General features: G+C 40.6%; 2 protein-coding genes and 1 long non-coding RNA gene across 5 annotated transcripts in view; 1 reads left to right on the forward strand and 2 right to left on the reverse strand.

Moving 5' to 3' along the window:
* Window positions 1–40622: 40622 nt before the first annotated feature.
* LOC114016841 (uncharacterized) lies at window positions 40623–221345 on the forward strand. The gene is made up of 7 exons (XR_003561556.2): window positions 40623–40975; window positions 152883–155618; window positions 160037–160211; window positions 161509–161580; window positions 216071–216373; window positions 220519–220677; window positions 221132–221345. It is a non-coding gene; the product is annotated as an uncharacterized LOC114016841 (long non-coding RNA).
* A 10186-nt stretch (window positions 221346–231531) lies between these two features.
* MTX2 (metaxin 2) overlaps window positions 231532–288358 on the reverse strand; it is a 76343-nt gene continuing 19516 nt past the window's right edge. For 2 of the 3 annotated variants that reach the window (XM_055718278.1, XM_055718277.1), the window contains exons 2-11: window positions 266762–266812; window positions 252886–252933; window positions 251871–251917; window positions 239261–239333; window positions 236262–236338; window positions 235423–235515; window positions 234669–234707; window positions 234133–234258; window positions 233417–233493; window positions 231532–232032 (exon numbers count right to left, since the gene is read on the reverse strand). In XM_055718278.1, the coding sequence (XP_055574253.1) occupies window positions 231822–232032; window positions 233417–233493; window positions 234133–234258; window positions 234669–234707; window positions 235423–235515; window positions 236262–236338; window positions 239261–239333; window positions 251871–251917; window positions 252886–252933; window positions 266762–266801 (831 nt within the window). In that variant the 5' untranslated portion in view covers window positions 266802–266812 and the 3' untranslated portion in view covers window positions 231532–231821. Of the gene's footprint in view, window positions 232033–233416; window positions 233494–234132; window positions 234259–234668; window positions 234708–235422; window positions 235516–236261; window positions 236339–239260; window positions 239334–251870; window positions 251918–252885; window positions 252934–266761; window positions 266911–288358 lie in introns of those variants that run through there. The other variant, XM_055718276.1, reaches the window with a different exon arrangement.
* Window positions 279384–282397, reverse strand: HOXD1 (homeobox D1). Its single transcript, XM_055718280.1, has 2 exons — window positions 281652–282397; window positions 279384–281513 (listed from the first exon to the last, which is right to left on the reverse strand). Exons 1-2 carry the CDS (start codon window positions 282088–282090, stop codon window positions 281242–281244), a joined length of 711 nt encoding a protein of 236 aa, XP_055574255.1. The 5' UTR covers window positions 282091–282397; the 3' UTR covers window positions 279384–281241.

Consider the following 288358-nt stretch of genomic DNA (forward strand, 5'->3'; position numbering starts at 1 on the left):
AGCTAGAAGAAATATAATAAATGTTTTTCCACAACATTGATCATACTGTATCAGAGGAAATATTAGTGTGCAGGGAGCCATGATTATGCTGGTAGTAATTCTTGGTGCAGAAAACTCCTAGAAGATGGGACCCTTTATAGGCTGAACTTTTATTGGCTGCAGTTATTTACCTTTAAGAATACGCCTAATACACTGTCCTATAGCTAAATATTTTTGTGAAAACTCAAACCAGCAACTGCCAGTAAATCAGAAACCCTGCTACCACTTTATAGAATTTATGTTTTCCTACGGACGCCCTGATACCTTCCGAGATACAAAAAATGACCGATTGACCACGTCACGCAGATTTTCCTGCCGTGTTCCAGGGGCTGGATGTGGCAGACAGGTTTACTGTGCATGGTCCCATCAAGCCATTGCCTCTACGTACAATGTGTCCTTAAGAAATTTAATGCAATGTTGACGAGCAACAGAACAACGCACACTGTTATCTGAAGGTTATGAGCAAACATACACGACCCACCGTGGACTTCTTCCTCACCGTTCCCACACGCCGCCACGAGTGCCGGCAGCGCGGCCGGGCTCCGGGGCGTGGGGGCGGCCGGCGGTGGCGCCTGGCGCCGGTCTCTTGCTCCTCAGGGCGGCGGGACCCGGTAGTGCTGGTGGGCGGCCCGGTCCGGCCCTGCGGGGGGCAGCGACCGGCACCGCCGGCGGACCGGGCCCCGGCCTGGCCCGCCGCCGCGCACGGGCGCCGAATCTCGGGGGAGAGTGGAGGCTGAGGTGAGGAGAGCGGAGGGACCCAAGGTGCTGCCATGGAGGCCGAGGTGGCCCTTCCCCGGTGTGGGAGGGGACGGAGCGAGCGAGCGTGGTGTGTGGGCGAGTGGGCCAGGGCGCCTGCAGGCCGCTGGCTTCTGGTGGCGGAAGGGCCCTGTTCTCGCTAGGGAAGGCTCTAGAACACTGATGTTCATTTATCATTAGGCTTCTCTTCAAAATCATGGTTGAATGTGGTTACAGCCTTAAGCCAGGAACGATGCCTGGGTCGTGCTGGAAGGTAGGCCTGAAGCAGCGCACCTGCCACGGGCTTGGCTGGGCCAGGGCCTAAATGAGCAACGCCTCATTTCGGGCCCTCCGCTCGGGCCTGCGGAGCCCCTGTCCTCTGGAGGCTGGGCTCACCTTTGTTGCCTTGCTATACAGGCAAGAGTTTAATGTGATTGTTCCCCTGAGCAGGTGCACCCTCAGCCTTGAAACTTGTAACTGTTTTGGGTTTTTTTCCTGACACACACTGTGATTTTTCTTACAAGAACAGGTTTTTTTTCTTGCTTCAAACAAAAAAGACAACCACCCTTCCCTTTATCTACCATGGGCTAGTAAGCTTGGGTTAGACACCAAAGGTCAGTCTTGCATGATCTGTCCTTGCCTGTATCAGTGCTTTGCAACATGATCTTGGGCAAGCAGTTTAAACTTCCTGTGGTTTAGTCTATCCATCCCTGAAGTGATTGAAATAATAAGCACATCTGACTTGACAGTTAAAGGCCTGTGGCAGGTTGTGTCAAAACAAGGAAACTGCGCAAGGCTGAGAATTATCAAATGGCAGAGATGCTGCTGTGCATCATCACATACCGTTTTCAAAGCACTGGGAGATATTTAATGCTCTTTGTGCATGAATTACTGTGGCAGTACTTTATTCTGTATAGTCCTAAACACAATGCATACGTGTATATTGGTCGGGGGGGGCGGATTTATTTGCATATGAATATTAGACCCGAGTTTTAAATCCGGCAATCAAGAGCGTTACCTTAGTACAAAGTACAGCTGTTGCTATCACTTGAAAGAAACTCAGTGCCATACAGGACAAGGAGGGGTGGGATTTTAGGGTCCTAAACCAGCAGCCCTAAATGGCAATTGATGCCAAGATTAGTCACGGAGTCTTGCTTCAGAGGTGAATTCACACTTCAGGTAAGGCATGATCTAGCGCCAGCCCTGTGCAGTTCTGCGTACTCTAAAAGCGTCCAAGCCGGGAGCTCTGGCTCTTCTCCACAGGAGGGACTGCCCCAGCCCCCGCACGGCCCCCCGCCCAGCACAGCAGAGTGCACTCCGCTTGGTATGGTTAAAATCTGCCCCTGGATACAACGAGGGGCTTTTATTGCAACTCAAGACGTATTGCTGTGATGCTCTGTAGTTAACATTTAATCTGAACGCAGCTTGCTACCTTTCAGGAAAAAAAATGTTTATTTTGTTTTAAATAGTAATTTTGATAGATTCCTAGGGATTATACAGATGTGAGCAGGCCGAGCTGCCACTGGATGGCACTGTTGCATATAGCTGGCCGGAAAAAAATTGCCTCTTAAAGCCCACCGTTTGAAAACGAGGGTTGGGGCAGTTGCACGTACCTGTGGGTACGGGATTAAGGCCAACCAAAGTGTACCGATGCTACACTCACGTAGGAAGACAGGAGATGTCAAAACCTGTGTATTAAAAAATTAATATTGTAATACCCCCTGGTAGCTGTCCTAGCGCTTGCATGTTCCATCGCTACAGGAAAAATCGCATATTTTGTAATAGATTTTGGTTTATTTAATTTAATTGATTTTATTTTATTTTTATGTAAAATGAAATACCAGCAAACCCAAATAGTTTAGTTGCTCCACACACCTTTGTCTGACCACATAAACGGTGAGGAAGTTGACTTTAGATCGACTCATTGTGGATGGGGCCTAATTTAAAACCAAATAGACCAAACCGTTTGCATGACAAATATAAATGAGAATGCTAGTTTTGAAAATAATTTGTTCTTTTAAATCTTTTTGCTTCTTTTGTTTTAAATCACAGATGAAATTGCATTTAAGTTGATTGGCTACTGTATTTGTACTGGCTACTGTATTTTAGGAAACAATAGAAAATGGGAAGGTTGGTTTTTTCCTTCATTTCTAAGAATAAATATGAGACAGATATTCTCAGACCTTGTTCAGTTCAGTGCTTAACCTCTGAATTCTTATGCTTGTATGAGAATGTGCATTTGACACTGGAAAAAAGAGTTTTAATTATGTTGAGAAATTGCACATATATATGAATTCAGCTGGACCTCTGTGTTCTTTATTTCCCTTCTTTCGCTTTTCTCTTTTTTCTCTCTTCTCTTTTGCTTTTTACTTTTTCTTTTTCCCTTTTCTTTTTCTTGTATGTTAAGAGTACATAAATTGTAGAACAGTTACAGGCCTGGATTCTAGCTGTGGGATTTCTTTCTGTTCATGTACATTATCACAAAATTATGTTGCCTGCCATCTATGGGATGCTTTGATCCAAAATTTCAGTCATTGTTTCCACATTTAGGGGCTGGAATGAACATCAAAGAAATGGGTGTACTGAATTTACTGAATGCCAAAGCAGTACAATAACATGCAAAGGATATAAGCAAATCCCAAAGGTAAAATGTGCTGCCAGATCTTGCACATAATAGAAGCTCAAAAGTGACAGTCTATCTTTGACAAATGCATAATTATATCAATGCCAAGGGAAGGAACTAGCATGCTGAAAGGTGAATAAAAGAGTTGGGAACAATTCACTGCATTTACACGTTTCCTCAGTGTGTTTTCACACAACAAGGAAAGCAGATGAGACAAATGTATTAGGTAATCATTGGAGAAGACCATAAACCCACTAAGGTTTTTTATTAACCTGGGTATTTCCTTGGCTTGTAATGAGTATTTAAAAGCTAAACATGGTTAGAAACAATTCATATTCTGAAAGAAAAAAAATACAGTCCATGAAGAATGTAAAAAATGGTTTATTCCGTCTTGCTTTGACAAGTTCACATTTAATGCCCATATGGTACTTGCAATATGCTGCTCTCTTTCCTGGTTGATGGATTCCTAAATGCTTCAAATAGTTGCAAAAGCAAGTTAAGGGTTCCATATGTATTCACCAGGTTTCCCACCACTGTGAACTAACAGAATAATTTAAATGGGTGCCATAATGTAAAAACATGAGAATCAGTGCACAAAAACTATCAATTTGTCTTGTAAAAATCTGAAACCTACTTGTTAAATTCATTTTATTTTCCTTTCTCTGGAAAAAAAAAAACCAACAACAACAACAAAAACAAAACCAAAAAACCAACCCAAAGCAAATAATAGCTATAAAACCTGTAACAAAAGGCTTCCTTTCCCGGTATGTACAACACTTAGCAGAGGTGGCAAGTCTTGGGTTATTTAGCAGATCCTAGTGTGTTCTGGAGTATAGAGGTTTTTCCCAAGCCTACATGTTAATGTTGATCAGAGGGAGTTTGACAGAGGCCCGCTGAAGTGCAGCACTCCTGCTGCAGCCAATCGAATATTCAGAAGGAAGTTCTGCTGTAATAAAACTTCAAAGAGAAAGGGATCGAGGACCTGCTCTTCCCCCATTAGGTTTCTGCCCCTTCTCTGGCAGCTGAATAGTCACCTCCAATTTTCATATGGCAAGAAAACTGCCTCCCGTTAGGCGACTGAAAGCATGGCTGCCACATGGCAAGAATGCTCTTTGGTGGTAGGTACGTATTCATCCACCCAGCATTTTGGCCAGGTGATAGCCATATTCTAGTCATATGGTAAAAAACACTGTTCCATCCATGACAGAGGACAGAGAGTGTCAGCCTTCTGCGGCCAAAAGCCACATATTCTTACCTGAACTGTGATTCCTGTACTCCAGCTACAGACGTCTAAGGAACAGTTTAATAGATCTAGACAAGGTAACATTCCTTCTGCTCAGTAACTGAGGAAAAAGCTTCTGACTGGCATGGGGCTACACTGAGACTGGGGTGAGTGTTTCCATTGCCTAATTACGTGGATTTTCAGTTGCTGTTGGCTTTGGGGCAGCCCATTAACACTTCAGGGTGCACCATAACTTAGTTACTTGGACTCTTGAAGCATCCCCCAGAGGCATATATATGGTTTAAAGCTGCCTCTGTCTTGCTCTTCCTCCCCCTTTACCCTTCCACCCTGAAACTACAGGTTTTCTACTGTGCTTTGGTGAAGTGCAGCAAATAATGTAATTCTTTATACATATAACATCCTGGTTTGTGCAAGCAATTAGGAAACCGAATGCCGTGCCCAGATGGGGACCTGATCCTGTATGCCTTGGCTCCAGTCCTGCATTAGATTTGTAGGGAGTATGACCTACATTCTCTTCCAAAGAAGGCTGGGTAGGAAAGGACATCTGGTTTGGATTGTGGTTGCTAGTAAAATCTCTTATGAAGCAGGGAAGAGTGCTGCAAGTGGTCAGGCAGAGATGCATCTGTTATCATAAAACAGGATACATACAATCACCACTGAAGAAAACAGAAAAATACATAATGTAAACTAGATTAGGTGATGTCCAGTAATGAAGGAGGGAATGTATAGTCTATTGCATTTTGTAGGCAAAGTGTCTGACCCTATGCCATCCACCTGCTAACATTGAGACCTGTTCACAATAAGATGCAATTGCCTCAGTGATAATGAGGGAAAAGCCACCAGGAACTATGAGGTTCACAGACAGGCAACCACTTTCCCAAAAGGGGAAAGAAGTTGGTGGCAAATAAGTCCCATCACCTTCAAGGACGGCACTAACATCTCCTGACTGTCCCTAAAGACATACTGCTTCCCAGAAATCTGGGTCAAAGTGTCACTATTTCTGCAACTTGTCTGCCTCACTGATCTGTATTGCATCCTCCTCTCCTGTCACAGAGACACTGCTGGAAGTGGTGATGAGCAGATCAAACAGATCTGCAAAAAGGGGGCGGACATACGGAGATCAGAATCTCAGGTGGGCCTCCTGTGAAACCTCCTATTTGACAGTCAGGCTGCAGCCTGAAGATGAATGTGTGGCTGTGCCTATGACACTTGGAAGGATGTTAGCTTACTTTGACTATTACAGATATTCTGTAAGTTGCTGAGCAAATACTGAGTCCACAGTAAAAGAAGAAAAACATCTTTGAACGGTCATTTGCTAACCTGGAAAGAATGGCATTAATCTGAGAGTTAAGGGGAAAGCTGGCATAACCCCATATACTAAAATAGACACTACTAACTTGCACAAGGGTCAAAAAACTACAATAGGGAGATGTTTATTCATAATAAAGTCACAAAGTCAAGAAACAAAACAGCAGGTCAGTCACAAGTATCTTTCACAATCATACTAATGGAAAAAATATAAATAATAAACAAGAAAGCCTGAAAATCTTAATAATTGATTATGATTTCAGCTGAATTGGCATAACAGAGTCTTGGTGGGAGGATTCATATGGCTGGAATATTCATATAAAAGACAGAGATTGTTCAGGAAAAAGAAACAGTTTAAATGCAAGGAAGGATATTGTGCTCTGATGTCTAAAATGGAGCTAAAAGCATCTGCATGATGATAAAGAAACAGATATAGGCAATCTCACAGGGTCTACCACAAAGCATTTAATCTGAAAGATCAAGTGAAGTAGATTTTTATAATTAAGTAGCTAAATCTTCTAAGGGCCTGTACTCTATGTGCCTTAACTGTCAAACTGTTGGTAAAAGCATGCTATGGAACATTGGTCAGTAAATTCTTGGTTGATGCTAGTTAAAAGCAAAGAACTGAAGGTGAGAATCAGTCTTCCAAAAGATTTGAGGTTTTTTTTTTCCTAGAGGCTGTTCTCCAGTTTTTAAGAGACTCCCTCAAATATTCACTTACTGGCTTTCCCTTGGCAAAAGGTAAACCTCAGGGTCTTTTGGACCTGCTGAACAGGTCCCAGGCATCCTCTCAGGTCTGATGGTATCTATGCTTTGCTGGAAGTAAGGACAGCAAAGGCAGTAAGGAATTCACCTTCACTAGCACTCTAGTACTGAATAATGAAAATGTAGGGACCTTGTTTAAAGCTCAGTGAAGATCGGGCTCATTTTAATCCAGATTCAGCTTGGCTGCAGAGTCCTTCTGTTTGGGTTTTGAATTCACAGCCAGACTTCCTTTAGTTTTTGCCTTCATCACAGAAATTATTCTTGTCAGACATCTTCTCAGCCCCATGACTGAACCAGACCTCTCAGCTAGGACTTGGTAAGTCACAATTCATCTTTCAAAATTTGCTGCTTGGGGGCCTGTTGCACATTACTTCCTTTTTTCTGCTCGCATTTGCAGGCTGCCTTCATAAATGCTGTACGATGTGGCTGAGGGTGCACGTTGTGACTGTGCCTTGACTCTTTAAAATTCTGAAAGGTGCAGTGTCTCAGGGAAACAAAGAATGGACTTCATTGTCAGGCAGTTAATTTTGAACACTTATAAGTTCCTGTTTCACTCAGTCAAGTAGTGTTTGTTTCTGATTTTCATGGACAATGAAAGGACCTGTGCAAATGTTTAATACTGCCCTGTGTGAATGGTAAGAAACTGAGGTCTGAGGAAGGTACATAAAATATGACACTATGCCATTGCAGAACATCAAGGGTAACATCACTTGGGTGATGTGATTGTGATAGGTCGAACTCACAGTGCATAGGAACAGAAGAACGTAGAACAGCAAAAGTAAAGCAACAGTCTTTAGGAAGATAAACTCCTCTCAAGTGAGGCAATTGGGAAGTAAGCTCAAGAGAAAAGGATATATGGTGCTGTGACAGCTGAAATATTTTGTACCTTTTATTGGATCAGACTACTAAATGCATCAACGGCAGCAGCTGGCTACTGTAATTAACACCAGCAGAAAAGGGTAAAACCTCCGCCTAGAATAAAATAAGGGCAGGACAAATGTTTTTAATATTTTTGACACATTTCTTAATTATCCCAGAATGAAGATCATCATGGGCACCTCAGATTTACTAACAATTGTTTGGAGGGCACAGGGAAGACCAATGACAAAAACTGTAAGAAGTCAAATGTAATACCAGTTATTTCAGAAAGGGAGAGGAAGCACAAAGGAATTCTGGCTGGCCACATGCATTTTTAGCCAAGGATTTTTTCTGTAATTCATAATGAATTTTTAAGCCCCAAAAGATGAGACGTAAGTAGTAGCCAATATAAATTTGTGAAATTTATCCACATGATAAATAGGGATTTGTCAATAACTAATGATGTCAAAGCAATTTCACTTCCTCTTAAAACAGGGTAACTGGCCACAAGTGGAAAAGTGATAGGTCACAGGTATTCTGACTGACTCCGTGTTATATGATATTGTCTTGAACAACCGTCTCAGTGATGTTTAAGGCCTGAGCTGGTGTATTATGTCAGGTTTTAGGACACCAGACTCCTAGAAATAAGCAAAGTACTTAGAGTCCAAGGGAGAATAACCAAGTCACAACAACATGAAATATATGAAAAATTGGAAGAGGTGTGTCATATTTCTTCATCTAGAATAAAGAAGACTGATGGGCCATGAGAACAGCCTTTGATTTTATTTACAACAGCCTTTTACAGGAATTATTTGTTCTCTCCGGTACATAGAGCAAATTTGCTCTGCCAAATTCAAATTAGGCCTTATGAAGAAGCTTTCTGACTTTAAAGATGGCAAAATGGATCTTTTGAGAGGGCTGTGGAGTCTTCATCACTGAAAAATGTTTAAGAATGGGTTTAAGAGGAACATCTCTTATAAATTAAACCTGTCTAGGGAGAAGGTAGAGACCTCCCAGGGGAGTCTTATTTTCCAGTGATTCCTGGACAGAAATTTCAATGCTGCCCAAGGTAGGAGGAGGTAAGTTTACAGTGCGAGAGAGTACCCATGCTTTACCTACCGAGGAGAGCAGCAGCAGCTAAGGTGATACACCATTGGGTTAGAAGCTGAAGTGTCCAGCTAGGATCCCTGGTATACTCTGTTTTTACGCTCGCTAACCAACATTATCCTTTGTCACCTGTGTTGCAGTCAATCTTTTCCTTTGGAAATGCACATTGGTGTTAAACTTCTTTTTTTCACCAAGTCCTTTACTTTCCTTGTGTTTTCTCCATTCCTGCACAGTTTTCTGCAGTTGATAGTGAGTAATGATGAAATTTAGTTTAGCAGAAAGTTTTGCCTGAATATATAATCTTTTGGAATTGTGATTAGAGTTTCCAGAGTCCCAGATAAATTAGAGCATTTGGCTTTTCCATTGTTTCAGAACTTATCGTTGAAGTATCTAAATGTTCAAGAACACAAATGTACAAATGGGTGTTAGTTGAATGGATGTAGTAAGATTTTTCTGGCATGAAAAGCACAGTATTTATGAGTTAATTTAATTGGAGAAGAAAAATATTGAGTAGGTGACAAAGTAAAAATGATTACTGTGTATTATGTTTTTGCCATGCAGCTGAACAAACACATTCAATGACAGACTTTGGCAGGAGCTGCAAAGATGTTCTTGACAATGGCATGGATAAATATTAGGTGCTGTGCACAATTCACTGCATTCCAGGCCTTGAGCAACACCAGGTGAGCTTTGCCTGGAAAATGTGGAAGAAACACTGTAAGCATGTTGGGAAAATGTAAACATCTACAGTATTCTCCCCAGCTGCTTTGCTGTAACATCTACATTTGCATCAGCAACAACTTGTCATTTTTTTATCTGCTCTACTTTCCTTGCACTTCTAGGAATCAATTAAACTCCTAGCTGCTTTAGAATTGATGGCAGGCACTTCAATAATATTGCCTAAATGAAGGACTTTACACATGCTAAACAAAGTATACTGATCAGGACTCATTTCCATTGCTGCAACTAGTTTACAATAATGTAAAGGAGAATAAATACTTTTGAGATTCTTGGTGGTCAATACAGAAGCAGAGAAGATGTCTCCTAATAATTTAAGATGGAAATTAGAGGAAATTAGAAAGAGGCTGTACAACATGGATGTGGGCTATGATAAATAACTAGTAGTAAGACAAAGACCTGCCAATATATCTTATTAAAAGAATGAGTATGACAATATGGAGGAGAATTTCCTTTTACAGATTAATTTTTCTTCAAAGCTGGTTTACAGCTGTAGTCTCTTGCTAGAACCTGCAGCAGTATTGGTAGCTCAAGCACAGTTGACTGCTGAGGAGAAAAGAGAGATGGGAACATTCCACAGTTCTCCACTCTTTGTTCTGACTCCATTGATTAATATTTAATTCAGGTTTGGTCTTCCCATCTTCAGTGTTCAGAGGGGTGGTGTCAACAGTACTGCTTTTTTATCTTTGTTTTTTGTAATTTGAGAATATTCTTATTTAGTGTTGCAATAGTAGTTTCCACTGACAAAAATTAGGCTAAATGCTGAATTTTCTCTCATTCATTCTACTTTCTACTGGTGTTATTTGCACGTGTGCGATGTTCATTTCAGAAGTAGCGTTCTTAAATGTACTCCTCCTTTTGTGTCACTCCAGAAAGCAATGGGCATAGTCTACTTGGAATCCTAAAGACAAAGCTGATGTGGTCTGATGCTTCTACAAGGGGTAACAATGTCTCTCCTTTACAACACAATGAGTTTGTGTGCCTAGGATTCTTCAGTGAGTCCCTATAAGATAAGTCCGCAACAGAGAAATCATTGACACAGCTGGGAAGGAGACACTAAGGACAGCTGTAGTATTAAGCTGCCCAGCCCATAGCTCCCTGTATTCACTTGTTCTGTTTTGTGAAGTATGTGAGAGGTGGTGAGGATGTATATCAGCTTCCTGTAAGAACTTCAAAGGCACTGGTCCTGGCACATTTTATTTGTGCCTTTTTTTTTTTTTTTTTTTTTTTTTTACTGGAAATAAACAGAACAAAGTGAAAATCCATCTTGAGGGTTTGGCTTTCTCTCCTCTGTTCCTTTCAGAAGTGAAACCAATGGACTTGAACTCTTAAAACACATACTGTGAGAAGGGCAGCAAACAGCCTAGAGTGACATACTGGTAAAAAAGTCTAAAGACTGTATTTTTATATATAGTCATTAGATGTCAAGATGATAGATATCAAGGAAGGAGTAAAAATAGGTCTGTTCAGTCTAGAGCAGTTTGGGTGTCTGAGGACTTAGGCTGTATTGCTGTCTGTAACTATAATTTTGTGTTTGAATATGTGCCATTTGGCTTTCTCCTCTAAGTTTGCAGAGATGCTTGATTTCCTCAAAACGAATAGCATAACTCTTCTATGATATCTGTTCCTTAGCTGTTGTCTTATTATTAAACAAGTTGGACAGTAATTTTCTTGCTCAAAAGGCTCCCAGAAAGATAGATTAGGAGACATCCTGATCTTTTTGCAATTGCGTATTGCATGAGGAAAGTGGAGAGTTTATTCTGAGCCTCAGCTGAGACGTGACTTCATCAGGCCATTATTATACCTATTAGAAGCATGTCCAACTACCTATTACTAGGGAAGTTTTTATGGACTAATTATGTCTTACCTATGGACATACATGGACATATTTTCAGGTATGCTTGGCAAGCTAAGAACTTAGCTCTTCTTAAAACTCTGGCACATACTTTGGGAATTGTAGTTCCTAATTACAATTGTTGTGAAAAGCTTGAAAATTAGGGCTCCAGGATCTTATTCAGATATAATAATGTGCGTTTCCTTTGTTACATTAATTCTGTCTCTAGAGAACCATCACTTGTGTCATACCTCACTAGGTTCTTGTCAACAGAGGTAACAGTCTGGGAACATCAGCAGTGTTTGCATGGCATCTGTGATTGTCACACGTCTGTTGGAGACACAGAAGAAGTGTTGCTCTGAGCTACCTTTTCTGAGATATTTTAGATGCTTCACCTATCTCTTGTTATGCCAGAGGTCTAAGCATACCCAGTGTGAAAGAATTCTTCACTGAGAGGGGACTTCTGTCTAGTGTCACTGTTGTGAATCAGCTACAGGAAAAACATGGAAATGTTCCCATGTATGAATCTTGGGGCAGAGGTTGCTATCCTATTTTATAAATGATAAATATATTAAATGAAACATTATTTAAAAGAACAATAGCAAGATATCACTAGCAGGTTAGCCAGTTCCATACCTTGAATATTGACTTGCAGATCTTTGCCTTTATCCTGTAGTTCTTAACTGCAGAACATAACAGCATCCAGTGGCAAAATTTTGAATTAATAAAGCTGTGGTTCAGCATAAGAATTTCAAGGGTGGAAACTGTTCTGAATGTAAAGCAAATATCAATTTTTATTGATGTTAATGAAAGCTGTGTTGGTAACTTAAATGGTAAGCAGATTGAGTGAATAGGAGCAACTCAGAATCTGACTTAAGAGCCAGAATAAGTGAGTGCTTAGAGGAGACAGGAATACCCTCAGGACATGAAGAGGGCAAGGGACAATTTCTCAACCCTTTTGCTAAACTTATATCTACTCATGCAATTCACTTGCTCCTGGAAACATTGCTTAGGCATTGATAGTTACCTGTTTCTGTTTCTTGTGTGTCATCTATGACAACACTTAAATAAAGTTTGTAGAAGAGATGGTTTGTTTGTTTGTTTTTATCTTATGGTTATACTAGTAGGCTCAACTGATTAGGGAAAATTATTTTTTAGCTGTTTTTTCATAAAATATCACAGAATGGTTTTGGAAAGCCCTTAAATGCAGTTATTTAAATCGTTTTAGCTATTGCATCTGCAGGTATATAACTTTTTCCAGTGGCATAGCCATGTTTAGAAAGATTGTGAATGTTAAGTCTTGATTTCATTGCAGGGTATTTAAAATTATAGTTTTTACTTGTAATGAAGCCTGCTCCTTTGATTAACTTTGGTTCTGACTGGGATTTAAGTGTGATTACACTGCCAGAAAGAAAAGTTCTTGAGTCTGTATGCTTCCTTTTTATTTCTATAGGGTTAGAGAAATGGTTCAGTTACTGAAAATATCAGGACAACTGCTGACCTATGTTCAGATCTTTGCTCTTCTAACTTGCACATTTTTGTGGTGAAGGATTTTGTTGAATCAGTTATTGCATTGAGTTCAATAAATTGATTATACTTTATAGTTAGTTTAGGTTTGTGTTTACAAAATTCCTATAGAAACAATTGTTTTGTAGATATTGCTCGGGAATATTATATACACAAGCATCAGTAATGACTTTAATTTATGGTTAGTTAATAATGTGTGGCTGATCATGTTATTGGAAGGGCTGTCTCTTGGTCTATCTCTTATACTGTTTAAGGGGAATACAATCAAATAAGAGCTCATAGGTGACAGACTGTGAGAACTGTATGAATAGAGAAGGAATGTCAGAGGTGTGAAGACAAATTCTGGTCGCATCATTACATTGATGCCTCTTTAAGGATTTTAGTCTGAAAAATTACTCTGTGTTACCTTTAATATTAAAGAAATTAAATCATTTTTTTTTATTTCCAAGACAGAAATTTTACAAAAGTTGCGGATTCCCAGTTTCCTAAGTTCCCGCAATGGTCTGCACTCTCAAGCCATAAAAAAAAAAAAAGCACTCCATTTCTCTAAGCTACTGTACAGTTTCTTAGCAACTGATGATAAACAGATACTGCTTGTTAGGAAATCTGTCTTCCTTTTTCTTACTTTAGATGTAATCTGGGATGAAAACCAATGCTGTCATTATACAGGCTCCAAAAATAACAAATACAATAATATTTATAATATAACTTGGGATGTACTATTAGATTAAGCCTTTAGGCTTGGCCATATTGCAGCAAAAGGTGTAATGTAAGTTTTCCAACTCCACGCGACAACAGCAAAAAAAATAACTCAGACTTCAGGCATTGCCTCCCTCTTGCCCATTTGTTCCTGCATGAGAACAGAAGCTTCTTTCCAAACCCAAGTGCTTTGAAGCTACCGTGATACATGGCAATATGAAACTCTTACGATAGCTCTGAATCTCCATCTCAGATCTTTGTAGATTTAATAAGCAGAGAAGGGGAGCATGATTTCTTACTTGTCTGAGTACAGGGCACTACCCTTTGTGAGACCTGGAACTAGCCGAATAGGAACTTACAGTCAAAATGAAAACTTTATGAACCTTTACCATCCTCTTGTTAAACTGTAAAACTTCTAACACCATCAAACCCTGCCTATGGATATTGACAAACATACTTAAAAAGAGAAAGAAGCTGATATTTGAGCCAAATGGCAAAGCCCACTAAAAACTAAGCCATATAGACACCAATCACAAATACAGATTCTAGAATTTTTTTCATAATCAGATTTGTTAGCAAAGCAAAACCAGGAGACACGGAAAGGTGAAGGCAGACACTGAGAAAGAGCTCAGAAGCAGAACACGTTGGGGCAGAGAGCTGAGTAGAAGGCCAGATTAAGAAAATGTGCACAAAGAGAATACTTGTTCTTTTTCTGCTGATTTTGCATTAATTCTTTGTACACGTGCCTGTCTGGAATGATATATTCTGAGTATTATAAATCCCTCCCATTGACAGAAATTACACTACAGGTTCCTAAATGTTGGACAATTTTAGCTGTTGCTTTAATCATTTGGAGAATTTCAACCAGATTTTGTCTGAACACCATTAATGTAAAAATTTCACTATAATTTGATGTTAGTGGTTTTGTGTTCCAGTTAAAAGAAATTGATACAGAAACTGGTAAAATTATGTTTTCCATGTTCTGGAAAATATTTTTTCTGTATTCTGAATGAAAATACTCATCAAACCCAAAACCCATAAGCCACCCCTTTGTTGCTACCTTGGATTCTAACGCTCCCATGAACCTTCCTAGGAGGTCATTAGATATTTTAAAACATGGCAAAATATAGATTTAAACTTTGAAAAATAAGGTCTAAATAACTAAGTAATTATTGATGAATAGTACTGTGTAAAAATCCTAAATACACTGTTCTAGATGGAGCCAAGCTCTGTGAATTTTGAGTAATTCATGCATCATGAAATAAAGTGTTTCAGCATTTGAATAGTATTTTCTTAATGATAATTAATCTTGAAGAATTAAGGAAAACTGAGGAAGCAGCAAAAGATCTTCTTAGTAGATCAGGATTTTCTAGGAAAACCTTTGTTCTCTGCCAAAAATTTCCCATGCAACTATTTTAATCCTTCTTTAAAGGGTAGATTGTGTTCTCATCTTGAATTACAACTTAGTGCAAATTTTCTCAAAGAAAAGGGACTTAGACATTTACAGGCGGGTAATTCTATCATGCAACAATTATTTTTGGGGAGAAAAAAGCTGTCAAACAAAAAGTAATCATGTTATTGCACTGTGGCAAGAACATATATCTAATAAACTAGAGTAAAATAGTCACCTGAATCCTGTAAACCAAATAAATTCACCATAACATTGAAAATTTCTGCAGGAAAGTAACATTAAAAATAGTAATTATTTGAAGTGTACCTATTGTTCCTGCAATTCCTTTGTTTAATGAATACATTTCAAACATCAGTGGCACACTTGAAGACTGACTTGAACTCTCTCTTCACATTGCTTTGTAGTTAATGGCAAACAGGACTTCAGCCTTACCTCCCAAGTGCTGTATTACTTCTTCATTACCCAGCTAAATAAATACCTGGTACAGTTTAACTGTACAGTTTCACATTATTCTTTTTTCAGCAACAATGCTGAAAGAGTTTCTGTTGGTTTGTCCTGACCCGCACCTGCCTCTCTAGTTGTTTTGATACAAACCCTTTTTAAAGAGGTGTGGGAAAATAGGTGAGGAAGCACGTTCAAATTAAAGTATTCCTCTGCTTTTCTCTACTTTTTCAGTGCTGTTTTAAATTGAAACCCAATTTATCGAACCAGTTTCTCTGTATCCTTACAAACAGTCATGGCAGCACAACAGAAAGGATGGGGCAGGGCAGAAATGAGGGTTGTGAGCAGGGGGAGAGGGAGTTCCTTACACTGGAATTGCCACTCAAAATCATTAGAGATTATAGCTGTATAGCCATCTGAAGCAGCAAGTAGACTTGGCAGCAGAAGCTTAAGTTTAAAAAGATGAGAAAAAGAAGAGAGTGATTATTATTTCACTAGAAGTACAGTAAGACACAAACAGCTCACATCAATGCACCTGTTTCCTCCTTTTTGGCACAGCATAAAATAAGAGATTAAATGTTTCTCTCTATATGTATATTATCTGGTGGTGCATGTGTGTGAGAACACAGATACGCAAGCAGGCACATGTGCAAGTCTCGTTTTTCCCTCCAGTTAGGGTGTTTGGCATGGGAACTGAGCAGAGAGGCTTGGAAGCAGGAAGTGGAGGTGGATACTAACATGTAAGATGCTGCTGGATCTGGTCCTGTCAACAGTAATCAGAGGAGGAGACTGCTAGAACCAAGGGCCCGGGTGTGGTTTTGATTTAAGATATGTATCTGGATAATTAAACTGAGAAATATATATTCATTTTGGGGAATGGAACTGTGGCAAGTCCTGTCAACTTTGATTCTATCTGTATAATTTTTTGAGGTAGTGTATTTGAATAGGGATCTAAACTTGTAAAGTGGCCTAACCCCTTTTCCTTCTGTAGTCTGCATAATGCAAGCAGCCACTCAGAAACACAAAGATCTCACTCTAGATTTCACAAATTGGAATTGGAAATACTTACAGTTATTTTCTGTGGGTTCATATGACAACTTGATATGATTTTTACCTGAGTGGCTTCCTAAAGTTTTAATTCTATGTCGTTTATTTAAGTGTATCTTCATTTCTTTCTAAGTCTTAAAAGTATGAGGTTGATTTAATTGGTTTTCAAGGAACCATTCAGTTCATTTGCTGTTGTTATGAGGCATGTGTCATCTTTCATTTAATTATTTTTGTTTGAGCACAGAAATTACTGTTTTCTGTGGTAGCTCCTATCCTTCTCTTATACCTGCATGTGTGGCTGCTGTAACCTTGTCTGGAGGACACTTTTTTAGTGCTAGTAGATTTGTCTTTACATTTCTATGTGAGGTTGTGTGACTATAGTAGGGAACAGAAATCTGACCTGTACGGTTTTTTAAGTGCTATTACTTATTTTAAAAAGCATTTATTTGACAAGGCATTGGTGAGATCCTGCAAGAATGCTTATGTGAGAAACACTTCTCAGCTTAGTTCCCAGCGACACTGGGCATCCGTTGGAGGATGTGTCCAGTGCTGGCCCCAGGCAGCTGCCTTGCTTGGTGGAGACATGCAAGCAGCAGCTCTTCCACAGCCACTCTCTTCCCCAAACAGTCTGGTGCCTACAGCAGACCCAAGGCTTGCTCAGGTTTTCTCTGCTCACTACTTACCTCTCTGAATCTCCCAGCGCTGCCCTCTCTGTTCTGTACTTTGCCAACATGTGCCACGAGTAATGGACATCTGCAATAACCCATTTCTTTTTGATACTGACCAAGCAAGGGACTACTTCCGTGAGCTGCTGAGCTGATGGTGACTATGAAAGGGTGGTTAGCCGGAAGAGCTGGGTGACGGTAAGCAGCTTTGATGGAATAAATTGCTGGTGAGGCAACAGCTGCTTGAGGATATGTGAACCAGCCCTGGGTGTGGTGTGTAGGGAATGGAGCTGCAGATTATGTGTCCTCAGATGTTCCTTTCCAAGTGGGCTAAAAGGCAGGCAGCCTCATGTGGGCAATGTGGAGCCTATTGGTGGATTCACAAAATAAGCTTTTCTCACAAGTGCTTTCCACAGTGCAACTGTATTATTTCTGTTGCCCACTGACCTTAGTGAGGAATTTTCCAATTGCTTTTCATCTTAACCAACCCTGTACTGCTCTAGAAATGTCATCAGCAGTTTTGTGGATGCTGTAATCATGTTACCTATGCACTCCCAGCAACACTGTACTCTCTTATTAGCCCTGTTTCAGTTCTGTTTGTTTACTGTCACATTAATTATTTTTTCCAGAACTATACATGTTTTCAGTAATAGACTAGATTTTCCATGTGTCAGGTCTTTGGACAAAGAATCCTATTGGATTAGCTCTTAAGTATTTTCTTTATTCATCGGTCACTCTCCCCCTACCCCCCCCCCCCCCCAAAAAAAAAAAACCAAACCAAAACCAAACCCAAAACAAAAAACAAAAAACAAAACTGGCAAAAAATAAATGGGTTCAGAAGTATTACACTGAAGTCCATCAGTGCTGGATTCAGAGTCAAACGAGTGGAAACAGACTTTATAACTCCTAGATAGAGGAAAAAGGTAGAAAGTAGCTGATAAATGGCTGTTATTGTGCTCTTTTTAGTCACGGAAGACAGAAATAATTTTCTCTAAATGTACTGCTATTATTATTAAGCAATTTAAAAACCAGAATCTTTTCTCCCAAGTTTGAGATGATACCTCTGTTGGGTTATCATTTTATGTGCTTATGTATGTATGAACTGCAGGTGACTATTCAATAAATCCATTTTTCTTGTCATTAATATTAGAAGATTTCCAGCTTCCACTTGCATGCTTTATTTATGATCAAGTTCTTGCAATCAGAAATGTGATCTTTAATAAAATGAAATGTATGTGTCTGATGGAAAGAAGCATTAATCATGCAGAAAGCAACCAATACACATTTATTTCTTTTTGCCATATTGTCACATTGTATTTCTATAGGTTATTCATGATTTGTAAGTAATATGTAAACATATTTTCAAAGAAGTACTTTTCTTTAATGCACTGTGAGACCAAATAAACAAGAGTATGTTCAGCTCCCTCTCCTATTCTGAGAGCAGGGCAATCCAATGTCCTGTGCTTTGCTTCTATATATTCTGTTATCTTGCACGTTGTGGATACCAAACGGATAGACTTGCAGTTCCTTAGAGTATCCTTTTTAGATATCAGTACCACAGTGAAGTGATTCTGATTTTCTATAACCTTATTGAAAGTTAGCCCATTCTTTTTAATAATCATTAGTGCTCTCTTGAATGCATATAAATGATTGGTATTGATACTTCATTTATTTACACCATTCCATCATGATTAAAACACACCTCCTGCAAAGCAGCTAATCTGTGAGTTTGTCTGCTTATGGCAACTTGGGATGTTTATTTAGCAGTAAACTCATTTTAGGGCTGCTTCATTTGACAAAGAACATTTTCAGAGCACCAGCCTTTCCACCAAGTGGACTGTACTGTATTTAAATCATACAAATATGAATCACATGAATGAAAAAAGTGCATTCATGGCAGGGCTGTAACAGTCAAGGAGGTGTGAATGAAAAATGACTGAAAAAATTCTTTTAATAGTTGCATTCATTTCTACAGGAATTAATTGCAGTTATCATTATATGCCTTTTGTGCTCACTGTCATCAACAGCCACTAATCAGGTGAATCTCGCAGTCTCATGCAAATGTAAAGTGACCTGTACAGTCTTCTGTCCTAGGCTCTGCTATGCACAGCTGACTAGGGTTGATGATTCAAGAAGCAGAAAAACTGTAGCAGGCGCAGTCACATCTAGGCAGTGCAGCTAGCCCTCAAAGCTGAGCAGTTGGTGTTACCTGAACAGATGAAAAAAATGAAAATTGGGCACAGAACTGCTGTCTGTCACTGATGGAGTGTTGTCAGGTAGACTCAAAGGCTTTCAGTGCTGAATGCATGTGCCAGCCACTGGGTGGATAAAACAGAGCTACTCCCATCGCCTCTTTCTCCTGCTTATAGTTTCTGCCATATGCACTGTAACATTACCTGGATGTTAGATAACGCTGCAGAAGCATGGGGTAATCCTAGTGCTGGAGACCCTGCCAGGCTTTGGCAGACACATGGCTTCAGTGTGCTTTCACCATTGACCAGAACTTTAGGTACAGGTAAACCTGAAATCTTAGGTACCCTGAGGTTTTGATGGCCGTGAGACTGTGTGTGGGTGTGGGCAACTGAGGATCTGAATTTTTAACTTGGATGCTTACAATGGCACCTGGATCTTACATCCACCTGAACCCCATCCTTAGCCCTCAGTGAGTTGGAACGTTGTTTCTATGGGAAAAGCCCTGAGGACAAGATCCTTAATAGCTGTTAATTGGCATAGTACCACCAAGTGTATTGAAGCTCGCATCTGGCCCTCTGTCTTCAGTTAGGAGTTCTCTGTAGTCAAACCAGCACGTAGCTGGTATTAGAGGTAGCAGATTGTGGAGGAGCCATATTCACCCATGTTCTCTCTCTGGGAGGTCTTATTCTTTTGCTTTTGTGATTTCTGTAGCAGTACCAATGCAGAATACAGGTCACTGCCACTTGGAAAATAAGTTAGTTTTGTAGACTGAAGCTACACAACAGAAATTCTGGCTGATGAGGCTCTTCTCTGGGCTGGGGGCTGAGGGGAAGGGCTTTGCAAAGCTACACAGCTGGCCGGGGAGAGTATCTGTGCCATCTAAGGATCTTTCTCTTCCATTCTTTTTATTTCTCCCTTCCCCACGCTTACTTTCTTCATCTCTTCCTTTCTTGCTTAGTTAAAGAACAGTTCCTATTCAGCAGCCTATTCAAGGTCCATTCAGGACTGTTGCTTAATAGAATACAGAACTGCAGACATAGCAGGACAAGCAGAGCTTTTGAATAACTGACAGCTGAAAGGCACTACTTGGCAGTGCTAATTGTGCACAGAGTATTGCCCAACTGCACTGCTCTATTTAATGACTTGTCATTGTATATATTTTATAACCTTTTGTTAGCCTTGGAAATTTGCTTAGGCTGATACCCAAAACTCTAAGTTGGTGCCACAGTTTTAATTGAAGTATGAAAATATTCCAAACCCCTACTTCCTTTCAATAGTGACTGTGGTAGATTCCCTGCAATTAAGAAAACTCCCAAGTGGTCTTCTCAAAATGCTGCTGCGTATTACTTCAAATTATGGACCAGAAGTTTTGCATGATTTTATGCAGTAGATGTACTTTCAGAGGAAGGACTCTGGTGAAGTAACTAGTTTACTTCAGAGGAGATCCCATAAAACTTTCCTATCATTTTCCTATCTTTTGATATTAATTTACAGTAATAATGACAAGAAAATTCAAAAGTGTGGAGGAGCAGGTTGGAAACAGCCCTGTTTTGAAACTGTTTAACATAAGCAAAAAGCTCAGAGAGTGAGTTTGCCCATGCCTTGAACACAAAATAGTTTTGCTTGCATTTTGCAAGTGAGGCTACCATAGTGAGTTTTAAGTGACACTTTGCTTTTGCCATTGATATCCATCTTCTATGGCATGTACAGCTGACAATAAAATTCAGTGGGAACTTGGTACATCGTGCCTGCATTTATGCATTTCTCCTCCAACTAGAACTTAATAATTACAAGATTCCCAGCTTCTAGGAAGCTGGGAAGGTGAGTTTAGTGTAGAAAATATACTCCTATTATTGTACTTCTGTGGCTTTTAGAATTGGTATACAATAACTGAAATAAGGCACTCAGATACACTGATACAACTACAGTGATATAATTATACCAGTATAGTAATACAAGTAAATCTTCTTGTTTAACCAAGCCTCAAGTCAAACCCTTAACACTGTTAAATTGTAGTTTAAAATAGGTAGAACACTAAGAGTATACAGAGATTCAGATATTAGAAATATTTAGTCTGTCCACGGGGGGCCAGAACAGGGTTGTATCCTTGGTGTGTTACTGCTTTGTTTCTTCTGATTTTAAATGTCTCAAAGGAATGGAGCTTTCACCATTTCCACAGAGACACTACTTCACAGCCCGTAATCTTTCTGTCAGGAATATTCACCTTATAGTCTCTCAAATTTTTCCTTTTATGCAAGCTTGGTAGCATTTTTAACTCCCTTGGATGGCTTTATATGAGAGAGGTGAAAGGAGGGGAATTAGAGAGATACCAAAAACAGTTAAGTCTGAGGAAAGCTCTATATTATTTCCTCATTAAAAATAAAAGTCGCAGCACCACAGATTGAATGTTGCTCTTATCAGCACCTTTAACAATTTGAATGCTACTATGATAAATGTAAACTTAAAAAAGATCTTAATGTCAAATGGAGCAGGAATTTTACAAAAACAAGTGAAATTTCTTCTAGAGAAAAGAGTAAAATATCACTTTGATTCACTATAGTAGATTTCCCTACATAATCTAATATATCTGCTTTAAACCACAAGGATTTTTGCTTATAGACAGTGAGACCTTCCAATGAAATGGAGAAGTGGGAGTTAACTTTAAAAACATACTGGCTTTCTCCCAAGAAGTAAGTGCTGACAAGTATAACCATATTACTAAAATCACATCAGCAATGTGATATATTAAATAAAAACATGATCGTCTACAGCCAACATGGTCTGTATTTTGTCCATGAAAAAGCATTGTGTTACATCAATCTGTCCAAAAAATGGGGCACATCAGAAAACAATGTTAAGAAGGCTTTTAAAACACATCATTGAGATTACAGCACCTTTAAAAATAAACAGCACTGAATACCAACACAGGTAAAATGTCATTGTGAAACCCAGATCTGAAATTCAACAGCATGCTTTATAGCTTTCCAGTGTGTGATAAAATCTGTTCACCAGATGTACTATCTGTCTCCTGTGTAGCATACTTGAGCATCATCTAGGCCTGAGGCCCATTTATTTCATGTAAATGCCTTCCCTGTGCACACCTTAGGGCACCCTAATTCTCCATTTTATTTCAGGCACTGTACAGGGTACCATCTGGTAGTGTTAAGCTCATCTCATTTTATTGCACTATTGCAGTGGCTATATCCAGCCCTATAGCATTCTTTCAATGAAGAGAGAGTTCAGTTACTGCCAGCTATTTATTTTTGCCAGAAATAAAATACTTTTTAACTATACACATGCAGAGTTCACATGTATATCACTATCACCTGAAAAGTAGGTTGCTGCTTTTCACCCCACGTGGTTAAAAATAAATAAATAAATGGTGAGTTGCTGATATTCAGGTACAGCAGCAGTGCTGGGATGGTGTTCTCTTCTGTTGAGAGTAGGAGATCTAACTTCTTATTCCTCCGAGTAATGATGTCTTTTTAGTATCTCATTTTTATTATTTCTATTAAAATGAGCAAAAAGTATTATATCACACCTTAAGAAGGCACCTTATAGGAATAGCTTAATATTTAAAGGTAGCAATATACCTCTCAACTGTACTTCGTTACAAAGTTCATTTGCTATTTTAAGCCCAAATTTACTTCTATACATCACATGCCTGCTGTTATCCTTTTGTTTATTCTTGTAAATTATTGCCATTTTAAAAATTGAACTTAAAATTGAGATTGTAGAAAATTTCATCCATTTCTAGGTTCTTCATTGTCTGCCATTTTTAATCCTCTCCCTCCTTTTGAGTCTTTGTCACATATTTTAATAGCCTGATTTTTTTTAAACTCCCTTTTGTGCCAGCAATTTTGTGCTCTTGGTTATTGCTACTTAGATGTCTAACTACCTGCTTGTGCCTACAAACGAGGGAGTTGGAAGCCTAAGTGCCATTAATTGCTGCACAGTTTTCATGTGCAAAAAGGGAGCCTGGGTTTTCAAACTCTGAATTTTGATGGCAATAGGTTTGAAGCACATCAGGTTTGAAAGTTCAGCACTGTTGTCTGCTGTGGAGCTAAATTCTACTTTCCTGTAAACTCTGCTGACTTCAGAACGGCTGCATACCAGTAAGGCAGACCAGAATTACCCTCACTGCTACAGCTCTGCCACTGTTGGAGAGGAAAAATCCACCTTTGCTAAATCATGATGGAAACATCATATGAAACACATTTGGCACCTGGTCAGATGCCCTACACAAAATACACGTTGCAGTGTTTCTTAGATGTGTGAAATAGATCCCGTTCCTGATGTCAATGGCAGCATGAATGAAAAAAATTTAACTGCTTTTCTCCCCCAGGCTTTTTTAAAACTAAACTAAACACATTTTTATTGCATCCCTTTCCCCTCGTGCTTTCTCCCTAGGCAATGTCAGGACCAGATTAAGGTTATCTGGATGCAGCATAACACCTTGCCTTCTCCCTCCACGTGAATAGCTCTGTCTCCTCTTTGGAGCAGTAGTTGGATGGAATATCATACTTTTAAGCAGTATGTGTAAATGTCACTTGGGCACAATATTTATGTTAGGCAATGCTTCCAAATGGAGCTCAGGCATTGTAGATTCCACCAGTAATCACAGCAAGGGGTGGCATTTGTCCTTTCTCACCCTGGGCAATAGCAGAGGCTCCCTTCTGTTGAAAGACAGAAATGTCCCACTTCTTTCGAGTATGGTTCCAGGCTTTCTGCAAACTCTGGCTGATGCTATTTCACTTGTACCACTCATGTCATGTGTCACTTTTCCCAGCTGTGAAAATCTGGATGAAACGTTGATGTGACTGAATGCTTCCAGGAGCTTGGCAGTGTCTGTCTTGATCCATTCCCAAACAAGGCAACTGATGGAAGAAACTTGAGGTGGGCTTTCAGATGTTTTTAGGTGTTGATTTTAGAAGTATTCATTACTCATCTGCCATTTCCAGTGGTGGAAATTACTCTCTTTCTGTAATCTGCCACATATGACAAGAAGATGACAGTGGACCTCCTCAGAAAATATCTTGGCACAACGCTGGTGAGCAGCACAGATTAAAATAAAATCACTGTTAAAATGCATTCTCTCCTTTCTCCTGACTTTCTCATTCATTGACTACTAATAGCCACAGCATGGCATTAATACCCATGTCTGAAAATGCCACCAGATAAACAAATTATAACACAATGAAACTTAAAAAACTTGGAATTATGTTCCTTATGTGAGTTCTTTATGTTTTGCATTTACTGGCAATGACAAATGTAGGTAGATTCACCTGGATTAGCTGTCTGCATTGATATAAAGGGCAGGTGAATGAAAAGAATAACTCTCTCTATCATCCTTTGTTATAGGAAGAGTTTATTTTACTGTTTTCAGCCTCAGCTGAAATCAGGAGTACTGGATTGTGACTAGACAAGCTGTGATTCTTAGCAGCCGTACGAAGTATATTTTTCCGATGGTTTGTAAATCAGAAGTCTCTAGTAAAAAATAGGTTCATATTTATTTTCCTGGAGACTTCCACCTCCTTTAGCTTTTAGGCCACCTCATTCTGTAAAAGTGTTAATGGTAATCTTAGTATGACGTTTCATTTCTCCCCTTCACCCCATCAAACACCCCAGTAATTCCAAATACATTCAACTGCAAAGAGCTAAGTGTCTGAACGAGCCACCCTAGGCCATAGAGGAGTCAGAGCTCAGAAATTCTGGCAGATAATTGAGTACTGAGATTTTTTCCATATACCAGGAAGTGATGCTCTAAGGAAGGGGAGAGAATGTCAGAGCTGGCAAGGTGTGATAGACAGGTGTGGGTGCAGCAGGGTACCAGACAATATCTGTTGAAGAACTGGAGCCTTAAATATAATTAAGACTGTTCATTTGGCATAGCAAAAAGAAAACTCATAGATTTTTATTGATAAAAATGCAAATGTGACAATTTGAGCTAAAAGGGGAAACATAATGGCACACATTCATTCCTATTAAATTTATTTTCCATTAGCAAAATGCTAATTAACCATTAATCATTTGATAATGTATATGTAGCAAAAGCAGCTCAAAAGGCAGATTGTCTAAATAAATGGCGCGGTAGCCAGACAAGGTGAAAAATACCATGCTTCTTTATGAAGAAGAAAAGTAGAAATCATTGTTTCCCCATTACAGAAATTGTAGCTGTGGCATACATACAGCCTTAGTTACGGTATCTGATAGTTACGTCTAGCTAGTCAATCTTTTCCTGCAAGTGGCTGCAGTTAAATGGAAGCAACACTGAAACAGACTTACCAGTCTCTGCAATCAGACTGGGAGAAAACTATCTTGGGATTCATTGGACAGTGGCATTTGAAAGCGTCACATTCTTGCAAAAGTTCCCTCTGAGCCAAAGGATGGCTTCCTAGCGCTAGTGACTTCTACTCTGAGCTAATTTCTGCTCCACTCCCATTGCACATTTTTGCATGTATAGGCCCCTGGAGTGCTGTGCAGCCAGACCTGCCTGCATTTCCTGTTTATTTCAGTCTCTGGTATGATACTGGAAATAACATCTCAGCCTGGAAGTGTATTAAATGAAGTGTGCATGCAAATTACTAGCAAACCATTTTTTCCATTTTACAGAAGGTTCAGTTCTGTTGGTTCGTTTTGCAAGACTTAAGTCTGTAGGACGGTCTAGGCTTTTTCCCATTATAAAAAATGCCCTGATAACTAGTCCCACATCTGAGACAGTGAAGATTAAAATCAACCATTGTGTAGTATATGAGAAATAACTATTTTTCATAGGCTTTTTACTGCACATTTGGGATTATGATTTCATATTATGCAAATGAATTTTATGAAACCATAACACAGAAATGTGTACTATTGTTAATACACATTTGCAGCCTAGCATGTGAAGTCTCCAGAAGAGCCATTCTGGTGTCTTCTTTCATTGTATATTATGAATAATAAACAAAACATACTTAGATGTATTCTGTATTACAGAACAATAATAATAAAAATTGCATCCTGTCATGAATATACAACAGCATGTATCCTGGTAGCTCAGAAAGACATCTCTATGTGAATGCATGTTAAACAGAAAGAAAAAGTCTAATTGATAGCAGGAACAGGGACTGTTTGAGACAGCTCTGTTGTACTTGGAGGGAGGGGTGGTAATGAAAATCCTGCTTGTTCTTTATTTCTTTCAGCTTCACAAGAGCATTATCTTTGTCACTGGAGTGCATGGCATGCTAGTTCCTGTGTATCATAGCAATATTTTACAAATTACTATAATAGGCCTCAAAATAACTGTTCTTATATTTGTTTTCTGAAGAACTCCACAGAAGCAACTGGTGTTTGAGCAGCCTAGCTGCTACAGCAGTGCCTTGCCTAGGATGCTAACCTATTGACAGCACCGCATGCAATCGTTAGGGTGATGAGGCCGTTCAGACATGGAATCACAATTATATATTATTTCCTATTAAACTAGTAATGAAAAAGGAAGTAATTTAGGAGCTTTCCCACTTCAGCCTGATTGTTGCACTTTAGGTGCAAAGTAAAAAACTGATTGATGTTCCTGAAAAAATCTGTATCAACACTGGCTTGTGACTTACATGTGTGCTCCCATTTCCACTTATTTCATGAATCTCAAACCTGTGCAGAGTCCATTTTCCTTTCTGCAATGCACAAAGTCACAGTGTCTAGTTTTATTCTGCTGTAAGGTACAAAAGTGCATCTCCCTACTGCTTACCTGTTACCATGGCTTCAATGGGTTCACAGCTTGTCAGCCACAGATCTGCGCCATGTTAATGAAACCAGTACTCACGTAATGCCATTATTCATGTTTCTGATCCCACAGTATCATCCCACAATGATATCTATGGCCTTTTCTGTGCTTGCCAAATCTGAAAGAAACAAAAAGAAAAGGGGGGGGCGGGGCGGTAATGGGGCTGTTCTGCTGTTTTTCAGATGAAATCTTTAATAAGGGCACCTTTACAGGTATTCTGGTACTGAATTAGGTTTAGTCTATCTGGTAGAGCTGTTTCCAGTGTAATCTTGCCCATATAAGATGAATTATTACAAAGGCTTCAAATGTCTTTTGTAAGAAGAGTTGACCACATGTTCTGGGAATTAATACTTGAATATAGTTATGTGAGATGTAATTAGAACTGCCTTATAACTCTTTATCGTAACAATCTCTCTGCTTGCAAAGCTGGAGAAAGATTAACTTAATAGCACGGTTCAGTAAAAAAAGCCAAGAGGTATGAGCTTTAAAAAAATATTACTTTAATTCAAACATCTGTATTTTGAAGATTCCTACAGGTATCAGTTAAAGAAAGTTCTATGTCTAGATTGCATTAAAAGCATGATATCTAAACTTGAGGAGATAAACACTGGAAATTGTGTGTTCTGTATAATGAAAATTGCCTATCTATAAAGCTCTTTTTATTTTTTTTCCTTACTGCAAAAAATATTTGTAAAGGTAATTTCACCAGATATTTGGAGACTTTGAAGTGCTTTTCTATCCATATGGTTCTTTATGAATAGGTAATTTTTATCTGTGCTCTACTCAACTGAATGTTTATAAGACTGTCTGGTCTCAAAGACGCCTGCTAAAAAAATATAATTGCCTCAAAATGACTAACATAAGATTTATTCATTTACCCTTTAAGTACTTTGCAACTTATTTCCATTTTTCTTCCTCTAATTTTGCCTCCAGTAAAATCCTAAATTTTTCTAATTTGCTGTGCTATTTTAATTAGTCAATTTTCCCTTATTTGTACAAGTAAGCAGTCTTATAAGTTTGAGACTGTAAATCATTCATCCATTAAAAACTCTATTTCCTCATATTGCAAGTTCGATTCATTTAGGAAAGAAAAAACCTTGGCGTGGAACAGAATTATGCAATGTCATGGACACATTAACATTTGGATCAAAATTTTACATTGTGTCAGCCAGTAAACAGTATAAATGGTTCAGATTTGCAATAAATAATTGTCTATTAATACCTTGGCGTGGTGTAGCAAATTAAAGTCTCACTTCAGTAAGCACAGATGTAGGTAAGAGCTGAGGCCTAAAGAAAGCAACTGCCGTGCAGCAGTAGAGTAGAAAGAGAGCATCGTGAGCCGTTACTGTGTATTTCCAGCAATGAGAATAATGTATACAGATTTAAACAGCAATAGACGAACATAGGGGGAGGTAGGTTGTGGGTGCATTTAAGTCTAATCAAGCAAGATTTAGAACCATTTGTTTTAGATGCTCTGGCAGACGCTTCCCTTGCAGAAGATTAAGAGAAGCATTTTAAAATACAGCATTGTGTGCTGTTGCATTCAGAGCAGAGCTCATAATTCAGGATGATCGGCATGTAACGATACTCAGGGACCTCCTGGGTCATTTATGTTGGGTCCATTCCTGTGGCAGTCAAACTCCCCCAGTCTTGCCTGTACATTTCTTTTGTTAAACTGGTGTATTTTGCAGCTTGCAGGTTGTTGCCAGTTGTCTTGAGGTTTTCACAAACGTAATTGCTAACTGAAATTTTGTCACATTACTTCAGTAACTTCCTGCCCCACAGACTGTGAGCAGTCATGAATGCTCAGTACCTGAAGCTCAAAAGTGCATTATCTGTGAATGTTTTAACAATAGATGTGCCATTACTTCAATGTGGAAATTCAACACAGACAGAAGCGTGGAGAGAGATTAATTTATAAATCAAATATATATGAACAATTAGGCATTAATAATTATTTAGAGAGCTCCAGTTCATAGTGTTGTCTCTCAGCTGTCTCTACTGGTGTCACCCATGAACCATTATTGTTGTTACTCCAGTTTTGAGCATCTTTTTTCTTTTGCGTTACCAACTCAGTCCATAATCCTGTAACACAATCTAGCTTGTCCATACACTAATGGGAAGGCATTAATCAAAACATTGTTCTCCATTACATTAACTATAGAGCAATATCTCCTTATTTTTTATTTCTTAATGGTTTCTTTGTCCAAGTCTGTTGAAAAACACAGCCTCAGTGAGCTGGGCTACAAGTCTTCCATGGTCTATGCTTGGTTGGCTGAGTAATCTCTCTCATTTTCTATGGCACTTTGTGTTCATGTCCTTGGTGTCAGGAGCACAAGTCAGTGAGTTTTTAAGCTGAGTACAAGGTCTGTATTTTGTAGGCAAGATGGCTTATTTAAAGTAGATCTGAAGCTGGTCCTGCTAGCTGCACAAGACAAGGGCTTAAATTCTCCCTCCAGTGTCCAGGCCAAACAAAATCTAAAGCTTGCACTGAGGGAACACAAGAACAATCTGCTTTCGGCATTGCCTTGTACAGTGGGTCTACTTAAAAGGGATAGAAATGTACCCATGAGAGCTGATGCCTCTGCACTTGGGAGCTCCTTGGACAGACTTGAGAGCTTCTTCCATAGCTCCTCCAGCAGTGGTATGGCTCTGCTCCAAACCTCTGAGGCTATTAATAAAAACCTGAAAATCATCCATCTAATAAAACTCATGTCAGTCCTTGAAACACTTAGACCCTCTTTAGCTTACCAATGATTTTCTCTGTTTGTGCAGAATACTCTGTTGACTTCAGTGCTTGCATAGTTACTGTGAAATAATGCATGTTATTACATGGTTAACCACATAGTAACTTCACTGGAAGCAACAGTAATTACAGAGTAAGTTGTGTTAATCCTCCTGTGCTATTGTTTGGTAACTGTGTAATTAGCTCCGGTACCTGTGCAAATCAAAGTTGCTTGGTAACTTCTCTTTTTTCCCTTCTTGTAACAATTGCAAGTGGGTTAGAACATTGATGGTATCTGAGCAGGCTATCAAAACATGGCGTATCAGCAGGATCCAAACCTGACAGAGCAATGCATTGCTTTCTATAAGCAACTCCTATTTTTAATGTTATCAGCAGAAAACTTATTACAGGGACAGAGGTTAAATTTGCCTGTACGAACAGCTGTACCTCCATTTTTAGAGCCCTCACTGAAATTGAGCTTAATATTACATTGAATAGAATTCATTCCCACCCAGTTGTCATTTAGGGACTTGTGAAATTCATTAGGAGCCCTCAATTCACTCCCACTCTATGAGTTACGAATTTTGAGCAAGACACAAATTTGGTGAAACAGTGAGAGATCTAGAGCAGGATTTCAAGAAGGCCATGGCTGAGGCAACTCATAGCAATCAAAAGACAACCAGTTCAATGTAGTATCGGTTCTGTGGCCAGAGAATGCAAGTCACCAGAGATGACAAGGTGTGACTTTTTTTCATAAGCAATAAAGTCTACACATCCACAGTGTAACATAGAGATAAAAAATGCTGGGGACATGACCTGATCTGACATGATTTTCTTTAATATTGGCCTGACTTGCATATTAGAATTTAAAGAATTAATAACATGATACATAACCAGCTCCTATCAGTGCTTCAGCAATCTGTGAAACGCTGTTTAGGCATGCCTTTCCTGTGACACTTCTGTCTCCAATATATCACGCAGCAAACCCAACATCACAGAAGCACACATATCAATGTGAACAATATCATCCTGGTGCAGAAGTTTTCACAGTTAATTAAAAAAAATCAAATATAAGCAGTCTGGCTACTTACTAAATTAATTAAAAATATAAATACAATAAGACCTGAATGAGCTTTTGACAGGTCATTAAAAACAGAAAATTGAGTCAAGTACAAGGACTAGTTTCAATATATAACAGAGTGAAATAAAATGGTGAGGCTGAAGTTAAATTAATGCTGGGTTTGTTTCCATTGTTCCTTACCTGGTGTCAGTGGCTGAATTTACACAGTGCAGTTCTCCAAAGGTAAAGGCCTGGGCAGTTTACTATATGAAGTCAAAGATGCCATTTACTGCCTCCTTCTGGCTTTTAAATCTGCTTTCCTGGCAGCATTACCAGCTGTGTGTGTTCCATGCAGTGCCTTTTTGACCGCAAGTTTTAATGTAATTTTCAATCCTCTTGAAATTATTTCAGCAGTAGTTCTCTCTCCACTCCAAGCATTTTCCTTCCAGGAGCTTGAATACTGTGCAGTGGGGCTGCACTAGGCTGTCAGACTGGCATTCCCTTTGTTTCACATGGGACTCACAGTCCCGAAGATACCTATACCGTATACAGCTTAGTTCATAGCCAGGCATTTTCATAGGGCAAATAAATAGTTCACCAGGGGAACTAGAATAGACCTCACTTCATAAGGTAAGTTTGGTGCTTGGCTGTAAAATAGCATTCTCCCATTACATTTGCAGTGTGAGGGGCTCTCCAATACAACTACAAAACCCAAACAAAACGACAAAACCAAAAAAGCATGGGTGTAGCCCCTGTGAATATTTTTCCTGTTGGCCTTGATTTATCAACAGCATAATCAATGTCCCAAATGCCTTTCAATTTCCTTTGAAGCTGCCTTTGAAAGGAGCTTCAGGAATATTCCCTATAGTGTCTCGAGAAAAGTGGGGGATGCCATTGTAAATGAAAATGTTGCTTCCTGCCATGTTCCAGGTTTCATTTACTGACATTCCACATATATTCACTTGTATACAACATCCAAAACCAGTGTGTAGTACAGTTTCAGCTGAATTGATTTCCAACACAATTTGGCCTGCCTATATATTGGCACAAGCTCAGTTCTTACAGTAGGATCTGGACTTGAGGGAGCTTGTTTCCTGGTGTTAGGGAAGGAGACGGGCACACAGCTATGCTCCTTGCATGTGCAAGAGCCCCTGTGCTGAGCCAAAAGAATGAGGGAGTATCCCAACAAGAGATTTCCCAAAGGATGGTAGGAAATCTCTGCCTCAGGGCTTGTCTGCTTCTGGAGCTCCCCTGCAGCCAAGCAGGAATGTGAACTTAGCACAGGGTAGCCTAACACCCCTTGGACAGGCCACCCAAGGAACTGCTGTAAAGCAGATGAGGTGCTGTAGAGTCACAGTCTTGCTTGTTGCTGATTCCACTATGCAAAAGTGCCCCCGAACCTGCCTCCCCAGCACGGAGCCTGCCAGCACAGAGGGGTCAGAACTAACCTGCTTTTGTTACTGTGGCCCTTACCATTTGCCTGTGCTTGTGTGTATATGCACTTCAAAAAGTCAGATTCCTGCCATGCCATGCCTCAAAAGAAGGGATTAATGCCTAGAAAATATCTTAGTCAAAGAGTTTAGACATGGTTTTATAACTTAGTTAATGGTCTAGTACAGGAGAGGCCTGAGAAAACATGGCAAATAGGTATTAATTCTGGATCCTCCTCATTCTCTATTCTTTTCTACTGCCTCTACATCAGATGAGTCTCCTTTTTATCCCTAGCATTAAGTTTTTATCACTTTACTAAAATACTATAAATCAATAAAATAGGGCAGAAAATTGCTTTCTTACATCATTGCACCAACATGCCGCTTGTATGGTCTGGAATGACAATGAGAAATCCATCTTTCTGTGGACAAAAATGCTATTCCCAGTACAAAATGTCAAGTTGCATATGGCTAAAAAAATTCCAGACCAAACATTAGCTTCTGCTGAGATAAGCAATGCCTGCTTCACTTTTCTATTTTGTTAAAGATCAAGAGAAAATTCTAATTCTCTAAACACAAAATATTATTAATAAATTAATATGTGTATTCTGTCCTAAAACCCTTTTCCTAGTCATTCTTCCTGATAATATTTGCTTGAATCTCATGCCAAGCTATGTAAAGACCTTTTTTTTTCCTTTTTTTTTTTTTTTTAATTTTTAAATATACTCACTAGGGGGGATGCTCATAAAATTCAGCCTCAGCCACAATCTGGACTATGGTCTGCCAAGCTCCACATAAATAAATCATCAAGTCATTTTGGCATCTTCTGGGCCAGGAGGAATAACTTCAGGGTAGATTTAAAGAGACATTGTCCTGTAAAGTATGTCCTTTGTGGAGAAAACTATCAGTATCAGGATCAGTAGCTTAAAGTCTACTTTGAATCTCAAATACTTTAATTTTTGCAGTAACCAGCGCAATACAGTGAAAGACTTTTTAATTCCAAAATTACAACTGTATTAATTAGTCTTCCGTGCTGCTATCCTAGCAGAAATGAAATCAAATACCTGAGACCTCAGGGTAGTGTGAGTGGGTGATACTGGAGATGCCGATTTTGTGCTAAATTGTCTGCAGAACATACAGCAAGTAGCCATTTGAGATTTTCTCTTAGCAATCTGAATGCTGAAACAGGAATAAAGCAGCCAAACATTTCTTGGCTCTGCGCTTTATCTAAAGCCAATCTAAACACTGAGACCCAGGAGCGCTCCAGCACTGGAAGAGCATGCTGGGGTTGGCCTGTCAGCTGGCGGCACCTCTTCGCCCTCTCCCTCCCTTGCACCCTGGGGAAACAAAACCTGGCCTAAGTTGAAGAGAGCAACAGCCTCCTGCAAAGGCCCCAGGGGTGGCCGGACAAGCAGGAGCCCTGCAAAGGACATGCGCCCTGCAGCCCAGGCTCAGAGCCGAGTCCAGGTCATGGAACCTCCACGCTGACCGGGAATGATCTCTGTAGGTGACTCTGAAATGCTTTGTTCACCTACCCCTTGTGGGGGGCATCTAAACCAAGGACAGGCAAATCAGATAATAATCAAGAGAAAGCAAGCTGTAGCTGGTTTGTCAGGAGGAGACCTTGGGCCACAGTCCTGTCTGCCATTCACAGGTCACTGAAATCAGTGGAGTTGTGCCTGCAATTACAGCACAGCGTATCTGGATCATTTTATTTCTACTGTGGGAAGTTACTGAACAGTAACAACACGGAGAAAAACTGCCTTATTTTAGGTTTTGTTAAAAACCCCAACCTGGACCAGCTTCACCAACAAGTTCTAAACCACCAGTGGTCCCTGAGACCGTTGACGAGGTTTGAGTGGGCAGCAGGAAAATGTCAGGCAAAAAATATTATCTCTAGCAGGCTTTTTCTGAATGTTCCTTCATTCATAAGAACTGCAAACAGACAGGAGGAGGTTCAACTTCCCGAGATCATTTGGAGAGTGAAACAAACATTTATGGGTGCACAGTGGTTGTGCTTACGATGGAACCAGAAACAGAGTGTCAAATCCAGAATGGCATCTATGTGTAGCTCATCAGGAGAAGAATGACTTGCAGCTGGACCACTGACTACCTGAAGGAAATACCCTGTCTGCCTTAATTTCTGAAATGCAGAGGAGAGTCTTAGCTGCAAAAAGAATGAATTTTAGGAATGATCAAATCTTAGGAGCTCTGATTTGGCCCATTGTAACAATGACCTCCTGAAGAAACTGAAAGCTGAAAATCAAATTAAAAAGCCAGGGAGTTTCAGCTCATGTCTGTTCACAAAAATATTGTACTAAAACTATATTTGCTGCCAATAATAATGACTAGAGGTATTTTAGGTGATCTTTTAAAGATCATTTACCTATTTTGAGTGGTCTAACGTTATTAAAAATGCAACGGTGGAAAGAAGCATCAGATACTCCTTCTGGGTTGCACTGGTATTAAATCACTGGGTTTCGGAACAGTGACACACGGTAATTAACATACATGCTGTTGGCACCATTTTCTTTGTATATATTTCTGAATTGAAAAGAGGCAGTCAGAAATACATACCAGGCAGTTACAGGTTAAGGATCATTTACATAAATTAGCAAATTTGCAAATGAATTCATCTAGTGAAAAGTAAGACACGGGACACTGCATTTTAATAATTGACATTCCACATGAAATGCAATGTTCTTGAGGAGGAAATTGAGCTCCAGGTTGCTATTAGAACCAGCGGAGCAGCAAGAGCTGGAAAGAAATGCCATCTCATATTATCCGAGTTACTGCTCCTGCATAACAACTATCTTCTGTTCTGATAGATTTTATTTTAATAAAACTAGTACTAGGATTTTTACAGAAGAAAAATCCAGTCATTGACAACACTGGTCAGGAAACAAGAATGAAGAAATCTTTGTGATCTGGTTCTAACACTCAGCTAGTAATTCATTATGCTCTAAAGCAATCTTTCTTCTTCTGTTTTATTTGGCAGCGAAATCTCCTTACTTTTCAGTTGTACCAAGTAGTTACAAGCTTACTCCAAAGTATGTAACACTGACAGAAAATTATAAATTATCTAATTTTTTTGTTCCCTGTCACAACATAGGTTAAATTGCAAAATAAAGATAAGTGATCCACTTAGCTGCTTCCTGCTGTCCTGATCAGTTTAAAAACACATTATGTTACAAATATTGTTCTTGATACAAAAGTAATGACTTTCATAAGGTGCTAGTCAGTCATTCAAAGTCACAATACTTTCATTGTATGCCATAAATACAAATTATATGCTCACAGAGAGCTGAAAGCAAATCTGTCCCTAGTAATGTTTCTTGGTATAATTTAAAGATTAACTAAAAGTGAACCAAATCATTCTTTCTGATACACTTTTGCCAAGATCACATAAAGTGTGTCATTTCAGTGAATGCCAGTAAAATTTCTCCTCTTGTAATATTCCTAAATACTGATGAGAGTGTTTGACCTTAATCTGACTATAGCACTGACATCATCCATAGGCAGTACTGTGTTAAACTTGCTGAACTGAAAAGATAAAGCAACAAACTGCTGCTGCCTGCTTATAATGTTTGACATTTGGTGGTTCTAACATCCTTTTTACTTCTGTTTTTGTACAATTTATTGCAGCAACATGGACAAGCTGACGAAGTTATCTTCCCCTTCATTTCTCTCCCTTGTTTTAGGAACTTGAGATATTTTAATTCCTGAATAGGTTGAGAAGTCCCTCCAAATGAATCAGCTGCATTAATAGTATTTATTTTATCAAATGGGTCAGCTACTCGAAACACAGACAACAGGTTTCTTACCTATAACATGCTTAGACTCATAAATGGATAGGCTGACATCCTTTCTTTCAGTATTTTGACGCACACCGCAGTGCATGTATACATACAGGTAGAGCAAGTATGTTTACAGATTGCAGTGATGCCCTGATAAGCAAAACTCACTGCCCTCACTGCCCCAGGAGCAAATTTCTGTAAGTCTCATGCCCTTTGGTATGAGGTCTTAGAACTGAGAAGTATTCTCCTGTACTGATTAACAGGCAGAATGAAGAAAGCTTCCATTTTTAACTTCATTCTTCATGACACAAAAATAACTGTCACATATTAATGGGAATGATCATGTGGTAGAATTATTTTACAATAAAGAAGAAAGAAGGCAGCTCTTGGACTTCTTTCAGAATATTCTTTCCCCACCAAAGCAGCACTGTAACCTAGGTCAGATAATCGACTGTATCCTGTGTGGACTAGTCAATAGGCTTTGCAGAAGCCCATAGCTTCACCAAATAAGACTTTACCTTTAAGAGTGCAGTGACAGTGTGAATACCTTTTCACCAGGGTGTCACTGATGGATCTGAGCAGCTTTTCATGTATGCGTGCTGCAAACTCTTTATATTTTTACATTCTAATAACAGTGAACAGCATAAATTATCTCTAATTCTTGATTCTGCAAGGAAGCAGCCATCTGGTCTAATACCACTGTGACAGTGATATAGGACTGAACACTCTGTGCTTGGTCTGCTGCACAGAAAAGGACAATAGGACATATTTTAAAATGTCAGGATACATCAGAACCATATTCAGGAAAGTTTGCATTTATGAAAATTGATAGTATTGGAGATATATCATGATGCAGATCTAATCATGGCTGCTGGTATGGTGAATTAAATTAAGAGCTGATTTGAATTTTTCTAATTAAAGATGTGTTATTCCTTCTCTCCTCATGTTTTCTCTTTTGGTAAAAGAAGCTTATTATTTTTAGGCAAGCTTTGTGATTCAAAGGGTTAAAGCTTTAGCAAAAAAAAACCCTGGCGTCAGTGGTAGTTTGACTGTCACAGTGCAGTATTCAGTGGGCATTTGTTTGGATTCCACAATCATTGCTGATGCTTGCATAATTGTTATTGTTTGAACTAGATAGACTTGGTAATAAGCTTACCCAGGTACTGCAGGGTAGGATGGCATGCTGGCACAGCAGCTCAGCAGAGCTAAGAGAGAGGGAGACCTAGAGAGCTCTCTCATCTGCCTGGTATCAATGCCTAAAATACATGCACTAAAAATAAAGGAAGGGCAAGAAGAAATTTGACTTATATGGGAGTAAACACACTTTAAAGGTAAATTAACATGAATTAGATCGAAACCTATCAAATCAGGATTTGCCCCTACAAATTAACTTCAGCTTTGCTGTAGTGCTTATTTATGTCTGTAGCTTGTTTATGTAACTTAGAATCAGAGAATTGTTTAGGTTGGAAAAGATCGTCAAGATCCTTGAGTCCAACCAATAGATAACAGCTATCAGAAGATAACTGTCATTGCAGGTGGCTAGCAAAGACCTGTCCTGAGAAGTATGTGTTTCTCAGCTTACTGTTGTACTCATTAGCACTACAGGATGTTCAACCCTGAAGTTTTCTATAACTCCCTCCATGCTGGTAACTACATCAGTAAGCTGAGAAACATGAACTTGTCAGGACAGCTCTTCTCTTGTTTGAAGTTTTTATAAAAGCGCCAAATATTTTTCAAGGCTCCAAGACATCAGGAACTCAAGAGTATCATTTCTAGGTGTCACATAGAATGTATTTGCATCATTAGCCTTGATGACTTTAAGAAACTTACTGTATTATTTAAAAAATAAACATGAAACAGTTCTTTTCACAGCATGAATAGTAGTTAACTTACTGAGGTCAAAGAGTTAAATACTGTAATGGGATTTTTAAAGGGACTTCTTAATTTTATGACCAATACTATAATTTGTAATTTTATGTACTAGGAGGGGCCATCAAATTCATACTCCAGGGTGTTAGCTGATCACAGGGATAAGAAACATTCCTCTCATCCCTTTTTTGCCATGTAGGACATTGCGTAATTAGCCAGCTGTTTTCTTTGATGCACCTAACATAGGCCACTGGCGAAGGCAGAATTCTGAGCTTGAAGCATAATTGATCCAATCTGGCTTAGTAACTCTTAACTCTATGTTCGCTTGTCTGATCTTAAAATATATTTTCTTCAGATCAAAGATAGGGCATTTTTGAGTTTTTCATTTTGCTTTCTGCTTACAAGCATGCCAGAGGTATACATTACATGAGTTCTTTCAGAAGGTGGTCCTTCTGGAGCTTGTGTTGGCATATTTACTGGCTGGAGTTGTCCAGTGCTGTGACTATCTTTAAGGCTCTATAGTACAGAGAAATATTGCTTGCAGGGCATTATTCTTAAGGATGCTGTATGCCAGTTTTGCTAACTCAGGTTGTCAAATGTTAAACCATGCTTGTATTGTTCAATCCTTCTTGCTAAGTGCACTTTCTCACTACCATAACATCCCTTAAGGACTGGAAGCTGTTTTCAGAGACAGTTTCTCAGAGGCAAGTGCAAACACATTATTCATGAAGGGGAAAGGAAGATAAACAAAAGCAAAAGATAGTGATCTTAGCCCAGCTCCTCCCTTTGCAGGGAAATCTCCTATGATACTTCTGCTTCACAGCGTCAGAAGTGGTCATACACTCTAAGTAAAGAAAGCCCACTTTCAGAGCAAAGTATGGAAAAGCGTGTAAAGATAGATCTAGCATCATTTTGCACACCAAATTTCTGAGCAAAAATGCAGGCTCTGGCTAGAATCTTGCATTTGTATGAAGGAAGAGGAAAGTCTGTGTATACCAGGAATGGAAATGGCCAGCACTTGCCTAAGTAGTTAGAGGTTTCTCCAAAGTTGGATGGAAAGTTAATTGATTTAACTTTGTTTAAGGCTTTATATCAGAGCTTGAGGGAATTAAAAAAGGAATGTTATCTTACAGTCATGATAAAGTTTCTGCAGATACTTAATTTTCTCTGTTAACTTTCAGATAGATCATGTAAAAGGCAAAGTTTCTAAAGATGATTGTTGGTATTCTTCTGTTACAATCCTAACTGGTTATAATCTAAATTCACACAGACAATAAGAAAGCTTGTTAATTCAGTTGATTTGTTATTTTATGCCTTACACGTGTCAAGTAACCAACTAACCCACTGGTCTTCATTCTGTTGTTCCTTTGGTGTTTCAGAACCAAAGTAAAATCTAATCAAATCTGTTAGAATCTGTGAAATCCTAAGCTCAAGCCACTTCCCATTTCTGGCAGAAAAAAACAGAAGCAGTACTTGATCCCCAAATCCCTACAAACAGTTGCAGTATAAAGAGTTAAAAAATGCTATCTTGGAAGCTAGGACTAGACAGGTATGGGATAAGAACTTATGCTCGTCTCTCCTCTGTGTATATTCTTTGATACCACCATCAGTGTCCTGTGTGTTTATGTTGAAATCAAGTTTTGAAAAATCTCTTGAGTTGATTTTCTCCTTCTGTATTTTACACAAGGATCCTCTGTGACCAGTCAGTGCACCCAAAGTTATGCCTGAGGTTTTCTAGGTCATTGTTGCTACAGACAGACATTGGGGAAGCCATAGTCCCCTTCTGATCCTGCCTCTGCTGGTTTCTGACCACCCTGTGAGCCCATTGAAAACACTGAACTAGCAGGAAACTACTTTGTCAAGAAAAACTGGATCATTTTTATTCAGTTTGTGAACTGAATGAGGTTACAGAACAAAGAGAGGTTGGGGATGGAACTGGGAGAAATTAGTGGGGTCTACAGCAATCTCTTTTGTTGACAGTTACAAGTTTCATAATTTCAGCCATGGTGTTTAGCATTACCCAAGACGTCTGGAAATAGAGAAAAGCAGTTACTATTAAATGAAATTACTTCTAAGATTTTGTGCTTTGATCTCATCAGTTTTTTTAAGACAGAGGTGGTCATGGCTCCTCAGATGAGATCCCTTGCTTCCCTTTCCTCTTTTCCCTTGAAAAGTCAAAAAGGATACTAATTTGTACCTGCACCCTCTGCTTAGCTTCCATTCAGTCAGGCCATGAACGTGCAACAGTGAGTGTTAATTTTGGATGAGACATCAAGCCAGGGTCTTGACTCTTTAAATAGAATCAAACTATGTCTGGGCCAAGACCCTGCAACATCTGTTAATCAGAATCGGGAAATGCTAATGAAATGAGAGCTTACAACAGAGGTACTTCTAACAGGTTGCTGTGTAACCAAGAGAGATCTGTGTTATTTGTCGTCTTCTCTGAACTCTTTTACATCTGGATAGAAGTTGCCTGTGTTCATTAGTACAAATTCATGGATAGTAATGAACCAAAAACTGGCAGTTGTTTGTCTGGACAGTGCAAAAGAGTTTGTATGTGCTGTTCATTAGAATTTCTAGAGGTTTTGTTGCAGAAACTCAAAGCGTGGTCTGTATAACAAAAATGTTCTTGAGTAATTTGTGCAATCTGTATATTAATAGAGGGAATTTGACCTCTCTTTTTGAAAAGCCATCACTGTAGTAGTTGGACTATTCATTCTCATGTGTTTATTTCTGTCTTAGAAACATGCCAAAGAAAGAAAAGAAAGAAAAGAGAAAGAAAGAAAGAAAAAGAAAGAAGAAAGAAAGAGAAAGAAAGAAAGAAAAGAATGAAAGAAGGAAGGAAAAGAAAAAGAGAGAAAAAGCAAAAAGAACTGACAAAAAGAGAAAGAAAGAGTGAAACAGAGAGAGGACGGAGGAAAGACAATTCCAGTATACTTTCTAGTAGTTTTCAGCAAAGGACTCTAATAATTAGAATACCAGAGGAGGCATGCAAAGGATAATTACTTAAGAAAAGCAAAATGCTGCAACATTACTGTAAGCCAGAGGAAGAAGGCTATGAAATGCTGTGGGCACCTACACACATTGGGACAACTAAGAAAGGTAGGTGACCATTTACTGCTTTGATACCTGCTTCACTTAAAAGATTGAAAATGGTGGGGGGTTTAAATCAGAAATACAAATGACACATTTTTCTACGATACTCTGATGTCCTGCTAGCAAGTGTTTTCCAGTCAATCAGTCACTCAAGTAGTCAAAGTCTTTAACCACATAAAAATCTATTCAGAACAAGCTTTATTTACAATGGTGACCTGGCCAGGAAAGCTCACAAACAGCAATATGTAACATCACTTACAGACATACAATCACTGTTGTATATTACTAGAAAGGTCCCAAACATATCACAAGGCATAAATCAATTATATAAAATACCACAAACATCAAATAAACCAATAAAAGAGGGAAGGTCATAACACCACCAGACATGTCATGAATAACCGCCACAAACATCAGCCAGTGATTCATCCATGGTATGAATAAAAACCCAAAAGATATACAAGCAATTCTTGTTAGATGCTTTTGTGTCTGTTAAAAATATGTTACTGTCTTTTAATCTTACCTATTTTACATTACTTCTATTTATATTTCACTAAGAGCATCAATTTTTTTAAATTCTATGTTAAATAAAATTGGTGGGGAGAGTTGTTGCTTGTTAATAAATGTGCATTTTAGCAGGTATGTTTTGCTTAACAATTCATTGCATATATTTCCATGCTTGCTTATAATCAGTAATACTTTGCATTTGGTAATACAGTTCACAATATTATTATAGTGTGGTCTAGTACAGGAAATTGGACATAGGACACAATGGGAGGCAGAGTTTAGTATCATTGTCATTGTCATGTTTGTCTGTCCCCTCCACCCCTGCCGTGGGATATGAACATAATTCAAAAGCAACTAGGATTTGAAGAACGCTACCTCCAGGTAGTCAACATCTCTTGAGAATCTGCACTACTATTTGTATATTAGCAACAAAGAAGGCATATAAAACCATCATTAAACTTGGTCTTTAGCAAGCTGAGAGCTTATACGTAGAACAGCCTATCTGCAATGATTAAATGTGATGATTGCAATCAATCAATTTTTAAATGCCAGATCATGGTTTTCTTAGTGTGTATGTCTGTATAACTTATTCCCAGAAGTCCATGTTAAATGCCTACCAGTCTGAAGGGGTCCTGTTCCTCTATATTGCAAGTGTAATAGACATTTGTATTTTTGCAAGGGCCACAAGAGTTTAACCTTCACAAATTCTTCTTTATTTGATAGGTTTTGACGCATGGTTTTCAGGTTGCATTCAAAGCAGCTGCCTCATCTGTCTGAACGAAATTTTATGAAATAAATAATATAGACTATGGCAATTTCCACCCTCTGTTTAGTACTCCCAATTATTCGACATTAATATAATGTAAATAAACATTACCTTCAATCAAACTTGACAGAAAATTAGATAGCATGTCTCATCAGATCCCGTTCCCAAAAGGGATGTCTATGAGCAACTCATAGCTTACAAGGTGGTCATAATACTGTCCACTATTTACACTCCAGTAGTGTTCAGCTGGTGAGACATCAGTGAGACAAACCTGCTAACTTGGAAACAAAAGCATTTTATTGCTGAAAATGAGATTTGCATTTAAAACTCCTTTATAGCTAAACTGAATGTAATTGAATGGAGAAAGTGAGTGAAAACCTTTGGCTTATTTATATACATCCTCTGCCAGACATGAAGTTTATTCTGAAATTTGCAATAAATAGATCATCCAGACTCTAATCTAGATCTCCTGCTTTTAAGCTGATGATATTGGCTGAAAATCAGACTGCCGTCATTTCAGATTAGTCATTTTTGCTTCATTGATAACATATGCACTTAGAAGCAAGTTCTGTGCATTTAAAAAAAAAAAAATCCCACCCTTCTATGCATGCATTTTTCAGATATAGACCCAGCTAGTATATGCTAACACCAAGCAATTTGTTTTGCAGCATGTCACATAATTCTCTTTTTTTTACACCCAATATCTATGATTAAGAAATGTAATACATACTAAGAAAGTCTTAGATAATTTACACGATGCATTAAAGTGTTTTGCATGAGAATATAGTATGATGCAGACAGGAGAAGAATTATGTCTTTCATTAAAAGGTTTGCAACTCAGTGTGCTATGATATAACTATAGCAGTTTTTCTGTCTCAGTGAAGGTTTTTTATTTTAAACACTGCCTTGAAAACCAAGGGATGCATATGCAATAGCACTACTTTGGCTATATGTTTTAACTTAATATCACCTCTTGGTAATTACACACTGTCAGTTTACCTGCTGTCCCAGGGTTATGGGTGAACAGCCATGCTGTCGCTGTTCTTCATCTCTCTGAATCTTGATGTAAGCAGTAAAATAAGATGGCATTTTTTCATTATTTAACGTCTTAAAAAAAATCCTAGTTCAAAGCCTATTTGAAGCAGTTCATCAAGAATGATATACATTAAGGTCAGGATTAAAAGAAAACCAATTACATGGAAGAAATTTTATTTTTGCCACAGTTCCTTTATGTGCAAATTAGGATGTGTATTTGTTGCCTAATTTAGAAAGCACCAAAGGACAAGTTACAGGGATGTAAAGTAGCCTTTGGAGTAGTTCAGCATTTGTGTTTCCTGAGGAATTTAGGCAGCGGAGTGGTGCACTTCACAAGAAGGCTTGTGTTTGGGGTGAAACTTGAACATAGCTCATCATGCTTTGCACGTCTGAAAAAAAACACTTTAGGTGTAGACTAGCAGCTTGGAAGCTTTTCTGGCTTGGAGTAATCTCCAAGTGTGGCAGCATGTGTATAGGCTGTTCTGCGTCCTATTCATACCTTGACTGTGTTGCTGACAGAATAAAAGACAGAGCTGTAAGCTGATGCAGCATTTTGAGGCTGACTGTAAGAACAGTTTACAAGGCAGAAGAGGTTTCAGCTCTTTGCTTTTCAGAGGCGCTGCAAACCGTGCTTAGAGCCTTACAGATGTCTTTCTCCCATCCACTGAAGTTAAGAACAATTTGCTATGACCATTTCTACCTGTTTTCATTTTCTTACGTTGTGTTGACCAGTTCTTTGTACTTTTAGACTAAATATTTGTTTGGAATATGTAGCTATGGAGCTGTTCTTTCTTTCCATGTCAAAAATCTGCTGTTATTTTCAGGGAAAAAAAGGGATTGTACTTCTTTGTAACATCCAGACATCATAACCAGCATTTTATTGAGCCTTTATCTCAGCATGTAAATAGCATGATAGGTAGTTGTTTCACACCCTCCCCACCTCCATCTAGGTCTACAACATCAGAGGCTAAGTGGGGATATTTTGTTCCCTGCTCAATGCATTGTTTAGCTTGTGGTGCTTTAGACATAAAATATATTTGAGCTTCTGCTGCAAATAAGAATGGTAATACCTATCTAAGAATCTTGTCTATAAACTAAAATGATGCAGATGGAGTTTCACCTTAGGATAATTAATATTAGCTGGCATAATAGCTAATACCATTTTAGCTAAGTGGTAAAAAAGACTGCAATATCTAGTGCTCAAACATAGTTCCTCTGTTTTGCTCTTTCTGACTAATATAACACACAGATTTAATAAATCCAAGGTATGTAAAGGATTTTTCCGTAAGATATTCTGTTAGTATGTGGGCTTTGGTGAAATTTTTCAAGCTGTATTTAAAAACAAATTGAAGAAGCAGTAAATCTTTTGTTGTTTGGCCAGAGCTTACTTGTACTTTGTGCAGAAGAATAATGTTCTACAGTGAGTGCAAAACTGCCGACACTGAGAATCTGTATATCCTCCCAAGACCTTGTTTATAAGGACAAGAAAACTCGGCATGGCTTGTCCTGCACTGACACTTCACCTTAAAGGAGTTGTGTTTCTTCTGCATCCTCCTCCCCACAGACAGTGGCATGTTGGAGTCACAGCCCATAGGACTTGGGCAGCAGTGTGCTCCCAGAGTGAAGGAGAAAACCTCAAGGGACAGAGCTGTAACTACCCCCATGCAATACAGTGTACTCAGATTAATGACAGCAATATGCAGATTCTTGACTAGTGTAATGGTTTTTAAGGGTGTGGACATCTGGATGCCTTTTAATGTAACAGAGCGCTCAATTCAGTGATACCATGCCTCAGGACACCAACAGTATAGTGCTATTTTTGTCTCTGTCTTCCTGCTAACCGAGCTGAATTCCAGACTCCTGTAGTGAGGTCCATTGCCCTCACTTGCTGTCTAGTTAATAATTTGCTGCATGAATTACGAACCATCTCCCAAATGCTGTGGGGATCTGAAAAAGTGAGTGTGACACTGACTAACCTTTTGAAAATGTGGTGCGTTGAGCTCTGAATGAAAACTGTTATTATGGCAATTGGTGTATCCTGGGGGCAGGGGAACTCACAACAGGCTGTTGCTGCTCTTCAAGGAATGGCCTTGTGGAAATGTATTTATTTCATATCCAGTTAGCTCGGATGAATAGTAAATTTTCAATCTATTCAATCTTCCTTCAGCTCAGATGTTTGGAGCAAGTGAGCCACAGCTGATACTTCACCTGATGTAATTCTCCCAAGACCAGGGCTCCAGACCGAGGGTGTCTCTGAAATCACTGATCAAAAATTAGGAATTAAAATTAAGGTCAACCAAAGGAAAACTCCCCATGGATCTTCCTGAGTTCATCTGTGCCACACAATGTCTTAGTGATGCCATGTATCTTGCTCTGCAGCAAATTTGCATGTGATCAATAACTCTTACATGCTGTGACTTTCAACAGTAAAGACGGCTCACAGCAGAAGCCACTGGCAGCTGAATTTTGAATGTATGAAGTCTTACATCCTACTAATCACTACTCCTCTCTGTTGCCAACATGAACCATCTAAAATGGGCAGTCAAATTCATTGGAAGCTTCTAATTTTGATATCAATCTACCTTAAGTCAACAGCTGTGTAATAGAGGTAGTAGTGCCTGCTTACCTCAGAGAGATAGTAGGATAGATGCTTCGCAGTAAATAAGTGCTGTATTGATAAGGACCACAGACATTCACCTAATAAAAGGAGGACTTATGTCTTCAGAACATGCTTTGAGTAGTGCATAGGAAATAGTTCATGCGTCCATACACTGGCAATAAGGGGAAAAACTGATGATTCAATGGCTTCTTATTTAATGGTCACTGCTCATCATGTATATTAAGTATTACCACATCCAGGAACTTGTCTCAAAAATAGCATGCAGTCATGTAACTAAACGCTTTGGTTCAGTGCATACATGCAAGAGATTTGAATTAATTTTGTACAGACTTCCATTATTCTAGCATTTCCTAACTGTGGCATGCTTGGCTTTATAACCTTATTAATGTTCTTTAAGAATAGCTGTGGTGCAAAACTATAGGAATCATTAAACTGAGAGGAGAAGATGGTTAAAGTTTTAATTTTTCAATTCAATTCAATTAAAATTCAATTAAAATTCAAACATTTCTATCAAAATTTTCAGACCAAACTTATATGTTAGTATTTGCCATCCAAGGCAATGAGTATAGGGTCAGGTAAAAACAGTTGTCGAAGCAGATATCTCAATGAGTACAAAAAATATCTTTGTACATTTTCTCAGTATCAGAGAATCTTGCATGTGATTGGGCCTTTTTTGATATTTTTTGTTTGTTTATACTGACACACACAACTTCTGGTGGCCTGTTTCTGTACTCTGACATGACAAAAACTCAGAAGTGAAATGAGGATGGGAACAACCCAAAGAATATTGCAGGGTTACTAGCCTGCATCCTAAAGGCCCAAAACATGACATTTCTCTCTCTCCAGAACATGTCCTTTCTTTATATAAAGATATACATCTTTAGGAGATGCTTATTTATCTATAAACCTCCATCTTCCATAAGAAACTCTATGGGTTCTTATAACAATGTAGATACACCCTGAAACACCTGCCCTGTGAAAAAAATTGTAATGAAGTGACACTTCATTTGAAAAAAATGTAATGAAGTGCCACTCAAATTACACCAGCAGAAAGTTAAGATCTTCTGTGTGTACCATCAATGACATGCTGTTTACATCCTCAGGAAAACATTCCATACAATTAAAATATGAAATGTTAGAGATTTTCTTTCTTAGCCCAGTTAATAGAAAGTATATATAATCTAACATACACATATACCACTGAATGTAGAGGCCTGTTACCTCTGCCTAGTGCCAGCAACACCCACACAGTTCAGCTGATATTGCAAGTGGTTTTCTCCTTAAATCTGCAGACCATTATGAAATGTCAGGCTTCCTGCTGGTGCTCTAAGATGGGAACCAGTTGCAGAGACTGGAACAAGTAATATAGCTAGCCTAGCTTACAGCAGTGCTACCAGAAGTGTTTGCTTTTATTTACTAAGAATTACTTACCAATTTCACGTAAACCCTGTTTCACTTGTCAGTGAAATGGTGAATCAGAGTTGAACATCACATGAAAAGAGACAGCTTGTCTATGATTTCCAAGTTAATATGTTAGTTAAATGGAATGTGTCCAATGTTACTCTGATTTAAAATAATCTCACCCCAAAGTGATTCAAGTTTTTAGTGTTGCATATTCTCATTCAGCTGGTGCAGAGATGTCATTGTCACTGTGTGGCAAGTAGGTGCTCAGCAGTAGTTTTGCTCTGTACTTCTCTTCATTGCTATCAAGTTTCTACACACAAAGAACTGCAGAACAGGTTTTTAGTTTGCCTTTGTGTCTAGAATTTACATATTAATTTGAGCTGTAAATTATAGAAACATGCAAATTGTACAGTATAAAACCATTAGATATACTGAGTTCCACAGCTTCTAGTAACTTAGTTTGTATAAATAGAAAAACTATTTTTAAGTGTCAGAGAAAATTACATACTGTCTCAAAAACCGAGTATTATGTCTTCAAGGAGTAGTTACCGCGCGCACTAAAGGATACAAGAAGCTCTGTTCTTTCATTATATGAACAGCTTTTGAAAATTATTTGCAGTACCTCCTGATGTCATGACAGAAGAAATAAAAGGGTCTGTTTCTGAAAGTTAGCAATGCCTCTTGGATCCTGAGTTCTGTACTCTAGTTCCTAAAGGTTCTTAAAGTCTCTTAATGTAGTTGGCTAGGTTGGAAACTGGAAAATAAAAGGTTGATAATATAATAGTTCAACCCCTCAGCTTTGCAGCTTGTACATGAACATGTATGCCCAGGAAGACTCTCCTAAAACAGCTGCCTTACACCCCCTAAGGAACTCAAAATACACTGTTAGAATTTGGTCTCCTATTTACAGGTAGGCCATTTTCATAATCTCAGGAACAAACATGCTGGTATCTACAATTATATTTTTTTAATAATGCTTATTTTTAAGATTTAAATTCACATAAGCAAGGGCAGAGACTCTATTTTATGTTGGCATCTTTTTTTCAGTGATATTACAGTGTATTGAATGTAGCTATGTGATCATGATAAACATGACTCTCTTAAAGCCAATGGGAGCCTTTGATATCAATAACCTGATGATATCAATTGCCTTAGCAGAGATTAAGTGCTTTGTTAAAGGCTTGTTTTTAAAAGTTAATTCTTACTTTTGGTACATTCTGTTGAAATTTCCAATTCTATCCATTTTACCATGTGAATTGAGGGTGTGTTATAGCAACAGAAACTATTTGAGTGCTACAACAGAGGGGTTTCGTCTTAGAACTTCAAGCCCAAGTTAACAGAACTTCTGGAAACTAAGGAAAGTACAGTTCTAATAACTACCCTGTTTGTTCCACAGTAAATATACCTGCCTGTTGGCTGAGGAATGTGCCCTTAGACTACTGAGGTTGAATGCATCTGTTCTATTCCTGCAGAAATAGGATTCCAGAATTGGAAGTCTTGCATCCACGAAGGTGGATAGCAAAATTCCTATAAATTCCAACAGTCAAGGATTTATCCACATACTTAATCTCCAAATGGGAGTTTAACTGTAGTCTCTGACACCATCTACAGAGATAAAAAGTACCTCAGAGTGGGATCTGGATTTTTTTGCCATATACTTTAAACTTTTATGCAAAACATACTGATCATAATTGAAATATGTTCTTTCATAAAATGATTTTACCCCACTACCATTTATGCATCTGTTTCAGCAGCAGTGTGCAGAGCCATTACTAAATAAACAATCTCTAGGCTCCCTGTAATAAATTTTACACAGTTCTAATCTTTTAACATTTCTGGCACTGGTATCTTTAATTTTGAGAAAAACAAGGTTTGCCCATATTTTAAAATAACGTGGCTAATTTACTAAATGTGTAGAATGAACAGCGCTTATTGTTAAGCTTTAAATTGACTTAAAGAATGGCAGAGAAAGAGGTTTTTATGTTAGCATCTTTTTTCCAATGATATTACAGGGTACTGTAGCTATGTGATCATGCATAAACATGACCCTTCCAAAAGAGGCTGCTGGCCTTAGAAGCAGTTCTTACTACTGAAATTATAGAAGCTTGGATGGCCAACAGTATCAAGAAATAATTGCAACTTTATCAGGCTGTTCTCAAGTAAGTGCTGTCACTGCCTGAACCTGGTGATAAATTGCATTGATCATGTAGGTTACAGAACCCCTATCAATATCAAAGGAAAGACATTATAGTTTGACAGTGGTGTCTCCATTGTCAACTTCTGGAAGTATTGTACTGTACTACATAGAATGGCTCATTTAATAACTGTTTATAAATTAAACAAGCAGAAAAATTATTCCTAGCTACTTAAAATACTTGCAAGAATTCTTAGAACGCTTAGTTAAGAGACACTTCAAATTAAGTAAAAGTTTGAACTCCGGATACTGCAATAATCTTGGCCAATATTATTGCAAGTAATGAATTGGTGAATGTGCACTGTAGGAGGCAACATCAGACTCATTTTTTTAGGAACAGTTATTTGTATGGGAGGGTCACATGCTGTATATGTCATGGTCAGTTAATAGCAGCTACAGAGGAGTTTCCAGAAGCTGTGTGGAAACCCTGGCTTCAAAACTGTCAGGAATTTTTCATATTGTAGCAAGATTCTGATGCTGTATTCACTTCTTAGCTGTGTTTTAGGATTGCTACAAAGCTTTGAGATTGAACCTGCAGTTCTAATATTAATATGAATGGTATGTCAGGAGGCTGTCACACTGGATGCTGCTATATACAGGGAAAATGTTATGTGAGAGTACTTTATTAATTTTAAGCAAAAGGTGGAATTCACAGTGAAGTCAAATCTTCCCCATAGGCCAGGCTGGTAATGTTCTTAAGCCTTAAGGAAATCTTTTCTCACCCCTCCTGATGTGAGAAGCTAGCCAATTTTTTTATTTTTTTGAAGTTATTCTTAGGAGGAAAATTAATGATCAAGTCAGAAATTTTCATTTAGAAACTTCTACTTTCTTAATATGAGAATATAAGAACATGATGGGAAGAGTTTTAGTTTAAAAGTAGCATGAAGTGAGGGTAAGTATTGCCATTAGTCTAGCAACATTTTTTCTTCTGTACTCAGTATTGATAAATACAGAATAGACTCTTTTGCACTCAGATCTGTGAGTAGAAATTGACTCTTTATAGGGAAAAATCCAATATCCAGGTCCTTGTGCTTCTTGTGCCTAGTAAACAGGAAAAGTTCTGTGTATTTTGATACAGCTTCCCTCCACACCCTTTTTTAATTTATTCAGTCCCGAGTCTTAAGAAATGTGTCACTTGGTCCTTGGCCCCATCTTAGCTAGCTTCAATGTGGAGAGCTAGGGATTCAAAATAAAGTGTCTCATAGGTTATGTCTGCTAACAAATTTCCACTAATTGACATCAAACTGGTTAATTTCCATATAATAAGTGTTGATTGATTCAAGGGCTTGACTCAGCTGGCCAAGACTGTCCTTACAATGATCACTTACGCGCTACCTTTTTGGAACACAGTGGAATATTTAAGGTCTTGCCAGCTTTCAAGGATGCTGGGAGTTGGAACAATGTTTTTAATCTTGGCTACTAATTACGTGGCAAAGGTATAAACTGGGCTTTGCAAATCATTATTTCCATTAGAAAGGTGTTGGAAGCAATTCCACTGAGGGCTTCCCTCCTATTTATGCAGCTGTTATTCCCATGGGAGGAGGCCATTGCAGTCGTGGCTGAAACATGGGCTTCTGTTCTGTTTCCACAGCACTTGGAAGAAAAACAAAACAGGACTAATGAAAAACACACACGGGAAATGCTTTATTATTTCATCATCCTCACCTACTGAGATCTGGCACCACTCTGTGTTTAGGAAGAACTTCTCCCGCCCTCTCTCTCTCGCGCGCAGTGTGGTTGTATAAGGCTGACACTCTGTCATTTCCTGTCAGATCATTTCAGAGGAATTTGCTCTTATTTCCTCCCAGCCTCATCCCCTCCTCCTGGCCTCAGCCTTGGCTGCATGCCTCAGCAGCCATGCTGTGTTTACTTAACCGCATGGAGCGTTGGGCTGCCTGGGCTAGAAATGCTGGGGCAATGCGCACACACGCACATCGTGAGTGAGCTCGCAGGAGTTCACATTCACACTCAGGAAACAGACAGCAATTCTTTTGTGAACAAAGCATGCAAGGTCCAAAGCCAAACCTTATGCAGGGTCTTTGTAGACTGTAGATAGGCGAGTTCTAAAATTTTTCATTAAATGTGGACAAAAATAATAGATTTTTTTTGGCCTACAATCTCTTAAGTGAATTTCTCTTGGAAGATGCATTTCACGTGTTCAAATTAAGGTATATGCTGAATTAATATGTGTATCGTGGTATTCATAGTACATGACTACAAATTAGTTTGACATTCAAATAACCTGTTAAGATTAGCCAAACACGCCTGGCTCCAAGATATGTACCTACAGCACTGCATATATACATGGTTACTGCTACTACTTTTTCTACTTTGGCATGCCTGTAACAGACTGGATAGATTAGCTAAAATGTCCATGCCTTATAAATGGTGTAAAACTATTCTAGCACCCAACAATGGCGTGAAAATAAACCATGCAGAAACAGGACATTTATACTTGAATGATGTGTGAGCTTTTCAGTGGGTAAAGTGGTCACAGTTCATTGTTTAAAAAAAGTAGTCTTAAGTCACTAATAATGTCCACACCAAGATTTATGGCAATGGAGAAAAAGAACTAAGTAAACTATCTGACTGAGAAGTCATTTCTTCCTTCCCTGGCAGCATAGGATTTGTTTAAACACTGTTAGGAGAAGGCTAATTAAAATAATTTTGCCAGAAGTCTGGGAGATTGCTAAGTCCAACACCAGCTCAGTGCTCTTGATCTGGAATGACAACTTGTTTCCTAATATAAACTAGAAGTTTCTTCCTGGTACTGGTAGAAAATTAGAAGTCAGACAGAGAAATAACTCCCTTTGACATAGTTATAACAATAACCATTATTTTGAGTAGAAGTCATAAAAGAAATGATAGTTGACATTTTATGACAACATTTAAGTTTTATTTAATATTGTTGCTGGTATTTATTTAATTTAAAGCTAATGGGCTATCTGCCAGGCCAGAGCAAGAATGAATAGTTTCTACTTATGATAGATTTTTCTTGTCCAGAATACAGTCAGAGTTTAGAGTGAAATCATGCAATCACAATCTGTATAAGATATTCTTTACTTTCATTAGCTGGAATTAATGTTTAGTACATATCCTTTTGTAATCCAATACAATATTAGGCAAACAATTGCAGGTTTTCATTATATGATTCATATTTTATTTGCTTTCTCAATTCCATTGTACATTTAGTAGAGAGAAATAATTGATACAAACAAGAAAATAGCAGGATTTTATTTCCATTTGCTGAATATCCACAGCATTAAACCTTAAAATCTAATATTAACACAAAGTTTAGATTTTTCCAGTTTCTAAATTTATAAAATGGGAGTTAGAGAAATTCTCAATTCCCAAGCTAAAATTAACGCAACAATATTAGAAAGTTTACCCATGTGTCTGGAAGTGTGCTATTAATTTTGTGAAATAGCTATGTCAGGTAGGCACAGGTCTTTCTTTAGTAAACCAATCTACCAAACAAGATACTTTACTTTTCCTGAGTAATGATGGTAGAAATATAAGCACTTCTGTATTTTTTCCATTTTTAATCATGATGTTTTTCTTAAGTCAGAGGTACTGTCATGTATGGTTCTTTGTTTTCAGGACTATTTCTTTATACTTTTAGCTTTCTTGAGTTTTATATTCTTATATTTCTAGGTCCTTCGTAGTGATGATTGACCAAAACAATAAGTAATCTCTGTGGAGATGTTCTAAACAAAAAAAAAACCATTATGTTGTTTAGCTCTGGATTTACTTTTTTTAAAAAAGAGAAAACCTAAGGAATGTAAGAGTAGCTTGCTATTCATAGTAAAATGGTATGGAAAATTTAACACTAATGCTGACATCTCATCTGAATATGATCCTGCTCACAACCACCAAGAAAAAAGATTTTCTTAAATTTTACTCATTACTTAAATGTATTCAGGAATTCTTTTTAACTCTGGTGAGTTCACTGTGTAGAATTTCCTGTGAAGTATCCATTACATGGTACTCAAAGTCTGAGCTAAGTTTCTTAGAGGTGATTGGACAGGGTGTAATACTAACCTTGACATTTTATGAATGCTGTCATGGACTGTATGGTCTCACTGTCTCCTTTTGAAATACTGTGTTTCTTTCTTGCTGGAGCAATCTGTGAGAAGGATGAAAATTGGTTATTGGTGCTGGGAGCTGGTCAAAGGCATTACAACACAGAAAATTAGGATGTTTGAGTCCACTGTCCTCCTGCAAAACGGAAATATCCATGTCATTTTTAACAGATGCTTGTCTAATCTGCTCTTAAAAGGCTTGCAGGGATGGAAACTCCTTATCTGCAAATTATATAAAAGCCTAAAAGCCTATTTAATAGCTACAAGATACAATATTCCTTTAAATATCAGGTTTTGGAAGAAGAGAAGAATTGAAGTCTTCCAGATGGAGAGAGATCACTCAAGAATTTGCTGAGGTTGCCAGAAAAGGACTTTCACTAGCCACTAGTGACTAGGGCCTCAGAAACTGTAGGAAAGTAGACCAAAAGAAGGTGGGATTGAAACACAGTACTGAAGGTCAATAACAAAATAGTTTCTAGGAAGTGTATCAGAAAGAAAAAAAAATTCCAAGGCGGTAAGAGAGCTAGCCTAAGACCATGATGACTCATTCCTCTGAAGCCTCTGAAGACCTTAGTTAAAGTTGAAAGAGGATCTACTGCAACTTTCTATAGTAACTTCTTACATGGTATTTTTTTCTGTTCTGGGAACTATAACTAACAGTATTTTGGCAGAAAATACATGTACACTTATCATGACAGGTTTTATGACAGGCTTTATGACTTATTAACCAGAAGAAATAGAATGACTAGGACAGCATCTACAGCAGCAGAAAAATTGGAAGATTGCTTTACTGGGAATACTTCTTGTGATCTAGTATTTTCCAAGGAAATGTTATGAGACAGAGGGATAAATTTCATATCTATTTTGATGCACAGTCTGTAGATGAAATCTGGGATTGTACTGCTATATTACAAGTATTTCATTATTATTATTCTAAAAACCTCAGTCAGTATATATCTGCATGTATAGGGCACGAAGTAACTGTATTAGCACTTGTTCACCTAAGGGTGACCTAAGAGTCCAAAAAATTTCTCTTCAGAACTCATATACAGAAATAAGAGGGGCTGTTAGACCTGACAGCAAACAGAACACAGAAGTAGAAATATTTTTAAAATGCACACCTTGACAAAGATTTAAAGGAAGTGAAAATGCATATTCAGGCAGTAATGTTGAATATAATGTTGTATCATATGCAGCTGGGAGGAAAATAGGAAAGCTGTTCTTTCCTACATAAATAATCCCAAATTCTATTAAGGTTCCTGGACAACAAAGAAATATGATGACTTTAATAGTACACTTCAAGTCCAATCATCAAACTGAGCTCTGCACCATAGACATGCTGAGATCCTCCAGTAAGCATAATAGTGGCCAGCTCGAGGAGGGATGGAGTGGTCCCTTTGTGAATGGTGCCAGTAGGAACAAAGTATGACTGGAGATGGAGGTAACTGTTGGGATGGTCAGGAGCAGCCTGTGCTGCTGTGGATGAGATCATATGTGGATGAGAGATCCCACATATTCTCAGAACAATTTTTTTGAATGAACTGGGTGCTTCAGCAATCCTAAGGAAGATACTTAACAACACATTTCTATAAGCCTCAGGAGATATAGGTGAAGTAATACAGAAGATGGAGCACAAAGCCCAGGATTATAAACTCAATCAGTCTGCAGAAGAAAATGTGACCTATACGGCTACCAAAGCATTTACAAAGTTCTGTCTAGAGAACCCAAACACACCTAAAACTTTCTTTCTGACCCTTATGGAGTATTATAGTAAATATGGTAATGGTGAGTTTAATCAAGGAATGGCATTTTTGGAAGTAAAAGTTCTGGGTGGGCACAAGGCAGCATTTATATTCGGGGATTCTGCAAATGGCACCTCACGCTTTGGAGACAGGGTCTGTGGACGAGGGAGGCCCAGCGGAGATGATGTGTTATCAAAAGCTGGGAGCAGAAGCAACCCAGGCTCTAAGTCAGGAGAGATGCAGCTGTCTAATTAATCCTCTTCAGATAAGTATTCAGAACATTTTGCCAATTCTGAATATTAGAATTTCAATTATTCATTTTTATTTGTAAGTGCTGACAGTGTGCTAAGTACCACAGTAGAGAAAGCCCCTCATAGGAGAGGTTTCCAAAATACTTTATTTTTTTCCTGGAGTTTGGCCCAATGCCCGTTAGTAGCCAAACTGTGAGACGATGCTAGACACAATGACATACTGTGCTCATTCTCCTCTGAGAAAGATGACGGATGATAATGCTTATGAAGAATTTCAGCTCTGTTACGTGGAGACACATATATGCACAGACTGCAGGGCCACGTGTCTTTTGGGAAAGAAGCATGCATTCAGTGTTTTTCAGTGTTGAGGTACTTGCGTTAATGACCTGACCTTTGGTGGTAATATTCACATGTGTAAAACTCACCAGGAAATAATCAGGAACGCAAGATAAAATCTTGATCCCATTGGAGTAAAGAGGAATTTTCCTTTTGAATTAGAAGTTTACAATACCTCCATTTTTCTAGGTAAAGAGCAGTCAGCTTTTTGTTCTGCTTTTGTGTTATGTCCAAAACCTACAGCTGTAGTCAGTAACTCTCTTCTGCCAACTTATTAAAAATAAGCTCCAAAAGAAATCTTATCATAACTGTTTTACAACCTAAAACTTCACATTATTTCTTGATCTGATTTTTTGAGTTTGAACTGATCTTTTTAATTAAAAAATTATATCAGAATATTACTGAGCAAAAAATATTAAAAGATCCTTCTTGTTCTGTCTCATTAATTAGTGGTTTAAATCTAATTCCACTGAAATCAACTGAATTATATCATTCTAGGTAAAAGAGAATGAGAATCCAGATTCGAGCATTTACAGAAAATTCAGTTACATACTTATCTTTATGCGATATAGTAAACTGCTGTTACCTTACCTAGTAAAATTTTTAGCACACACATAAGCAGGTATGTTTCATCCATGCCTTTAACAGGGCAAAGTGGTGGATATTTTTAACGTGTTTTACTTCATTGGATTTGAATAGGGTCTTGTTTTTGCGAAATCTGGCTTGAATTCAAGTTAAAACATTGTTTGCTTTCTTTTTTTGTCTTCCTGCCCTTAACTATTCCTTTGCAGTGTGAAAATACCACAGCCTATGGTTGATGTCTTCATCACAGTGGAATGCTTTTAAACTTAATGAAGAGTTGCAATAAATCAGTACACTTCATTCTGCTTTCTATCATCAACACATACATACTTTCTTAGGTATTATTCCCCTCAGAGAGTATTAGAAATCAGTAAGATGCGTTAAAAATAATTGCTATTAACTTTGAAAAGGATTGTACCTGGTATCATAGCTGGTAGCTATCTTGTCTCTGATGAAATGACATTTGTACATTATCCATTTCTGAATTCCTCAGAAGAAAAAAATATTACACAGCTTACGGCATTTAGCCATAGCCTTGCTTTAGGATGCTGAAGTTAAGCATGTGCTTTTTGTGCAGAACTGGGGCCTTAATGGGATGACCAGTTCAACCAAGGACTTTATGTCATCCTATGTTTGCCAGGCACCTACTACAAAGCACTCAGGTACTGCCGGACTCTGTAATGACCGTAAAAATACCATGCTGATTTTTATTTTTCTGATGCTTCCTAGTTCTAGATGTGGTAAAATACTCCAAGGGTAGGACTTTTTTTTCCCCCTTCAGTTAATGGTTCAAAACTTTTTACCCAAAACCCAGTCTGCAGGGCTATGAGGGCACTGCTGGGCCTGTCTGTCCCTGCCAGCCCGCAGCCCAGGACCCCACCTCAGCTCCCCAGGGCCAGCAGACCCTGCCCCCGCTACGCCACTGCAGGGCCAGTCTCCAGCTCCCTACGTGCCCCACAGTGCTGGGCCCCATTGTGGGACCACAGCCCAGCACAGCCCAGGGACGGGGTTGCCAGGGTGCCCCCCCAGCAGCCCTGCTCATGGCTGGGGGTGGGACGGGAGCCTCTGCCCCCGGCAGGGCCCTGCCACAGCCAGCCCCGCTCATTTTGTGCACCACCCGTGCAGCTGTATGCAACTGATCTGCTTGCAAGTAATTCTGTCAGCGTGGCTGCAGACCGCTGTCAGGGCTCTGCAGGTCACTCTGAGGGAACACTGCTCTAGGGAAGGGCGCTCCACATCTCATCTCATCAAGTACAAAAAATGGGCACAAATAGGTTAAACCCAAACCTTGTGGTTTACATCTCTGGAGAACTTTGATTCAAATAATAATTTTTCAGTCCTCTGTCTACAGTCGTGCAAAACCACATCAGGTGGCTCTGTTTCTTCTTGGCTGCAGCCCTTGCAAAAACTGGATCTGCCAGGAGCAGGGAGCAGAGCAAGTGATTCTGCAGCTAGTGTTAACTCCCAAATTTGCAGTCTTCATATTCTTCAAAAGGCTTTGATTGTTTTCTGGGCAAACACACAAGTCAATTCCTATACTATTTGAGTTTGGTTATCCTTTTTATTTTTTTTTTCCCACCAATGTAGTTAAATCCTAGTTAAATGTACTGTACCTGAAACATGCCTTTTTAACTACTGAGAGCAATGGGTAGGGCAGGTTATATTTTACTTCAGGCTTTGCTTCTTAAAGGTAACAAGGAAACTAATAAAGGGCCAAGATATTTGTGTAAGCAATACAAAAAGCCAAATAATGAGAGTGTATTCATTATGACTGAGAAATTTTTACAATGTATTTGCTTATAGGGTTGTCCCTAAGCAAGGTTACTAGCATATTAAGGAGGTTACTATGGAAACAGTGAAACAGGGTTTCATGGATTTCTTGATTGCCCTTCTCAGTTAGACTTTATTATATTCCTTGCTGAAAAATAAACTATGCAATCTTTACAAATAAACAAGTCTCTCTTTGTGTGTAGTAGGTATTTAAGATTGTAAATAACTTCTTCACATCTTACAACACGTTAGAAGTTCATGTAATGGTTTATGTTCCATGAGGATAGAGTATATTTTGTGAGATTTTTTGGTCTAGAAACAAGTTTAATGCCACCTTTATTGGCAGAGAACTGTTAGTATTCAGTTTTTCTGTCTTTGGGCCCCGAGTAATAAACCTGTAGTAGAAAGACACCTGACTGATAGGCAGCATAAGATAGAAAATACCTTAATAAAGCTTGAATTAAAAGCATTTTTTAAAGAATAATAAAATGTTAAAATAGCTATTTATAAAAAATTGTTTCATGTTGTTGTGGTTGAACCCTAGCTGCCAACTGAGCCCCACACAGCCACATGCTTACTCCTGCCCAGTGGGATGGGGAAGAGAATCAGAAAAGTGAGAAAACATGTGGGTTGAGATAAAGACAGTTTAACAGGTAAAGCCACAAAACACAAAAGCCACACACACAAGCAAAGCAAAACAAGGAATTCATTCACCACCCCCGCTCAGCAGACAGGCGTTCAGCCATCCCCAGGAAAGCCGGGCTCCATTACACGTAATGGTTACTTGGGAAGACAAACGCCATAATGCTGAATGTCCCCACTTCTTCCCCCAGCTTTACGTACTGAGCATGATGCCGTATGGTATGGAACATCCCTTTGGTCACTGGGCTCTACTGTCCCGGCTGTGTCCCCTCCCAACTTCTTGTGCCCCCCCAGCCTGCTCGCTGGTGGGGTGGGGTGAGGAGCAGAAAAGCCCTTGACTCTGGGTAAGCCCTGCTCAGCAATAACTAAAGCATCTTCTCTGTTATCAGCACCGTTTCCAGCACAGATCCAAAACACAGCCTGTACCAGCTACTATGAAGAAAATTAACTCTATCCCAACCAAAACAGGACACATTTGTATTATAAACATCCCCCCGAGGATGACACTGGAGCGATGTCCACAGGACACATTCCACCCATGAAATGGGGTGACCCTCAGCAGATTCTGCAGGAGTTCAGCTAATGTCCAGACATTCTTCACTGGAGGCAGATGCTTTTGAGATCAGATCAGATTAAGGCCTAAGTCAGTAACTTTGCACTTTGGCTCTGAAGTGGGGACCTTAGAATTTACTTTAATTGTTTAACAACTCTTTCTATCTCTCCTGGTTAAGAAGACATGCTCAAAATATGAATTTACAGTAACAGATACAGTTTGCTTAAGTGTTGAGACAGCCATAGTTCATTGTTGTATTCCCAGTCTGAGCAGACTTTGCCCCTTTTTCATGGAAAGAAAATACATGCTGTATGGCACGTAAGGCTGGCCTTTCCTCAGTGTGGTTTGGAGGCAGTTTGTGAAATTAGATTTTTGTATCGCACTATTCCCTGCAGTGGCTCTGGACTCACATAGCATCAGGAGTCAAGCAGTTGAGTAAGTGGGCCAGATGTTGTGTAGGCTCCATCTATCTGGTTTCAAAACCAGACGAAATATAGCCCTGAGTAACTTGGTCAGACCTCAGAACAGATCCTGCTTTGACCAGAAGGTTGCACTAGAGACCTTAGGTCCCTTTCAACCTTTTGTTATCTTATCAGCCTGTGTTTTGAGCCTGTGTTTCTGGAGGAAACCCTCCCAAACTGGACATAAGCAGGATGTCAAGCTACGGCTTCACCAAGGAGTCTGTTCAGATGTCTCCTCCACTCGTTTTTTCTCTACTTTGATATCAAAAGTCTTCTAAAAGATAGTTAGACCTTTGAGTGTAATGGGAGCAGGTCACTCCTCTCAGTACTTTTGAGTACTGCTCCAGAAAAAAAGTACTGCTTGAAATTCTTTGAGATGTGAAAAGCAGCAGTATATTGAATTAGACAAACAATGTTTCAGGGTTTTTTTGCTCCTTGTAGTTGTAAATGGAAGTTGAGAAATGTTGCTGATTTTCAAACAGATTGGATCTACACTACAGCAGTTTTGGAACTTCTCAGTGGGTTAATGTTGTTTTAATGATGATTGTCAGGCACGTCATCTGCCCTGTACAACAGACAAATTAAGAGCACTTTTTCATATAAGGAAATACTCAGAGAAAACTTTCCACTAATAGTGTTAGCTTTGAAATGGCTAATCTTTCTTTTGCCAATGCACAACATAATACATAAGCGAAAAAGATTTCCAATTGTCTGCTATTAATATATGACATGGATTTGTTACGTTTTGCCTTGGGCTTAACCAATTTTCTCTAAAATACATCTAAGGCAACATCTAAGTTCATTTTGGGGTTAGGAGGTTTATACTTTATATATGCTAACTGAGATACACTGGTTACCTAAAAGTTTTACAATTAGAGCTTGACTGTCTGTGGGCACTGAACCAGATCAGCTGCATTGGTTCACTGCCCAGTAGTTTTCACGCTGAAATATGCAAGTTGCTTGTTCATAAAAGAGATGAGAGAACAATCTGCTGGCTTTGTGTAAATCCACCATCAATTTACATTGAAACATGGGACTTTGCCACTAGCTTGCTATTCGTTTTTGTACAGAGATAGCTGTGTATCTAACTGCTGACTATACTGAACAATTGCATTATTATAATGCTTAAATTGCTCCTAGAGGCCTATTTTAGCCTGATAAAAATTATAAATGAATAAATTAAACTGTGTTTCAATATTCAGCATTTTACTACTGCTAATAATTTAGGAGTTGATTTCCTTTGCCTATTTTATTAATGTATTTATAGTACACAAGGAATATGCACAGGTTTAATTACTTTTTATTTCCAGTGCTTACAGAAATTAAAATTCGGCACTAGGCAAAATTCAGTTCTCAGAACAGGATATAACTTAAGACTTACCCTTGGTGGTGTCTGCAGGGAAAAGGTTTAAGCCTACTGTGATGGTCCTGTTTTCTTATTTTGCTTTAAGTCTTTTAAGAAGCTGAACTGAAAAATTTTAAGTATTAAGTAATCCTTCAGGGTGTCTATAAAAGAATCTAAACAGGTTTTTGAGGAATTCAGATAAGCAAGAATATCTGGAAAATTTATTAGGTGTAGACGCTTCTTTAGACAGGCGCAAAAAAGAACTAAAAAAGAAACAGTCAATTTGTCAAAACCAGCCTTGTTTGAAATATATGCAACACAACGTGCAGAAACTTCTTGTCTTACAGAGAGAATAAGTGCTGAACAGAAAAGGTTAGCTCTTATCACAGACATCATTTAAACCCATCTTTTATAGTGCCATAGGTACACACTTTACACACTTTACAGGGTTGTAAAAAGTCAAGGTACTCACCCTAGTGGGTTTACAACCCACAACCATGTGCTTAAGTGCTTTGATAGATCAGGCCCTCAACAAGAACAAACTCACAGTGAGGTGAGGTAAGAACAATATTGAGGGAGGACTGATGTGAGGTCATTAAATGGGAAGCAATGACATTGTATATATACCCTGAGTGAGAGGGGGTCTCTGCCCCAGAGGCCCCCATCTGGGGGACACTCCTACAGTACTCCAAGCACTCCAGACATGTCTTCTTGCAGGTATTGTTTCGCTGTTGAACAGTGTGAGGCTTCTTGGAAGAAGCCTGTGTCAAAATGTAAAGGAAAAAGAAGTTTGTTATGTGAACGAGGAAATACATAGCTCAAGCAGAAGATTAAGCACTGCAGAGTTAGGAAAACTAGATTTAGCTGAAAAGGGAAAAAGCCACTAAAATGACATATTTAGTGCTTTTCCAGATATTAGTGGACAGAACTAACGCAGACTCAGTATAGTTTTTCACGGAGCAGACTGCAAAATTAAAAACAGTTTTGCACAGTTTGCAAAGGGGAAAAAAATGGATATTTTTTACCTGTGCTTCCACATACAGTAATACACTTTTCAACTATGGTCTCTGTTCTTCAGTTTTTCAGCCAAGTAAAATAAAAAACCAAACACAAGAGTGAAGGGGAAAGTTAATAATCACTGAGAAAGACACGTTCCCTGTGTGCCATGATGGCCATAGCATGAATCCTGTGCTGCCCAGCCCTTCTCCGTACTGGGGGGAAATAACATTCCAAACAGCAAATGGGCTTTTCAAGGATGCACTCTCAAACTGGACCTGTGTCTCTCCAACTTCATGCTTCTGAAACCAAAATACCAATATCACACGTATCTTGTTTCTTGGTAAAATTCATGCCTTAGCAATAAACAGTAAAGACACTAACATTTGGGTGAGATTATTTTGCGATTTCTCCAGCTGGCAATTAATCTCTTGGGATTTCTCGGATAACACCTTGAAAACAATGGAATGTCATTTTTTATGATATAGTTATATAATACAATGGGACTGATCTGTGATGGAGATTTCCACAGGTGCCTAAATAAATCTAAGTGAAGAACAAAAGCGACTACAAGCTTCACTATACAGCCCTTCAGGCATCCAAAACCCACATGTGACCAGTTCCTTGCCCACATGAGAGCTGAGGATCCAGGGCTGTTGGATCAGTGCCTACCAGTAAATTATAGAAAAGAAGGAAATTAGGAAAAATAGCATAATCAAATCATATGCACTGCATTTCATACCGCCAGAACAAAAAGTGTTTTCAATCACATAGCACGTGAACAACGAATATGCATACTGAATGTTGTCAGAGTCCTGTGTCTGCCTACAAAGCCATTAACCAATTTGCTAGTTGAACCCACAGCTGCTGAAGTAAAGCCTTAATTCAAAGCAAATGACTTCCCAAATCCTCTGGCTTTAAGTCCCAGAAGGCTAACTATCTCAATAACAGAACAGATCTGGTGTCTAAATTTTTTAAGTTAACACACCGAGGAAACACATGAGAGTGCAATGGCTAGCTGTCCAGTGTAACTCTTCCTCCTGAGCACTCCTGCCTTTGCAGGTACCTGATCTTCTCTGAAATAGGGAACTTATATGCACTCAACTATTCACTGTTTTGAAAGGATATTACTTAACACAAATGCAATTCAGAGATTGTAATGTCCCTAGCACAAGTAATAAAGAGCATTCACTCATGACTGGAGCATTTCTGGATCTCCAAGCCTGGCAGCTTGCCAAAAGAAGAGGCTGGTCAGTTAAGTGGAAACCAGGAGCCGAGGAAAATCTTGTGCTATCAGATTAGCAGCCCAGTGTATGACTGAACCTGCTGGAGCATGTCAAATTGTGCCAGGAGAGCAGAGACAAGAAGAATGTCCTATTCCGAACCATTGTCTTGCAACATGCATGGACTGTTTAGACCTCAAGTCAGACCTAAAAAGTGTATCTGCAAAGCTCAAACCGTTGCCCTTAGGAAGTTAAGATGTGTTCGCAATATCAACCACTGTTTCAGTAAGATTCTTTCCATTAAATTAGGGTATATCTTATAAAGGCAATGATGAACTATCCTTTGATAGCCACAGTCAGAGAGAAATTGTGTAAATCCAGCTTTTCTGCATCTTTATGAAGGTTTGCATGGACACACAGAACAGAGGCTGTCAGGCCAGGTAAAGTGACATTGTTGACACTCAACAGTGCAATGCACTAGGTGAAAACAGCTTTCAACCTGTGGCAAACTTCCAGGGGTTTGAGACATGAGAGTCTGTTACACAAGGCAGGAAAAAGGTAGTAGTTGCCAGGAAAACAGCACTATCAGAAGAGCACACAATAAAGCAAACTATCCCCAAATGTTCTAGCATCACCTGTGGGACCAAATTCAGAACTGGCAGCTCGTGGGTCTCTTGTCTGTATTCACTGTATGTGTTGATTATCACAAACCTGCAACCCTCAGTTTCCAGATCAGTTGAATGACAAATTGATGTTAATTGTTGGTTATTCTATTTACTGTAATCTCAATACATTTTTTTTTTCTGAAGCTAAATTTAACCCTAAATTTTATTTAGGGAAAATGGCCATAAAACTGCCTGCTAGTGAGGGTTATTCCATGCCATTGCAGGAGGCATTCATGGAAAGCCCTTGGATCTGTAATTCCTGCTCTCTGACTGCCTGTTCTTTCTTGAAAGAGAAAGAAAGCACTTGTGTTCTTTCTCAGTAACATCTCTGCAGCAGATCGTTTGCACTCTCTTAGCCAGTTTTCAAAGAGCTGGTTCCCAAGATTTGTGTAACCCCCCAGCCCCATTTGTTGAAGTGTCTAAGAGGCCTAATACTTCCAGCACACTCATCAAATGATGCAGAAAGATTTTCAGGTGGTTCTTTTTCCAAGGAGAGGTGCAGTATTTCACGGAAGAAACAGGCAATTTAGATAAATTAAAATAAAAGGTCTTTTATGAATGATATCCAGTAAAGGAAATTCACTTCGTGAACAGAAAGCAGAAAGAAAACAGATTTAATATCTCTTTGCCAGCAAAGCACTGTAACTTCAAACCTTAATTAAACTAAATGCATGACTGAATTAAATATATTGTTCTGAATGATCCTCCAGGTCAATGAAATTATTAACTGATTGATCTGCAAAGTAGGACAGGTGATGAATCAACCCAAATTTACTCAGTTTTCACCGCGCACACACCCCAGTGTAATTTGTTCTCGACAAACTGGGTAAGTAGATAAAAATGGATAAGTCATTCTGCTGATAGCCTGCAAAAGTGTTCCTTCTGTTTGTGCTAATAGTGCCTAGGTGTTTCTCAGATTAATGCTAACACCTTTTTTTTTTTTTCATATATATTTTTGGGTTGTAGACAGGGGTGGGCATAGAGTAAATGACTGCAAAAAAATAAGTAGATCCCAGACATTTTCTTCAGGTAACCTAACCTGTAAACTGCAAATAAGGAGATGGTTACAGGGCAAGCATCCTGGATTTCATCATACCGTTGATTAATAGCCCATTCAATTAGTTACTATTTAGAGGTTCAGAAGCTCTTTCAAAGAATCAAATATTGTATGACTATACTTTTAATAGGGAATCAAGCCAAAAAGAAACCCAGGCAAACCCCCAAACCAAATATTCCTACACACCCTGAAAAAGATAAGAGACACAAAGGAGAACTAAATCTATATTTGCAATATTTCCATTGCTTTTCTGTTAAACACAATTACGTTTCTGTAATCAAATAGAAGGTGAAAGAAAACATACAGCAATGCCTAATGTCATAAATAATGCATGAGTGGCTGTCTGAAACAGTGAAAAACAGTTAACAAACAGGCCGGTTTTGTGAAATGTAGTCCTGTAATGCTGCCAAAGACAATGTCTGCCTAGATTATCTGTGTTGTAAAGGTTGGCTGTGTAAACTAAAGTCACCTGGGGACACATTAAATTGTACTCTTGAAGGTCTTAAAAATGTTAAAATGCTTTAGATCATAAATCAGCATCTTTTGATCACTTATTCCCCTACTTTCTTGGTCTCTGAACCTGTCAAATTTGAAAAGCCAAGTAGGCACTGGAAAATGAGAGAACTTTTAAGTAAGGCATAGGCCAGAAATGATGATTTTTGTGAGTTTTGTTCTTCCTTGTGAATTGACACAAAATGACAATTAGTTAGGGAGAATTGTAAAATGCAACTAGTGGTGTCATTCTCTAGATTGAGGTTTAAGGCCACTGGGATCACATATAATCTCAGATTTATTTTCAAAATGACAGAGTGATTTAAGAATCTTGTGTTTTATTTTCAAAAGCAACTCTCTCCCATAATGAAATCTTTTTTGAAAACATACTTATGCATGTTTACTGCATGTTAAGGTACACAACTGTAGGTTTCATATCTTTAAAGCAAAGTGAATTTAGGTGCCAAAGTGCCATCAAATATTTCACTCTACCTAGCTCTTGAGACCAGAAACTGAAGCTCCCAAGTCATTTCTTTTTTAAGGATTTTCCCTCACATCACATCCTTCTGATAGGATTAATTTCCAGTTAAGACTAGATGAATATTAAAACCATCATGAATACTCAGTGGAATACTTTCGGTGCATTAACACTGCTAAACAAATTCATTTTCAAGTTTTACATCCTACAGATTTTACTTTGCAGGAAAATGCAACAAAGAAACACTCACATTTTCTTTGCAGAATATGCACATTTATTTGCTTTGGAAAACTTATTTAATAATACTGCTTGTCTACTGAGGCAGGGGATGGTACATCTATATAGCACACCGAACACGATTTCATGCTAGATGAAAGGCAGTGCTCAGCCACTGGCATCTTACAATAAATCTGGCACAGCAAAGGAAAAAACTGTAACTCCCATTGCTTCCTGGTGGTATCAAAAGCTTGCTTGTTCCTGGAGACAAGACAGCCTTGGCCACAAACCTGCCTGCCTGGGCAGAGCCCTCCATCCCATATCCTACGGTGCATCATTTGATAAAGATCTAGCAATTAAATAATCTGTGCTTCTCAGTAAGGGAAGCAGAGGGCATGAGTGGTGAGAGTGTATGAATTGCAGGTAGCTAAGCAGATAGGAGTCACAGGGCAAGGACTAGGGTGGGTGCCACTCCCCAGACCCTACACCTTTACAGACAGGAGATGCTACAAACACGGCTGATGTGAGACCTGTGCGGGTAAACCATCTGGATTTGACCTATGAGTACTGAATGCTCAGCCATATTCATAACAGCCCATAGACTGTTGGAAGATGTATGAAATATATGATCAAAAATTTAGCTATTTATCAAAACTGAAAACTGTGCTTGGCCCCTGAAAAACTGTAGTTTACTCACTGGGGGGGAAAAAAAAAAGTCCTACCTTTTGCTTTGCTCAAAGCTCAGGCTGAGTATGGTAAGTACAGGGTTTTTTCTTTTGTTTTTGCAGTTCCATTTCTCTGCTGTTAGATCATAGCCTTTTGAATGTTTCTTGAAAGCAGTGTTTTTAGAAACAAAATAGAAGTACATTGCTTTTTCTGGGCAACTCATGGAAACTGATCTTACACTAGTAAGGGTTTCAGAAATTGGTCCTCCTCCTTGGTGTGTGTACATAAACTGCCTCGGTGAAAAGGGCTGTGTGACATTTAGTTAAATGAGATTGATTGCATTAGATTATACAGATTCAATTAAATCATCTGTTATTCTGAAAGCAATGAATTCACACTGTTCATTAGAATTGTGAAAAACGGATGTTGTATCTGCCTTCCTTTATAACTTGCTCCGTTATAGTCTACCAGGACATGCTGAGCTGTAGTATAATACATTGGTTTGGATTACATCAAATACTAAAATTCATCTTTATCTATTCTGTTCTTCTATGGAGATTTAAGCCTTTCCACAGCATTGTTGCAAACCAGAATGCTAAGGAGGCAGGTATATTTTGTCAGTTTTCCTTAGCTACCACCCTTTGCATCTGCAAGCAAAAATTTCAAAGGAAAACTCATTCCAACAAACACTAGAAACAACATTTCAGAAATCGGAAGAGACCCACACAGTTGCTCTCTCATTCCAGTACAAACTGGAATGAGATTTCCAGTACAAAATGGAATGAGATTTCCCGTACAAAATGGAATTTGGGGGGAATTGATCATTCCCCCCAAATGCGAGCATGGGGACTAAAAGGAGCAAACAATTGTCATTTAGTCAGCAGTACATCATCCTCAGTAATACTGATGATATCAAGGCAAACCAAAGGCTATGAAGCCTCACAAGGGTAGAATGGGGGTGAGTCCTTGACTACTCCTGCAGCAAACGGACCAGTACCAGAAATTACTCCCCATGGTGGATCTTGGAGTGTTTTACAACCATGCAAGCATTCCAGAGATACCCGTTATTGCAAAGAAAATAGGATTCTTTTGTCTGATACAAAATCAGCTCCCCTATCCAGTAGACAATTCCTTCCTGTATGGATTCAATGGGCTAAAATCATCTATAGTGGGATTTTATGAGTCATTTAAAGGAAAAATATATCTTCTGTTTGCCTTTCACAGTCATGTAAATGATCCTTCTGGGGGATTGTAGCTAGTATGCTTCTGTCTGTTGTATGTGATTGTGGCATGCATGGGGTCCAACCAGTGTCTGCTTAGAGGCATAACCTGAATCTTACATATAAGTGTTTCTTTATACTGTAAATAAAGTAATTGTGGGTGCCTTGATAAGGAAGGTGATGGTAGCTGTAACTTGAGCGTACTGCTGGTAGCTCTTTATTAAGCAATAAGACAGAACACTAATCCCTCTTCATCTTGGATAAACCCTACACTTATTTTTCTGGTGACGGCAACAATCGTTTTGAGCTCTTGTGACATTTCAGTGTCATACTCCAAGCAGGAATCAAATTAACTCTTTGCTTTGATGGTAGTATTTAAGTCTATATTATTAATCTAAACCTTACTGTCTGTGGATTGCCACACACAGTTAGCTTTAAATGCATGCTGATTCAGGCTCCAACAAGTACAGAGGCTGAGTTCCCTTAATATTTGCTTCTTTAATACAGTCAATTAAAATGGGATCAGATGATAAATCACATTCATGCATTTTGTTTACTTTTCTATGAAAAACAATCCAACAGCTTGAATTTATGAATCAGATGATCCTTCTAGGAATTAGGCAACTCAGAGTCTTGAAATCAAATCCTGGTCGTATTTTTAGGGCAATGAATATAAATTATTAATCTATCTTTTCTTCTCTCTCTCTCTTTTTTTTTTTTTTTTAAACCCAGTTCCTTGGAATAAATGCTCAGTATAGTAAAATGGAGCTCTGATGTTTAGAGCCCTGGTGTATATCAACTCTTACTACCTTTTCATATAATGTGAAGTGCAGCAATCATTCTGGGGTGTCAAAAACTGTTTGGGCTGTAAGACAGATGGGACTTTCAAAATGAAAAGTACCTATGACTGTTTGCTACTATATATATAAAACATCTCATTTAGTCTCATCTGTGATTTTCCAAGAGGAAAATGTTACCACAAGTAATTTATCTCAGTCCTACAGGTTCGGATCATTGAATGACCATTGCCAAACAGGTCTAGCAATTTTGTTTGTGTTTTTTTGAATTAAACTTCAGCCTCTTGTTTAATTTATCATTACCACTTCCATGCTCTTTTAAAAAAAAACAAACGCAATTAAACTAACTAGCTCATAACACAGAGACAAACAAATATTTCCTTTTTATTCCAGATTTTGTTGGTTGGTAGGAGGTTTTTTCAGATCTTAGTTTAGCAAGGGGTATATGTAACTTTAAACCCTGGAGTCAAGTTCCATCAATGTAATATATAGGGCATATATAAACATCCAAGAATATATATTTTCAATATATAAAAAATCAAGAAGGTCTTTGGTCAGTAGGACAGATCTTTGACTACCCTGAGTGGTCAAAGCTCAGGGAAGGAAGGAAGGGAAGACAAGGGTTACTGTATCTGAGATCAATCTAAAAGGGAGACTTTTTCAGAGCTATTCACCTGAAGAGTGAATCTTCTATATTCCTTGACCCAGCAGCTACTGCAAGCAGGTTTGCTATTAACTCTTTTTGTAATGGAGATAAGCAAGGGAGTTTTATATCTACAACATGGAAAAAAGGCATTTACTCATTTTAGAAGGAAATTGACTTTTCTCAGCCTTTTGTGTAACAAAGTCAAATATTTTTGCAGTAATGAGGACTACATGACATGGAATAAATATTGAAGCCTTAGTATGTTTTCATTTAAGCGGAAGCTATTTTATGATAAAGTTAAGTTTTTTTCTGTGTACTAATTCATTTTAAAACTATTCACTTACTGACCTTTTGCAGAGTATAAAGATGGCTTGCTAGAGGTGGTTGCAATGTCTGATTCTTAGGCATGTGAGGCACAGGAGTCTTAAAAACCGAATAGAATACCAGAATCATATAAATAATACAAGGACTTGCAATGCATTCCCTATATTGTAGTTTGTATGAAAATTCCTGCAGTGCTCTTTCTTTTATGCATAGCAGATTCTGTGGTGTTTATAAATATTTTAATGAATTCCTATTGTCCTCCCGTAAAATAGTGATTTTAAATTATTTTTTATCTACTCTATTCTCTCCTCTCCATGTCCTTCTCTTTGGAGTTACCATTTTGTTTTGTATTTCAGGATGTAATTTGTTCTATATTTTTATATTTAAATGGAAGTTTAAATACATTTTTCCACATACTTGTTTAATTATTGTGTGAAGCTTTCTGCCTATGTTGATACTTTCTCTTAGAATTTTAAATGCAATAATCCAACAAATGGTGGATAATCCTAATTAAATTGCCTTTTTATCACTGTGAGCATAGAAAAGGGTCTGAATATAGAAGTATCTTTGCTATTACTGGGGGGGGTGGGTAATGTTCTTGGAAAATACCTAAGAGAAAAAGAACAGCAGTCCCCAAGAGCTAATTAAGAAACACGTCTTACTGTCTATCTCCAACTGCCAGCCCCAGCTGCTTATGCTCATGGAAAGACACACTCCAATTACAGCAGCAACACCAGCATGCCAGCAGTGCTAGCGCTGCATGAACAGGGTGAGGCATCGCTCTGAGAGCAATGGATGAAGAGTGGGGTGTTGAGAGCTCTCTTGCCAGGTCTGTCAGTAATTTACTGGTACACAACTACTGTTGGGGCCAGTTGTAGAGGACTGGTGCCGAAACAAGCCAAGCACCAGACGGGGAAAATCAATTTACAAATGACAGTTGCCAGTGGTAGGGAAATAGAAGGTTCTCAAACAGTGATTAAAAGCTGGAAATAATGTTCCAGAGCCAAAGGAACAAGAACAACAGTGCATTGTTTACTTCTTTATGGTACAAGTTTTTCAAAGTACCACTTTGGAAAAGGGTATTTTACAACGGTTAAGCCACAACCAAACTTCACAAAAATCAAAATAAATTCAGGCCTGATTAGTGAATTTCTGGGCTGAGGAAGCACGACCATACAGAAACACAGACTACTTCATGTCATGCCCCTTCCCCTTGCTGGTTTTCTCTGGTTCCCGAGCTGTACTTCTTTCACTTTGCCTCTGAGCCCATGCACCCTGCACTGTGCACGCGCCCCACCACGAAGCATACTGCGTTACAGGCCAAGGTCACGTTTCTGCAGAGGTCGCAGGGTCACCAGAATTCACATTTCTTTCTAGCCACATGTCATTTCTCTCCTGGCATGGAAAAAGTAATTAGCTTTCCCCATACACCCCCATACTGAGAACAGAGTTCTTCATTTCCTTTGAGAGGAAGGGTGCCGCTTCCTTTCTTTACTGGGTGAACATCAGCAAATGAAAATCATTACTGGGTTCACTCAATATATTTGTCAGGAGATATTTTAGCTGATTTTTTTAAGTGAAGGGAAATTCCTTTCACAGGACATTGCCTCACAAATGCTCAACTGATGTTCAGAGGGGAAAATGAAGCTGAAAATGATGGCTTTCACTTATTTGAGGTAGGAACCTTTTTAAGGCCAGATTCCATAAGAAGCAGGGCAATTTCCATTACATGGCTAGTTCATTTATTTTTGCACAAATGTCTGTATGAAGGAACATATAGACCAAGGCTAAAGCCTTTTCCGCTGCTTTCAACCAAAGCCATTATCCAGCCTCTTTCCCTTTCTTTAGGACCTTCTATGCCTACCAAACCAATTATCTTCCGTTGCCATCTCAACCTCTTACAGACTAGGTGGATTTGGAAACAAAAATCCTAAATCTTCCCAGCTCTAGCCATTATCCCATGTCTTACCTGAAGTGTTAAGCACTATGTAAATGGGGATGTTCCTACACACAGACTTCAAATATAGACTGTTCATTAATCACCTCAATCTACCTTTGGTATTCTTATGGTGTGACAGTTTGACTACATCCACTCCATAGTGTTAACAGATTATCAGCAGATAGATAGAGTTTCTCTGACTCAGACATTTCCTCCTCTTTTACTAGAACAATATGAGAGGCTTTCAATCTATGCATATGCAGATGAACATCAGAAGTCATTAGCAGTATGTCCTTGGCATAAATTTCAGAAGGATCAGGAATGCGCCCTATGCTTCTTTCTTATTATCTTTGACTAGTTGCCTTCTTTATTTCCTGTGAGGTAGTCTTTACTAAAGTAATACTACATATAATAAAGACCAATTTACATCACTGAAGAATACTAAAGAGTTTAATTACACATTTAGGATGAAACGATTGGAATCCATATTGTTGTATTATGCTAACAATCCTTATAAATGTCTTCTAGCACTGCCATACAATACCTTTTGTCATTTGAACGGTGCAACAGACCGTCACAGATAACTGGGATGTGTTCTTCCATGGATCGAAAGGCCATAATTTCCCATCTTGGCTACTACTTGTCATTTGAGATACAGCTGTTTTCACCTTTCAGGGATGGCCTTCTCTTTAGCCATAGTAAGCCAGGATACTGGCATCCAGCTTTTACTAAGAAATTCATAGTGTCGTCGACAAAAATTCTTAGCTCAGTTACTCCACTAAATTTACTTCATTTCCTTTAACGGAACGACTCTAATTTACACCACAGAGCAGAATTGATCATGTTTACCGTTAGTGCTATTAACTCGGCTTATAAAAGCTCTAGTCAGAGCCCTGTTGTGCTTGGTGCTTCTTATCACACTGATGGCATAACCCCTGATTCACAGCAGCTTAGTAGTAAAGTCTCTGCTGAAGCAGGCGTGTACACCTGCACTAAATTTATCACTTCCTTATGTAAAATCATTGTGACTACTTCCACAGGCAAAGTCAAGCAAGCGCTCATTTGCCTAAAGCTGGTCATAAGTTAGTGGGCTGTGTGGGTGAGAAGATGATCAGCACATTGGTGGTGAAATGATGCACCTGTATGACTGATGGTAAGTAAGCAGCGGTAGTGACTTGTAAATAAAAGGCTGCACTGACATTCCTACAGATCAGGGAAAAATACCTTAATCTTGGACTTTAAAAACTGAATTCAGTCTTCATATTTAGTAGAACGGTTTCCTAAGGGAGGATTCATTTTTTTGAATGTATATTTTCCTGTAATGAGTGACAATTTAACACTATGACTGCATTACAACTAAAGAGGTTTCCCTTTTTTCTGACTATAATTTTAATGACAAGAACTGTTGAGACTTCTTGCTTTCTCAAAGAAATTAATATTTGCAGCAAGATTACCAAACCACTCCTCTCCTCCTTCCACCTCCTGCACTTATATAAAGATTTAAACTTTTCAGTTCCTCATCCTGCATGGTGTTTTTGGTCTCTGCCTGATCAATAATTTCTTTTGTAAGGTGTTTGAGGGATTGCACTGCATCAAAAATTCAGGCATGCTGGAACAAATACATTAATCACCTATTAGAAACTTCAGTAAGAAATGGACAGTATGCTGTTGATTTAATTATTTCCCAAAAATCCCTGATCCCACTATGTCTCTGTCCTCTTAAGATTTGGTTTCTATAAAACAGGTTCAGATAGCAGGATGGAGAACCTTACATCTCCTAACTTACATAGTAAGTCAGGAATAATTTCAATTAAATCAGTAGTTCCGTGGTCTAGAAGCATGAGCAGAATAAAACTGCAACAGTTTGTGCTCTGAGGTGCGCAAATGTAGATGCTAAGAACATTTAAGGAAGTCAGTGCAGTGTAAAATCATCTTTGCCACATACTTGTCTGACTGTTGAAGATCTAAATGGAAAATGAAAATCCAGCAGCACTATACTGAGAATTATTAACTTTAATAATCTCAGATCTATTATTTCAGATCCAGATATGACCAGCTTTCCAATAGCTGAAAGTAATTAAGTTTCTATAGCTTACCATGGAGTATAACTGTGTACAAAAATACTTCCTTCTACAATTCTTAAGTTTGATGGTTTGCTTATAAACATACTGAAAAAATATATTCAATCTTTAGCTTTGTGGAAGAACTGGGGATGAGAAAGGAAAACAGGATTCCTTATTGTCTCTGTCTCAGCCAAAGCTTCCCACAGTAATTTAAAGAAGCAAAAGAACTGCTCAAAATAAATCGGTCTCCAGTAACCAGTGAGCCCGCTGCTCAGCTCTCTGCAGGACTATTTTGTCCTTCTCTCCTATTTGGAACAAGGGGCACACACCAAGAGGCATCTGCTGGATCCCAGGTTGTAAGGGCAGCTTCACCGCCAATAATAGAAGGGTTAAGACCAGATTTAGGCATGTTTCCTCACACTGAGTATTATCCCCCTTCTGAAGTAATTTCATTGATTTCAAGTAAGGAAAAATTGTAGAGTGAAATGCTGCTTGGCATTAACAAGTAGATTGGAACCTGACTTTCTAGATCCTCTGCTTTTAATAGAGCTACTTAATTTTGTCTTATACAAGTACTTTTTTTAAAATTCTGACAGCTGTGCTTTGCCTTATACGTCTTTCAAAAGGCAGAGTGCTAAGCTAGCCGAAGAAAATGCTTCACAAATCTGACATGTTCAAACTATCCGCATCAAAAGATAACTTTTTTATCTTCAATTTATTCTGCAAAAAGACTCTGGGGGGTTTACTTCAAAAGATGAAAAATGGGCCAGCAGAAACAGTGGTGTACAGCTCCTATTTATCTGTTTTACAGCTATCAGTTTGATTGCTAGAGTAGCACTGGAGAAACGAGATGCTTTCTTGAACATGGTATAACAAACATTCTATTAATACAAAGTGAAAATAAGTTAAAAGCAGAAAGATAAGCCTGAGATGCCAGGTATTTTATTTTATGGACAGTAAAAGATTTGACTCGAGATCTCTTGAATTTAGCTGCAGAGGATACTGCTCTGGTAACAAGGAAAGCTGAGTGGGCTTTAAGTTGCTGTAGCTCACACCTAGGTATATTAATGTAGCCTACAGTTGATTTCAACGTGCATCCGTGCAGCTGGCTGTGCATTGTAGGGCAGAGGAGTGGGCATACCACTTGTTCTGCTGCCCAGGGATGGCAGCCCTGGCAGGGGCAGGGAAGCGAGGACAGGCACTGCTTACACAGGAATGCCCTCTCTTTTCCCAAACTTCCTCAGGCTAAATCAAGTACATTTTCTAATGGACTGTTACCTGAATTATCTCATAAAAAATTCAACATGTTCTCGGCACCAGAAGCACAATTAAAAAGTCTTCTCTAATAGGAAATCAGGTATTTTTAACAGCCCATTTCTTTGATCACAACAGTTAATTTAACCACTGCTGTCTGCTTCACATGGGCTGTGATCATTGAAGCTGTTCTATGTTTTGAACAAAATGGGAAGTGTTGGTAGGTACCTCTGCTTCTGTTACAGACACGTTAGAACAGCTTGGAGAGAACTCAAATCTGTCTGATCATCAAATTACAAACTAGCAATAACGGGATAAAGAAACACGTTTGATGTGTTATTGCAGTTAAGTGAGAGCAAGGGCAGTCATTAGAAGTCATGTGTATCCTGTCCTGCTACAGCTTTTAGAAAAATCAGAGATCAGTTAAAGTTTGTAAGACAACTAATATTTTTTAATGTTTTTTTTCCAACACTAGTTGTGTTTAAGGGATTGCCATCAGAAACAATCAGTGGAGACTTAAACAAACTCCAAAAGCAGCAAGTAAAACAGGACTTTTATGATATTTGGAAATTTCTCCTTTGTGGTAGAAACTCTAGACTGCACACATGGTGCCTTCAGGACACCAACTGAGAATAAAGCTGCTTTCAGAGGCAGTAAGTGATTTCATTCTATTAATGTCCAGGTGATTTGTGGTGCCCATTACAGCATCACTAATGTGATGGCAAACATTTCCTGGGCATGCCATGTTTTCAATGTTCTGCAGAACATAGTCAGCTCAAGTGCTTGTACAGTGCCTGATTGGAAAAGACAGCCCCTGGGGTTCATTCTTTTCATCAGTCAAATACTAATTCTGAAACAAAAGGGGATCTTTTCATTTCCAAAGATGCTGAAATAATCCTAGTGTAAGGGAGCAGAAGGACAGAGTAAAAGAACCTACAAAGCAGGTGTATAAGTGAATAGAAACAAGCACAGAAATTTTCTATATGCTATTCCTTTCATATAACTTTTGTCATATGTTTTTTCTTTATTATTCCTAGTCAAAAAAGTGAGTCAATATTTAAAGTACGTGTATATATGTGTCTCACCATTTAATTATGTTAGAAAAGGCAAGGGCAAAATAAGGAGGCTTGAGTGGAGAATGGAGATCCTCCTGGCAAATATAACAAATACGCCCACTGCAGACAGAGCCTTCAGGGATCTCACCTGACCACTGCCCTCCTCGAGGGACAGTGACTTAAACTTTGTCTGTCTAAAGCTGAATAAAACATGGGGCTAACCAATCAAAGTGCATCTATTCCTCATTTTTTTGCTCAATGGGGAGAACAAGGAAGTTATGCCGTGTGGGACTGAAAAGAGGCAGCTGGCTCACGGAATCACAGCCTCCTCCACAGCTCACAGCTCCAGCAAGCACTGGGACAGCTTGCGTGATGGCACCTCATCACTGTCCGTCACCAGGAGAAGCCTGGGCAAGGACAGCAGACAGGAAGAGCAGGCACTTTCTGTGGCTCAGACTCTACACATACAGTAGTGTTAACGCTAAGGAAAGTGGCATGGCATATGCAGGAGGTGATAACCGGGTGTGTGTTGGCTTTAGAAGTCACAGTTCAGAGGCGGCAGTGTTACAGCTTCTGACAAAACTGTACAGCTGGAAAAGCCTGGCTGTGCAGAGGAGCAGATGAGAGAGACAGGTCCCTTGCATCAGCCTGTGGTGCACGGAGCTGATTCAGAAGGCTCTGTTTCCTGAAGAAGTGTATAGTGAAAGCTCCATGTAGGTTGGTGTGTAGTGTTTCCTGAGGTTTCTCTCTGGTGCGTTGCAACAGGAGTGTATGCTGTAACTGCAGATTAGACACAGTGAATGAAGCTCTGGATCACATGAAAACATTTAAAGGGATGAGCGCAACTGCAGATCACTGAACAGTCCTGCTGATTAACTGTCTTTCTTCTACTGCCTTATGCTACACTTGCTTCCTACTCATGAAGAAACTAAGATCTGGTTTGTGTTTTTAATGGTGTAGCAGAAGTAGTGCTTGAGGAGCTGGAATAATTATCTAAAAGAATATGGGTTTAGAATGAAAACATTATCCCTTTATAAACTCAGTCAAGATTTGGATTCTATGTAAACCAAGAGAAATTTTAAAAAGGATGATAGGGTAAAATCAATATTGATTATCAGGAGTAAAAGTGCTATAATTGAGGCCATAAAACCTTTTAAGATCCAGCTAAAATTTTCCAGTAAAGCTTCAATAAATTATTCCTAAAGAAGTAGAATATTTGCATGGAATTCAATGTCATTATATCAGAGCCTGTTTAATGAAAGGAAAAAAGAAAGGAGTATGACTAATTCTATCATCAAGGCTATTATGAGAGGAGGATTAGCGCCGTTATTTTGGCAAGTTACCTTTTTCTACTAATATTTCATTGCATTCTACAAGAATCTACTTTTAAAATCTCTACATGCCTTTAAGATCTCACTTTTCATTGCTGCTTGTTTTTCTGCTTCTTAGACCTTTCAGATCTGACATATTAGCTCCCTTATTATAGCTCAGCAAGAGCAAGCTCTTTTAATTTATGGAGGGCCCTAATTTTTATAATCTGATATCAGTACAGGCTGTAAATCTTTTTAATGATAAAATAAATGGAAATCTAACATGGCATTTTTGTCATCACTTCTTTAATAGTTTCTATCTAGTTTTTTTAGAGTAGTGATAAGTAGAATTATGCCAAGGAATAAAATCAAATAATATTGTGAATCTACGTTTACATTGTTTGGAAGGCGACTCATTCACGCATAATTCCAGTTTTACCCCAAAATAAAAGAAGCTCATGGATTTAACTCTACTGATTCTTTGTTGTTCAGTGGAAGTATATCCCAGAATGTTTAACTACTATCGAATAAGGAGGCAGCTGTAACTAAATCAGCTTGTACTTTTCACTTACATGCAGTCAAAAGTTTGTGATTGCTTCCACAAACACAGACTTTTTGACTATGCTTACTTCAAAATCAGATAATGTAAAATCATATCTTCCAGACATACAGGGGAAATTACCCAGAAATTGAAGCTGAAGGAGAATACAATATCCTGACGGTTCAGGGATGCTTCCTCCTGACAACTGACCACTGACCTATGAGGGTTACCCGTAGGTTTCTATGTGAAAGTGAAGGATTTGCCTTTAACCTGGAAAGCCCTTTGCTGACTGAGATCCAAATGTCTAGACTGCTTCTGCTACCTTTGTGCTGTAAGATCAGCGAAAGCTCCTCTGTACAAAGGAGAAGAGGCCCCAGGCTGAGCTGAGCATGACTTCTGAACCTTCACTTCTATGTCTCGTCTGAAATAGCTTGGTTCTGCTGGGCTGCATGAGACAGGACAAAGCTCTTTTCTTCAGGATGAGCTGTTGATGCTGTTAGATGAACTGTTAAGTTTAGTTGTCAGGAATTATCCTAGTATGGTGAGCTGTGCTTAGAAATACTATTTGACGCAGGCTTTCTCTGGTTGCAGTATGTAGATCATATGATTAATATTTACATTCACTTCAGTGAACTCCACTGTGCAAAGGTAATTATCACAGTGGTCGTTTTATGTTGCATTAAACTTCAGATGTAGAAGAGTTCTCTGAAGGAGCATATTAGTATGATGTGTGTGTACCCAGCACCAGACGGAAGGAATTCCCTTTAGGCTCAGGTGAAGAGCTGGGCTGCTTTATGGTGGTATTAGCCCTCTGCATCTCATGGGTGCTTCTGCCTGTGTGGAAGGCTGAACCAGCCACGCCATGATGTGCCATGTCAGCTGGCTTGGCCTCACACCAGAGAAAGGTACTGTACATCAAGTGCCTTCCAGCGCACCCGCAAAAGCCTTCCCTTGTATGCTGGTCTCTGCCTAAAGAGCAGCCGCCTGCCCTGTTGTACCAGACTGCTCACGCCGTGATGAGCAGCAACTTGCGAGGAGGTGTGCAGAGCAGTCTGGGGATGGAAGCGCCCATCACTGTGCAGGCACGGGCTCCTGTAGGATCATCTGTTGGCCTTAACAGAGACGGTTGGGAGAGAAAGGCCTTTGTCTGCATGCAGGGCCTTGCTGCAGGCGGATCTGCACATGGGAGTTTCTCACCACAGCATGCGGAGAGCATGGAATTTTTCACATTGGGTTCTTGTGGTTTCACACCACGAGGTTTGATCCTAACGTTGTTCAGGCAAAAAAAGTCAGGATGGGAAACTGGTGGGTGGGTTTCATTAAGTTAATTGGTGGTAAGACAGCCTTCTGCTCTGCAGCTCCCGCCATCTGGAACAGCCTTTCTTTATCTCTCTACCTCATTGACTCTCAATCTGATTTCAAATCTCAGCTGAAAACATCTCTCTTCTCCTGTGTATTATACCCTGTAATTTCTCTTTCCTGTTACTATTTCTTATTTATCTCTAACGTGTTTTCAGATGGAGTGTAAGAGTTACCACACAACATGAAGTGACACAGCACTGTTAATCTGATCTGCATCAGGCCAAGCAGCAGCAGTGAGCATGTTTCCCACTAGAATATTAATAGATTTAAATTACCCAGATGCATGTCAATTGTGTCACTTAATATGTACATTTCAATTGTTGTTCTAATGAATGATTTTGCGGGAGGCTTTATTACTTTTACTTGCAGTATCCTCTTTTCCCTCAAGCAGTTGCCTTAAATTAGAAACTATTCTGAGTGTTAAGCACTCCAAACACTACTAGATTTTTCTGTGTCTCTTGTTTATAATGGTGCATCTCTATTACAATGGAAAATATCATCTTAGATCATGCACATATCCCAAAATAGCATTGATGTGACAAATTTAGGTTACTTGGACTGTAAAGCTTGTAGGCTTCAGCGCTCAGTGTGAAGGTACCCTTACAATGAGGGTTGAGCAGTGTATGTGTTGATGATGATGGCACTTGCATGCTGTAGAGCTTTTCAACCAGAACACATGGAACTGGGGGTGGAGACAGGAAGGAGGTGAAAACAAGTATTCACATTGTGCCTCATAATAAATCAACTGTCTCACATTAAATCAGAGTATCTGTGGGAAGGCAACTTCCTAATGGGCACTAAAACTGCAATAAACTTTATCATGCCAGTATTAGAAAGCAAGGACCCAGCTTACAGAACAGTTTGTTGCTGTCCAGATAGACCAAATAGTGAATGGCAGTCATCTGAGTGCCTAACAGGCATCGCTGACAGGGATTTGCTGTTACGAGTATGTGAAGGAGTCAGAGCAGCAAGTTTACAGGGAGAATGGACATTTTATTAGAGTGATTTCTATCACTGAAAAAAAGACACTCAAAATTTTGAGTGCATAAACCCCCCTGGTCTGAAATAGAACCTGTAAATGTCAAAGAGCAATAACTCATACCATCCCCATGTTGCTTCTTTCCTGGGAGACCCGTGGTCTCTCAAGAGACTACCAGTGTAGAAACCACTGTGTAGAGATGTCTCCATGGGTTTCCCTTTCCCTTGATCATGGCTCTCCCTTCCCCATGTGACAGGTTATGATGATTTTCTCTAACTGTAACTTCATGGTAGGCAGTGAGTGTTCACCCCTGCCCCTGTGTATTTCAGATCTGCCACACAACTGAGCCATTCAGCCTGCGCTAGGGTCTTCCACCTTGGAAGCAAGGACAGCATTTTATGGCTTCTTTAATAACATCCATGGTAATAAGATTTAGTTTAAAAGAAAATGTGTGTGCAAACCCCACCTGGCTCCCTTGTCTCCCAGAGATAATGGTAACTTCTAGGAAGACCTTCTTTGAAAGTGTCAAGGTATATGAGCTTATTACTAAATGGGCTGTGAACAGATGTTAGGACATTTTGTTATTTCTGTATAAAGTAGGCTTTGTGTGAGACCTATGAATGCATTTCCTAATCTGGGATTGTCCCAGGCAGTTCAGGACATGTGGTAGGGTAATGTGGAGTGGACTGAAATCACTGATCATAAACCATCTTGAAAAGAAAAATATGTGTGTTTACTGCCAGAGATTACTGAGAGTAAAAACCTGTTTTAAATCAAGAACTGGAGCCATTTCAATTCCTTAAACTAGCTTTGTTTCAGCCTGAAACTTAGCACTGCTTTTAAATCTAAAGCATCAGATTTAGCCCACTGTAAAAGCAAAGAAACATAACAATTGAAGTATAATCCTGTTTATGTACTTTTTAAACATGGCCATCGACGCTGTAGGATTATACCTTTTATGTCATATACTTACTCACTGAGTAAGTTCTTATAACAAGCTAACAGCAACTGGGGGCTGGATCCTACCAGATTTTACACATTCCCTGCTCTATTTGAGTTGATTCAAATCAGAATTGAGGGCTCTACCTTGCTAAGCTTCAGGGCCCATTTGCTGCAATTTTCTTCTCTACTGTTCTCTTGAACCTTTTATCTGCAAAAGGTAAAAAAAAGACCTCAACAGACAGATGGTCACCTTTAAAGTGCAGTCATCTTGGATGATAGCTATTCTAAAAATTTGCTGCCTGAACTCTTTATTTATAAGCATGTCATTTAGATCTCCTTATAGAAGCCAATAGATTTCTGACAATATTGCACACAAATCTGTTAATTAGCCTTCTGATCATCCCCGATCAAGGCAACATTGCAAGCTGTATTTTATGGAGCATTATTTTAGTAATGTTTTGTCATGGTTGGTCATTTCCTAATACTTAGAAGTGCTTCAGTCAATAACTGTGGGGATACGTCTGCTGTGAAGAGACATCTGTTTACTCAATAGATCTTTTTATTTAATTTTTAATAGAGCTTTTCTAATTTGGCTTGACCATTTGTTGTTAATGCATTTATAATGATTACAGTAGCTATAATTCATATCTAATGATTTTTCTAAATCTATAAATATTATTTATTAAAAGATAAAGTCAATATTTCTTGTAGCAGCCATTACAAAAAAGTCAGCTGTTGCAAAATGAAATAAATATATTTCACACCTGTACTGCAACAGATCAAAAAGATAAACCTAAAGAAGCACTTTTAATACCAATGGATTTATGTTATCTACCTACTCAAATAATGGAGAGCAGAACCTGGCCCTTACTGTACTCTATTGCACGACAGTTAAATTCCTGCACTGCATATTAAAAACCCACTAGATTTTAGCAGTTTCTTTTAAAAAAAAATCTATAAAAGTGAAGCTGATTTTAATTGGTTTTATAAAACAACTTGAGATACAAGGAGCCAGATTCTGCTGTATGCTAGCCTGCTGTAGTTCAGTGGTTAGATGAGTGGTCTATAAGAAGGTTGGGATGAATTCTGCTGTCAGTTACATATTCGTGCATTTGGAGTAAGTCTAAGAAGTTAGTGCAATCTAAAACTGCAAATAAATGTAGGCTCAAAATCAATTTCATCGCTTACCTGCCAAAACTGAGTTCAGGGTTTGACATACACAGCACTTTTTCCATCTAAAGAATTCATAGCACTTTACAAAGGTGAATTAATATTACCCCCACTTAAAAAGCTGAGAGACTAAGACAGACAAGTGTGTTGGACAGAATCCATGGCAGGCTGGTGTAGAGATTGAAGATGCTTTTTTCAGATTCAGGGGATAGCTATGTTTCCTCACTCCTGTACCTGAATTCTGAAGGAATGCTGAGAAGGTTAGGAAGAAATACCTATAGTATGGGGATGGTACTCTTTGTTTCTTAGCATGGTATTCTTTTAATCAATTTTATACAAAGGAGAATGTGTGCCTTGTTCACCCAGGTAATTTTTTGGTTTTATAATGTGCCCCGATAGCTATCACTCAGGTCCTGAGCTCACAGCTTCTAGTTGGTCAGTGATGAGCTACTGCCCAGTTTGGTAGTAGACTTAATTACTAGGCAGTATGCAGGTAAATTTAATTTTGCCCTGAGTGAACTTGTACTCATGGGCCCTATTCTGTCAGCAGAACCAGCTAGGAAGCAGGCAGCTTGATCGAAGCCTGTTTGCTGTGGACTGATGGGAAGTCCAGCGGCAGCAGCTGTGTCTTGCTGTGTGAGTCCTGTAATTTCTCCCCAGGATGTGGTCAGCCTCCTCTGAAAGCTGTCAGAAAAGGGCAATCTCGCAGTGATTTTACCCTGCAGAGTGCATTTACTTCCATCAGGCCAGTTCTTAGGTGAAGATTTCTCCATCCTGTGTGACACTTTGGTTGGTAGACCTGATGGAGACATTCCTCTCCTTTTTTAAAATTCCCAAACTGCTATCAGTGACTGAGGCAAGCCCTGGCCCCTTCAAACCACCAGCCTACACAGTTGTGCTGAGTCCATCTATCGAGGTCAAACACTAGTAAGGTATAAAGCACAGCTTTACAAGATGAGCAGTTCCTGTAGATTAGCAGTACAGTCTCATATATCAATACCAATCCACATGTCAGCATGTAGTATCTATTACTTTCAGTAATTTCACTTGCTATTTTTCATATTAGTTAAGCTTTTTCAGTAGGGTGCTAATTTGATTACTCTTATAGTAAAAATGACAGCTGCAGAGATTATTTTGATTTATATTAAATGAAGCTGTAATGCAAACTGTGTAGTTTCTGGCCATTGGTAGTTATGCTGTAGAGCAACAACATGGGGATCTCCATAACAACGTCTGGGTCATCCTCATATATGCAATGGAAAATACCTTTTTTTCCAATCAGGCCCATATACCAGCCTCAGCAAACCCCACCTGCCCTGACTTAGGGTCCCCTGTTATCAACACAGATGTTCAGAGAGCTTCACCCATCACAGGTAATTATTAACAAATATTTTTGTCAACTGATTGCTCAAGATTAGTTATGCCACAGAGTCACCTCACTGTGAAAATATGTGAATTGTTACAAGTTTAGGCAAATTCTGCAATCAGGTCACCACTCAAATACAGTAGTCTGCACTAGTTGACTATCCAGGGGAAATAGAATTTACCTTCTATGTTATTTTAATGTACACTAACAGATGCATTAAAAAATGCAGCCTAAGATCTAATTGCCTTACACCTGGAAAAATAAAAACACATACTTGGCATTTCTGAAATTATGACTGAATAAATAAATAAATATAATTATGATAATAATGATGATGATAATAATAATTACAATTATGATTGTCATAAAAATAATAAAAATAATAATAGCAAAAATAACCAGCAACAACCACCTTAAGATAGATAACCATCATTGCACTTCACCAGTTGGTTAAACCATTCTTGCTTTGTATTGTATGCTGCCAATGTACCAATGCTACCACAATAAGAACAAGACACGGAACATGCCTGAGGACTGCTTCAGGCTAGTGGAGGAACACTGAAGAGTGACTAGCAGGTGATGTAGGAAGAGATCTGGGCAGAAGTAAGGCAGAAGAGCAAGCAGGGCAGAAAGGGGTGGGAGGCTTGGCTGGGCCAGGAGGAGTAACAGCAGAGTCTGTGGCAGTGCAAGTTCGGAGCTCTGCAAAAAGGCCTGAAAGAGGAACATTCATTGGACTTTTTATTAATTCAGCCATGCTTGCATCCTGTTGCATTTTCTCCCTGTGATCATTTTTCCATTTGATTTGCCCTGGCATGAAGTCAGCTGTATGCACAGACCTTCACAGTAACTCACACTGGAAGTCAGGGAAAGGATTAGCATTATGCAATGTAGTGTTACTAAAGCCAAATACAGCTCAGATCTTAGTTTCTTGCCAATATTAATCCACAAATTGAAACATTCTTGAAAAATTGCTAAGTCATTACGAAAGATAGATACGACCGTCTGGAATCTAATCAGCTTATGGAACAAGCACAGAGAAAAATTTGTTTGGGTTTGCTCAGATGAAACAGGGAAGCAGAACATATACTGAAGGCAAGACACCAACCATAGTTCCCAGGGTGGAAATAATTGGTCAAAGTGGTAGGAACTGAAATTATTCCAGAAGAACTAACACCACTCAACAGGTTTAATATTGACATCTGATGAGGGTGGTAATTTGAAGAATGCAAAAGCACACTTTAAAAACTAAACTAAACTAAAATAAGCTCAGTTGCAAAACCATAGAAGTGAGGGGCGAGATAAAATTCTGGGACACTTTTTGTGATCTTGATTTTTGCCTTTAAATTTGACATAGATCAAACAAACAATGGAAAAAGGAGCATGGGGGTTTGTTACTTTGCTAAGGAAGTTATCTGATGTTATCTTTAGTAATTCTAAGAAAATCAAAGTTGATTTAATTTAGCTATTGTTTGTTGCAAGGTTTATGAAATAATATAATTCATCTCTAGACAATAACTAATTATTACTGATTACTAAGAAATAAGTCAACAAAGATATTTTCCTGTTTACATTCTTACCAGACTGTATCAAGACCATCTGCATTTTCAAGTCCTGTATCCCAAGGGATAAATAATTTGTGTTGTTCATTGAGTATACACATGCAAACATGTCATTTGGATTTGATGCACGTTTACAAAGCCAAAGCTAGAGAACTTAAATGGGCCAACAAGCATTAATATACAGGAAGAAAAGCTTAAACGTGCAGTCACAGCAAATAGTGAAGTAAATACTTCAGTGACATGATTCTGCAAAACTATTGTACTGATTGTACTGCATCAGTGTTTGTATCAGAAACTGTTCTAGGTGTTATCATTTCTCTTTGCTGCTAATATTTTCGCACATGTCCACCCCAAAAGTGTGTGTTTGTGCATATGTGTGTGTGTGTTCATGTGAGAGCACTGCTTTGCTCACAGCAGTCAAAAATTTCCCAAGCTGCAGAATTCAGATTTGGATCTGGGAAGGGAATAAACAGCTATATAAGCTGGCCATTGAAAAATTTAGAGCTTGCTTATGCTTGAAGACTCAAAGCTGGTGAATGGCAATATGCTTGCTTTCTGTGCCCCCCACTGCCATCAGCAAGCAAACTGGTCTCACTTCCACCTCTTTCAGTCTCTGCTCTTTCAAACGCTGCTCTTTGCTTAACATTTTGCCACAACTGGAAGGATTTTGTCCTTCCCAGCAGGCTGGGATTCTCAAACTCCGAGCTCATTTCCTCTCTGTTGCTGTTTTCACATCCCACCCTTCTGCCTTTGCTCTCACACATTGCTGGTAGTGCTGAGATAGTTGCTCACTATCAGTGGTAGTGATGTGAGTACTTTCTAGTGCAGCTCTGGTTTGGGGTTTTTTTTCTTCCTTTCCTTTCCCTGATTTTCCTGGCTTCAGAAATGGATGGCTCAGGAAAAGGCAGGGCGTGCTAGGGGACAGATATGCGGGAAGAGAGCTTTCCTAGCAAAGGCAGGCAGAGCTACCAGGGGACAAGCCTTGCCCCACCTCACGCCAGGCAGGAGCTGTACCATCCCTCGGCACACAGGACTCTCCCTGCTTCCCCTTAACCTTCGGAAATGACATCCTTATCCTGCGAGTCAGCAGAGTGCCAGTCCACTCTACAAAAGGCACTGCAAAATAATTTTCAAGCGCTACACTGTTCCCCTGCAAGTCAGAAGTGTGAGAGGCCACTGAAGGTTACTAAGCTTTCCTTTCATTTATTTTTGCTCTGTCTGTGGCTTTTCTATGATCTTTTGTTTTATGGCTACATTTTACATTTTTCAAAGTCTCCTAGCATAATAAGATCTGCCATCTTTTGGTGCTACGCAGTACAAAGTAGTAGTTAATAAAGTGCTCTGCCTGGACTGGAGACTGTCTGTACACATGCCTTTGTATATGACAACCACCACCACCCCCCCACCCCCAGTACCCATGGGAATGCAATCACGGCTCCCTAGGGGCCAGCAGAAACGACTTGTTCGTATCTGCTGATCTTTGATTTGATGACAGTGTTTGTCTGTTTAATGAAATCACAGGGTCTGTGAAGCTTAGATACGAAATGGCTTAGTATGTCTTTTCACCTTCACAGTGCCCAAAATATAAGAGCTATTTCGAGTTGTGCCTTATGTGAGCTACATTATGTTAAAACCACGGCTAATTCAAAATGGAGTGAAATACCCCTTTTAGCTGGTAGAGCAATATGGCTCAGTTGAGTAAAAACCCTTGGAGGGCTAGTGGGAGATTATGTGTCCTGAAGAAGTAACAGGCTTCCTTGTGGCAGTGAGAGCTGGTGTGCTGATCACTGCAAAGGCTTGATTAATGGAGTGATTAAAGCAGCAGAGGGTTAGTGCTCTGGCAGCTGGGGCATAGGAAATGGGCATGGAAACTACTGGGAGAGGGGAAATACACAGCTCCAGAATCACAGAGCTGACTTGCCCTAGCAAACACTTTGATGTTGGAGGTGGGGAAGGATGAAACACATCAGGCAAAAAGAAAAAAAACCCCAACAACTCCCACCCACCCCCTTCTCCCCTTCCCCCCCTTCCCAGCCTTATGCTTACAAGGGAAAGCCCCTGACTTTTGGCTCACTTAGCAGAAGGCAATAAAGCTTCCTATTACGAGGCTTTCTCTGATGTATTGTAACTGGTCTCAGGCTCCAGAAATCTGATCCCTTGGAACAAAACTTACAGTAGATGCTAATACAGGCTCTAGCCCAGCAATGCTACACACAACGCCCTGCATGGGCCCAGAAAAACTTCTAATTCGGTCACATCCTTTAGTCTTGCATCTTTCCAACTCCCTGGCCTGTTTCTTTTTCCTAGGTTACTCCACTTTTGAACAGAGGTGAGCCAAACTCAGACTACTCGTGCTCAAGGAATTAATTCCCCCAAAAGCCACAGGCTGAGAGCCAATTTCTTTCTTCGGGTCTTTTGCAATGGCAACAAATCTCTGTGTGGTTGTTTGAGCTGGTCCCATTAAAGATAAGGATCATCTGCAGAGCTGGAACCTGCATCTGGAGTCAAAATTCCCAAGGCTGAAAGGGTTTAGATCAGATGTCTGGGAACGGAGCCCTCCTTCTTCGCCTTAGACATCTGATCTAAAACAACTTCAAACTTGTAACTCCTTTCAGATTAACCTCAGCTGTGAGAGGCCTGGGGATTCACATTCTTGGCTTACTACTATGACTTCTCCATGCCTCACATCACCACAGTTGATTAGAAATACTTTTTTTATTAACTTTCAGCTCCTGTCTCATGCATGAAGGTTAATCGCCAAGAATATCCTTAGAGAAGATAGGTACCTTGTATTTAATAAATGAAGACCAGGATGGGGCATGAGAAGGGGAATAAAATTCACCATCAGTCCACTAGAGGGTAGCTCCCCTCAGCTCACTGCTGAAAGCCTTCAGCCCAGCCCCAGGCACAGCCTGCGGGGCTCGCCTGTGCTTCCCTTGGCATGACAAAGCGGTGTGAACCATCATTCTCTCCTCTTACCCTCAGCGAGCTCCAATTTCTAATTTAATAACCACAGCAAAAACATCAAAATTCTGTAATGACTCTCCCAGAGAAAGATGGGAAAACTAGCACCCAAGAACAGTATGCGTCTGAAATTGTTAGACCTTTAAACAATAGACAAATGGCCACTAAACAATGGCATTTTAATATATAACCTGAATTAACATGTTGAAGTCCCCTAATTTTATATCCCTGGTATATTATTTATGGTATTTGTGGGCTACAAACATTGATATGAAGCGGATAGTTCGTGTGCATTATGTGGGAAGTATCTACATTATATATAATGCATAAAGAAATCCACACAGCCTTCAGCATGCCAGCTGTTTCTGTTTATGACACTGAGTTATTCATGAAATCCAGGAAGACATTTTGTAGTAAAATACACTACCTGCTTGCTTTTAAACTGCTGGAGCTGTCTGTCCAGCTAGCTAAATAATTAAGGGAGCAATGTGAAATTAAATATCACATTTCAATCCACCTTTTCCCTTCATCAATTCTTTATTGTAAGAGGAGCCAGGAACTAGAGAAAAATATGACTCACAGGGGCTGTTTAGGTGTTGCTATCGTATGTACAGAAGGTAAAGAGAATGATAATATGCCTTTCCTGTCTGCAATAGTGTTCACCGTAGCAAACCTTCCTGCTTGTTACAGTAGAGTAAATGGGGTGTTTAATTTGGGATTCAGTGTAGTCTGGAGTCAAGGTGCAGCAGTTTTATTGCAGAACACAATTTTATTGGAGGCTGAAGATTTAAATTCCACCATAGATACATATATACATGGAAGTTCTGCTTTGCAGATACAAGCTAATACAGGGAGAGAGAGGGGGGGGCAGAGTTCTTCTGTGTTAAACATGCTCCCTGATTTTCCAGTCTGAAGGAACCAAGGGATTATGACATATTTCTGCATCTTCTAATGCACTGAGAAACCTTGTTAGAATGCAGTCTCCTCCAGCCATCAAGAAAAGAAAACACACGTGCTCACTCAAAAAGGAGCAAGTGCTATTTTTCATTTCCTCTTTAGATTTTTGACAGTACCCGCAATATCTCCAGTTCATGACCCCCAGAAAGAAGCTTTTGGGTTTGCAAAATATTTTCTTTGTTTTGCTCTTTTCCGGCAACCAGCAGCACACACCCCCTTCCCCCAGAAAGGTGTTTAGATCATGTAGTCATTTCTCCTTTATTTAGTCTAAATGTTAAGACAGAAGTCTTTCAATAGAATGATTTTCTGGCAAGGCCACAATATGATGTATATATTTGGAAATCAAATTATTTAGAATTATGACCATGTCATCAAAATAAGCCATTTTGCAATGCACTGCTAGCTCTCCAAACAGATTGTGTGGGAAAAATTGGATAACACTTGGCTCGAGCGCTTAGAAGTCAGTAAAACCAAAGCACCAGGGACCGTTTCATTTCATTTTCCTCGAAGCACAAGCCCCCCGCCACCCGCGGCGCCGGGGGCGGGCGGGGAGCGGAGCCGCGGGGGGCGCCGGGAGCGGGGGGAGCCGAGCCCCGGCCCCCGGCCCCGGCCCCGGCCCCGGCCCCCGGCCCCCGGCCCCGGCCCCCGGCCCCGGCCCCCGGCCCCGGCCCGCCCGGCGGCAGCCGCCAGGTGGTGCCCGCCGTTCGAGGACATGTGCCCGCGCCTCGCTCTCCCAAGGATTCGGGGAGATAAATGACATCCGAGCAGGAATCCTGGCGCAGACAGGATATTTAACACCCGCAGATCAAAAAACCGTGAAGCTTTTACCTACCCCGGTACAATAAACCTGGCTTTAAGAGCCTTGTTATTCCTAGATTTAATAGCTTAGCCGTTTTTTTTCTGTTTTCCTATTTACAACCCTTGCAAACCAGAGAAAAATAATATTGCTGTGTAGACCATAAATACTGTTGCTGTGGGTCTATTTTATCTGGGGGGAAACTACACACAGATTCTCAACTGCTAGCATATTTGTGTATCATCCGTGGTTACCAGCACGCTGTGAGGCTGCTTCCTCTAAAATGCTGCAGTAGCTGCGTACCTGGATGAGAGGAAAGTATTTCTTCACAGGCAAAAGAGGATGCTCATCCTGCTGTCGGTAATCACAGGCAATTTCCATTTCGTTAGCGTTTTCCTAACCCTCTTTTGTGGTGCTCTTTGATAGCTAGCAGGTGGTAGCCCAGGGTCACCGCCTGCTTTGGCTGCTATTTTGCCAGAGATGTATTTACACTGAAGTGTAGGATAAACTGTATCCAACTATTTAAAAAAAACCTAGGCTGAACACATCTCTTATGAAAGAGAGATTCTGACAGTCCAAGTATTAACTCCTTTATTCGCATGTGCACATAGCTTTGGAATGAGCTAACGCCTGGATCTTGCCAATGACCTCAACCTTGATCTGGAGGGACCATTTATTCATGAGCAAAACATTCATTCTCCATGCAAACTGGTCCTGGGACTACTGCCTGTGTGACATTTGGTCCTCTATTAATAAACACACAAGACACAAAATTACTGTGATTTTGTCCTCTTACCATTTGGGGTTGTATGTCTTGCACACAGCACAGTGGCTACTCCTGAGGAACCTGAAATTAGAAATCAGCATTTAGTGGCTTTGTAGATCTCACAGAGAAATTACGGGCAGTCCTGAGGCAATGGAGGGCTGTGAAAGCACAGAGAGGCAGGCACAAAGGCAAGCACCGGCAAGAGAAGCTGGTCTTTTTTTAGCTGGGGTGAGTGCATTTTTCATGACCACACGACGAGTGTATTGCAGGTCCCTGTTCATCAACATCATGGGAACCACCATTTTGCAGTCCACACGCAACAGCGATAAAATGGTGGTTCAGAAGGGCAAGCACACCCGACTCAGCACCAGAGTTCCTCTGCTCACTCAACAGCCCAGCTCTTTTTTTAATTATTATGAAATGGCAATAGATTTTAGATTAGGAATGAGACAGGAAATGAGGGGAAAATTCTATGTGCATCTGGAAAACACTCAGGGTAAAAATTAACCTTGAAGCTCAAAGAAAATAACGTATGTATACATGTGAAAGCAGTCTCCATATGAATTTTCTAATAACTGTAAGGCGTATCTTCACCTTAATACTTGTAACTTTAGGAAGATTTAATACAATATCTGCTGTTGTGATGCTGCAGAAGCCATTGAAGTATTTTAAAAAATAAAACCATATAGCAGAAATAATTACGTTCAAGTCTGAGCACAAATTAGCCTGGCACTGCAAATGATGAACCTTGCTTTGTAAGAAGGGGACTTTTTAATATGATGATTTGGCAATTTGGAGGGATGGTTATTTTCATTTTAACAGGCCTCTGCTTAGTGTATGTCCCCTTGGGGATGTAATGAAGGTTAACAACTTACACGTGGGGAGAAGGGATTTTAGTGATTAGGGAAATTGCAGGCTCCAGTTTATGTGACCGAGTATGTGACAGAGAGAAAGAGAGAGAGAGAGAGATTGAGAGAGAGCGCGATTCCTCCCCATTTCACACGCTGCTGCACAAAGTGTGTGTAAATGTGGAACATTTCTGGGGAAAACCTATATGTAACATAGATAGCAGTCCACCAGGGACTAAACTGAATGACAAATACTGGCCTCTCAGCTCCTCAATGGTGTCAGATCAGGTGTCAAAGCAGAGAGGGATAGTTCACTTCCAACAGTGCATCGGCATGGTCTATCTTACCAAAAGTCTTGCTTTGACAAAACAATGTACATCATGTGTTGGGCTCCTGCAGTCACAACTGGCAACTCAGAGCGCCAGAACTTAACCTCTTTCTTGTCTCTAATTGAAATGTTTTTCCATCAAACTTCCTATGTACTCCATGCAAACTGAATTCAGAGCTCGGAAGAGACTCCAGCTGAAGTTTTCACTGTAAAGTTTCACTTTATAAGATTTGTTATTAAATTACTTTTTAATTGATTTGGTAGTCAACGGCAAATCAGAACTCTGCTTTCAACCAAAACCGGCTGTCCACTTAGATTTCTGTGCATTCTTGACCCTGTTTAACAATTACCAGGGGAAAAACATCCCTTTACAATATTGAATGCAGTCCTGTGCCTGGACACTCAGCAATATTCATTGGACTATATAACTTCAACAAGAGCAGTTTGCTAGCCTAATAAATCCAAGATTTGAGCTGAGAAATAAAGGTGCTGTCAATAACCCTTTAGCCAGATAATAGAAAGGGGATCATGTGATTATTCTGTCAAAAAATTAGGCCTTATGGTTTTAATTGGCATCATATCCTGTCATGAGTCTGTAGGGTTTAAATCACAGTCCACCATGTTAGAGTGAGAAGGAAACCTAATAGTAAATCCTTTCATCCCAGAGCCTGTAGGGTTTTTATGTGAAGTCCTAATTTCTGTTAAAATACTTCCAAAGAAAGACAACAGGAAACAGTAAACATGGCAACACCACAAATATACTTTTCTGATGCACTATTTCTGTCAGTGTTCAAAGAATAAGTTGTATGGGCTGGAAAGGAAGCTGCTGTATCATTAAAACCCAAGTAGTCTCAAACAGCCACCCTTTTGTAAAATGCCCTCCCTCCCCACCATCTCTCATAAATCTTGTTTCAGACTGGGCTAAAGCCATGGGTTGACTTTGCCTCTTGCAGTAATGGCTTGAAACTGTTGTGCATCACCATTCTGCTTGCTTTCAAAGGGAATCAGGAGTATTTAAAAACAACTTCTGGTGCAGGATGCAATTATAACTGACAGCCAGATGTCTGCCATGTCTGGTGCAGCAAGCCTAGAAGAGATTGCAAATGGTCTTGAGACCTTTGGATCTAAACAGTGCGTCTGAATGAGTGATACACAGATAAACAACAATACCACAAATCACTGACACCAGCCGAGGGGTTGCTGGTACTGATAAAGATTTTAGATGTCAGGAAGCGGCTGACCCTTCCACCCTCCTCTCTCTTTATTTTTTACTGTGCCAAAAACAAAGTATGTTAGTGGAAAAGGACTGGGCCCACAAAGTGTGTTTATATCTCCACTGCCAGAAGTTCATCTTGTGAGGAAAGTCCCATAAGTAATTGTTTAGTTTTCAAAGGTTAACTGGACTTTAGTGAAAGAATTTTGATGGTTTGATTAAATTACATGTCTCAAACGTTTGCAGCAAGTTCTGTAACACATGGTGTTCCCCCCAGGTGCATTACCTACTGAAAACATTTTTAAGTTGGCTAACACTAAAAATGGACCCGCTTCTCTCCGTAGTCTGAACTGATTATTATGCATGAGGTGCTGCTTTGATGTCAAAGTATGTTTCGTATAGTACTTGTAGGAATTTTTAGACATACCTCTCTTCACACAGCATCCTACTTTATGTATCTTTTGTGAGGCAAGTACCTACTGACTTAGTGAGCAGAGGCTTACGTGGGAGTACACAAAAATTGTGCAAAGCTTTTGGGAAATCAGCATAAACTAGTTATCTTCATATACTTTACTAATATTCACAAAGAGACCAACCAACTGAAAGGCTTTAGAAGTAACTGAAAAGCTTTCATTGATTTTCCATGGGTGGTGGATCGGGCGCTACCTGGCTTTGGTGACATTTTTAAAAGAATGTGCTGTTAAACTGACATACATTCACTAAATCACAGTGTTAGCCTACAGGGAAAATGGGAAAATGGCCGAAGAGTGTTTGATAATGGCAACAGTTTGAAACAGTGAAGACATGCAAATAATGTGAACAAAACACAGGCTAATTTTTCAGACATTTTAAAAATAAGTATTATATTTGACTTGCCTTTATGATCACCTTCTTCCTATGATATTGTTACTGTCTTTTTAAAATATCTGATATCTGATAAAAACTTTACCTGCTTTGAATTATCTTGTGTATTGTAACGGGATTTTGTAGAATTTATAAAAAAAAAAAAGAACAGAAGCTGTCCAGGAGACACATTTTTTTTTACATCCCAGTGAGAATATTCACTGCATCACTTTATCACAAGTCTTCAGTGTGTCACAAAGACAGTTCTATGCAATGTCATTAGAATGAAAGATAAGGGACTCCGTAATACAAAGATGTCATCAGTGATGGGAAAATTCCAATTTTGAAAGAGGACTCCATTCCAAATATCAAACTTGAAGGATTTAGTATCTTGAAACATTTTTCAGGTTGGTTCAATGTCATTGTGATAAAAAGGGTGTCACTTAAATCACAGAAACCTGATATACGAAGTTGTTCTGCCAGATGAATTGCCAAAACTTTTATTCACAAAAAGACTCATTTCATCTAGTCTAAAAAGTGACCAGACCCTTGCCCGTTATTGAGCCAAACTTAGGTTATGGACTTTATGGTGAAGGATGACCAAAGCCTTTCTTTGAGGCCTTCATTCCCTCGCTGGCTCTCTGCCCCTCCTGTTTGACTCGTGTTCCCACAACAGGCTCTGCTTGCTTGGACATCACCATTTGGGGCTGTGCTGCAGTTGACCTGTCCAACACATACTGCTGTAAACTTTTTACTTTATGGCCAATAATTTTTCAGAACAATATTGTTCTTACCCCTAGGGCATGAGAGACTTGTGCTAAGATGTGTGAACCATCCAAGAAAAGCAGTTTTTCACTGAAGTTTCTGTGAAAGGTGGAGGTACGCCTTGGCCACGTTCACACAGCAAAAGTGGCAATTTGGCCTGCGAAGGAGCCGCAGCAGCAAGGGTGTGCAGTGGAGCGCTGCGGTGCAGACATGCCCTAGCATGCCTTCAGGCCAAAAGGCCCCCAGCTTATGCTACGCACCAAGAAACTGCTGCATTAGTAGAAGTGTTAAAGCATTGCAAACCACATCTTTTTAAAGTTGTGACTGAAGATAAAGGCCCTAGAATTTCCCAAGGAAAACAATGAGTTGCCAAGAATATGGGTGTGAGAGGAAAGACTGTCAGGTTTGAATCTTCTGTGAAAAGCCAGATCACACGGAGGGGTGGACCTGGGGCCTAGTGATGGCCATATTTTGGCCAGCATCGAAGTCTGGGGAATAATTCATGAGAGGCTCAAGAAAGCCTCTGGAGTCTTCTTTAAATCAAACTAGCACATGAACAAGTGCTGAGTTTTAAGCATTCCAGCTTCTTCTTCAAGTTTGTCATTTTAATAAGCTTTAAATGGTCACACAGCCCAAATCCATTTTGATGTGTTGAATTTTATATTGTTTGTGATAATTTTTAAAGCTAATGATTACGGTGTAATATTATGTATGAGACTGTTCTTGGAGACAGTCCTTATTTACATGAGAAACTTCTAAAGAGCTACTGCCAATGTAACATATTCATTGTTACAGCACTTTGAAATGATATTTTAAGATCCTGGTAATTCTCATCTATATGGGGGATATAAATATCTCCTCACCCTTGCCTCAGAGTGCATCAGGAGAGCAATGCACACAGATCGAGAGGCAGTATGGCTGGGACTGTGCAAGGAGAGAGGGAGAAACAAGGTGGTCTGAGAGACCAGGGTGAGCTGCAGACAGTCTCCATAATGCTCCCTTAATTAAGGCAGAATTTGGGTCAAAAAGATGATATTTGAAATTGCTCCTGTCCTCAGCCACCCAAAGGATGACAGAGCTGCTTTTCCAGCCCAGAGCAAAATGGAGAGGAGAGCCGTTTGCCCAGGCTTCCCCGTGTACTGGCTGCTGTGCAAGTGCTGCCCTGGGAAGCCCTGGCTCCCTTACACCTGCAACGCACTGGGCCACTTGTGACACCCCAGTTTAATCCCTCTACCATAGCTGCTCCTGGCACCCGCTTGCCTGTGAGACCTGTGTGCTATGTGTCCTCCACACAGAAGCTGGTTCCCGCCATGCTGGGTGTCAGACAGGAAGATGCAGGCAGTTTGTTGTAGGAGATTTTGTTCTGCCTTACCTGCTGTGCCTAAGGGCTGGGCTGGTAACCTGAGGGTTATGAATACATCTTCCTCCTTTGCCATTCAAATCTGTGAAACCTTGGGGATATCATTTAAACTCACAAGGATGTTTAGGCAGGTAAGGATGAAAACAGAAGCCATGCAGGTTCTGTGAGAACAGAGCACCTATTGGGATTTCCCTAGGGACCTAAGTACCTTCAAGCTGAGTGACTTGGTTTCTCCTCTGGAAAATAGTTATAAAGGTAATTCTCTGCCTAGCAAGGTACAGGACAGGTACAGGAGTGTTAAATAGCAGAACACCCTCTAATCCCTAAATGTTCAGCGGGACGAGTACAGCTGTTTTGCTAGGACTTTCCAGTATAAGGAAGTTCTCCAGTTGGGTTTGCTCTTTGTAATTCCTGCAACTAAGAATTGCATCTTGGGTTTCTTGTAGTTATTCTGAGTTGGGTGTTCCAATGCAGTCATGTTCGACTCTGTATCTCTATTACTACAGTTACCATTAATAAAGTTGTCTCCGTAAGTTACCAGGAAACAGACAGTAAAGAAATGTTAATGTTTTCTTGAGAACTGCGGGTGGGGGGGAGGTATGTAGTGCAAATAAAGGAAGAGAAAAATCGGTCTAATAAAGACCATTAAATAATTCCATAACTACCACTCAGCCTAAGACCTTAAAAGACATTGCATTATAAATGATAACTGTGTTCTAAGCAAGAAAGCAAGTCCCAGGCTCTGTCTTGAGAACTGTAAATGCTAGCCCTTTCTGATCTCAGCCATAAAACTCAGTCTGGAGCTACTGCTTACTCCCCGGGAAGAGTGTCTGGGCTTTCAAAATTACCATGTTCATCAGAGGAATTTGGGAGCCTGTATGTACTCTGTATGTACTTCAGATTAGAGTTCAGAAAGTAAATCCAAGGACATGGGTAGTATTGAGTTAGATAGGAGTTTCATTGATTGAATAATCTATAGCTCCAGAAAGTACAGCTATTTTTCTACCGAGTTGCACTTATCTGACTTTCTTCTGAGGTAAGCTTTTATGGGTTACATCTATCAGTTTGGACACAAAGGCGCAATGCTCATTGGTGTATGTCCATTAAACTATAATAAAAATACAATGCAGGTAGCATTTCAACTGTCTTATTTTTATATACTTTAGGTTTATATCATTATCTTCATGTACTTTCATTCTTTTATACATCTGCAGCTTACTAATCTCTGTAGCAGATGACTACATTTGAAGGAAAAGGTGGGAGCTTTGATAGGTATGTCTGTTTTTCTCAATTTGATGACCTAGTCAGGAGCTCCAACCTCACTCCCAAGCCATAAGCCCGCCAAACTTCAGGAATTTTAATAAAAATTCCTAAGACAGGTTACTTAAACTTTGCTGTCATTTTCTCTCTTCCATTGAGCTCCCTGGAGTCCTCTCACTGGAAGACTATCTTGGAAGACCCCACCACCTAGGCGTTAAGGCTTTCATTTGGGAGGTAGCAGATCTGGGCTCCAGCCCATGCTTGAATTTTTAGAGAAGGGATTGTCATATGGGCTTCTGAATACCAGGGCAGTATATTAATATCTAATCTGTAGGAACCAGGCCTTCCTTCTCAAGTAATAGTAACCAAGCCCCTGGAAATGTTTTCATTGCTTTGAGGGACCCATATTTTTTGTTACATTTTCTCCTGATTTGTGAAATGGCAGCTTTCAACACGCAAATGATTTGCCAACCAAAAAATAAAAATAACAAACAGCCCTGAAAAAAGTACCTATCGTGTGTTTTGCCAGCAGTTTTGCAAAAATAAAAGTAAAGACCTGATAGGAGTCCCTTTAATAGATTTCAGAAGGGAGTGTACTTGACTTTGTGGCTTCATCATCAACCTTAACTTTGTTTTCAGAAATCTGAATGAGATTTAGCTGCAGAAATCCCACTCTAATCCATAGAAGTTCTGTGGCTAAAACCCAGACGGGTTTCACAAAACATCTTCTTTTCTTTAATTAAAGACTTCTGGATTGATTTTCGTGATTTATTGTTTTCATAGTTGTTTTATGAAAAAGGCTGTTGGCATGTTGCATGCAAACGTGTATGAGAAATTGTTAAACTACTATTATTCGTTCCATCAATCTGTAGCATACCATAGTCCAGCTTTGTGCTTTTGATAGTACAAAGTCATTACAAAGCTCAAACTGCCAGTAATCAGTTAATCATGACTGCACTTTTAGTCTTATTGTGGACAATGGCACGGGTTCCACTGACTTGAATAGGTGTAGGATTTGGCCCATTGAAATTATTAATATGTATCTTCTCATTTTCATCAGAGCATGAGTAGGTTTGGCAATGTGCTGTGTGCAAGGATTATGCTACATTTCACTATCACACCTGGTCGATGGCTTATTAAAGAGAATAACCGGGCCATAAACAGGAGTTGTACATAAATACAGTAGCAGAGTATCCACAGATTTCCCCCTGGACCCACATTCCCCATGTCTCTAATACAATCTTCTGGCCATCCTCAGTGGAGGGGAATGTCTCTCCCCACAAAACTGCCCTGGCAGTGCTGGTTGGGGTCTGAGGGACCTCTCTGGGGGCTGGCATTTGGGCATGCTGAGGACAGGGCCATCCCTAGTCATGCTGCTCCTTTAAATTATTCCACCTAGGTTGTCCTCTTTCAGTCAGGGCAACCCTGCCAGCCTTGTACACCTCACCTAGGTGCCAGCCCAGGTCCAGTTACTGAATCCTGCCTCTCTGTTTCTGTTTCCGCAATGGTGGGAATGGCCTGCTTGCTTCCTCGGGCCTTTTCTGACGTTCCAGGAAAAAACTGAATCCTGCAGGAAAGGGTTAAATTAGTTAGATGATTCATTTATTAAATAATCTGTGTCATGTTTACATATTTATACTCAAGGCATTTCTAAGTTTGCTCTTTCTCTGAAGAGAACAATAGTGAACACTCCTCTTCCAAGGTTAACAGTTTCCAGTCCATCACTTCTTTTCACCACATCATTTCATCCTGCAGGTTTCCAGTTTGATGGCTGTTAAAGGTTTAAGAAGTTTAAATTGACCTTGACCTGCAAACATATGATTTACAGTGGATGATAATGCTCTAGAAAAACAGAACTTCTGTCCTGAAGCTAAACTCCATTTAATGATTTATATTACTTCTCCTGGGCCAGGTTCTGGTGTATTTACTAGCACTGTACGTTATTTTAACTCCTCCAGAAGCCCCATTGATTTTGGAGGCACTCTTCCAAGGTGAAGCAGATTCACAATATGAATAAATATACCAACATGTGGCCCACTAATATATTGTCATGACTTCGAAGATAAATTCTTTGATCACTTCTAACCTTGTCTTCAGGTCTGTGTGTAAAGTCCTTGCAAATTATTCAAATATATTTTAAAAATACGCAGATAGTACCTGTTTTCTTTAAAAGAAATCCCTATTGGCAGTATCACAAGATCCCTTGGAATACGCTACATATGGCTGTGCTGGAAGAAAAAAGTCCTCCTTCTAGTTTGGAAATTGTGAAATATATTCTTGTTGCACACTTTAATGGGGCAGGTTTTAAATCACAGTGAATTAAATAATTAGTTGTAAAATGATGAAAGGATATCTTTCTGGTGTCCCTGTGGAGCTTGAAAGTTTGGAACAATGTGTGTTAAAGACAGAAGACTGGCACCAAAGTGTCCCTGGTATCATTGCTGCCTTTTATCTTTTTTTGGCATGCTCTTTAGGAAACAGCAGAGAAAGAAAAATACGAAATTGAACGCAGTAAATTTAATTATAAAACAATGCCACCCACCTTGCTTGCAGGGTCAGGAAGTATAATCGCCTCCTTTTGACGCAAAAATGAGTTTAGCAACATATGTTAGATGAAAAATTATTTAAAATAAAAGGAAATTACCTTAAAAACAGCTGCAGTATTTCAGGCTATAGCAACCACAGCAGTGCAGAAAAACAGCCCATTGTGGAATGAAAGCACACACACAAACGAGAGTGCTCCCACAACCCTACCCTTGCCAAGACAAAAGCAAAAAGCAATCATTTCACAGAGTACTGTAAAATACGACGCTTATATTTGATCTTACCAGCTTGTCCTGCCTCTGATTTTTTATTTATGTCTGTTTATTTTGGTCTTTCTTTTTTATGTTTGTTTACTTGTTGGCTGCAAGACCAAATCCTAACGCCCAAAGCCACTCTTTGCTGCACAATGGCACGATGACATTGGGTGCTTTCCAGTAAATTGCATTGTAATGAATGTTGCAAGCAGTGGAAACAGCAGAGCAACACAGTGCTAGACACACACCTAAAAAGAATAAAAAGAAAAGAGCGTTTTGCAACAGAACAAATCCATTTTTCTTGAAAGCACCCGGAGTCACATGACCAAGCCCGGAGCCTTTAGGACAGCACAGAACCAGGCTGCAATGGGAAAGAAATTAAGCAGGTCTGCCTCTTCCTCGCACACGCTTTTTAGCCTGTCGACGCGCTGCCTGTCCGTATCCCTCACAGCGCATCTGTAGAGCCATTAAATTGGATAATCCCTCTGGCCTTTGATACATTTCTGGACATGATTATTTCATTACTCGCAGTATATCAGTAGGATCATAATAAAAAGGACTTCTGACAACCTGCCAAGAGTTTTGTGGCCTTGTAAACACAAAAGTGCTCTAATAAAATTTTATTAAGTGTTAAAAAGTCATAAAAAGTGAAATAACATAAACTACAAAATTTACTGTCCTCAGCAAATGCTGAAAATATCGTCCATAGTAAAATTAAATTAGCATGTAATAGACAGTGTGGCAGTGTGGAGTGGGTTTAAAAGAGGATCCAGGAAAAAAAAAGGGGGGGGCGGGGGTTAGGCGCGGGGGGGGGGTTGGGAAAAAGAAAGATTGCACTTGAACTGAATATGGGTCACGGGGGTTTAGTTTATGGCGATCCTCGCGTTTTACTGGCGGGCCGGCGGGGCTGCACGCGCGGGCGGGGTGCGGCGGGCCGGGGCCGGGGCGCGGCGGGCCGCCAGGCGGCGCTGTGGGAGCGGGAATGCGGCGGGCCCCGCGCCGCGCCGCGACCCCCGGCGCAGCCCCGCAGGCCGCCGGGAGCGCTCCCCCACCCCAGAAATGAGCCATTTACAGGGATTTTGGCGTCTTCTTGGAAATAAAAAAAAAAAAAAATGGAGCGAGGAAAACAATGCAGGTAGAGCTGGGCTGGAAGGCGCCTCGCGGGGCAGGCGGCGGTGGAGTGGGCTCCCGGCGGCTTCGGCCGCGCCGCTCCCTGGCTCGGCGCCCCCGCGCCCGGGGCAGGGCAGCGGCAGGGCAGGGGCAGGGGGGCCCGGCCGGGGGCGAGACGGCGGACGGTGCTCGCCCTCCGTGCCCGCGGGGCGTCGCAGGAGCCAAGTAAGTTCACCCTTCCATTGCCGTCGGTGCTGCGCAGGGGCAGGGGTGAGCGCCGCCGCACACGGCCGCGGCGGTGCGGGGGAGACGCGGCGGGACGGGACGAGCTACCGCCGCTCGCCGTGCTGCCCCGCTGCCGAGCCGTGCCGTGCCGTGCCGAGCCGAACCGAGTCATGCCGAGCCGAGCCGGCGGTCGGTGGCCGTGGGAGGGGGGAACGCGTGTGCCCGGGCTGGCTCTGGCCCCGCTGCTGGGGTGCGGGCAGCGAGGAGCGGGTGAGGCGGCGGTGGCATCGCTCCCCCCGCGGGGTGTCCGTCCCTCGGGGCCGCGGGATTTACCTGCGGCTGATCGGGAAGGACACAGCCACGTTCCCGTCACATGGAGCCGCTTGGCAGAGGCGCCCGAAACTTAACATGGGGGGGGGCGGGGGCGGGCGGGGGAGCGGGGAGGATAAAATAGTGCTAAGGCAAGGAAATTGACTTCAGATTTGTGGGTAGAAAATATTTTAAGTTTCATTTTATTCAGGTGAAGAGGATAACTGATTCTCATGTGGCAAGGCTGATGTTCAAGGCCAACTACTGCACGAAAAATAGTGACTCGCTGCCTGAGCCCGGCTTGTCTTTGAGCCTGGGCTGGTGCTCGCTGTAAAAGCGGAGCAGAAGCCCAGAAGTGCTGCCGGACCAGCCCCGACGGGGATCGGGCAGTTGAGAGACCCTTAGGCAAAACCGGGCTTAAAGACATACATACAGTATATGAGCAGGAACAAAGACATTGTTCTCACTAAGGGGGCAAAAATAACCGTGAAGTTACTTTTAGCCAAAATTCTAACAACTCTGTAAGTAAACTGCACTTTAGTGATTTTGGGTCTGTACACTGTGTATGAAGGTAAAAACTTAAACAGTTTTGTGCATTATTTTGAGCCATCTAAAGGAATGGGAGAGTTGTAGCTATAGTATGAAGTAGTGCTTGCTTTAGCTTGACTGCCTTAAATTAAGACTGGTTTCTAAAAATAGGTATTTCTGTTTGTACATAAAGTTGGCCAGACCTGTGTGCATATGCAGACCATGCAGCTGTAAAATGTATATTTATCTCACTGCTTCAGGACATGTAATGTTTTATATACCCTTCTGTTCATCACCTCTGATTAAAAGAATGAGGATATAACTCTGTAATTCATATATATATTTACTGAAAAATTACAGAAATAAAATACATGTGAATAAATAGCAAAAAACTTTGCTTTCCTTCCATCTCAGATTTTTATGTAAATCTTCAATAATTTTACAGTGATAACTGCAATTAGTAATGCTCACAGAAAGATGTACTTTTTAAGCCAAAGAAACTGACCACATCACCTTGTCTACTGCTTTGTAAAAAAATCTGAGCGCTAAACCATCTATGGAAATACACAAGTTATCAGTGAACGGTAAATAATGACTTTCCTTGCCCTCTAATGAAATTTTCAGTCTTCTGTCACCAGATATAATGTAGAGGACTGCAAAAATGCAAACAGAAAGTGTAGCAGCAGTGTGATCAAAGCTTTGAACCTACATGAATTAAAAAGTCAGTGGAGCATTACAGAATTCCATATACATGTGGCTAAGGTGTGTGTGCGCCTACAGAACTTTGAAGGGTTTTTAAATGAAGTGAAGGGACTTGGGAGTTAAGTTTACGTTACTGAAAGGCTCTTCAGGATCGATTATAATATTTGTTGGATTTTGGGAATATTCCTAGGAAATCCCTCTTTAGGCTATAGTGTGCAGAGCCACACCACCTTTGCTTTTAAATACATTCTTTAAAAACCTAACTGTCATCTGCTTGATCAGCTGTTTGCTATTTTGTGCTGCACTCTCCTGAGCAAGTACGTGTACAGTATCACTGTGTGAACAATTCCATTTGTTCCATGGGGTTTACAGACACGAATGGAGGTATGTGCTTATGTGTGCAGGGTCTGGGTTTCAGTGATGAAACTTCTTTTTTTCCCCCCTAAATTTAGTGTTCTAATTTATGGCCTGTGGTTTTAAGTATGCAGCCTTACTTCAACAATGGAATTTTTAGATCGGCCTAATGTGATGTAAAATTAAAAAACAAAACAAACAAACAAACAAAAAGAAGATAGCTATAGGTTATACAATAAAGGCCGGATGGGCAAGTGTCTGACTGTGCATTGGCCAAGGCTAGAATCACGTTGTTTACATCCAGCTTCAGCCCCGCTCCTTTCAATATCTGACATTGTACCTTGCACCTCCAGCTGCAACAAGCAAACGCAGGAGTCCTGCTTGGGGAAGTTTGCAGTCTGCCTGTCAGAAGGGCCTCAAAGGGTGAGGAAGAAAAGCACAGTTACAGCAGACCACGATGTTTGCAGCAGGCAGGATGGATATTGTCTGGGCTCAGGGACTGGGGCTGCACATGTGTCGCTTCTTGCAGGCTGTCTTTAAGTGCTTGCAGAATTTAAAGGCACGCACCATCCAACAGAGGCCTATCTTGCAATCCGTTAACCAGATCTTTCTGAGTTGATTAATGGCTTCAGGCTTTTGTTGTTGGATTTTTTTATGTTTATTTTTTTTTACTGTAATACAGCTGGCCCCTATGCTACAGAAGGAGATAATGGATGAAATCTTGGCTCTCCTGAAGTCAGTCACAAAACTCATTGACTTCATTGGAGCCACGTTTTCATCGACTGCATCATAATACTTTGTATCAGCCATATGGAGGAGATTTAAAATTGGCTTTAGAAGAAGTAGAAATTAGCTCCTCTAGAAGTGATTTGCATGGGTTATTATCTGGTTTTTTTCTCCAGGTAATATAAATGGCAACTGCCAAAAAAGACAAATAGCTGTATAACATTTTGATTTCCTGTAACTACAGCATAACTCAACTAAAATATTAACTTAAAATCAACAAGGTTGGATTACTGTATGTAAGACCACCAGGTCTTATATGGACGATGCAAGGGCATGGGAAGACATTCAAAGGCACAACAGGCTGTTTACAGTTCATGACACTCTTTAGGACCATGGAGATGTGAAATTGTATGTCAATGATGCTTTAACACAAGAGGCAGTAAGTTAAGAAGGAGAAAGTATTAATTCACAGCCCTCACTTTTGTGCATTTAGTGTTATTGAGCTGTGCTTCCCCTTGATATTTTAAACAGATGCATCATAATAGACTTCTTAAAATCTGATTTAAACCATAACAGCAGGAAGTACAATTTTGTTAAAAAGGGGGGGGACGGGGACTTGCTGGACTCGCAGCCACTCCCACACTCATCTTTTCACAGACAGTTTTTTCTGATCCATTAGTCTGCCAGACAAGGATGGCACCTATCCAGTGTAAATACTACATTTTCAACATTTGGATGGTGTATTGAGCAATATTTCTCATCCCCTGAGAATGTATACTTTATAAATACAAAATTATCTGCAATTCAGAGCTAGAATATGGTAGGATGTGACTTTATAATGCAAAAGATATTTAAAGAACTCTTGTGTATGGACTCACTTACTGTAGAATAAAACTTCTTCCTCTCAGTTATTTTAATTTACAGTGAAAATGACTTAAGCACAGCATCAGACACACTTTTTCTTCTGGAATAGGGAGGATCCAGACATGATTCTGGAGGAATAACTCCATGTGTAGACAAGATCTGTTGCTACTGTTTAGCAACATAATCTGCACTGTGCATATCTTAAAGTGGAAAGCCACACTAGCATCTTTGGGACCTCATATCCTCATTGGACTAAACTCTTCACTGTGTATATTCCAGTAATATCCCACTGACAGTGCCAGATGCTGACAGAACTCTGTGTTGGAAATAATTATGAAAATGAGTTGATCCACATCTATAGCAAGTAGTGGATCTTCTTAGAGAAAGTACTTGTTCTGAAATTCCCATCTCTGTTTTAAATCTTCTCTTTCTCGTCAAAGGAAATATGGGCAATATTTGAACAGAGCCCAAATAAATTTCTTTTTACTCATTGTTCTTTAAGTAAAAACAAGACTATACAAGGTTTGTATACTCACGTAGGGGAGGAGGAGCCACACCCAGGCATGGCAGTTATATCACAAGCTTAGGCTGATGTGGATTTACTTGGCTGAATTATATGCCCTGAAATCTGTATTTACAATGAAAAACTGACCTATCTTTAACTACAGCAGCATTGCTTAGGACTGTTTTAATATATACCAGATACAGTCCATTAAACTGGTACAAATATAATCCTGAAAATACTAGCTTCACATTTTCCTGGTTGTAGGTAATTTTCCGTACTCATAATCTCTTATTTTGAAAGAATGTCCTTATTTCCTGACTTTGAAGAACAGAGCAGTGTTTTTGTCTCCTGTTTAGCTTCCCCACCTTCCCTTCAGTTTATGGCTCAGGATACCTTGTGTCTTGGGTCCCGTATTTACCTGCCTTCAATAAAATGTTATCAGCTGCTGCATGATTCTCGTTTGCAAGTCACTGCCTGCGGATATCAAACTTGTAGGTCTGGTAGTACAGTAAAGCCGAGGTCAGGGAGCCTAAGCGAAGAGGGTGCCCAACACCCACCTGGCTATAGCAATAAAGAAAAAAAGAAATTCGAGATTTTCATAGTGAAAAGCTGGGTAAGAAAATTCATGGCTTTCAAGCTGGTGGAAGTGTTTTGCCGTGGACCTGAAGGAGAGACAGGTCAGTGTGACTGGCTGACTCCTGACTTGTAACCAGAGCTGGAGAGTCCCTGCTGGGGCAGCCGTGGTTTTCCCCCGAGCCCGTTCGCTGCCCCAGCACTGCGCCAGCATGCAGGCAGCCAGCCAGGGCACAGGCAGCGGGACTGCGCCAGTTCTTTCTGGCAGAGAATTGGGCCTTACATTTCCAGCCTTTGTCACTGCAAAAATAACTTTGCAAATGCGAAGCCTGAGTAAACTAAGGAGCTGGCAGGAAGCTTGGAATAATGGTTCTGAGAAGTATGAATTGTGCCCATCCAATGCGATACCTTAGAGGCCTGATAACAATGCATTCAGTGCAAGACAATATTAACTGTTAAATGGCAGGCCCTGTCAACACAAGTAACTGGCTGAACTGCTTATCCTGCTGGTGGAGTCCATCCATGTGCAGAGGAAATGCAAACTTACCAGGCCATGCACATTCCAGGGGAAAGGGAATGTTCCCGTTTGGTACCAGGACATCTCATTCCTGTCACTCTGCTCCCTTGGTAGCATTGTGTACTTTGCTGAATATGCAGTGTGAGGGAAGTGAGATGGGGAATAAGCAGAAGGAATACAGGTGGATCTAGTACTTCTGTCTTTCACCGAAGAATCTGGCTTGTGCTCACATCAGAATAAAGCAATCCAGGATGATGTGGAGTACTTCAGAAGAAGACGACTGATACATTTAGGAGGGTTAAAATTTTGACGATTAGCAAGAGCAATACAAAATAAGATACTGAGTGACAGATACCTGCTGTGGCCTAATCCTAATATAAGTAATGGTGAAACCATTAGTCCCATTTTTTTTTTTTCTAACAGCAACTGGAATATTTTGTCAGTGGAGAGTTTTGCTTGGGAAGGGAATTTTCTTGCACAAACCACACAGCCAGTTATGTCAGGGTACCTGGCAATCTAAGACAGAAATGAAGCTGAAGGTATGATGTCCTGGTTGTCCTGGACAGTACAGTCTCTTCTTCCTGTGTTGCTGTTCCTGTAGCAGATGAGCTAAAAAGCTCCTCCCGAAATGCTATAACGTTTGGACCCTGGTTGCAAGGGCTCAGGATGGATCCAGTCACATGGGCTGGAGCCCCCCTGCCACCCTAGTTCTGCCTCACTCAGGGCTCTTCAGCAGCACCCACCAAAGCACACACCCACCCCTGCTTCATGGTTAACCTGTTCAGCCCATTAACCAGTGAAGTGTCTTGGTCACCTCAAAGCTGCCATGACTGCAGTGTGTGCAAAGCCAGCAGGATTTTGAAATCAAATTGGAAGACATATGCCTTCTGGTATATGCTTACACCAAAACTTTCTGTGAGTAAATTGTCATCCATTCTCTGCTTACTATTATTTAGAGTATGCAGCATGTGAAAGCCAGAGCCATCCGAGTAGGAAGAACAGCTGAAATATCTCTAATGACATCCAGTGCTAGAAAGTGCTTTGAAGTTGTATAGCTGCTATTTCTTCTCTATGATTTCCAAATGCAAAAGAAAAAAAAAAATATCAATGTTAAAAGCATCGGTCAGCCTATTTAATTGGACAATAGTTGTCTGTGTCATTTCTTCTTATGATGATCTGAATTGAAGAGGGGAAAGCAGAGAGTTTTTCTTGATGGTTATAAGACATGCATTATTAACTTCTGAGTCCAAAAAAAATTCCTACATAATAGTTGCCAAAGCCAGCATATTTAGGTATTTCAGAAAGTGTATTTTTGCCTAGTTATCTATGACTCTTGATGGTGTGTCTGACTCTGATGTGCCACCAACATTTTTCATCATCATCCATACATCAGTGACACTGTCACTTCGAAATCTAACAAAAGTTTGCTGATTTTAATTTATTCCCATTCTTATTAGATCAGTGTTATCCCCATACAAGACAGGTCCAGAAAGACTATGGCCTCGGCTTTAATGACCTCACTCCTCAGACCTTGCTAGTGCACTGCAAGTTGCCATGCCCCTTTTAGTAAGGCCAGTATAGTCTTTGGTGATCTGCTTGGCCAGTTTTGCCAGCCAGCATAAGAAAATACCAGTTTGGATGAGTTTTAGCTTTCTCAGCTCTGAGGTGTGATCCAAGGACTGGAATCAGGATCAAATCCCAGGGCTGGTAGGCCCCCTTCTGAGCTGATTGCTCTGACCATTGCACACAAGCTCCTCCTGAAGAAACGCCAACAAGTGCTAATGCAAGATGCTCCTACAGTTGATGTGGACTGGCAACACATAACACTGCACTTGCTTTCCGATACATTGTGTCTGGACCTTATACTAATCATGACATTCACTCCATGACTGTTTGTGTGGTCTACTGTGCTTGTTAGGTTATGACTTGCTCCATGGGAAATGGTAAGACTATCTGCCAAAGGCCAGATTCTGCTTTCTTAAATAATCAGGTTCTTCAGTTGACTGTAGTAGGAGAGTTACTTACCATGAGCAGAGTCAGCAGAATGTGAATCCCTGGTCCTGCACTTAGTTCCACAAGCTCCAATGAACACCGTGTGGCTGTGCATGGCCACTGGTTCCCATCAAAGGGCTGGGGTAGATATCGGTATGTGCCTTGGGGTGTGTGTGTACTGAAATAATAAGATTTACATACTATTTCACTATTTTTACTATTTTACTGTTTCCAAGCACTGAAAGTACTTTGAGGATTTTTTCTGGTACTGTCCCACATTTCCCATTTTTTGTATAGTCAAGGGCTTTTTTATAACACTCCATATCAGCTAATAAATTGGAAATCAAGGGCATATCTGCAAGAACATTTAACAGCATAGTAAGTGGAAAAGAACCACAAATTTCACCTGTTACTCTGCCCAGTGACCCAGAGAAGAGAAAGGAACAGAAAGAAAACTGCTGACAGCTGTATGCCCACATAAAAATACTAAAATACAAAGCTGCTTACAAGTATTTCATAGTAAAATCCTGTCCTGATAATAGTTTTTATTTTAATTTTGTGCTTTTATGTGACTTTAATATATCCAGATCGTTTCCATTCATTGTTAAAGACACATTTCCTTTGGTGATTGCATCTAGGTACAACAAGATTAAAACTTTCTAAAATATAATTGCCTGAAAAGGGGAACTGTTGATATGCTTTTAAGTATAGCCCCATGACTGACATCTCTAGCATGTTGGAATAAATACACAAATAAAGTTAATCGCTACATGGTTTGAGCAGTGAAGGACTTGCTGTAACTTTTATATATGACTACATTACAACATTTAGATAAATTGCCTGATGTAGGTCAGTAAGGTGGGACCAATCTATTTTTTTTCTGTCTTAAAAAGGCCTCAGAAAAACATGATTCCTCATCAAACATCCACTGAAAGAACAACTCACTGTAATACACTGAAATAAAAAATGGGTTCTGGAGGGGAACATGCTTCTTTATCTGGTAGGTCCTAGTTGTCCTTGACAGCCAATGAAGAGTCACATAAACTTTACATTACTTGATTTTATTGTTAATCTGCTTGAAATTTCGTCAGCCAAAAGTAAAAAAACCTGAAAGACACACAATCGCCCACTTTATGTAGTGTTCAGCTGTACAAAACTGCTGTTCTTCCAAGAGAGCTGATCACCAGCAAGCTGCAGAATCCTTTTACAAGTTTTACACACGCTTTTCTTTAGTCTAGAGCCACACAGGCTGTCCATATTTTATGTTGCTACCTCTAACATCTGTATTTCACCACTATGGGCTGCAATGTCACATTACTCTGGTGCTGAGCCCACCCACTCCTGACACCTCCCTTCATGATGCATTTTCTCCCAACAGTGCTGGAGATAGCCTGTAACATAAAAAAGCTTTCTTGGTGCAGGAAGATGCCAACACAGGAGATTTCAGTGCAGAACTACACAAAAATGTCCTTACTATTGGCACATGTTTATGTGCATTTCATTAGCAAAGAGGGGAAACTACGATGTAAAGGAAATGTCTACTCAGAGGAGACTTTGTAGTTTTTTATTTTTCTGGATGACTGGTGTTAGAAGTGGTGTGGTTACTGGGCTAAATTCTACCTGATTACCACTTTAAACTTACTTCTCTCCACATCTTTCTGTCAATTATATATCCAAATAGTCAGCAGAGTTATTATCTGCTTGTAAAAGATTTCAGTGATACGGCATTGCTAACCAGAGGTGGGCAAAATGCTTTAGTCAGGTATTTTATTTATCAGAATTTTGCATAAACAAAAGTATTTTGTTTTAATTCCCCGAGTGAAATAAAACTTTTTTGGTTTTAGATAAACTTCTTTTCTTTTTTGTCTTCAGATTCAATCCTAGAAGATCAATCAAAGATACTTTTAATTGTGCCATGTTTGTGAATACCTAATACCAATTTCAGTGAGTTTGCAGTGTATAGCTAGAGTCAAAGATGCCTGTGCTAATTGTCAAGAATTGAGGTGGTGATTATTTCATCAATAGCAAACTTGGTTTTTGAGTGTGTGGAGGGATCCTGTGTCACCCCCACCTGCTGCTGAAGCTGTTCCACTGTGTTACCCTAGAGTCAAATGGGGTTAATGCAGTGTAGCCCATGGCAATCCTTGCTGCAAGAGTCACATTTCTCAATGAAAGGTCCTGACAAAGAGAGGGGGATAAAATCCTATCATAGAAAGAACCTTTTCTTTGCACACTCCCATTAAGTTGCCCAACTCATCGAGGACAGACGTTCACTGCATGCACACATCTGGCCCAGCCTCTCTTCGTGTAACATCATCCATCACGCCCTGTCATGTTAGCCATGCTGCCCGCATATTCCCCCCGCTGGCCGCAGAAAACTTTCCTCTTAGCACCTTACATTTCACTCCCTCATAGGCATCCTTTGTTCATTCTAACAACAAAATGGTGCCATTCAGGAGCTGTAGCAACATAATTGGTAGTTACACAGCACACTCCTCCGGTCACCGAGAGGTCTGTGGGTGCATGATCACGCTACGATTGCTGCAGTGTCATGCGCTGCTCCAGAAAAAAGTGAACTAATATTTTCACAATGCTTTTTGCCCCCATGATTTCAAGAATGTTTTGTAAACATTTGTTCACTCCACATACATACTAGGTGAAGCCAGTCCAGAGAATGACGAACTGAGGCAAAGTGTGGCCTTGCCTTTACGTGGCTATCAGCAGTGAAACTCAAAGTTTCTTCATTTTAATCCATTGCACTTGAGTCTGATAACATCCAAAAATTTTGATATCCCCATCTTGGTGATTAAATATTGAACTGTTTATTTGGGGTATGTTAGTAAAAAATACAGGGAACCTAGAAGGAGTGAATGAATCTGAAAACTAATGAAATAATGAAATGTTGGCTATTTATTGATTGGAAAAGCAACATGCTGGGAAGTATTAAGTCTCTGTGGAAAACGAGAGTAAAAAACTTAATTATACTTCTTTCATTGCCACTATATAGTTGCTGTGAACCCTGGTGGTCCAAACCACTATTTCTGCTCTTTGAACATAATTTCAGGTTTTTCCACTTCATACTTCAGCCCTGCCAGAAAAGTAGGCCAGTCCATTGCAAGTTTATGACTATTGAGACCAGCATCATGCAGACAGAGGTGTCCTGCAGCCTGTGAAAAGGGAGGTACAAAGGCAATGCCTCGCAGGTATGGCCTCTGTGGAGGGAGCACAGACAGGACCATTGGCCAGTTCATGCCACTGGTAAATTGGGCCACTCATCAAAGGCTGATATTTTAACCTTTATTCTTATTGCATTTTCATCTACTGAGTACCTGTCCTAGGCCATTTATGACAGATGTCCATTGCTTATACTAAGCTCATTATCAGTGAGGACAAGAGGAAAAGCTCCTTATTCGGGTACTTCAGTGAACACTTCACTCAGTTTAGGAGTAGGTGGTAAGGGAAATGTGAGGCACTTTCAGTCTCCTAATCCCTTTTACCCCATCGTGGTTCTTGGTTTTTTGTTTGTTTGCTTTCTTCTATTACTAGCCTTTTCTCTCTTTTTAACTTCATCTTCTCCAGCTGCCCCGTAAATCCTGTTTTTTGCCTCTTTGTCTTATTCAGCACCCTTGTCCCCGCTGCTTTCTGTGCTGTCTGCTCTGGATGACAATGTTAGACTGTCATTCTCCAAAACAAAAGCATGGTATTTTTTCTCTTAATTTTCTCCGTCATGTCACGTCTGTCTCCTCAGTCATCTCAACTGTCTTATCTTGTCAGGCTCAAAACCTTGGCACGATCATTAGGTATTTGCTTTCTTTTGCCAGTATCTGTTCAGTATTATAGATAACCTTTCCCTAGTACGTCTTCTCTCTGTCCAAACTATGAAGTGACTCAGCTCTATGCAGCCTTCTTTTCACATGGCTCTCTTTATATTTGTTTAAATGAGATTCACCTCAAATAGTCATTCAAAAGTTAGGCATGTAGACAGATAGACCAGTAGGTCTGCCTAACAGATCAACCTGTGCTCCCAAAGCAGGAGACCATGGCAGAAGAATATGACCTCATTTTGAGCAGTGGTAGCTGCACACACTTAAGCTCTGTGGGAGGCAATGAAATTGCACGCAAAATCTGGGCCAGCTGTGGTTTTGACCTGCGCCTGGGTTTAACGGGGAAAAGGGTTACTGTTCTGAGCTTTTTGGAATGATTTTTATCAGCTACTCATCACTGGAGAAGGGTGATACATGCAGGTATACACTGCAGCTGGGGCCTTATGCTAGCACAGTTAGCAACGCAGGGGAATCCAGGACCAAAAACAGAACCAGCGTAAGGCTTCTGGGGGGAAACTACAGAAACATAATTACCATTTTGACATAAGTTCTCCTCTTTTCCCAGCACAAGAACATTATCTTTCGCAACAGAATAACCAACATCCCTGGCTGTTTTAACTGACTGTACTGAAAGCCCAATACACTGAGCCCATAGTTCGTAACTCAGCTCTACTGTCTTGTGCTACCTCCCCTTTCTTTTCTCCAACTGTTTTATTTAGATTATTCAGGGCACGGTTTTTTCCTTCTATATCAGCCTGCGAATCACCTGGATCACTCTTGGAGTTGAACAAATAGTAATTAACTTAAAAATAGTAATTAACTCAAAAAAACCCTCAAAAATACTGTGGAGGGTACCAGCTAGTTCTGCCAGCATTACACTGTAGACGTACAGAGCATTGGTTTTATTCACAAACACCAAATCAACCTACGTATTTCAGAAGAAAAAATATTTGGTAAGGATCTATGTTCTTTCCTCAATATTTGACATGCAACAATGGCTGTATCACTGTGCCCTGAATATCTTGTTGCTGGACTATGACACAGTCCATGAGGCTCAACAGCTATGAAATGTGGAACCTTCCAAGACCTTTTATGCTTGTCAGGTTGGCAACAGATTTGTGCTGGTGATGAGACTTGTCTAAGTCGCTGGGCTTGCAGGCCTGTTTCTGTTTACCTTGCCAGCCCATTTGCAGCCAGCTGTTCTCCAGCAGGAGACAATGTTAAAGCAAACACACACATGGAAATTGTCCATAATAATTAAGATCCCAAGGCAGCAAGTCCTTTAAACACGTGCTTAACTTTGTTTAATCGGGTGACTAGTCTAAACGTTCTCGTGAAATGTCCTCTGCTGTTGTCCAACCTATTAAAATCTTCCCAAGCTGATAAAAAATAATTATTTTGGTCTTCCATGTATATGTCATCCAATAATGCTCACGTGGCTTCAGAGTGGGCATTTTTCTACAGCTGTCATGGAATTTCTTTCATGTTTTTGATTCCTCTCTCCTGTTGATTTTTTGACAGTACTTCTGCCTGCCAAATTCTCAATTTGTTGGTAATCCATCTTCTCACTCTTTGTATCTTTTGGTCTTCAAAAATACAAGAAGATTCTTCATTCATGTTAATAAAACTGTTTATATATCTTATCTCTGTACCCAAAGATTCTAGGGCTTATGTGCTTTATGGGAATAAATGTGCTTAATAAATGTGACTGAATATTATCATCTTGGTCATTATCATCGATATTTAGGAGATGGACTTCCCCGTATTTTCTTGGTATGCATTACAAGATTAAGAATTGTTGATAGACAGAAATGGGAGTGGATATCTGTAGCAATTAATTAATCTTGGAAGAAACCTAGCGATTAGACAGATTATAAATCCTGATGTAATAAAAAGTCTTAAGAAACATGGCTTATAAAGTAGACATAGCCAGTCACAGACTCAAATATTTTTCTCGGGGAGAACCCTGGTCAGACTTTTTTTGCTCCTCGTCCTACGAATTCCTCATTTGGGTCTGTCAGGTGAAGTTGCCCCTGTGGGAGAAAGAGGCTTTGGTGGGTTAAGTGGATAAGGCTTCAAGAACACAGAACGTAACTGTAAGCTCTCTCCAGAAAGATGTCACTTGTCAGGGACACCAAAGCAGAGGTTAGGTGCACCTCGGCAAATCTGGTCTGCCTGCGACATGGGCAGGCTTACATTACCTTTGCTGTAGCTTTCAGATAGTACAACCCTGAGCTCTGAGTAGTTTGCTTTTGTCTGATGCAGGGGCAAGCAAAACCATCAGTAGTTTTAGAGGTGGAATTGCCTAAGAGGAAAGATGTAATAGTCTGACCAGTCTTCATTGCAAAGCTTTTCTGGCCATTGCTGCCCTGGCTGCAAGTTTATCCCAAATTTGAGGTATAAAAGCAGATACAAACTTCATGTCAAATTTTTACAAGTTCCTCCACCATGTTTAATTCTTACACTGCCTGGTACAGAGTATATACACTGAAAATTATGCTTCTCAGGATCCGAGTGCTAAAAACTTCCTCATCACAAAGCTGGCCTCAGACAGCTGCATGCAAGCCAAAACCTCCTGCTCGGTCACTGGCTCCCATGCAAATAGAGAAGAGCTGAGCTGCTCCTTTCCCCTCCTCACAGATTCCCCAGACCTACACGGTGGTCTGAGGAAATACCAGAGGGGACATCTCAGCACCACACTGTGTGCCTCTGTGTAAAAATAACCCATGTCACCAAAATAAAAGGAAAAAGGGCTCCACAATGGTTACTGCCAAATGCCATTAACCTGCTATCAACAAAAATCTACACCATGGCATGACAACAAATCAATGTTTCTGTGTATGATGAAGCATAGTGGAGCCATCTGCTCACAGTGTGTGGCCTGCATCTCAGGCTGCAAGAGCGTCTGAAAAACTTGTTACACATTTCTGAGTCACATCTCTGCTACAGATGTTTCTACCCACATAGTAGTGTGGTGCTCTGCATCTTATGTACCACAGCATTTGCAGATTCTTAATCTCTAATGGGTGGTTTTGATCATGTTGGTTGTCATTTGCAGCGACCATTCTTCCCCTCATGACTGGATGGCATGAGATATATTAATGGTGGTAGTTCATTGCTACAGCAACTTTCAGAGGACCTCACTCAGCCTTCTGAAGCATTGCTATCAGAAAAAAAAAAATACTGTTCCAAATGTCCCTTGAGGGGCTGTAATGGTGTGAGTTTCCCAAAAGACTCAGGTTGTGACACCTGTATCCGGCTGAAAAGCCTTTCAAATGCAAACTCTGTGCTGGGTGTGGCTTTGAAGAGGAGCAAGGGCTCTCAGTCCTATCTTTCCTTAAGACATTTTTAGCAGCCTGATTTCATTTTGTTGATCCACATAATGCAGTAGATACAATGCAATAGCAATCACGACATCACCTTTAAAAACACATACCATTGCCTACAAACCAGAGGAAATTTTCCTCTGAAGTCACTAAAAAGCACACAAGGAAGTAAAGATGGTTGAGAAAGATAAAACATTTCTGAGTTTTACCGACCTTCCTGTTGAGTATGGATCTGTGTGATCACCCCATGAAACAAAGCCCGCTTGTCCCCCCACCCTGTGACCCCACTCCCCACTTATCTAAGGCTTCTTGCTTTTAACAAGAGATGGGATTTCCAAAGTAGGCTGTGAATAAAGGCATTGTACTAGCAATATGATTTAAATAAAATCATCAGGATGAGCACCTTCAAGCTTTCTGGCACTCTGAGCCAAACAGTACTGCGGCACACACCAGGCAGGGCTGGTCTAAAACAAAACTCTTACTTTGTGTCTGACTGTTGGCTTCACGTTGCAATGAATGAGCCAGATTTAGCACGTAGTTTTCCTACTTACTGTATTTTATCACTTTGATGGTAAATGTTAAACTCTGTCCTGGGGCAGAAAGCAAGTCAGGAGGAAGGTCTTGCATGGCACCCCATCTCCCTGCAGAGGTAAGCCCATAGTTAACTATCCTGAAGATCTTTTGGACAATCCTGTGGTGGGGCCTCCCCTGGTTCAGACACCTTGCAGCCTGCAGGAGGCTGGCTGGGGGATGCCATCCCGGGATGCACAGGGAAGAGAAGGTGGTGCCATAGGAAGGAGCTTTCTTCTCACCCCGGGCTGGACCAAGGAATGGGCAGGGCCCTGCCACAGCCCGTGCCTCAGCAATGGCAGTTGTAGCTGGTGTTGTGCAGAAAATGTACGTGAGAAGTTTAGTGCCACCATGGGGAAAAAAGAGAGTTGCTGTTTTCTGTGGGGAATGTCAATTCATCCCTCTTCACACCTGAGAAAAGCCACACTGGGGATGGTGCACACTTCTCCTGCACCTCCAGGCTGTCTCACTGATCAGGGCACTGACCCCTCTTTCTGCTTAAAGGGAATCTCAAGGAGGAACCTGGGGGAAATCCCCAGGACAGAGAGTTGAGCAACAGCTAAGAAAATGAATAATGAACTTCAGTGTTGTGGAGGACATACCCACAAAGCCTCATTAAAATCATAAAAATGAAATTCTAGACATTAGGAACTCTTAGCCAGCACTTTTAGACACCATGGATGCTTATTATCATGTCCACATTGTACGGTTTTTGATAATCTATGATGTAGCTCAGATAGTCACAGAGACTTTACCTACCTGCATTTATCATTCTGGAAAGATCATGTCTATTAATCACAGATAAGAGCACAGCCCATTGTGTCACTGACAATTAGAGCTCTCTGCCAGCAGAGCAGACGCAAATGCCAAGATGAACAAAATGTAAGGTCTCTTTACAGGGTTTCGTTGGTTTGGGGCTTTCTTTTTTTTGTCCAGAAAGTCTTGTACACGCAATGAGTAGAGTCTTGAATTTGTGTAGTGTTCTGCAAGTGAATTTTAAGCAGCTCCAAATACCTAGGCCCAGGGCAGGGAAGGGAGGGCAAAGACCTGTTTCTAGCTGCCACAAAAAAAGTTGCAACTTTAAACAGGGTTGGGGGGGGCTGCCTTGCCTTTGGGAGCTATGCTAGAGAAAACCTTTGTAAAATATGAGTAAAACAGAGACATAGAAACTACAGCAAAAAGGCAAAGGGAACAAATAATAGATAAACAGATCATAGATGTGATTGGGGTTCTGCAGGTCATGCTGTGAACCATTTGAGTGGACTGAGGACAGCAGACACTTCCAGGCAGGTCTCGCCTGTTTTAAGTCCGTGACCCTTCTGCTAGGCTGGGCTGAGTCTGCCTATTCTCTTTTATCCCTGTTTTTAACCACAAAATGAAGCTAAGAAACCTTTGCTGACAAAGAAGTCATTGAAACTGTCCCTTGAATATGTCTCATTTTGACAAATAAGCATGAACAAATTCTCTAATCAGAAAGTTCCCAGCCATTGGAAACAGCCTACCCATTTATGCCTGAGCAAGATCAAACCTTTCAGCATTTGGTTATGCATTTTACAATTTAAACTTCACTTTGCCTAGACAAATAATAATACAAAATAATATTTTGACTAATTTTTGTCAGGATAAAGCATGTTATCTATCTCTTACTTAAACATAAGGAAAGTGTCTGAACTTCTTCACCTGGCTTTGCTACCTTCCTAGGTATTAAAGGTAATTTAAAAAACGAACATAATTTTTCTAAAGTTCATTGTATTTATCCTTTCTGTTGGACTCTTGTACACTCTGGAGGGCAGATCTCTAGTCTTCATCTCTGAAGTATCTAGCACATAAGACTGTAAAGCATTGATGCAGGGACTAAGAAAACCGCTCTGGGTTTGTGTGGTTCCCAGGTCAAGGAAGTCCAGGTCACAGGTGCCTTTGTCAGGGCTGGGCAGCTGGTGGTACGTGCCAGGAGCTGGCACTTGGGACACGGACGAGGCAGCTTTGGAGTACCTCGGGCTCCCACCAGAGCTCTGCCCTTCGGTCTCCTTTCCATGGGAAGATGAGGGTAAAGGACAAGCTGGGGGAAGAAAACCCAAGCACATCTGTGTCTTTCCTGCAGAGGGCTCAGAGACCGCGGAAGCAGGCATTCCCACCGCTGGGTGCACATTCCAGTGCTCCTGGCTCTCCTCTTGCAGATAGGGCCTAAGGGGCTGCTTCAGTGCAAGTAATAATTTATGACAGCAGCACATACATCTACAAGAATAACATGTTCATAATAATTAATATATGCTTTCAGAGTGTTTCAGTGGCCATAAACAGCACTTTAATTTGTTTCTTAATTTCCCTGAAGAAGTTACCTGCTATATGAGAAATCCAAAGCAGTGCTTTTCAAGCCCTAGCAAGATATACAGTTCTGCAAACAAGACAAACATTGCTCCAAATTCTTTTTCCCGTGAACTGGCTTGTAATTTATTTCTGCCAGTGTTCTGAACTCTTGAGTGAGAAGACCAGAGAGCACATTTTGAGACTCTTTGGGGTTTTACAGGTTTCAAGAGATATGTTTACTCTTCATTGCTATATAGTTCCCCTAGATTTATTTTCAGTTCAGCTGGGTTTTCTGCAGAAAACAGAACTCTCCTTTTCTTTCCCTGTTATAGAAGAGCATATATATATATTAATTCAGGAAGTTGCCATTTGGAGAGAGTGGAAGTTCTAGGAGCAAGGTTGCAGCATGTGTGATTGCAGCTGTGGTGTATATTCTAGCACTAGCTCAGGAACCAGAAGTATGGACATTGGCTTGCTTCTGAATAAAGGAGCCACTGACATTATGGGTCTTGATACAAGCCCTTCTGGAAAGCATTAGCAGAGTGAGTTGTCAGTGTGGATGCAGTTTTTAGTTAATAAGGGGTTATCACATGCATGGCATCCTTCATTGGTTTACACAGGAATTTAGGAACTGATGTGGCTTAGCCTGAGTCACATTGTAGAGGCAGAAAAAGGGAAGTCAGATGTGGTCTGCGGCTAATCAAAAGGCATTTAAAACTGTCCTATAGATAAAGCAGATTTATGTCTGAAACAATGTATTAACATTTTTACTGAAGTATTCTTTCACTGTTGTCATGTTCAAGGGCATGTCCACTTGCAAGAGCAGGTGTGCAACTAAAAATGTCTGAAAATTCAGCAACAAAATATTTAGAAACTCTATCAACATTGAAAACGCACTTCACACAAGCCGCCTAGATGCTAATCACACAAGCCATCAGATGCTAATGAACTTCAGCCTTTGCTGAGGTGTTGTAATAAAGTAGGTGTGACAGCTGAAGCCAGGACAGTAGGTCATTGAGTTGAATGAATAGAATCTACCCAAAAACATTGATGATATGTGGTTAGAGAAGATAAGCATTGCTAAAAATGTAAAATGAAGTTACACATGGGGAACCAACAAATAATTATTTGCATCCTGAAATATGATTCTTTTATTACCCCATGCACATGCTTTTAAATGGCAATGCTGGACAGATGGAACCAGCCATGCTTCAGTATTGACCCAATACAGTCAGCACCCAAAACTAAAAGCATCACGCTAACACAATGCCTTTGGTTGCACTTAGCCCAGAGTGACATCATTGTGGTAAATTACTTGTATGAGCAGAGTGAGGTGCTGGGTGTAGTGCACACACCTTAGAAGGATGTATTTAGGAAGTCTGTTACGCAGCTGTGATACTGAGAATGTTCAGAATCAGTAAATGCCATGAAAACCATGTGCTATGTAAATCAAGGAAAGACAGTCAGTCAGAAGTAACCCATTTGTGTCTAAGTTGTATCCCCTGCTTTGTAACACAGGCACAGAAAGAAGTTGCTGGGTAGCCAGTGATACCAGCTACACTTTCCTTGAATAAATGCGCATTTAGAAACCCTACAGGACTATACCACACTGCTCCCTGTGAGTTCTTCCCCCTACTGAAACCTTCTTATCCACATCTTCAACCTTTTGTTGATGTTCTTCCTACGCTTCTCCCAAATTTTACTGGGAAAACAGTGTCATCTCTGCTCATACATCTGGAGTTTCTCCCCCTTTCTGAAAAACAGCAGGAAAGAAGGAGCAGGGTATTAGAAAAGCCTCAATCTTGTTTTGATGTCAGTAAGAGTTTCTCATAAGTTAAAACAGCAGTTCCAAGCATAGAAAGGACTGTCTATGACACTGTTTTTATAAATAACATTTGTAAATGTTATTTAAGCTGAACTGATCTAAAGTACCTAAACTTTTCATTGCTTTTCAGGGCAGAGGAAAGAAGATACTATACATATGTAAAATAAGGCACTAGTACATTAACATAAATAACTAATAAATTGTAAAGCTTTGTAGAAAACAGAAAACTGCTAATGGAATAATGCACATTTGTTGATTCTTGGAGCAGACACTGGCCATACATCATGCACCAAAGCAAGTGCTAAGAGCATCAGCAGGTAACAGTATTATTTAAACTTATTTTATGGGCAAGATTAAATAGTTATCAAAGCAGCCCTTACTGACACTGCTGATTGGTTCCAACAGCCGCTGATTCCCTTTTCTACTTTTGTTTGCATGTAAGAGACTATTACAGGAACTTCAGTGTTTGGGGTTCTCATTAATGTTTACATCCTTAAAGCAATACCTTCGTGGCAGTTGACTACCACATTATGAATAAGAAAAACTGCCCTTCCAAAAGGACCATCCCAAAGGTCAAAAGCACAAGATTCAGTAATTCCCTGCTGTCATCCTTCCTCACTCAAGCTTGCTAGACAACCTCAAGAAAGGATTACCATGTGTTCTGTCACTCCATTTCTTTGCTGCTTTGACAAACATGTATTACAATGGGCAAAAAGTGGTGTCGACTTGTGGCCCACAGGAATTGAACCAAACCCATCAACTCATTGCATGTAGAGCACTGACTACAATGACAAGATAAATGAGAGTTACTTTTGGTCACTCTGTCATGGATTTGAATAAAGGAGTAAAGAACATAGGCAAAGGCACATACATGACAATCAAAGCTCCTGCAGGGGTGGTTAACATCCATATTTCCCAAAATGTGGATTTGTATGTAAGGACCTTGATTCAGGCATTTTCCCCTGCATGTTCCTGCACCCTGTGGGATTACTCAGATTCTCAAAACTAAGCTGAAATGGAAGCCAAAAGATTGACTCACACAAGACTTCCTCCATTCAGTGGTAGGAACACCAGGAACAACTTCTCTTCTGAGAAGAAAACCTATTAAATTGCATACATCCAGACAGGGCATGTGGAAAGTCAAGCATCCCAGCTGTACTCTCGTATATTCTGCAGCTTTGTACATTTGGCCCATCCTTTCTCATTGAGTGAAAGTACTTTAGAGCCAAGCTAAAGGGATGAATTGCAGATTGAAAGTCTTTGGGTTGTTGATGCTTTTTATGCCAGATAAAACAAATAGAGCTTGATGGAATGGAAATCTCCATATTCTGCCATACATTGGATTTGTTTATGGTTCACTTGGCACAAATTTTTTTCCTCTTTGGCACTAAATGGATTTTTAAACTGAAAGTGAATTCTGATATTAAAAAAAGTTCTGGCTGTAAAAATGGACAAATTAATGGGAATGAGCACTTTCACACAGGAGAAAATGATTCATTAACTGCTCTTTTGCCATTGTAGAAGAGCCCATTTTGGGCTTGTCCTCCGAGGGTCCAAGGATGCTTATAATACAAGCAACGTTTAGAAAAACTTCATTACACAGAGAAAATTCCAGGCTTCAATTTTTCTTCTTGAGAGAGTTCAGTAGTTGCTTTATTCTCCCTCTCTCCCCTCCTCCCTCCCTCTCTCCCTCCCTCTCTCTCTGTTAATACACAAAATTAGGTTCTAGCAAAGGGAAAGTGCATTTATGCAAAAAGCAATTCATCAACCACTTCTGTGCTCAGAATTCACTGAGGTAATTTAGATACTTTAATGGCAAGGTAGTTTAGGTAAGGTGTGCAATAAATGTTTCCCCCAACCCCTCCAAACAGTTAGAGTAATGGAAAATGTGTGCTCTAAATGAATCTTTTCAGTAAAGTAATTCTTGTTTTAATTATTTATCAGTTAGAAAATATGAAATATAATGACATAGCAAACTTCTCTGGAACCTCTTTTCATGTTGAGGGAGCACTCTTACATTAGCTGGAGTTTTATGCTGGCTGTAACTAAAAGGCTAACATAATGCAGTCTGCGGCACTAATCTGTTTCTCGTAACAGTAAATGTGCAGCAAGCATCTACCACTATGAGGAGACCCTTTGGATCTATTATTTGCAATATTTTCACCATGGCCTTGACCTTCATGATGTCAGGCATATATTACATCTCCACTATAATTTACTATTGACATCATGGATTAAATTTGTTGTTTCAGCTAATGCAACAGAGCAAGCAAGGTAGATTGTGAAACAAAGCCAGCTGCTGAAATACGAGGGTTGTCAAGTATAAATTTACAAAAGATATTCAGACTGAGCGCAGAAGACAAAAATAAATGGACAGAGAAGCTGTTTTTGACAGACTGCAAAGGGCTAGAGACTTAAACTTGAGCATTGTAAATCCAAATGTCACAAAACACTGCTACAGAATGTGAGACGTCTATTTCTCAGGAATATAAATGGTGATATGAAACCAAACTTTCAAGATGCTGTGCATTTTTGAAAAGTCTATCACTATCTCCTGATAAGAAATTTGGTGATCTTTTCCTCTTAGCTTTAAAAGCAGGGAAATTCATCATTTAAATTCAGTGACCAATATAACTGTATTTGGGGCAGGTAGATTATAAAAAAAGCAAAAAGTAAGCTTTGTATAGTTTTCTGGATTTCTAGAAAAATATATTAAATTGAGTGATATGTTCTCTTGATGAAATTTAGCCAATCAATCAATTAATTAATTCTTACTTAGGTGTTCATAGAGGTAGATGGTATTTTTCAGCTAAGTTATGTGTATGTGGAAGAAAAGCACTATATAAAAATAAAATACTTTATTATTTCATATATGTTATACTATTCACATAGCTGTGGATGAGTTCTCTTGCCAAGGATTTACTGTGGTTTCTAGGATGACGTACTACCTCACTGCCTGCAGACAGGACTCAATAAAACGAGACATCCATGGAGTGAGGTAGGCAGCAGTGCTCATGTTCCCACTGCTCAGGCTAGGGAGCATCCTGCAATTGCTTCAGCTTCCAAATTCTCAAATCATGAAGTGAGTAACTGAGGCTGAAAAAGGAGGTGCAGCATGTGGCTGTAGCCTCCACTTTGGAGATTTTCAGCTTCACGTTTGACTCAGCAACAAGCATCCGCTTTCTTATTTCTTTACAGCTTGATGGAATAAATCTAACTTGAGGAAATTAAACTCTGACTCCATGACCTAAATAAGTTGTCAGCACAGATTTAAGAGGAACATAATGTAGTCACAGGGCCATCAATGAAATAACTGTGGGTTCTACCAAAAAATAAACAGAGGGCACCGTTTTGAGATAAACACAGAAACAGGAACGATTCTTTCTGTGTGATATTTGGAATACCTCCAAAACAACTGCATTTTGCAGAATCCTTTCCTCCGGTGCACATCTAGTTGTGGCCTGAGTGATAGGACAGCTACATCTAGCAATGGAAGAGCAGAGGATGTGAAATAATAGCTAGAAAAAGCAGGCTTTGTTTCAAAGTGGATCATGGTTTTTGGTTGGGTTTTTTTGCTACTCCAGATTCCTCATTTTAAGTAAAAATTGTGATGGATTAAAACAAGGTTTTGACGCATGACTAAAAGCAGTCTTAAGACGAATGGTCTTTAGCTTTTTCCTATTGTGTCAAAGATGCTGTGGGAGATGATCAATACAGGCCAGACCCAGAGAGATTCCACGCACCACTGACTGCAAACACTTCTCTGGACCAGCTCAGATACACTGTGCTGCAAGAGGTAAGAGCAACAGCACGCCACATGAGCTTAGCATTAATTTTTATTCATTTTGCAGATCAAGCATGAAATGCCTTTTGTAGTGCTCTCTGGCACTAAACAATTTACACCAGTTTAGAATTTTCCAATCTTAGCATCAATTATTTGTGACAATTTCAGATAGCTATCTAATTTTGGAATGCAGTATTCATACCTAGGGCTTCATTCAGCCTATATATTGATTTCCTCTAAGCTCTGCTTTTTTGGGAGAATCATGTACACTGATACACCTGGCCAGCAGATGTGGCTTGGCTATTATATGTGATGCAATTAATCTGGAAGGCTGGCGTCACAGGACTGTCCATGATGCTGTGGCAGCATTATTGTGATTCATTAGTGTCACTTCCTCGGCAGGTTGTAATTGGCAGTACTATATTGTTTGTGTAAAAAATCAGCCACTGTGGTAGTAGGAAAAAGGATGGCATATTTCCTTTTCTGAGGAAAACAAAGGTTATCCTTGTTTACACATCTAGTGTAAATGTGAAATGAACAAGCTCCATCCTTAATTTACCTCTTCTACCTCACTGCAAAGCCTAGGTAGAGGATGGTGCTGAGATGCATTCACCAGACAAAAAGTGTTTCCTATTATTAATGGCTGGAGGAGCCCACTGTGTAATCAAAGGGCACAGCTGCGGTGATATACGGCCAGTGACAAACGGAGAGATCTTTCCTTCTCACTGCTACAAGCTTACCAGCTTGCAGCCAGCAACTTCCAGCGCTGTATATCTGCAAGATAAATAGCACAAGATATGAATATACGCAGTGCTTAGAGTCTTGAAAAGTATTGTTATATCCCCCACATACAATCACTCTAAATATGACTTGAGTGCATTTTTCACAATTTCAGAGCTATTCTTGCTGTTTGTAAATAGTTTCTGAGCAGAGATTTAAAACCCTGTAACAGTGCTGCTTTCTGAGATCTGGTTTGGAAGTGGGTGCTGTACAGCTGATGGTGTCAGCAGAGCGGTTTTCGTGAGATTCATAGCTCTCTTTTGCAGTGGCAAGCGGCACTGAACTTTTCTGTGAAAGGAATCAGCTAAAGAATATGCAAGAAATCATTTTTATTTCTCTTACACATGCCAAAGTAATCTAAGGGCAGAACTCATTCTCTTTAATACATGTGTATTTAAGAAAAAGCCATGTTAGTTGTTTCTTCTGTAGTTGTTTCTAGTCACATTTTAGGCCTTTCATTTTACCAAGCCAGATATTCTCTGTAGTACCATTTCCTTAAGCTAAGGACGTATCTGAACTGAGGCAAAACTGTAAAGCTAAATAGCGAGCAATTGCAGTGAAAAGTAAGGTGAACAAAGGTGCTTGGTAAATAAAACATGATGTGCCCTTTCGCCTGGTTTGTCTTTGTTGCTGTTGGTATAAGTGGGTCCAGATTTTCACAAAGATGCAACTAAAGCTGTCAGTGGGCAAGGCCAGCCCTTCCACGGGCTCAGTGCAGAAAGGTGTCCCCAGGCACACGTGGGCACACGCAGGCACACAGGCACATGCACACGCGGAGGAAGTCAGTGCTGCTCCGTGACCTTTCCATGAACTTTCTAGGAGATGCAAAGATCAGTCAAGAAGGCAAAGGTCAGCATTCATGCTGGTCACAAACAAAAATCAGATTTAGCCAGTCACTGGAAGAGTGTTTCTGGGCCCTTGGGTTATCTGAGCAAAATACTAATAAATACATTTTGCGTAGAGAAAAACTGACTCAGTCAGCGTTTACTGTGTCAGCATGCCTCAGGTTTACTGCACTCATTTGACAACTTGTTAGAAGTTATATTCATTTTCCCCCTGTAATATATCTGTGCGAGAAAGATGGAGTTAAATAGTATGAAGGAAGTGGTACAATGTGAGAAGAATCTGGGAATTCAGAGTGAACAGTGCCACTGCTCGTGTTGAGAGACACAGAAGTAAGAACTGAAGAAAGGAAATTATATGTTGATTGCCTATGAAGAAAAACATTGAAATAAAAGCAAGGCAACAGTAAACGAAGTCTGCAGTTTTAGTTGTAATTGACTTCTCCAGCCTCTCGCACGGTACTTGGTATCAGATTATACCACAGTGGCATCTTTGTTTAAATCAGGACCAAAAAAAATCAGAATGAAATATACAAGTAATATAATCCTACTTTCAGCAGGTCAGAAGTGAAAACAAATGTGGTGATTTTGCTTCTGCTGTAGCCTGAGGTGGACATTTGCCCAAGTGACAGCATACGAGATATATTTCAGCACAAAACTCCTATTGACTTCAATGGGACCCTGACCTAACCCAGACACAGCAAGTGCTGTATCCCAGAATAAGCACAAATCCCTACCATATGAGTGTCTTTACTACAGCAGGTTGGGAGGATCTTGTTCTAAGAAATGAGTGGTTAGCAACATTGTTTTGTTTTCCCTTGCCTTTGCTTTTCACACTGGCACGGTCCAATAAACTACTGCAAATAGTTAAGTTCCACTTAGGAAAAATGATGAGTGCAGCTCAAGGAGGATTACAGAGATGTGCAATTTTGGTTACAGATTGGACAGGATACCTTTAGCTTGTAATAATGTATTTAATAATGGCAGGTGGCTCATCAATACAGTTTTCTCTACCATATTACGAAATTTCTCAATATATCCTTCAACTGAGAAAGTTTTCTGAGTAAAACAAAGTAAAAGGAAAAAGCTTAAAGTATTTTGCCCGTGCATGATTATCAGTGACTTCAATTATTTCTCACACTTATTCATTTTTAGAGTCATCTGGGTTATTCTGACCACCTCCCCACATCTTTTAGCTCCTAAAACAAATGCTCATTCACCAGTAATTGCTCACCCTGGGGCTAGTTTTACTGTGCTTTCTTTTGTTAAAAACAAAAAAAAAAAAACCAAAACAAAAAAAACCACACACACAAAAAAAAACCCAACAAGAAACACAAGGTTGGGTTGGTTTTCCAGCTTTTGCACTAGAATATGAGTGAAAATGTTTCTGCAAGACCCAAACACTGCAGATTTGGGGCGTTTCCCTTGCAGTCATTGAGAACTGAAGTGCTTTTCAGAAGAGCGAGGAGCTGTCAGGAGCACTGAGGCTGCTTTGTGCCTGCCCGAGCAGTAGGAAGGCAGCTCCTCGCGGCCGAGTGCTGGTGTGTACTGACCCCGCTGCCTGGACCAGAGCTGGCCTGATGCTTCTGGGCCCTCTGGGAAGGGCTCTGGGGTGTGTGGCCTGGATGGTAATTCTAGATGAGGCTTGGGCTGGGATGGTGAAGCAAGACATAAATTAGACAAGTTCAAGGCAGGCAGTATTTAATATACATAATACTGGGAGGGCTTACAACCAGGGCTACTCTTCTGTGTCCGCTGCGGAGCAGAATAATGGAAAATCCGACCTTTTAATCTTTTTGCAAGTATTGTAACTCCTTTTAAAGTCCTTCTAATGATAGCATTTACTTCATACCCTCACCAGCACTTCTGTGTGTGGTGGGATTGCTCATAGATCCTGAAGTGGCTGTGAAGCCTCTTCTTGTCCCATCAGACAGCAAAGAAATATTACCCAGCAGCAAATAAACGGTACTGGCCAACTTCTACTCAGGAGTATGGAAGCATCTTGCCAGGGAACACGCCGATCTACATACACTGACTTTTTAAAAAGTGGGAAGAATCTGACAGGACTCTAAAAGAAGCTAAGGTCATGCAAATGTTTTAAAATGGTAAACGTGATGACTAATAGACATTCAGCCTATTAAGCTGAAAAGAGCTGTCGTCCCAGTCTTGGAAGCTTAACACTGGAGACAATCAGTAAATAATTAAATGAAGGCAGCAGAACACTCGTCTCAGCACGTTTTCAGGGAAGTTAAGTCCTGTCAGACAAGTGTGGTCTTAGGGGTTTTTTTTGATGAAACAGCAAGTTCTGTTGATAAAGTTAAGAATTCCAACAAAGCAACATACTCACTTTAAATGGACTAAATCAAACAAACAGATGAAACTGAGTAACTAGGAACTGAAAGCCACCATCCCCTGTTGAGGCCCCACAGGTACTGGCTCTTGTTCCAGTCCTGTGCCACAGCTGAGGTGACAGCAAGGCAGGGGCAGGGACACACCGCCCAGACCAGAGCAAAGCAGGTGCAATGATAGTAACCACAGTCAGACGAAAGCCCACGCCCCTCAGACAAGTGCGTAGGGCCAAGGCACATCTGAGGTCAAGGTGGGAAGGCAGGTCAGCAAGGCCAGATCAGGCTTCGCACAGCACAGGGCTGGCACAGGCACACCTAAATCGTAACCTGGGCAAGGACCGAGGGCAAAAGCCTGAGCTTAAATGCAGCTTCCAAGCCAGTGGAACAAAGCCCCGCATGAGGCTTCCTCCTGCTCTCTTGACACAACTCTTTCTCACAGCTTAGCTGCTTTCATGGGAGCTCGGTCCAGGGTCACACAACTGCGCTTAGAGCAGCCCTGGAGCACAAGCAGCCAAAGCCATGGTGGGGCCGAGGGGGGGCAAGCCTACAGAGCGACTCAGGGCCTCAGCATGGATTTGGGAATAATGGTAGCTAAACAAAGGAACACAGACTTTCAGTACAATATATAGAGGAGGACGTGAAGACAAGAGGAAGATACACAGCATTAACTAGATTTCAGAAGGTGCTGTTATACCTGCATATAGTGTTAGTGAAAATGCTCGTGGGAATAGCGGGACGGTTCTTGAAGTATATTATGAAACTATTAAAAGGTTTTTTAAAAAAAGTTCAAAACAGAAACAAAAAGTCAGGGAAACATGCCTTAATCTCTTAAGGTTACCCAAGAAGGAGTTAAAAAGTGACTTAATCAAAGTCTGCAGGTATCTACATAAGGAAGAGATTTCTGATAACAAATAGCTATTTAGTCTAACAGAAAAAGGCACAATAAGATCCAATGGTTGGAAGCTGCCGTACTTTCTCTAGCATGGGCCATTAATCATTGGAACAACCTACCGCAGGATGTGGTAGATCATTTGAAGTCTTTAAATCAAGACTACATCTTCACAAAAGAAATTCCCTCTCTCAAACAGAAAATCTGCATCTGATGCAGAAACTGCTGTTTGGGGTTTACACCCTGAACTGCTCAAGGATTGAGGTGAGAGTCGAGTCATTAAAATCTATTAAATTAAAGAAAAACATCTCAGTGGAAAAAATAGTAAAGGCAAACAAACAGGGTGTTACAGGGCAGCATAACAGGTTTGTGTGCCTTTGTCACTAAAACTCACGCAGCTGTTTACAACAACAAACTTAAGGAAAAGAAGCCAAGAGGAGAAAGGAAAAAGGTATTCTTTCTAAAATATATGTCTTCTGTCCTTTAAACACAGTGTGTTACAAGACACACTTTTTTGCTTGAAGTTCATCTGGTGGAGTTCTGACTGCGCATGGTGACGGACTCACTGGTTGTTATTTATGAAGCATGGATTCTTGGGCATGGTTAAAATACACCAGTTGGCCTTCTTTCAGTTGAATCCCATTCCTTTGAGGCCAATTTAATCATGTCTGAAAGAGATCTGTAAAACAGAAGCACTTGGAGTTTCCTACAGAGAAAAAAGGAAGACACCAGCCTGTGGGAGAGAATACAGCTCTGATGTCAAAAAGAGCAAATGCATAGGGTGCAATTCCACGGCTATACTTTTTAGTTCAGACTGCCTAAGTTTATGGCCAGAACTCCCATGGGGACGGGCTGGAGTATATTATGATATTTGCTACCTTTTATAGTAATAGCACTAAGCATATATATAATTCTAGCATTCTGCTTTGGTCAGACCTTCTTTGTGCTGGGAGCGGCACAAACGCAGAAAAAAATTGGACGAGAGGACAATCCATGCACTGGAAGAGTGCTGTAGCCCAAAGCCTCTAGCAGCCTGCACAGAAAACTTGAGCTGGTCTTTCAGGGCTGCTGCCATGACAGAAAAGACTCTGGTTCCCTACCTGCTCTGAGCCTGCAAGAAAAATCTTTCTCTCAGATTTTATGTGCCCTTTTAGCCTCTCTTGTGCAAACAGCTGCTGGATGAAAGTGTCTGTTCCAAGTTCACTAGGCTTTTCATGATCAGAGAGTAATAGTAAAGAGCTGGATTCAGAGATTATGCTGGCTTTGCTCCATCTGTCCCTTGGGATCCAGTAGTTATGTCCCTAACCCTTCTGTGACCTAAGCATACGTAATACATGTAGCATGGCTTGAGATGGTGTATGAGAAATGAAAATGCATAGGGATAATTTGTTATCTGCATGTCAATGAACGTGGCAGCACAGCTGCACGTGCAGGCTGCATGTGTGTGCATGCTGTGTGTGTGTGTACGTGCTGCCTGTGTACACCATCCCCCGCACTGGAATATGACAGATTTCCAAATAAAATCGGGAGCTCTGTGGAGTGTTTTATGCCTGTACTATTCCTGGTAAACCTGCTACAGTGCAAATAACCAGTTGCAACAGTTCAGCAGAGTTCCTACTGTCAAGTCCTTAAATTCATTAGCCATGTCACATATTTTGCCATTTACATTGTTGGATCACTTCTCCTCTTTCCATAAGCTTATAAAAACAAACAATTAGTTAACAAAATTTCTAGGGCTTTTCTCCCCACACAAGCCATTTTTAGTCTTCCTTTCCCTAAAGCCTGCTGTTGGGCTGAGCAGCTTTTTTACCCCCTGGAGTCTGTGTTTCACCAGTGATGGCAGCCAGATGAGGCTGTTTCAGGACGACACAAAGTACCGTCTCCACAGAGGCCGAACATCTCTCTGAATTACCCCACAAGTGCTGCTGACTAGGGGAGCCAGGGAGAAGGCAACAGGCTCAGCTGTTGTTCGGCATGTCACAGCACTGTTAGCCCAATCTGTCAATCATCACAGCCCAGATCCCACACTGAAACCTCCGTAACCAAGCCTTAAGCATTATAGTACTTCGGGACCGTGTGTGCATGTGTGTGGTTTCTGGGTGTATGTTTCAATTTTGTTTTGTTCTGGAAATACCAAGTATGTCCTCTGAGACCATTAGAAATGAAGTTTATATAGACATGGCAAAAGACCACTGTAGGCAAGGATAATAAAATAAGAAATTATTATGAGAGACATAACAACTGGTTTAAAATAGGAAGTGCTGAGTTTTTCAAGTTCAGCAAGTATGATTATTTTTCTCTTTCATTCTCTGAGCGCCTGTGAGTATACAGAGTCCTAATTTGAAAACTGGAATAAACCGGGTTTGTTTATGAGCAAGCAATATAAACTCACCTATCAGATTCATCAGTACAAGGGCCAAATCATAAATTAACATCTCACTGTTGGCTTTAAGAGAACAATGACACTTACCCCATGTGAGGATATGCCCCTTATTTTTGAATCCGGAAAGCTAAGAGCTTTGCTTCTGGCAAGGACAACTCTAAAAGGAATCATTCCTAATGCAATCTGTCCTTGAAATAAAGCTCCCTCTCATCTGCATTCCCTGTGTCATCTGATATGGGCTTCAAATATAAAATTTTCATTGTTTTTATATGACATTGTTGGGACAGGAAAAAATATTAGCAACATGATTCCTAACAGAATCTGCATGAAGTCATCACACATTTGACTTCCTGCTAGACATAAATCCATTATCTTCCAAACTGTGGTGCTCACATGGCATTCCTACTAAGCAGCTGCAGTTGATAAGAGCTACTCTGCATAATTTGCTTTGAAGTATCTTTGAGATAGGATTAACCAGATGATGTGCTCTTTCCTTTTTTTCTTTCCCTCTTTCCCTCTTTTTCTCTGTCGTTGTTGTCATCATTGTCGTCATCATGGTCCTATTCCTACAGAAAGGTTTGTGGACTGTATATACTGTGATATACGTACACCTTGTGAGCAGATTTTCTGTATCTTGCCCTAAACATGTTAATGTTTAAACTCCTAGAAATAACACAGAGAAATCTGAAACTGCTAAAATCAGACAGTAAAAAGCCACTGCAATTAGCCAGTACGAGTACTTGACAATACATCCGATTTACCAACAAATGACTGTTCTATCTGTCTTTCCATCAGCTTGCTTTCAAGTCCAAGTATGCATTGTTTTCAATCATGAGCTTTTGAAACATGATTTCATTAGCAAGAACACTTTGGCATTGTCTGAAAAAGAGAATAGTTTATATTTGTATTGAGTGACAACATCTCTGTCTTCTGAGACACTGAATTGTTTTGTAGCTTCTTCCAAGGGGTAGTTCTGTTGATTGGAGAACCACATCTTTGCCCACTCATTTTCTGCATCACTTGTCATACACAATGCAGAGGAAGTGACTATGAAAATGCAAATGAACATCCTCGTCTAAGCACTGCTAATATGATAGCATGCTGTACATCTGAATGGCTCAGAAAATTAATGGGCACCATTCTGAACCATGGAAACATGAGCTATGGTGAGAAAGCTGGAATTCAGATTTACTGCTTTTTCCTTCTTATCTCCAATCCTTGAATAAGAGAAAGTAACATTTATAGGACTGCAAGTTTAAGTACCTTAATCTTATCAGCTTGGGCTTGGCTTTTTGTTCTTCTATGTTCAAATGAAGCACCTCATCAAAATTAGATTAAGATGGTAAATAAAATCAAGGTCAACTTTTTATTAACTTTTGGTTTTTACCTCCCCTCTGTTTAAACACATTGGCTCTGAAATCTCCCGGCTGCAGCCGCTGGATGTTTAGAGGCAATACTGCAGACTTTTAGGTTTTATGGATTCTACAAGAACAATATAACATGATACTGACAATCATAAACAGATACTAAGTTGTTTCAGTTTGGAAACAATTGCAGCCATATAACCCTTGGTGGGCTCTTTTATATGAACTTTTATTTTTCCCTGTACAATGGCTAACATGGGAACTATCCCCCATCCAATAGAGCAGCTTGTATTTGCTCAGGAAATGGTTAAGTTACAGCAGGTCACCCCTGTTACTTCATGGAAATGCTTTGATTTGTCTTCCATACTAAAACAGTTAGAGTCATTTGTTTTACTAACAACTCCCCTCAGAGCAGAACCTCAATACTATCTTAAAACAAAATTAACTTCACACATGACTTTGTCAAGAAGCTTATTTCCATCTCAGGAGAGTTCGAATTTCATAAAATCTGGACACAGTGTAGTTAAGAGGGCAGACTTTGGAAATGTTATTTCCCTTCTTTTTGCTGCTCATGCTGCCTGTTCACCTATGGATTTTTGGGGCAACATAAACACAACACTTCCTTAAGCCTGTACTTGACCAGTCTGCCCAGCTTGGCCATTACCAAAAGGGCACTGAGCAAAATACCGGCCCTGTCTCTGACCTGCATTCTGACTCATTTGAAGCCCAACCTCACAGACATGTCCACAGCAGTTGCACTTAAAAGGCACTTTTCGAAAGCTTCTGACAATTTGAAAAATACTCGGTAGATCTAAAAATAGGAAATAATTCTGGACTGGCTCATCACTTTCAAAATGGGAGAAACATAGTTGCAGGTTGCAGCCCCCAAAATCAATTGGCAAGGCAACTTAAAGATACAAACAGGAGTAAGTGGACAGCAAACGGGTTTGTATGTCTTTTACTCCACCCTTCTCTGAGGAGTCATATGAACATGAATCTTTTTACTGCTAGATTTGAGTAAGTCCAGTAAGGGGGGGGGAGCAAACCCAAAACCAACAACAAAACAAAACAACAAAAAAACCCTGTTCCTCATGACTGTACCTCCTGTTGTTTAATTACTGTAGTTTAATGGAGATAAGTCTAGTTTATCTGACACATCAGATCAGTTGAAAACACTTTCTGGACTTGAAATAGAGAAAAATAAAATATTTCTCTTTGTTACAATTTCAAAGCACTTCGCATTCACCACAAACCGCCTGCAAACAGTAAAGCTCAGAATACCAGCCTGTATCAAGTCATTAACCTTTTAGGACTCAATCAAAGCAGTGTTGTGTGACACTTTATTAATGAATGCTTTAATGTGGTATATAAAAGCTAACAAACATGGAAACTGGCACTGATTCATCAAATTTAATATTCCATCAAACATTTCATTTTGAAGACTGACACTTTTTAAAAATAATCCAATAGAATACAAGTTCAGAGGAGTGCCTTTAATGAAATTCATCCCCCTCTTTTTAGGACTTTTCTAAATTCTATTTAGACACCCAACAAAAGCAAGAAAAGTGCATAAAAAACTGAAACAGTTATGCGACCTTCTAAATAACATTTGAACATATTTTATAGAATCTGTTGTGAAGAGTGAAGGAAGTTGTCCTTATACATACACTTGCAGTTTAGGTCACACATTGTCTGCAGTCATTGCTAGGAGGCAAAAGCCCTGTTGTAAAACAGCTGGGCTTCTTGGCTTGGGGCAAAGGCAAATTCCACAGCCAGAAACCTAATTAGACACTTTTGGAATTCACAGCACCCTTTCACGCTATGACCTTTTCCTTTCTATCTTCCCCTCACTTCTCTCCAGCTCACCCCCATATGTTCTCCTACCCCCTGCCCCCCCTGAGCATTTGATCCTCTCCTTACTAAATTTGTTGCTTTTTTGCGTAAATACTGTCTACAGGCCAAATTCAATCCTGCTGGTAACAAGAACAACCTGGAAGTCAACAAGTTTATGTCATGGCTAAATTTGTCCCTCTGATCCATTGAACTTCTAAGCAACTCTAAGTTTGTCCAGTTTCCCAAAAATTTCCAAAAACATGGCCTGCAGAGAAGTGATGTCAAAGAAACAACTTTATCTGTCCTGGAAGATTTCAGAAGTGCCCAAAGAACTCTCATCTTGCCCTGGAACAAAAAGCAAAATAGTATGACTTTTTTCAAAACCCACCGAGGCGTGGTCTAACCATGCGCCATTGCCAGGGTACTCACCTGTGTGCAGAAAGCCCAGGTTCAAATTCCTGAAGGGACTTGAACCTGCATCTTCTACATGTCACAGGTAGGTACACCAGCTCCTGGCCTCACATGGGCTTCTTTTTGGACTGAAGCAGCGATTCTGTTCTGAACCTGACTTTTGTCATTGCAAGATTTTGCAGATCTACAAAGCATTTTTCATACTGCCAGATAGGGATTTTTCAATAAACAGTGTATCGCCACAAATTTGCCAACCTCCTATATCCTCAGACAGACACATTCAAAACTTCTCTAAAAGGATGATACACCTTTAATTTAAATGTTGCTTGTGTCGAGGGGAAATAATAGCCAAAACCACCTAGATACAACAATCTAGGTGTCTTGTAAAATAAATGAGCAATGGATAGAAATGAAAGGCTATTGCATGTTACCGAAGAGGTATAATTTATAGGGAGACTATTATATATCATTTTCTTAAATTGTTTTTATAACATAAGTTGTAATTCTTATCCAAACTCATTTCTAGCTAAACAGCATGTCCCCTCACACAGATTTTTCACTTAACTAAAAATTGCAGGATTCATCCATTTAAAAAAAAAAAAAAAGATAAATAGGATCTTTTAGCTGAATTGGATAATGGAGAACTGCTGTGCCACTCCTGAGAAATGTCTATAACTCTCTTGTGCCTTCTAGTATTTGTATAGCATGTTGACTCATGAATCATGGAGTAGCTATCATAGTAAAAACAGTCTCCTTGAAAAAAAAAATTAATTCAACTGAGATTTGCAGTAGATATTCATGCCTACATTTTTAAAATCACAATGCTATTATGTTACACTTGGGGAACTGCTTTTGTAAACCTGTGTGCTTCAGTAGTACATTTCCTATTGCAAGTCCCAGAAAGGAATTGCTTCTCGCCACGTTCCTGGAAGGATTATTCTCATTTTACAGGTGGAAAAACTGAGGCAGAGTAGCTCACTAAGGTGCCCAGGGGAGAAGTGAAGCTCAAAGCAGAGGGCGGGAGCAAATGCTGCTTTAGGTGACTTGCACCTGTTTTCCATGTTTGCCAGCTCAAGCAACGGGGACCTTGCTTCCACTCCAACTACCCACCAGTGGTGCCTTTCTTCTAGCTGCCCTTTTTCAGATCAAATGTGCTTTTTAGAATTTTTGTTTGTTACCAGAAATACATATTTCTCCTAAGCCAAAGACATTCTGACGTGGTGTGGGTTTGTGAGGAAAGAAACAGGAAGGTTTAGGCAGATTTTGGTGAGATACATAGAACTGTTGGGATAGGGGAAAGCAAGAGGTGCCCACCATGGGATATCAGTATGCTTCTGTCATAGCTGGGAATGGTGAGAAATGGTACTTGTCACAGTCATGGGCCGTGGGAAAGGGAATAAAATAGCTACAGGGTGTGCAGGGGGATGGCCAGAGTTCGGTTCTCCTCCAAGGAAAAACAAAGTTCATCTCTCAGGGCTTGAGGGGCAGAGGGTAAATATCGACCAGTACTTGGAGGGTGTCAGAGATACTGGGTGAGAGGAGATTCTGGCAGAACAAAGTCCCAATATCAACAAAGAAACACAAAACACAGGGCTTTTTGTGACTACAAACACACACCATATTGCATCTACCGCTGCAATGCGAGAGGCACAGTCCTGAGCTGCTCCACCACACAATGGGCTGACGCCAGGCACGGCCAGCCCTGCGTCTCCAGCCAGGACCGAAGGGGTGCAGCACCTCCCTCAGCCTGGGCCCTAAAAATATCTCTCATTTCCAGAACAAGCATATATCCATTACATGCTATTGCTATTTGCATGAGATTAAATACTTAAATCAGAGAAAAATATTGTTCATTATCATTTGCAAGTATCATTTTAATCGTAAGCTAAACCTCAAAGCAACACTAAGCGTGCATGATTGCTACCTGGTCAGCATCATCAGGGTCCCCTGGAAAAACTAATTAGTATGTTACTATATATCTACATACCTTGGAGATAAAAGTTGTTTGCCTCTCCATCCCTGATGACAGAATTGAGATGGTTCAGTAAAACATCCTACCTCTTAATATGCAGGGTTTGTTGTAGGAGCAGCTCAATTCATATTTCCACCAGTTTGATGGTAAGTGAACAGCAGTAGCAATATTAATCTGCAGTAACCTGTCAGTGAACTCTACAGCTAATATGATGTAGTTATGATTTTACCATCAATCAGAACTGAACAGGCCCTGGACAATCCTTACAGCAGTGCCTCAAAAAATCTAATTGTGCAAAAGCTTCATCGGTTTCCAGCATTTCTTTTTTATCTGTCACAGACTTTTGGCCTACTACACAACCTTTTATTATTGGTCTTATTGCATTAGCTTGTTGGACAAAAAAGAAAAGGCTAAATCTAAGAGTTCCCCTGCATTCCATCATTTGTTACCATGTGGGATCCTATTTGACAGTTCCATATTATTTTAGATTTAGATAAATATTATTGGGACATATGGTATTGCATGAACTTTTGAACCACTGATTGCCAATGTATAAAAAAAGGCTAGTCATATTTTTACCTCCGCATTTGCACGTTCAAATGTGTAAGAAATAGATTTTTAAAAATGGGAGAATTAAGCTGTAACACAGGACTTTAGATTAAATGTAAACCCAGACTTCTTTTTATTTTAATTGTATTCACATAGCAGAATAGTTGAAAAATGAATTATTAACAGCAAACATGAACTTTCACAGAAGTTAAGAGTTCTACTAGTAATTAAGATAACTGTTCATTATTCTTTTCAGGCATTTTTAGTACAACTATCTGTTATGTAGTTTTGTAGCTTAGATTAGATGTGTGTGTGTAAATATCATAAAAGAAGCACAGACAGGCATTCTCAGCGAGAATCTTTCTTTCAAACACTAGCCATAAGAGATTACAACTTGTGGTAAGATACATTACAACCATACTATTCTGGTAAGTTTACTATGCAAGGAGTTCTGGTGTAACTTTTGTGATTTTACACATATAAAAACATCAAGGAAGATGAACTATTAACATTATCTGTTTAGTCATTTTAATCTTTTTCATCTTAAATGTAATCAGGCTTTTCAGAACTGAAATTGCTAATCAGCATGTTGGATAAATGTTTCCATTTTAAAATGTGCACATTTAGACATAACAGCTGGCTGTAAAGATATATTTATATTTGTGATTTAATGTATCACAAACTTTATATTTGATTTCATTTAGCTTTACCAAGAAACTCAGAATATTTTTGCTACCATGATCTATTTTGACAGCAGTTTTACAGCAGCAGAAAAGCAGAGTAATAAATGAGGTGTGCATACAATGCATTATGTAGTCTTTACAGCAAGCATGTCTTTTTAACAAAACAAATTTTTTTGCTGTTTCAAATGATTTCATCCCTTACCAACATGAGCTCAATTCGTGCAAAGCAATAAAGATTGTGCATACACAGGACGGACACAGACAATATGCACTCTTCTGCACTGTAGCGTTTATTCATTAGTTTAGCAAATTGTATACAGAATGAAGGGAAAATATTTTTTTTAAAAGAACTCTAACTTCAAAGAAATATTTTTGACTATATGAACATCAAATGAATAGCTGAGTTTTAGCCCTCAATCAATCATAATGTAAAGTAATTGTAATCTAATAAAAATAGCCATACAAAATAAGGAAATGGCTGTTGCATCCTGTTAAAAACATGCAGGAATGCAGCTTTGGAACTACTGAGAGAGCCGAGGTTGTAGACAGACAAAAACAGGATGTTAAATTCTTACAATTGGAAGCAACTGATTTTTTTTTTGATGCACCTACCACCACCCATGATAATTTGTTGAACTGCCTCTAGGGGGTTCTGTGTGACTGCAGAACCCCACAATTTTAAGAGCACGTAAAACGAGGTTATCAAAGATACAGGCAGAAGAGGAGTGAAATGCATCCACACTGATGTTGAAAATGTCCAGCTGCATCATCACAGCTGCAAATTTCACTGCTATGGTAGCGTTAGTGTTCTCTAAAGTGAAATTATCAAAAGAAAGTTCTTTAGAACTTCAGCCCACTTCAAAATGTATACTGTCATTATGGCAATAATAGAAAAATTAGTAATAATTAATATAATTACATTACACTGCATATTATTTTCTTAGACAACTGTATTCAAAAGCCAACCACAAAAATTATTCGCTTCCCTCTATGTTTTTAACAATTATTTAACTTCTTATTTTAGAAGGTTGTCAGTTTTGCTTCATAATTTCATATCCCTCTTTTTGCAAGAGGTTAGATCTTTACTGCCACATGCTAATTCTCCTCTGTACTTCAAGAATCGACTACAGCACATTATATAGGGTTCATGCTTATTTAAAAAAAAAATCACTAGACTGTTAACAACAGAATGAAAAAAAATAAAAGTGTGGTACAATGTGTTGTGCCTGGCCAACCACAAATACAGCAATAGAATTATAAGCTCAGTTGGTTAGAGAACAATAAAGCTACATCCATTCAAAAGAGTTCAAAGATTAATAACAGTATAATTAAGAAAAAAACCTCAAGCCATTCTTTAATGAATATTTTAACAAGAGTAACAACATTTAGGGATTTTTGTAACTAACAACAACTCTATTAGTCTGGATTTTTCGAACATGAGAACATGCAGTCAGAAATCTTGATTTTCTCCAGACAAGGTCAGCAAAGGAAAGGCTAAATATTACCAGAGCCTGCTAAATTATTCTGGTTTGTTATGATACCTGCAAAACAGCTCACACGTTGCAACAAACCAGTCCTCTTAGTCATAGCTGTCACAAGAGGGTGACTCTTACCCAGATGTACTCATAGGGAAACTGATAGAACTGGGGGATTCAAATAATTCAGATAATGAGAATTTTTTTAACCTTTATTATGCACATGGCCTCATTTTATGTAAAAGGGAAATAAAATAAGGTTCTAACTGTCACATCTTTTAATGCAAATTATAAAACAACTCTTGCTATTCAGTAATTGGGAGGCCCTATTTCAGCAGAGCACTTAGAGATAAAGTTAATTTTAAAGTCAAGCCTAGACATTCTACAGAACAGGGATAGATGAGTCCAGGAATCAATGCCTGGCTGAGACGGCCTCACAGTTCATATCTAGATGAATGCTTGAGAACATTTATTTTTGGACATGGTCCTTCTTGGGATGGAGCAACCCATCCAGGGAGGGATGTCATACCAGTGAGAAAGCTACCCTCTGCCCCCCAGCATGCTTCCCTTCACCCCACCTTTGCTCTCCTTCCTCTTTGGAAATCCAGATTCAACTGTGGGTTGGCCAAAGTCGAGTGAAATACCCTGTGGTTTAAGCTGTCTGAGGGATTTTGGGAAAGTTTTGTCCTGGTCACAAAACCACAGTTGCAGATACACCCCACCACAAGTATGCTGTAACTGGGTCAGGGGTTTGGTGGTTCCTGTTGCATGGGAAAGCTCTTGGACAACCTCTTGAAAACACGGCCCTGGCTTCCTGTGTATTTATGGCATGGAAATCGAAATAAGATTAGTAAAAATGAAGTGATGGGCTAAAAAAGGGATTGCAAAATACACAGTGAAATTTGATCGTGCCCAGCTCACGAGAGCATGTTATACTTCAGACAGAATGCCAGTTACCAGTTAGGTCACTATACCAGTACATATCCTTTTTGCATTATACTGTGACTGCAATTTGAGCGAAGCCATAACCAGCAAGCAGGGAAGTAGAATTTAAAAAATCATCAGGTTAGACACACTGGCCATAATAGGTGCAATTTTTTCTCATTTTAAACATATTTTTGAAGATGTATGTGTGTTTCAAGACAGCTAAAAACAACCTTTTCTTATACTTAGACTACCAATGACACTATATACATTACACCAGATACTACCTCTTTCATCCTACAAAATATTTATCTAGTGAAAGCAGCTAAGCAGGACAGCTTCTTCTCAGCTTCTCCTAACTAAAAGACAGTATAACAAGTCCTGGCTGTTCTGAACACCCCAACAGGATGCCTTTTGAATTCATTTTTCCAAAATGTTATTCAGGGCTGGATAACATGCATACATGAAACATGGGCTGTCTCAGAGCCAAGCCAGGGAAGAGGCAGGCAATGTGAGTGACAAATGTCTAACCGTTATTTGTGGTCAGTCATAGACCTCACTTAGAGTACAGTCAGGCTAATACGATTTTGTATATTCACTCCAAATAAATTTGTCTCAGAGTCTATATAATCATGAACAACAAGTCAAGAAAGGCTTCTTTGTGTTTGAAAAATATCAGAAATCAAAATTCATTAAATTGAAAATAAAATGGGTGATGGTGAATGAAACATGTCCTTATTAATTTTAAAATAGTCCTTTAAAAATATTTCCCTTATGACCATTTAAGTTTCTATTGAGTTAGCATGAGTTCCAAAGCAAAATGTTACTTCAAACAATTTTTCTTTTCCATTAAGAAAATGTTGACACGAGTCCTTTAAAAATTAAAAAAAATCCCCGGTACTTTCTGAATCAAACAATTTTGAAACTGATGCTTCCTTGAAATCATTTTGGTTGCAATGACTCACTGGTTTTATGAGAAAACATACCATTGTTTTCTCATGCAAAGCTCTGGACCAGTTTATACATGTGACTCCCTATTCCCTTGTGAAATCCCAGAGAGAGGATTCCCATCTTGACACACATTGGGTCTGCTTTTTAATATTTCCATGAAGTGGGTAGACAGTTCAGGAGTATTTTTCATGTTCCTTTATACATCCAAAACATAATTTATTCCATTGTGCGCATAATGCAATAAGGAGATTAAAGTCAAGTTTAAAAGGAACATTAACAATAAAATAAGATTCATAATCAGTGCATGAAAGCCCTTAAAACTAGCTGCTCGACTGGCTATTTTCTGATACATTGACCTTATGTACACAGTGAGAGCAACGAACACAAGCACGTTCTCCATTCCCATCAGAGCTCAGGGGAATGCTTACAACCACAGCCCAACATGCAGCCTCTATGCTTTTATTCTAAGCCAAGAGGCCAATAGCTTCCTCTGTAATTGAGCTGAAGGACATTTAAAAATAATTAATAGGATTGGTGCAACTAGTATTATTTGTTGTGTTGTGTGCATTCTAGTTTTTTATTGCCTGCTTCCAGAGCTTAAAGACTTTTCTTTGGAAAGGTTGAATACCAACTGCTCTGAAAGTAGTCCCAAGGCAAGGCAGAATATAAATAGCTCTGCAAGCACAACAAGCTGAAGGCTCCACAGAGGCAAAAGTACATCAAGTAATTAAAAAATACTGAATGATATAAATAGGGAATAGCCCTTTACAGTTGCAGACCATATATATTAAAAATACTATCTGGATCAGAGTTGTTTTTAACTATCATACTGATGGGAGTAACACATAAACAGGAAGGGTAAAGGCGCAAGGGGGAACAGTCTGTTCCACATGCAGAAACCCCCCTGAGGCAGGCCCACCTTCCCCACTTCCCCTCAAGGAAGAAGCAGACTTTTGTCACCCCTCTGAAGAGCACGTAAGCCATGTGTCCCCTTCCTAAAGCTGCAGATCCACCAGCACCACCTTCCTTGGCAGCCTGCCGCCACGCTGCTCTTGTCTTCTGTAGTCTCCAGAGGAGCAGAGTGGTGAGCATGGGCTGGACACGTGGCTGGAGTCCCCACCACAACCCTCTTCTTTATTATTTACTTATTAGACCGTTACCTACATCGTGACAGCTTTATTTTCAGAGGGTCTGGTTTCTCCATACTGTCCGTGGTATCCACAGACAGTGCAAACCCAACCATGTGGGCTAAGCCCTCTGCAACAGCCTTGCAATCGATACTTCCAGGTTTTCACCCATAACACAACTAAATTCTAAGTAGGAAACCTTTTCGGATCAAAGTGTTAACTGCTTGTTTTGCCAGCACATTAAAAACCCAGATTTGGACTATTTCACCCAGATCATATTGCAGACCTCTCTGTCCTGCATTATTTAGGGCCACAGTAACTAACTGCTTTTGCTGCACTGAGGGAAGATTACCAGATGTAGGACTGGGGGTTATGGGACAGAGAAGATGAGGAATTGATACAGACAGGCTTGATACTAAGCAGCGATCTGGATGCACAGTGGAAAGCTGTGATTTTATTTTGCTGTTTTTCTTGGGCCTTGCAAACTGGGATTGACTTTGCTTCTCCATAGGAAGTCCTGACATGCAACCAATGCATGAGGCCTTACGAAGTCTCACGAGCCCCTGGAGGCGGGGGCTAAGTAGGACCCTACCTGATGTTGCAGCACCATCCATCATGTCAGCCACCACCACAGCTCTGGGGACATGATTTGTTAGTTAACATAGCCTTTGTTAGCTAGCTCTCCAGCAGCATACACCAATGGAGATCTACAGCTTTCAGAAAATTTCCAATAGACAAGAAGGGGCTTAGCAAAAACTAGGCCAGGTCCAAACTATACACTGATTTGAATCAATCAAAAATCTGGCCAATCATATTTATTATCCAGATGATGTTCACTGCCACAGAATCTGAGGCAGGTTACCTTTTGGATTAAAATGAGATTGAAACCCCTTAAATCTAGTTTTTGTCTCTTTTTAAATAATGCAAGGAGCAAGAGCCCTGAACAAAGACCTTATGTATGTGGACTTTTCCCTGTTTTTTTTTCTCCTTTATTTATAAATGTAAAAGCAAGCATACATGCAGCACAAATATTCTACCAGTGGTGCACTGTATGCTGTATCCGAGAAATAAAGAAGCGGGCTGATGGAATGGGGAGAGTAATTTACTGTGCGCTGGTCTCAGCTGCCAGTGATTGCAAAGGGAACTCAGCAGATGTTTTTTTGATAAAGGTTGTTTCTTGTTGCAGAGGCAGCAGCAGCAGCAAAATCCATAGTATTATTCTGTAGGACTTTGCACATCATGATTCTGCCATTTCAGTTAGTCTTAACAGCTGGAGGATTAAAAAAAAAAATGTTCCACTGCATTATTTGAAATTTGTCATGTTGATTTAGTTTCATTACTGTTATTAAATTTTATTCTGGAATGGTTTACATATCAAGAATACATAATGGGTTTCTGTGTGGCCTGGGATTTATTCCTTGAATGAGGAAAGGCCTCTACTGTGACAAAGTCATAAAGCCTTATTGACTTGATCCTTTGCCATAAACATAGGATTCAGGGAGTTAGACTGAATATTAAATTGATATGATGGTTGTATTTTCATCAGGAGAATAACTCCTCCCAAAATAAAACCTCACAGTAAGTCTAGATCTATGGAATTGTTTCAGAAATCATCTATTCCCAGGAAAATATTCTCCTAATTAGGCAACAAGGGTGAAAAGAACCAGCACAAATATGCGTATTTAATGTACTATCCAGATCCTAAGCAAAATACAATAAGATAAAAAATGTAACAAAAAATAAAAATGCAAAGACATATGGAAGAATTTAAATATGCAAAAGGGTGTTTCCAAATAATACTGAACACAAAGAGGGTTATCAAAATTGAAGTTGTATTGGAAGACGAGCCAACTGAAATCCTACATCCAAACAAACTGAAATTGTAGAGGATATCCCAATTTTATTTCAGTTCAGTTTTGGATCTCTTCTTTTCTAATGGGACCACTCACAACTCTGAAAAACTTTTGAGTTGGATCTAAATTTTGTGGTGTAAGCCAACACTTAAATGTGAGTGACTGCCATTTTGTCACATTCCTAGAGGGCAATTTGCACATACAAGAAAGTTGCCATGTCATATAATGTAAATAACTCAAGATGGCATGTCACCTCAGAGAGATATACTCTTGCTGATTTGTAAATTAAAGACAAGCCACAAAAGTTCCTAATTCCTTCACAACATAACTACTCATGAGTTTCTGCTGAAAGACTGCTATCAAAAGGCAATAAATCTTCAGGAAATAATATCACAATGCTAGCTCTAAAGCACTCGTGACTTTTCCCCAACTTTCTCTGGAATATTTCTTCCAAAAGAAAGCAGATGGCAACGTACTCAGTGGGTCAACTTTTGTGCTCACATGCTCCCAGGGGTTTCCATTAATTTCAGTTGTCTCCACACAGACACAGACAACAGGAATAGCTGCCCATCCCTTCTTAAGATCCTGACATTTTTCCTTGCTTCACTTTATCGTAAGTATTATTTGAAACCAGCATTGCTATTCAGTGCATTTTGGATGCAGAAGCATAATGAGAAAAAACACTGAATAAGACTTCTAGCTGAACTGGATTCGCAGATCCAGGACACGCCTGGGTCCAACCCAGATCCGTGCTTGTCCTGGTGAAGCCCTTGGACAGATAGCCTGACATTGCTGCTCCTCTGCCAACCCAGGTACCTAGCCAGGCAAACCCAGGTCTTCTCTGGAAGTCACAGACTGCTGCTGAGCTGAAGTTTCTCAAGAAGCTAAATCGCTACAGAGCACCAGATTTATTTATTTACTGGTTTACTCAGGAAAAACAAATTCCTTAGAGGACAGATTTTCAGAAGAATTCAGTGCTGACCTCATTCTGTCACTATTGATGTCAGCAAAACCCACGGAAACAAAATAAACCCAATGATGGACGAGTCTGAAAATCTCACATGCTGTAAACCACGAAGAAGTTCACAGCAACTTCATTAGCGGCATTGCTGCTAACGAACAAAGCCTGGCCAGGGTTAAGGGCTCTGGCTGGCAGCAAGCAGGGGAGCGTGCTGGGCCGCCACAGCCCCCTGGGGTGGTGTCCACCGCCGGGTGGGCGCCGGAGATGTGCACTCATACGCAGGGAGCCGCCATCCATCGTGTTTGTGCCGAGGTGCCAGGCGTTGCCAGGGGTTACAGCGCACACAGCGAGGGACCAGGGCCCACACAACGTGGGGAAAAGCGTTTCAGCCCAAAAAAGGAAAACATCGGCTACAGAAATGCAACAGCAGAGGCGAAACACAAGAGATAATCACATGGTAATATAACTGCTTTCCTCTCCAGCGTAATGAATAAACATCAGAAAGCACGAAGAACATGTTTCAAGTAACAGGGGGATTTTCTAGCAATAAATTCAGATAACTCAGGTTCAACTGTACAAAGACCAGTGGGAGAGCCACCACAGACCTACAAAAGCAGCTTGGTGACACCTCCATGCAGGGGAGCCGTGCTGCTGTGCTGGGGCTGGCCAGAGCCTCTCTGCTCTCCCCCTAGCTGCTCCCACTGCCCACAGCCACCGCCAGCCCCCTCCCAGCAGAGATCGAGGGTCAGGCTGAGATATTGCTGCTGGCATCAACCAGCAACAAGGTTCAAGCAGTCTGCAATTGAGAGTCATTAAACCTTTATGACTCCACATGCACCGACATCTCCTGAGCAGCTGTGCAAAGGAAGAGGGAGAGTCCCACACAACACCTATTTTGAGTGAAGGCAGATGGTAAAACAGCCAACACTTAAATGTTGACTGCTCTATCTTCAGACCACACACATTTGCCGTTAGTCACCTAAATGCACACTGTATTTCAGGTGCTTTCATTTCTTCAGCTTGCATACTATGTGGAAACAATACTGAGCTAGTCCCAGATTAAAAAAAAAAAAAATTTTAAATTTTAATAAGTGCACAAAGCTGTTAGCTTGACAGTCCTGTTTTCCATAAAACTCACATTCATAACAAGCAATAAAGGTGGAAGTTCTCTGCAGCATAACCCACGAGTCTGCTGAAACTTCTATCTGAAGAGATCTCCATTAAAGGTAAAATGTAGTGTAAGCTTCATGCCAGATCACTCTTTTGTTTTTTTTCAATAAGAGAAAGAGTGCCAACTATGATAAAGTTTTATAAGGAAGTCATCTATTTTCTAACATGACTGAAACTAGCCGTTCATTACATGTAGGCTCTCAACAGCCAATACTATTAATTGGCATCTCTTTCCTCCTCATCTTTGAGTAAGCCAAGAACACATTTTTTTTAATTCTAACTCAGCATTGATATTACTGCATTCCATATAAAATCAGACATTCATCTGTTTAAAAGGATAGAAACAAATGAAAGCCAGAGACCTGGCCTTCTTAATGTCATTCCTTCCGCAATTTTTATCCATTTCTCTCACAAGATTCACATGTAAGGCACAAGGTTGTAGCAGAATGTCATTTGACACATGCAGAATAAACATGCATTGCTTTAAATCCATTCAGTATAAGCACGATGGATTCATAGCAATCAATAGCAGGCTTTGCATAGCCAGTATTGAACTTCAGCTGCATCCAGCAGTATGGAAAAAGGACAACATACAGTGGGATGAAACAATGGTTCTGCCAATTAACCCATCTACAGCGCACTGATAGCATATCCAAGGGGATGGCAGGCAATCACTGTAGCATATTCCAGAGGAACTTCTTTTCTGAAAGAGTAAGCCCTAACTGTAATCAATTTAATCACTGTAAAAATAACCCTGATAACATAAACTTAGATGTTAACAGAACCAGCCAGCATCTCAAAAACTTGCTCTATCTGGGAATATAACTCAGAATGGCAAGTATTAGAAATGTGAAAGAATTATTGAATCAGATCTCATGCCTTTCTCCTGACAAGGCAACGTTATCTCCTAGTGCTTTTGTGTGCTTGTTAGTTTTTAAATATACCTAATTGCAGTGGTAATGTAGCTTGGGTAAACAGAATAAGAGATACTTTTTAATGGTACTGTGCTATAAGCCTGGTTCATGCCACACAGTCAATTTGCCTCACTGCCACCCCTGTGCTTCCCCATCTTTAATAAGAGAGATAGTAATATCTGTCTGTTCCCCAAGACAGTTATGCTGATTACTTATCACTTCCCAAAATCTTTAAAACTGAAAGAAGTGTCACAGAGGCAATATGAGACATAATTTGGTCTTTCACTGTATTTCTTACTTCCTTTTTTTGTTGAGAGCCAAGACTCGTTTCTGATAGCTATCATGTTCTGCTCCTTCTCTCATCAATTATTTGAAGAAGTCACTGTCATCCAAGGTTATGTTTCTAATTATTTTTTTAGTTGTGTAATTTAAAGAGTGTAAAATCACTCAATTTCATCTTATTCTTGAGATCACTAACAGTAATTATACATGGAAATAGTGAAATAAGAAAAACTAGATATACTCGAATCCACTTTAGTCTAGTATAAGAAATCCAGGTCATTTAAGCTTATTTCAAACAGTGTAAGTTCACCAGCACTTCAGGACAGTAAGACTGGCATCAAGTTATGGTGCAAAAGTTTATTAACAGCAAAGATTTCATTTTCCTTGCACAGATGGTAGAGCTATATTAAAAAAGAAATAATTCTCATCTATTTGGTCAATCAAGAATTGCAAGTTAAATATAAATACACCTAAAAACCAATCCCCAAACCAAAGGACACCCCTCCCCAAAACCTTCAACCCTCCCAAACCATCTGAAAAAAAACATTCTGCAAAATTTTTTATTAGCCACAGAGTTTGAGGAGATTGACCTTGACTCTTTCAAGGGCTTTTATAAGTATTCTTTGAAGAAAATAAATGCTAGTAAGAACAGATCCTTTCACACATTCAAGGAATAAATGGAAGGCTCAGAAATGGGTCTGGCACCAAGTTCTTTTTCAAGTATCTCCTCAGTGGGAAAAACCAAGAAGAAATGCCTGGAGCCCTGAGGGAAGGTGGGATGAGGATCCGGTGAAAGAAACTGCAAAAACTGATAAAGGACACGTAAGGAGACACATTAGGGAAATGTGAACAAGTCAAAAAAAGCTGAACAACATGCATCCTACAGGATTTTAACAGAATTAGCTAAACTCCTTTATGTTTGCTGCGCATAAGCCAAATAACTGAAAAATTAGAGCAGAGGAAAAGATTAACATTACCAGCTTTAACAACAGCAAGGGTACTGCAGGGAGACACTGTCGTAAATCCACTTTCTGTTCCTAATAGTCACTTCTGACTTCAGTGAGCCTTGGGTACAGAGCCTTTAGCCAGGACAGGAAAGTACCAGAAGTGCAGATGAGCTTTAATAGAGGTATGGTGTTGTATCTCACAGGATCTTAGCTGAAAAAGTAATTCATACTGACTTGGCCATCTCCATGTGGCTTTCAAGCTGCTGAAGTAATGAAATTACAGGAAATAAGCTGCAATGTAGTGAGATGGTGGGAAGTGTCTCCTGGCTACCATGTGGATGGCTGCTTTGTCGGACTTCTTTATTAATGATCTGGAAAAGACAGTGCACAGCACTTTGATGAAACTCATAGATATGGCCATGAAAGACAGAAAGATCAGTGTACAAAGAAAATAATACAGAATTTCCTAGAGAAGATAGAACCATGGGAAGAAAATAACTAAATGAGACTCCACTTTGAAAAAAATGCAGGCTGGGAGACCATCTGAGAAGGGATAATAGGAAGGAGAAATCTGGGATGCGATAATGATGAAAGAGATTGAAGGGAGATAGCTCATGTGAAATGCCAACATGATGTGGTGTGCAAAGGCCAGTACAATATTGGGCAGAGTAAACAGAACCACATCACTGAGAAAAGAAGAAACAACCACTTTCCCTATGGTGCTGGTACAGCTCCATCTGGAATATTATACGCATTTCTGGATATTGGCAAATTAGAGAGTTCAGAGAAAAGCACCAAACATGATCCAAAGGCTAGGAGGATTGATTTATGAGGAGAGATTAGAAGAGTTAAATATATGAATTGCTTCACTAAGAAATGATTAATGGGGGACATGATAACAGCTTACAAATATTTGAAGAAGACCACCAGTGAAGGAAAGGCATTTTTCAGCAGGATTCACAGGGAACAGCAAAGAGCCCAGTGAGTGCATGAGAAGCAAAAAACATGTTCTGAGTATCCAGAAATGCTTCCTGAACATGAATTACGAGAATCTATAGCATAATTTCCCCAGTGGAAGGGACAGGGCTTTTAAATGCAGACTTGAAAAAATCCTTTAGGAAACATGTGCCCACAACTGCAAAGGTCTGGACTCAGTGACCTCTCTGATCCATCCCAGCTTAGCCGAGCTGGGTGCAGTCTACAACTCCCTTTTCTCCAAGGAGATGAACTGGGCATAGGAGAAATGACTGTATTTGTAAAGATGCTACATTCTTATTTGTGTTTCTCCCTGTGCTGCTTGCTACCTTGGCATTCATCAAACTGAAATAAACAATAGCTGCTCTTAGAGAAGTACTTTTATTACTTGAGGGTTGCAGTGAAAGTCTCAGCACCTGTCTTAGCACTGCATGCAGCTAACAAATCGGCAGTCTGATATCCACAGAGCCTTTCAGTGACTCAGTGGGTTCTTGATGAGCTACATTCAAGGTAAATAGTAGATGCGAGTGCATCTTCCTTCTTTTTAAGGTGAAAAAATAACTATAGCAAAGTCTGACTACTCTGGTTGTCAGGAAGCTCATGGGTGGCTAATAACACTAGAGAAGTGATACACGGCCGGCAAGGCCTGGTGCTGGAAGGAAACTGGAATCCTCCTTCATCCAGCCCACAGGGTGTTACCCAGGGAGACACAATGCCATAACACGTCATGCAGCAGCAACAAAAGTTTTACATCTTGCAGCTCCTTTAGCTAGATATATCTCCCACAGTTAGATTAATTGTGAGTCTTTCATCTTCAGCCATCTCTGAAAGGCCTTATCTTTATCTCTGCTTTCAGAGGTCCATAAATTTCCTCTGTTCAAAGGCTCTCTCCCTTCCCCCAGTCCCCCTCTAGTTCAGATATCCTGAAACTCCAGCATGACTGGCAAGTCTCTCTGTATTTAATCCCCTTAAATTATCTCCCCCTTCATACTTCCTCCCATGTCTTCTACCAATTTCCTTCCAACACTTCACCTGCTCACTTCATCCTTCCTGAAACTTTGTTGGCAACGTCCCTTCTACCAAAAACTTTCCCATTGTGGGAATCAACACTTGCTTTTTTCTTTTCTCCTGCTATATTTTTCGACCTTGCTGGTCACCTGCCTGTGTGCCGCTTGGGATACACCTATTTTGGGGAATTCCCTGCAGCCACCAGGCCAACTGTGAATGGGTTAACCAGTTTCTGAGCCACCCCAGTACTGGAAACATAGAACATTTAAAGGCAATGTAAATTTTAAAACCATGCAGTTTGTTTGAGTGGTTTTACTTTTTCTGTGGACAACTTTTCCCTCTCTCCATAGGCAAGATTATCTGTAAACTGTTGCCAACGGTCAAGCTTAAAGCATCCACTGAAAAAGCTAGTGTGAAATATATTCAGCTTTGACACTTGTTTTCTGCTAAGTAAAGGGATTTAAATCACTAAATAAAAAATGGATTTTGTTTATAACCAGGCAGCTATGTTTTCAGTGTCATTTTTATTCATGTTTTTCTACATCAGATATGACTGATTCAGGTGGATCTGTCCCTGTACACTAGGTTACCATAATTATGCACTATACCCATTTCAAAATTAGTTCCAGCTAGTTAGCTTCACTGCAAGACAATTCACACTTCCAGTTGAGAATTCAACCTAGTTTGATGATGGATACATATAAACAGAAAAATCCATTATTTATACACTGTAGGAAAATAAACTCTCTGGCTGGCCAGGGATATGAAGCATGTGAAGGGTTTTCATTTTAGATGGTTGGAAATTTTAAACTCAAGCAGCTTTTAATCAACATACCATTGAAAACAAATTTCAGCAATTGCATTCTTATTCAGCAGCGGTACAATGTAACTGAAAATAGAAACTCCAAAAGCTTTATGGTCTATTACTCAACATGTGCTTATAATAAATCAGATGTAAATAGCAGTTATTGTGTACCAAGAAAAGCAAGAAAAGGCAACCAGTTTCAATAAGCTGGAAGGGCTGAGGACTGTTTCTGTCCTACTGTTCTTAAATAATTCCTATAATTCAAACACTCACGTGTATCATTGTTTTCTATTATTATCAAGTTACAGTAGCATCTAGATGCTCAAGTCCCATAGTACTAAAATAGTTTTTAAGAAGTTAATGCCAGTTACCTACAAGTAGAAACCATTATACTTTAAATACAGATACATTATACTTTAACTAGACACCAAGGCTCAAGCCAGCTCTCAGCTGAAGCTGTAAGATGTGTGCGGAGGGGTGATTAGGGCTGAGGGGTAGGTACTCTGTGTGCAAGCATCATACCTAGGGTGCAGACACCCTGCCACACAGCTGAGCTTCCCCGAGTCTGCGAGGGCCTCTGTAACGCTCTGCTACACACTGCACTGAACAAAGCAGGGCTGCAGCAAATGCCATTCAGTATCACATCTCAGACCATCTCAACGACAACGGGTACCTTCCAATTAAACCAATATGTGTAAAGACCATTCTTATCTGGGCTTCAGCAGCCATGGTTACAAGAGTAAAAAGGAATTGAGAAACTTCAACGTAGAGGAGTGGAGCAATGAGCAGCTCCCCCTACACGCAAATTCGCTGAGATAGATTGAATTCTCTTCTACCTGCAAGTAAAAGGAAGACAAGCTGGTTTTATTTCTCGCTCTGAAGTTTTCTGTACTCTTAACAGGTTTCCTTTAACTCTAGGTGAAGACGGCTAATTATGAACCACACAGACTGTGAAGACTACACAACCCATCGAGTGACCAAGATACGGACTGCAGTTTTCCACACTGACCTTAGAAGAAAAAAGTGTTATAAAAATCAGTCAGGGATTCACCATATGTAGTGATGCCCTCCATCACCTCCCTCCAGTAACCTGTATCCTGCGTCCCTGTGCTGCAGTTCTGGAAGCTTATTCATTAGTGCCAGGTCATGGGTCCTCTTTAGTTTCTCAACTCAGGGTGCTGAGAAAAACAAACATAAGGCAGAGTTCTGCCTATGTAATGTGGGACCTAGCACTGGCTAGGAGGGCAAACTTGTTCTTTTTGGACTGCATATCCTTCTGAGGGGAATGACGAAAGAGTTTGTTGCAAAAGTTTGTGAAGATTTGCTACAGAGCCATTTGGGGTGCTAAGACTTAGGGATTGTGAATTGGAACAAAAATCTCAGTAAAACAGTACAAAAATTAATATTTTTTGTAATTATAACTGTAAGTATAAATTTGTAAATATAAAAGAAAAAACCTCACCTGGTCCAAAGGCAATTTTACAGGAGTGATTGCTCTGACACAAGTAGCAGGCAGCAAGGGAGGTGCCAGCCTGGGGAAAATGCGCATGGAGCCATTAGCAGGGCATGCACAGGAAGACAACACTAAAAAATTCAAGTGAACTCTTCAGCAGAATAGTAGGCAGCAAGTATTGCAGCTGACGGCAATAAAAGTGTTTACCAGACAGAAAAGCAGCATGTGCTTCTTCAGGTTGGACAGTGACACACAGACCAAGGCAGTACAGGAATCTAAATTATTCACAGTAACAGAAAAGCCAAAGGAAGAGGATAAAAGTCTATTACTGGGTAAAAGTATGTCAATTCTATGGCTTCATCAGGAAAACATCGTCACTGAAGAAGCAAAGAACAAAAACAGTTTAAGAAAAATCTCAGGATATTTTCCACAGCATAGTGACAAATCACGCCTTTTCCAGTTTGTTAGTTATTACATATATCTCCAGTAAGGGAAGGCTCGGTATGTATTTATCGTTCTCCATTTACCCTAAGATGAAAGTCAATGGAAACTTACGTCTGGCTTTTAGCACAGGGTAGCTGGTGGTGTATATTCCCAGCACCTATTGCCAGTATAAATGAGAAATTTTTCTGAGACTTTGTCTAAAGGTACTAGAAAGGATGTTTTCTCCTGTGTTGAATAAAATTACTAAGAAGAACATGGGAAGGCCAGTTAGGCATGGATGAATCTGTGAGGACTGAAGATGCCTGAAAATGAAAAGTGACACTGGGGAAAATGTAAGACTTGTCACATGTGCCAAAATCAAACTAAATCAAGCAAAGGCCCAGAAAGCAATGGTTCCTCAAAAGCTAAGCAGACATTGCCTTATGTAGGTTGGAAAAAGCTGTATCTCCTATGCTATTTTTCTTTCTTCTGTGAGCTAGCCTGAAGAGATGTTACAGATGAGTGTATGTGTCTAAAGCACTGAATTAGTTCTGATGCAACTGACGTAACTATAGCTGACAGTGACATTATTTAATGTAAATAGTTCGCAGTTAAGTATAGACTTAGGCATAATTTTGCCAATGGAACAGTTCCCACCCTAATACTTTGGTAGGAAACTGCCAGATTAATAAAGAGCTTATTGAAAAGAGCCTGATCCATATTTAGAACAACCAAGTTCCAGAGCATGCACAGCGCTGTCACCTGAGGACATTTTTTCCTACAGAAAACTGAAATCAAGACTAGCTACATTATTAGACACTGGAGACTTACACAAGTGGAGAGTGAGATAGCAAAGCAAACTCCTCAGTTAAATGTACGTTCTCAAATCCACCTCCTCCCAGAATAAGGGTGAGAGCTGGTACAGAACTTCATGGGGATTCTGAGCTCCCTGGAAAATGCAGATGTGTGTTTTTACAGTAATTGCTACACAAGTAACCCCTCCATTTTCTTCCATACATCCTCTCCATACCCTCTGCAGGCCATCAGCATTCACTGGTTGCTATCCCTGACCTAATGTATTCTGTCAACTTACATTACAGCACTGCTCTTTGGTATGTGTGCAAGACAATGATTTTCTTTTGCATTACGCAAATAGGACCAGTGACATTTAATGCAAACCTGTGGCGTACGCTGCTTTGGGGCCCTTTCAGGAATTGCATTTATGCAAAACCATGTGTTTGGAATATGAAACTTGCTATGTATTCAGTGTTTAATTTAAATACAGCAGGTCTTGTTAGCTATTCAAGTATGAGTTAGGAGAGGTTTTTTGTTATATAAATAAACAGCTAATCAGAAGGTTGAGCAAACAGTATGATTTTTATTTACATCACAAGTGGTTTTAATTCTTAGAAATATCCAACTGTAACCGTATTTTTGTTGGGCAAAATATACAAATACCTAAACAGACAAAATAATCTTGGTATCAAAGGCCATAGGCTATTACAGCCTGTACCAGAGAACACTGGAATTTTCAGCTGAATGTGAGAAGTTGTGAAAAAGCACAGAAAAGAATCATTTGCTTGTCGCTTTTTCACAGGTGCACTTCGAGGCAACAGATGAGAGGCCCCAGCAGTGGCTGAGACCTTGTGCAGTGCTCGGAGGCTCCGGAACAGGTCTGTCGCTCCTCTTCGGAGGATCGGGCACCTGCCTCTCACAGGCGGTGACAGCGAGCGACGCCAAGGGCAGTGCGCTGGGGGCAGGCCACCTAACAGCACCCGGTAAGGCACCACACGATCCCCGGCTCCTGGGCCCTGCTCTCCCACTGCACCCCATGCCATCCCCGCGGGCCCGCGGGTGAGTTAGCGCTGCCCATCCCCCCCACGCTGCCCATCCCCCCCACGCTGCCCTCAGCATGGATTCTCCCCCGCTCCCTGCGTCCCGAAGGGGGATGTTTGGGGTGCCAGCCCCACACGAGGCAGGCCCGGGGGGAGCTGTGCCAGCCCTCACCGGCAGCATTGGAAAAAGGTGCTGTGGCGGGAGCGAGGGCACACGCGTGACGTCCGGCCTGTCTTCTCTGGCGTCACACACGGTTACAACGCGTGAGGGCGGGGCGCCCCTCTGACGTCGCAGGCGTAACAACGAGCGAGGGTGGTACAAAGGCGGAGAAAACGCGGCCGGCAGGAGCCCGCGAGGCGCCGAGGCGCCGCTGGGTGTCGCTGTTGCTGGGCGGTGGCGCGGGCGGGGGAGGGCAAGCACGACACAAAAGGCGAGGCGGTACGCTGCCTGCCCGTCGCCATCTTGTCGCGCCGCGGCCTGTGGTGTGAGGGGAGGTGGGGGCGGTATCAAGCGGTGCTCTAACCCTGTGCGGGGCGGGAGCGATCGCCGGCACCGCTACCCCTCGGGCCGCGTTCGGTCGGTTGCCGGAGGGCCCGGGTGGCGGCTGCCTCCCGGAGGGGGGGCCGCGGTCTCTCCTGTCGCTCCTCGTTGAGGGAGGAGGCGGGCGGCGGCGGCCGGAGCCGGGCAGGCGCCATGAGCAGCGTGTGCCGCAGAGGAACACAGCCTGCTGCCTGTGCTCGGGGGAGGCTTTGCGAGCAGCTGGGATAATTTGCTGGAAAATTGAATTTGGGGGCAAAGAGAAAATCAAATCAGGGACAGAAAAGTGATAAGAATGCTGAACAAGGGCTTGTCCTAGTAATAACAGATGAAGACGGATTTTGCCACTGTGGAAACAGCAGAGCATGCTGAGCCACCTGACATTCAGAAGCGGGAGGATGTGAGGAAGCATTGTAAGGTGTAAATGCCCGGAAGGTGCTTTTGGGCTTTATCTCTCTCTTAAAACTGAAATCGTATTTAGAGGGGAGTCAAAACTGGAAATCTACACTCTTTTCTGGTCCCTTTGTGGGATGGTCCTGTTGAGATCGGTTTTCCATCATGTAACTTGCACTTTCGTCTACTTTAACCCTGAATTTGGTCCTTGGAGATGGGTTTTGGCCATGCTGCTCGGGAACACATTTGGTGGCGTTGCTTGGTCCTGAGTGGAAGCTGGTTTCCCATTCCTGGGGCAGCCCTGAGTGACAGGGTGTTATTCTTCTGCCAGTGACCCCCCACTGAAAGGAGAACAAGGCCAGTGCCCACAGCAGTGGAGGGAGAGGTTCATCCCAGCACTGTATGTCACTCTTGCAATACCTCGTCAGGAGTATTTCAGGATTACAGTGAAAAGGGCCTTTCTGGCTAGGGCTGCTGTTTAGTAACAGGCCACGTTTAGATGGATCCCTACGGCACTGCCGCTTGCAACCATTTGCATGTGGAGGCGTATTCTGAACACTTAATAAAACAGATGATGAAAAATGGAAATTAGGACATCAGAAGCTTGTAGTAGGAATGATTTCTCATGACAACTGTGTGCAAAGGTGAAAGATGCTCAATGCCTTAAGCAAGTAAAGGGCCCAATTCTACTCTGCCATAAGCTGTTGATTTAAAAAGGCAGACTCGGTGTAAACCAGTACAGAATCAAGCTGTTTAACCATTACAGGAAAACTACTCAACCTGAATGAGGGTATGTCAAACAATTCGATGTTGTCTTTTTCTGAACTGTTCAAAATGACAGAACAGCTACAGCAAAACTGTGTAGTTAGGTCAAGCGGTCACCTTTGCTGTGTGGGATTTTTTCTCTGGGGACGCTGCCACCATTAGAGGGCAGGCGTGGGAAAGGTCTTTGGATTTACACCCTTCCTCCTCCCAAAACGGAGGTTGAGGGGAACAGAACGCAGCACCTCATTCATGCCCTGGAAGATCTTTACGCAGCTGCAGCTTTCACCACCCAGACACCGCAGGGCTTCTGGTCTGCGGTACCTTAGCAAGTTGTAGAAGCAACTAGTGGTAGTTTGTTACTACAGTATAAACAAGAACACCTTCTTCTGCCCATCTCCTTTCCTCCTTAGTCCATGAACTTTCTAAAAGAGCTGACTAGGGCCCTTAACCTGAGTTTACAGGGAGAGGTGTCTTGTATCTCCCTAATAAAATGAGGCATTTAAAGCGAATCCTGACTGAGCATTCCCTTTGGACTGAGGAGACCTTTGGAACTCTTCTCATCACAGCAAACTGTAAATTGAGCTTTAAAATTTTGCCATTCAAATGACAAATTACATTTATCAATACCAGCAGCACTGATGCAAGAAGCGTTGGCAGTCTATGAAAAGACATCTAACAGTAGCAGCAGGAACAGATTGGGAGCCAGTTGTGTTTTGTTTGTTTTTTCCTCCTCATACACCCACAGAGGCACACACACTCAGTAGTGGTCTACTCTGGCAGCAAATCACTGACAAGTGTGTAATGCCAGGCATTTCTAGTCAGGCTTAAATCATCCTGCATGGTTTTAACCATGCACTTCTTGTGGTCATTAAAAGTAGGAAATTCTCCAGTTGCACCTAGAATTTAGCTAGAATGTCCACGAGCTGAAAATGTCTTCATAAAATGAACTAACCGACCTGTTAAGCTGGAGTTGATGGCCACCAGCCTGCTAACCTTCAGTAAAACCTGTTGGCAGCTAGACTGAGTGTCTGTGCTGCCTGACACAAATCAGAAAATACAGATAGCTAGAACAGGTCTTGGGGAAAGCATCAAATAAGTACCAGAGGAATTAACGAATACAAGGTTTTTCTTGCATTTTTATGCTTTGGCTAATCCACCACATTTAACAGCTTTACTAATTTCCATGGTTTTAGGAGTGAGCGATCCCATGTGTTATGGACATTCTAAAACCTGCTATAGGAAAGGTGTCAGGGTCCCAAAACCTGCTGTATGCAGTTTGTGTCATGGCCTGACATCAATAAAGACATAAAGTACAACAGAGCATCTTGCAACAACTGCAAAATTGGGCATATTGAAGCCAATCCCCACTCCCAAGTATGTGTAGCTGTTTCTTTACTAGACAGATTAGATTGGAGTTCATCAGGGAGTTGTTCCTTTTCTTAGGAGTGTTAATTCCAGCCTCATTTGTGAATTTATCATAGAATGAATAGAAGTGAACAGCAGCAATGTGAATATTCACCTAAGTTGTGTCAATACTGAATTAAAAAAAAAAAAATCTGTGTCAGGGATGCTATGTTCTGCTAACCCAGCCAGTAGGATGCAGCAGTCTTTATGTAAAAAAGAATCTCTGTTAGAGTTGCAAATTTCTTTTATATGGGTGACCATCAGATGATCACACTTACTTTTTTTCTTTTTTTTTTAAGATTACACACCTTTCAGACTGCTGAACTGAGTTTGAACAAGCGAGATTTCTTTGCCTGTCAACCAGCAATTGTAGCAGTTGTCCTGCGCACAGTTGTTCTTAATCACAGATGTTGAAGTCTTCCTCTGTTTTGCTGCTGGTAGCAGAACACAGTTTGCTGCAGCTGATTTTCTGGTGCTTTCAAGCTGGTTTTGAGGGCCATATAAAAATAAGTTGTTTGTTTAACCCCAAGTAAGCACAGAAGAAGGAAGTCTTTTACACAAATGGTGAAGATCCTCAATCCAGTTCCTTTAATGTAGCAGAAAGGAGTCATAAAAGTCCCAGTTCTGCAGAGAAAGGATTCCTTTGATGTAGAGAATGTGGAATAAGCTATGTAGAGAATGTGGAATAAGCTTTGCAGAGTACTTCGGTACTCCAGTGCACAGTGTGTGTGCTGAGGAGCAGGAGTTCTAGAAGGAGGTGCTGTGGAGTCCAATAAGCATCCTGGCCCATAGAATTACTGGTGGGGGGAATTTGTGCAATTTAGACAATCCTCTGCATGACTACAGTAACTTAGCAGACTTACCAGAGGCTTCAGAATAACTTGGGCTCTGGAAACCAGGGAAATTTTTTCTGCCACTTCACACCCAACTTTCCAATCCCCTCCCAATAATTTCATATGTATTATTTAATGATGACCAAGATCTTGGCATCACCCATATTCCTGAAGCAATCACGGTTCATTTGTACAGAATCTCTTTAAGTATCAAGTAAACTTCAAAAGAGTTATGTCACTTGCTTGTTCTTCCACTTTATTTGGTTTGTGTTCAGTGCAGCTATTCTGGGCTATTTATAATTGTTTTCATTCCTGGTTTTCATCTACTAGCTCTGTGTTTCAAGTGAGTGGGAATACATTCTATGTGTTGTTTTGAAAATATTTTTTCGAAAGTTTAGAGCATGATGTATTCTTTTCTAATCCCACAGGTAAAATCCAGCCTGTAAGAATGCAGCTGCCGAACCTCCCTTATCCTCGGAGCCACCTACCTGAATCTTCAATGAGCTAAAACCACGTGGGCAAATGGGAGATGAGGAACTCACGGAGACTTTCACAAGTGGCAGGTGACAAGGGGTCTTGGACGTCTTACCAGTCCACTGCAGGGTAGGTCTCAAATATGCTGGGCCACTCCCTCCCTCCTTCCCTCCCTTCTACTACTGCGGGTTCTGATTAACCAGTAACTCTGATTAGTCCTGGTTATGTGGCATAACCCAAACAAGAAAACAGCATTCAGGCCAAGAGAGATAGATCTCCTTGGAGGACTGTGGCCATATCTAAGACAGCAGAGGAGTACTAGGATTTTAATATGAATCATTACCATGTCTAAAATCTGATGACATGTGTTTGTGGCTCATTTCTGACCCTACCTCCATTCACATTACTTTTTGGAAAGCTTTTCCTTTCATTAGCAAACAGGTTCAAATTCTAAATTGCCTTCTGGCCCGAACTGATCTACTCCAGCTTCTACAGAGGTAGCTGCTAAAGCATGTATTTTCCACACACACAAGGACTCCAGCTTCAAACACTGTGGGCACTTTTTTTTTTTCCCTCTGTCTTCTGCTGCTCCAACAGTAGACTGTTCCACAGAAATAACTTCGTCCATGTGAATTTCCATGACAACATATTCCTCTTGAGCGCAAACATTTTCCCTGAACTGGAACACGTAAAGGGTATAGAGGGGGTCCCTGAGAAAGGAAGGGTTCTTCTTATAAGGAATAATGAGAAATAACCATTTCATACCATAGAGAATACTATGTAAAAATTAATTTACATTCCTGCTGCACAGTAATGGCCTTATTTCCAGAATCTGTAAGACAGCTGAATAAGTAGCACCAAGCATCAAACCCTATTTTAGGATTTTACAAAATATGCTGGTTTGTGCCAGTGATAGAAAGGACAAGAGGGAAAAAATACCTCCATAAAGCTGTGCTTCCTGGTATATGTAGTATATGTCCAAGAGCTTCCTGGTATATTTAGAAACAAGCAAATGACAGAAAAATACGGTTTGTACATAAGATCCCTTATTAACACTTTGTCTGAGTGCAGAATAAGGAAATATGCAAGATTCTGCAATGAATAAATGAATATTTAACAAATCTGAATGAAGATAAATTGAGGAAATCCTGTTATAAAGACAATCAAATACATCTTTATTCTTTATAACATAGGCAATAGCTCTACATTGCAAATGACAAGGTATGCTTTATGTAGTAGGGTGAATATGTATTGCTAACTATGTGGAATAGTGGAATACAGTTGAATTGAGAAAATATATATTTAAATTTCCATAATGGAAGAAGGCAGCATGTCTGAGGTTACTCACATTTTAGATTATTATTACTGAAGACATTTTTTACATCATTAGTTTTTAATATAGATGCTGTTTGCTTTCACTTTACAGTTTACTCTGGTTTGGAGACTGAAGATACAATGCATGGTTGCATGGAATGCAGGTTCTGTCAGAACTAAGCAAGTATTTTCCTGAATTTTATGCATTATCTAGTAGAAAAACAGTTTTCTACATTTTTTCATTAAACAGCCTATCAGTTCCACACCTTTTCCATGTAAAAAAAAGCAACATAAAAAGGCAACATACTATATTTTTTAATATATCTTTTGGGGCAAATAAATTTTCTTTCTACACTGACATTTATTGGAAATTTGCAACAGAGCGGTAATTGAGTGCATTTCTTCCCCTCTCCTTTACACCCCTATATAGATGAATCCTTTTCTTTCTTTTTTTTTCCCCAAAAAAGAAAGGAGTGTGTAACGCTGCAGAGGTAGTATTACATAAAATTGTTGTATGAAGTTTGTCCACTAGGTGGTTCTTAAAGACATAGTTGAGAACATTGGTTCAGTTTTTAAGTCTTCATATTTAAGTATATACAAATAAATGCAAATATCTACTTTAATGTCATAATTAGCAGCTATGGATAAAATTATTTTAAATATTTTGCTCCATCTTCCCATATTTAATATGTATTTTTCAAAGATAAATAATCTGAAGAATATTTCGTATAAGATTCTACTACATATGTAAGCCCCCAGACTTCTTAAAAAGCAAGTCATTCAAGTGATTTCAGCAGGGTTACTCACAGAAGCCAATCCTATGTATGTGAAGAAAACCTCATTTGCAACTCACATACTCCATTTATACTCCAGGGATGCCAAACACTTGGACATAATGCATTTCATTGGTGTTAATAGTGATGTCAAAAGTAAAACAACACAAAAAAAGCAAAAAACATTAGCATAGCTGTAAACAACAATACATAGCACTGACAGGAAAATATTTGGATTCCAAGCACAATGCTCATTTTACTTTGAGGCAGGTTGAGATTAAATCTGGGAATCTATCTAAATCTTCCTATAGAAGGTAGAGCACCATAAAAATTCAGCTGCTTTGGAGCCACTGTGAGGTGTTTGCAGCAAGCGAGTTCTCTGGACAACTAGATCATGCAGAGCCACTTCTGTTTGTTATTCCCAAACCTGAAAGAAGCATCGTCATTACAGATGGCACATGCAGCTGAAGAAAATTCCATTCCATGAATGTTGTGGGACAGAAGACATTCTAACAACATCCACTATCAAAAACTTGAGATGTATCAACAGCAATAATTTTTTTTTCTCACGCTCTGAGCTTTAAGGATGACAAAATTAAAAGAAAAAAATACAGCAATTTACACCCACTGAACAGGCAATGATTGTGAGAACCAGGTAGAAATATTGATGTCTGTTTCTCACATATGTCAAATGATCTTGGCATTAAAACTTTCTCATTATGCAGTAGACACATTTTGCAAGAGTTTAAATTTAAGGAATTAAACTTTTCAAACATTCTAAAAATTATATTCTATGATAAAAAGGGAAACTATGAGTCCATGAAATAGATCTGCAGCCATTATGGACCTTTTTTTATTACGTTGCTGTAGTTTTTTAGTCCAGTAATGGTAAATTTCTAAATACATTGTACTAATTTCCATATTCATTTTCAACTTAGTTCTCATTTCAAGTGTGTGAAGTACGATTCCATTAGTCTTCATTGATTCATAGAAAATGTAGCATGAACTGTGTCTTTTTATTAATGAAAGGAAAAACAAGAATGAAGTTATAGAATGTAATGAGGTTTAGAAATGAGTTTGCTTCATCTTACAGCAGATCTGCTGCAAATTATTACAAGATTGGCAATTCTAAGCTGTGTATTGCTTGTAATACCAACCATGCTTAATGAAAAAATGATGTAATCAAAAACTGCAGAAAGACAGGAGACTCAGTATTCCTCTCTTTCCTTATGAGCAGGGCTTCTTGCTATAAACTAGTGAATTTACTTAGGTATTAAAAAAAAAACCAACAGGTTATCACTATAGCAGAGAAATGGATATATTATTCAGAGAGTAAGAGGAGGGGGTTCCTTCTTGTTGCTTCTTCTGGTATCAGCAGAGTTTGAAAGTTCAACCTAGTTACAGTATTTTCCCAAAATGCTTCACAAACTGAAAGAGAAATCACTGCTTGCTCTAGTGAGTGACCTTTTGATAGCCCGAATCAGCTGTTTGATAGGCCATAGAAATTTAATACAAATATTTTAGAGACCAAGCATGCTATGTGATCCTGTGGGTAAAGTTTAGGTTGGAAGAATTATTTAAATTGGCATGGAGTCAAGACTAAAAACTTCACAGAATTAGAGACAATATTAATTTTCCATCTTTGTATTTTGTGACAAATGGCTGTGTAAAGGAAAACATGTAAGAACGGGGCAAAAAATTGGAAAGGCAAATCCAACAAAATCAGTTTCCGTTTTTGGTATCCTGGTAAAACATGCAATCTTAGAAGTGTCGTAGTAAAGAGAAAAAAAGCCACAAGCCACAGGAAAAATACATAAAAATGCTTTCCCCTTTTTTCCTGCTAATAGTGACAATACTTCCTATTTGTTCAAATCTTTATGTAGCACAAACAAATATGGCCTTTAATGCAACAGTCTTTTCACATTAAGCTTCTGAACAGGGAATTATCCTCCTACTCTAGCTTCTAATTTCCTCTTCCTGTCCCATATATAAAACAGCTGGGTGCGGTTGTCTGATGAGACCAGCTGCCTTGGTCTCCCAAGCTATTTTACCCCTTCCTGCCTGTTGTATAAGCTCTGCTCTGTTCAGGGAAAAAGGAGGGAGGTGAGTAACTTTTGGTCTGGGTTTTTTTCATGGCTGTTTTAATCTCAGTGGTTTTAAGCCTCTTACAAGTCAAATGAGCGCTGTATTTGTTCCATCAGAAAAATTAAAAAGAAAGTACAGTAAGGAAAGAGCAGCAACTCAAGAGATGCTTAGAGAGAAGCCCTAGAGCTGAAGCTAGGAGAAAGATCTTTGTGACTTGCTTTGGTTTAGAGTGAGGCAAAGCTACTTCAGTTAAATGAAAGAAGGATTTTCAGCCAAGCTGCAAAAGGATGAGGGCTATGGGGAGTTTTAGCTGTGAAAATTAGACCTGGTCTGAATGTGAAGACTAGAGGGGTCAAGGGAAAAGAGGATCTTCTCAAATTCGTAACACAAAGAAGCTTGTAATCATGTTGGGTAGATTACTGTGATTGAAATTGAGATGGTGGGAAGTGCTTAAAATAGAGGAAGAAGGAAGTGTATACTAAAGTTATGCTGGACTCTAGGTAGTGGCCACATACCTGTTAGGTTTCAGTGCTGCTAGTAAAGATTCCTGTCATGAACGTGGGGAGTCAACAAACAAGTCTTTAGTCTTGAAAAGAGGCTGAAATACATTAAAGGACATAATTTAGATGTGGCATAGAGTCCCGTAGAAAACTGGAAGAAAGAATGGGAGAGTCTTTCTAAAGGATCTGTCAAAGAAATATGGCAATTAGGATATGATGATGTCAATGAAATTAGGGGTGTGAGGAGGTAAATATTTGCTTGAACATATGCACTAGCAAGTGTTGAAAATAATATATAGAGGGAATGAAAAAGGAGTAAGTGGCTGTGAGATCTGTCTAGACAACAATCACTTGAAACTCTAATGACAGCATCTTTATTGAAATTTGAGGAGGAAAGCCATGCTAGAGAGGATCTTGGGTGGACATGGTGTGAAAAATTCCGTGTAATGGTATTGACAACACAGAATGAGCTTAGAGATGAAAGAAGTCAATTGTGTTTCTGTATGGTTGGGGGGGGGGTGTGTGTGTGTGATTTAGGAGGAAGAGATTGTTCTATATTTCCATTTTTAGATAAAAAGAGTAAAAAAAGAATGCAGCCAGAGCCTGAGGGGGAAGTTCAGGAGGTGATCATGGGCTGGCTGGTGGAAAACAGATGAGAAACTCCTGCATCTGCAGTAGATACTACATGGAAGAGAATTGGGAATAATCAGTGAAGGTAAAGGTAAACTGATAAGACAGTCATGCCCTCTCAAGCTTCTTTTGAGAGACTGTCACAGTCTCATGCTGTGAAAAGGGAAGTAGAGGAAGGCAAAGATCTGAATTGAGATCACTAGAAGTTGCAGTCAAGACTTGTGCTGGGAGATGTGTTCTGTTGGGGTGAGACCAAGAGGGAAGAATAGATCTCTGGTGGGGAAAGTCATTCTGGTCATAGGCTTCTGCCAGAGACATTCTTGAGCACAAGAGCAGGGTGGAGGAGGCAGATGTTTGAGGGACTTGGCAAAGTGGACAAAAATGTTGAGGCACAGAAGAGTAAGGAAAGGGTGAAGGAGGGAGCAGTATGCAGTGAGAATCAACAGCAATGGAGAGGGGTGCTTGAGAGCAGATGCAGACTTGTCCGCCCTTTGCTGATCCTAGGCAGGCCTTGCCCTTGAGAAATGTGAATTAGTAAATAATAAGAAGAACGCATCCAAATATAACAAAGCAACCTAGTGGTATCTGTCTGGAAAAATAATCAGAATCAGAAGGGTAATTTTATAACTGTCAGTGCAACACATTACATCCGCAGTGAAGAGCCATGTTAGGGTGTGTGGGGAGAGAAGGAATCCAGAGAACGCTGTTTCATTCCTGCACTTCCCAGCAGACTCCCATTGCCTGTGGCTGCAAATGGGGCAGAGAGGAAGAAGCCCTGGCAACTGCAGGCACTGCAGAAGGTAGAACAGAATGGTCACTTCAAAAACATTTTTGAAAAGTCTCACAAAAGAGCATGCAGTTTTCCTTGGGGAAAATAGTTATTCTTGCACCTCAGTAAAGCATTCAACTGAGACAGGGTGCCCTAGATGTGGAGGAAGATAAACACACAGAATTGCAGCTGATTTGTTTATCTCTACAAAATTAGGGGGAAAAAACCGTCCTCCAATGACATCATACAACTGTTCTTCACATTTTTTTCCTGTGTTTCACAACATGATGGTATTTCTTAGCAGCATGTTTCCCATCAAACACGGATTCCCATTTTATGAACTCTCCCTCATTTTAGTAAGAAAAACATGATTTGGAAAGAGTTTTTAGCAGAAAGCTAGCTCTGTCAAACACATCTGTAAACATTCAGCTCTGCTTCACACAAGAGAATTGCATCTGTGAATGCTGCATCTAGGAGTCAAATGCAGAGATGGGGCAGGATATTCTCAGCACCTATTTATAGAAAAAATGTATAAAATACTGTAAACTCTACCACATGTGACCAAAGCCACATGACCCAAATACTAAACTATTCACATGAGCCCATGCAAGCAGCAGAAGCAAAACAAACAGCTTAAAAAACAACATAATTGAACATGAAAGCACCATCAGGAAACATGACAATGAGTCCTGTGTCATTTCATGTTTCATGCAATGCAAATGTGGCACCTTATCCCTTAGGTTGCTAGACATTAATCAAATGTACCACAACACTGGAAAGGATAATGCTATCGAAGGAGAGAAGCCTTTTATATATTCACTTTGTATTCTTTAAGAACTGCAGACCCAAGTAATGAATGGCATCTTAGACCATTTTTCACGTGAGGAGCCAGTGTGTCATATAAGATTTCTTATTCCATACCACACTGTCCTTCCATGTTACACTGCTTGTTTTTCAGTACCAGGATATCTTTTATTACATGGCTTTTTTTTAAGATTACTTTTGGGCAAAAGAATGGCTTTGCTGAGCTGCACTGCTGTTAGCATTTTCTATTACAGAAGCAGCTCTAACAGCTATGTAAGCATTGTAAATCCCCTTTCCTTTCCTTCTGACTTTGCCCCGTGCTTTCCCTAGAAGTGTGACACTTCCTGACAGCTTATAGTGGAGCTGGGAAAGAGCCCTGGTTTTACTGCTTGAGAGCACTGCCAAGGGATTCAACCAAGTGTCAAAGTCATATTGAACAGGAAACTGTCTGTTGTACTGACCTGTTCTAGTGGCTGTGATTTGTAAAGAACATAGGTAGGGCAAATGCAAAGTATTTCATTAAGATTCTCATTCTCAAATGCTTAAGCTGTGATGAAGCGTGTCCTTGCAGGTTCCTTTTCCCTCCTGACCATGCCCCTCTCCAGTTTCTCTGCTCTCCTTCCTCAGTCCCCACCCTCCTCCTTTTTTTAAGACAGCCAGTTTTAAGGCTGGAAACTTACCAATGCCTATGTGATGACATCTCTGCTATCAAAGTTTTGGATTAAGCACTATGTAGTCCATGATCCGGGTTTCACATTTCCATATTGAGATCAGTCGTACGATGCCATTACAAAGCATGATGGAACAGTTGGTGGAGGACTTGGGCCATCATAGCCTTGCCTGACCTGGGGATTGCAGACACAGAGAAGAAATGCTGAAGTTTGTCTCTTGCTTTGGCCTGGTGAGCTTAAGCACAGGCTTGTCCAGTCCGTTTGTATGCTAGGCAAGTTAGGATGACAGCATGGGTTCAGACTTTAAACACAGCCGAGACTGGGGTACCTGTGGGTCCTCCCTGCTTACATGTTTTTTGCATGGTATGGCTTCTTCAGTGGGGAACTCCCCCAAAAGAGATATATGGCCTTACATTTAGCGGAGTGGCAGGGAAGCCTGCGGAGTCTGCTAAAACATTTGTGGGAGTCTGGAAGCACTTTAGAGGCTGATAGATAAGAAGTTAGAAACATCTGAAGTTTTGAGGAGGAAAACAAGATTTATGGTGACTATGAAGAGCAGGAAATCGAAACTGTTAAGAAATCAGCTTCAGGTCATCATAAAGTTCTGATCCCTAGTTTCACATTAAGGAACAGAATACTACTAGAAAATCCTGCCTATGGTAATAAATAAAATTAATAATTAGCTACTATATACTGCTTTTCATCTATAGATCACAGTGATAAGAAGAACATAGTGAAAGTCTGATTTATTGCAGCTAAATAGTTGACTGTTAAACATTTCTTTTTGTGGGACTGTAAATTCTACCTGTTGACATAAGCTCAATCTTAGCTGCTTTCTGGACTGGATTGCTTTATCGTTTGGAATTAACTCCTTGCAGACATTTTCAAGAGTTATTGTTTCTTGCAAGTGTATTATGAGAAGGAGAAATCCCAAAGGACAGAAAGAGAAATAAATTGGCAAAAGACTTTGGCATTAATTGTAACCATGGCCACGTTTATTGTTAAACAAATCAATTAGGACCATATTTTGTGAGTCTTAATTGAGGAAAATGCCATTTTTTAACTATAAAACTTGGTCCTAGAATATGTAATCTTTTAATCACATCATTTGTCTACCACTGTAGGAAACATTTTCTTTAGTAGACTAAAAATGTAAGATCATGTTGCAAGGTGTATTTACTGTACATCTTTCTAATATAAGTAATGAAACTCTGAAGTGCTTGTTGAAATAAAGTGCTAGTGAGAATTTTTGTATTGCTTGGAGGTTTTGGAATTCACCCTATACTTAAGCACAGATTTTAACTCTGAAAAATTACTGATCCTTTGTTTTTGTTGTCCCAACTGAAGACCTTTCAACTGAGCTTGCAATTAAGAGCAACTTTGAAAAATAAGTTCTTTACAGTTCTCCAAAATTGGTTGCACAAATTATTGGTCAGTGTTGCAACATACACTTATATATTATATACTTTAATACCTAATGCATGTGTTCAAGTTACTACAAAGAATTACTGCAAGCATGAAGAAGACTAGGAAAATGTCTTTATTATGTTTTGAGTGAAATCCGAAAGATATCATTTGGTGTAGGTTGGTTTGAACAATTTATAGGGATGTGTGTCCCTAAATGTGGCTGGAAGCTACACTTGGAAGTTGGCCAGAACCCACATGCTTAGACATATCTGATGGCTCAGTGTGATCACAGAAAACAGACTGGTGACCCTTAGCTGTTGAATCTTTTATTTAGAGAATTGTGGAAAAAAGGAGGCAGATGGAAGCATGGGTTCAAATCTTTGATTTATCCAAGTCATTTTTGCCAGACTTCTTTTTCAAGTCTGATGAGAGTCATATGAAGAAGTGTATGTCCTTTTCAAGTTACATATGACATGGATACTGACTGGTGACAATGCTTATGTTTATTGTGGCCTTGAACCAAAGCCAACCAGATGTTTTTGCAAAGTTTGGATACAAATGTAAACTTTGAACCCCTGAGTCATCATTAGTGTGGTAAAGGTGTGTTAACATACTGTAAAAATCAAGGAATTTCCCCTGCCACTCAGTGAGACCATACTGGCAAGTAAAATGGTTGGGCTAATAAGGACAGCAACAAACACATGCTTTTTCTTTTTGAAGAAGAATAATCTGGAAGGGGTGAGGGTGGTAGGGATCTCACAGGGAAGCAGAAGGTCTATTGCTAGCACAAAAGGAGAAGGACTGCATGAGGAGGTGCTGCTTTGGTGATCTTTTTTTGTGAGGAGGAGAAGGAGAACTTCTAAAAATAGTAAAATTTGATCGTCCAGTACTGGCTTTTGTTACCATCACCCACATGAGTTCTGCTTTCAAGATTTATTATATCACTCTTAAATCTCTTGGAGTCATTACAATCTTGCCTTTCATCTAGTCTGTATATAAATAATTGATCATTATAAGGATTGAAAACTGTGGAAATGAAGACAGCTTAACACAGATATTCTTTATGACATCAATTACAGGGGGAATCATTTGATGAGAACAGAGAATATTTCAAATGGTACAATAATGCTAGCTCCTAAAATTACTTTGTATTTGAAATGAAATGTGTACACTGATTGGTTCTGTTGCCAGTTTATGGAGAAAGTATATTATGTTTCAACGAAAAAGATGGTTAATTATCTGCATGCAGGGCTTGCTTCACTCCTCCCCTACTTCTCTTTTACACTAGTGTAACTGTTGAAGTCAGCTGTGTACAAATGCTGTAATGCAGTGGTGAATCAGGCCTATATTTTTTAAGTAATTTATTGCAAGCATTTGCAGTACTGAGAGAGGAAACATTCAGGCGTGTTTGCTGCTGAGATTTAAACTCCCTGAGCGTGCATTCTGTTGGCAGCAGTCATGTGCACTGGGCCAGGGGTGTCATAGGGTTAAACACTGAGTACTACAACAGTAGCTAAGCACATTTATTGTATTAAAACCTGGTAACATGCTAAAATACTGTATACTGTAAACAGCATCATTAAGTGTGTTGAAAGGAAGTCAAAGTTCAAGTGATTTTTTTTATTTTTTTTAATACTTGATGTGGTGTTGACTGGTGAATTTATATTATTTGGCTTGACTGGAGAGGACACTTCCTATCCCTTTTGTTAACTGTCACACTGGTATTTTGTGTTGTTCCACTGTTCATCTGTGTGCAGGCAATAGGTGGTTTGGACCAATATTCAAACTAAAGGGAAATGTATCAGTATTCATGCTGTTCTAGGAAGTGTGCAGTGGTGTCTGGAGGGCTTGTTTTCTCCTGTGCCTCTAGCTGATAGGAGCACACCAAACATGTGCAGAGCAATAATTCCATCTTACTTGATCTATCTGTGGAAAGAATGTCATGCCAAAAACCCTCACTGTACATTAATCTTAAGTCTGATGTGTTAAGAATTTGGTTTTATACAAGCCACTTCTAGAGCTAGATAACATCAAACAGAAATGGTTCATGTAATTGTTTTATGGTGGACAGTCTCAGGAAATGATAGGAAATGAGTTGCAAAAGCAGAGTTAAATGGTGAGCTTGTGTTCCTGTGCATTTGTAGTGATGAAGAAAGTCCCAGTTAGCGTGAGTGAGAAAGGCAGTATTAGCTCTGGGGGTGTTTCATGTATTTTTCAAGAAAAGCATCTCTAGTTTGAATTAAGACATATATCTGTTCCATTGCTATCTAATGTAAACTCTTTTTGTGACAGGATTGGTGTGGTTAAATGTTTTAACTGCAAAGTTTGGGGAACTGGAATGAAAGATACTTCAAAAACCCTTTTGTTCCTGGTGATAGCTAAACAGTAGCATTTATCTTGCTGAGAATCCAATTCAGCAATATACTGAAGTGTGCTTTGAAATCAGAAGGTTTTCAAACTGAAATATTCCAGTACCAATTTTCCACAGATGATGTGTGAATAATTCATGTGCACTGTGATGGCTGTTCTTTCTTTCCTTTGACTCTGAACCAAATTATCACAATAGGTCCTAATTGTTACTTTTCTTACTGTTGTTAATTACTTTTAGGGCAGACCCCAGTAGCCCATGTTACTTATGCCATCCACGTACTGGGATCAGTAGGTACAAAACAGTTGGTTTGCAGGCAGAGCTATGCAGGGGTATGCAAACAGTGCTTGGTTGCCTTTGGATGTGTTAGTCTGTGTAAGGAGTTTGAAGGAGATGCTTGATTTCTAGTGTGAAATATTTTGGCTTGATATAATGTTATGATATTGTCTTAGCTAGACGAAGTATTTGTCTTCTTTCTGTTGCCCAAGCAAGCTGACACCAGACAATTTCATCAAACCTCTGCTTCTAGACAAGGTTTTGAAAGGCCATGAAATACATTGCCTTTCCCAATTTAAAGTGATGCTTGTCTGGCCAGAGAAGAATGTATTAATATCACTGAGAGGCAGGAACAATGGCCCACCACTAAATGTGAGTAGGTTCAGCATAGACAACTCCAGTGCTTACTATGCATTTAGTTCCTTTATGAAATATTATTTATTCCGGGTTGGTTTTTAGAATTCTTCTTTCTCTACTTTCTTTCATAGTTTAGTGGTGGTCACATCTAGCAACAGCTGGAAGAACATACTTATTGCTCATTGACCCTGTCAATTATGCTTGTGTGAAATCTCATACCCTAATGAATATCATTAGACCATTGTTGCAGAAGCTTTTGTGACCTTGTTATAGATATATCATTGTAGGTGAAAAGAAAACAAAAACAAAAACAAAAAAAACCCCAGCAGTAACAGCAAACTCTGGATACAGCTAAGCATAGCAAATGAACTGACATATTTTCAAGATACTAATTAGAAGGAGGGCTGGGCATCTGGGGCATTAAAAAGACAGAAGGCAAAGGACTTTTATAGTACAAAGATGTTCATATATAGGTTGCTTGAAACAGCTGGAAAGAAAATTGTGCTACTATTGTACAGTAGCAGCCATTTTGAATATCACTTACTTGCACATTTTCCAAGCTAGACTTGCACAAATCACGGTCTGAATAAATTTCCAAATTTTTGTACCAATCAGTTGCATTTAGGTGGTTCTTAATTGTAATTTTACATAAAGAAAGTTAAATGCATATGATTAATTATAGGGTTTCATTTCCAAGAGTTTGTGATTGCTTTAAGTTAGTGGGAACCACAAAGTGTAATACAATCTTGTTGATTTAGACAGTAGTTTATTTTCTGTATTTCTTCATTTGAGAGACACTCAGGTATGAAGAACAGATGTGCAGATGTTAGCCTGGTTTGTAGTGTGCCCAGAGGGAGAAGTGTAGGTCAGGGATGATTTTTAAAACAGATTTCTTTTTAAGGTGTGGGATGTAGTACCTTTAAGGGTTATCTTTCTGAAACTTCTAGATGACATTTCTAAATCGCTGCTGAGAAAACAAGCCTTTCCATCTTCATAATATCAAAAGGAAGCTGTGCCTAAGAAGTAAATGTAAGATCTATTCCCACTGCTGACAGATGTAATTTTTGTTTGCTATTTTGGAAAATGTTCAAATTGCAAATTGTAGCAGTGTCCTCTGGGAAAATGAATATAACACTTTTAAAGTTGTGTCATCACAGTTACTGACTTCTGCAGCTCAAGGTGTAAAGTTAAAGGTGAAGAAGCTGTAGTATGTTCAAATGGTTATGAATAGTTGTGGACATTCATATTCTAAGGACGTACACAAGAAATCTGAAGGGGGGAAGAAGAGTTTGTCTATGCAATTCAAGGACAGGTTACATCTGGTGACACGAAGCACTGAACTTTCTCAGCCATTCACTTAAGCAGCTAAATCTAATTGTAATAATGCAGCTTTTTAATGTCTTTTCAAAGTTTCTAACTCTGGATCTGTATGCACTTTAGAAAACATATTTTATCAATTGCTGTGGTGCATGAGAGCCCAAATCACAGGCTCTAGTTAGATGTCCACTACATTAGGTTCTGTGCAGATGGGACAAAACCAGAGCAGTCATAGCCAGGACTGCATGTTAGTGCAATGCAGCTACAGCTCTGCAGTCTGGGACCACATGCAGTCCTGGGTAGAGCTAGCTGAAGATCTATCACTCATTGAAAATTTGCCCCATCTTAAACTAATTATTAGCTGACACTCACAAGACGGGTTTCGTGTCATCAGCTTCGGCTGCCTGAAGTTTATTGTCTGGAATGTGTTCTGAAATGGAAGGATGAACTAGGGGCACCCTGGCAGTGCCTTGATCTCTCCATTAGTGCTAAAGGGAAGATGGGCAGCCAGCTCAGATGGGACTCCTGTAACTGTTAGAAATTAGGTGAGTCTCACCCTGCCTTGGTAAAAGGGGGCCAGACTCTGGCTATTTCATGCTCACCTTCCCCTCCCCTCCCCCCCCCCCCACAAGTGTCCAGCTTGTTTCAGACCTTTCCTACCTTTAAGGACTTTCCTCGCTCAATACTGTAGTGATTACTTGGCTGGCTTACTGTGCAGCTTCCAGCCTCCTGAAACCGGTGGGTTTTCAGGCAGCAAAGTATCTTCTAGCAAGTAACTGCACTGGTCAATATTTTCCTCGCCAGCAATTCCCCAGCTTCTCCTTTTCTCTGTAGGAGAATGGCCTGAAGCCACTAATTTCCATGTGGTGTGACTGTATTGGTTACATAGGTGGTTCTTTGCTACAGCCTCTGTATTTTATCTCCCTTATCTGTATTTTAAAAAAATAAAAAGGCGGGGGATGCACGCGATCACGAGTATAGCCCACTTCACAAGGATGTTTTAGGCTAAAACTATTAATGTTTGTAAGGCACTTGGAAAGCCTGTATAAAGTTTGGCACTATTGTAATGTTCATTGAGAGCTTCTGAAGTTGAACAATTTAATTCTGTCAATAGCTTTTGCATTTAAAAAGATATGACCTGTCACTAAATTCTTGTATGAAGTTAATTCAACAAAATATTTAAAAGTTTGATTGAACTCCTAGACCTATTGTATTGGGCTAATAAGAACTCTTTCTTCAGCCAGCTTTTACAGCCCGGATTGTCTAGATAGCCATGCAAAAATGTAACTAATACTCCTGTAAAGAGGAAAGCTGAAGTACCTCCATGCCAGAACTTTTGGAATTGCTCCACTTGCTTCAGTTCCTTTCCCATTAAAATCATTGGAAAAACATGTTCTTGACTTTAGGGGAGCAAGGTTAAACTAGCACAGAATGTTTTGAAAATTCCAAACTAGTAATTTAATCTTCAAATTTAACCATAATGGCTCTTGCAATTTTTTTTCCAAAGCAGCACTCAAAACAAACGATGTGTTAGTCCCTAATAAATGGTCCTTAGTAAAAGCATGTATTATGCTTCCTTTGAAAAGTCATTTATTTCTTACTGTGAGTTTCTGATTCAGCTGTCTCCCCAGCATGCTGCTTTAACATTTTCTCCCTTCAAGTTTGTATATTCTGCAACTTGCTGTGTTTCTGTACAGCAACACGTGTGCATCTGTGCATAACAACACAAGATAACCTCAGACTGATTAGCATGGTTGTCTTCAGATTGAAAAATACTTTCTATAGGTTCATTTCTTAGAATCAGCTTCATGATTTCTTGCTTATTAAATCATATAGTGTTTATGAAATAAGACTCCCAGGCTGTCAGTCAGAACTCTAAAGCCTTTCACAGACTGTAAATTCACATTCCAATAGTTATAAATAGAAAACACTATTGCAATGGTTGTAAAACTCTCTCTCTGATGATTGTACGTTGTACTGCACCAACAAATCAGAAAAAGAGATGGTTGGGATACTGTTGTCAACATCTTTTTGCACAGAATTTCCATCAAGCCAATAAGTGAGCTTGTGCTGATGATTTGTAGTATCTGTTATCACCTTTTCGTCAAACTCTGAGGAGAAAGGAAATACAGGATATTCCAAATGGGAGTCTGGTACATGTGCGCTGAGGAATCTGTTTGTGTTTCCTCTGATTGTTAGTGAAGGATAGTGAGGGTGCTGCTGCTTGTTGCATTACTTTTTGTGCTAATGACCCTATCCAAGTGACTTCTGTTAATGTGCTGTAATTTACAATTCTTTTGGGATAAAGTGTTCATCTTTTCAGTAGTTCTTACTGTGGTTGCATGCTTTGCAACACTGTAGACCAGAAGCTGCAGAAATTACTCTGCAGAAGAGTAAATTTCTTCCTTTTAACTGTGATCCCATGTTCCCCAGCATTTCCTTTACATTTTTTACTACTCTTAGAATAGGTCTCACTAGGATACTTACTGCTGCAATGTCCTGGTTAATCAATACTGATATCATATTCTGAACATGTTTCCCAATTAAGTTTCTAGCCCCTTTATTAAAAAACCAAGTATTTGATATCAAGAATTAAATCTGCAATATGCCAAGATTTTTTTTCTCTGTAACTGCTGCTATGGAATGATATATATCACTTTTGGTTTTGGATATTCACTCATGAATCATTCAGATTTCTGTCATACGTTCAGCCACAGAAGAGTATCTGTACCCAAGTTGCAGAAGCAATGGCTATCTATTGGAAACTGTAAGAATGACACAGCTTGTTATGGGATGAGCTGTTTAGCTGAGAAATTAAAAAGGCCACATAACACAAGCCAATATGCAGAAGCTGGGCAAAAGTTTGTAAGAACATGCCTGACTGCATGAAACCAATGAGGGCTCTAGCCTGCTTCTGTCTCCAGCAGAGGCAGCAGGAGGGACTGTTTAAGGATAGTATGTAAACTTGGCCACTTCCATCGGTCTGTTCTGGTACTCTATCAGCATCACAGTTGGTGCCTTAGGGATGTTAGATGCTGTGTACCTGCATAGTCTTTTTAGTGTTCATGGGCCCATTTCCCATGAATTTGTCTCATTCGCACTTGAAACTGTTGATACTGTCCACCTCAGCAGCCTCCTGTAGCAGCAAGTTCCAGAGGTTTACTGCTCACTATGGAAAGTAGTTTCATCTGAATTAAATCACTTCTGTTAGTTTCATAGAGTCCCCTACTACTTTTTCTAGTATTACAGGATTTTATTCTGTTTGATCCTGCTTTCATTCAGCTATCCACTTTTTTTGATACTGCAAACTGTGATCATATTTCCTTTTTAACTTTCCCATCTCAATGGAAGGGTCCTAGACCATGTAGTGTAGGAGACCCTACATAGGTGAGATAGCTGCTCTGTCCCCTTGATGCTTTTAATTTAAAAATTAAATTAATTTCTTTATTTTGTAATGAAAATACAGAAGATTTAACTTCATAGAAAATAAAAAATCCTCTTAGCTATGTTCTACAACAAGTATGTCAAACATGATAATCTTCTGAAGGACCTCAGCAGTAAAGGTGGAAACAAGCAGTTCATTGAGCATCTGTGGTGGTATTATCATCCTTTTTGTGCCTTTGTCATCAACTGGTCCCACTAATCACAAGATAGCTTCCTGGGTTTGATGTGCTCAAAGAATGTTTTACCATCAGTTTGGGCATCATTTGCAAGTCACTCTTCAAAATCTTTTTTTAGCCCTCTTTATTTTCTTTTTACATTTGAGCTCTTTATTTTATGGGATTTTTCTGTCCTCACTTCAGAAAGCTTTCTGGTTTGGGTTTTTGTTTTGCCTTGTTTTTTTTAAAGCTGATCCTCTGCCTTTGAAAGTTTCCTTTGCTTTCTTATTGAGCCATCCATGCAGAGGGTGTTTGGACTGCTTTGTTTTCTTCTTTGTCTTCATCACACACATTACCAAAACATCTAGTATAGCATATTTTATGGCTATCAGGCTTTCTGTAGACTTCTTGGCTTTTGGACTAACCCTTTCAGAGTTTTTGGAGGAGAGAGGAGGTGGTTTTACCTCTTCTATAATTGCTAATGCTTTTAACATTTTTCTTGAAATTGAATAGCTATGAACTAGATTTATTTAGCCTTCTTTTTCTAGTCGTAAGCCGTGGCGCATGATGATCACTAATGCAGAACACCTCTCCCATTATAGCTGTTGTCCTGTGCACCAGCTGAGACCAACTCCAATATGTTTCTTTTAAGTAGCAAGCATTTGTGTGTCCAAAAAATTAGATTTCTATATCTTAATGAGGCATTAACTCAGTCTGGTGAAGCTAATTGTAGTCTCTTTGAATTTGTACCTGACCTAAATTTGCAGCTTCTCAAATTTCATGAAGCTTTTCCTGAGCCAGTGGTTCTGGTATTGCTGTAATCAGAGTGTTGGTGGCACAGCTATGCTATTATTTTTAACATCCATGCTTTTCACCCACAAGTATTCCATTGTACTTCTTTTTTCCCCATAATATTTTTATGCTGTGCCACTGTATAATGCCCTTCACATACAGTGCCTCTCCCTGACCTGTGTGTCCTATTCTATCATTCCTATCAAGTAGGTAATACCACATCACATTAGCTATCCTTCTTCCCCTCACACTCCCAGAAGCCTATTGTATCAGGACTGTCATTTGATGCCAAGCATTTCAGCTCCCCCTCTAACTTTTTAGGCTTCTAGCATTAATGTAGAAGTACTTCGAAGTATTTGCCTTACACCATCGCTTGTTGTTGCCTGTGCAATTCAGCTGGCATGGTAGGCAGTCTAATTTACCCTTCCCTATTCGCTCAGAATATGCTGCTACTTTCCTCCTGACTTTCAGAAATGCATTGCACTTCAGTTACGACTACTTCATAGGTTGTCTCAGTCTGAACTGAGTGCTTCTGCCCCTATTGGCTTGTTCCCTGTTTCTAGGTTTGGTGCTTCTCAATGACTGTTTTAGTTTTCCATAGCTATGTGCTGGTTTTTACAATGAATAGGCAGCCCATGTGTCCTGCACAGGTTTCTCCTGTTCCAAAGAGCTCCCTGGTTCCAGTGTAGCTAAATTCGCACTGCCTTACAGCACCATCTCCTCCATGCCGTGGCAGTCTGGTTCTCTTGTCTTTTGGGCCTTGTATGTGGCTTTTTAGAGGATACTACTGTGGAAGTCCTGCCCAGCTCCTTTTCAGCAGTCTGATTTTTAACCTTCACAACAACCCATTTATATCACAGTACAAAGTGGACAGTGACTATAGGCTTTTCCCCTGCAACCTGGGTATTTTGTGAAAATTCCTACCTTTTCATCTGACAGACATTAGCATGGTGTCTTCTTGGACATCAGAAACCCAGGTATCTGTGCCTGAAAAAATAAGTCTCCTAGTTCTAGTTAACTCTTCCTATCTCTGACAGTTCCCTTCCAGTACAGAGGCATCTTGAGCATGAGAGGACACAGTGACAAAGACTTAACACTGTGCATTAAGAAGACAACACTGAATCCTTGTATCAGTTTCATGATTAAAATGAAGATCAATTTTACGGTCATTAATTTCATAAGCATCCTGTGTAAGCATCTCAGTTCAATTAATATTGCAACACCACCAGGTAGTAATACTAGTTTATGTTTGCACCTACAAGAGAGGCTCATGCCCAGCTTGCCAGGCATTAGCCTTGGGCAATACCTTCCAATTAACCCAGACTTCTGGCTGACCGTGTTGCTAAAGAGTCCCTGATGCAGGGACATTAAGTTAGTTACTAGCCATCCGGTCCTGACTGGTGCAAGCAGCACCAATAGCAGGCTTGAAGGAAAGACATACTCAAGGGATCTCTGCAGGAAAGCAGGGATTCACCACTGTCCAAGGATACTGAGGAGGGAAGTGTTTTTAAAAAGATTTTTTCAAAGAACAAGAAAAAAGGGAAACTGTCCTTGTTTTCAGTATGGAAAGGAGCATTTTTGGTAAAGTTTTGGCAAGTCTTTTCAAGGCAGATGAAAAAAGTAAAGTAATAAAGTTGGACATACTGCTTTGAGAGAATTCATTTGGAACGAAAATGTCTTTTCATTGTAAACAGGAATTTTTTTTATGTACTTTGAAAACTTACGTCATTAGCCATATGGAAGCAGAAAACACAAAACCTCTGAAGAGATGTAAAAGCAATGCAAATGTTTCAGCTTTTCATTAGAGAGGAGAGTGTCCACAGACAAATGGGCTTTCAAGAACATAAACACCTTTGGTGCTTCAGTAAACCAACCCAAGTTTTGCCTGACAGCTGAAAGATATTCCCTGTGGGTCCTTTATGCTCCTGTCTGCAGAGTTGATTGAGTAAATATGCAGCAACGAGAAACATTCTTACACCCTGTGTCTGGCATTTGCTGGCTGATACTTTTAACTTAAGGCAGATACAGTTTGATAACCTTGCTTGCACAGCTCAGCAGTATTCATCAAATACGGAAATGACTTTGATAAATACACCTTGCTGCATCTTCAGTTTTTAGCAGCAGTCATGTGACATTTTAAGTTTGAATAACTCAACTGTGGACTTCTAGAAGGATGTTTAATCAGCGCTGGGGCTCTAGTTAAGAAGCCTGATCCTGGAGACAGAGTTGAAACACTTTAACTGTAAAGTCTGTCTGAAGAACCTATGAGGGTTCTTTAGGTAAGGTGGCAGGAGGTTAGAATTAAAGAAACTTTTCTGCTTTGAAAGCCTAAACAGGTATACTTTTTTTAAGCCTAAACAGGTATACTTTTCATGGATCTACAACAAGCCATGTGAGTAGTTTTCCTGACTGAGGGCCAACAGGCTGGTGGACAGCTTAGTGGGTGGCAGGGGTAGAGAAACAGTCTTCAGGCTCAACAGACAGACCAAACAGGACCTTTCATTTTCCCCTCCTGCAGACTGTTTGATCATGTTTTGAGTGTGACATCATAGAGATTTCTCTATGACAAAAGTGGGTCTCTTAACTTGTCTCTGCTTTCTCTAACCAAATGAAACTGTGCAGACCTTTATATCACTGTTCAAGCACTGAAGGGTATTTTCTAGGTCTGCCTCTGTCCTCATTTTAGCCCCAGCTGTTTTTAGCTGATATGTTAGTAGTGTTACTAGATCCGTGAACATAGTGATTACACTTTTTTAAAAGCAAAAATTCAAACTACCCAATAATGTGTGTATGTTTTTTAATAATTTCACATAGCTGGAGCTGTGTTTGCCACAGGGATGTTTTGTGATCATGTTTGGGGGAAGAAATGGACAATGATGCCAGAAACTGAAGGGAAAACTGATTGTAATATCACAAGCTGTAAAGAATTTAGGTTTTGAACAGCTCTATAGTAACGCATTACACATTTCCTGTGTGGGTTGATGTTTGTGCTAAAACCTTTCACTTTCTGTGAATATTTTCATGGATTTACAGCAATTACTCAAGTATTTACAAGGAACAAAATGTGACCCCCATTAATCACAACTAATCAAATTCAGCATGTTCAGTCATAAAATTTTCAGTCACTGTTTTCACTACTTTCATCTTTATTCATATTTTCCAAGTTAGTCATGATTCATAAATTAATATTTACGGCTACCACGTGCTGGTAGCTGAGAACTTCTTTTTTCAATAGATATATATTTTAACTGGTATGTAGCCTGGAGTGATGACCTACTCTAAGCTAAAATTGCTGTCTTTCTGGGAAATTAATGTTCATGCAAATTTCAAGACTGACAGCTCCTGGAGATAACAGTCCTTTATCTATAGAAGAGGGAAGAAAATTAGGGCAGAGGGAGTTTGTGCTGTGTCTTGTGAGTGTACCTCCGCTCTGCTTTGCAGGGTTCAGGGAAATGCACAGCCTTCCAGTTACTTGAACTTAAGTCACCTCAAACTGCTGCCATGTAGCAGGTAGCGTGGTACTGGTTCTTAACTTTTTGAAGTCATTTGGTAAAGGACAACTCAATAATCACTTCAGATGCTTTTGTCTACAGCAATTTTTAAGATATAGTAGGAACTTTAAATGCAGCTAGTGAATTTGTCACTACTGGCTGGTGGCTGGCTCAGCTGTTGGTTTGAGACCTGCATGGCGCTAAATAACAGAAACATGCTGTGCTGTCATGTGTACTTGAAGAAAGGCCATTAAGAGCTGAAATGTCAATGGTGACCCCATGCACCTGTAATAAATGTAAGCTTTGTAATTAGTAGCAAGCTGTCTCAGAGGGCTACAGGTATACTAAGATTAATTTTCACTATGGTGTGCCCAAAGTTCTTGTATAACATAAGGCAACCAGTTAACATTGTCAGGGGAGACTATCAAGTTACGGCACGTCTGGCTTGATGACAGAGCTAGACTCTAAGATCCTTGTGCCAGCAACTGTCTGTCTATACATTTTTCTGGAGCCTACCACACCCTACAAATGCAGAACAGAATACCACACTTTGTTGTGTCTTTGTCTGTTTGTTCTCTGCTTCATTATGCATCAAACTTACCCTGTAAATATTGGTTACTATAGTAAAATAGCACCAAATTACCTCTGTGTGTGTGTGTGTGTGTGTGTGTATGTATGTATGTATATAAAAGTGCTATAGGTGCCAGAAGCGTAGTCAGTGAACACCAGCCTGCAAAAAATTCACATGTTGAGGAATTCTTCTGCCTATCTGTTTCGGACTTTCCTACTGCTTGTGAAAGGCAGGTGGCTCTGGGTTCATATGAAGAAGCCTCAGATGAGGGTAACTGACACTGAAGCACACCTTAGGCAAAAAGGCATTTCAAAAAGCAACATAAAGCACGTCTACACTGGAATTTGTAGTTGAAAGGAAAAGCTATTATGATTTGGGTTGAAAAGTGGCCTATGGCTTTAGGCATTAGTGATTTTTGATAAATAACCTGGTCTTCCCTCTACCTGGTGTGGGAGGTGATTGGTTTCCATTGTAAACCTGGATTGTAGACAATTTGCTTTATGGTATTTGTAGCAAAGGTAGGGTAGCTTAATGCAACAGAGAAAAGAGGGAGCTTATGAAAATGTCTTCCTTGTGTTTATTTGTAGAAATAATCTGAAATAACTATAGCACTTCAAAATTGAAACTTTTAATACATTTATTAACATACAGGATCCTTTTTCTCCTATTTTATGAAGTAGTTGTGTTTTCATTGAATACATATTAACATGATTTTTGGCATATTATAGATGTGACATTGCTATTGCATATGAACTGTTTTGGTCAAGAGCCATGTTAACTGCCCCATCAATTACACTTCTAAATGCCTGTCAAATTAAAAAAATGCACCTCTGGGCCCCTTAAGGTTTTTCCTTCTTTGAGTCAAAGATTTTTTTTTTTTGTTTTCACGTACTACTTTTGGTCTCCTTATTCTGGAAATTTTCTTGCTTGGGTTTCATTTTTTGGGGGGTTGAGTTTTTGGTTTTGTAATGAGAGAAATATCTTTGTGTTGGAAGCAAAGGGAGCATTGTGAAATCCAAAACTCCTTGGGATACTGAAAGAGTCAGGGCACTTAGAATTTCTTGTGGATGGGTTACTATTGTGAAGGCAGCATTTAATGTGTTAGGTAGAGTAGCAAAATGGCAAGGGTAATTGCTATTATATCTTATTCTGTATGTTAAAAAAATGCTTACCATACTGTGCAGTATATCTGTTAGCAAATGTTGCCATTTAAGCCATGGCCAGATATATATTTGCATATCATTTCCTCTTAGTGTATTTTTGTGCAGAACAACTTCTGAGAGCCTAAGACAAAATATCTATGCCACTTCAGAATACACAGGTACTTAATTCTGTATGTTCAGTAGACCAAACATTATTGAAATGAATGTGGTGGAACACAGCTGGAGTTAAATGAACTATTGTTCTCACAGGGTAGGCTAGATTAAAAACCACAAAAAAGAAAAAAGTTTAAAATCCTATCTTTTTTAATGGCTCCAGCTACAAGCCTATCTCAAGACAAGCAGCTGGTAAACATATGACATTTCCAGCACACACCCCACCCTAGATCTCACAAAAATGAATTTCACATTCATCCAGCCATGTCTTTCTAAGAGTGCCTGCTGGCATATCACTCCTGAAGGAAGTGGTCCATCTGGGAGGGTTGTCGGGGGCTGGCAAGGCACCAGTCCTAGCGCACAGTGACTGGGAGCAAGGCCCCCCCAGGGAAAGCTCAAAGCCTGTCCCCAGCCTCTAATGGACAGGTGTGCAAACAGGAACCTGGTGAGGGTTCTCTGCAGTATTGCTAAATGTTTTCTCCCTCCCAGATAAGCTACTGGTCGATGGGAAGAGCTTCCTTTTCTACTTATACTTACACTTATCTACTTACACTGCAGTACCCTGTAATTTTGATACTGCAGGACTCCACGACTGTATGAGAACCTCATGTAGTCCTGAGAGGCTCTGTGTAACATTATTTGGCTTACACATATTTTATTATGTTTGGCTGTTAGGGAGAGTCAGATGAAAATTATTTCCAGATTACAGTAAAGGAACTTCAAATATAATAAGTTTTGTTAGATCATTGACCATATTAAAATAAAATTTTAAAAGGCTATACATCAATGTTTAGAGGAAAGTGTTTAAAAAAGAAAAAAGTGCATAGCATTATTGGCCTAAAGATACTGCTGAACCTTGGGAAAAGATTTGTGCCACGTTTCTTATGACACTAACATCACGGAGGATATAAACCAGTCATTGGCGAGCTCTCAAGAAACACATCACTGTAATTCATTATAACAATACCACTGTGATATTTGTTCATAATATTTATGAAAGCTAGGCTATGAAAACAGTATGCACTGACTGTCAGTGGTGATGTATCATTCTTTAAAAGAGAATATACATGACAAAATGTTTTAAATGAACTCTAAAAATATACTGGCAAGTTAAAACAATTTGGCTGGTCTTGCACTTCATGCCAGGAGGGGCTTCCCAGGATATGCTTCTGGATGACCTTTTTGAGGACATATATCAAATAGTCATGTATTTATTATGGTCCCAGTCAGTCTTCAATAGGAATGATGAATGTTGTATAGTGTACGTAGTCATTACAGCTCTGGGTAATACTCTGCTCAGTTTCCAGTTGCTGTCTTTTCTATGGAAAACAGAGCCGTCTGTGTCATGTCAGCCCAATAAACCCAACTTTTACCCACAAAGTATTCCCAGTGGTATAAAGCTTTATCTGACCTGGCAGTGGGGTACAGATGCCAGGAGCCCTGGAAGGAGGCTTCTGCTCTGCTTCCCCAGTTGTGTCTGTGCCCAGCAGAGTCCAGGGGAGCAGTCTGGCTCCTGTGAGTCAGGAGGCTTTGTAAGCCCTCACAGCTTCCAGTAGCATGCTGGGATTCACTGCAGTTCTGACGTCAGTGTAAATCTGGATTTCTGAGCACTGAATAAAGCAGCACACTTCTTCTAAAGCCGAATGGTCCTGATGACATGCAATTTTTCCATCTTTCCCATCAGCACTATGGGGAACATAAGTAGCATTAATGTTCTGACATTTGCTGCAACTAGGCATGGCCTCAGGCCTGGTGAGAGGAGGTCACCAGTCCTGGATAAGCTCAAGCACAAGAGCAGGCAGCATCTTGAAGGTGCTGAGGTTGGGCTGAGGCTGAGTGTTAGTGGCAGGTAGAGCACAGGTTAGTTTCCCACTTCAAAAAGAGCTGAGGAATTTTGCAGTGGTTTTGTACTAGGAAGTGAAGTAGAAACCCCAGCCTCTGTCTTTTCCCTGTCTCTCCAGGAAACCCTCCTACTCTGTGCACTCTAGTTCATTTCTCCCCAATCGTTTCATTACTTCCTCGCAGGGGTGAGGAGGGAGAGCTCAAAAGCAAAAAGGGAAGGCAATTGCCTATTGCCACCATGCACAAAGGCTCCAAACAGAATTCAAGCTTGTGTCTGGCAAAAAAGTGGACAAAACTATAATGACTTTTTAAGCTCAGTTTCCTGGATTCACTACCCTTTGTATGAATGCTTAGATTTGAGAACAATAAATACCATCACTGCAGGAAGCCCCAGATTTGAATTGTGTGCATGCACAGCTATTTATGAATCATCCATTTTTACTTAGCCACTTTCATCTAAGGTAGTTGGCTCAGTTTAATAATGAAATAGCCGCTCCACAAGTCTTCTGCTAGATCAGATCAGCTTATTGTTCTCAAAAAAAGGAATCTCAATGCTAGTTTTCTGAAAGACTTTTTTAAAGAGAAATTATTTAGAAAAAATAAGATAGATGCCACACTTAATGTGCCTATAGTCAGGGGCTACAGGTTAAAAACATAAGAATGGAAAGAGGAAAAAGAATTGTCAAACTGAGATGAAATAAAAAAACAGTAGGAAAAGCAACTAAGAGACAATTGATAACAGGAAGGGAAAGATTAAAACTGGAGCAGAGATGCTTGTGTAATGCTTTGTGCTAAAGATTATATTCTGTGTTGTACCTTTAGCTTCTTCTCTATCATTCTCCTGCTCTCCATCTCCCCTTATTTATGCCTATAATTTTTGTATTATTTACATGTTACCCATTTCATTTCATGGGCTTTGTGGCTCTGAAAGTGTAATAATCATCTCACGTTTATGCATTTCTTTAAATTGACGTAGCTCATTGGCATGAAAATTTCCTATTCTCTTTCCCTATTGAGTGCATTGTTTATCTGGAAACAGTACTAGGTATTAAGAATCAATGTTCAGGTACATGCATTCTAATCATATTAAGGATGACTGATTCATGCTGAGTTTGCACCTATGCCAAAGGTTACATCAGTGAATGTACCTGATAATTTAGACATGTAATTTCAAGCAGAAATAACTGTCCATATATATAATGAAGTTTCACCTGCAACATTAGAATCAAGGCCAAGGTGAAGCTGGCCAGGAGCCAAAGCTGTACCCTTCCTATTTTATTGGTCTGGAGGAAATCCAAATCAGGAAAGTAAGAAACTCAAAACTCTATTAGCAGTAAGGAACTTTTAGCAAGTCTTTCTGGTTGAAATTGTCAGTGTCCTTGAAAGAAAAATTAAAAAAGGAAACCAATACACATTTGGTAGCAATTTGGTTCCCATTTGAGCTTTAATCAAGACTTAGTAATCAGTATATCAACATTAGTGATTACTTCAGTTGGAATAATTAATAAAAAATAGGATGTTTAGAGTCAAGTGTAGAAAGTCAAAGAAGGTTTTAAAAGCAGGTTGTAGATTAAAAAGAAAAGACTGAATATTTTCATCCGGCCTAAATAATGGTTGTTTAATATTTGCATACAAGTAAGGTGAAAATTCACATATTGGATGGTTTGTAGATAGAGAATATGCAAAGTAACAAATAAAAAACTGAATATATTTCTCAAGCACACTATAAACACCCTCCAGATGACCTTAAGAGATTGTCCATGCTCTTGAACAAAAGTACAAAAGACCAGCCAAGAAGATTTCAGTATCATCCAGTCTGAATTTTAACTGCAGTCTCAGTTTTAAGCTCTAGACCAATCCTAATCTATTCCTAGGCATTGTTGTCTCAGTCCATTTCTAATATTGATCTCTGTGATATAAGCATTTTATTATTTTGCAAAACAGAGGTACAAGAATATTTTTATACAAGTATTTTATAAATAGCTGGGGCTGTGAAAAGTGCCTGCATGTCAGCTGTGTTCAGTGGAGGAAAAACTATGGATGTTGCTATTTATTCTGAGTATCAACAAACATTTGGAATAATAAATACTTGTTAAAAGAACAAAAAGGGGTGGAGGCATGCAGGATTTTACTGTCAAACAGCATATATAGATCTGATCCACTAGAACATCTAGTCATGCAGAAATAACAACTTTCTTAGGGAGTGTGTTATAAGCCATAGTATTCTAGAAGTCTTTTGACCTGCAAGAATTGATAACTTAATCTTCTATTTCCAAGTCAGAGGCAAGATTACTTTTGAATGGGGAGAGTTGTGTTACTTCTGAGCTTCATGTTTTCAAACAACTTCTCTTCCAATGACGTTGACCAGTAATGAACTGCATAGATGGACAAAAAGCAGGTTCTGTGTGGTTCTTCATCTCCATCCATGCTCTTTATGAAGGCTCCTTCCTTTCTTTCCTAATCTCTACAATAATTTATAAGTTTCTTCTTTAAACATTCTACTTTCTTAAATGGCAAATTATATTTCTATGGCCTCTTCTGTATTAAGTGCAAAGAACAGAAAGAATTGTTTTCCAGCCAAATGAGAGTGCTTTATCTCAAGCTGAATTCTAATAAATGCCTACAGTTTATAATTGATATTTCCAAGATGGTCTCAAGGAATTTAAAACAATCTAGAATTTAATAGCAATCAACAGAATCGAGACAAAGTGAAACTATTACACTGAACTTATCGAAAAGCAGGGTTTAAATTGATGCTGCATATTATTCATTTTGACAGCTGCAAATTCACAGTAAAGATAGCAGAGACCAAAAGACAGCAACTAGAAGAGGAAATGCTAATTTATTACTTACAGAAAAACAACTCTGAAGCTAAGCTGTTCAGTTAAAGTTATGAAACACTTTGCATTTCCAAGATACTTCTGGTCTACAGAAGCCCCAAAGCACTTTGTGAATTATAAGTACAGCCTTAATTTCATATCATACTAACTGATAGGCAGGCGTCTCCAGAGTGGAAATGCAGCAGACATCATTCATAGCAATCCTACACAAAGAAAAAAACAAACAAATTTTTTTTTAGTAAAATAGCATGGAAAGGTTACATTGCTAAAGCATGTGTCCTCATTGTGCTGTGCTGCTTGTGTTAGAAGAATGGGGAATGAAGAAATCCAAAATCCATTCCTAACTGCACTACCGCTTGGTGTATGATTTGAGACAAGTCACCTGATTTCTCATGCTTCACTATATAAAGGGAGTAATTCTGTGGTGGTGTGCTGATAGCAGAAGAACGATGTAGTGAATTCCTTCGTGTAATAATTGTATCTCAGCATTTGGGAAGGCTGAATAATACAGGTCTAAGAATGCTCTGTAAAATTATTTGAAGTTGTTCAGGTGGAAAAAACGTGTAATCTCTGTAAATAAGAATTACTATGCAATTTGGGAATTTATAAGCAGGTGGATGTTAGGTTGATGTTTTGCTGTGCAATAATTTCAGTTTCCTATACAATAATAAAGTTATTTCCAGCAGTTGTCTCTTTAGGGAGGTTCATATGCATGGGAAGACTAAAAAGGGGTGTTTAACTGATTGAAGCAGCAAGTATTTTTAAACCATTAAAATCTCTAGTTCTACCACTCTTTAATGAAGAACTATTGGATGCAAGCACAGTGCCCTGTAAGGACTGAAGAGAGGGTTATCAGCTTTCTAAAATCCTTGAACAAGTCATAGTTTAAAGATTTGGTGACGCAGGGAGGGATCATTCTGATAATATCATGCTTCTGATGTTTTGTTTCATGAGTATGTTACTTGATTCCTAAGGTACAGCGTGGATGAAAAGTCCTGAGGTTCCGTTTTCTCTCTGTAGTGTATTGAATGATCTCTTAATCTTAATTGGTTAACATTGTTGCTCCTTATTCAATCTGATGTCTGTTCTGCTTAGCAGGTGTCAAAATGTTATCTAGAGAGTAGTGACAAAGGGGGTGGGTACCTCAGAAACCTATGGCATTCATCATTTCCCTTGGGAATATTTGTAGGTACCGTTACTGTCACTAGTGTCCATGTTTGCACATGCTAAAGACTGGAGATTTTGAGTTGGTACCTTTGGTTAATGACAGAAGTTACGGTACTAGTGTATGTAAGTATTGAAATATTACACTCTGCTGAGCAAGTCCTAGGGCACCTGTAAGACGCGCACAGTCAGACGTCAGGGCAGTTTACAGGGATAGTCCTGCATGGCTATAAAGCTGAGACTAAATTCCTCAGACTAGCACCTTCTCATGGGATCAGGAAATGGGATCAGGAAATATGACTGCCAGAGTTGGCTCAAGTATATCGCTAAAAATAGGCCAAACTACTTCAAAATTAATGAGCTGTATGAGTTTAGGACTACTAAGATTTATAGGCTAATGGATAACCATCAGAAGGAGAAAATACTGTATGAAAACAAACACTGAGGAAATTTAGAGCCCTTATGTCTCTCCTGCCTTACACTGATGTAAATCAGGATTAGTTGCACTAAAGTCACTTGACTTACAATAATATAAGTGGGAAGAGAATGGGTAATTTATGCTCACTTTGCAGTACCACACAGATAGAATTAAGCGGTCTTTTCAGAAATGAGAAATGGGTCTTTTCTGAGCCATTTTGCAGGGAATTAAGAATGGCAACCAGATGCTTCATTCAATGCAGATTTTGGATGGGGAAGAAACAAACCTTGGGAGGTTTTTACAGTATTTCTCAAGAGCATGTGCTGTGTATTTGCCAGCTATAAATCTGTGAAATTTATATACACTGTGGACTATATTAATTTCCAAATAAATGTAAAATATACACAACAAGAAATTCTGATAGCTTCCTATAAACACTCTAAAATCGGGTGTTTTCTGTAGTCAGCCAAAAACGCAGTCAATCTACAGTGCAGCACAAGAACTTTGCTGCTTATCCGTGGCCATTCACCAACTCTGTCTATGAAACTAGCGATGAGTGACTCTCATCAAAAGGAGGCCAGCTACTCACACTGGGTGAAGCCTCCGTGTCTAGAGTCTTATATTGGGAATTGACCCCTCCAGTCAGAGCAAGAAAGAGGTGCCCAGCCTTGTAATGCCTTCCCCCCTCCAACACCAATTTAAAAAAAACAAACAATAACAAACAAAAAACCCCCACCAGACAACCAAAACCAATAAAGGAAAATTAACTAGCTGCGATCATACAGAGTGCAGTTGGAAAAAGAGATGCATCAATGCAGAGAGGCCTTTTGCTGAAAAGTATTTTGCCAAATTGCTTTTCTATACATCAAAAACTGGATTTTGCTTTTCTCTCCCACTGATAGGCAGTTACTCCTGCAAGTAAGTGCAGTGGTTTGAGGGAGGTTGCTCTCACAAATATAATCCCACAAATCGTCTGTCAGATATCTGATAGATTATGCAACACAGAGCTAAGTTAACAAATGCTGGAGCAGCCTAAGTTCCTATTTAATTTGGACTCAACGTTGGCCTCCAAATTATAGTTTTTTCATCTGTTTTCTAGGCCATGAAACCAAAAATACTCTGTCCCTTGGAATGCACGTGTAACAGTCAATTCTCAGTAAATCCCAGGATGTATGTGAAATTAGGGAATTTGTCCTAGAAAGAAGTATTATCTTACAGCTTGAAAAAGTGTGTCCTGTTGTGTGATTAATGTCCGTTACGCAGGTAACTGGGACTCTCTAATGCTGAGCATGCTTTATTCTCCTTCCTTAATACAGCAGTGTGCTTTGGAAACCCATCATCATCCTTTTGAGTTCAGGAACATGCTGTAGGTGATTGTCAGGACCTCTCCATTCACACTTCTTGGTTATCACAGAATTAGGGCACAGATGTATGATGAACTTTGGCTTTTGTCAACAGAAAAATGCTGCGGACATCTGTTGTGCTTCTGCTGCCCTGAGTCATACATTATCTCCTGCTCTAGCACATCTCTTTTGAGTAGCCCTATCCTTGTAACAACTTGTACTCTCACCTTTCAGATGAGAGCATCCAAGCATCACTCAGCATGATCGGATATTTTGTAATCATTGTAATTTAGTTCTGAAAAGTTCCCCATGATCCAGTCTCACGGCCACTGCTACCACAGGGTTTGAAACTATGCAAACACACAGCAAGGAGATAACTCAAGGTGCAGGGAGTTTACAGCATATGCGTGCAGAGGGAAATGGAGATGGCAAGGACTAGGCAAGGAGAGACAGCATGATGTCCGCTTTACCTCAGGCCTTGCCTGTGTCTCTGTCCACTCAATGAAAGTGGAGAAGGCAGGAAGGGATTTCATTATGCAAGGGTATTATTCTGCGCTGGTACTGCTCATCACCTCACAGCAGTTTGAGGCTAAAGTTTTGGGGTTTCTCTCCCATTCAGGAATCCTTCTCTTCCCTTTGCCTCCCAGTCCTGGCAAACCTATCTCCACCACCACCATGGCTGCTGTGTTTAAAGACCACATTGGGCTTCTCTGCAATGGAGGAGTGAAAGGCAGAGCTGCAGGCAAACACAGCATCAGCAGGCTGGGTTTTATGGCTTCACATCTCAGAGGTGAACAGATACATGGCTTTCCTGGGTGGGGAGGCAGGAAACCACCTCTGACAGAGATGGTGGTAGAGGTGGAATGGTTTAGAGAACAAGTAGTTGCTCTGGGTAGCCACCCCCTGCCCCAAATACACAGGCCTTTGTTGCTTCATGGCACAGTGGAGAGACTTCAGTGGTGTCAGGAAAGATAAATAGTAGCAAGCTAACATGCCCCTTTGCTTAGAGCAAAGTGCTCTTTGGATTAGAATGGCGGGATCTAACCTGAAATTCAGTGGTTCTCAAAAGGAATTCTGTCTTGGTGTTCAAACCTGTAATGAAACTTCTTAGTTAAGTGTGAAAGTAAGAAATTTACATCTGAAAAGTATTATTTAAAAAAAAATTAAGGCATAAATAAGTTTCAAACAATGTTAAAAAGCTGACTTAAAGTCAGGAAATCCTAAGTACCAAGATAAACTTAATTTATGTCACTCTGCTTTTATGTATTTTGGGATTTTTAGATTTGGGACCAAAACAAGCAGCCTTAACCCAGATCTTTCATACTAGTTGTTCAAATATGGCTTAAATATTGATATTTTTTTTAAGTCATTGTATGTGACAAACTATTAATCCATTAGTGAAGATATTGATATTCTCAAAGATGTTCCCTAATCTCCTTCAAATATTGATTTAATATTATTATAGCATGACCAAATACTATATTACTCTATCTAAATTAACATTTTTTCAAGATATATTTAGGAAGGAAATGTGTGTTTATTGATTGTACAAATCAAATTACTTTAATTAAGGAAACAGGCCTACTGCCAAAAATGGCATACATGACTATTAGCGCATGCTGCTTCCTACAACAGCCCAAAAAGGCATCATCAAAAGCAGATGCCTAAATTAGTTACAATGTGTATCCTGGCCTGACAGATGCTTCAGAGGCTTGGCCATTTGTAGGATAGATTCTCTTTCCCTTGAAAGCAAGCCTGAGCACAGAACACTTTCAGGTTTTCTACCAACCATCATTTAAGATTTTTCAGCTTTAAATTAAAAATTACTTCAGTTGAGCTTGATTCTCTTGTCAGGAGATTCCCATGTCAGCTTTCAGCACTCTCATTTAGATTAGTGCTTGGAGTAGAGGCTATGAGATACTTAAGAAATGTTAGAAGTTTCATCTTTTTGCCTGAAAACACAGGCAAAAAAGTGATGACAGTAATGACTACTGAAAACCAAACATCAGGCTGTTGTGCTTTTTATTTTCATAGCAGCATTCCAGTATTCTGACTTGCTTTCACAGCTTTTCGCCTCAGCATTGGTTAGAAACTCAGTGTGGATTTCCTGTGCTGTTGCTACCTCATACAATGAAGAAGAAATCCTCAAAAAGGGCAGGAATCTATAGTTTAGTAACTTCCCATAAGAATGTGGTTTTGGATGTTGTGTAACTGAGAAGTTCATGTATTTTCTGAATCCCACCTTACTATACTCACTGAATTTTCCTCTGGTGCATGAGAATGAAAACATACTCCAAATGTAGGCATTGTGGAATGTCTTTTCTCCACTCAAACTGGAAATCATTTAAAAAAACCACCTCTGAACCCAGCCTCCACAGCAGAGTTGTAAAACCTGGATGTGGGACGTAAAACGGAGAATCTTACCACAGCAAGGGGTATTACAAAATGAGCCATGGCAGCAGTGATTATTGGTCAGGGGATGTCCTGGCAGCAGGGGTTGCCCGGGAAGCCTTGTGGCCTTGAGTGGGCTGTCATATGGGCTGTGATCAGGACCAAAACAGCCTTCACTGCTTAGCAAGGACCAAGCGTAGCTGTGATGCCAACGACTTGAGCTTGCAGCATGTTTATCCCTGCTACAGTTTTTCAATTTTACTTTTTTTTCTTTGCTATACTGGGAGCTTGTTGTCTTGGGAAGGTGATGGCAGTTGACTTGTGCCTGCATTGAGGCGTGTAGCTGTGTGTGAACTGTATGGAGGGGATAGAGAAGGGCTGTTATCTGGGGTTTTTTGATTGCTTTTTGCAGTCCAGCAATGATTCAGGAGAACACATGTAGAGACAAGCTGTTTGTACCCCAGCCACAGGGAAGCACTTGTGGGGGAAGGAGGAGCCTTCTGGGCCAAGCCAGCTTTCTGCCAGCCTGTGAAAGTGCATCTGCCTTTGTAGCAGGGAATAAGTATAGGGGCATATGCAAACAATCTATGTGACAGGAAACGGGGGAGAGGCTAGTTTTGCCCTTCAGTGCTGACGGGTGGTAAGCATACTTCATCTTCTGCTGCAGCATAGCCCCCGACGCTGTCAGAGGTGAGCCTAAACCTGTGATGGTAAGAACTACCCAACAGAGGAGCCTGGCTAGCCTGGGCACCTTGGATGTCTTCTAAGCCCCTGACCCGACTGCAGCAGCCATATTTGATCGAGGCTTCCAGGTTAAGGTTACTTCTTTACATTTAGCATACAGAAGTACAAATGCAGACCTTCCCAGTTTATGTTCTCTGTATATCGTAGGTGTGTCCATACCAGCAGAAGAAATTTCAGTGTGAAGTGCCTAGTTGCATGCCATAGGAAATGGAGGAACATTACTTCCAATGTTCCAAATGGAAAGAAGAGTGTTTCTTCTGGCCTTTTTAAAAAACAGAAATAGGATATTCCTGATTCTGGCAAGGTAGACTGTGACTAGCCATGGGAAATACTGAGCTACCAGGACTTAAAAACTTATGCTGCTCATTTTTGGTAGTACTGTTTTAAATAATGGATAGACACTGTTGAAGGATTAGCTGTACAGCTCCATCTCCTGAGCTCTGCCCTGGGGGGGTCTCTGCATGATGGTATGAAAATGCACTGCTGAAGTATTGTCCTTCTCTGCACTTACAAGTACCCTTTCTCTGAAGCCGTGAGGGTTTTGTATCCTCTGTGCATACTGACAGGGGAAAATGGTTTCAGCAGTACTTATGGGATGACTTACACAATTCTCACGGTCTCATTTTTGTAGCCACTCTACATAAATGCCAATAAAATCTTCCAAACGTCCTATATAACTGTAATGTATATGTATTATAGCTGTAAGTACTGTGATTGGTATCTTAACACATAATGTTTGCTTATGCAGTTATACATATGCACAGATAAGCCCCTCCTATCGAAAAGTATCCAGATATAAGGACACTTGCAATTCCAGTAACCAGTAGCCAGTATTTATTGATAATTTGGCATGTTTGCTAAACATACGCATAAGCCTTGAAGAAAGACTGTGTGAAGGGTCCTCCAGTCAAGACATACAACCGGCAGCTGCTTCGGTTTAAATCATTTTAGAGGTGTAAAACCGTATTGGGGATTTGAGCGCTGTAGTACACTGAGTCACCAGTAAGGGGAACCCTTTTTGCAGTAAACCTTCAGGTTTTTACTGCTTTGATGGAGAGCGTGGTCATAAAGATAATGTGACATTTTGGTTCCAAAAAAATTATGTTTAATCAGAAGGCGAACAGAGGTAAGCAGTTTAAAATGAAATCTGAATTACAATTTCAAATCTACCTTTTTTTTTTTTTTTTTTAACTTCTCAATGAGATTGAATAGGAAATGTGAATGAACCTGCATAATGCAGGCATTAACCCTTATAACAATGCTAAAGAAAAAGAGGAAAGTTGATTTTGACGACCAGCTTGGAAACAATGTGAATCAAACTACCCCATAAAAGTGGCTGTCATCAGGCATTGTTTTAACAAGAACAAAAAATGGTTGATTTATTGCTTGAAATTATGTCATCATAAGAAAAATTTCAATCTGTGGCCAAGTCTTCTCACTCCAAAAATGCAATTTTGAAATTTAGGCACTACCATTCTAAATATTCTCAAAAGTTACAGTTTTCAATAAGCATAAAGATTAATCTCAATACTGTAAATGCTGTAGAAAAACTCCTGGAACTATTTTAATTAATCTATGTTGCTGTACAATACATGTTATGTCAGGAGAAAATTGGTATGTGTGTGGATCTCTGTTCACATAGTATCCAAAATCACTATAGTCTATTAACTGTCATAGTAGATGTATTTTTATATTGCCCAGAAAGAGAAATATGTTTTATTGGGGTGAAAAGAAATTCAGTATTTACTTGGCAAAATAACTTAACTATAGATTTTCTTATATCAAATGAGCAATTCTGGAACTGTTGCAATGGATTGGTCTGAGGAAACTCCTCTCCCTGTCCAGTGCATGCATTTCCGTTACATCTAATCTGGAAAAACATATCTAGTCAGATTTACTTTTTCACTACTAAGTACCTAGTAAGTAACTTTATGAAACCACTGAATACACAGATTCAATGCTGCCCATAAAATCTGCAAATAAGTACCACTGTAAATCTAAGCCAAAGTTTCTGCCATGCTTTCTCAAATGGCCTTCCCTCTAGACTGCTAATTAGCCTCTCTCTCTTAACTTTGAATACTCCATAAATGCACTATGCTGATTGATAGTGCATCAATATTAATTAATAATTTACCACACTGTTGGAATTTTCTTCTACATGTAATCACAGCTGCAGATCTTTCTCAACCTTTCTTGCTGTAGGAAGAAAAGTGAGGAAACATCATTTTACTACTTTCACCCTATGTTGTTTAGTCTCCCCTTTGGTTTGTCTGCAAATATTTGGAGAAGTCTCTTGAATACTGAAAATTCACATGGGTTTATATGGTAATGTAGTTCCATTTCACAGAAGCGTGCTACTGCTCCTAATTGGAGCTAGTGTAGTATGCTTAATGTTTTATTTATTATATGCACAGTACATATCTAAAGTGCTCCAAAGTATCTGTATTCTGTTAGCAACTGGAAGTCTAGGTTTCAGACAGGGCCTCCATAGGCTATCCCACTTTAACCCATGGATCAGCTGGATGTGGTGCAGAGGACTAGCTCTGCAGCTCTTCCCCAGGTGGCCAGGAGCTCATCACAGGCATAGTCCTGCCAAAAAGGAAATTGTTCGGAGTGTAGGTGGTGCCTAGATTCACACAGTTATTTCTGAAGCAGTGTATGATTTTTATCACAATGAGAAATAATGTAGTTCATGGCAGAATTATCAAATTCTTTTATGCCACTCTATTCTAATAGAACAACAGGTGATTCCTAGGTGGGATAGAGTAGCCCAAATGTTTAACTGCTTTTTTACACTGATCGCTAATCACTTCCTAAACATCTGTATTTCATGGGAGTCTCTTTGTAACACCATATAAACATTTTTGTATAAAAATGATTCCCCAAAAAGTCACATCCAGGCCAATATCTGCTTTATAATTATGAGGTCTCAACACAAGTGAAAAGCCAGGCTTCTGAAAGACCTTATGGGTAATCTACATGAGACAGGAGGGATTAAAAAAAAAGCTGCATTTGGATGCAGCATACAGTGCCTGTCATTCAACTTATCTTACCTGTATTGTCCCCCTTTTGTGGGGAAAAGCTGAGGATTTGCAATTCATTCCTGTTGCAATTCATAATGCTCAAAGTTTATACGACCATTCTGTTTTCCAGGTGGCTGTCAGCACCTGCAATGTTGCTGCAAAAAAAATGGCCTTTACCCAAGACAATATGAATCTGCAGGTTTGTTGGTGACAAGCTTGCATTGATTTTGTTTGTGCCATGTCTCTGTTTCCTGAATGAGAAACCAGTACACCAATCAAATAACTAGCACAAAGCAAACCTTCCTTAGGGTATCTTTCCCATTCTTAATTGTTCAAATATGATAGATGAAAGTGCGCACTTTTAAGCAGTGTTACAAAATACATATATATATATTTCATTTACATAAATATTTTACCTTCAAGGGCAACCTTTTCAAAGCACAACAGTGATTCTGATTTTCAGGAAGTCTGACTGACCTGATAAGATGTGAGTGTGGGGAGATTAGTGGATGTTGTTTACCTTGATTTCAGTAAGGCCCGTGTCAAAGTCTCCCATAGTATCCTTGTAGGTAAACTGGTAGATTTGCCCTAGATAAGTGAATGTTAAGGTAAGAGGAAAATTGGCTGACCCACTAGGCTCAAATGGTGGTGTTCAGAGGTGCAAAATCCAGCTAGCAGGTGGCTCTTTGTGGCATCCCTCAGAGACTGTCACTGGGGCCAGAACATTCAACGTCTTTATTAACAGCCCAGACAATTGGACGGAGGACATGATCTGCAAGTCTGGGCACAACACAAAGTTGTGGGGAGCAGTCAATGTGCTGGGGGGCAGGGGTGCTATTCTGAGGGACCTTGACAGGCTGAAGCAATGGTTTGACAAGGGACCTCATGGGTTTCAGTGAAGGCAAGGGCAGTGTCTTGTAACTGAGACAAAGTGATCCCATAGAACCATACAGACTGGACAGTGGAAGCAGTGTTGCAGAAAAAGACCTGAAGGTCCCAGTAGACAAGAAACTGAAAAGGAGACAGCAGTGTTCTGACAAGGGCACAACAGCATACTGTACCATGATAGTGAGATTATAGCCATGTGGACAAAGGCAGCAATTATTCCCACCATATCTGGGGTATTGTCTCCTGTTTGGGGCTTTTTGGCACAAAAGGGATGTTGGTGTACTTTAACAAGGTCAGCAGAGGCCAATAAGGTGGCCTCTACAGCACCTGACATACAAGCAGGCTGAGGGAGGTGAGCTTGTTTAGCCTTAAGAAAAGAAAGCAGAGAGATCTTATTGCTTTCTACAATGATCAGAGGCTGTGGAGAAGACAGACGACTTGGAGGCACACAGTGATATGACAAAAGGCAACAAATGCAAGTTGTGACATGGCAAATTCTTATTAGATGTAAGAAAAAAGAATTTAGTGTGAGGGTTGTTAAAACACTGGAGCAGGGCCCCAGAGAAGTAAAGTCTCCATCCTTGCAGACAGTCAGAACTTGACTGGACAAGGCCCTGAGCAGCCCCATCTAGTTGGGCTTGTTTTGCCACGAGGCTGGATCAGATGACGTCCCAGAGGTCCCCTCCAACCTAAACTGTTCTATGATTCTGTGATATTGCAACAAATTCCTTAACTAAGTATTGACAGAATCAGTCAATATTACTCTTTTAGAGCCATTTACAAGGTGTTTTGTCAAAGATCTATCTGTCTTTATACTATAGATTAATGATGTTTTCATTATCAAACTATGTCTTATAGAGGAAGTAGCTACCTCTAAAATAACAGTGTATTTTTTTAAAACAAGGATGGAAAAAATACAGGCCAAGAACAGGCTGTAGCTGTTATGTTAATTTTGCTAGAGACAGTGAGGATGAATTGGGACTGAAATGTTTTTCCAGTAAAAGCAGAACAGGACTCTGCAGTAAGAGTGATCCCATCAACATTGCAAACATAATCAGAATTCAAGACTTCATCTTAAAATATCTATTTGATAAAGTCTGGGTGTTATGGGTTGGCATAATATTTTGCATGAGCTTTAAATTGTATCAGGGGTCTCTTCCTTTGTGCAGTTGTACTGTATCCCTGTAAAGATGTTCCAGTGTTGATACATTGCAACAATTGCACATTTGCATGTCGCAAAAGATGCTGTTTACTAGTGGCTACAAATTTCCAATTAGTGCAGTGCTGCATTTGTGTCTGCAGAGGGTGACTTGCTTCCCCGGGACTGTAGGTTTCAACCAGAAAAAAATGAAATCTATTCCAAATATAAGTTAGTGGTTAGGTCTGCTCTGTGCCTTGGGGTAACAGCATACTGCTTTTGGGGCAAAGCAGGAGTGTAATTTCACTACAATGATACTTAAGAAACTCTGTTGTCTCTTACATTGAGCTGAAGACAGATGACCGTATGTATCAGACTGCATAGTAGAAAATTCTCCCTAGTATTCATGATGTCCCAATAGTGGGACATAATAGGATTTAATAAAGAGAAGAGCCTGTGACTGAAAACACATTGATAGTTTCAGACTCCTCTGTATGTCAAAGTTGTTGGGTTTTTTTTTTCTTTTCAAAGTTAATGTAAACTTTGTAATCTGCATGGACAATAGAATCACTTGGGTGCAAAAACAGATGTAAAATTTCTGTAATATGGCTTTACCAAGATAACTGTCCTTAAAAGTTACCAGATTTTCTACAAACAATAAGTAGTCTATTGTTTTTCTACAAAGGAAAAGTTTAGACCCTGTCATGTCATCTAGGCTTTTATACTGTGTTAAAACAGCCATTCAGAGCATAATATTTCTGCAAGTTTTCCCATGCAATTGAAGCGCTTTTTTCATCCACACATAGGAAGGTCATACATAGGATGTGAGTTAGGGAAAAAAAACTGCTTATACTGATAGTAGCTAGAATGGAGAGAGTGCAAGACTGTGTCAAGTCCTTCTGGTTCTTGCAGACTTTCCAAGTAGGAGGGAGTGTTTCCTATTTAGAAATATGTGGAAATCTCTACAGGAATCTGTAGTTTTTCCTTCCTGTACTGGTCCAGAAGCACCATTAACAGATTGCCTTGCTCATTCCAGGGTTTAATTCTGAAGGATTACTCACAGAAGATAGGACTGATCTTGGCCATAAAGTTGTGGGCTGGTCTCCAGAAAGACTGGTCAAGCAGCTTTGAAGCTCAAAGCTAGTTTAAGAGGAGTTTAGGTTATTTGCTGGGGTTTGCCTGTATGAATAATCAATTCTGATGTTTTTTACTGGTTGGATTCCCTACAGACAGAGAATTCCACAGAAAATAATATGTAAGCTGAATATATAACATAACTCATTGAATGCAAATTTCCCAGCACCTCCTATTCAGAATTATCACAGAATATACTGTGTGACTTCTGCAACACCAAGAGCTGCAGATTAATTTGGTATTGGCCAGAAGGCATTTCCCCTCCTCTCTATTAAGGCTTCTGTGTTTCAATTTTGTGTATATCTAGTGGAACAAAGATATAAATGGCAGCATTTGGTTACCTCCTTTGACTCATTTTCATTTTCCAGATCTTTTTCCTGATGTGTCTTTGATATAGTGGTCCAGTAGGCACATTACTTGAATGGAGTGATGGGAAGACTCTGTGTGTGGTTGTGAATGACAGCTCAGCATCATACTGAATGGGGATGAAACAACATAGCAGTTGGTGTAGGGGAGTCAGTGTACAAACTGACAACAGACTGTGGGATATATGAGGTGTATGGCCTTTGATATGGTAAGCTACAATACAGGGTTTTCATACCAGTGAAATAACTAGTCAGTATTCCCCACAGCAGCACACAAGACATTCATTTTCAGGAATGTATATTTTTTCTGCTGCATACCAAGGCTGTTCAGCACAATGTGATCTCTTTACAAAAAGAAAGGGGAGGTTTTGGAAGTAGTCTCATGGCAGTGATCTCCAGGGTCGGAATGAACAGACCCTACTGGAAGAGCCTCAAAACACAGGAGGGTTAACAGTGAACTCCACCATCACAACTCATGGGAAGTTAAAAGCACTTCTATGTTTGTTTTCTTTGGATTATTGGGACAGTAATTTGCAAGGGTTACATCAAACTTCTAGTAAATAGTTGCCCACAGGAAAGTCATGGCTTTTTTATTGGTTTCTCTGGTGCCAAATGCTAATTACAAGACTGTAGATGTAGTGTAGATTGTTGCTTTCATCTTCAGGATATCCCAGCATTTGCAAAGTAGCAAGTTAGATACTGTGTTCATGGACAAAGGAATCAGCCACTGTGCGCTCGGCAGATCTGAGAGCAATTTGTGTTTTGTGGACCTGAAATGTTGATCAGGGCTCAAAACAGTCCCATGTTTCAGTTCTTCCCAGAAGTCCTCTCTGGGCAAAATCGTACAGTCGTTCCCTGCTCTTGATGAGAATTCGCAGAGATCTGCCTGTGCAGTCTCCTCAGGCACATATCCCCTCACAGCACTCGCTGCCTTTTACTCACAGCCTTTGCAGTGGGGGATGCAGCGTGGTGATCGACGGATGGAGCCGTGCTTCTCCCTTCGTGTCAGAGCCACATTCCCACTCACCATGCAACCTCTCTCTGCCTGCCTCCTCGCTGTGCCCTTTGTGCTGCCTCGCTGCTCCCTCCCCTTTGGTGGCTGTGTCCCACCTCTTCCCTGCCTCTGCTAGCAGCACTGCAAAATTGATCTGGCTCTGGAGCTCTGAAATACCAGCAAGGGACAAGGACGTTAGTCAGTTTGATTTCTGCTGATGGGGAAACAAAATGGAGGGGTGTGATGGGAGAGGGAGAGTTCAGAAGGTGCTAGAGGAGGGCTAACACTGAGAGGGAGGGGATGAAGAAAATTCAAACAGCAGAAGAAAGTGAAGGAGCTAGGAGAGGAGAACAGAAGCAGTGGGAAGAAATCAGAGCATGAATAAAACCTCTTTGCTGATTGCACAGGAGGTGGAGGGTGAAATCTAACAGGAAATGGTATAAGTGGCTTTGTGGCAAGAGTAAGGGGAATAATTAATGGTGATTTCTTGCAAAATAGGAAGAGGAAAACTGACCTGCTCAAAACAAAGCAGGGATAATTGGGAGGTATGGCAATTGCCCAGAGTTCAAGTTTTCCTCATAGATCTGTCAGCAAGGGCTATTTCATACTTGGCAACATCAGCAGTATCAAACCTGAGAGTTCAAAAATCACAACTCTAGCCCTCCCCAGACAATGACATTTCCTTTAAAGTAAAATATATTGGGTTCTCTTTATATGTTTTTGATGCCTTATATACTTGAATCCTGCTTTCATGAGGCTAAAAATTTATCTCTGTTCTTCAAGAAATCACCGGAGTTTGAGAACTGAAGCGTTATAAATTCACCACAACTGGTAACAAAATTCCGTAAGTTGGTATTTCACTGGACTGTGACTAACACTGACCATATTAGATTAGATGAGAACTCCTATGGTCCAGGAGCATTTTATGTTCTACATATTTTATGGCATGCTGAAGTGGGTCTGTTTCCTGTTTAATATGATGCTGTCTTGCTACAAGGGTGACTGATGGTGCCAGAGGACTTGGCAGCTCCTCTCCCTGAGGAGGAGCAGCAGTGAGCCAAGACTGAGAAGTGCCATGGAAGTAAGACCATGAGTGAGGTGAAGGGATACAATCACAGGGTAATCATGTCCTGGATGGATAGTAATACTGCTTTTCTTATCCATCTTTAAAGCATAGTAAGGGAGTGGTACCTATACAGTGTTTTGATGTTAACATGGTAACACTGCCAAGACATTAATCTGCAATCATATTTTGATTTCGTGACATCTCTTAATAGCAGAGTAACTGTCCAGCTCTCCAAGGTTAAGTACCCTCACACTAGAATACTCCATTATCATCAGTATTAGGATCTCCTTATCCTAGACACATTCCTAGAATATCAGTCTCAACTAGTAAACCGTAAAGTTAAGGATGGTCTTTAATAGCAATCAATAGTGAGCCTTTACTCACTGGCAAAATTAAAACTGAATGTCTTTTTATTGGCAGCTATGTACGTAAGGAGTAATGGTTCTAGCTACTAGTGTTACTGCATACTTGGGAGACCATATAAAAAAAATCCTTAGTTTGGAAAACTTTCTGCTATAGATGCAAAAGACTTTATCAGTATAAAATGCTCTAATAAAGGGTATTTTTTTAAATTTTTTTTTAACACTTGGACTAAATCATTTGTCATGATAAATCTCATTCCCAGACAAGACAGACTGACTGGAAACACAAGCATAAATAATGGCAGGAGTGAAAGACCTTTAGAAACTTCTCCACAGCCTCTGCTCCATACAAGGGGAGATTTTTTCTTAGATATACACCTAGCAGCATGGACATTTGAAAATAAAGCACAGTGGAAACCCCACCCAAACCATACACTCCCCTACATAATACACACTTCCTCAAGAGAGGAGAATGAAGCAAAGATGATGGATGTTAGTCTTGTCAGTTAATGTGCTACTCAATGGAGTTTAGATGCTATGGGGATGAAGGCAGCTTAAGAGCTTCTATAGACTATGAAAGAATAATTCTATCACTGCCAAAGCATGTAACACTTGCTCGCACAGGGGTTCTGACATCAGGAAGAAATTTTCAGCAAGGTCATAAAAAAGCATCATGTTAGGGGAACTCAGATATGATGATTAAAAAATCATGATAAAAGCACATTAAATAGAAAATCACAATTAAAATTAACTATAATTATGAAAGTTAGATAGAAAATAGGCCCATTAGTCTTCCTCAAATGAAGAAAGAAACAACCTAGCTGACATCAAACACCTTATTAGAATAAGCCATCTTCGTTATTTAATGGAAGCTAACTTACAACGTGTTTGTTGGTCCATTTTATTTACTAATATTTATGGACCTGAACCTGCAAGGTGATTTTTTAATGAGATAGTTATGCCTGGTGTGCCAGTATGTACAGTGGAAAAAAAAGACCAGTTACTCCCATTCACTCTAGTAGCCAGTAAAGATATTGCAGCATTGTTAGGATAGAGTCCTCCTCTGATGCTCCCTGGAGAGACTCTGTTGGAAATGGAGCAGATAGATTTTGAATCAGTCAGATGAGGAAGGGGTAGACAGAATTTAATCTGAACTTTCTAAGTGCCAGAAAAATCTGTCCTGCGAACTGTGATATACAGGGGGAGTGTTAAAAACAAAAAGACACACAAAATGGAAACATCTATGGGTTTTTTTAAACAGACCACATAAGCCTGCTCTCCTCAGTGTTTCCAAGTGATTGGAGGTAGGTGGCCCCTACTCAGCATGCTGATGCTGGAGATCCCATCTGTAGGTGGCTGATTCTCATTTGCTCTTCCAGACATTGAAGTCCTGCATACACGTTCAAGGCACCAGGTCAGAGCCTATGAAAGCCCCCCACTCAGTGTCATATGCTCTTTTGGTTCTAGCCCTAGTCCTCTGGGTTTTTAAACATCCTCGTTGTCAGTGTAAAACTCTTACATCCGTTTCAGATCACACAGGAAGGTGATCATTTAATTAAATGCTTCAGTGAGATTTATAGAGAGCCCTCAATGAACTTTGTGACTGATACAGGACACTAATTCCTCTAGGTTTTGTTTTATAAAAGCTTACACTGTTACTACTTCTCTGGTCAAAGGTTACGCTTCCTGCTCTCCATCAAGGCAACTGGCATGTAAGTGTTTTCAGATACTGGTCAGATCACCTTCTTGCAAGAACCATACTAATCAGAATCTGCCTGTAACAGCAAAGTTATGGCTGTGTCAAGATGTGTCCAAGTCTTCCTAGTAGTCCAGATTAACTATATACTTTCATAGTCTGAGAAACCTGGGGAGTCTTTTTAACACATCTCTGCCTACTCATACAATTATCATCATCAACCATCACACAGGTAGCCCATATCACAAATTTTAGAAAATTGTGTAGCAATAACCACCATTAATGAAACCTACAAAATAAGCAAAAATACATGTTTGTCCCAGAAGAGTCTGTGTGGTCTGGCACTGAATCACTTCTGGTAAGGGGATAAGAGAGTAAGTCTGCAGGAGCAAGTGAACTCAAGCATGAGGGTTAACACTCCATGTTTAACAAGAATTTTTTTTAAAGTAGCCACACGATCATTTGTCTTTTCTACTGTAAGAGTACATTGTAAGTACAAGAGAACTACACTGTAAGAGTTCATTGTCACAGAAATCCAGTGTGTTTGAAATACTAGAGGAATGATGCTCTGGAGCTGAGCTCCATTTCTTAGACATCCACATCATCTCAGTTCATGTGTCTGGGGTGGTTTGAAATAACATCCACTCTGAGGATTGCTTGTGTTAACCAAGTAATGCTTTCACTCTACTTCGACTTGGACCATCTGAAAAAACCCAGCAACTTTCTGTACTGCCTTCTCTTTTGGTTCCATGTCTGAGCTGGTGTAGCACAGTTTGTGATGGGTTGTGAAGAAAGTTTCCTTCTCCCCTCTACACACATTCTTAATGAGGTAAATAAGTCCCTTTGAGTAAATAAGTCATGACAAATTGTACCTTTATGCAGAGGTGGTGTAGTTCCCCCTTTCAATTAACTTTTTTTAAGGTAACTAAACAAACCTTTCTGGGCCCATCCACTCCACTAGCCACTTCACATTCTTCATCCCCATTTTCATTTTTGTTTCTTCAGTTAAACCCTCCAATTTTACATGATTCCCCTGGGGCAAACTTTGAAGGTCAACTAATTTAGCAGTGAAGTCTAATTTGCTGAAGGAGGGGATTATTAATTTGTTCTAGTTACTTTTGTTGCTTTTCCAGGTTTCCTGTATACAGCTCTTAGATGTATATGCAAAGGGCCAGGGAATATTAGTTTCAAATATCTGAAACATACATTTTTAAATGTAAATGTTGAAACATAACACTTATTTTGTCTTTGGGGATTTTTTACTTTTTGAAATTCTGCATGTTTCTGCTAGTGTGAATTTGCTGATCCCAGACACCATTGCTGGCACAAGCAGCTCACTATTGTCGGCTCTGATGTTCATTCCTGACAAATCAGATAGCAGGTTATAAAAAAGAGGAATTTATACAAAATTAACTCCAGAAAGTGTTCTGTTTTATGGAAAATATTTCTGGGGATTTAGTGTGGTGAACTTAAGTGCTGATAGGACTTCCGCTGACAAGCAGCCAGTAAAGACTTCTAGTACCTTATGAAGTTGTATCTGATACAGTAATTATACTTCCAAATGTGTGATACCTATCAAAGTTGTAGACAAAAGAGTATCCCAAAGAGCAGCTGCAGCTTTGCCTCACATATGCCTATGGGCTCATTGTGGCAGAGCTCATTGCTAGAACAGGACCTTTGGTGGGTTAAAATGAATTTGAGTTAGAAAGCAGAGCTGATGTGTGGACATAAATTGCAACCTGGTGTGTTCTGTAGGTTTTGTATTTTGCTTGTTCTCCAGGTCTATGAGACAGTTTTTTTCCCAGATGATTAGCTCTTCAAAGCAGAGACACAATCTTTGCAGATACTCACCTGGGTCTTCATATGGCACGGGCCCTGTGTTGCTAGTTTTTATTTCAAAACAGGCAGTATATGACAAATCAGCTGCTTGATTACCCTTTACTGTGTCCCCATAGAAAGCAATGCGGATCTCTGTGCAGAACACAGGGAGGAGCCATGTGCCAGGCAGCGGCACTGGCGGTGCCCATGAGCCCTGTGTGATTTTACAAGCAGCAGCAGCAGTAAGTCACTGTTCAGTGTGCAACTGCTGTGGAGGAAGCAGAGTGTCTTTCTAAGTTTTCCTAGTAGTTATGCTGCCAGTTTAACACACTTACTGATGCCTACCCAGTAGCATATACCTCCTCTGAACACAAGCTAGACATTGCACAAACACACTTTCTTCCCCAGTTTCCCAGTTTTTGTTCTTGGACCAGGTTCTTATACCAGCTTTTCCTGGTCTGGGAGCGGCCAACACAGGCCTGAACAGTACCTTCACCTCAGGTTAGCCCTGACAGAAAAGATGGTAGATGTGTCCTTTGTCCTTCACCCCTGCCACGGCTTTTATTATGATAATCCCTGAGGATCCTAGGATGTTAACCACAGGAGAGCTGGAGGTACAGTATCACTGATGTTGTCTCTGCCATGACAACAGAATTTGGCCAATACCTATGGAAAAATACATGTTGATGTCAACTTCTAAAAGCATAGTGACAGTGTTAATGATCTATAAGCACACCTTAGACAAATAAGAATTTAATTTTAAAATCTCATTACAATTTTTTTGTGACTAAAATTAATGAAAATGCTGTATTGGTTGGAGGGAAGGCATGGCAACATTGTTTTGTTTTATCAGCATAAACATGGATGAGACACCTGCAAATAATAACAGCTGAAAGAAAAGCCAACAAAGTCTGTTTGCAGGGAGAGATAAGACTTCCAAACCTTCAAGTTCAGATGTGAACTTGTGTGCAATTGATACTGAAGAATTAAAAAAAAAACACCAAACTTGGACCTGATTCCAGCTCAGAAATTCCATAGGAAGTAGACAACAAATGTTCTGCTGCAAGAGGAATACTTGGGGCTTACCACAAATACTAAGTGACATCAGTGTTTTTGGTACCGTGTTGACAGAAGTGCCAGTTGCTCTGAGTTGTTTTTGCATGCCTCATGCTCGTCATGGTATATCACTACACATATGTTTTGCACACAAAAAAACTGAATTTCTTTAAAGTCATCTTTTTGAACTATGTTTTCAGAATCATGGACTTGCAATAAAACAGCAATGTTTTTGAAGTGAAAAGTGAGTATGGCTAAGAATTTTTTACTCAATACTCTGCCTGTCTACTTGACTCTTATTTAATTCTGCCTTAATTTTGACACAGAAAAAAAGGTCAAGAAACTTTCTGGCTTGAGTTTTACAGTTTGGAATTTTAGAAGCAGTACTAAACCTCAGCTAACTGTAGCAATTCACTATCTATTTTAAGACCCTTTTCTGCCAATCATGTTTCCCATTAAATAGTTTGAGATCACCATACTTTATGATGATTTAGGTGACTTTTATCTGTGATGTTTTCATAACGTTGCCCATAACAGCTCATAAGCAAGCATTAAGATGAAGCTCATTTGTTTGATGGTGGTTTTTTTCCTGATTTCTCCACTAGTCCATATAAACTCTTGAACTGTCCTTACCACACTATCTGAGAACCACACAAAATTGCGTCAAACAAGATGACTAACATTTCACATGTGGTTTGTTCTTTCTTCAGTTCCCTCCTTGGGGAGAAAATTGCATGCATAATGGAACATTTTGCTTTGGCAGAATTTTATTGTTAATTGTTGCTTTTTTAAAAAAGTGCATGGCATGTGTTTATTTGAAAATTGAAGAATTATGTCTTGTACTTAGGGCAGAAATTGGTGATATTTGTGCTGATGTTTGCTACTACAAAAGCTTATTCTTGGCTCACTTAAAGTTTTGGATTTTTCAGACCCAAACATCATCCACTTAGAGACACAGCCTAGTGTCTGAAATTTCACTAGCTATGCTCTAGGAGTCAGGATAGGCAATAAGGGGTTGGTTTGATGTGCTTATAACAGCACAACCTTGGGTTACTACAAATCTTTCCATGCTATCCTTTCTGATAAATATGAAAGTATTGTGGGATCTTCCTTTGGTTCTTAACATTGTGTCTGCTTGGTATGTCAGGCTTCTGTTCCATATTCTGCAACCACCTTGTGAGCTTCTTTTGAAGCAGTGTATTGATTTTAAAATTGCTCTCTTGACTTCATCATCATTGTCCGTTTTTATTTAATTGATTTTCTTTCTACATAAGCTTCTGGAGGCTCTGTGAAGTAAAAGGGGGAAAAAAGGCAAACAGCAAACAACAGCTGGTTTCTTATTTTTGGTTAAAATCCCATCCCATGGCATTTCTAAAGGATAAGCTGGTAGTGCTGATTTTCTAATCAAATTCTGTTTGGTTAATAATGTTTTTGTCACTGTATCTAAATTATGAGTGGATCTGTGGCATCAGTATCCTTTTGTGTTGTGTCTTTATGGCATATTGTATGATGCTGTTAGGTGTTGTTAAAACATTTCATTGCTGTCCTCTTAAGGATTTTTTTATGCCAGACAGAGCAGCTAACATGCACGTTTCTGTGTACAGCACCCACACACATTCTCACTCATACATAGTAGTCAGTAATAAAAGCACTTTGCTGCTAAATAAATTGAAAATAGTATTAATGCAATAAATGTCCAAGCAGGATTGATTCTGTGTATTTTATAGCATCTGCTATTGCTCTCTGTTTTCAAGCTACTGATATGTTCAAGTCTGCATAATATTGTTATTTCCAAATGCAGTACTGGGATTTGTCTGAGAGTGCCAATATTGGCTTGGTTTATTTAGTATTAAGTTTAGGCAGAGATTAACCACTCAGTATGTGAACAATATCTGTAGTCTGTGTTTCTAATGTGTGTGTTAGTTATTTTCAGTCATTTGTATCCATTTTCTATCAGCTGCAGAAAAGGTCTATCTTCTATGCCTTGAATTTAGTAAAAACTGCTGAAGCTCAACATCAAAGATCAAATGTAGGTATTATGAGGGCAGTCATGACTTTAAAATTCTGAAAACCTACTAAACTCTAGTAGGAGAAACACCTACACCTTCTTGTCCCCTTCTGATTTCTGTTACATTAGAGGAGCATAACATGCCGTTACTCTGTGTTTACTCTTTCCATCTAGTTCATTTACAAACATAAGGCTTAAGAAAGCAGTGATTAGTGTATATAGGTATGGAAAGACATTACCAGTTATGTAATGAAGCAGCATAATTCATTCTTTGCTGTCTATGTAGAGGGAAGCAAATGTGCATTAATCATGCAGAAAGCAGGAAATTGAGATGTATGGAAGGATATGATACATGAACCCATCCCCCAGCCTCACAGAGCTGGCAACAGGTCCGCTTTTGAATAATGTATATTTTGACAGACGTGTCATTTGACAGGCAGGGCTGACCAGAAAGGATGTAAGGAAGTAGCTACTTATTAGCAAGAAAAAGGAGGGAACAAAGCATTATTACAGCTAATGCAAAATAATACTGACCCAGTTAGCAACCACTAATGCAGAGGTGCTGGCTAACTGACAGGTTTCACAGAGCAGCCGTCCATGGGGAGCTGTCACTGAGCACTGATGTTTCTGGTAAGTGGTACACACTGCAGGGATTGCTACCAAGGCTAATGCTGCTCAACATAGTTTGATCCCAGCTTCCAGTCAGCCCTGCTCTGCACGATTCCTGCACAGAGAGGTGTGGACAGGGAAAGATGGAGGGGATCACCTGTCTCTTGAGAGAAGTTTAGGTCCCAGGCTTGTAGCCTGCTTGCCATCTCAGAAGAAGTTGTCTGCAGTTTGTCCTGGGGCAGAAGCAAAGTTCAACCTGCAAGGTGCTACCTGTGTAAAGAGCAACGGTCCGGGCTTGACAGCATGAGGGGGGCAAGGGCAGCGTGGGGCACAACTCATGTTGAGAGTAGAGAAGTGTAGTGGGGCCCTGGCTCCTCCACTCATTGTGTGTGATGTGTGCTCATGCCGCATGTGTCCACATGGCTCACAAAGGGACACAAACTCATTTGAAACCCACTGTACCAAGTGGAGGAACGCTTGTGCGTTTCTCCCTAGAACTTTGGCTCCTAGGGTGCAGGACCAGCAAAAACCCAGCGTCTGCTCAGATGTTCCCCATCAGAGCTGTATCTTGGCATCCTTCTGTCACCCATTCCCCAAGGCACAGCATCACGGCAAGGCCAGAGAGGCAATATCTGGGGCACTCCTTCCCTGCTGCACTCCAGGCTCCTCCAAGAACAGGTGGCACGTCACAGAGAGCGCTAGCGCTACTTTGACAGGCCTGAGCTCTTAATTCCCAAGATCTTTTGTATAGGGCTGCAGTCCCTTCACCACACACTGCTTTGCAGAGGGAAAAACAGGAGTTGAGTGGAGCTGGTCCCCACCCTGGTATAGCTTCATTTTAACCCCTTTTCTGCTGCCAGTGGTGCAGGCTGGTGGGGGTGGGACATGGGAGTGAAAATCATGACCTTTGCATTCACAGCACTTATTCATGGGCTCTGTTATTCTGCACTGGCCAAGGCAGATGCTGCTGAAGGTGTCCACCATGTGCTTCTGCTTGATTAAATTTCAATTCACAAAAATGCTGCATATGACATTTATATATACTTTTATATACATATATACATTTATACATACTTTGAATTGAATAAGGTCATAAAAATGATGAAGATTAAACATAAAAGGAAAATCACAGAAAAGGCAACTCCAGCTGATGTTCACCAGCCTAGCAGGCTCAATGCTACTTTTTTAGCTGCTTCCTATTTTTCCACTAGTTGTCACTTAAGGAAAGTTAAAATAATTTTTCTTTATTATGAGTCTCATAAAAATGATCACTGTTTATTTCAGTGCTGGTTTATTTCCTTCTCTCCTCTCAGCTCTGTTTTTTTGAACCTGTCTTGATTTTAGATTTAGTTTGTGGGAATTTATTTTGCTTTTCTATTTCCCCAAATTCCAAAGTGCTATATACTTAAAAGAAATCAGATAGGTCCTTCCAAGGTAAAAGATATTTATCTTGCCTAGGTAGTCTCATACTCAGGCAAATAACATGTAGTAAAAATAAATCCATATGGAGAAAAATGATGCTTATGGAATTGTAGGTATAAGCACTGGGTAACTCTAAGCCCTTGTGCTGGCTGTAGGTAACAGATTTTTCCATTTACTATATTATTAATTATTTTGGGTCTGTCAACTGAGAACTGTGATTCAGTTTAATAACACACAGGACTAGGCTCTGTTCCTTTCCTTCATTTTGATTGTTCTGCTGTCCTTTCTCGTTTCCCATTCTCTCCATAGGTTCCCTCACACCAGGACAAAATCTGCAGGTCTGTACAGTTTTGCTATGGAAAAATGCTTTTGCAAGAGCCCCTGGGTGATACTTCCAGTCACTTTTTTGCCACATCATTTTGTATCCAGCTGCCAGAAGAAATTTTAAATGCATCATAGTCACTACTCAAACTGATAACATGTGAGAGGTCCAGAAGAAATTGTTTATAAAATTTCTGACACAGTATGTCTTGTAATGCTGCTCTGTGTCATGTTCTGTAGTTTTACGTCCTAATCTGACATTATGAGATTACATAATGCATTCGATCTTTAAACAAGTATTCCTTTGAAATGTTTGACAGAGTTATGGCACTTCAGATATTATTTCTTATTATGGACAGATAGGTCAAATCTGCAAACAATTTAATGGCCATACATCGCTACCCTTGTCAAATCAATCCTCCTAGCAAACATGCTATCAGCAGTAGGAAATTTAGAAGCCTAATCCTTCACAGTGCTAAACATACCAGTCCTCTTAACTCCAAGTGGAGCCAACGGCTCTCAGCACCTCGCTGGAGAAGGGCTCCAATTAGCCTGCTTTTATAGTAATCCTGAATGCATGGACTTCCTGCACATATATTAGGATTCAAACTGCCCTTCAGATTTACTTCATTGAAACCTGAGAAGAAGCTATGCAACCATGGGCTAAAATGGCTCCATATGCTTCTTGGCTCCAGTATCTGCTGAGGATTTCTTTTTTTTCTCTCAGCTGAGAATGCTGCTCTCAGTTCTGCTGAGCTTCAGAGAAATGTGGTGTTCTCATTAACACTTTAACCCTGATCCCAAATAAATTACCTCACACCACCATTTAGCTTAGCAGCAGCAGGCAAATTCAAAGGGTCAAAAGGGGACCAAACTTGACCCCTGAATCCTAGGAAAGAAGTGTTTCCTTGTTTAAAAAGTTGGAGGAGAAAACAGTGCCTGAAGTACACAGAACCTTGTGGAGCAAACATTCATACGATTAATCCTTAAACAGGTCGTCCAAAGAAGGCTTGACAGATCTGCTAGCTTCCTTGGCTGGAGCACTGACCTCATGCGTGTGTTCCGTAGCTGAAGTGCTATCCGTGCAGGGAGACTGTTGGTCTCTCATTTTCTCTGGCTTGCTGTGTAACTCAAGGGGACTTGCTCTCTGACTCATCCAAACAGACAAAAGTCCTAATGAAGGAAAGGAAGATTGCACTAAGAGCCAGATGCTGGACCTGTAAGATTTCCAGGGCACTTCTACTTTTTTGGTGGCATCATGGAAAGAGCAGCTTTCATTTCAGGGAACTGTAACAACTGCCATATTCTTGCTTTTCCCCAAAGCTGCATTTTCATACCTCCTCCCTGAAGACATATCACAATATCTATCTTCTGATGTGCTGTGAAGTCATAAGGCATTTTCACACCCTCTTTTGCATGGTGCCCAGGCCAGGAAAGCACACCAAGGGGACAGCCAACACAAACAGCAGCAGATTTTACCAGACCCAGCACATGCGTCCTGGCCCCATCTCTCCACTGCTTAACCAACATCCTTTGGACATGTTTCTCCGCAAAACATTTCAGACATGCAATGCAGGGCTGAGGGAGAAGGAGACAGGGTCGTGACCAAGAAGTCTGAGAGGGAATGCGTGTGCCTGGGAGGGGATGGGCGGTGCAGTATGTTCCCTCAAGCCTCGTGCAGGTGCACTGAATAAATCAGCCCCAGATTGCTTTAAAGTATGCATGAAAATTTTTGTAGCCAGGGGAGCATGTAGTAAGAGTGTCTGGGAATGAAAGGAGGATCAGCACCAGCTCTGTATCATTATGAAAATTAACAGTCTAAATCAGAGAGTATATGGTGATTGTAGGGAGTCTCAGATGGTCTTCAACCACCAGCTGAAAGAGAAAGATGATCAAAACACAGCTCTGGAATTGGACCTTGTTCTTAAGTCAGAGTTAATAGGAATAAGACCTCCAAACATGCTGACTGCAAATGATGATTTGTTTCTGACTCTGCAGAGCCCTGTTGTGAAGAGCCCTGGAGCCATGACATATAAAAAAAGGGAAAAAAGTCTTTTAAATTGGCACAGAGAAAAAAAATTCCAAGTCCTAATGCTGACAGTTTAAATATGTAATTTTTTTCCAGAAGCCACTACAATAAATGCTGTAAATAAATATTTCTTCACTGTAACATGGTGTCCCTGCTTGCTAGAAAGGCATTTGTGTTCATGGAAGAGCCAAATCAATATGCACTTATTCCAATATAAATATTTGAATATTCAAATATAAAAGTTCATTTTATAATAACAGATTACTGGTGAAGTAGCATTTAGCTGTAATACCATAGTGGTGTTGAGTAGTGACAGCAAAGCTAAATTTACCATTTAATGAGAATGAATCAGCACTAAGTGAATAAAGGGGAAATACCTTTTTTAGCACATTTCTGTAATTCCTCCCTATTTACCTCTTTCTTCTGCAGTATTTCTCACTGGGTTTTCTTCTTGCTATTCCAGTTTATTACAGCAGTATGAACTCATATATTGACTGAATCTGTGTACAAACATGCATGTGCACACATACTGTCTATCCTTAAGCTGATTTGAATAAGTTTGGCTCATGAATAAGTGTCTCAGGAGTACTCAGTAAGTCTTAGTAAAGGCAGACTATAAAAAAGGAGGAAACTTTTAACGAAATATTTTCTCATTTTTTAAAATAATTCTGGGTTCTTTTAGGAAATTCATAAGAAGGGACATTGCAGAAATGAGTGTAGTGAAATTAGAGCATTTTTATACTGTTTCTAATACACAGAATGATATATCATCATATTTCTGTTTTTCTCATACAGGTGCTAGCATGGTTAAAATCAGCTCACATTTGTAATTACAAGACCATGGTTTGAATTGTTTATTGTTCTCAAAAATCTTAATCAGAACAGCTGAGATTTGCTGTGGCTCAAAATTATTTCCTTAATCAAATAAAAATGTTTAACCATTTCTAATAATAAGTTGAGAGAAAAATAAGTTTATTTGCTCCTATTAAAAAAAAATTAAACATGTTGAAAAACTTTTCCATGCATTGTCATAGGAAAGTTGGTGGGATACTTGTCCTGCTGTTCTGCTACTCTGTTCCTATTCTTGTGAAAAAAATCTACCACACTCAGCAAAGCCTCCAACAAAAGCAAGGTAAAAAACCCCTCCACAGTAAACCAGTAAAGAAACTCAGTTTGTGTGAGCTTGGTGATTCAGCAGTGTTTAGTAATGCAATCTCTGCAGATGCCACTCCACTAGTCCCTCATGGCGCCTGGCAAAAGCATCATCTCCAGGACACAAGCGAGCATCTTTTGCACACTGGCCATGGGGCCCAGACCCTGTGGTGCAGCTGCATTTTATACAAGCTATAAATTATTTAGAAAAGTACAGATTTTAATAAAGAGATTTTTTTTGTTGCAGTGGTTTGGGGATTTTTAATTTTTATTCTCAAAACTGAGGAACAAGATAGCATACTAGTTATGGTTTAATCGCATATAAATAGGACTCGAACTTGCGTATATGTATCATCTTTAACTAGCAGAGCACTGTAGTGTGTGCTTAATTTTAAGTGTGTAAGTAACTTCCATGGAAGTTAAAGGAAATTTTTGAAAGTGTACTTTGTATGTTTTGCCAAAGATTAATTGATATCCAAGAAGTACCTTAGCAAGTTTACTTGCATTCCCTTACATATAAACAAAGCAATTACTTTAAAGTTATATACACAGGTACCATTTCTGTAATTGCAATGATCCATAACAGCAAGATGGATCCCATGAGCTTCTCGGTGTTTGGCAGTTGAGATTTTCTGCATTTTACATGGTTGAACAGATTATCTGATGGTTTTGGCCACACAAATCACTGAGTCCTAAACCTATATATGTGAGAAATAATTTAGTAAGTAAATGCTTTTCCACTCACAGATAACCGGAAATACCACTTCACAGATATATTCAATAGAACTGAGCCACATGATTAAACTTAATCTTCCCTTTTTCTTTGTATGATCTACTGGTTTAAATATTTAAATGACTGTTAACAGGTTAATATAGGTTATCTTGATCACACAGAAATATGATATGATTAAGTTCCTCAGTGTACTTGTCTGTATCAGCTCTCACATATTCACTTACAAAGGCTATTGTCTGAACTCCTGAAAACAAGATCTCAATGAGGCATTTCTTTTGTTGGCTAAGTAGCTGTGTTTCTTCCTGGGGAAATGTGGAAGTCCATGTCTACCTTAGAGAGAATTTCTTAAGAGATGCATGTCTAAAAAATTTGCCTTCTAAATTTTCAGATAGCTGAAGCAAAGAAGAACCAACAGAGAGTCACAGCCTCAGAGCTGCTGGCAGAAGGCGACCACTGGGGTTTCTAGTCCAGCTCCCAGCTCAGATCAGGACTATTACGATCTCTAAATCAGGCCAGCCATGGCTTTGTATAGTCAAGTCTCAAGACCTCCAAGGATGAAGATTTGACAGCCTCCCTGGATGACCTGCTCCGGTGCCACACCACCTCCAGGGGCAACCTAGCAGTGCTGGTACTCAGCAATATGCTCAGCTAGAGCCAAAGGCTCAAGGAGGTCACTGCCAGGTGGCTTAGTGGAGGTTTGTAATTTATTTATATACAAATTGTCTATTGGCTCCCAAAGAGAGTAGCAAATTGGAAATGAGGACCAGGCTGGCTTGTCATTTTTGTGGCCTTAGTTTGTCTTTTCTGAGGTTTTCACTTAATAGTGGAGGTCTCCCAAAAGCAGAAGAATCTGTCATAGAAGCAAACCTAGATACTGCACTTGGTGTGGGAGGAGACTGAGGAGTCTCACTTGGATTAGAGGGTCACACTGAAGTTCTTCTACAGTTTAATCCACCACCACCTGGTGAGAGATGATGTGAGCCACATAGAACAGATTCTAGTCTGGAGTTAATTCCATTTAGCTAGAAGTCTGTTGTGATCTTGAAGAGCTTAGAAATGTAAGCATTACATTCAAATGTGATGTTGGAAGCACGTTGTTGCTTGCAAGTTTGTTCCAGCTTACAAGCCTGCTACAGCTTGTGAATTTAATTTTAGCTCTGAAACTTGCTCCAGTTTTGTAAGGTTACTGAAATCCTGAGAGAAGCCAGGTTTCTTACGTGCACCAAGAACAGCACAACGTTTTCTTAAGAATTAAGCCCACTAAAAAAAAAAAAATGTCCCCCCCAACACCAAGGGCTTGAACCAGGTTTTCCCACCTGTCAAACACATGCTGGGCCATTGATATTTGATAGAAATTTCTCACCACCCCTTTGCTCCCAGCAGCTCCAGCTTAGCTACAAGGATTTAATTACTGAGTTTTTCCCAGCCCCAGAAACCAGGAGACACAAAGAAGACCAGGAGCCAAAGTTGCTTGGTGCTGTGGTTTATACTGTGCCCTGCTTTGCTTTGTCTCTGCCACCCACATTGTCAATAAAACAAGAAAACTGTTTTAAAAGTTAGAGCAGCGTTGGTTTGACTAACAGCCTGCTCCTTGCAAAGTATTTGTATTTGAGCTTATTGAACATTCATTATTTATCAGACACTCAGCCTTGTAAAATTGATCCAGGAAAGGCTCGCCACATCAGCCAGGCTCCTGGTTTGCTGGTTGTGTGTTGAGGAGTGCATTGCTTTTGCTTCCACACTCAAACAGATAGCACAGCAAAAGCTCTCTGAAGCAGCCTACCAGCAAGGGCACAATAATAGCTCTTTTCCTGACCATTAATTCAGACATCATGCAATCAGTCAAATGAATCTGTCCTCCTCTGAGGCTCTTGTGGAGATTGCTGTCCTCTCAGCTCCATTGAAAGGGACCCTAACTCAGTAGCCTGTGTCTTCATTTAATTAAAGCTGTGATAACCCATGGACAGACTCATTTTGCCAACAGCCATATATCATAGAATCATAGAGTGGTTTGGTTTGGAAGGGACCTTAAAGATCATCTAGTTCCAACCCCCCTGCCGTGGGCAGGGACACCTTCCACTTGACCAACGTGCTCAAAGTCCCTTCCAGCCTGGCCTTGAACACTGCCAGGGATGGGGCATCCACAGCTTCTCTGGGCAACCTGTTCTAGTGCCTCACCACCCTCATATCACATGCCCATCACTGCCTGGCACCAACAAATTGCTGTCTATAAATAGAACACTTTTGATATGGTGATAGCAAGCATGGGAACACCCTGTGAGGCTGCAAATATAGCTCTTGTAGCCCTCCTCTCTAAGGAAGTCCCACACAGCCTGGTTGGATTTTCATTTGATTCCTCAGCTGTAATTCTGATCCCATGTCAGAGCTGAAAGTGGCACGTCAGCCTTGAAAGAGCCCTTTGAAAATGCCTGTGTAGGCAGTCTTGTCTCAGTGCCAAGCTTAACTGAGAGCAATGTGCATTTTAAGGAGAAACAGCTTTGGCAGTCCATCAAATTTCCTCTGTTTGTTGCTGCTGCATATTTTATGTCACCACCATATTACAAAATGAATACTCCATATTACAAAACTAATATTGGAAATATTTCCTCTGTATTTTATGGACTTTATTTGTGCTTTGTTTTCACACAATTGTCTTGCTTTCGTCTCTAGAGAATTAATATTATTATCAAGGGCAAACAAGCCTGGAATTAATCTGATTTAATGTTTAATTATTACTTATGATGTTTTTTAGATTACATACCAGCATTGTAGAATGTTGTTTAACAAGCTAGAACAGAGAGATGCACAGTAAGCTGGGACACTGGGATTACTCTGAGACCTCATCAGTGAGGTTTTTCAGCAGTAGCATCAACCATTGCGTGTTGTGAGTTTTAGTTTAAATTGCCATTGCTCTAATGAGGGGAGCAGGCAGAACACTTGGACAGGAAGCTGGAAAAATAATAAAAATTTTAAAGCTGAGCTGAGAGCACCCACCTGGACAATTTCATATTGAGCACAGCTCAGGCCTCCCAGCCTTCCTTTTGGGCAGCAGCTGTTGTCTGGAAGGTTATGCCGAGTGGCTGCTATGAAAAGGAATAAAAAAGGAGCCGAAAGATTACTGCTTGTGTGTGTAGTATCATCGATGTGAAGGCGATGGCGTATTTCTGTGGCTTCTTTTGAAAGCTGATAGGGTTGGGTTTCCCCTTGAGCATACCTGGCTGCCTTGCCTGCAGAAATCCTGAACAATACAGATGAAATTTTGGCCTCTCTGAAGTTCACAGATAAACTGCAGTTGGCATTAGTGAGAGGAAGGGAGTGATATTCCAGTTTTCCCCTAGTCTTTCTTTACTTACTGCCTGCCCTGGGAGTGAGGGCGTGGATCTGGCTATGTCAAAAATCCCCTTGTCAGGGGACACCCACAGCCCTGCTGCTTCCCTTGCTCTGCAGTGGTGAATTTCGGAGAGCTGTGCTGAGGAACCCTGTGTCAGCGAGACAGAGCCAGCACAGCACACAGCAGTGCTGAGGTTTGCTTTGAACACTGAGGATGACCTGAAGATGTGAAGTGCAGGTCTGTGAGCAATCCCTTCATAGGACAGGGACAGTGCACAAGTGAAATAGGGCTGTCTTCATGGTGTAAGGCTCTGCAGTAGGGAAGTGGACACATGATAATCTTTTCAGATCATTTCCAAGCTTCCTGATTTGTTAATGATTTGTATGCAGTGAAACCCTGCTGCTCAGCACTGTGTAGGCATCAAAATCAAGAGCAGGGCAGCACGATCCTGTCAAAGATGGGCTTGCAGGCCCTGGGGTAGTGCTGTTCTCAGTGGGGTTGTCTGTGTTATTCCAGAGTGGGGAGGGAGCTGCAACTGTGTCCTTAGGTCTAGCTGGTTTGGAAATACTCAATTTCTACTCCCTTTACTTAGAAGAAAAAATTACTTTCTCTTTTTCTTGTCTTTTTTTTTTTAACTTTGAGTGTTGATAATAGTGAAGCTCAAGGGTGACTAAAGATTGAATACAAATTGTTTAATTTTAAATAGGGCTTATAACCTCCCAGCAAGTTCCAGACAAAGTGTTCCTAAAAACTCTTTATTAAACATTGCTTATTGTTGTCCACATTTGAAATTTAGTTTACACAAAGATTTAGGGGTATTGCTAAATAATTACATGGCAGGATAATCTGTTCTTCTTATATATGGTTACAATAATTTAAAAAATCTGTCCATGGAGTAGTTCAGGAACAACTATTCTTCAGCAGCTATTTTGGGTCAACTCAATGCATAGTCTATTAGAGGTATTACTTCTGCTGCAGAGTAATGAATCATATTTGCAGTCAGGAAGTCACTTGTGTAATTGTCACTAAATATAACAAATACAGGGCTATTTAAAGGATTTTGGGATTGTCTGATGTTCTGGAAGATGCTGTTTCTCTGGAAGGGTTGAAGCCCTTTATTCCAGCTGCTCTCAGTGGTTTAATATGGAAGAAAGGGAGCTATCAGGGTTTGTGCAATGGGATGTTGTCATGCTTTTGCAATTCCTTTATAAAGTGAAAAGGCACCGCCTTAATTTGGAAAATTGACTTGTAAGCTGGGTATAAAAATATAGCAGAATTCCTCTTCATATTAAAGGCTAGCTTATCGGTTTTAAAACACAGGGCTAAACCCCATATTGCAAATCAAAACAGAGTCTCTTAAAATACTCTGATTGTTGCCAATTCCCTGGTGCTTCATTTGACAAAAAGATGGATTAGAACAAACTCAAGTGTTATTATTATTACCACCTACATGAAAGAGTGTTTCTTTTATTTGTATTAATTACTGATTAATGCATTCTGTATCTTCAGCTCTTTCAGATGTTTTGAATGAGATGTATTGCTTTCCATAGTTTCTTGTCTAAAGGGAACCCTGACAGAAAAACTGGTGTCTCAGCCACCATGCACAAGGAACCACGCAGAAGGAAGTCACTGATGTGCTCAGATGCTGTACTTCAGGAAACACTCTGGGTGAGATTCTTGGAGAAGTAAAAATAAGTTCAGAGGTAATATTGCAGACAGCTAATTTTCCACCTGACAATAATGTTGTGAGTAAATACACTAATTCATTTTACACTGGAGCACAGAAGGAAAAAGGAGCTGAATGTGTGGGGCTCCTTGGGCGTGTGGTGACTTGGGAGCAGCCCAGAGCTGCAGTTTGCCAATGTGGGAGGAGAGCAGGGCAGCCCAAACAGCCTGATAGCCATCCAGCCCAGCAGGGCTGTCCAAACAGCTCCTCCAAGCAAGCTGGCATTGCTGACATCATCTGCCTTTGATAAAGCTCAGGAGCTTTTATTTGTTTGGAAAGAAACACTACAGAGTGGCTCCTATCCCAGTGAATTTGCATGCTAACTGGGACAGAGAGGGTGTGGGATGTCGTAGCCAAAGGGCTTGCAGCTGCTAATATGGCTCTTGGTCGTTACAGCCTAGTTGTGGCAATGATCTCACCTGGGAGGGCCTTTTCATACAAATCCTCTTGGTCTCACCATTCAGGATGAGCAAAGGCCTTTTGTCTGCTTGGAAAAATGCACTAGAAGCAGCAGTCACACAGGTAGGTGGAGGACATTGCACTTAAGAACCTTAAAATGTTACTGAGCTCTTGTTTAGTCTGTGGAGATCTCAAAATGGAAGAATCCAAAGTAGGTTGCTAAGAGTTAGGACTGTACTTTGGCATCACACCTGAAAGTAGGAAAAGAAGCTTCCTAGGTTCATGGGTCTGGCTTTCATACTTTTTGTGCATAAAAACCATCACAACATCTTGGGTGTGAGGAAGTGAGTGAAATATAGTGAAAAAATAACTGTATTTAAGGTATCGATTAACATGAGACCAATATTTTGTCAGGTGACTGCATGAAATACAGTGGTGAGCCTTTCATGGCCCAGGTTTTGTGGAAAAGGGTGGTTTTAAAATAGCCTGTTGTACGTCATCAGCTGATCTGTCATTTTCCATAATTCATGAGCACTGGGGCAAGATTAGACAATGGAGTCTTGGGTGAGAATTCATTAATTTCCTCCATGGTTTAGAAATGTCAGAGGTGTAAAGCTGAGAATAATAAAAGTCAAACTCCTTAGATATATCTACTGTGCTAGGAAGAATATTACTCTGAGCATCTCTGATAGTATACACTGTCTTAGTGTGCATGTGTCTTTAATTGGTATGCAAGGAGTTTATCTGCTTTACTGCCTGCACTTATCAGAAAAGATATAAAATGGGATGGTGATAATGGCTGCCTTCAAAGAAAAAGATATGTTCTTTCAAGGGTGTAAGTGCAATAAATCTTTCTAGTTTAAGGGCTCACTGGAAGCAGAAGGATTCTGTTCTGCTGACAACTGAATGCAGGGAACTTTCCCAGGGGAAAACAAATCACGTTTCGCTATTCAAAATATAGTAAAAAGTCACTGAAATGTGATACTTCAGAATGCATATTACAGTATTTCCTACTGACTCCTTTACCAATTAAGCACACGTACATACTAATACGTTTCTCAAGCAGTTAGTATAAGGTATCTGGCATCGCATACATACACTTAGAATACACTTGTGAATGACTCCCACGGTAATCTGTGGTTCAAATTTAGAAAAAAAAAAAAAGACTAATAATAAGCTGTTTACTTTAGGTCTTTTTTAGACTATACTACAGGAATTAATTTGCCTGGAATAAAAGAGACAATGCTGAGTTCATTGCTATTCCAGAACCATTCTGCATGTCTATGGAAAGCAGAGTTAATACTACAGGCACCTACTGGTCTTGAAAGGATCTTTTGTGAGTTGAAAAGAAATCAGTATATTTACTTTAGTAAAACCCACATTATTCATAAGAATCAAATGTTGTGCCTGACTGTTATGGAGAAACAAATCAGACAAGGGTGTTTTAAACTGATCTGTCAGTATGGTGCTTTCCAGTGCTCACTTTGTTCATGCAGCCAGCAAGTGATGTTAGCATGAATTTAAATAATTCCTCTTGCCTTGAATAATGACCATGAAAGTTGAGTAATGGTATCTGGGAAATATCCTAACTTTTGAGGAGCTGCCCTTTATCTAGGACTGTTTGTTTGCTCCTCATCTCCCCCCGCCCCTAATTGCAGGGAGGTGCTCCGCACAGCATATGACTAAACATAATACAATTTGATTTGTGTTGCAGTGTTCTCCAAAGAACAAATCTGTAAAATTACAACATGTGAAAGCTTAACACAATGATATAAAATAGCAGTGGCACGGTTCATATCTTAAACTGACAGACTGATAGTGATTATTGCAAGGACAATGCCCTGCATATGTCAAACGATTTGCAAATAATTTATGTCACCTTATCCCCCATTATTGTTTTTGCAGAGGACATAAACTGTGTCACTAATATTAAACTGTCGGCAAAAAAAGCCTACCTCAGCTTTTTCCTAGCTGAGAATGCAAAGACATCTGCACAGAGACAAACATGCATATGGCCATCATTTGTCCAACATCTTACACATAGTGAAGGTTTTTTACTTGAAATGCCAACCTATGTGGCAGATGATGTATGTGTTTCTTCAGTCCTGTGATTACCAGCACAGAGCTGCTCTGCAGTGCTCTTCACCTCATCAGTTCCACAAGCTGCACTCCAAGGTGTGTGAAACATTTGCAGGGAGATGGCATCTGACATGCAGCAAGGCAAAAGCATTCTAGTGTGAATATTTGACTCCAGATTTTGTTCAAATCAGGGTCAGATTCTGACCTGGAGAAATTAGTGTGGGTAGAGATTTAGCACTACAAAATAGCAATTTGAAAACTGGAATGAATGTATTTTAAAGATGGGGAAGTAGAGGAAAGTGGTGCTGTCTCCTGGGTAACTCCCAAGGGGCTTTAAAGGAGAGGAGAAGGGGGAAGGCTTTATAAATTACCTGGGCTTTATTCTTTTGGAAATAAGCAGAGGACAAGGCAATCTTCATCATTTCTGTTTGCTAAGTTGCATCATCTCAGCTGCTGGGTTCTTTGTTTAGGTTTTGATCGTTCATTTATTACTACCAAGAAATGCCTTTGAAGAGTGATTTTCAGAGGCCGTTGTGGTTAAAAAAGCAGTAAAGAATGCAGTGCAGTGGTTGGCGCGTGGGGCTGGGAAACCAGCCTCCTGCTCTAGATTTTGCCCTGCTCACATTTGGGACAAATTACTTGCAACTGCTGTGGCTTGACTTACTCTTCTGTCAGGCAGGTTTTTCTGTCTGACTCATCTACTTGGCTAAGTTTGCCAAGTATTTCGTAATTTTTGGCTAGAAATCACTTGTTTGATTGCAGATCAGTGACGTTTCAAATAGTATGCATCAAATAACTGCTGCTGGCTTTGGTGCGAGAGATGGCTCCAATTCACTGTGGTGAGGAGGACAATATACCAAGGAACTCACTGTGCTGATTTAGGGATTGAAAGGGAACTCCATTCTCTTATTGCTACCAGTTTTTTTTCTCTTGGAAGCCTCATTTAAACATTTTGCACTTTAACCCCCTCAGGAGTGAGGAGTCTGCTCGTTGCCCTTCCAAGCTTTTCTCAGCCTGCTTCTCAGTAAATCACAGTTATTACATTGGTAATTTTTAGTATTATAATACAGAGTTACCAAAGAAATTTGAGAACTGCATTATCCAAATGAGTTTTCATCTTACTTTGCATCTTTCCAATGCTGAATTTTGTCAAACTTCAAGAAAATAATTAACACCGATTTGTTTGTGATTAGTGAGTTAGAAAAGCAGATTTTAGGCTTCATAGTTCATGGAAACTCAATGTGTTTCCTGAGGCAGTAGCATTTGGACTCACTATAGATACACAGAGCAGAAGGTGGTATGCTTGCAGGATGCTTCCCTCTGCCTAAACAAATCCTAGAAAGCATGCTAGTTTCTCTGTTCACACTAAAGTGATTTTATTGGCACAAGGAATCTTTCAAAGCAGAAGGAGGACTGCAGTCCACAGGTGTGAAAGCCTTTCCTAAAGGTGAGCCCCTTTTTTTTTCCCAGTGCAGCAAGACCCTGAAGCAGCAGCTGTGAAGGCAGAGGGATCCCAAAAGGATGTCAGGGATAAGGGACAGCAGGACAGGCCCCAGGAAGATGCACTGAACCAAATGAAAGCACCTCCATAGAAATGAGTCTGCAGGAGCTGTCCTCTGTGTGTCAAAAGCATTTCCATCAGATGATGGGCAGTGTTTTCCACAGCAGTGTTTTTAGGCTTTGCTACAAGTGTGCTTTGGCATAAGAGCAAGACCTTTGCACTCACACTTGCATATAATACACAAGTCAGTCAGATCTGTGATCTTTACACACGTGGGCAGAAACCTACCTGCCTTTCACTAAACATTATAACCTACAACAAAATATGCTGGTAATAAGTTTATTTAAGTAGAAAAAAAACCATATTTTTTTTTCTTTATGCCCCCAAACTATTGATCTTCATCAACTGGCTCTCAACATGCCACAACACAGGCTTAAATCTGCAAATGAAAGAGATTGGAGATAGTCAGTAATCTCAGCTAAATACTTCTTGGCTAGGAGGCATCATAGATCAAGATGCTAGGACTTCTGAGGGAAGACGAGGACAAAAACTGCGAAGGAATTTTAGAGGGATTTACAGGAATGAAGCTAGAAAGAGCACTGGACCTAAAGGGAAATTTTTAATGTCTTGACAAGAAAAGAAGGCGGGCAGCTCTTAATCTAACAGTCCAAGTGATAACATCTGAGAGATCGCGGATAATTTTCACAAAATAATCTCAGGCAATAATCCTGTGCATCAGTCACAAAACTGTTGATCTCAGCAGTGAGAGAATGGTGTGACCAGCAACAGATAGCTTCAAAGTCAAAACTGTACTTTGTAGCTGAAAGTAGAGAGAGATGTCACCAGCCATGAGAGGGTAACAGAGACAATCTGAGATGTGTAAATTCATGCTGAGAGAAGACAAACTTGGAAGAAGATGCTCTGGGTCATGCTGTAGTTTGATCAGACCAGCTGGGTGATGGCTGGTCTTCTTTCCAGCTCTATTGAATTTGTCATGGCTAAGCTGCACTGGTTCCTCCCCACAGTGCCTGCAACAAAGTTCATTTGGATACCTTCTGATGGCTGCCTGCTTAGACTAGGAAGATGGTCTTCTGTTTGCAAGCCCTTTCCTGCTGCTTTTATTTTCTATGAACAATCATCCTTTTCATTCTTATTTCAAATCTTTATTGCTGAACTGAGGTCACAAGCCCTGCAAGACTGGTGATTTGAGAGTGCTTGTAGGGAAGGTGACCATCATGCCCTACATCCTCTAATTTTCTTCGATGCAGAGTAAACTTTTAGGGTAAAAAAAAAAAAAGAAGAAAAGGATCTAGTTGAGAGAGCACTTACATGATGTAAAGCTTGCTTACAAAAATGTCATTATTGACAAACTGCATTACTGTTAATATTAAGCCAAATACGAGAGGTGTAAGTTCATGCTGACCTCTCATGTCAGCTCACTATGTCAAGTCAGCCTCTGGGCACACGCGTTTGGGTAGACAGGCATTGCTTTGGCTGCCACAGATGTCAGCAGGGGCAGTCCGTCTGTGTCAACGGTGCAAAGTGCTTCACCTCAGCTAGTACCAAATTTGAAGTGTGCAGCAATAGATGGGAGTGGTTGATGCTCTCTGTGGAAAAAGCCTGTGCCTTCTTTCCAGCAAATTAATTACTTGGAGCCAAAAAGGGTCTCTCAAACTCTATTTTTCTTTTTTCTTGTAAACCTCAACAAGCAAACAAAATTGTACCCAGAGTTTCTGCTTGCTTTCAGTGGTGGCACTTCTCTCCTGGGCTGAGTTCTTTGATCATATTCAGGGCTAACAGTCAGTATTACATCTCATTTATGAACCTAGAAAATAGCGTTTCTGTGGGCATTGCTACGTGACCTGCACCTCAGCTCCCCACAATGGTTTTGCAGGGAGAGGACGTGGTATATCACAGTGACTTGGTAGCTCAGGGTTGTAACAGCACACACATTCCTCACTTCTGTGTAGGCCAACCCTTTTTGTATTTGCATGTGAAACACTTCTGATCAGGCAGCTGCAATCTGTGGGCTCTTTTAATGCCATAGGTGACCAACGGCCCCAGTATGGATACAATTACCTGGGTGTAAACTGAATTCTGTTGGTGTCACTGAGTTTGGTTCCTGCACCCTTGTTATTGCCATCACACAATGGTGTTTTAACTGTCCCTGTGGCAAAACCTTCCAGCCTAGACAAGCTCTAGAAGGTTAAAGTCATTTCAACGTTTCTTTTGAGGAGATTACACAATGGGCCTTGAGCTCCCTGCCAAATGCTGCTTTTTTACAAATTTGGCACTGGGTGTGTGTGCCAAGTGTTGTGGACCTGTGACACAGACAAGCGCATGTTAGCAGTTAGTGAATGCCAGAAGAGAGATCAGCCAGGAAAGTTTCAAACTACATCAGGGTATAGCCTGACTTTGCTAATGCTTTCCACTTCCAACTCCTACTTTTATCCTAAGATCAGATAACGAGTAGCACTTTTTCTTTGTAACAATTCATTAATCAGAGAAATGATCCTTGCTAGTGTTTAGATGTTTTACTTAATTTGGTACTTCTGGCCTGCTGCCCCAGTAGTGCCAAAATTATTATTTCTCACCCAGCAGGTGATAAATAACAACTTCAGTCATGATTAATACCATGAATTTCTCAACCTGACTAATGCAAAAAACTTCAAACCTGCAGAACAAGTGGGTGCTAATTGTTGTGAGAGCCATTGGAGCTGCACTCTGCTTGGAAAGAAAGAAAGCCACAGGAAATGAAGTGTTTTCTAGCAGCACAGCTGATCCTAAGAGGCATCATTAAGTACAGCTCAGCAACATTCTCTGTGTGCCGGGCTGTGCTAGGCTCTTTTTTTCCACAACACTGAGCTTTAAGTGCATTTGAGAAACAGGAGATTGCCAGGTTATTTTTCTTTCCTTGGGGAGGAGGGGAAATAAAACAAAAGCCAGAGAAAATAGCAGATTAATATCTCATTAACACCACTCAAGACTGTAATTTTTACAAACTGGTATGTGAGGAGTGGTAGATCCTAGCAAAAGCTGCCATCACTGAAGCTCCTTCCCATAAAGTCTGTCTTGAAATGTCATCACAAAATCATGAAATGTAGCATCAGAGACTCCCCAGTCAAGGAGAGCTTTCTTCAGAGAGGGACAGGAAAACCAGGGGCTGAGGAAGGGCCACCAGCTGGAAGCAATAATCCAGTACTATAAATTAGCCTGTGGCTGAAATCCTGGCTGCCTTTGAATCACAAGCTGGTTTGCTACAGCCTGCGGTGGAGCAGGGTGGTTGCTCCATTTCCCATGCTGTATGTGCAGGGTACATGGGATCCACAGTTCAGCTAAGCATACAGTGCTGTGCTGGTCAAGCAAATGAGACCTCCGTAACATCTGGAATTGGCATGACACATTTCTGATAGCAGCAGACACCAAAATCCAGCAAGGACACAACCAGGAGTCTGCACTGACCAAAATTAGTCCCATCCACAACTACACAGAGGCATCTTAGGAGTGGAGTGGTCCTGTTTTCACCAGGACTTTCTCAATTGTTTGAACTCCATCAGCCAAGGAAAGCACCTTCTACTTTCCAGCTAGCATTTAGCTCAATGTGAGCATCTCCGTATGAAGCTATTAATTCGTGGAACAAAAAGATTAGGAGAAGCAAACCACCGTGGGTGATTTATACATTGTTCAGACTCTAGCATCTATTCACTTGTAGTTATGCGTGCTTTTATGATTTTGTTTTGGTTGAGTCCCCTAGTGGGACATATTCAGAGAATGTATGTTAAGCCATGGAGCAGCTGCTCCTGACATTCTTTCTGTTAGAGATCTAATTTATGTCTTAATTTTGGGAAACTTCAGAAGTTCCAGTTGCCTGCTTTTGTCACTGAAAATAGCCTCTGAGAGCTTGGGATTTTTGAGCTTGAAAAGCTAGGAAAGAAAATGATCATCCACACTGTCCTGCTACATGAAATAAGACCACAGGTCTTCCCAGCCTGATTCTGCCTCTGGTGCAGCAGTTGTGCATCAGTCATGGGAGATCTTCTAGAAAACACAGAACCCAAGAGTAAAATCCTCACAGACTGCACTTGTGCAGCCTTGTCCTACTAGAGGGCCACTCAGACCAACAGCAAGCCCTCTTCACTTGCCCTTGGATAAGGCAGGTTGGTTTGCTTGCTCAACTCCCTTGCTAGAGAAGTTATTGGGTTTGGATTGGTTTTGGTTTTTTCCAACCTTAACTGGTTTTATGGCTGGTCGTGTTTCAACTTTTCATTTTTGAACTGTGCACAGCATGTCAGGAGCAATCAGTACCTGTGTCCTTTCAGCCTCAGTGTCCTTTATAGGATTGCAGCTTCCCAGAGGTAAAGCGCAGCTTACAGACATTGGTCCTCAGTGCTCGGCTCAGTCTGCTCTGTAGCGCTAGTCATGCTAGCAATGTCATTTCAAAAAGCAAAATGGTTTCTTGTATTTATGAGTTACAAAGTACGTCCTTTGCCTAGGATTTTAATAGCTATTTTCAACCTGGTAGCAGAGCCGTTTTCCTTGTGGTTTTAAGTTTAGATATCACCTAGAATGCGGTGCAGCCTGAACTACAAACCAGCTCTGTGGCAAACATGCCATATAGAAAGTATGCTCTTCAGTCAGGAAGTAAGGAATGCCTTTTCCCATTTAAATTTTGTTTTACTAATTAAGTTATCAAAGCCACACACAAGGAATGAGGGGTGGTTAAATTTTCAGAAACTATTCAGTTTAGCTTCCAGAGCTCAGTCTCTGCTTGTCCTCTCTCTTCAATATTGAAAACTCTTGTCTAATTAGCTTGTCTCCCTATCTTAAATGCAGTCTGAATAGCTCAAGTGGATTTACACAAACTTTGTAACAGATCAGTATCTTCTGCAAAACCACTTCCACAGCATTTGAGTACATTTTCTAGATGAGACATTCAAAGTGGGTTAATGCATGTGGCTACCCTAGTGAGGGGTTTTAATCCTCTGAAGTTAGAAAGCTTGCTCTGTGTTACCATACAAGATTTGCATTAACTAGCTCTTCAGCATTCAAAGTGTTGTATTTACCAGTGCTTGCACTGCCGCACAGAAACCTTGCCGAAAGAGAAAACCATGGTTTTCAATGCTGTTCCAAAGCAATTGCTGAAATTTGGTTACAAGGTGGCTGATGGCCTCTGCAGCTCTGAGAAGAGGAATCCACACCCACTTACACATTTTTAGACTGCATGTAAGTCTATGCCTGTGCATAGGTAGGTGTGGAAGTCCATGAAGTAAATTACTCCTGTAGTTCATTCAACTGGTAGAAGAACTGCCAAAGCCACAGAAGCTAGGTTAAAATCTTTACTCATGAATGGCGCTTTAAATACCAGGAGGTAAAAGGCAAGTCTAATTGCTCTGGATTAAGATACTTCAGTTTTCACACGGGACTTCTCCGTAACTGTGGCGTTGCTAGTCTTAGAGACCATTGGAGAGTGCTTTTCTCTCAAAGTACTGTATATCGTAGTTTGGAGTGAATATTAAGAAAAACCCCACAACAAAATTCTCTTCCAGTTTTCCCAGAAGTTGCAGTACTGTGTAAGAGCAGGTTTAAAAGAAATACCTGGGTTCTCAGCTACCAACCACTTTGATAGCAGAAACTGTCACTAAGCAGTCAAGAGTTGATGTTCAATGTGCACACGTAGAATTTTAAGACTGAAATGCAGGACAAGGTTAACTTTCCTCTCATGGCAAAGAGCTATTTGCTAGAAGGCCAAGCCCCCCTTACACATTGATACTTACATCCTGTATCAAGAAGCAGGCAGTAAAAATTCAGCTCTATTTTGCAAGCAAGCTGACAAGAGTGGTCCCCGGCAGTAGGAGTGAGTAAGCAGTAGTGGTTCATGAGCCACACCGTGGAGGGAGAGCAGCCAGTCCAAGGTACACAGCTGTTTCCTGTTCTGTTTTTAAGAGAGAAGGAAATGGCAGCCAAAAACCTCATGACCATTGCATAACCAGTTCAAGCCATTAAGTATTTTGACACCGAGGAGTACAGTCAAAAGAATACGTTTCATAGTTGGAACCGTTTTGTTTTCTTACTAAGTCAAACAGCTTGAGCTGGCTCCCAGTTGTGCCCAGGACTTCCTGAGTGCATGAGGACTGGTTTTGCCACCAGCACACTCATGGAGTTGTTGGTGCTTTTGGAAAAGTGTCAAGTATAACTGACAAAGCAGAACAGAGTGGTGCCATTTAATGTGTTCAAAGAAATACTAGTGAAATTGAGCCCCTGGCTACACACAGGAACTCCCCCTTGAAAAGCGCCACGTTGCCAGGGGTTTGGGCATACCACAATATTTCTTTACTGCTGTAGTATATTGTGTGTACGTGTACCATAGGGCGATACGGAGGCAGAAGGACCAAGGCATGCCAGCCACAGGCTCATACCACGTCCTTCTGCTACAGGAACCGCCCCAGCCAGTACATCAAAGTTCAGAAGCAACATTAACGTACTGAAGGGGAAACATACACTTACTTAGCAAATTCATTTCTTAAAAAGCAAGACAAACTGAGGATTAAAACAGGGAAATCATAGGAAGGGGAAAAAATGTAAATCCAAAACCTGAAGGTGAACAAGAAATAAAAGCAGAGGTAGGACACATAAGAAGTAATGACAGCCAGGAGCCACTTTGACACAAAATAAGAACTGACAGTAAAAGCACATCACTTGTGTGCTGCAGAGCTCCAAGACGTTTTTGTCACCAGTTTCTGAATGAATTTTGGCTGTCAGGCAAACTTAAAACCTTAAAACATAAAACTTACAAAGGCATTTAGAAAAATCAGAGAGAGACTTTTTAAAGTATTTTATTTTTTTTATCCAGATACAGTATTTGTCCAAGGTCACTTTAGAGTAAGTGGCATACAGGCTAGTAAAACTGAAGTGCCCATACAGTTGTTTCAGGTTAAATATGCATGGTATATTCTACAACACAAAAACTGCATTTAGAGTTTTTTCTTTCTCCACAATGATTTGGCAGTTTTAAAAAGCTAACACACATTTCCATTCTCAGAAATCAATTAATTGAATAACAAAGCCCAAAACTGAAATGCAATCCACCTCAACCACCAAACAACACACTTATCTCAGTAAGGACCTCTTAGCAGATCGGGCTGCAACAGTTGTGGAGCTGTCTTTATCGTGACCCTCAAAGTACTGCTGCTCTATTCGCCGACAAAAGGCTGTGAGATTACTGTAGTTTTTCACTTTTTCAGAAAGTTCATCAGTGGTTAGTTGAGTAGTAAGGATTGTGAACAGATGTCCAAATACCAGAGCATCTAATTCAGTCGGTCTGTAAAAACAAACAGAAAAAAGAACAGGTATTTTGGAAGACAAGTTCTAATCAAGAAAAATCCTGCTGTTCTGAATAATTTTTAGGGAGCCACACAACTGAAGAACAGGGAAGAAACCAGGCAACACTGAATTTGCCAAATGCACGAAAACTGTGTATACAGTATATACGCACATTGCTAGTTCTCAGTATCGCATCTTTCTTTGCTTTTGGTACCGTGGAAATAACACTTCCCAGATCAGCCAGAGGTATTGATCCAGTATCAAACCATACTCTACCTCTTAGTTCTGTAACAAGGGCAAGTGTTTGTCATGTCTTTTGGGTCTGGTTTTTTTTTTATATATATATATACACACATACATCTGCAGAAGAATAAGACCCTCAGCTATTATCTCACACAAAATTAAGAGGAAGGGGGGGGGGGGGGGAAAAAGCATAAAACAATGTTTTATCTAGGTTATACTATGTTTAAGAATGATTTGAGAAGATGCAATTCAAACTTTTCTTCTATAATGCGTATTTCTGTATCCACTCAATTTACATTACCCACCCAACTTGGAAAAGATTAAGGGGCAAAAACACACACAGAAAAGTAACCAAGACCGTATGCTGCCTTTTGAAGACATCTCCCTGTCCAGATGTAGTTAACTGAAGCCCAGACCTGAGCATTTCTAGTCTTCTCTACGCACAGGAGACAAGAAGAAGCTAATGTGATGTCATTTAAATCTGTAACGTTTTTAAAATACTAGTAAGAAAAAAAACAAAGGGGAAAAAAAGCATTTTGCAATTGGAATAAATTGGTGAGAGCAGAAGACATCCCATGAAGGCCAGATTGTTCCTTTTTTCTCCCCTGGGAATGTGAATTCTAGTTTTCACTTCGCAACTGACACTTTGCTGACACAAGGCTAGCTTCCTCCCCAGTCCTCACAACTCACAGGCACCCTCACGCTAGCTCAGTTCATTCAGAACTGCCCCTGGTGTTAAGAAGGGCAAGACAAGCTGCCCAGCTCAGGATGGTATGACATACATTCACTCCCCTGTACCTATTAACGAATGTTACCCAAGAAATTAGAGTAAAGCTCTAAATGTATAATTTTTAATAAGAAACTCACAGTATAAAGGTGTACATTTGTACCCTACATAGGTTGTGGTAGACACTGTAGAGAAGACAAGCAGGATTAAAACTAAATCATAAATGCCAGAAACTTATATAAACTTTCCTTTTAAAACCTTTAATTACTTATTTCTGAAACTTCATGTTTATATTCCAGTCACACATTTGTATGTCTGCAACTAATCATGCAGCATTAAAATAAGTCAGGAGTTTTCCATATATCTGTATCTCACATTCCTGGATGTAGTATTTCAGTAAAGAGTAACTTACTGCTTATTGAAGAAATACGGTTGTGTTCCTAATCTCTGGGAGAGAGCCTGACAACACTGATCTACATCTTCAAGCACCTATCAAAACACACAAGAGATAAAAGATCGGTATTGTCAGGGGAAATACCAACACTGCAAAAAATAACCTCCTTCGTCTATTTGCACTGACAGTGGGAACACGGTACATACAATGCTGGCACATCAGAAGCTGCTACAGTCAGTCATCAAACCTACACAGGAGGCAGGTAGCTAAGAGTTATTTAATCTAACATTTGATGTAAGGCAATTCTGATTAAGTGCTTCCCATAACATTGATAACTCAGCTTAATGAAAAGTAGTAATTTACACCTCAAAACTACTTTGCTTTTGGGGGTTTTTTTTACATCTCTGACAATGGAAGCCACAATCCTGCAAAGTGTGCCCCACACCATACAGAAAGTGGGGGCCATTACTTAAAACCTATTTTCAGGACTACTGCCTAAACTAACATCACCAGAAATGTAGACTCATGGTAAAACATCCTTCCTCCCACGCCATCGGGTTGCACATAATGTAAGATTTATTGCTGATGAAGGCAAATATCTGACTCTAGATAATGTTTTAAGTACAGAATATATATTTTTCCTACATCTGTTTCAAGAAAGTGCTACTCTTCAAAGCCTTTAAAAATAAAGAAAAAATAAAACAGGCTAAAAAAGCTTCACTTTTCATACTGACCTGTTCAAGTGTCTTTCCAGCCCATCCAATGGCTTTCATCTTTCGCCTTACCTCCCACTGCTTCTGATATGACAAAATGCGGTTAAGAGGCCACGGGTAAGGAGAGCCATACCTCGGGTGAGTAATCTTTGTCGAGAAACAGAAAGGTACCGTGTTATCATATAAGAAAATACAGATACCTCTATGCATAAAATAGCTAATGTTCAAATACTTCTATCAGAAAGGGAGCTGTAAAAGAGAAAGGGAGTTGTATGACATGCTGTAATTATTTGTGCAGAATTTATAGTTTGCAGCATAACCATTTAAAACTATTACTTCAGAAACACATACAAAACCCGCATCTGTTCTGCAGTCAGCTAACTCCAGTAATGACACAACTTCCCTAAAATGTATATGCAAGCGAAATTAAAGTGAAAAGACCATATCATTAACGGTATAAACCTCAATGTTTCATTTATGAGTAGGGACTTGCAATTGTGAGCGAAAGTGTTTTCTCATTAAATTTTAATTAAGATAAATGCTGCAGAACCACTCACCTCCTCTACTGTAACATCATCACACCATTGGAGATAGAGCTAGGAACAGAAAGAACACTTACTAAAACTTCCTAATAAAGCAGAATACAGAGACAATAATTTCTCACTAGTAGAATTTTCTTTTCTATATTAGATTAAATTTCCATTTCATTCCTTCTGTTAAACCTCTGAATGTACAAAAGAAATTAGAACTGGAAGGCAAAAGCTCAGCTGCTAGTCCTTACTTCACCAGCACCAGGACCAAGCTGAGACCAAAAGCCCACTCCCGCTGCACACGCTCCGTGGACAGGTTACCAGCCCTCAGCTGCTCAGCCACCTGCAGCTCACCAGCATTTCCAACACAGTTCCCATGCTGGGATGGCATCTCGTTAACTGGCCACAGACACAAACCGCAGAGGACCCCAGCCTCCCACTAGGCATGCGAGCACACACACTGTAGAAGGTGATCGCAGGATGCCTGGCCAGCTGTGGGTTGGGGTAGGACCCCAGGAACCACTGGCATTTTCCAGTTGGTTACATCTACAGATACATGACACATTTCAGTTTGGGGAATCATACAGGCAGCTTGTGTCTAGAGGAACATTTCAGCAAGCAATCTATAGAGCACAGAGAACTTATTCCTGCTTCCTTTCACCCCAAAAGTTGCTGACCTCACCTAAGAATAAGCAGCATTTCCAATACAGAGAAACATCCTCAAGCTTTCTTGCCTATAGTCACTTATGTAAGTGTGTGGAGTTACTACAGTTTGCTGTACCTCTGCTGTCAAGAGCATATTATTGACTAATTCCATGTAGGCTTTCATCTCAGCTTTTTGGACTTCATCCAACCCATCACTGAGAGAATGGCCCTAAATGGGGGAGGGGGAGAAAAAAGAAAAAGACAAACGTGTAAGAAATAGTATTGGAATATTCAGCAATGCTTGACCCAAGGACCTCTAAAGTCAATGAGCTTTGGCTCAGACCCTGATCTCTTACATAGCTCAGTAACAAAATACACAGGCTATTTTTACATACAGTATCCTTTAGAATTAAAAATAAAAATTTTAACGTAACATAGCTAACCTACAAGAAATACAGACTTATTACCAGTTATAGATGAACACAGTTTGAGCACACAGCCCCAGGTTAGTGTACCTCTGTGGCAAGAAGTAAACACAAATTTACATCTGTGATACAGCTTTATCAACTGCTCAGTGAAAAGACAGTGTTGGTTAAAATATGGGGGGGGGGGGGGGGGTGGAGGCAAAGGCAAATCTGAACAGTACCTGACACTTCAGAATTTAAACCAGTCAGTTCTGGGTTTAAGAGCTCTGAGATCCTGAGACAGGGCATGTAGAAAAAAGTTCTCAGAAACTAGCACTGCTATGCAGCTATTCTGCATAGAATTTGCTTCCAGAATTTGAGTAGATGACAAAGAAAAACGTCTCCACCTCAACAAACTTCTATGCCAGGGTATCTTTTCTTTAGAACAGCACTACATTTCTACACTATTTTAACAAATGAAGTAACATTCCAGAAGAGCACATCAATTCAGCACAATGCTAAGCAGGACTAACATGCTATTCACCAATTTCTGAAAACAATGTACTATTACCTTGGCTTTTACAAACTGGACTATGGGTCCAAGTTCAGATACTACTTGATTTCCCACATGAATAAAGGGAACTTTGCCTGTAAAATGAGAAATGTATTTTAGTAAGAGCTTTTTATACCTGTAAAACATAATTTACAATTTTCAAAGCAATTAAATATTGCATCAGTGGTTTTAGGGGTTGGTTTGTTGTTTTTTTTTTTTTCAAATGAGCACAGGCAAAGCTCTAATGCATAGCTCACCTGGTGAATGTCTGTAATAACAAACATCTTCCTCCTCCTAAACCTTTTCTACATACAATACTTGCAATTGTGTATTTCAAAGTTACTGAGTGAGATCTATTGACTTGTATTTTAATAATGGATTTTGGTTTGCCGGAAAGACTTAATTCAACGTATCTCTGAAGTACAGCTGGGAAATCCCAGGAAAGCAGACAGAGCCCTTGGCTAGTTTTACGACGCGTGTTCCCATCCTCCCTCCTATCCCACTGTCAGGGAAAGGGCTGCTGAAATGATGGGAGATGTGGCACTATGCCCAGGAAAGCAAGCAGGGGGAAGTGCAAATGCACACTCAGCAAGGCAAGGTCTTGACTCTCCCTCCTCTGGTCCTTTAGATTTCCAATGACTGGGCCAGCCGGCTCCTGTTGGCTGCCCCAGTCTTTACTCTCTAGTTGTGAGCCGGCATTTTCAAGCTCCCGTGGTCCTGGGGTCAGGAAGAGGTTCTCAGTATGAGACTCAGCTTTTCCATCTGGAGGGCCAGGCAGAGGAAGGAGCTTCTTCACCATCATGGAAGCAAAAATGGGTAACACTAGGAAGGCTGACCATTCAGTCTATGAAGCTGAGCCCTGATAGCCCAGTGTGAAGCAGGGCTAAAAACAGACAGTCTTTCTCTGGTTGGTAACTTTTCTTACACACAGAACCAAGCCAAAGCTTTAAGGCAGGCAGGGGTACAAGAGGAAGCCCTGTCACACACAGCGTGCCATGGAGTATGACAGAAGTTGCCATATGCCCCTTTTCCCAGCTCTCAGCGTGTGAAGCTGAGGACTCCTGCTCCAATCCACCCTAACCAGGTTGCTTGCTCTGCAAATCTTCATCCAAGTGCAACTGATAAACACCAAACTTATAAATCATTTAGCATTATTTACATGATTGAAATAATCCACAAACCAGAGATAAATGCTGGATGTTTTGTATTACAGAAAATGTCCTCAAACCCAAAGGCAGTAAATGAGCCTGCCCAGTGCAGTGGGGCACTGCACCCTTTTACCTTCCCACCTCTCACTGTGGGCAAACTCTGCTCTCCATAGACAGCACAAAGAGCAAGATCGGTACCTGCCTGACTCCAAATATGTTATTAGCAATACATTCACTCTTTTCAATGAAACACAAAATACCTACTGTTTGGCCTAGCTCAAACACTCACTTCTCACTGGCTCATCGGCCTAAGGGTAATAAATGAAGTGCACCACACCAAGAAAGGCTTCATCTGCATCCGCACACTGCAGGTTGCAGAAGGAAACAGAGTCTTCTCTGTGCTGCAGAATTCAGTGGTTTCAGTCAGACTGTACTTCACATACCAGGACAATTCTTTGGTATCGTGCTTCTGACTCCCTCAGAATGGGTTTCATCATTATGACAACTATGAGATAAATAACCTTCCCCAAAAAAGATGAGATGCAGATCTTTGTCTGCTGCTGCGAGACAGAGGGTGGTGGGGAGGGAGAAGGGAATAAATGACAACCTTGTTTGAATTATCATTAAAGATTGAACCAATATAAAGACAGAACATGTGGCAAGTGAATAAAAATAGTAGGGACTCCAGGTGTAAGGGCAAAAATAATACATGTATTTCTACCTACGTTTAAATTGAAGCAGTATCGTTTTCCCTCTCATGCTCCTTGTTTTCAGAAGAAGGAAGTGTTCAAACCCAATTACAACGTCAGATGCCAGAAAGTGTGGACATGGGGTGCAAGTGGCAGAGAAATGAAAACATGCAACTGTCACCACTCCTACTCCTGCGCACACAAGATGCTCCTCTGTGCATGAATTCAGCATTTCAAAGCTACTTTATTTACCAACAAATAATATATCTCTCTCCATATTTTGCTGATTTTTTGCTACTGCCAGGCAACTGTTTTTTTTTTTAAAATAGCTTAATTCCACTGCTTTTGACAAAAATATCAGTAATGGCAGCAGCAGAACCCATGCAGCTGACAGACATATACTGACAAGCACTTCCACGTGGCAGTCACCAGAGCCAGGTAATCAGTAAAGCAGCACCTCCTCACAAAACAAAAATCTGGGACAGTCTGCAAGGACTGCCAGACGTCTGTGCCCTGCATTCAGCAACTCTCTCTGGGTTTTAGTTAACCTTCTGAAGCTGGCCTCTGGATGTTTTTAGGCAACCAGTCATCCCCAGCAAAAGGCAGGCTGTGTACCCTTCTAATGCTTTATTTATTGTTGGTGAGTTGGGATGTTCTGCCAGACTCATGGATCAGAGGAAGATTTAAATCCTCTATCACCCTGAACAGCGACAATGCACCCTTCAGTCTTCTCCTGTATCAACATCCTGGCATCATATCCCAGACAGGGTAACAAAAGATAATCTTTCTCCAGCGTCGTCTCACCCCAGCAATGGGAAAATATAACAGCATTCACTGGAACATTCCCTGGATACAGAATAAAGCCACTTTTGGAAACATATGTCTTTCTATTTCAGGACACAACCACTCTCAGGCATTTGAGAAAAGGTTTCCACCAGGCATCTAAACTGTTTGAATGCTTTGTATGGGTACCGCATTCACAGGCACAGTTACACACCGTGCCACTGTTACTTTGCATTTGTTTTAACTGTTTGCAGAGGAGAAACTGCACTGAAGAGGAAGGGGGAAGGCAACCCGCGCACGGTTGCACCGACCGACTGTTATCAGCAAGACAAGGCGTAGTTGCCATGGTATCAAAATGGAGGTATAACGTAGTAATCTTAATGAAGGCCACACTTACCAGATGGGGACATGTACTCAGCATTTGCCCTGCAAACCACCCGGATTGGCAGATTGCACATTTGCAAAAAGGCCTGGAAACAAAGAGTCACATTTTAAAAGCATTAATAGACCAGTGACAAACAAATGTATTATTCTCAATGCATTTGACTATGTTTTAGCAGTTCCTAGTATCGCTTATGAAGTATAGTTCCTTGCATACTGCTTTTAGGAAGAAAGAAGGGTAGGTAAAAGAAAAACAAGGGGGGTTTTAACTTCCTTAGACAACTGTTTTATCATCCAGTCACTGACTGGAATTCTATCTATTTTTCCTGTTTTTTCAACATAAGCAGAGAGAAGCAGTATCTGACAGACACAATTAGTGCTGTGGCTGTACAAAATTAAGTGACATTTTGCCCCTCCAGAAAATCGTAGTACTTGCTTCTTCTGGCTAAAGCCGGCTAACCAAGTTCATGCGGTGTAACATGGCGAACACCTACAGTACCTTCCTACATTATATTTACAATAGCTGCCAGAAGTTTTGCTCTATGATACTGTCAGAGCACAAGCCTGCTTTGGGAGGAAGTATTTATGATGTTTAATTTATGTGAATCATGGAGAGCGTAAGTGATCGATTTACTGCTTCTATCTGTAACCTCAGATTCAAAGCATTCTCAGTAGGATACAATTTTGCCAACACCTACCATCACCACAAAATCCTTAGTGTGCTTCTGTTGAAATACCAAAATATCAAAAAAAATACTTGTAATTTGGACAGAACATGGCCAGTAAAGTACCTCTTAATCTCCGGAGTCTCTCACCACTCAGCTAAGTCCTACCATTCTTTTTGTCTTTGCAATTAGACAGGTCACAATTCCAGATTCCAAAATTATACTTATTTATCCACAGTGGCTTGAGGTCAAAAAAACATACACCAAGACGGTTACCACCATGAAGAAAAATGCTGCCGTAACATGGCACTTTCCACATGAGCTTCCTCCTACCTCTTCAAATTGCAGGACCTGGCAGTAAACTGCACTCTCACAGCTTTAGATGCTGAGACCATAATCATAGACATCAAAGTAACCTAAACCTTAACCTTGAGATTACCCACATCTGCACTAAATGAGACCATAAGACATGAACTGATACCGGCATCAGTCCTGTTCCTAACTTGGTGGTTTATGCAGTATCCATCAAGGAAAAAAACAAAACAAGCCAAACAGCCCCCGCTCTCCTCTCTCCTGTGCTCTTCCAAGCCCTTTATTCCCAAACCTAACCCAATCCAGGGAAAAAAAAGCCAAAAGCTTTGGTCCTTTTCCAACCAAATTCAACAACTGCACAGTCCATTACAACATTTGGCTCCTGCAGGTTTAGATGACTTAAATTCAAATCCCAATTTAAAGCAAGAAACTATGGTCACAAGCTGCTACACACGACACTGATTATGGCTGACAAGAGGCTGCCTCAGAACCATGGAGGCTCTGCAAAATCCACCAGAAACCTGGTTTCTAACATCTTTTGATGTCCTCAGCGTAACTCTTTAACTTAATGCACTACTCCGAAGCCAATTACTATACATGCACATGCAGACAGAGACACAGAGTACTAGTCATCATCAACATAAGCCAAATACTGCAGCTCCTGCCCTATTTAGCAATAAATTGCTATCTAGAGTGTTTAATCCCAGCTGGAACCTCCACTGCTGCTTAAGGATGCAACTATCAACCAAAGACGATACAAGGTACTGGCCACATTTGACACCACCCCACTTTCTAAGTCTGTGTACCCATTAGTCAACCAAAAACTGAGGCTTTTGCTGTCTTAGCATCTCGAACTCCATGCAAACAGTAAGAATACCCAAAGGACTAATTCTTAAACAAGAATTTAAGGCATTGGTCTGCTTCAGCCCAGGGTCTCTTCCTTTGCCTCCTGGCTCTGCAGGACCTAGTAAAGTCCAGGCTGTTCCAGCTACTGTTAAATGCATCATGTCTTCTGCCCAAACGGTGGCTTCATATGCAACTTCTTTGGAAACAGTGAAGAATACAGAGACTTTGGTTTCTATTAAATACATGCTCCTATGCCGCTGCTGGGCACAATCTAACACACCAAAAACATACACTCTAACTCAACTGGTACACAGACTTTGTTCTTCTGAAATTTCTACCAGTAGCTAACATCATCTCAACAGTACTGTGCTGCAGTGGAGCTGATGGCATCAAACAACAGCTCCAAAGAATTTCCTCTTTGGGTGGGAGGAGCAGAGTGAACTTCTACCATACTACTGTCCTGGTTTCAGCTGGCAGGAGAGGTAATTTTCTTCTTAGAAGTTGGTGCAGTGCTGTGTTTTGGATTTGGTGTGAGAACAGTGTTGACAACACACTGATGTTTTCAGTTGTTACTAGGTAATGTTTATACCAAGTCAAGGACCTTTCAGTTTCTTGGGGAAATGGAACTGGGAGGGGACACAGCCAGGACAGCTGACTTGAACTCGCCAAAGGGATATTCCTACCATGGGACGTCATGCTCAGTATATAAACTGGGGAGGGTTGGCTGGGGCCTGCAGATCCCTGCTCAGGGACTGGCTGGGCATCGGTCAGCAGGTGATGAGCAGTTGTATTGTGCATCGCTTGTTTTCTTTTCTCCCTTCCTCTGGATTCATTTTTCTCCCTTCTCCCTCCTTTTCATTATAATTGTTATTATTATTATTGCTCTTAACTTTGTTTTATTTCAATTATTAAATTGTTCTTATCTCAACCCTCGAGTTTTACATTCTTTTCTGATTCTCCTCCCCATCCCTCCGAGGGGTGGGGGTGAGTGAGCAGCTGGGTAGTACTTAGTTACCGGCTGGGGTTAAACCAGGACAACTACTTAGTCCATAGTTGTTGAAATTCATCTCAAAAATATGTTAAGTTTCATTTGGTCTAGGCTTCCTAAATGAATTTGTTTTGCAGTAAGGCACTAAAATAACTCTCCAATTCTGCATTAAGCTAGAAATTACTTTTATAACTGCCATGTACTATTGTCACTGCAAGTTTAGAAGAAAAAAATCTGAACAGCACTGGAGTTAGGGCAACACATGAATAACTTAAGTACAGAGACATATTTAAGCAAAAGGAGGTGAATCAGAGAACTATTACTTTTTCATATCAACATGTCAAAAATGAGACACACTGGCACAGAACGCTTCAGTTACATGAGTTGCTTCAGCAAATTACTGCCTACTGTACATCACATCATACATTGGTACTGTGTGTACAAGGTTTCTAACAAAAACAGTTCATGACTGTGAAAAACAGTCCTCAACATAGAGGCTGAACTATAAATAAAATCTTTTCAGTGTAAAGAGCTCAGCCAAGTTTCCATCAAAAATCTGAATCTGACCTTTCTCTCTCTCCTTCTCAATAAACATCCATAGATCAAAGAATATCAACCTTTATTACATTTGGCAGGGAAATTCTACCTCAGCCTCTGGCCTAGTGCAAAGGGGATTGAGAATACATTGCCATTTTGGCATCTCAGAAATGCAAACACGCCGGGACCACGTGCCTTTTTCACACTTCTAAGAGAAAAGAGGAGAGAGGAAGTTGAGCCAGAACTGAGCTCTAAATTGGGAACAAATATTAACTAAACAAAATGTTTGCTACTCTGCATAATAAAGCACAGATTCTAGTAAACTTAGAAGTCAGTCCACCCTCAGTGAGGTTATAATAATTTTTAAAAAATTTAAAAGATGACCCTAAAGTAAACACCAAACCAAAAACCTGAATAAACTTCCTTGGAATACTCATCTTCAGTTCTGATGAATGTTTTTTAGATGACTGAGCTTGGGAAACTAAAGAGTGATTCGAGACTAAAATTGGACAAATCCATCTGGTTCTGCATTCACCCCAGCAGTCCTCCTGTGGGGTTCAGGAACAGTGGCCACTGGGGCTGCCTCTCCAGAAGCATTACAAGGCCTGTTCCAGCTATCCCTTCAGCATCCACGTGTTAACAGCTTTACACTTCAATCTTCGTCTGTATTTAGGATTGGCTTTAAGATTAGTGATGCAATAGTAATGAAACACAAAACCAAAGGAAAACAGAACAGTGAAAGAGTTGAAGACAAAAACCATTTTGTGCCATACCATAAACCTAAAAATAAAAAATAAAAAAATTAAACCCACAATTACATCTTTAAAAAGACAGACACCCAGGGAATTAAAAGACCAATATGCTGAGCTGTAATTTGCATCCAAAGCATGACCTATTCAGTTTTAAGTGCTCTTTAAAAATTGTTCTGCAGCAGGAAAGTGAAGCAAAGCCCCACGATATGAGACACGTTTAATCCTTACTGAATCTACACTGATGAACTAATCATTACCTAGAGAAATAGGCCAGTATCCATTTCTTGATTCAGCTTAAACTAACGGTCAACTGGAGGGCCTTCAAGTTCACTGAAAAATATATGGCAACTGATAAAAAGAGGCAGTGCTATCCCAAACTATGAGGGCTTAGACTAAGAAATAAGCCTTACAATTTGCATTGCTAGGAGAGTACTTACATTCTTCCACTGATGTCATTGAAAAGCGTTGGAAGTATTAGCAACATAAGTGCTTTTGACTTTTCAAGTTTTCAAGCACAGTGAATGCATTTCATATTTATGGAAATTATGGTTTCTTTTAGAAAAAGAGATGGACAAGGATCATGACCAATGCATTCTTACAAATATCCACTGCCAGAAAGCCTCTAAAATTTTTTTTCTGATGCATTCAATTAGCAAAATCAGATTTTAGACAGTAACTGATGTTAGATAGTAAGTGGCATGAAGTATTACCAAAATAGTTGAAATTGGCACAGATCAAAGAAATCATACAGAGAGAATACAGGACAAAGCAGCAATTTTTGTGAGTCTCTATCTCATTTAACACTTTAGCCCAGTGATCAAGGGAGGATTTGTTCCCTTTTTGACGCTCACATAGAATGTCAAGAACCAACACATTTGGTGTGCAGATGGTATCAGACTGTCATGGCTTCCAACCCTGATAAAAGATGCAGTGAAACACTGATTATTTCAGCTCAGAGCATCTCATTTCCCTTTGGGTACCTCACACATATAATTTGAGCAGGCAAATAAACCCTTACTCTTCCTGTCGGAGAAACCAGCAAAAGGGAGTGAGCTTAGCTCCTCTGAGTGCTTTTGGAGTGAAGGGCAAAAGGCTGAAGGCTGAAACCACCCCAGTGCAGTTCTGCTGAGATTCATGAAGATATCAACACCCCTTCAAAGACACAGCATCAAAAGCTGAGCAATCTGAAAGATCAAGGGCCCATGCTTATTCTAGTACATCAGAGATTATTGCTAACATCATAAATTTGACTGATCAACTTAAAAAAGGACTGAAAGGGGCCAACTGAATTCCAAGTGACATAAGCTAGTTAATCAAGCCCTTGTGAAAATTCACCTAAAAATGGTAAGCAAGACTGTAACAACAAAACTAGAAACAAGACATTTAACTGAGCATAGCGTGTCATACCTTGACTTGTAATTCCAAAGAACAGCATTAGATTTCCCACTCTTTTCTCCTCTGGAAAAAAAAAAATGTACTGCCAAAGAACGAACAGGGTGACTATTGTAGGCTACAACCTGGATCTCCTCCAGCACCTAGGATTCTCATGCAATAATACTACAGCAGTTGCAGTTCTTCAGAATAGGGGTGGCGGGGGGTAGGGCTGGCAATTATCTCTCCCGTCTGTGGTAAAACTGGTACACATTACTTCATCTAAAGTTTTCCAGTCCAAAGTAAAGATGTTCACTGAAAATGTTTGTTGATACTTTGAAAAGAACTCTCCTAAACAAACTCTAAGCAAGGAAAGGAGAACCGAATTCCTGCTGGAAAGGATAAACTTTTTTTTTTAACGCTTAACACCTATCCAAAGAGTTAACTATTTGAATCAAATAGGATAAAAAGGAGAAATTAATGTTCTCATATCCCCTTGCCCATGTTACAGAAGATCAAGAAATTACTTCCCAATAGACTTTACACAAATAAAGGTAACTTCCTTCAGGCATAAATCTATGGCATTCACTACAACTGAAGGACATCAAACAAAAACACTCAGGCTTTTAAAAGGAATGAGTAATTTCATGGCTCATACTAGTTAGTGCAGCATAAAACAAGGATAATGAAATCTCAGTTAGGAAGAACTGGGTTTATTCCCCTGGTATCAGCAGGAGTGCCTCTTTTATTCATATGTTCCATTGACTCTTTGCATTTCTGTACTTTTAAAAATAGGGGCCCGATTTCTTGTGCTGTATCAGCATTCAATGACTGGAGCAGATGCCTGGAAAACTGTCCAGTTTAGTAACTTATGTTTAATATAATGTCTACTACAAACACTTAATTTACTTCTGGAACAAAGTGTGTCCTTTCTTTGGATGAGGTTAATATAAGAAACAGGTAAAGGCATTACAAAATAAAGATTCAGCTTAATGGGGTCTGTTCAGCTTCTCTCCAACACAGCCCTATTCTGTCTCTCTTCCCTGCAGGCCAACAGTCTCCCCTCTCATGCTCTTTCAGCCCCTCTACCTGTAGCATCAGCTACTCTGCCAGCACCAGGGAAAGGGAGAAATGTGGACAATGTATTTCTAGCAATGCTGTCTCTCTTCTTCCAGACTGAAAGCACCAAGCCTACAAAGTTACTACTGCCTCTGTGCACCTTGTTTTTAATGGGAGATCTTGCTGTAAACAGGGAGGAGGAGAGGGGCTGCAAGTCCATGAGGGAAAATAGAGGAGAGGGAGATAAAAAGGTGCCACCAGATTAATTATGTCTGTCTTTCCCTGCCCTCCCAGTATTTACTGTTCTAGACTAGGGAACAAAGACTGTGGAAGTGAGGACAACGAATTGAAGAAAAGGCATGGAGAAGCCTCTCAGCGCCTTTCCTGCTCTACCACAAGCTGATCCACACAGGACTATGGTTTGCATTGCACTGCCTTCTCCTCCCCAAGAGTAGCATGAGCCACTCTGTTTTCGAAGTCAGCATGGAACAAGCCAGTTCATATTTTTGCTGCGAGAAAATGAAGTATCAGCAGCTATGTGCAGAAGGGCTGATAGGAAGCTCTGAGGTGACACTTGTTACAGTATTAATCACCAATCTTATGCCTATCATTCATTTCAATCATGGCAGGTGACACCTCCTGCCAGAATTACAGAGTACAGTTACAACAGCATTGCTTAAAGGACACAATCAATTTAAGGCTTATTTTGTTTTCTTATAGCCTGACCAATTTCAAATTCAAAATGTAGGTAATATGTTGGATTTCAGGTATCTAAAAAAATAATCAGAGCAATCACCTCTCTGCTGCCTTAGCCCAATTCAAAAGCCCAGAGCCCAGAAATCACAGCCAGCCGCGGGGCAACTCACCCCACCCTCCCCTTCCTCCTTTTCTCACACAACTGACATTCTCGTCTCTGCTACTGCCGCTGTCCTCGAAACAATGCAAGAAAGGGATGCCATTGCGTCTTCCTATGATGACAAGGATGGAAAATGACTGTGCATGAAATACAATGGGAAAGAATTAAGAGACGGGAGGGAGGACGTTTGTATTTTACAGTTAATTGTTTCAGATGCCATTCTTACTCTTGTTCTCCCTTCCTCTTTGCTCTCCCCAGCTAAGGAAGGGCTGTTTGGACACTGTCAGCTGGAAATACAATACACATCAGGCAGCAAATCACCCTTTCAAAGCTCCACCACAATGCTCTTCCCTTCCCCTTCAGTCCCCTCGCACAATAATACATATGAGCAAAACACATATACTCATTAAAAATTAGTTACAATTTGATGTAAATCATATCCAGATTGCAGTTTCTGAGATCAGAGGCAAGAATGAAATTACTTATGTCAAGACTCAAATAGTTCGCAACTTATATCCCCAACATGAGCAACACTATTTTCAGATGGCACACTCCAGGCTTCATTTGAAGAAGATATATTCATGATTAGTTTTTAATAAAGAACGAGGCACTCCAAGCCACCTCTTATTCAGCAGCACTTCTAAAAGCACTTATACAATACTGTTGTGAAAAAGAGTGAAAGGCGTTTTCTGTTTTCATTTTTGCATTATTTCATGAGCATACAAAGGACAATATGTGATGACAACTAAAGAGTTATTCTCTACTTTATTGCAGGAACACATTTTAAAATTAAAAACCATGAACAAATCTACAGAATAATTCAGTTTTCATATCAAACAGCTGCAGACCCTGTAACTGAAATAGTGTGTCTAAGGTTATAAATGAAAACTGTTCAGTATCATTCTTTGAGTGACAGATTAAATTCCTAATCCAGTTATGGTAATGGCCACATGTGTAGTTTAACATAAATTAAGAGCTTAATTATATTTGTGACTATTTTAAACAAAATAACAAATTCCTTTGTACCTGTGAATGTAATTTATAGCAAAGCCACGTTCATTCTCCAAAACAATCTATTTTACACTGCAGCACAACACTGCTCTAATGGTATAATGTAATTCTTGTTGTAGAATGCAGAAAGAGTAGATTCACTGGTAGCACACAGGTTTTGAAGATAAATGAAGATGCTATTCATTCAGGGGTAATTTCATCTTAGAACTATATGAAAGATGTTTCACTCACAAATAGTACCTGTATGGCTTGGGATTTAAGCATGTTTTCAGCTACAACGCAATGTGCTAGATTGATTATGTTGATACTGCATTTCTCATCATGAAGAATTCCAACTTTTATTCTCTTTAAAAAAAAGACTGTCAGATTTTCATTTCAGTACTAAGCCTTTGTTCAAGCCTCAGCAACAAGTTCAAATTTCTGCTAATGTTTTGCCTAGAGAAAAAAACAAACCACTGCTCATATACACACACACACTCAAGAAAAAAAAAATCACAAATCTGTCAAGGGCAATTAATCATGCATGATTTACACATTCATTTGATTACTTGTTGAAGTAAATAAGCAGTTGGTCTGTGTAACACAATTTTAAATTGCCCAAACATCCTTCTGTCATTCAGGACTAAGAACAGACAATTCTAAATGTGCTTTCCTGGAATATATTAAGACCATTTATAAGGACATCAATTGCACAAGCAATTAATACATATCTTAACATAATGAGCTGCAGGCTCTATAACCTCAGGACAGCTATGAGAATTTCCACAATCCTGAACATTTTAGACAGCCTTTTAAGCAAGACTCTGACACTACTTGCATAAAGATTTCAGAAGAACCTGTAATAACAGAGGCAGTCTCAACATCCACATTCCTCCTCCCAGCAAGTCCTAACATTTGAAGCAAGAGGCCTGGCACAGCACAGCTGTATTAACCCCCTCCCTCCTATGCAGCCACACTACTTCCATCCAGGCACTAAACAAAAAAGGCTTTACCTGCACCGGGTTTCAACAGGGAGACGAGGCCTGGACAGGCTCTCCGCTTCACACTGAAATATACTCTCCTATGGTAATTCAGTTTTAATTCGTTTAAAACTCCATTTTTCCATCCCTGAAGTTGTAGAGTTGTTTTGTTATTGAAATATAGTTGTGTATTCCTTTCTGGGGTTTGGTGGCTTTTCTTACTATCATAAGACTGATAAGCAGGAATGCTGTGTAATGGAAGCTGTATAACAAATAAGCAGAGAATGGTTTTTAACCATGAGTCATGTTACCCAGGAGGTGTATGTGTCTTCATTAACTTTAATGGGAAGAGGGCTGAACATCTCACAAGAAGAACAGAGCCTTCATTCAACACACAACGTTCTCTTTCCTGTCGCTGGATAATCATTACTGATTAGTATTTTCCTTGATCTTAATTCATTTGCAGTGAAAATAAAACTTCATTCAATATCAAGATTTTGCAGCCTAAGATCAAATGGGCTTCACTTTCAACAGGACTGTATAATACAACACTTCAAGTTAATGAACAAGGAGTGCAAACACCAAGATGTACCAGCAATAATGCACTAGCTCTTTTGAAGTTATGTTGCATTTTCAGCAAATATAAAGAAGGTGAACCCAGTAAAAGGGAAAGGAATTGTTAGTCTGTTTCCAAGAACAACAATGGGCAGAAGCAGAATTAAAAAACAAACAACAAAGTAAAAAGCCCTACAAGAATCAGCAGAAAGGTTCCACAGATGAGAGGGATTTTTCTGGGGGGGTGGTTTGGTTGGTTTTTAACTATTGAAGGCACCACTACATTTACTTAGCAATTAATGGAAGACACTGCCCTCCCCTCTCTTATCTGACATACAGCTAAAGTCAGAAGTCCAGATTTCATTGCACAATGAGAAGTCATAAGCCAAATCATTATTAAAACAGCTAGATTCAACCAACTTCTTATGTTCAGTCTGCAGCCCTCACTACTCATTAATTCAAACAAAATGCCTGCAACAGTCTGTTCCACCTACACTGAGAGTAACTTGTTCTGCTGTCTGCTTGATCTGCTCTGTTGAAAAGAGGTACATGAAATGCCATCTGTATTGCAGGATCATCAATTTTAAACAGTCAACTTTTACTCTAAATAATTACTTATTATGACATCTGATTTTATTCTTTATTTTATATGTAGCTGTCTGTATATATGTCCTCTGAGCGCTATCCCAGAACAGCGTTATGAAGAGGTGCTGCAAGGAGATTCTGAGAAAGATCTGAAAGACCAGTTGCAGCACATTTAGAGTCTTGTTGTGAACCATGTTCCTTAAAGATCTGATGATTCACACGCTCTTTTGATCTGAGGGACTCAAAATTCTGATGCTTTTTCACCACATGGATGTTCAACAAACCATCAACAAGGTATGTATCTTCTCTAGTGCTATCTCTATGCCCCAAATTAGTAACAGGGGGAAAACTAATGGCAATAGTGGGGAAAAAGTCCCAGGTACTAGCTCCTATTTCTCCTCCTATCCCCCATTCCCATTTCTTCCTCAGGAAAAGACACACACACACCCCCCAGCAAAAAGATACCCAGTAAAAAGATAAACACTCATCAGAATAAAAAGGAAATTCTAAACCAGAGGAATTCAGCAATTTCCTTACACAAAATACACCAGTATATTTAAAGCTTTCTGATCACTAAGCTAGTAATATATACCTACAGATCCTAGTAACATTTCAAAATGGATCAAAGACACCAAGGATAGCTATTCTTTTGCAGTCAAAACCATGTTACAGAGATTCTTCAAAATAGATATGATTCCCTAATACAAAATTGTTCTATAAAGTTTAAGATCAGATATCTACCAGAGCCATATTTATAGTCATGGCTACTATCAGTTGTCCAGCTAGAGAATATTGAAGAAAAACAAGCATTTTTAATATATTATAGATAATTTATCATCTAAGTGACACGTGTAGGATAACAACAGACTGGAAACAGTAAAGCAAAATGATGCATTAGAAAAGGAAATTTTAGGGTTATGTTGATGCTTTTTTCTGTGGTTTAAATACAAGCCACACCTACACATATTGTTAGATGGCAAGAATATTCATGACAGCCACAAAAGAATACAGTTTCTGGAGTAAAAAGGAACACTGAAATCAAGTGAGCAACAAAAGCACTTATTTGCGTTAACTGTGAGGCACAATATAAAACACACTGCCCAAACAAACAGACACTGCCCCATTTATTTTGTGTACCAAAGATGACTCCTCTTTCCAGGAAAAGATAAGAGTGTTTTCTTGCTGTGATAGAATTTACTCTTAGAGGTACCTCCTAGATTGCCAGACTGGAAGGAAAAAAGTTAAGAGATCTTGGAAGTAATTACCATGATCAAATGATCCCAACCTTTTCACCGATCATGTCAGCTAAAGTTTCCAAGTGTCTCACCTCAACTAAACAAGATGTGACCTTTTTGGATCGCACTCAAAGACTGCTTGCTCTAGCTGCTCTGAGCTAAACTCACACAAAAAGCAAGAAACAGGGGAACAGTGCAACTCCCTACTACACAAAGCAGCAGCAGTTACTCTGAAGAACAGGAACCTTACAGACATCCTGCTCACCACCACTTCTGACAGTCAGGCCCTCTTTGCTAATGGGGAAAACATCCCCTTGAGATTTGGGGTAACTGAACCTAACAGGTTAATGCCATTTATGCAGACTTCACAGCCACAGAGGTGCTTTTAAGTCAATTAGAGATGCAGGTTTGTCAATTATATGGACTATTTCTAAAAACCACATTGGATCTCAACTCTGCACGCATAATGAAATTGAGAAAACCTATCAGAGACATATAGAGGTTTCATACCCACAGCATGAAGCAAACATGCCTCAAGTCTGGGGCAGTATTAGCTTCGAGAATTAAATACCCAGCAAGTATCATGCAAGATGTTACCAGACAAACTACCATACCAAGTGACAAAAGATAGGAACCATGCACAGTTCCCAGAACAGGTAGATAAGCAGATACTGTACAAATATAGACCAATATAAATATGAGTACAAGCAGCAGCACTCTAAAGAGGACTCACAAATGTCCTTAAGGCACATCAGATACAGGAACTAAGTCATTGATTTTGACAGAAATAATTCTTAACTTATTCATTTCACTAAATGCTGTTACTTAAGCTAGATAACTATTCAAAAAATATAATGGAATTAACATCTTTAGTTTAGAAAAGATGACATTTTACCTGAACAGCAAGGGAAGATGCATTATCAGAAAGCAGAATTTGTTCCTCTGTTGAAAGAAAAACAAAAAACACAATTACAAAAAAGTGTCCATTTAGCTACTGACCTGTAATTGTAAGCCATTCTAGACTGCATTTCTGATGCATAATACAAGGAGCATATATATAATTATTATGCAGCTGGTCTAGAAAACCTATGATATGAACATTAAAAAAAGAAAGAAAAAAAAAGAATACCAGGAATATTTCTCCTGCAAATGCAGTTGCACTTATCATACATTACCACCAATGTACAATAAGAAATACTCACAACTAACAACCAAATGCTTGAGTTTTATGCCAATTACTCTTCTTCTAATCAAAGTTAAATAAACCCACATCTTCATAACTCCTCTGGCTAAAAAGTAAAAGCATTCAGAAACCTATAAAAGTGGCTTGCAGTTAATATTGCACACTGTGTCTAGGTCTGTCACACAAAAGAAAGATGACAAGTTCACTGCAATAAAAATTCCATGCTTAGAAGACTAGGGCTGCTACCTATTAGTCTTCATTACTTTGCAGTCTTCTGACAACTGTAGCAGGCTGCTGAGCCCCAAATGGGGGCCATAATGTGATCTGATGATATATGAAGAGCTGCTAAAGGGAGCCTGAACCATCCTAGCCTATACATTTTAACAGTTCCTTTTTACCGAGAGCCCACTTTACCACAAGACTTCAAAAATCTGCTGCCTCAGCTATTGGTGCAGTAAATCTGCCAACTGTGCCTGCAACCACATCATTTTACACTGCCTACAGCAGCCAATATAATGAGTCAATAATAAACCAAGGACCTTATAGGCCATGAATAGCTGGTTTATATTGGCAGATGCAAGCGTAGCTAAAACCTCTGACCAGACAAACAACACAAAGGAGTCTTTTAACAGTTTCTGTGCTTCCTTGCCGTTAATTATCTTAGTGCATATTTAATGCGTTTTCTAAAAATAAAGTAATTATTAATTGCAACAAACAGTGTACCCACCCTTCAGTTGCTGATACAATGCAGCATTTTCAGGCCAAGGCTCTGTGGCTGTGGAAAGAAGAGGAAATAATTAAGCAAGCCAAACAACAATGTGCTTGCAGATGCTAACTGAACACAAACGTTACCTAGAGCAGGAACACAAACTGCAACGATGCTGATGCAAGATTTAACCTGTCCTAAAATCACCCCATTGCCACTGTCTTCTCCCATACCTCTCTCCTGCTCACAGGGGGACAACACAGAGCAGAAAACTAAGTCCCAAAATTTAATGTTGCAAGAAAAGCTAAAATTCAAGCTACGTTACAGAAGGCCCTGTTAATTCTCAAGCAGCTGAAGCAGCTATTTTACCTCCACCATAAAAACATCCTTGTGCACATCCCCATCACAATTCTGGCCACTCTCAAGATCAACTATTTATTAAGGTACTAAACAAAGAATTCTGGAAAGAACAGAACAACACACAGAGGAGATAGGCACAAACCTCCAAACCAAGTGTGAGCAATGCTTTGGGGAAATGAAAGTCACTGGTCCTATACAATACCACAAAGTCAGGTGCTTGGGCACATCAGAAACCTATCCACCAGGACAACTGGGACTACTTATTGCTTTAAATGATGTACTGGTCAACCCTAAAATGGGAATGTCAATATGTATTAACAAAACTGCATCACCAGTTGTTCAAAACAGTTAAACAGTTGTAAAAAAAAAGGCAAGAAAATAAAAGACAATCACATCTTCCATTAAGAACCGTTGCGCTTAATCAGTCATACACCACTTGAATTTATGGGAACGCAAAAACAGTGATCAGTACTGATTTACTGTTAATGGTAACATTAAGATAACAGGTCACCACATTGTTTCATCTCCCTTACATTCCTTGTGAATGTCTGATTAAAAAATCTATTTTAAAATACCAATTCAAAACTTGCATTCTACCCAAACTAGGTATTTGTAAACAAAATTAATGCCCTCATAACTTTAATGTTTTTAAGCAATAATGTCTATAAATAACTGCGCGGTTCAAACAGAAAGATGTCACTGGCTTCCGTAAGGTCATTCTTTGTGCCTTTGCCCTCAGAACTCGAAGGGAAAGAAAGTACAAATGTCTATCATCCTTTTTGGATACTCATGAAGTATTAACTTCTATGGAAGTCACATAGAACTGTAAAGCTTCTAACACTGTACACAGTTTTGCAAAGGTCACGGCCTCTAACATTAAGGCAGAGCGCCTACAAAAGCTATACTAGTATGGGCATGAGAAAGCAACTAATCACATTTAAGTGTCATGAAAAAATGTTTTATGTTTTATTGTAGCAGTTATTGGTTTTACACACCTCCATTAAAGTTTTGCCCTGGAGTAAAAATTCTTGAGGTGGAAGTACATTTACTTCTTTAAATAAAAAGAGACCAAGATAGTGTCTGTGGTATTACAGTCTTAACTGTTTAAAATAATTTATCTAACATACATTTCTTCAGGTCCACCGAAGTCTTGGAAGAGCAAATGGAATGAGAAAATTAAGAATGTTATTATTATACTTCAGTAAACTATCAGTGCTAGACTGAGATACTTACAGAAGTAACTAAGTCACAAAGGCACACTGATCTCAAATACTCCAGCCAACCAGTGAAAACATCCTTTTCACATGTCCAGAACGGTACACAGAACTTCAAATTGCATGGGCCCATTTCTACTGAAAATTTTTGCCTGAGCCTCTTCAGACTGAAATGTCAGATTTATATTGCATTCTTGAATTCCAGCCCAACTGGAAATGGCCTATTTTTACATAAGAACATGGCTGAAATATTTCAGGCCCACAAAAATGAAGTGAACTTTTCATCTTCCAACAAAATGCTTGGTGTATTTCAAGAAATTCAAACACTAGTAATTCCAGTCTGATCCTGGCACTAAGCTATATGCAGCCATAGAGATATACGTATATATGTAACAGCTTCTCGGCACATAGAACCCAAAACTACACCGCTGGTAAGGCATGCCATATCCATGCCATAAACTAAAACACGAGTAGAGTGGTTTTTTGTAACTTGTTTGCCCTTATCAGCTTATATTTTCCTTCCACATTCCACTGATCACATACAGATATTCATGAACTATTATCTGCTGATCCTAATTTCATTAGTCATGATATTAAGTCTTTATCACACAGTCTTAGTACACAAAAGCACATGTCCAAATTGAGGGATGGAAAGGACAAGGGTAGTTTAAAATCTTTGCATTCACTCATTCGCAGTTTAGTTGTGTACTAATATATGTCTTTTGTCATCTTTACATTTACTTGTCAAACAGCCATATGAAAATCTCAGCCTTCGTTATCAGTATACCTTAAACTCTGAATTTCAGCAGTTCCAAGAAAATGAATGAATAATAGCCCCTGCACTTGGCACCTGACAAGTCTCCAGAGGGAGGTCACAATTCCGACTATGCTGACAAGGTGGACACATGCTCATGAGCTTGAACTGAAGCCTCCAGTCCTTTTCACATAGACCAGACAATTGATTTTGCTGTCACTGTATGGACTGGATTTTAAAACAATCAACTTCATGTTAAGATTCACTTATTATTACTCATATCCCAGAAAACAAATATTCTGCAGCATGCATTCAGAATTGCACGCAGCCAATCACGTTCAGCCGCACCAGAGGTAAATACACAAAGCCTGTGTAATCCTCTGAAAATCAAAGAATTAAACACTCATTCGCTATCTATCTCATATCTTCCAATTTCTACTCACTCTTTCTTCCAAGGTGTTTAGAATATTAAATATTTTTTTCTGATGGAGCAAGAAGTTTAAATGCACACTGCTACCTGAGAGGTCCAGGTTTGTAAAGTGCAAGCTAAGCTCACGTATCAGCTACCAAGCCACCTTCAATTAGCTATAAGGTGAAAAGATGCAGCTAAGGGAGATCAGAACCGTGTTGGAGGAAGAGAAGAGGAGGAATTGCTGAAGGGCTGTCACACGCCTCCACGAGAGGAGAAAGTGTGTAACATCTTTAATGTACGGCAATGACTCTTGCCTTATGAATGTAGGTGAAGACATAATTTGTAGAATAATAGGCACTAATATTACACACTGCTTCAGTTCTGTCATATTTCCAATCCATCAAGTTGATTAATGCTATAATAACTCCTCACAAACTTATCATTTGTGCACTAATGAAGTCAAATCCAGTTTATCCTTTGGCAACTATAATCTTCCGGTCTGTAGATGTTAGTTTCCCTGCTAACCACAGCTACTGTGGCACTAGGTATATAAAGAGAAAATTAACAAATGTGATGTCAACTCAGTTTCAGAAGCTTTCAACACAGAATCACATTTATGTGTTAGAACCTACGCAACAGACATTTTTATCATTAGCTGCTCACAGGATTAAATAACTGCCTGGAAGTATGCCTTACAGGAAGAGCTTCTCCACATATCTTCAGAATTAGGAACTATTTGGTTCTTCCTTCTGCCTTCATAATCAGAGGAATTACTATTGTGTGGTTTTCAATGGGTCTGTCTCTCAGGCGTGCAGTCTTTAGTAAAAGTTGTTTTCCCACCCTACTGAAACTTTTCCCATGCTTAACGAATTCAAATTTTAGTCTTTCATGTAGATGATCTGCTGTTTGTTCAGGACAAGCAAACCTCATACTATTGTCTCTCCCTGCCTCCCCTCTACCAAACTGCTTGCTTTAAAGCCAGGTATAGGAAACAACCATCTGCAGGATCAGTCCTCCCTGTAGCATTTGTCTGAAGTGAGTTTGAGTTCAAAAATTACTGGGAAGTGAAAATTAGAGTGAGATGGACACAGAAAGCATTACTTTGCAAGCCTTGTTATCCTAGGAGCTGAGAGTTCAGCAGATGCAGCATATCACAACAACCAGAGAAGTAAAATAGCAAGTAAATCACCTACATAAAATCTTATTTGGTTTTGTGGATGACTAAAAATGCATGAAAATTTCACTAAGCTCAAGGTGTTTGTTAGTCAAAGTTTCATTTATTAACAGTTTAGCATAGAAAATGTGATTTCAAAGTGTTAACAGGGTTCTCAGGTGTCAAATTAGACTTCGAGAAGAAAATTCTGTGAACTGGTGTGTTGCATGTTCCCAGCGGAATTTTAATTACTTGGGTTTGCAACTATCCATTAAAACATTAAAACTATTAGATTACTAGAATCTTCACCTGTCACGTCAGAGAATGACTTAGAAAATATGTAATCTCTGCTCTCAGTAAAAAACTTCCAAAACACACAATAAGTCATGACAGTCACATAAAATTCTTTGCCACTAAAAATGTATTGCATTAGATGCATTCTTCAGATTTTGTGGTGAAATGTTTTACTTGAGCAACATTAAGGCCAGAAACAGATACTCAACTAGCATTTTGATTTCAACGTTTCCAGATGTTTCAGACTGTGATTTCAATATTAAGACTTTATCCACCCAAATGCTTTTGGGACAGCAAGAGAGAAGAACGCACATATGCTGTAAGAAGAGATACTCAAGAGCACTGGACCCCACTACCAGCAGGGGATCAGGAGCTTACCTGAGGCCTGTGCACATCTCAGCTCCAACTAATGCTCTCAAAACAGGACATACTGTACTTGTACAGTGCTGAATTTTAATCCAAAGAATGAGAGGCTGCAATAGCACTCCCCCAGTGAAGTCTATGCAAGAGGAAGTACCACATTCCCAAGATGCTCTACAGTGCCCCAGCCCCACCAATTCCTTGTCCAGGCTGTTCAGAGTCTCTTTATACATGTACACAACTCAGTTTCAACTCCTACACTCTACTGGGAAACTATTCATCCTGTGTCAGTGCTGCCTGGACAGACGGGGGAAACAGACATTTTCATCCACCTTCACAATGATGAAAGAGATGTAATGAAATGATGGTTTACAGTTATGCCTTTAATTCTGTTACTTCAAAAAATGAGACTCTGACTATGGAAATGAGAAGCCACAAAATACTCTGCATGTTAAATCATGTAATATGCTAAACAACAACACAGCCATTTCAGCAGTCTAGTATGAATAGCCAGTTTCAAGCGGAAGGGTATGCAGTGTGATTTGCCCTGCTAGTCTGCCACTCATTTAGCACACTTGTTGTCAAGCTACAGCATTCTTGAATATCAGCCACAGCAAACACCACAGACCTCTGGATCCAGGCATCAAGATGTTCCCTCCTGCACAGGAAATTAAGTTATCAACAGGCTAAAAGTTTTTGTAGGAAAAATTCAACTTGAAATTAGGTTGTTGCAAGCTATTAGCAATACCATAGAATTTTGGTGGGGCAAGAACATTTCTGAAAGACAATGCAGATCGCAATAGTTTCCTGTTATAAAACTAGCCTATACCTAATAAAAATCAAGACTACTGCATTAACACTCAATATTACTATCCTGTTGATTATTTCTCAAATAGTGAAAAACTATACAGTGAGAATTAAATCAAGACAATTTCTGCCCCGAATCTCCTATAAACTAAAATTTACTTAATTCTCAGTATGCTAGCAATTTTCCTTTTGTGTCTTCTTCCTGCTTCTGTGAACACAGTACTCAGTCAACTAACAACCTCTTCCATGCAGTTCACTGTGTGCTGTTGCATAGATGAGCCTAGGATCTAGCTAGTGAACATCTGATCTTCTCAGAGTAATTTCCTGCAATGTTAAGAAGTTTATGGGTTGTATAGAAATAAAGACTACTTCTCTAAAGTCACCACATTTGCATGGATCAGTTTTCTTTCTGATATATTCCTCTTAAACACTTTTATATAAAACTTGCATAAAAAGGAGGAAAGCTAAAACATCTGTATTTACCAGTTTGGTTCACACAGCACTACAAGGCCTGTTAAAAGAGCCAAGAGGCAAGATATCCTCTATTAAACACCAAAAAAAGTTGGCATTAATTTGAATCACAGTATTGCAATATTACAGCTGGAGAGATTAACTTACACATTATTTCCAGTTTCCTTTAGCCTCTCCCCAGGTACAAATTTGATTAAATTATAATGAGATACCTCAAAACTGCTTTCTCACAAGAGTAAACACTAAAAAGAAATTTAGTCTTACATCTGGGCAACATTCACATCCAACATTACACACCAGTCTCCAAACATTACACAGCAAACATCATAACCGTCAGCAGGAACACAGTTACCTTTTCTGGTTTCCCAAGACTGGTGCTATGGGGGTGACCGGCTACTCACTATGTTCTAGATGTAGTAACCCAAAGAAAGCCACACAGAACGCTATCGCACAGACTCCAGAAGGAAAGAGGATTATTCACCACTTGACATTAAGATGCATCAAAAAGAAGCAGACAATCACTTCATTCTCTTTTCATAATACAAATTGGTCATATTTTCAAGTAGTAATATATTACTTTAAAAGAAAAGGCCAAGAATTTATGTGTTTCTATACCGTTATTACAGAAAATAAGTGGAGGGGTATATTTTGATTAATACAGTGAAGCTGTGGCCACTTTGGAACCAAAGCAGTTGAAAATATGTATCTCATACATTAACAGTGATCAATAAAGGAAGTATGAGAAAGTTGTGAATTAGCTTCCTTAAGACCCACCACCAGTCCAACCCACCCACACTGAATACAGATCAATTTCATGTAATTGGTCTGATCCTGTAAACTAACAAGGGCCAAGAAAAAATGAAAACATCAGCAACTCCCTGGCTCTGCTGACAAAGGACTAAAAAGTGTTTCACAGTGCCTTGCCAAATGAAAACCGACTTTCACACAAGTTAAACCGTATGCATTAAATCATGTATCAAATAATTACACCATTTGCTTAAATCCATCCCAGGCCTCCTACACAGAGCTATTACAATTCACGTAAATCATGACTGTTCAGTAATTATTGATCAAGCAGATTGTCATCATAAAGACTCAATCTCAGCAACAATTCTCAAACTTGAGTTTCCTGTGGCTGCACCACTAAGACAGTCAGCGTGTGACATTACTGCAGCAGCCATTTAGCATGACACAATCTGCTTCTTCACCCTCCAAGAAAGCTACTAATTGCATGTATTTAAGCATTAGTCCAATTCTGTTACTATCTTTGAGTTGACTTTCCAGAGCATACACATCTGCAGTTCAATCATCCAGGATGCTCAGCACTCATTGCTAGGGGAGGCCACAGGAGAGAGATCACTCAGCATCTCCCCACTTGCACAATCACACCTCCCACCAGCAGAGGCGGCCAAAAAATCTCAACAAAATTAAATCCATAAATAAAAGTTGCTCCTAAATCAACATCTGGATTTATTCAGAAAAAACAAGAGAGTGTGCCAGCTAAATGATCTCAAAACATTTATTTATAAAGTCCTGACAAGATGGAGCTATTTTACTTATTCCTGATATTCAGCATAAATACTCCATCTCAAAGAAGCTCTGTAATTCTTAATTATACCTTTTTATAGATCTCTAAATCAATACCTTCCCTTTGTGCTACTTAAGTCCCTTGCCCCTCTTTGGCCCTGACTCAAGAAGTGAAACTTTAAGCACAGCAGCTGTGAAGAGTAGGACAGTGGAGGTATGGTACTCATGAATGCCTTAAGTGCCTTACTGAACTGGGATGTTTCTTAGCCATGTTATCTACACTTGTATACTTTAAATCAGTCCTTTGAAAGCTCTCTTAGATTGAGATCCCCTCTTCTCTGTGGTAGTCTGAACTCCTCCTCCCCTACAGATATTTGGCAGGCAGTCTGAACACCACTTCTGCAAAATGCCCGGAGCTCCCTGCTTTCTCATCCACAGCACCCCTGCCCTGATCCACAACAGAAATCCTACACATCTGTCCAGCCAGACAGGACCTCAATATCCCACAGGTGCTCCAAAAGCTGCTCCCCACACACAGAATTCCTGCTCACCCAGCCCTAGTCCCTCTGGGCTTTCAGTAAGGCTCCCCTGCATTGTCCCTTTCCTGTCTTGCCCACAGCCCTGAGCACAGTGGTACCAGGAGTTACAAGTGATGACAAAATAAGACTCTGCCAGAGTCCTGAAAAGGGGCAAGAAGAGCTGAGACCTCTAGGCAGAAGAGCTCTGCAGGGTAAAAACAGAGCATTGATGCAGTCAGCCAGCCAAGCGCTGCCACTAGCAAGGGGAAAGATGGTGCTTTAGGGCTCACAGTCTTTAAGTCATCCCAAAACAGACAATGGTCTTTGCAATAGCACCTCTCAGGCTCTTCCTCACCTCTGGGAAACACTGCAGACTCCCTACTTCAAAATCTGAAAATGTTATCCTGTTCTTTTAATCATATCCTCACAGTCTTCCTCATTTCTTTTCCAAGGCTTTCAGTGAACACACCCAATGCCTCCAGAGTTTCTCCAATATGGTATTCAAATGCAAATGCCACCCCCATAAAAAAAAAAAAAAAAAAAAAAAAAAAAAAACACATGCAGTTGGACTTGGAAAGTTCTTGCTAGGGATGCAAGCATGACATTGGCTTCAATTTTATTATACAACAGCTAGAAGGCAGAACTGTTAAAAATTCCCATCTCTCAGCATTTTTTCTTTCCAATTCAGCATACACATTCCATTTTTTTGGTTGGGCTTTTTCCCCCACAAATGAGACTGGTATCAATTTTTCCTCTTTCTTTGGAGCACCATTGTAATTTTTTCCTTTGATGTTTCCAATCCTTCCTACGCATTTCATAGGTTTTACTACTACATGTAAATTCTTCCATTTTGTATTAAAAAATCCACATTTGTGTGCCATCTATGTCGCCTTCTCAATAACTAAAGAGCAGAATTTAAAAAGAATAATAATAATAAAAATTTCAGAACCTGGTGCGGACTTTCTCCCTGTCCTCTCCATGACTTGCATGCATCTGCAGTTTCTCACTCACTTTCAAGAAAGAGCTGAAAATGCCCAGCAGCGTAGCAACATTGGACACCCGTTCACCTAGAGGAAAGGACAGCAACCAAGCTCTTTCACTCAATTCTTGTTTTGAAAAGGGAGTGGCTCATAGGGCACAAACCTACAGGAAGCGACCACGTTAGTGCCTGAGGACAGTCAGAGAATAGAACATTCAAGGACCAGAGAGAAAAAAGGAGTGAGAAAGACAAGAAACTGGTCTCTCTCCAAAGTCATTCTTCTATGACCTCTTGTGAGCTGAACAGTTAGGCTCCTAAGCAGCACTCATATTTGAAGCATTCTACAACGGATGAAAGCTCACTTGCAAATCAAACTGGACAATAGCAAAATAAGTGTTACTTTTCATTTACTAACTTTGTTACTGTTATTTCTAGAGCAATCTCATTTCTGGCATGAGAAAAGACAACAGTACTTTAGCAGAAAACATGTAACAATAAAATGCTGATTAGAGAAAGACTGCTTAGTTTTAATGGAGCCAGAAACAACTACAGAAGCATACTCTTACTATAAACTGCAATTGTATCGCTTCTTAAAAACAAAAAATAACAGTATCTCAAAATGAATTGTGTACTGTACTATAATAATTGTGAAAGTAACTTTTCCCCCAACCTAAAAAAAGACTAGATAGGCAACCCACTCAAAGGACTGGTTCAAATCAAGCCATAAAACATACGTGTCTGAGCATAAATTGGCAAGAGCAGTGTAAGAGACTTCTTTATTGGAACTGAACAAGAGTTAAAGGGATTCCTTTTAGTTTCATTACCAAAAAAAAAAAAAGCACAGGTAAAAGAACACTGTAAGATAAAATCATACAGCCTGACAAATTTTGTATTTTCGAATCGCCTGGTTCTGACTACAAGCACCTCTGCAGAAGCCTTAAACAATCTGTGCTGCAGGCAACCTGTTATTAAGCAAGAATAACTATGTTTTTTCACCTTACACATGCAGGAAATGTTAACATTTACCTATGCACATTTTGATGCACAAAATGCATACTCCATTTAAATTTTATGTCTTTATGTGCAGGAACAATTCAGGTGGTCAGGTTTCATTCCCAATGTATTTGTTCTCAGCCAAACTGCAGCTTGTCTCAATACATTAAACATGCACATCGGAGATTTATTTGTGCTCTGGCATGTCACACTGGAGGTAGACTCACTAAGAATGTAAAATATCTAAAGGCAGAAGGGCATCTGTTTTTCAAACTGCATTCATTTCCCTTAGTATTAAAACTAGCCTAAGACCTTTGGACGTAACTCAACAGCAATAAACAGAAGTAATTTTCCAGAGATCAAAGGACAAACAAGGACATTATTTTCTCTCTTTTGATCACTGATCTAAAACTGGGGGGTGGGGCTGGGGTATGGATAAGCATATTGAGTAATTTAGTGATCAATTAAACATCTTTTCAACAATCTTTTACAGATTATTTGAGCAGTCAGCTTCTCAAAACTACTAGAGTTAGGAAGATTAATGTTCTGGACCACTTGAAAGCTGGCACTCTAATTCTTCTTACAGTATAAACACTCATTTCCTATCCCGTTAATACATGATTGATGCCGAGCTACTCTAAACAAATTCTCTACCATATTATCCAATTAATATTTTCTGCAGTTCAGAAACAGATGCTTTAAAATGTGACAACATCCTTGCAATTCATGAAGCTATGGAAATATTTGTTTATTATACCTTGAGACACAGCATCAACCTCTTTATATTTCTGAATAGGCAAAAGTTGAATGGCACTAAAGCAAGTGGTTTACTCTACAGATGTGATTTAGTCATCATTTTGTACTTAATCATTAATTCATTACAGCAGCAGGCTGTGCTCAGCATGTTCAGGTGAACGTGTGTTACACAGAGGGTGCAGAACTACTGCAGCAGTGCAAGCAGGCTGAGCAACTGGTGCTCCCACAGAACAGCTGAGGTTGGAAGGCACTTCTGGAGGTCCAGGGTCAGCTGCAGCAGGTTGCCCAGGCCCATCTCCAGTTTGGTACTGATCATCTCCAAGGAGGGAGACTCTACAATTGCTTTGAGCAACCTACTCCAGTATTAAAACATCCTCACAGTAAAAAAAATTTTCGTATGTTCAGATGGTATTTTCTGTGTTTCAGTTTGTGTCAAGACAAACCTTAGAATAGGGACATCAGAAGTGAATGCATAAGGTGCAGAAAATTAGTTTTCTAACACATACACAAGCAAGTCAGTGTGTAGAAGAAAGTTATGATCCTCTTCTCTAGTAAAACCCTCCCTTAAGCTTTTAAAACATTTCTAGAAAACAACCTATGCTGGGATGATTGTCTTTAAACACTGGCATGCAAAGAGCCTTGCTTTATGGCTATGACATGTTGGAGCAGTGGTAATTCATTGCAACTGCCACGACAAAGCGACCATCCTCATGAACAGGATCCTTGATGGCAAGCCAGTCAAATTTTATTTTTATGGACACAGAAAAAATCCTCAATCATTCTTATCATTCTTACATTTCCATATCTACATAAAAGAAAGGCAGTATTCACAACCACAGATATGGGGACAAGACGCTATTAAAACAAGTGCCATTGTTAAGTGGTATTTTTTTCCTCACAGATACACCATTTGTCTTTCTCACAAATATTCTTACATTTGCAGGATATTTATATCTTCTTGGTACCAGAATAAGTGTTCTCTGTGTTTGTGCAATGTCTCAGGAAATCCAGAAGCGTGGTGGGTATTGGCCAAGATCCCAGATAACTTTTTTCTTTTTTCCACTAGAAAAAAACTTCCATATCCACAGAGTGAGTGATTCTGCAGTCATTTAGTTCCAGTCAGGGACTGGTACATAGTACAGACGAGCCAAGAAGGCCACAACTCACTGGCAAAGGTATTTTTTCTTTTCAAGGGAGATAACTGCTTTTGCCACTGATTCGCTTTTGCAAAGCAAAGGCAATATGTCATAATTTTGTTTTAAAGAACGATTCAGTGGACAGGTCTGCAACAAGGATTTGTACTGCACCTTGAGTTACAGTAAATAGCTGCATATCCAGCAGAAGTACAAGATTAATAAAATAAGCACCAAGCATTCCTGCTCTGCAAAAAATAAAGGAGTATTGACAGTATTTTTCTGTTAGATGCCTACATATTACTTTACCTATAGAAAGAAAATGAGCATCACTTAACCTGTGACTGACAGGTAAAAGATGCAGTGCTACTGTTTTAAGCTTATTAAATTGCAGAAGGATCCAGAAGTACTTGAGCAGCTCTGATGCCCCGAAAGCACCACCTTAATAGTACAATTTTTAACACATTAGTCTGAGTATTATAAGCAGCATGCAACTACCCTGAAGGGGAGGCAAGAATCTCTCCAGGAACAGAGGAAGAATGCTTCAGCAAGGAGGGAAAGAGCCAGTTGTTGCAGAACTTTTTCTTCTTGTTTCCATTTTTTCAAATATGCCTTTTCCTTACACTATACTTAATTTGGATCTGACATTGCTGTATTCCACAACAATCTGCTCGTTTAGCAGGAAGTTGTTGCGGAAAAAACCAGCACTTTCAATAAGAAAACAATGAGATGCCTACATACAGTAGAGTTTTGAGTTTGTATTTGTAATTCCAGAAGAAAGTAAGTATCAGCAAGCTGTCACTCTAGAATATTCATAAAGGTCACAGAGCAGAGGAACACAGCAGAATCAACACCTACTCACATATGTCATTATCCTTGTGTTCCACCAAGTAAGTAAAATATACTAAAGGCTAGTAAATGGCACTAAAACAATGCTGATCATGACTGTATTCTCCACATCCTGAGGATCCAGGGCTCTGGCCCTCAGAATGTAAGCACCACTTGTGCTAACATCTATGAATTAATGAACGCCAACCCAAGAGCCCAGCACAACTTTCAAGCTTGACTATGGGTACCTCTACACACACAGATTCAAGATCCAACACCTTCAGTTAACCCACCAGGCAGGGGCAAGCCTATTCTGGAAACTGTACATTCACCATAGAGATTCCAACTCAGATTGTTATGCTGGGGCCTCTACCAAATGGCAGAAGGCCCAGCTTCTGAGACAAAACACCACCTTCCTCCTTAACAGTCAAGAATGCTATTTCCTTGCAGTATTTCTGGCTTGTGAGCTTGTGGAGCAGCAAGAAAACTGTAACAAAAAATAACAAGTAAGGGGAAACTGGGCAACACACTGATTTTCAGGGGGCAGAACACTAAATGTATTTTGAACTTCCTAGCAACGAATTACCTGAGGTGCAAGAGTTGGTTGGGGTTTTTTTGCTTCAGAGCAGATCAACGTAATTTTTTACTAAATAACTCCACTGTGACACACATTTCTCTTTTATGACAAGGCTCACGTGCAGTTTAAACGGCCCGGCTGCAGCAAACCACAAGAGCACTAACAAGTAGCGAAGGTGCCGTTACATTTCTGACTCTCCCAAGAGCAACAGAGGAAACGCCACAGGCACCCGCGGGGAGCGGGAGAGGCCGGCACCCGCCGAGCGCTCCCACAGCGCGGGACTCGGCTCCAGCTGCTGAAGTTACAAATACGACGCAGTTTTTTGGACGACTGAGGAAAAGTTAACTGCTTTAAACACAGAAAAGTTATTAAATCAAAGTAAACAGGCGCTCTGGCCCAGCTAGGGGCTAGGGACCCCATAAAGGAGGGGGCCGGGTGAACCTGTGCTCCGCGGGGAGTCGCGCAGCGCGAACCGCCCTCGGGGCCCAGCGAGGGGACAGGCACCCGGCACCGAGCCTCGTACGGCACCCGGAGCCCCGGTCTGCCGCTGGCCCTACGCAGCCGCCCTCCCGGCACGAGTGGCCGGCTCGCTCCCACGGCGCCCCAGCCCCGTCCTGAGGGGTCACCCAGGGGACCCGGGCGGCTCCTGCCCCGCCGCCACCCTCAGGCCGCCACCCGGAGCGCGGCGCCTGACGCGAAGCTGGGCCCGGCCGCCCGCGGCTCTCCGGGCCGCCGCCCGCCCGCCCGCCCCCGCCCCTCACCGGCCAGCTGAGTCACGAAGGCCTCCGCCACCAGCGACATGTCGCGCAGGGTGGGCGGCAGGCAGGCCGAGGGCACGCACAGGAACTGGGCGCCGCGCCGCCGGGGCAGCAACTGCATCCGGGGCCTGCCCCGCCCCCGCCGCCCGGGGCGGGGCCCCGCACGCGGCCCCCTCCGCCCGCCGGCGGCACGCGGGGCGGGGAGCCCGGCCCGGCGCTGGCACGCGCGCGGCGCGGGGCCCTGCTCGCTGGCGGCGCTCAGCGGGTCCGGGAGGGCGACCGAGCGGCGCCTGCGGATAACCGGGCGCTGGGGAGCTGCTGTCACCCGCCTCGGTCCGGTCTGAGGAGCCGTCCCTCTGGACTCGCGTCCCCTGGGAGCCCCAGCGGGGCGGAACCACGCGCTTCGCCACGGCGCAGCAACTCTCCGCACTGGGGAGTGCGCGGGCACCGAAAGCAGAACCGGGGGCTGCCAGTAGCGGGAAGAAGCCGGGGCTGATGCGCTGGCAGCGCAGGGCACGGCCGGCGGCCCGGGCACGGCCAGCCCTGGCGCTCGCCGCCGGAGCCTTCTGCCGTGCAGAGGCGGCTGGCCCCGAGGTGCCGCGGGCGCTTCAGCGTTACTCTGGTAGCAAAATGAAATGCGAGCGCGCGGAGGGAGCATTGCTGGCGTTTTGCAGCTCTTGCTTGCTGGTGGGTGAGGCGTGTGCAACCCGCGCGGTGGCCCCGCGGGGAGCACCCCGGGCAAGGCTGCGCTGGGCCGGCAGGGCAGCGTCGGGATGGAACATCGCGGCTGCTGCGGCTGAGTCCCCAGTCACAGGGAGGCTCTACTGGGATGGAAGGGCAGCTCAGCCTACCCCACGTGTCGTGGCGAGGCAGTATCTTAAGGAGCTGAAAGACACAAGTTTGACTATTTTACATTCCTTTCTTATGGAAGAGTCCCAACAGGGTTCTTCGTGGGTTGTTGAGGGGGTGTGTTTGGTTTTTTTAATTCAGTGTAGAAAGAGCGATTGGAATGCTGTCACCAGCTCTAGGGTCTCCCCAGCAAGGTGACTCAAGCCTTCATTCCCCTGCCGCTCATCTGTGCGGAGTTCTGACACACGCGTGGGTTTTATCTCATTAGTTCTCTGAAGCTAACACAAACGGCTAAATATGGTTTAGAGGCTGAAAGCAGAAAAAAGGCCAGCCTCTAAGCACCTGAAATTGCCACGCTGATGGTGAGACAGAACTCTTCCCTGATACAAACATGAACGAAAGAGCTGCTTCTAGCTGCACAGCTTTGGAACACACCGCTCCCCTGGACAGGTCAGAACAGTGTACCCCTTGGGCCATTAATTGTTTGACCTTTAAAACACAAATCACAGAGGAAGGGAGACAAGGTGGGCATTAAATGATCTGAATCTGACACAAGGTTGTTCTGAGAAGCTTAGGTGCTTTCTTTACTGAGCATACTGGATATGTCCTTCTCCACGTCCTGGTACCAAAATGCTTCCTGAAGTGTCTTGGGGACAGTAAGTTATAACTAAAGGGACTCAGTAAAGGGTACAGCTGCCTTTTCTTCATCTCACATTAAGATTCCATAAGACAAACTCTGCATTTTGAGGTGTACACCTTGCCTTTAAACAAGCACTAATTTCTTAATCTTGATTCCATAATATTAAGACTATCTAAAGTTTGGGAAAAAGCCGTAAAATTAAGTTATACATCAAATATGTAGATTGCAGAGAGCATAGTGGATGTGGTCCATTATTCTGCGTGCCTCTTGGTCCTCATTTATCTAGCCACACTTTAGTGAGAATTAAGATTATCTCATTTTATCAAATAGACTTACTCTACTGTGAAGGACAGGCAACACAATGATATTTCAGTCTTCTAAGATCTTACAAGTACTAGAAGATATAGAACAAATACAGAAATGTATTAAAGTTTGCGAAGTATGTGGAAGTCCTGGTGACGCTTACTATTGAATCACAAAGTGTCATTACTAAAAATATTCTTCACACGGTAGCAAAGCATGATATTAGGGCAAAAGCAGAAGAGCCAGTAAATACATTGGAACAATGGACCGAGGCCTGAAAACAGTAATGTGGAAGAGGACTGATTATTTTTAAATGCTGTTGAAAGCTGCATTTCTAGTTACAGTTATAAGTTGGATAGCACTGAATTATAGAAACTCCGAGCAGTCTTGAGTAGTTGTGTGGCTTTGTATTAGAAGATTATAACAGTCTAAATTAAGATGGTGTGTCCTATTTGAGTCCTTTCACCACCAACAGTATTTAGAAGGCTAAAACCACAAGACAGTGCAGAAGTTGCCCTGATAAGGCTGAGCTTGAACTAGGTGTGAGCTAGGCCAAATCCACAATATTAGCACCAATTAAAGAGGAAGGTTTCTCTGTAGAGCTCGGTTCAATACAAAGAGCTCATCTCCAGAAATGAAGGTGGATGATACAAACTAAGTCAGGGAACAGAAATCGGGAAATAATCCAGCAAGTATCAACAAACACACACCAGCAGAAATCTATGAAAATCCAAACAATTAGCCAAAACAGGATGAAAACTGAATGATGCTCAGCCCATGCCTCCAGTGTGTGGCAGGACACAGATGCTTAAGCTCCCTTCTCTGGGGCAGGTCAGAGCAGTGGTTTTTCTTTCTGCATTCCCAGTCCTCCTCCCTGCTCCCACTAAAATGACTGCTTTAGCAGAGTATCTTGTAGGAAATCCTCCAGGGAGACCTGCAGTGATGATAGATAGTAATAATGAAACCGACTCCATCACCACCTTTACCTTTATTTGATACTCCTCTTGCCTCCCCCGGCTTTTTGAAGAAAGTCATCGGTCTTGTGAGCCTGGCTTCCTGCAGGGCCTGCATGTGAATCATTTCTTCAGCTGGTCACACAATTAACAAACTTTCTGGTAATACTTACTCCATGCCATGGAAAGCTCCCCAGTTTTCACAGATTTTAAAAGCTTAACAGCAGATCCCAAGGTACTAGCGCCTGATTTCAGTGCTGAGGGAAGGATGCACTTTCAGATAGGATTTCAAGGGAAACCAAAAGGCAGAATTACAGAATCACACAGAATCAAAGAATGGTGAGGGTTGGAAGGGACCTCTGGAAAACTAGTTTGTCCCTTGGGCTTTGCATTTCAGAAAGTCAACCAGAGTGGATCTAGTAGAACCATTACCTGTTAATAAGAGTCTCACCTTACACAGGCATGCCCAAAAGATGGAGTAGTTTTCTCATAGCGCATCTCTCCACATGGACTGCCTTTACCAGGTAAGGTATTAATTGCTAGGGTTACACTGTCTGCTGGGGAAACAGGGCTAGGCCATACACACATACACTCCATTTAGAATAGAATTTGAATAGGATAAATCTTCTGCCTAGGAAAAAAAAAAGACTGTTCTTTTTAGTTCCCTTAATATTATTTAGACAGCTTTTAACATGTATGTTTAGCTTGTATTCTTTTGTTCCATGTTAATATTTAATAAAATGTGCATATTATACGTGTAGTATAAGTCCTTTGCAGATATAATTGTTAGGAATATTTTTACAAGAAGAATTGGAAGATGGCAATGAAAGGCTTTTGGTCTCCTGCATTTTTTTAAGCTGTTAGCTTTTTAACACATCCACTATTGCTGGCCATTCGAATTACAGTCTAGCTGGCCAAGTGTATGACAGGACATAAGATTAAACAAACCACCAGAAAGTGGAGACAGTTGAATGAGAGTCTCCAAATTTTGGTTCTGCTAGGTGTTGCTTGCAATTCTTAAGTTTGTGAAGGTGACAGAGGACACTGCAGAGTTGTTCTGTTTTGCGGTATGACCTTTCTTCATCCCAAGACAACTGGCTGGGCCCATACAGCAGAGCACCTTCTCAGCACATGACAGGGGTCCTCTGCCCAAACCGCTGTTTTCCATTTCCATGGAGCAGGTCTCTAAGAAGCCAGGCCTTTTCAAGGCACAGGAGTGCTGCCAGTCATAGATTCAATTAGGAATGGTTCTCTCTGAAAGAAAACTGTGTGGAAATTTCACTGATGAGTGAAACCTCTGAAGACTGCTTGTGTGGTATGGCTGGTGTTTGAGAATAGGCCAAGCAGTAGCAAGAGACAGCAAACAAACCAGCCCTGAATCACCTTCTCCTCACCTGGCCTGTGGCCAGGCGGCCCCTCTGGTGTAACTTAGGGCATCCTGGGGGCTGCTTTGCACTATGCTGCCTGTCAGTGTCTTTAAAAAGCTATTATGGCTGCTGGGAATCTCTGCAATGAAGGAAGACTTGAGTAAATCCTTCCCTGCCAACACATCCAGTGCCAGGCAGCAGCAGGAGGGTGTTTTTAGCATGACTTCATGCCAGAGGTTCTCTGTACACTAAACAGTCTGGCAAAGCACACAGAGCAACAGAAACAGATGGATCTGGACTAGCATGATCAAATGGATCTCATAGGGCATTCAGTATATCTTTAATGCAAGTGTTTTTCCTATCAGCTATTTCATGCAATCCACTGTTCTTCAGTGTGAGGAGTGGTGCCAAAATTGCCCAAGTATGGGCCAAGCTGCATGTTTTTCAGTTACACACACAATCCTGTGAGTTTACTAAGGAGGTACCATTTTATATGAGAACCTGAAATCAAACCTGAAGCCAGACTTTCACCTCTGCAGCTCCTGTGCACTTCCTTGGGAAGCTGGCATGTATGTCCTGTGGTAGCATCCATGACAGAGAAAGTAATGAAGATTTTTTTTTGGCAGTTCATGCATATCTTATAATGATAAAATTAAGAGAACACTATCAGCAACATGCAATTATTTGCATACTCCGGCAGGTACAAATTTTGATCTAATAGTTGTGTAAACATGATAAGGTATGATTTCTAGGAACATGCTTCTGAAAAAATGCAGTAGTCAGAGTATTAACACTAACCACTTTGCACTTATGGAAGATACTGCATAGGTAACTGATGAATCAATTAATGCTGATGCATTTCCAACAACTCACATGAGGATAGAAAGAGTTTTCGTAGAGTTTTAAGAGGCACAAGAATAGCATTTCTGAAAGCAAACAGGGTATCTCAAGCTGTGAATGAAAGCCATTAGATGAATCATTTTCTCCTCCCTTTCTCACCTCCTTTCCTGCCTTCTTTTATTCAGCAGGGTCAGATTTTCAGAGGTGCCAAGTCTGTTTTAGCACATCTGTTGTCCTTGCAGCTGCCCTGAGCAGGCATCAAAGTAGTTGTGCAGAAATCCCAACTGCACTGTTTTACTCACTGGAGGCATTGCCAGCCCCCAGGCTCTTGCATATCTCTGTTACTCACAGCAGCTGCTGAGGAAGCTTTCCCCATGCTCTGAAATAGCTAAGATATTGAAGTCGGACCTTGTTCTTCCCCGCTTTAACTTAATTTTCATTAGGGAAGCTCAGCAGGCTGGCAGGGCTTCTACAGCCACAGCCCATCCTACTGCTCTCAGCCCAAGGCATCACACACCTCCATGAGGTCAGGGACATCAACTCATGAGTGAGGGTCCAGCTAAGCAAGAACCATGGTTAGGCGAACAGGGCAATTGCTCTGGGCTGAGCTTTAAATAGATCCCCTGGGCTGATGGGCAGGGTGTGAGGGGGGTCCCAGGTGAGGCTGGTCAGGCCATCAATGCCCCAAGGACCCTGGCAGTGTCTCAGCTGCATGTGGAGCATGTTTCTCTCAAGTGGTGGATTTAGAGCAACAGAGCTCACATAGCTTATGCTATATAGGACCAGATTTGGCTTTTAAGCAAAATCTCAGATCAGAGGGGCTTGCAAGGGGGAGCTCCCAGAAGAGAGCTAATGGCTTCAATGGGACTTTGCCCTGGTTGCCCTGCTCATGCTACCGCACTGGTCTGCGCTGTCTTCCTCTCCCCTCCCTGCCAAACTGACTCTACTTTTGGCTCCCTTGGATCCAAGCTGTGTTAACAGACTGCTTCCACTCTTGTCTATCTTTTTATAATCCCTAATTGACCAGACACCAGCAAATAATTTTTTTAAAGCATGGATCAGGGCTGCATTGTCAAAATGGCACAAATGTCAAAGCAGCAATCATGACTCCAACTTGCAGTAGCAATGGCTGTAAAGGTTCATCCTGATATTTGTATAGCTCATACTGCAGCAAAATCCTGACCCATCTTGTTAATGAAAGTAAGAATAATTGTTCACAGTTTGACTGTAGGCACTGGTTAGGCAAGTCTTCTCAAATTCTAAAGATGTTATCTGGAAAATTAAGGAGCTGCAATTGAACTCGGTTTCTGGACAAGTGTGGTAAATACTGAGGAGGTTTATTAATTCATCAAAGCTCCTTGTGAGAGGATCTAAATCCTTCTCTGGAGGCCGGCATAGAAAGAATTAACTTTCTCCTTCTTCCTGTAGAAATGATCACAACTGCCTGCGTGGAGGGAAGAGGCAGCTGTAATGAATTATTTATCTGTAGCACACTGTAAGAGGGATGTGCTGTGATTAATTGTAGAGCTGGGCAGGAAATGGTTTCTTTGTCCCAAAAGATTTTTGAGATTAAAAATGTGTTGCTATTCCACACTGGGATAAAACCAAAACCCCTTTAAAAGATCTCAGAAGGAGAGAAAGAGCAAGACCCACCTACAAAAGACCCTCATCAGTTGTATGTATAGGACTCTTTTGCAACATGAAAGCCCAACAGAAAATTCTAACATCTAAGAAGAAAGTGGTAGAGAATTCACGGAATCCATATCCTTGGGCAGTGCTCTAGGGAGGAGACCAACAAGCTGGAGCAGGGACATGAACTTTGTTGATCTCTCATGAGTGCTGTCTCTTCTGAGCTGGGATGGGGCTTAGCTCTTGGCTTTTCACGATGTCCATCTCACTTCAGCAGAAGAGCCATTGACTTGTTCTGCTTGATTACTTAGTCCTCAGAGAAGCAATGCGTTGTTTATACTGACTTTTCTGTTTTTACAGCTAAACACTGGAGAGCTGAATGACCTTTTATAAACTTTCTGCCTCCAAATGGGAAACCTTTTTTGAAAAGCTTACATAGAAGTAACTTTCTATTTTCTGAATCATTTCCCCCACGTCTCATAAATAAGAAGCTTTTCTCTAGGTTTTTTTGTCAACACTTCCAGGTTAAACATATAGCCTGACCGTACAAGAGCGCCCTGCTATATTTTTAAGGGAGACTGAGAACTGATTCACTAGATACAACATAGCAGAAACTTCAGAATTTGAATCTACTCCATCTAAAATCATTGCCTTGTTCCATAAAAGGAACAAGAGGAGTTTTGCCATTATCTTCATTACAGCTGTAGAAGTTCATACTTGACATAGTTTCTCCCCAGGGTACAACTGTGGTAAGGAGAAAAATTATGCTAACTGAAATAACTTGAACGTATATAGATTAAAAACATACTGTCTTTTTAGTAGTGGGTATGAGTTGGTGAGGCTGGGTACCTCCTGAGATTTGTAAGGAGATGTGGCAGATCTGATTGATCCTTTTCCTGGCACCAGTAGAAGGATGTGAGAAAAGCACCAGGTGTCTCCTTTGGTCTTGTTTGGGACCAAGCAGCCAGAAATAAAAAATAGTGCAGCAATGATTTCAGGACATTTTGCAAAGAATATGCACTTTGAAGCCTTTTGAACACTGAGACATGGAATAGGAATGCCTGATTGAGAAATATTTTGAGCCACATCAGCCAGATTCAGTTACCATGAGTGTACAGAGAGCACAGGCTAGCTAAATTCCAACCTAGTCCAGCTAGCAGCCATGTGTAAGCATGACATCCCCAATCCATTACCTCCTCTCAGTTCCCTGAAGGCTGGAAAAAGTTACAAGAGTAATGTTGTTAGGATCTGAAGCCTTCTTAGTCAGATGTTCAGAATTAAATGTGTTTAGTAAAATGAATGCCTGGGCTTGCCAATGTATCTCAACTCTGGTACAGAACACTTACACTGATGGGTCAGATGGCCAGTCAGTCTCAACTATCAGCATCATCAAATGCAGGCAGGACCAATGCAGAACAAGCCCTAAGACTGACAAACCCAGCACATGTGAGCAGTTGGTGGCACTGCTTGTACGTCATACAGCCACCAGTGAGGCTTAGGCTAGCCTGCAGCTGATGAAGGCTTTAGGAAACAAATTGCAGGCTGGCAGTGACAGCAGATCCGGTTGTCCCTCTCTAGATGTGACCACTGCCAACAACATCCAGACATGCCATCAGCTTTTTATTAAATACAATGGATTTTAAACATAGGAAAAAAATCTTCAGAAGAACAAGCCAGAGCCATGTTCTTCCAGTTCTTGAAAGTATGGCCATCTGCCTCTGGGGTGAGTGAGCTCTGTTGCAGGCCTTAGATCACAGGTGACAGACAAAACAAGCATCATAGATGACACTGACAACATGCAGACAGGTTGTAATGCTTTTTTCTTTTTTTTGTTTCCACACACTCTCCTACCCCCTGCCCCCCCCTCCCTTTATTATTAGCCCCAGAGTTTTGATAGTCCTTTTCTCCTGTGATTCTTGCTGCAACAATTCACACCTGTGAAGTCCCAAATCAGATTACCAAATCTATTTGATTTGGTACCACCTTGAAAATCAACCAGAAGCACCAGGTGATCCATTTCTTAAGTGAGACCTGACATTAAGGGTGTTCAACAGTCCTGTCCCATTTTTTTGTCTGCCTGGTCACATTAGAATGAAAGTCACAGTGCTGGTTATAATTACAAAATTTTAGAAAATCTTGGACCTATTGTAAGACATCATCCTATTGCATGCACTGTGTTTTGGGGTCTAGTCTCTCCAGCATGAGAAGATGGGGTTTATAATCCATTGGTGTCACGTACCTACCACGCTTTCACTCAGCTAAATTTCTAAAGGGAAGGATAGAAGGTTTTGTTGATAGGCTTTTAACAGTGTTTGATAATTATAATTGCATTTCATACACTGGGATGTTGAAGAAAATGTCACTCCACATAAATGGTATAATTTATAAATCCATATATGTGTGAGGTTTACAAATAATTATTCCAATAGCTATGCTTAGCATAGGGATCTGTTAGTAGAGATTGCCAGGATTAGAAACTGTTTCCATTATCTGAACAGTAACTGGGCAAAATCTGATCTGAGTAGTCATTAAAAAATTTAGTGAGATTTTTATCTATTTTCAAATACCACTCTAAACTTTATTGTGTCTAATCTAGCTTACTTGTTAAAGGAACATAAAAAGGGGCATTAGGAATGTAGATTTAGTGTAGCACAACCGTTAAGATGAAGAGTAATGGCTGAGAAGCCTTAGCTCTCAGATTCTTCTGGTATACTAATATAACCAAAATCATATTACAGGGGTGTGGGTGTTTTTCATAGGCTGTATGGGCAGAAGGAATGGTTTCTTTTGCCCAGCAGAAGCAGCTCTCCTGATCCACTAAATTCACACACTGAACACACATGGGTGTAATTTTATGCAGACCCACAGCAGCATGGATTGATGCATTGCAAAGGTCATTGTTCTCTGTGTAAGGGCACAAGCACCCAGGTTAGGTATGTCCCCCATGCTGGTGGATGTAGGGGTCTCACTCCAGGGCCAGGGCCATGGGCCAGACTGCTTGAGTTAGACCTGTTAAACATTTTCATAAGGCGTGATGCACCATCCTGGTTAAAAAATGCCTCGGTTTTCAGAATAAACTGAAAATTCTTGTGGTTTATTATTTGTAACACTATGCTTTCTGATGAAGTGTAGTAAAAAAATCTATTTTCCAGGTGGTGGGAAGTCTGATAGGCTGGTAGAGAAGGAACTGACTGTATTTGTTCATGTATTTGTTTGTTTACTTAAACTGCTGGTTTTCAATCTGCTAATCACCAGGGGCTGTTGCCTTTAGGGGAAACAAAAACACAAGAAAACCAAAATTGTTTATGAAAAGCTTTTTTGTGGGCCAGTGGTCTGATAATAAAGGGAGCCTTGTCCTGCTTACAAATAGTTCTTAAGGACTGTTATCTCTATCTGAGATTTTAGCACTCTATGCAAGCATAAGTTTTAGCCAAGGAAGATTCACATGTTGCACAGCTGAGGGTTACTTTATTCACTTGGCTGGTGCTCAAGAACAGCAAATGATTTCTGGATAAAACTAAAATACAGTAAGACACTGGCTCTGGGTAGTATCTTTTCCTATATATTGCCCAGAATTATTTGGGTGGCATTTTTGAGATATGGCTGGGGAGGGAGGTGAATAACAGACATTGTTACAATAGGGAATGGAATGATTTGTCATTTGGTTCACCTTTCTTTCTTTCAACAGAGTGCCTTTCTCTGGCCAAAGACTCCTCTAGTTCACAGACATTAGGAAAAGCCATAAAGAATGATGGTTGAGATTAAGTGAGCCACATATACATATAGCTATATGTAACCACATATTGCCAATAGAAAAAGAATGCGTTTCCCATAAACTTCAGTCACCTCTTAACGTTAAACTGGTAACAACCATGTCTTATTTGGGGTTTCTCTCCATACATCTTTCTCCTTGGTCGTCAGGGATTTGCAAGTGTTCTCGGGATTTCCTTGGAATTTAGGCTAACAGCGTGGCGCAGGACAAATCATAAGTATGATTTATTAGCTGCTAGAGACAAGTGCTTGGAACTACAAGGAGGTCTTTCCATTTTGTAATTTTGCCTGCAAAGATTTTTCTTAAAAGAGGTAATAGTCTGTTTTTCTCTACTAATAATCTATACTGCTTTATGCATAAGCCACCATTCCAGGTTTTACCAATAAATAGAGGAAATGGCACACTTTTAAGAGGAGATTAAAACGTGGTGATTGGGTTGCATATTTTTGTTTTCTGGCCTACTGCTGTGCTCTTTCATGCTTAAAATAAACCTGTATATGCAGCTCATACCATAAACCAGAGTCGTTGGTTTGACCCTTGGCAAAGCATTCCCTGTACTGTATTTGCAAGCAATAACATACTCATTCAGTTCCGCATGGGAAGCCAGATACCCAAGCAAGCCTGGGTTCTTGCCTAAGCTTGGTTTTCAAAGAGGTGTGATTTTCTGTTATCACGTACCTATCCAAAGGATATGAAATCTCTACATTCACATATACCACTTAGGAACAGTAATTTTACAACTTTCTTCTCCTTAGAAGCCTTCCAAATCAATTTTTTGTTCTGTTTCAGGCAAAATGGGAACACATTAAAAAAGTTATTTTTTTCACATCTCTTTGTAGCCTGTGGCCCTTTGAGCAATAGTCAGTAGGCAAACACTAATATGTGACTGAAATAGAATGGTCTTTCTGCGGTTTCTAATGATGTTTGAGGGAAAATAAGGCCAGGAAATAGTATTTTCATAATTTGTGATAAATTATATGGTGGTGGTTATCTACTGAGGTAAGTCTGGAATATTTTGTTCTGATTGCAGGGAGAACTGCAGCTTGTGCTCTTACCTCTATCTGCCTAACCTAAAACCTGATTCCAGCTGCTAGGCATCAAATTGAACATGTGTGAGATACAACTCTTGGGATTAATGTGAAATGAGTGAATCTTAGACCTTATCTATCATTTATTTGTCTCATGTGTGCACCCATGTATATCACAGGCATTTTTATTTAATTATTCAGGAATTAGCACATGACTTGCATTAGCTCCTTCCTCAGGGTATCTTGCTGACAGAATGGTGCAAAGGAGCAATATCTAATCCTCATACAGCTAACACTCTTCGTGAAGAAGAAAGATCCTATTAAACTGGCCCTGTCATGTGAGCAGAAATTACACTTAGTACTAAGTACTGGTTCTTAAAACAGAATATAGTTGTGTTCATAGTAGCAAATTGATTCAGACTGCCATAAAAGAGTTGTAAGGTTTCATCTTAATTTGCAAGTAAATCTCTCTATATTCAGGCTGTGTCATTTTGATGGATACAGAACTGTGCACTGCTACAAGGCCGGCACATGTATTTATTTATACAGGAAAATATACAGCATGAAAACATTCATTATAAAAGACTTAGTGTGTTTTAATGGCCTGATCCAGCACCGCTGAAATCAATGAGAATCTTTCTTTCCATGTTGGTAGCACAGGAGCATGCCAGCAGTGTGGAAAACATTCCTCTGACCTGAAGTGCCTAGCACAAATGTCAAAATCATTAGGAAAATAAAAGCCTGCCAAACCAGCAACCCCATAGACATGTGACAAATATGGAGGCAACTGAAAACACAGCTGTTTTCTAAAGTTCACATGTGAACCATATGCTCTTAGAAAGATGGGTTATTCTGGCTACATGTCTATGCTTATTTGTTGTTTAAAAAAACCAAGGAGTACTAACAGGAGACTTGGTAAAAACTTAGTTTAAAAACAGTGAAAAGGGTTGGATAGTAGTTGACTTGCGTGTAATATTCAGCTTGCAAAACAGATTTGATTTACTTGAATTTTCATTAATTCTACCAGATTTTGCTTCATTCTACTTTAAATAGCATCTTCTCCAAAACAAATGGCAGAAATATTATTTCCTACTTTGCAATGAATGATCACCCTGCAGTATGCCTGTTTGGTGTCATTACTTTAATAAAGAACTGCAAACCCCATAATCTGGATGCAACTAGTTTCACACGAGTACTTCTATCCTGAGAATTTTTCAGTGATAACCCATGAAGTGAACCAGCCAGTGGGATATGAACCATAACACCATATACAGAACAAAAATGTCTCTGTGTGCATGCACAACCATGAGCCTCTAGCTTTATTGTACTTTCCAGGTACAGTCAGGATATGATGCATAACCAAACACTTCTGTCTTGGGAGGTCCCCCCCTCAGATGCTCACTGTGGGGGCACCCATCTCCTTGTCGAGGAGGCCTCCTGCCCTAGCTCAGCCGTAAGCCTGCTGCCGCAGCATCATTCCAATGTACCTGTCCAGCTTTTGGGAGCATACTGTTTCCCAGGGCTCCCACTAACCTCTGCTGAAGCTGCCATCAGCAGTGGCTTCCCAGTCCCTCGGCTGAAGAGAAATCTTCATAAAAAAGCCTGTAAGCAGAAGGGTGCCTTGGGGAATGGAAGGTACTATAGAGAATAAGTATCCCTTATGTCGTGGACTTGCTGATTTGAAAGTTCCACCTTCATCTGCTCTCTCTGTTCCTTTTGCCCAGGAAGCATTCAACAAAGACCAACAAATGTTGGTGTCTGGGGCTGGCTTCCAAACAGCAGCAGTCACAGATCCTCTGAGATCCATCTCCCCTGGTGCTACAATGTGTTCTGCACCTTAAAGTCCAACACCCAGGAGAAATCCAGAGCAGAGACTTGTCCAAAGTAGTTTTGTGCCACAGATAAATAAAATCACATTCCCATAAATCCAGATGTCATTCCTTTCTGCATTGGTGTTATGCTTTCCCAGTCACAGGTAGGAAAAGTCTAAACTTGGCTCCTTTGTCCACTTTGATACTGAATTTTATCTCTGGGAAAGACAAAATTGTGAGAAGTGAGGATCACTGGTGAATTTTGCGCTTGCATGGAGGAATCAGTCATCATCACTCTTTTTGAACAAGTACGCCAAGTAAAAGATCCAGGAATCCTCTTGGTCTTTCACTGGCAGAGGTCTGTGGTCAAACCCAGGCATCTTTCTGCACTTTAACAGGTCTTTGAGGTTTTTCTTGTGGTAAGATTTGTTGCAAACTGATTTAATATGGTGCATTTCTTTAACCATAAGATACAATCAAGCCTGCGAAAGCTGGATGATCTCAGAGCCTGGCCCTGGATGCTCGTAAGAGGCTTTATGTTGTCTTGTCCTTGCCCAGGCACACAAGAGGTGCTGGGAGCCAGCAGATGCCCGGTCATGGGCAGCCCCTTCAAGGAAAATCCCAGCACCCCTGCAGTTTGAATGGGAAGAGGTGTTCCTCCTATGACTTTATTTCTTTTAAAACTTTCCCTCACAGTTACTGAACAGATTTTGGACTAAATCAGCCACATCAGCAAAGGAATGGGAACGAATGAGGAATAAATACAAGCATAAACAGCCTCTTTTTTTGCAGCATTTTTTGAAGGATAGGACAGAACACAAGGGCACTTTTTTCAAAAGGGGATCTTGGACTCATACTGGTGGCAGTGGCCATCCCTGCCCCTTCCCGTAAGAAGTCTTCCCTGCTCTCCTTTGCTCTGCCTTCTCGGGGTTTCTCCCTCTCTTCTGTGTGAACTCTGCCTGAGCCTGCGGATCTCTTTTTAAATGCAATACGAAGAAGAGGTCGGGAGCTTGGGGCAGCCCCCCCTCCCCCATAAAGAGAGGGAGCGGCAGCCCCCGTTAGCTCCCAGCTGCGCCCACCCGCTGCCTCCTCGGCCCGGCTCGAAACTCAGCAGCAGCGTTCGGGGCTGGCACCGTTCCCTGAATCCTCATAAATAAAACTGTAAATAAGTTGCAACAGAAAAAACAGCGGAGCTGCATCGCCGCACTCCCGCCTGAAAGGCCACCTCGGGTGCCCCGCCGGCCGCAACTTCCCGCCCGGCCCCGCAGACCCCCGGGGGGGCGGCGGGGCTTCACGCGGGGCCGCCCGGGGCACCCGTGGGCGCGGCGGCGGGGGCGGCCAGCGCCTCCCGCTCCCGCTTCTTCTGCTTCATGCGGCGGTTCTGGAACCAGACCTTCACCTGGGCGTCGCGGAGGCGCAGCGAGCGGGCCACCTCGAGGCGGCGGGCCCGCGACAGGTACCGGCTGAAGTGAAACTCCTTCTCCAGCTCCGTGAGCTGCCGGGTGCTGAAGCTGGTGCGTGCAGGGCAGGCGGGAGGTTCCCCCCCGCACGGCGCCGCGCAGCCTGCAACGCCGAAAAACACCGTGCTTCAGCGGGGACAGGGGAAGGGAGCGAGGCGGGGGTCGGGGCCGGGGCAAGGAGGAGGGCAGAGGGGAGCCGGGATGGGAGCAGCCCCCGCCCGCGCCCCGCCGCCCCACTCACTTCTCCCGGGCGGGCTCCGCTTCGCTCGCATCCACTCGAAGGTGCGGGGCGCCGCCGGGGCCGCCGCGGGGGCCGGGGAGCCGAGCGCGGGGGCGGCCCCGGGGCAGGGCGAGAGGCGCCGCGGCCCCCCACCGCCCGCGCCGGGGCAGGGGCGGCCGGGCTCCGCCGGCGGCGGCGGGCGGCCGCTCCCGGGGAAAATGGACGTGGCGTAGCCCGGCGGCCCCGCTCCGCGGGACGGCCGGTAGCCGCAGCTCGGCGCCGCGGCGGGGGCAGACGGGCACCCCACCGCCCCGGCGCAGGCAGGCGGCGGGGAGGGCGCGGCGCTGGCCACGGTGCCCAGCGCCGGGAAGGCGCGGCCCCCCCGCCGGGTGCAGGGGGGCTGCGGGGCCCCGCGGCACAGCGCCGGCGGGCAGGCGAGGGGGAAGTACCCCAGGTCCATGGCCCGCGGGGCAGCGCCCCTCCCCGCACCTGCCCCGCGCCCCGCCGGGGCAATACTGCCCTGATATAGGGCCGGGAGCGGGGCGGCACGTTCCGCCCCGCGGCCAATGGGAGCCCGGCGGGGGGAGCCTTCATCGGGGGTCCCGGGCGCCGCGGGCTCCCCTGCCCACGCCCGGCTGCCCAGGCCCGGCGGGGGGCTGCGGGCGGGCAGCCCCCCGAGCCCTTCGGGGCCTCCCCGCGACGGGCCGCTCGCTCTGCACTCGCCGGAGCCGCCGGGCACTTCGGAGCCGCTAGCCGGGAGTTTGGAGGGTGGGTGAGCCGGCGCTTTCCCGCTACCGGGGCTCCCGTCCCAGGCCACCTCTGCCCCCTCCCCTTGCTCTGCTACTGGCCAGGCCCCCGCAGGCTCCCACGGGAGCCCCCGCAGCCCGAGGGAGCAGCCGGAGCAGTAGCGGGCTGCGCAGGCACCCCCAGGCTGTCCGCACCCTTGGTGAGGGGGGGACTGCTGCACCTCGCGGCACTTAATGGTCTCGTTCCATCAGATAAGTGCTCTGCAGCCTCTCAAAAGTGAATCCCCAGGCTCACCCCGTTAATGGGCTTTCATTTTTCCCTTGGCGATTCAGCATTGTTTACTGAGGGTTTGCAGCCGGCAGAGAGTGCACCAAGTTGCACTGCCCAGCCAAACCCTCCAGCTCTCTCTCTTGGCTTTCATCCCCCCAGAACGGCAGAGAACAGGAACAGGCACGGAGGTTATGAAGCCTGGACTCTGAAAGTGATCATCTTTCCCTAAATGGCTCCAAGTGACGCTTGACCATCCAGTCTGAGCTATACATATGTTTGATTTGGATAATGATGGGTTTCATCCAAGTCATCAACTGATAACCATGTGTCAAAGCAGTTCAGAACAGCAAAAGGGTGTGCTGAGCAAGCATGCTTGGGCTTTGGTGCCTGGGGACTGGACAGACAAGGAACATGAAGAAAGGCTACATCATGCTGCTTTGAATTAGATGTGTAACTATCTAAGTGTTTAGGAGGTAGATGTGGACTCAGCTGGGAAATGCAAGGATGGTACCTTATAAAAAATCATTTTCTTTCTAAATAAAAGCATGAAATTGAAATGCCTTCGCCCGTCATCTACTGCCTTACACTCAATAGCCCAAAGAGCTCTATAAGCTCTTGGCCAAGTGCTGCTCGCTGCCACAAATTTTGCAAGGACCAGACATGGTGCAACCACCCAAGGGCAGCCAGGTTCCCCAGAGAAGGAAAAATTCTGGGTCTTTTGTTGATTTCAGAGGTCTGACTCATGGCAGAGAAGGGACGTGGGGAGACGCAGTCAGACCATTTCACGGACTCAGCCTCAACTCTTTCCCATGGAGACTTGTGCTCTGCAGCTCAGCCCCAGCTGGCCCACCATTATGCCCAGACAATGCTTCCAAGCAGGCCTGGTGGCGTTTTTTCCTGCAGAGGACACATCCCTGGTACAGGCAGATGCAAGCCCACATGGACACAGGAGCACTTCCCTGTATATGCATCTAACCAACGACACAGTCTTCTATCAGCCCCGCTTTCTCCCCAGCTCATCCAGCCCATCCGCTATAAAGCAACTATTACAGAGCAAAAGCTGGCTATACAGATTACTGCTTTAATGTGCTTGTAACTCAGAGTCTACAGGCAGAGCAGCCGCTGTAAGCTCAGAGACCTGAAGTTAGCTGTTCTCCGGACACAGACTTGTTTACTGTTCTGAGCTGTGTTGCCCTACTGCAGTAATAATGGGTGATCACCTACATTTTCATTTGCAGAGGATGCAGGTATAAATTAGAACAGTTTTAATCAAATACACCTTGTCAGGAAACCTGCATTTTGAGGAAGCAGTTGAATTCTGGATGATACAAATTTGCTCAGCATACCCATGGCAATCAGCAGTTTAGAAAATACCATCGTCTGACAAAACAGAAGCCTAGGAACACCAGGCTTTCTCTTTAGCAGAGACAGGCTGTCCATGCAGGAGAGCATCTGTGCTCTTCAGTCTTCCCTGCTGTAAAAAACTCCTGCCTGCAGCGAAGCAGACAGCACTGGCTCTGGAGAAGGGCTGCTGCTTTACTTGAGTCTTCTGTTTGCAACTGGTTTAATTACACCTAAAGCTGTGTTTTAAACACTAAAAGAGCTGTCCATGTTCACACCAGCATAAGATCTTTCCATTCACCCAGCTGGATTCTATTACCAAGTTTCTTGTTTGTTACCTGTTTGTTTTTGCAGGACTGTTTAAGGATGAGGAAATTGGAAATCAGTGGCTAAACACAGGCAAAGAATCTCTTGCTGCTCTGGCTTTTGAGGGGGATGCAATTTTCTATGCTCCTGAATTTCACAGTGTTCAGACATAAATAGCTAACTGCCAGTGATACAAAACTGAGTGACTGCAGCTGGTTTTTTGCAAGAAGTCTAATGGAAAGAGTCCCTGGGTGTCAAAAGGAGGAAGAAAAACAGTGGGTTAAAAAGAAGAGTGGGGGGAACATAATGCTGTCAAAGGCAATTTGAGAATGGCTGGGAGCTTTATGGACATCTGTGCAAGCAGTGCAGTGATGGCATGAGCCCGGGGAGCTGCTGGGGCAGAAACCTCTGTGAGAACAATGGACCAAACCAACTCCTGTGCCACCACACTTCTGGAAACACGTGGGCCACTGAAAAACCTTTGACAGCCACTGTGAAATTAAGACATGATGTAGGAACAAGCCCAGCTAAAAAACCCTGAGCCCTGTTGGGTGCAGACACTAACCAGCAGTGCCCTGGGGAGGCTGCTTGCACAGTGTGTGTGTTGAAAGCAGTGGCAGCCCTGAGCCAGAGACCTCTTGATGTTGGACCGTGTTGCCTTTCTTCTCTGGAGCAAGCCTCCACCCTCTGTGCTTGTCACAATACTAACACATAGGAGATTCAACAGATCCCTCCCCAGCCCTCAGGAAAATGACATGGAAGGCCTGGTTCAAGCATGACCTTGTCCTTGCCCCTCTGCTGCTATGACACTGCCAGCTAGGGAGAGCTGGTTCTCAGCAATACGTAGGAATGGATGTACATCCATGGCATGAAGATAGCCAGTGTGTGGGTGAGCATCCCAAAGAGAGGTAAGCAAACACCGAGGATTTAAGCGGTGGCCCTGTTAACCCAGGCAAACTATCAAAAGCCCCTGGGAGGAAGGCTATGAGAAAAGAAGAAGCTCTGGGGAGTTTATTTTGTAAAGTGGATAAAACCAGGGATGTACAGAGACCCCAGGGCAAAGAAGAGGAATCATCCTGCCACTCTGGGGGAGCCAGGCTCAGTTCCAGCACAAGCACAGCCCTTGCAGGCAGGCAGGGCACTTCGTGCTCTCCTGAGGAAGGTGTGTTTCCCTTTGCCCTCAATATTTCCCTGCCACAAGTTCCACTGTCCTGGTTGTCCCTGGGGTAGTTTCAGCAGGCCTGGGACAGGGACCTCTGCTCTCCCAGTACATGTGATTAACTACAAAGATCCTCTGCACAAACACAGAGAAGAGGAAAGTCCCTCCCTCTTTCTGTAAGGATTTGCCCAGAAGAGCAATTCCACATAGGCCTCTGCGCCACGTAATGCCCTGTTCAGTGGCTGAGAAGTTAGTAGGAAGGAAAAATTATGCATATTGATAACCCAGAGGTATCGAGGTAAGCCACACTGCTGTGCATAAAACAGAGGTGTCAAAGCACCAGCAGCCAAGATTTCTGCTTTGCCTAGCCCTTCTTGCTTCCAGAGATCCTAAAAGGTAGCCCAGGTTCCTTGGAGGGAAGATCGAGGTTATGCACCTCACTCAGCATAGGGTTGTCTACCCTCTCTTAAACCTTATGCTGTTGCAAGAAAAACTGCACATCAGCAAATAAAGAAAAAAATAACCCAAGTGTTCAAATTATACATTCGGGATCACTTTTACCCACAAGACCTCATCCTGCCTAGTACAGATCCATGCTAATTTTGTTCAGCTTTATGCTTACAGTCATTGCAGCTAAGCCTTTCTGGGGTTCATCTCAGAGCAGTTCAGGGAGCTTCAGGACCCTGGGCTCTGAAGTTGGAGACAAAGGCCTACCTCTGCTCCTGAGCAGCATCTGCAGAGTCCTGGGGATGTGCAGGCATGGACACCTCACTGTGTTCCCTTTTGCACCTCAGCCTCCGTGACAAAGGGGCTTGATCCCAACCTGCCATGTTACTCCATGGCTTTTGGGTTCTGCCTCTGCTGGCCAGGGTTTCTGGTCAAGTCCCAGCTGGCTCAGGCCCTAGCAGAAGTAGGAGGAACCGCTGTCCAGTGAAAAGTGCTCATCATGTGATTGATGACCCTTAATAGGGCCAGCCCTCTCCCTCCCCCACCAGCCCCACTCCTAGCAAGGACCACGTTGTACCCACTGCCGCTGCTCACGTGAGAACGGAGAGCCATTGCCTGTTCAGGCATAAACCTGCTGCTTAGTCCCCGGAAAGTGGCTGCAGCCAATGGAGCTCTGGTCCAGCCCATCTTGCACCTTTTAAAAGCAGAGGTAGCTGGTTCATCAATATATAACATCACGTGGTGCGCAGCCAGCCACTGCGGCCCTAATTGCCCCGTCAGCACCAACCCCTTTGTGCTGCCTGGCTGGCTCCAGCTTTTGTTCCCAGGCAGGTCTACTGTGGTGATGCTGCACGCCTGGGCCTCTCCGCTGTGCAGCACGCTGCGCCTTCACTGGGTGCCATTGTATCCAGCCGCTTGGCACGCAGGGCAGGCTGGCACATAGAAAGGTGGCATTATGACCTGCAGCTCCTTCCCTCCCTCCCCAGCCAACAGCTGTCAACAAGGCACCCTTCCAGCAGCACCCTGGCAGTCCCTTGACCCCCTTTTTTCCCTCTCCAAGTAGTCCCTTCTGTGCGTGGACCATCCTGCAGGTTGTTCCACAGGGCTTTCCACAAGGCTGGAAGAGTGCAGAGACCCCAGTAGTGGATCCCACTTTCAGACTTCTTGTCATGGAGCAACAATGACACAGCTGGTCCCCAAGAAAGCCAGGGGGCTTCTAGCTGACACTGGTGGGCTCCCTCTTTCTTAGCCAGCCTCCCCCAGCCAGCCCGCACCCCACCTGTCCTTGCCTTCTGGGTGTGCAGCCAGCTGCTTCATCTTCACCCATGGGCAAGGCTGCCTGCAGCCCTGGGTGTCTCAGGCAGGGTCCCATGGTGGCAGCCATGTGGGGTGCCCAGGGACCAGAACTGGGAGCCTGAAGTGCTCTGCCCAGGGAGTGCTTGCTAATGGAGCAGGTGGCATTTGCCTTTCTTTTCCCAGCCCCACACAAGTGGCACCCACAAGACAGTGGCGTCCCTGGGAACCCCTGGCTGTGCCTGCCTAGGTTCCCCTGCCCCAATGCTGCTCACTAGGCCTTAGACAGAGGGACATGGATGGGACCCCCCTCAAAAGAAACAGGGTGCAAAGAGGCAGCTCAGCCCTGCATTGGCTGGATGGAGCTAACCAAGCGTCATCTGAACACTAGAGCCTCATGTCCTTTTTGCTGCAGGGAAACTGCTGCAGCCCCATTATCCACCCATGGTGGACTGCTGTAAGGGCCAAACCAACATGTGGAGACCTGAAACCTGCTGATCTGAACAGGAGAACCTGCATGGCCTTGCTGAAGCTCAGTGCACCTGACACCTCTCAGCCAGTGCTGTCGGCAGCTCCCTACCCCAGACACCGCTGCAGCACTGCCAACACTTAGAGGCCCTGGCTCAGTGACCTCGTTATGGGTCTGGAGCAGAGGGAGCAGGGAAGGAGGGGAAGGGGTGCTATAGCTCCCATTTGCAGAGAAAGGCAAGGCTGGGATCAGCCCCAGGCCTGGCCTTGGCTGATGAGTTGTGTTTTAAATAGGTGACCGGAGTTCATCACATCAGATGCTGTTGCAAAGGATCTGAGTTCCTATTGAGTGTGAAAGGGGGTTGTTTATAATTTATGGGTTTTAAATGATGGGCCAAGAAAAAGTCTGGCTTGTGCCAAAGTGTCTCTCTCCTCTAGATGGCTGATGCTTGTACAAACATTGTAAAAATGCCAGCAATCTCGCTAAAGTAACATTACTTCTAATAATTAGGTTTATCATCATGGACTTCTATCGCATTACAAACGAGACACCTCTGCCAGAGTCACAGAGAAGAAAGTGAATTTATTTACAAGAAGATTCTCCCTCGCACATGCTCCTCCTCCTCCCCCACTGGAAGCCAAATCTGCAAACCCTGTCTTTCTGCACTATGAAAATAATTCAGGGCAGTGTGCGTCG

This window comes from Falco cherrug, chromosome 8, assembly GCF_023634085.1.
Source record: "Falco cherrug isolate bFalChe1 chromosome 8, bFalChe1.pri, whole genome shotgun sequence".
NCBI classification, from domain to species: Eukaryota; Metazoa; Chordata; class Aves; order Falconiformes; family Falconidae; genus Falco; species Falco cherrug.

Excerpts from the sequence above, each read along its gene's own strand:
- HOXD1 (XM_055718280.1), bottom strand. The coding sequence starts at position 282,090 with ATGGACCTGGGGTACTTCCCCCTCGCCTGCCCGCCGGCGCTGTGCCGC. Across the intron at positions 281,514-281,651 it reads GCGGAGCCCGCCCGGGAGAA|GCTGCGCGGCGCCGTGCGGG; the intron begins GTGAGTGGGGCG and ends TCGGCGTTGCAG.